Raw genomic sequence first — 268,343 nt, forward strand, 5'->3', positions numbered from 1 at the left:
GCCTTGGGCGGCTGTCACCTACCCATGGCTGTACCGAGCTCCCTTGGTCCGTGGGCCCCAAGGTGACACGAGGAGGACAGGGCAGCGCAGACCAGAGGAGCAGCACCGTGCTGACCTTGTACCTGGTGCACAGTCACGTTGCATGGGCGCCAGTTCAACCTCGCTTGGCTCCGCACGCCTTTGGCAGGTGCCCGGTGCCAAGCGTGCGAAGGGCTTTGCTCTGAAGCCCGCGCCCCAGGAGGGCGGCCAGAGATGGGAGGATAAAGCTTGTTTACATGGCAGTGATTCCACAGGTCTAACCAGGAGCGTTTCCATACCATGCTCAGGCATAACCCACTTGGCCATGAAGAGTGCACTCTTCCCTTGCCAGTGAGTGGATATTCCCTATGGCCTTATCCGGGCAGCATCCCAGCCTGCGCTGCCCGTGCTGGGACCATAGGGGTGTCCTAAAGCCCTTTGCAAGAGCAAAGGACATTCTCAGTGTAGGGACACAAGGAACTACGCTCACAGCAGTCAAACCTTTGGATGTCTGGTTTCAGAGGTGGGGTCATTTGAGCAACCTGGTCTAGTGGAAGGTGTCCCTGCTTGTTGCAGGGGGTTGGAAATGGATAAACTTCATGTCCCTTCCAGCCCTTCTGTGATTCTATGTTAATCTGGCTACAGCAAATCATCCTCCAGCTGAAAGAGAAAGCCCAAACCAAATGCATTTCATTTGCTTTTATTTAATTAAAAAAAAAAAAAAAAAAAGAAAAAGAAAACAAAGTCAAAGTCATTGCAATCCCATTTAAATACAGAGATTTACAAAGAGGTCCAAAACAGGACTAAAATATTCTTTGAAATGCTGTACTTTTAAATATTGTGCTTTCATAGATACATAAGAAAAATCAGCATATAAAAATACTTTACAAGGAATACACTCTAATATATGGATAAAAATACACATTTAAGTAATGCAGTTCATCTTCATATCATTCAAAATGCATAGGAAGGGATACAAGGACCAAGTTTTTCTTCCTCTTTTTTTCTTTTCTTTTGGTTTTTTTTTTTTTTAAAGCCTTTAATAAAAGTCTTCATTAAAAACCTATGAGAGCTTCCACTGCTCAGAATATTGCATATAAAACCACTTTCGGCTGCACTGTCAATGCTCCACAGTATCAATTATGGCACATTATCTAGTAGTGGCAGCAATGGTATGGGATATTGCATACTCCAAGAGAAAATGGCTACAACGACAACTAGCTGGATGGGGCAGGGCACGTGTCTGGAAGAAACACCCTGATACGTTGCATCATAAAGTGCTAATATGTGAAAGGTGGCAGGCGGATGAGGACACCGATGCAGACATCGTGGCCCCTCTTCCCCATGGGGCTGGGGGCTCTTGGGAGGGAACAGGAGAGCGACCATGGGGCATCATGCTTGCAAAGCCACGGGAAGGCCAGCAACAGGCAAAGGGGGGTGGACCAGGGACGAGCAGCCAAATCCATGTGGGCACACAGACAGCCCAAGCCCACACAGGACACGCGATACAACCTCCATCTAGTGAAGGGCTTCTCATGCCACTGCCTGATAGGAGACAATGAGGTTATATTAACTCGAAACATCAGGGGCAGCCCTGGGAAGATCACTGTTCCTCAAGCTATTCACTTGTGGGCACAGGCCAGGTTTGCAAGCAAGAGAGAGCTCCATCAAGCCCAGAGAAATGAGGTGGATAGGGATTTGGGCAGGTAATTCAAGGCTTTTAGCCTTGACTATGGCCTTCTGCTCTCTAATAACTACTCCAGCACAGGAAACCACATCACTCATGAGAACTGGTAGCAGTATGAGGTGCTTCATCCCACTGCAGGGTGAACCAACCCTGGTGGGGAGCATGGACAAGGGGTGGCAAGAGGCAGCTGCAAATACTAAGTTTTGAACCAGGATTGCATCACCACTCTAAAGCACATTTTGAAATGTCTTTTCAACAGGGCTCTCCCTGGCCCTGCGCTGGGAGTGCAAGGGGATGCAGAAATCGATTTATCAATCAGGATGTTTAAAGGATGGAGCACAACAGAAAAGGCGTTTCAGTCTTGCTGTATGCGATTAACCAAGCAAACAAGAAAGAAAATAGCACCATGTGTGTTTATAGGATGGCCAAGGCCCTCCAAGTGAGGAGGATGTTGGAGGCAGGACCCCGCAGACCCCAGTGCCATGGGGTTGGCTGTGGATGCTCCTTCCTCCCACCAGCAGCTCTCCCTATCACTGCCTGTGGCCCGAGATACGCATCCAGTTCCGACCTTCCCAGCACTATTTGGCGGTCTGAAGACCCACCTCCCTACCTGCAGGTTATGGTACACACAGCATTTACAAATACCAGTGCAAAAAGCAGGAAAAACACCCCAAATACCACACTGGCTCAGCGGAGGCCCTGGGCATCGTCTGCTCCTGCTGCTCAGAGGGTCTGGATGCTCGCCTTGACTTCGGTACCGTGGGCTACCTGTGTTGGCAGCTCTCTGGTCCCCTCCTGGGGAGTATTGGCAGCCAGTGCCAAGGGGTTCCGGCTAATCACCAGGTCCAGCTTATCTCCAGCCTCCGAAATCAGGGGAACAGCCAGACAGCAGTCAAAGTCTCTCGTTCGGATGTGGTTTACCTGCCGGGATGGGTTTAGGATGTGCCATGGGGAGGAACAACAGAAAGACCACGTTTGTTAGTCAGAAACGGCAAGGTTGGTGAAAACACACAGCCCTGATTCCAAGCTCAGAGCAAAGAGGGGCACCCCTTCAGGCTGAGCACATCCTTCCTTAGCCGAGCAATGATGCAGTAACTGGTAGAAGGAAGGAGAAAATAAAGTCTGGATCAGGCATAAACCCTGACCCCAGTGTCTGGAGCAGTATGACCAGTATTAAACACTACAAGGCTCAAAACCAGTTCTCCAATACAAGCCTGTAGGAGAAAGGATGCCAGTTTCCCTGTTTTGCCATCATGGCTTTTACTGCCCTTAACTCTGTGATGCAGGGTGCTCAGTGCCAAGAAAACTAACACAGCTCAGACCATGAGGCTTCTGCCAACCACTTCCCAGCTCAGCCAGCAGTAAATTGAGACTGTACTGAACAGGGCTCAGAAGGCGGCTGTAGACTCTCTCTGCAGGCTTCAGCAGTGAAAGCACTTCTACTGCTGTCACTTGCAGACCTTCAGGCACATTTCTAGGCTGGGTCATCTGCAAGAGCCACCCCAGCTCTGTCACCTGCATCTGCCAGAGCACTTGGGCTTGGTGCCATGACAGCTCCTGGTTGGAGGGGGCTGGCAAACAACACAGGGAAGGGAAGCAGGGAAGGGAGAAAGGAATTTCCCACCCACCTTTGGAGTGAATGTAACCCCTGGGGCCACGCGTTGCTTCCTTCTCTGGGTAAGGGCTGAACGGGTCCATGCAACCCTTCAATCCAAAACCCTTTCCCAGCATTAGTGCATGCCCATGGAGCTGGGCTCTGTGACGGTAGCAGTGTCCCCCTGCCCTAACTGGTGTCCACACAGTTGACCTCAATAATGCTTCTTACAGCGTAGTAACTAAGGAGAAGTTCTAGACCACATACAGGCAAGGACAGACAAGCCACCAGCGTGCTCTGCCTTTGGACTATGCCAGCCAAGCAGTTCCAGGGCAGAAATGCCATTAGTGCAATGCCGTGCTCCAGCTAATCCATCCATAGGGTTGTTAGAGCAGGGACGAGGCGTTTGACTGGCCTTCATGCACATCATCATGCCCATAATCAGCAGCCCCATGAAGCCTCCTCAGCAATGCCTCTCTGTACTTCTTGAAGGCAGTCGCCTGAACCAGGTCTGCAAGCCCTCAATCACAACTCCACATGTCAACACGATGCCAATTGCCTTGTCTTCTTGTAGGTGTAAGCCGTGCAGCTCAGCATGTGGAAGGGGGGTGTTGAAAGTCTTCATGCTGCTCTGTTTAGGATTTCGGGCACACCTCCCAGAGCCCTTGGCACTCGTAAGAAAGCGACACATCCAACATTCAACAGAAAGGCAGCCCAGAGCCTAATTAGCTGCTTGTTCATTCTTGCACCATCTTTTATTTGAAGCCGAGAAGGAATAATTGTATAGCAGCCAACTGGCTAGAGACCATAACAAGCTTAAACAAGGTTCCCCGCAGCGCTGCGAGTCCTCCAGTTACCTGATGTACATAATTTATTGGCTCTAATCCTACTGCTGACAACCCCCACCTAGAAATCAGTAAAACTGAACATCTGAGTGTTCCCAAACATGGTCACAGTATCTGCATTTCCCAATGGGGGAAGGTTTTCCACTTTCTCAGTTGCTGTTTGAGTTGCCCCAAAGCAAGAATAGTTGGTTTTCATCCATGTAAAGCTCCTCTCCAACCTCCAAAACTCACCATGCTCTTACTGTCCCTCCGGTAGTCTGATATGCCCCAGTCATATTTATTACAGACTGCTTGTGAGCAGAGCTTTTATTCTGGTTCTACATCAGCTGTTCCAGTTCAAGCATCTTTCAAAGGAAAATACCCACGAAAAACACTTTGCTTCCTAGAAAACTCTTTTAGCTGTCAAAGGCATGCACAGAACCTTATGAACACCACTTGGCTCCTCCACATGGGGCTTCACAGAAACACATTGGTCAATACAGCTTAGTTCATCCAAAAACCACCCTCTTACATGACAGTAAAAGGACCAAGGGTGAAGAGAGGAAGCATCACACCTTTTTGGTTGTTTTGAGCTCCTCAAGCTCAAAAAGGCCAGTGCCAGGACACGCAGTGTCCTGGAGGAGGTGTAACCTAGGGGTACCACCTAGTGATGTCTCATTATAAAACACAGGTCTCATTGAGTGTTTGGTGGCTAAGAGCTCACCTAGTTGGCTAACTGTTACCTTTCATTAAAGTTAGTGCTGCCATGGATGGGTCTCACTTCTCTCTTCCTCTCAGCCACTCATTCACTCCGTCCCAGCCTCCAGAACTGCATTTTGCATTTATTACCTGAAGCACTCTGTCATATGGCTTGAGGCCACACTGATCTGCTGGCCCATCCGGACGGACCATATTTACATAGACACCTTTTTCTAACAAGCCATCCGACACACTGAATCCAAAGTCTTCACTCTCTGGGTCTTTGTGGAGTGTCATCTGGAGGGGCAGAAACAGAAAACACAAGTTTTAATGCACCAGAGGAAGGAGGAGGTAAAACAGATTGAGCCTTATTTACCAGACACCACCATCTTTGGTAGATCACATGGAGAAGTGCTTGGGTGACTGGCATAAAACCAGCCACACAGCAGTCCTTCTCCTTTGAATGTGGAAGGAAACGCAGGCAGTGTAACACAGAGAGCTGCTGTATTTCACCCAAAGAGCAGCAAACCAAGTGTTATTAATAGAGCATCACCTTCCCTAGCCCAGGTTATGCTGTGCATCCTCTGTGTACGCCACAGGACATGAAAATCCAACATGTTAAGAGGGAATTTTCAGTGTAGTGTGTCAAATGCAAAAACAGCTTGTTCTGAACACATCACTCAGCAGGAACATCTAAACTTCCCTGTTCTTTTCAGAAAATTCCTATCAAGAAGTGCTGAAGTACTGAGGACAAGAAATGGGTAATCTCATCACCCTTCCCTTGAGCACGTCATGCTTTGGCCTTGTCTAGAGGAGCTGGAAGTGTATCTTGCTATAGCTAACACTGGGAGCCAAGAACAACTCATCCCCCAACACCACCAAAATCTCCCATTGCCTCCCATGAAGTAGAAGTGCAACTCTTCCATGGGGCTCTAACTCCATCACTGTGCTCTTGGCTGGATGAGCCTCATGGATGTGCAGTCCTTGGGAAGGACAGTGCCCAGGATGATGCACAGGAGCAGCCCTCCTGGCCTCAACCTCATCTGCAAAACCAGCCAACACAAGGTGCTCCAGCAGAAGGAAGAGTCACCCTATACCATGCCTAATTACACAGCTCCCTCCTTCAGGTACGAGGGAGTTTCATTTAAAGACACATTTGCCGTGCCCTGAAGGACAAGAGCAGATCAAACATCAAAAGCTGTTTTATCCAGCTGCCATAACTGCAGGTTTCACTCTGAAGTCACACTAGGAAAGAAAAAGACAGGCAAATGTTTTGAAACCTCTCCAGCTTCCTCCCCTGCTTGCATTCTGCATCAGCAGCTTCTACACTTAATTCGTTTTCCTAATTACTGCTGCCTTGCACCATGCTTAAACTGGCTATGTTCAGCTGGGTACTGAATTCAAACAAGCATCCCGTTGCTGAAGAGCACACCTTCAGGAAAGGCTGGAATGGAGCGGAAGGGAGGGGGGAAAAGTTATTTTTAAGTTATTTATTATATAAAACGTGCCCTACTGAACTGGAAAAAGGTTGATGGGTCTCCACAGGGCCATACTTTGAGCTTTCTTGCTTGTATCTGTAGTACCAATTAATGAACTCCAGAACACAAGGACCTGGAAATCTCATCTAATAAAGGGAAAGAGGAAAGCACAGATTTGAACCCTGCTGAAGCATGGCAGCTAAATCATAGAATCATAGAATAGTTAGGGTTGGAAAGGACCTTAAGATCATCCAGTTCCAACCCCCCTGCTGTTCTGAAGAGACCCCCTTCATCTTCAGATGACCCTCTGGAAACCTTTGCTGCAGACCTTGGTGGGGGCCAGCTTTAACAAGGAACAGGGGGTTCTCCAAACAAAGGAGATCCTCTACAAGGTTCAAAGCTTCTACAGCCGTAACCACCGAGGTACTGCAGTGCCAGAGCAAGAGCAACCCTTGGCAACACAAACCTTGTGAAACTCGAGGGGGGTAGGGGACATGATTTCCTGCATCTCCTTCTCGATCTTCTTCACATCCAGGTTCCTCTCGTTCTTCTTGGCAGGGGAGCTGCTGCTCTCAGTCTGTCCATCCTCACAGCTGGCGTTTGCCTTCCTCAACGGGCTCAGTCCCGATGGGTTGACAGAGTCCAGGAGCAGCTTGCTGCTGTCCAAGCCCAGGTTGTGCACACTCCCTGTCATGATGGATGCCTGTAGGGTAAGGGCACAAAGTCACTCAGCTGAGCCAGCAGTGGGAAGAGATGGACCACGCGGCAACAAAAGCAGCAGAGACACCAACAGGGTGGCACCACTTCTCTCATGAATCAGAAATAAGTACCAACAAGCTCTTCCAGTTGGCTATAAAAGCCATTTCCAGACCTCAGGAGATGGCTGCCACGTCTATCACTGACCTACTGTTTGCTCGCCACCGAAACATGGAGCTTCATTTCAGAAGGAAGAATCTGTGAAGCATCTCCTTATCTTCTGATGACCCCTTCTACACAAACAGGGCCAGATAGGCCTCATCTTGTACAGGAAACTTCTTGGTACTCAAGGATGAACGTCCCAGTCTCAGGGGTCTCCAGTGTTTGCTGGGCTCCTCTCCAGCCTACCCTGCAGGCTGCAGCTCACATAGGGCTGGCAATGGCCCAGAGGAAGCAATAGCTTGGACTCCACTGAGACCAATTCAGTAGAGAAATTAGGATTTTATCTGTCAGTAAATGGGAGCTGTCACTGAGGAAAACTGAGTTAAAAATATGAAATTAAGTAGTATTTAAGCCTGGTCATCCCTGATAACATCCATTAAAAGATGGCCCTAAGTAGATTCTACTCCATTTGGCAATGCTTTTCGCTAATGAGATTACATTGATCAAAGCTAACGCAGGAGTCAAGAATCCAGTCTGTGGAACCTCAACTGGCTCCAGGTCACAGAGTCCATTTAAACAGCGTAATGAAAACTGTCATTTTGGAGTTTAGGCTCCAAGGGTCTGCAGTCCCATTAAACCTCAAAAGGTAGAAGGGGAAAAAAAAGGAAAGGTAGGGAGCAGACAGCAGAATTCTGCAGTGTTAAACTTGACAAGTCAAAGAGCAACTGCTCCTGTGCATGGGGTAAACAGCATCCGACTAAATCTCTCATGAAGGCCCTCCAGCTCTTTGCTCCAAGCTGGAACAAAGGCAAACAAAGCAAATTGTGGTGGCAGGATGAAAATGCCACGACTCCCCACCCTATTCCCAAACACAACCTTTTAGCTTTGCACTTTTCAGGTCTTCACACAAAAATGACGTAAGCAGTTTGAGTTTGGCCAAAACCCCGACACCTGCTACATGCTGGAAGGACGTGGACTTACCCCATATTGAGACACAGATTAACAAAACATCATCACGGCCAACCAGGGGCTGTTTGTTCAGTGACCTCAGGCAGCCTCAACACAGCCCAGGGTGCTGTGCCATGCTGTACCAACACCAGCCCAGCAGAGCCAGGGAGGAGACAGAAAGGTCTTTGCACGTTGTGCTGCTGTCCTCCCTCACACCCTGTAGATGCCATAACCAGCCAGTACCCAGGAGCATTCACCTCCTTCCCTACCTTCAAGGTATTGAAATACTCCTTGCAGCATCATAAACAATTTGCTGGGTGCTTTGGCTTAAGGGCAAGCAGCAGAAAGGGCAATTGCAGGCTTCTCCAGCCTGTGCCTGCCCTGCATTGTTTTCCCCCATGTCTTGGTTGCCCTCAAAGCAAAGCAGGGACATGTGCTCCCCTAGACGTACTGGGAAAAGCCTGTTTCTACCCACACCCCACAGTCTCAAAGTGGATTGCTGCTGTGTGTGAACCCATTTCCAGGCTATCTTGGGTCATCTCTCATTGTTTTACTTTTTTAAAGCATTGCTATAACTGTCACAGCTCCAAAGCCTTGAAACAGCATCTCTGCACTATGGATCCCTGGAAAATGAAAGGGATTGGGCACAAGGATATTTTCTCCAATCTGGCATTTCACAGTCCAACAAATCCCCTCTTTCACATTTAGGTGCCAGCTATTATGTAGAAGAGAAACAGCTATGCACCATTTCAGAGGGGTACCTTTTCCTTAAGCATTCAACAGCAGTTCAGCAAGGTTGAGAGCAGCTGAACTCATTTCTCCATACATTCAGGTCCAGGAAACAAGTGATTAAAGGAAGAAGTTACAGTTTGTGGGGTTTGTTGTGTTGGTTTGGTCTTTTTTCAAATCAGCACTTTCTTAAGCAGTTAAGATAATAAATACAGGGGTTTGTGTTTCAACACAATGAATTTACTTGAGATTTCCTCCCCCACTTACAGTTGCTAAGGATCAAGGAGGAAAGAACAATTAGCAAGTCCTTTGTCACCACGTAGACCAAAACAGGACTTCCCTTTTCCACCTCCACTTATTCAGAAATTGCTTTTTTCTCTCTGAAGCTTGAGAGATGCAACTGTGCATAAACACAGCCCCACCGGGGGTGATGGAGGGCACGACCCAGCAAGCTCTCTCCGGTCCTTGGCACACAGAAGGCAAGGGGAGAGATAAGCTCATGGGGTCCTGCTCCTTCTTTTGGGCTGCGGGAGTTGGGTCAGGGAGGGGGCAGCACAGGTCCCATCCTGCTGGGCAGGTTTGCTTCCTGCTGCTCCACAGTCTTGAGGGAGGCCTTTATTTGCACCACACACCCTAGAAATCCAGGCTCCTTATCCTATAACCGGACACAATAACATGACCTCCAAAGCATTTTGGATAAAGAAAAGAGAAAGTGGCTTGTGAAGAGAGGAAACACCTTTATTTCTGCAGGAAGCAATTGCTTTCTCAGATTTTTCCATGGGGAAGCCCGGCTGAAAAGCTTCCAATTACCTATTTCACTGAAAGAGTTTCCGGCAGAGTGACAGCTGAATGCAAGATATATGTTGGGCCAGGCTACATTTGAAGTAAGCCAAGGCTTCAGTCCCAGCAGGGCTAAAGGGGGCTCCTTTTGCTTAGCCTTTGATTGCTTTGGACACACAACATCTTCCCAAGCAGAGGGTTTATTTACCGTCTGATAGGGAAGGTTTGCCAACTGTTGGCCAGCAATGGTTTGCAAAAGGAGCTTGGAGTTCCTGGTGGGTAAGTCATCGGCTCAGGGGGAAAGTGCGCGCAAGCAACTATCTAACGAGACATAGTTATCCATTAGCACAAACTGAGATTAACCTCAAACCCTTCTTCACACCACCGGCAGCACAGGGATGCCACGGGCAGTTAACAGATCTGGGGAAACAGTCTAACATTCAGGTCGAGAGCAAAGCAATGGGATCAGCAGCAAATTCAGAAAGGGATTTACCTCAATCTCCCTCAAAAGCTCAGACTGGCCGCATGTTTCCAAATCCTCCAAAGCTTCTCCAAAAACACGCCAAAAACTATCCTCGTGAGTGGTCTCAAGGCCATTTTGGCGGTTGGGGTATCTGTTGTAACGTAGGAACCAAACATTGTCAGCACTCTTCTGCAGTGGGGTGAAAGCCGCAAGGCTACAGCAAGTGTCTCACCAGTAAAAGCAGAGACTTGAGGAGTCTTCATATACAAAAGCAAACAATATGAACTTTTCAGACAAGAGTCCAAACACGAGACCTCCATGCATTTACTAACAAGAGTCCTTCAAAGGAAGAATTAAGTTGGTGTAGTAATGTCAAAGTTCAAAGGGTAAATTAAAAAGTGCCTGTAGGAAGATTTGTAGGTTTAGGAAGACGTTTTGGTGAAATAGAGAAGTGAAAGAAAAAAGGATGCGTTATGGGTAAACCAGGAGCCTCAGAGACTGTTAGTACAAAGGCTGATGGGATAGAGCTCAGATCTGAGACACAGAACACCTGAGAAGAGAGAGAAAAACACAGAGGGTAACAGACATGGTGAGAAAATGATAAATACATTAGGTCTCTATGAGAGTAAATAATGCAGAGATGTATATAAAAATGGTTGCCCTGGGCTGGACAAGCAAATGCACACATCAGCCAGCAATATCGACAGTGTCATGTATAACCCATACAAACCATGTTTCATTTGCTTTGGGTTGGCCAGGGAACTGAGCTGTTACCTTCAGAAAGTCTCTTTTTTTTTGGCTATATAACAGCCACAGCACTTTTTGCCATGTAAAGTTTGCCACCATGTAAAGACTGCCACCAGTTCCATCTACAACTGAGGGTACGGATAAAGAGGACTCTCAATATATGTTAACGTGAACACCATGTGTACCTTGCTGGGGGTTCTGCAACTTCCCACCTTGGATGTTTCAGCACCTCTTATCTCTGACCACGAGCCAAGGTCAATTCTTGGACTGCTAAAGCAAATAGCAATTAAACATGCTGAAGTTCTCTGAAGAAGCCAGAAAAGTAGGCAACACTGCTTACTGAGCACCAGCTCTATGCGAAACTCTCAGTGCTCAGTTTAACAGGAGCCTCTTGAATCAAACTCTCTGTGGTGTTAAATCAAGGTCACAATAAAACCACTAATGTGTCATGGGGAGAGACCCCGAAGGGACAGTGACATTAGAGCATCCCTAATGCATCTTCTACACATCTTATTAGGAGCTGCATGGGCAAGGCTCCACCTCTGCAACATCTGGCACCACTTGCATGGCTTAATGGTCATCATTAAGGAAGGGAGCTCATCCACCAGAGCCATTTAGCAGAGTCAGAACATTTAACTTGAGCACAAGTCAAACAGAGGATGGCCTCCATTAAATATATAATGACCCCTTGCACTATTAATAGAGCTTTTTCCAGATCTCTATTAACTGCAAAGTCTTTAGCACATGCTTTGCTTTTCATTTAAGGGTTTAAATGGAAGCCTGTAGGAGACATAAACTCACACACGTGCTTTTGCTCCTTCGGGGATTACGGCCTGACTGGGGGGAGCAGTATCTGAAGTGGCTTATTGCATTTAAATACCCCCCCCTTCCTTTCATCAGCTTTTAAAGGCCAGTAGCCTTCACACCAGGCAGAAAGGTCAAAAACCCACACAGCAAGACCTTAGAAAAACAAACCAAAATTTCCCCCCAAAAGGAATTTTCAATTCTTTCCCCTTACTCATTTCCTTCCGCTGCTCCCAGGTTCCCAAGGAGGCAAAAGTCCCTTCCAGTTACCAGTTTCTTGCCTCTCAGATCAGCAGCGTAACACACACACATCCAGGACACAGATGAATCAGAACGGGGGCTCTCACACCACTGGCTCAGCAGGTTTTTACAGGCTAAAGGCAGCCAGGGTTAGAGATCGTTTGTTTTCCTCCCTAATAAAAGCACTCAGCAGCATGAACCGTTTCACTTGCACTTTGACATCAGGGCTTGGAGCCCTCATTAGGGACGTGCAGAGCTTTCAGGGCTCAGATTTGCTAACTTCAGCTGGCTTCGCTGCGAGGGCCACCAGGGACAGTGACCTCTGCGAGCTGGCTCTCACTGAGATGCAAAACAAGAACAAAGTCTCCGCCACTGCCAGCCTTCCTGCCAGTGTGATCCTCTTTAAATAGGTGGAAATGGCCATGAGATGTTCTAAGGGTTTTGTTTGGACAAACAAAAGTTAAGGAACAAAATAAGGAGGAAACAAAAAGAACTGACATTAACAACACAACACACACAACTATGGGGACTCTGGAGGATGTCAAGGGGAGAGTTGTAAAGCAACGAGGCTTTTCCACCACGTGTGGCTCGGCAAGGGGCAAATCCAGCAGGATTTTGACCCAAAGCAAGGGGCAGCTGCAGCCTCCTCCATGGGCTCAGGAGGTGTTGCAGGATTTCTCCCACACCAGATAAACCCAGGGATTATCCTGAATATGCTCACTCAATGTGGCTTTATTTGTGGTGCTGGAAGGGCCCAAGTGTGATGGAGAGAGATGTTCCAGCCAGAGCTTTGGGAGATTGTAACTTGGACATGAAATCTCATACTGGTCCTCCAAAAGCTTTGGTTGGCCTGTTCTGTTTCATAGCTGGTTTGAGCGGTTGTGTCTGGCCAACACATAAGAGAAGAGCCCTGATCATACCTATTTATCACACCTGAACTATGAAAACACTGCAGCCTTTACATAGCAAGGCAGGAGAATGAGACGGGGTAAGAACCTGTGGTCCATGCAGTTGAGACTGCCCTAACTTCAGACACAAATGTCCCTTGGCCATGGTAGAGGTGCCACAGAGCTACACCCAGGGTACCCTGGCAATGTGGAGGGGGTTCACCACCCCAGCACCCCTCCCCATGGCTGCCTGATGCCAAGATGGGGACATTGCTGGCCAATCCATCACATTCCCATGCCCCATTGTCCCAGTATAGTGACACCCACATCTGCAAACATTCCTCCCTGCCTCCTCCCACCCCTCCGTACCTGCTGGGCTTGTCCCAGTCATCTTCACTGAAGCTTCCATCCATGTAGGGGTAGTTTTTCCTGGGGTCCCCCGGAGGGGTGCTGCTCTTTTGCCTGCTGTGTCTCCATTCATGTGGATGGAGGGCTATTGCTGCAGCCTGAGGTATGTACGTACCTAGGGAAGGCAAGAAGGGGTGGAGAGAGGGAGGGTAATACCTGCTCAGAAAGCCCAACTGGCATAAGTCATGCTGAGCCAGGAGAGCCTCCTTCCTAAAGTCTCAAACCTGAGGCCATATAGATTGCATACTGCTTCCATCTCAGTCATCCAAAAGGGATTGTTCTTCCCATCTCTTCTTGCTTTAACCAAAGCAACTTCTCAGGATGTTGTTACAAGATGCTCCACTTCGCCTTTGCTCCCCCACTTCTGAATACTTGTGGGTCTGGGATCCACACACATGGGATTACGTATACCCACAGATGCAGATCCTACCCCCAGTCACCTCCAACCTTGGTTAACAGCTGCCGTTTCCACACTGAACCCAACAGAAATTGTGCTGCTGATGCAGCCACCTTTAAATACAGTGAGGCCTTCAAAGGGTAAAAGAAGATGCTGCCAAGCTTTCTTCAGTGTTCCCAACGCCATTTTTTGGGAAGGATTTGAAGGCTCAATTTCTATTGGGGTTAAAAAAAAATATCTTCGTTTAGATTCTCAACTGCCTTTGGGACTTAAGGGACATCACAAAAAAGTAATAGGATATAGAAGGACAGCAGCAAACAAAACTGCTTCCAGAGCATCCAGAAGCAACAGCTTCCCTTCAACAAGTGTAATAGCACTGAGGGTACCTGGTGGTGGTCACCAGCTTCACTGTGCTCCACAGTGCTAAAGGAGGAAGATCCAGCCCTGATCCTGAGAGCTGCCAGGGAATTCCTGCAGCCAGCAGAGCCCTCCCGTGCCTTTGGGATCAGCTGGTGCAGGTGCGGAAAACTGCTTTGGGGATGTGTGTGAAAAGCAAGGAACAGGAGTTAAAACTCTGCTGGCTTGAGAGAAGGTGAGGCTCTTCTGTACCATGTTTGATAACAGATCAATACAGGCTGTTGGGATGAAATCAGACACGGTTCATTACTTCTGTCCCCATGAGCTTTCCTGTACTGCAGTGTCTTACTCCAGAGATGCGAATCCACCACTACCAAGTCACAAGATCCCCACGTAGCTGCCTGGACAGAAACCTTCTAAACCAGAGCATTCCTCAGCAGCATCGGTGCCATCTGCAGTGGAAATAAGTCCCCCAAGTCCCCTGCCCACTGAGTGTTTCAGAGAAATCCCCACAGCCTTTCCAAGAAGCATCGCGCGCTTCCATCACACGCTGTGCCAAGCGAACAGGACGAGCTAACAGGAGAAACACATCATTAAGGGAGACTTGACCTCCCAAACAGCTCAGAGCACTGGAAATACCCAAAGACAACGCCAGCACTTCCTTTGAGAACGCCAGGGTCTGTTATTTCACTTAGCTGAGTGTTTCCTCCGTGTGTTTTTAAAGGTTAGACTGCTCTGGACTGCAACAGGTCACAGCAGTCAGGAGCACTCACTGCCTGCCAGAGCAGAGCAAGGTCCCTGGATGCGGGTCCCTGTAGTAGGTGGGCAGCAGTGTGTGCAGGGCTAGCTGTCACTTGGCTGCCACTGTTTCACCTCCTCCTTCCAGAGGGATAGGCTGGATCCCTGGAATTCAGAGCCACCTGGTGGCACGTTCCCACCAAGCCCAGCGCAGCCCAAACCCTTCCTTGAGCAGTTTCCTAAAGCTGTGGATGAACCTAAAACCCTCAAGGCTGTAGAGCCAAATCTATAGTTCTCCATTTGGGATGTAAACCCCAATCTCCAGGCAGGTCTCCCTGCATCCTGCCTTCCCTGCGTATCCCATGGGCAACCCCACATGTCCTTCTCCCTTCCCTCTTCCCAGCACCACCATGTAGCCAAATGCAGTTGCCAGGGAAGAGGAGAGAGCTTCCCGAAGCAGAGTTGCAGCCTGTGGATGCTGGGCAGCTTGGCACCAGCCCCACTCCCTGGGACTCTGGGCTCAATTACTCATTCTCAATTTACCAGCCTAAACCCAGTGTCCAACTTGTGTTAACGTCCTAATAGACGGAGAAGGACTGCAGCATGGTGAAGGCCAGGGGAATCCTCCTTAATGAAGCCTCCAGTCCCAGATGCTTTCCCAGATTAAGACCTCAGAGCAATGGAGGCTGAAGGAAGACACAGGCATGGTGGAAAAGACACCCATGCACTGCACCCTAACTCAGAGTGCAGTGAGCACAGGCACGCACCTTACTCAGCACATACTGAAGGTGCGTTGCTCCTGCAGCATCCCTCCCTGTTTTCATATTCTGCTCTGGACAGCAGTCTTTTCACCAATTCCCTTTGCAGAGGTGGTTCAGGGTTTGGTTTCGTTTCAACATGGGCTAATACAAGCTTATGCCATTAAATCTGAACTGGAATCACTATTTTCCAGTGTTTTTCTCTGAATAAAAAATCTATTCCCATGACTAGAGTATCCTTCATCCCAATTCCATGTGTCTGCCAGAAGCCACAGCCGAATAAACCTGGCCTCAAAGACGTGTGTTCATCTGATCACTCACTAGAGAGCTAGAAATACTTTCTTGTAGTATTACCTTAATTATTCTGTTAAGTGAGTGCTTCTAGTCACAAGACACTCGCGTGGACTTTAAAACAGCCTGAAGAGGATTAATATGTCCTATGCAGCCTCTCTGGGGAATTAGAAGTGAGCTATGGACCAAATACTCTATGAGACATACGGCCAGTGAATACTTCCTCTGATTATGTGAATTATGAAGTGCTGTAATGGTTATGAAAACGCTGTGAACAGTGTGATGCCATATAAGTCAGAAAAAATGTGCCAATAAAAACCTAAAGCAGATACATCAGCTCAGAGCACCACAGGAGTGCACTTTAAAATCCATTTTGTTCCTCGCTGGAAGCAAGAAGTCATGTAAATATGGTCAGACCACAGGCTTCAGCTCATATTCAGTCTCCAGGCAGATTCAGGGGCTCTGTCTGTCTTCACCTTGAGGTGCCTAAGACAAGACAACCCTGGCTTACCTTGGCTTCCATACCCAGCATCAATGCCAGAACCATCCCAGGAATCCATCACATTGTCCATGCTAGGAATTGTGCTGGAGTATATCTCAGACAGCTTGCTAGTTTTCTGGGAGTCAGTCAGGTCATCTTCTGGGTCACTCACTTCATTTATACTCCCCGACTTCTTGGGATAGGATTCTGAAACCAGAACACACTTCTTTAGCAGGCAGGAAGACCTGCACTGACATAGGGCCAAGCCCAGGTACTGTGAGTCTTTCGAAGAACCTCTTTAGCTCTTGCAAAGTAGCCGAGAAAGGTATGTGCAATGTGGTTGAAAGGATTTAACGCTGCATTCTTAACTCAAGCTGAATCAAGAAATACCCTTCTGAGTTTTTAGCACATGGAATACATGGGGATTTGAGAGAGTTGGCACCTAATCTCAGTTCTCAAGCACACCTTCTTGTGCCTTTCATAGAATCCCAGCCTGGTTTGTGTTGGAAGGGAACTTAAAGCACATCCAGTTCCAACCTCTTGCCATGGGCAGGGACCCCTTCCACTAGAGCAGCTTGCTCCAAGTCCCTGTGTCCAACCTGGCCTTGAACACTGCCAGGGATGGGGCAGCCACAGCTTCTCTGGGCACCCTGTGCCAGCGCCTCAGCACCCTCACAGAGAAGATGTTTTCCTAATACCTAACCTAAATCTCCCCTCTTTCAGCTTGAAGCCATTCCCCCTTGTTCTGCCACTCTACGTAGTCACGGTGCTGGCTGCAAACTTTCTGTTTTAATGAGGTTCCAACAATGCAACCTGGTCCCAGACTGTCACAGCTGAAACTATAGCCCCCTTCCAAGAATGTACAACCTCACATCAGCTCAAGGCTAACCACCGCCTCTCCAGAGAGAGTTTCATGACAATGAGGAATTCCTGGGCCTGGTATTTTGGGGCTGAATTTCCCCCTATTAGTGATTGGAAAATGGAAAGTTGAATACAGGTGATGAAGCCCAGACCTTCCCTTTCATTATTTTAGTACTAATAGGCCCTTATTACCATTATATCAAATTCCATTTCAGGTACCAGCTATGTATGGAATGGTTTCTCAGCACAAGCATTTCTTTGTACTGAATAGTTTAGAGTCCTTGCTGATTAGATGTCCTGTTAGCCTGATCTCCAACTCACAGAAATCGGGATGAAAAGCCCTCTGAAAGTCTTCGTTTGACAATGAGGACAGATTATTTTACCAAACAAAGCCCTGAAGGTCCCTGTTTTCCCAGCATTCAGAAGATTGCTCCCCATGATTAACTCAAGATTACCTTGAAACTTCAATTACACCTGCTTCATTCTCAGAATGATTAACAAGGCTGAAACTGGCACTTGCATGTCAATTACTCCAGCGAGTGGCTGTGACAATGCTAAGTGTCAGCAGGGGGAATAAGGGGCATTTCAGACCAAGGATTGAGGTGCTTTGGTTGCAGGGAACGAGAGTGTGGTTTCTTGGGAAGGAATGAGCTCCCCACATCTACCTCTGCTTACTAAATCCCCATTCCCTGCCTCGATTACCTGATTTGTAAAGCAAGTGCATTGCCACACGTTTGCAAACTGCTCTGAGGTCTATAGAAGTTTAGGAGCAATGCTACTTCATCAGATGCAGGACAGGCATCCCATGGGCCATGCTTGCTTGGAAGAGCTTGATCACTGTATTTCTTCCAATTCCCATGGCACCACGGGCTATTGGCCAGGTAGGTCCAACTAAATCTAGAGACTGCAGAAGCATGGTGCAAAAAGAGATGGAAAATATGGGGTGTGGGGAGAGACAGAAATGCAGCCAGAATGGATGAGCTACTTTCTGAACTTCATGAAACAGCCTCTGTTTGGCTCTGAAGTTTGTATGTTCCCTGGTTTCACCAATCCCTCCTCTGTCCCCCCCAAAAGTGACCTGCCTGTACTAAGTATGCTCCTGTTCTTGGATACCCTGTCACAAAGAACAGCATCAAAGCAACAGGGAGCTTGGAATGGAAATGAGAAGGGAATCTCTAGAGTGAAGGTAGATGCTTGGAAAGATGCTCTGATGACCCCAAGCCAGGAGAAAAGGTGGTAAAGATTTATTGCTAATTGGTTTCAAAAAGTCAGATTAAAGATGAGGGTTTTTTCCATGGATTTTACCAGCTCGGAGTCCCCTTGGCTCCTTTTTTTTTTTGGGGGGGGGGGACACCACAAAACCAACAAAACAACAACAAAACCCTGCACTTTTCTACTTGCAAAGGCAATTCTGCTTCACTCCTGGGTGAAACACCCTCACGGACAGGCAATAGCAGCGACAGCACAAGGGGTCAATCCGGACAGAAAATGATTACCAGCACTAATCCTGCTGTCTACTCTCTTCCCAGTACCAGAGACAGTCCCTGTGTTGCCTTTGGTTTACATCGGAGTCAGAAAACACGCACCTTCCCCCTCTGTGCCCAGCCATGCCCCGGACCGCTGCCCTCATCTCACCTCCCAGAGCACACAAAGGAAAACCCACAGCGTTACCCACTCCATCGCACGGGATCCCTTCACTTTCCCACCCCAAACCGTCCCAACTCACTCTCCATCTGCTTCTTGATCTTCAGCGTGACCGTCTCTCCCGCCATCTGCAGCAGGTGGATGGCCTCGCTCAATGGCTTGCCCTTGAGGCTCACGTTATTAATCGCTAATATCCGGTCACCAATGTGGATGGCTCCGGTTCTAGAGAGAAAAGGCACTGTTAGAACCTTCAGAGAAGCGTTCTGCCTCTGTGAAACAGGCTGTTATGTTGTTACGTGGAGCAATAGCATGTTAAGTCTCTGCACTTTCAAATATGTCTTGGTTTTCCCTTGGCATACCCATGATTTCCTCTTCATTGCCACTAGCAGGAGTCTGGGTCCCTCCCCATCTTCCACTTGTGTATATACATACAAATATGCACAGGAAAGTCTTCTTTCCTCAGATCCCAGGCCCCTTGAGACCTGGGACTGCAGAGAAGCTTACGATCAAAACTTCTTAAGGCAAAGGGTCTACACATTAAAAGCACAAGCATTTCCAGTGTGCGACGTCCACCAGACTGAAGGGCAGCTTCACTCTGGTGGAAATAAGCTATAAGAAAAACGCAGAAACCCACTGAAAAACAAGACCAAAACGGCCCAACACACACAGACCGTGTGTGCAAGCAGCAGCTCAACTGGTTGCAGATCAGTTCATGATGTGTTCAAAGCTCACCCCTACACAGCTACACCTCTGTGACTTTCTCCATCAGGACCAGCACTCTAAGGAGCAGTTACTGTGTTGTATTGCACAGCTGCATTCCAGCACTGGCTTCTGCTCTCAGCTAAATACATCCTCAGGCAACAGCCAGGAACAAACTTCTCCCCCTTCTCCTCCATCCTTCCCCTCTGTGTCTACCCACAGACAGGGTTCACTGCCTGTGTTTGCTGCAGCTCCAGGCAGAGCAGGATGTGCTCAGAGCTGGCTGCAAGGCAGGAGCTCATGCTTGCTGCTGGCTGGACCGAGTTCACCACACTCACACTCCCTAACGCCAGCAAGAGCAGGAATCCTGTCCTCCTCCAGCACTGCTGTAAGGTTCAGCTACCAGGAAGCTGTGTGATCGAGCCAGGAGGAGATGCACATCTGAACTGCAGCATCATTTTCTCTATGGCAAAGTGCTTCTCTTAGGCACATCTTCAAATTCTCCAGCAGAACTGGGATTTCATGTGCTGTCATAGGCAAAACAGCTGCTCATCTTTCCCCAAACGATGAAACTTTGGTAGACACACTGCTTTGTTTGGAAACATCTGCTACATACACACCACATTGGGAAACGTAGGCAAACAGCAGGCAGGGCTGTTTGGTCTGCTGCTGCTGCAATACTTGGACATCGCATAACGGTCCCACCAGCCACTAGATGTCCGTCTCGGCCCATCCAAATCAGCCTGTAAAAGCCTTCAGGGAAAACTTGTGCATTCAAATAAATCACAGATCAAACTGGAACAGCAGCATTTGCCTTCAAAGTTTCATCTACATGGTCATAAAAAAGACAAGCTTAACTGCTGGCAGTTTAGAGGTGATCCTTGGCTCACGGCAGGGGCTCAGCATCTGAGGGCATCCTGCTATAGCCCTGAACCCAGCATGGGGCACATCCTGTACCCAAGGCAGTAGCCCAACAGCCAGTGTCTGAGCAACACGACTGCTCTGCAGAAACTGTGAAAGTCCCTCAGCAGGGGAAAATAGAGGAACTATTAAAGAGAAAGGTCATGTTCAGCAAGGTGGTTTTCTCCAAGGGGGGGGAAGTAAATCAAGGTCCAGTCCTTTCATCTGCCCATCTCCCCGCACCCTTGTGCCGAGCAGGAGGGACAGAGAAAGCTGTTCCTAGCGAATGATCCTTGTGCCTCTCCATTGTCACTAACAGCCCCTAATTCACCTCAAACACAAACCAGCCCAAGGGAACAGCAATAGAGGAGTTGCAAGGTGTAAAAGGGGCTGCAGACACACACTGGAGAAGGGGTGGCTGCACGCACATGGTAGGGATTTACATGGCACATGGGCAGAGCCACCACCCTTCCCTCCCTGTCAACGTGGGTTGGTGCTGAGCACTCCTGGACAAAACCCTGCAGCTACTCCATGTATTTGACCAGGCAGCAGCAGAGGATGGGCAGGCACTTTAAAATGCCGGCAATAGCCCCAGATTGCTTTTGGAGAACCATTACACTGTGACCAGCATTGAACAACATTGTTCAGACATACTCCCTTTCCCAAGAAGAGAGAAAACAAGCTCCATGGCCTAAGCTAAAGCTACCTGCAGGCACTGAAGGAGGGGAAACTGAGACTACGCATGGGAGAAAGCCACTGCTCAACACCAACCAACAGCCTGAGCTGCTTCTTGTAGGTTTCTGTAAGACCAGACACGTACAAGGAGAAAAATGTTCCAAGGACAAGATAAACCCAAAATCATCCAGATCTGGAGCCTTTTCAGCTTAGACAGCATGTCACCCATTGTGACAAACGTGTGACAGATCACAGAGGACACCCTGCCTTCGCATCGCCAAGCGAGCAGCCTGAGCTGCAGCACAGGCCAGTGCCTTTACATGAGCTGCCAGCACGTTCCCTTTATCAGACAATGGGATCTGGTCCACCCTGTGCTAGTGCTGCTGAAATATGTCCTGTGCTCCATCACAGGATCCATGATCAGCCAGTCACAGATCTGGGTTGAAATCAGTGCCCTTCAAAAACCCTTACTTTCCTGCAGGCAGCCTTCATCCCAGCGCTCCCCACTCTCCCCACAGTGAGCCAAGGTTATCCGGAGAAATCCCTGCACTGCTCCATCCCCACGCCACTCCTCTGCACTGTTATTTGTTAGTTAGGAACAGTGAACACGCTGAGTGGCTCCTCTGCTCTTCTCCAAAGGCTTTTCATCCCTTACTGCCTGCCAGCTCTTCCTCAAAATCCAGTGGTACTGCAGCACTAACCTGTTTCTCCATGGAGTAGTCATTGATGTGTATCTGAGTTCAAAGCAGGAACAGCCGCAGCATTGCAAAGGGAATTGAGAGCAACAAGGGTACCAAGCTGTCTTCTGACACCTGACAGTGCTTGGGCTTTCTGCCTTTAACCTCTCTCAGTCTAGGCTGCAGTTACAGTGCAGAACTGCTATGCAGAAAAGCCTCAGATACTCTGGCTATTATTTTCTAGGGGAAAAGCCTGAATCCTATAGCAGCAAGCAGTGATATAAAATCCCCAAAGAGAAGAATCACTAATAAAGTCCATCCCTCTTTCTTACTTCTCAGGAGATGCTAATGTTCTGCTTTCTGTACCAAAGAGAAGCAATGGAAATGTGCAGCAGCATGCATGTAGAGAGCTCAAGGAACCCAGTGCAGAGTGAGGCACTGGGCTTTTTACAGCCCAGCTAAGAGGGAGTGTGGCCTTGAAACAGAAAGAACCAAAAGGCCAGGTCTGCAGTCAAACCTGCCCAAGGTCTAGCACTTTGCACCTAATTGCTGCTGTTCTGCCATTTCTAGGCTGCTGAAATGATCTATTTACAAATCACAGCTACCATATAGACAGATTAATTATGATACAGTGTATGACACAGTTCCACCTTATATCTCAGCATTGTCCTGATCCTTTAAATCCCACAGAGGCACATAGATTCAGACACAGGCACGCACACAGTCAACAGTCCTCATTGCTGAAGGTAAATCTGCACCTACATGCATGCAGTATAAATGTCTGCTGCTTGAGGCACGTCAGCCCTGCACTGAGGTATCTCCACATGCACAGGCTAAGCAATCAGCAAGAATGGGCCAGAAGACCCCTGAGATCTCTGGCTTCACCAGGACAGAGCACTGCCATGGCCATAAGCTGTAGTTTAGGAATAGGCAAGTCCCAGACAGAAGTGGTTTTATGGGCACTCTCCCCATGCAAGATATGGAAGCGAAATCACAGACCAGGAAAGCACCCCCATGGAAGAAGGGCAGATAAGTTCCTGGCTGCTGCATTCAACTGACTCACTGGATCTGACTTTTCCAGAGTGCCTTGCTTTAAGCCACTCTCATTGCCCTGACAGCACTGTCCCAACCACCCTGCTTCACAGTGCTTGGTACCATCACAGCACCTTTCCTTTTTAGCAGACTAAAACACTTAAGAAGAGGGAAGACTGGGCAAAGTCCAAGATCCCATCCCATATCAAGTCAACCCTTCTGCCCCCAGACCTCACCTTTCTGCCAGCCCTCGTTTGGTCAAGCCCGAAATGACAATAGGATCGAAAGGTTCCTCTGTCCCGGAGATGGTTATTCCCAAGGGGCCACCGTAGCGCTTCAGTTCCACTGTGTAGATAATAGCACCAGTTGTCTCTTGCTCATCTGAAAGAGAAAACAGGGATGGTGAATTTTGCACTGAAATAGGTCCCAGGAAAGACTGTCAGCATTTAGAAGTGAAAGCCTGAGGTTGTCAGCCATGCTCAGACCAACCTGGATTTTAACCTTCCAGACTCTATTTAAGGGCAGAATAATAAAAATAGACTATAATCAATTGGAAAGTGGTGACCGGACAAGCAGAGCCCTTATCTTTGTTAGTTTGCACTACCTATTGGGAAATGTCATTACAGTGGACAGGCACCAGTTTGCATCAGGATTTCTGTACCAGAGTTATCTTCATCCTTCCGAATCTTCAATTTGACCAGGTCTTCACATTGCCTTAAAATCTGCACAGCATCCTCCATTGAGCAATTGTCGAGTCGGATGTTATCAATGGCTAACAGCTTGTCTCCGGGCTCCAAGGTGCCAGTTCTACGTGGAAAGGAAAAGAAAACTAGAAATACATTTGTATTTGCCTTTTAGGTCCCGTGACACATTCAGTCCTGCGGTGGCAATGACAATATTAACTTCTTGCTGGCCTTGATCTGAGAAACAACCATGAACAGGGTCTGGGATAACTGTAATTTAAAGAAAGGAAGCTTGTGCAGAGCATGCTTCAACACAGAACAAGGCAGGAAGATCAGATATACAGCCTGGGTAACCTACAGCACTAAAAAATGCCTGATGTTTAACTGGGAGATATGCTACCTCTTATGGAAACTCCTGTATGAGCACTCAAAAAAGAACCATGTAGCAGCACTGAATTCCTTTGAAAGCCTTGCTATGAAGTGCTGGGATCAGAGGTGAAGTCAATAAACCCTGAGTTATTTGCACAGTTCATCAGTGCTCATAATTCACTCACTCCGTTCACCTGAGCAGGAACTGAGACATGGCAAACTACCTGATGAGCCACAGCACCTTATGGGTTATATGAAGCTATTTACTACATGCTCTTAAATGCTAAACATCCACCTCTTACAGGGTCAGCAGACATCTGAATCAGTGGCCTGCCCACCTTCTCCATTAGCTCAACTCCCTTCAATACAGTTTTCTTTGCAAACCCTACTCTGGTCTAAGAAAAACCTCTATGGTTGATATGTCCTTGATGCTGGCAAAAAACAGACCCATGTGCTAGTGCCTGGGCTTCATTCTACCTCTTATTACTGGGCTGAATGTTTTTCAGTGGGTCTGGCTGATGGGGGATTCTGCACTCACCTGTGTGCTACGCTCCCCTTCTTGATGTCAGAGATGATCAAAGGTTCCCCAGGCTTTCTGCTTGCAGCTGCAAGAGAGACACATGGTACAAAGCTTGGCATTGGGTCTGTTATCTAGGATGGGGGTGGTTCATGGGGAGAAGGAGTCATAAGGAAAGGGAATTTATATTCCTTTGACAAAACAATGCTGTGAAGCCATACCAGGAATAAAAAGCAGTAAATCCCTGTAAAAGTTTGTTGGTTGCCCTTTGCCCACATTAACTAGCTGCTCCCTTCAGACTCCTCCTGAGGGGAGAACATGTGGTATCCAGCAGCAAGAGGTGGGATTGCCTCATCCCAGCACTGTTAAAAACCAGCTCACCCACATTTCTGACCCTCCCAGCAAGTGAATCAATGACTGTGGCAGTATCCGACATTAGCACGGGTGCCTAGGGAGTACCTCACTCAGTGCTGTGATTAATATGAGCATTTCTGTGCTCTTAAAGGAAAGTGGGCTGGGTAATCTTCCAAGTGGAAAATAACCCAGGAAAAACAAGATAAACCACTGTTCTCCAGCTGGATCAGCTCCTCGGATCACTTCAACATACAAGCAGGTAAATCAGGGCTGGTCTCAGTGCTGCAGCTGGAAAGGGGTAGTTTCCAGCTCTTCTCTCCTGACCCTGATAGCTTTTTCAGCCCACAAGAGATGTGAGTTCACATCTCTGAGAGCATTCACTTTTTCAGGTTTGCCTGCAAGACCTGCTGCTGTCTTGAGAAATCCAAGAGATTTATGATTCAAACCCCCTTGACCTCTCTGCCATCCGCACCCCAACCATATGCCAAGAGCATCCTTCTCACGCCACATCATCCCCTCTCGCCTTGCCACGGGAATTGCATCACCCCATTTAAAGCTGACAGATCTTCTCTCCCTGCATAGGAAGGAAGAAACTTGCTGCATCTGAACAGATCAGGTGCAGGTCAGAGATTAAAACATCTGTGAAGCACATCATCATTGACTACACACAGATCCAGCTGCCTGAACAGCAGTTAGAGGGCACTCCACAGTGTCACACATAAAGGAATAAGCTCTTCCTCTTATCAACCTCCTTGCCCTAGATTTTTTCTGTTGTTTGCATTCATTTATGAGGTTTAAAAACATATGTGCTAGCCTGTCACCTGTAAGGATATCCTCTGCCAGGTTTACAGAAGTAAACCTTCTGTACTGAACAGAGCAAAAAGACAGCCAATCTCAGCTGTGGCAGGGCTGAGTATAAAAGTTAGGTCAGACAGTGAAGAGCAGAGTGTAACTGATTTTGTAATGGACACAACAATGTGATTGCTGAATGACACACAGCCTGGAAGAACCATCTTTCCCAGTGCCTTACTGGAGCGTAGTGCCAGGCAGTTTTGGTCTGGACATTCACGTTCAGATTGTGTCTGCATGTCAAAGAGAAGTGGATGAGTTATGGAGATTCACTGAGGGCTCATATTCAACCTGTCCACAGCATGAACCAGCCAGCAGATAGACAGACACACACTGGGAGAACTGAGCAGTGGGATGGAAGGATGGGATACAGCAGCTAAAATCAACGCAGAAATCCCCCCTCTGATTGAGAAGGCCACACACCATTGACTAACAGCACAGGGGACAGAGATGTATCACCCTGTGATTACTATTGCTGTTCTCTTGCTCAATATAGGAGATGTATTTGCTGCTGAGCGAGGTGTAGAATGCTATGGTCTAAGCAGCAGTGATGGGTGGCCCTGTTAGCACACCCTGAGCCCTGGGTCGGGCTGGCATCGCTGCATGTGTAATAGCTCCCTAGCCTGGTTCTGTCAAAACGAGCCAGGTTAGCAAAAAGACTTTTCACTGCAAGGGTTGTTTACTGGTTTCAAAGCAGAAGCAGTGTGACAGAAAGAGGTTAGGGAGGATCTCCACAGTCCTGGTGCTGGGATGGGGATGACCATCTCTAAACCTGACCCAGCCACAGCCACAACAGTATGTCCAAAGACTGTAGACACTCAAAAGAGCAAAGAGCGGGGAAAGCAAAAACAAAAGGCAAGTATAGACAATGATATTCCCCCAGCCCTGCAGAAATGGTGTTTATCTCAGTGTCTGCCTTACACGTGGTGGGATCCTGCCCGCAGGCAGTCTCTGAGCACAGTGAGACCTCATCCTTCTGCAGCTTTGCAATCGGTGTCAGCACTGAACACAGCACAAGCTTCTGTTTCAGAAGCAAAAGTGACAAACCAAGAGCCAGGAGGAAACTAAGTAAGTTTTAGGAAAAATGAGTCTGGGTTTTGTTTGCAGGCTTTCCTGGAAGTTGTGCTTTCCAAATGGCTTTTCTTGAGGCTTCAGTTAAATGGAAGAGTCGTTGCATACGACTGTTCCTGCCATCCGAGTACCCATATGGAAATAAACAGCAGCCCTCTGCCAGGCTGGATGGGGCTTCGAGCAACCGGGTCTAGTAGAAGGTGTCCCTGTCCATGGCAGGGGGTTGGAAATGGGTGAGCTTTAAAGGTCCCTTCCAACCCAAACCATTCTGGGATTCTATGATCTTATGATTCACTGAAGTGGTGGCTCAGTCTGGGGCTGCGTTAGATCTGCATTAGACCTGCATTAGATATGCAGATCTCTGGTGAGATTTTAGATAAACCGATTTGCCTACAATTAAAAAATAAATTAAATGACATTATCATTTTATTAGAGCTGTGGCCTTTGGAATTAAGATACTTGCACTGATGAATAAAGTCTTTTTATCCATTTATTTCTGCTGTCAGTGTGGTTATTTCTCTTCAAAGGACATTGCCTTGGTACCTCTGCTGCAGGAAGACATGGTTTGGGTACCAAGACTTGCCTTTGGGGTCTTGATTTCCTGTCTGTACGATGGAGACGGAAGCAAAAGAGTCAGGGGGAGAGATGGATCGAGGCACAGAGGCAGAAGCTGGTGAGCAGAAACCCATGACCATGCTCTCTTCTCAGCAGCGGTTCTGGTCATGGCCTCCATGTGCCAGGGCAAACCACTTCAGTTGGAAGCAGCTCTTTTTCAGATCCATCTGTATTTTTTGGGGGGTTATCAGTACAAACCATAGCTCAAATCTGCTCCAGTGGCTCAGAGAAAGCTCTATAAATCAACAGCTGGTGAAGGCAGAAGCATGGAGTGGGGAAGAAACTCAGACTGAAACCACTGCTTGGCAGTGGTGACAGAGCAGTGATAAAAACGTGAATTGATCAATACTGTTATTTACTTTTTATAAATTGCTTTCAGTCTCTCGCCACCTCTGCTGGGATTCTGGCTCACTTGGCATTTACTCTGTGATGGATGACAGGGCCAGAAACACATGTCCAGTTTGTGGTTTTAATAGAATGCATAATGACTCCGATTGGTAAATTATTCCCCTCCAAGGAGCACGAGCACATCTCACACGCATCAGCCTGTTACAAATGCCCTTCGTTATTGACCAAGCCAAAGCAGCTCCCTGCCAAGGTGGAATTAAAGAAACTATAACCTTGGGTGGCATGGTTTAGTGGGGGGTGTCCCTGCCCATGGTGGGGGGGTTGGAACTAGATAGTCTTAAGGTCCTTTCCAACCCTAACTATTCTATGATTCCATAATAATGCCATAAGAATACATTTAAGAAAGGAAGCATTTATACATGGGGAAAACCAAACAAAATTAGAAAGCAAATAAACTCAGGATAGCTAAGGAATAGGAATTAAAGCAAATCAGACTTGATTACCAAAAGTGAAAATCAAATCCCAGTGCCCAGCTTTTCCCACTATCATTCATTAGTTTTAGCAGCAGCAGCATAAATCACCAGTGCTACCAGCAGGATATTTACCCCTCTGCAGATCTATTTCCTCTCAAAATCTCCAGGCAGCAAAACCAGGACAGAACATCCCACTCTGGTAAAAGCACCAGAGTCAATCAGCCGCACATCTCAGTTGAAGCTGCAGTGATGTGCTGGGCACATTGCTGGGCTGGTGGCAGGTCCCAGGCTAATCCAGCACCAGCAAAGCTAGATTTCCTCAGCTCAACAGATCCATCTCCTCACTAGGACAGTGATTACGCTGCTTAAGTGACTTAATCAAAGTCATCTATCTACCTAAAATCCGGTTTTATCGCCTGCAAGCAGATATACTGCTTACTCCTTATCTGCAGTACTTCATGCCAAGGGCACAGGAATTGATTTGTAAAGATATATAAAGGTAATTTGATAAACTATATAAAGCATTAATACACATCTAAACCGAATGGCACTTCCAACACCTGTTTCAACAGCAACACCAACACACCTGTACCCTGCAGCAAATTTCACAACCAGCCCTTGGAGAGGCTATTTGAGGCAGACCAAAAAAACCCAGCCAGACACAAAGAGCAATCTTTTGTGTAATCAACCACCATTTTGCAGAGGCTAATAACAAATCCATATCTTATTTTAAGAGGTTAGGTATTGAACATACAATAATGCACAACTATTAGCTTCTCACTGCTGGAGATTTTAATTTGTGAGAGATTTACAGAAAACCTACAAAGGCATAAACTGTGCCATTAGAACTGAATGCAGCCAGCAAGATTAGAGCACTTAAGGCATGTGTTCTGTTAATGGAGATGAGCCTTTCAGGCTAACAAGAACTGACCGTTCACATCCCTGTGTCAAAAATCTCTTCATCCCCACCACTCAAAGGACCTCAGAGGTCCCTGCAAACAAGTGAACTCCACAGCCCACTCAGCTCTGAACCACACGGAGCTGAAAGGACTTCACACTTTGCTCTGCAACCAAAGCAACTGGTTTACAACCAAACGGAGCCTTGGACAGAAACTGAGCCAATGGAGTATGGAGAAAATGAGACCAATTTTGTTGGTTTCTTGCCCCTTCACCCCTGGATGAAGTGCACAGAAGCAGCGCAAACAGAGCAGCTTCAGTGGTTTGCTTTGCTACTTCTCATTTAGCAAATGTAGGAGACTGAAGTGAGGCTTGAGGGCACTGAGGTGCCACATTAATACAAAGCACAGTCAGTAAGAGACTCACCCCTTGGATTTCCTATTCATCCTTTGGGGAATGGAAGAGGAAATAATCGTATATGCATATATTTGCACAGTGCATCTTGATTTTATGCATCCCTTTGCCACGCTGTGCTTAAGCAGGGGGAAGAAACCCATCTGTGTGCATAGATCACAACCAGGGGCTTACCCATCCCAAGCTTTCTCTTTATGGAAAACCGCCCCTCACCAAGAGCAAGCACAGAACCTCCCTGTATGTTCATCTAAGACAGAACCTCATACAGAAACCTCCTGGGTTTTCAGCCTTTTTATGAGGCTCTCCAGCAGATTTATAACTCCTCCTGCAGCCAGCTCCGCTACAGGAATTCTTCCAATGCATCCATCAAGAACCCTGCTCTCCTCACTGCTTTACTTAGGCCCATCTTCCAATTAGCTCTGAGAGCCACAGCACAGCAAGAACTTGATCGTTTTTATTTCTGTAGTGCTCCTCTGATGAGGTCGTAACACTTTATGCCCATTGTAAGAAGGCAGCAGCAAACCTTCCCAGACACAGGAATTAACTACAGATGAGCCTTCTAACGCGAGATCTAAACCTCAACCAATGCAACTCATCTTTCATCTACAGTGCAGCTGGACCACAAAGGTTAGGAACAAACCCAATTCTGTGGCCACAACAGCATAGAGGGTCTTTCTACTGACCCCTCTCCAGCTTGTCATCTATTTAACCTGCCCCTGTTTCAGAGAGTAGGGACCAGGGATCCAATGTGGGAGGCCAGTAAACCAAGTCCCCTACCTTAAAACAATACTGTGTCAGAAGGAAAGCTGTAAAAGCTGTTTCTAGAGCTATACAAGCATTCAAATCTGCAGAACCAGGAGGAACTCAGCAAAACAGAGTTATTTTTACCTCTTTTCTTTTGCCGCTTGCACGCACATCATGTCTCTGCAGGAGGTACTTACCTTAAAGCTGTTTGCTTTGGTTTTAATGTTTGAAACTGGTATATTTACCTGCCTGGTCAGAGGTAGAGTGACAAAATTAAGATCTAATTTGCTAAGGGTCATGTGCACATACGCTTATACAGACCAGTATATGAAAACAGAATTAAGATTCAAGTAGCGTTTCATCCTTGCCACTGCACATTTTCTGGATGGCTGTCTTTTGCTCCGTTTGTAAATACAATTTTGGCTTTGACTCAGCAAAGGACTGAAATATACCTTAAGTTTATGCGCATGCGTTACTCAAACAATGTTCTGCAAACATGTTGAACAATCAGAGAGATCAGATCTATTTTAGTGTTTAAAAATCGCTCTGTAGTTGGCTAACGGGTACCCAACTATTTAAAACCCAGGGGTGAGTTTCTCTTTATGTAGCAGGGGTTTCTAAACAGTGTGCAAAATCGATTCTTTAAACAGATTTCAAATGAAAAACTTTTCAGCATATAACTACGTTTGAAGTGTAAATGCACATCTGAGACAGATCCCATTTAAGTGAGAATCCTCAAATTAAAACTCTTGCTGGCAACTCCCGGGGTCATTTTGCTCACCAGCCCCAGATACAAACTAAGCTTTGAAGCTTAAATGGGGTTAAACCCCAGCCCATGCTCAAGCCAGAGGTTTTTTGCTACCAGATCCATCATCCTAGGTTGCTACCTGAGATCATAATGCCAGCGCAGGGAGCCGGGCAGTGGGCTGGGAACCCAGCATGGGTTGGGATGCTGTGCTGTGTCCAGCTCCCCCACCAGTGAAATGTCAGTACAGGTAACCCCCTTGCCCTCAGAAAGCACTTTGATGTCTTCAGACAGTAATTGCTACCAAGCCAAATGTTAAACACTGTGCTGTTATTTCTCAGGATTACCCTTGTGGCATGAATAGGGGAAGCTGGGAAGAGGGAGAAGAAATAACACAGGGCGCAAAGCCACCCTGCTGTCAATGTTCAAGTCACTCCTGAGAATAACCCCACTTAGACCAGGAGACCTGCAATTAACTCGCTAACTAATGTTGTAAATGCCAAGAGGTAATTGCAAACAACTCATCTATTTTAATGAATTCTCGTTTTAAAGTGTCCCTAGCAACTCCATTCCCCAGACACAGCTGGGTCCATGCTTTGAGGGCTTAGACGCAAGATCCCATCACTGCAAGATCCCATCACAAGCTGCTTTGTTTCAGCTCAGAGGTGGTGGCAGCCTCCAGGCATGGCAAATCTGAGATGATTCAACTCTGTTTACCCACCAGTGAAAGACGGATCAGAAAGGAAAAGTTCACAGATGCAAGGCATAACAACAACCCCAAGTTAGCCAAAAATCTGGGACAGATCTGCCCATCTCGTCTCCTTACAGCATCCTCTACAAAGAGGCCAAAAGGCCTTTAAATTACAAACACACTTCAGGAGGGAAAGATAATTAATGAAGAGTGAGGAGAGAAAGGGAAGAAGGTTTATGTCTCATTCTCTCAGTGCCCACCAAGTCCTGACACACGGACCTCCTTCACCACAGCTGGGGTTAGTCAATGCAACGACTCCTGGCAAACCCTGCCCAGCACCCTCCCGAACCCTCAAGTGCCTTCTTCCCCCACCTCTTACGCCCTTTATTCTCCTCCTCCTCTTGGCAGTTTCCCTTCTGTACCCTTTAAGCTGCGGGTTCACCTCACACTTGCTCTCCTCCCTCCAGGTTGCCCTGCAAGAGTCCCACCAGACCCAGGCAATACTTCTTTAAAAGGAACATAATACAACTGTGAGCAAGGAAGTAAACATAATATTAAATATCAATATCATATAATATAACTATATAAGTCTGCAGCACAGACCAACTGATCGGTTGAGACACATCCTTTGCCCCAGCCCTTCATGCAGCGGCTCTACTCTGCAGTCACCAGCTTGTGAAGACAGGAGCCGCACATCTAATTCAGTTTGGGATAAATCACAAGCACTATGAGTGCTACCAGGAAACCCCACATCATCAAAGCTCTCTCCATTGGGACCCCTCTGATGTGCCAGAGTGGAAAGCAACAGTTCTTGTAACCGTTAGCACAAGTCTGAGCAATACTTACAGCTGATTGTAATTCCAAGCTCTACTCCTCTTTTCTTGGGCAATTTAACGTGGAAAGTACCGCTGCTGGGTATAACAGACTCTATAAACCCAAAAACAGACAAGAAAGAAAAGAGGAGAAAAAGACAGTTTTCAGTTGCATGAATGGTTTCTTCAGACCCAAGGAAAACAAGCCCATAAAGCTCAGCTTTACTGGTTCAAAGAAGGTCGTTATCTGAGGCCATGAAGAATTTAGGTTAAAATTTGGATTCTCATTAAAAATACATGTTCTGAACATCAAGTGAAGTGCTCACATCATGCTGCATTTCAAGACCGAGGCAGTCTATCAATGTTAAAGGAAAACAATGTCATTTCTTTTCTGGTTCAATATAAAGCTGCACTCTAGCCCCAGCCAGTACCTTGGGCTCCCTCCTTGTGTCAAGGCTATGAATTAACATAAATATTAATCATATTAATGACCAAATATTTAAAGTGCAGGTGGCCTTTTTATCCACTCCTTAGGCTTCTGTCAGCCAAATGAGCACAGGGCATTTATGAAAGGATCAGAAGTACCCTCCATCTCAGTGCACATTAGAGGACAACAAGAAATGGCAAAGGTCTCACAAGGTCTTCTTGCTCTTCCCTCCAAGCTGCAGGGAAAACCTCTTGTATTTATGAGAATAAAGTCCCTCCTATGGGTTAGCAAAGCCCCAGGCAGAGTTCTGCAGGTAGTGAGGAGCAGCAAGCCCTTTGGCAACGTACCTGCAACATCAAATTCAATCTCGAGCACCACTTTGTTTGTGAGCGCAGCATCACGCAAGAGCTGATTCGCTTCCTCCATAGTCCCGTCCTCAGTCGCAATGCCATTGATAGAAAGGACTCTGTCTCCTACTTGTAGCAGCCCACACCTGCAGTCCACATTGGGGAAAAAGAGGGAAAGGGAAACAAGGAGGCAGGGAAAAAGGAAAGGAGAAAAAACAGCCCCACAGCCAGCCATGAGTTACTTTGCCCAGCAAATCTGTTACAAGATACACAGAGTAGAGACAAATCCTGCAGAAGTGGCCCAAAGGGCAGATAACTCATTCTGCGATGCCTATCCCAATGCCAAGAGCCTCTGGAAGGCGACAAAGCAGCAAACCCTTGTGGTTTGCTTGTGTTCAGACATACTTTGCTCCTAAATAACCTTTTTAGGGCACATTTCCTGCAACTTCCAGAAAAAAAAAAAGGTAAATAAAATTAACTCTCCCTTTTCTAAAAGTCAACATTATGGCCAAGAGATGAGAGTGATAAATGCAAGGGCATGCGCCCTTCGACCCTATCCTACCCTATTTCCATGTGCCCGCACACTCTGAAACCCAATGGCACTGAAAATCACAGATTCCTCTGCTTAATATATGCCTAATACTGAAGCTACAATCCAATGAATCCACTGAAACGTCTCAGTAAATTGGATAATCATTTATCCCTTGCAATCCTGGAAGCCAAATGTACATTGATACCTTTTAACTGCCTCAAAAGACCAATATTACTCTGATGTGAAAGCTCACCACAGCTGGCCCTTTGGGGGTTTTGGTTTAGATCAGCAGGGGGGGTTAATTTGGAAGAAAATAACGATGGCAAGGCTACGTTGGAGAGATGCTGCTACACCATGGTTTGGCTATACATGGTTTGTCTCTTGGGATCCCTCTATTCATAGGCAAGGCTTTTTCACACATGAACCACTACATTCACTATCCACCACCCTCTCCTTTATTGATACATACACTGCAACATCAGCAAGACAGGATCTCCCACAGTTAACCTGAGCTGGCCCATGGCTCTACAAAACCAAGTGCAGTGTTCCCTGTGGCTGGCCATGGGCAATTGCTCATCTTCCTTCTTCTCCATACTCTCCACCAGTTGTTTGTTATAACCACACCTTTTCTGCTCATCGCCTGTCTACAAGGCTGCCACTTGAGCAGAGCTTAGGAAACCATTCTTCTTCCATCAACAGGAGCTACAGACTGGTCTCCAAAATAGGTTGAGGGTTATGGGAACAAATCTAGGGTTCACCTCAATATTTGGAGTTGGTTTACCACAAAGGTTTCCCAGAAGGCATCAGCTATCCTGTTTTGAGCCTTCTCCAGAGAACTTTTAGTCCCCTTCTTCTTAATGATCAAGCACATCCTTCATCCTCCCCTTTCTACATGTCAGCTTCCACTCATACTTCATGGTAGACAGCTTGGTTTTTACTAAACCCTTCCAGCCACTATTCATCACTCACACCCAATTCAACTGTAAGAAAACGTGGTACCACAGCTTCCAGGCACACAAAGACAACATCAAAGGCAATGGACACTGGCACGGTATGATTCACCTCCAAACAACAGGATGTTATGTAAAAGGCCAGGTTAAGAAGAGAAGAATCAAAAGCAAGAAAAATGCACAAGCACAACAGTTTTTTGCTGGTGGCCCATCAAAAGCTGAGATATGAACAAGCTTGGAGAGAGCCTAAGGAGGTTATTTTGCTGGTAGGAAGGTATTAAACTTGCAGTATATTTACACTGCTGCCTGAGTCCATGCCATCCATGGAGAAACACTGGCTATTTTATGAGACGTCCATTCAGAATTGTTTGCCCAAGGAGACTTGGATTAGGACAGACAGCTCCATGGTGTATAAATGAATCCACCCTTATGAATAAATTATATCAAGTTTAATTACATTCCTTTACTGGACTTGTGGCTATGCAGCCACACAGACGCACTTGGAAATACCCGCTTATAGATCTGAAGATGGCAAGAAGCACGACAGAGATGCCTACCCCAGCACCAAGAGCTCTCTTGCTATGGCCACAATGCACCTTTCAGAGACACCGACAGCTGCCTCACACAGTCATCACTGTCATTTCAAGCTCACACAAGACACACTCCATTTTGGCACCACTGTTTCAGCTACGAGGGCTGGGAGATCACAGGATACTTTTACACAGCATCAAAGCAAACGTTTGCCACCTTTCCCACCTGAGCTGCCTCCTCACAAAAGACCCATTTCTTGTGTTTCTTCACCCGTGGTGGATTTGCCTGGGTGTTTTACAGCCAATAGCTCTCATAGGTGAAAAGTATTTCTTCTGTTATTAGCCCCAGTCAATCACGGCTGTTGAAGCCCTGGTCTTGCAGGCTTATAAAAGTTTGTGGAGTGAAGCTACAACCTTCTGGCTCCCTCTCTGAGTGCAAAGAGACCCAGCGTGCCTTGTTAACCCTTCACAATAATTCCAGGGACACCAGTTTCCTCTTGACATGTGCTCTTGTGGTGGAAGTAAGGCCTGCGGAGCCAAGGCTCCTGCAAACCTCTCCTTGGCTCTGCTGTAAGGTCCTATGCAAACCTTTTGGATGGCTTTCCCGAAGAGAGGGCATTTATCTTGGAGATGTGCAGTCTAAGATCAGAGCTCACAAAGCGCTTTGAGATCATGAGAAAAGTGCATTCAAATCAGAAAGAACAAGAGTACAGGCATCTCCTGGAGTGAAAGACAGCCTTACGGATGCATTGAAGTCCGTGATGGGAAAGTCTCCCTGGGGCTGCAGAGATTTGCATTTTTGTCATAACTCATTCCTCAGGCTTAAAGACAGCAACAGAGCAGCCAGACGCAGAGCAGTGCATATTCAAGCCTTAGGCAGGATATGCACTGAAGATCTCGCTCAGCATCATCAGTATCTGCATGGTCCCTCCAGCCATGGGGTGAGCGGCAGCAGCTGTGACCACAGCCACACATCACCAGCTGCAGAAACCCATCCATTGTGCCTTTACCTGTGTTGGAGTTGGCCTGCACAGGTCAGATGTGCACATCTGTGTGCGTATGCTCATCGGTGTGTGCATGCTGGTGGTGGTGGGGGGGGGGGTCCCAGCTCCAAAAGATCAAAGCTTTGCTGTCACCCAGCTGCTAAATCTTCCTTTCACAAAGTATTCATGCTTAAAAGCCAGAAGTACCATGATCAAACAACTGTGTCTGAGCAGAGCTAGAAAACATGTAACTCAGCAGCAAGCATTGATTTTGGATACCTGGATGGAGAAGCCAGATACTCTCCCACTGCCATCAATGACAGCAGGGGGAGGAAAGACACAAAAAGTGCATGTTCCAAGACAACAAAGCCATCTTCCTATTCCACCCAACCTGCTGATAACAGGGGCTGAATCACTGTCCCATTTAGAGCCCAAAGGCTTCATCTTGCACCCAGGAAACAAAACCACAGGTGGGGCAGGAAAGTTATTAGAGGCTATTGGCTGTAAACCAAATCACAAGTCAGGAACTCAAGAGCTTTTGCTACAAACTGCATGCCATGAAGTAGTAATACATGAGAGGCAGCTCAGCCTCCCTGAAAGTAGGGTGATGCCATCCTCCTCCCTGGTAATACTACTCAGACTTGCTAGATACCCAAGAGGCAGCTCCTCCATGGCAAGCCAGGTATGAACAAAGCTATTGTGGATCATGCACTTGTACAACAGCACATTCAGACTGACAGGTCTTGCACAGGGGTGTGTGAACATGCAAGACAAACCCTGGCAGCTAATCCTGATCCCTGTGCCCCCATTGCTCACCCTCTTCTGCAAAGAGCAACAACTGCAGCACAAGAGCATAGCCCAGCCTCAGCCGAGAGCCCCTGGTATGGGGGAGAAAAACAGCTCTAATGGGCTGTAGGTAGAGCAGAACCTCTCAAGGGCAGGGACTAAGGTATCTAGAAAGGATGGAGCAAACAAGAGCAGCAAGAAACAAAAAGTGAAATGAAAACTGCCTTTTCCACCTTGCTGCAAGCCCACAGCACTCATCAAAGGTGGGGAGGAAAGGCTGCTTCCCTGCCAGCTCAGAAGAGCAGCATGGTCTAGGGGAGGACTAAATACACTGCAGTGATTTAATCCCCAAATCAAATGCAGGCTGCGAACGCAGGGAAGATTGCTCCCTGGCACCAGAAAGCAGCCAAGAGAACACGAGTCCTGCTGAGGAGAGAGGGAGAGCAGCCTGGGTGAAACATTAGAGCCAAGCAAGATTGCACTGCGAGTCTCTGCTTTTGCTCCAGGTTTGGCATGAGGATAAAGCAAAGCCAGGCGGATTTCAGCACATCTCCCTTGTCCCCTGGGACAGCAGGCTTTGTTTTTATAAAAGGAGTTTGGTGCTTTGCAAGGTGAGCCAAGTTCACCCTGGTAATTGAGGATAAAAACACCATCACCTTCATTTTTAAACAAACAAAAAGGCACTAAAGGCTTCTGAAATCTCCTTTAACCTGCATAGTCAGGACAAGTGTTTTTCTCTGCCAGCCCCTTGTCCCTCTCTTCCTACAAACAGCAGCCTCTGCTTCAGCCGCCTGGAGAAGCTGCTCTGCATAGCAAGGACCTGCATTTCCTTTTGCAGACACCTTCCCTTCTGTACAACTCCCCCATGTCTGTGTCCCCAGCCAGGGCTGGCTTAGGGACACAAAACATCACCCCCTCTGATGGGGCCCTCCAAGACTTCCCTGGAGGAGTCATTGCTCCCAGTATCCCAGGGAGTGACACGCAGCAGTTAATGCTGCTCCTCCATTCTGCTCTTTTCCCAGCATTGTAAAGCTGAAAGCAAGAGTGCTTAAAAGCAGTACCTACCTGCACCTCAATCAGAGCCCTCCTCTGCACATCAAAACCTTGGCTTTAAGGACAACTTACATAGCCAGGCTCTACTACGATGAAACCAGGCAGAAAACGCTTTGCTGGACCCATTAGTTTAGATCTTTCCCCTTTCTGCACCAAGATAAAAGCTGTATCTTTCCAACAAGAAAGAACCCCAACAAGGAATGGGAATGGCACTCTCACACAGACACACGCTCCCTTCCTCCTCCTCCTCCTCCCAGAACAGCCGCAGCCTGGTGCCAAGACGTTCACCTGGGATGCGAGGGAGGCCGCGGTCAGCCGACGAGTGCAGAAATGGCAGTGACAGTAAACCATGCCCAGTGAAGAATGGGAGATATTACAAGGATGAGAGTAAATATCTAAATGAGCCTCTGAGGAGAGAAAACAAACCAAACCATGAAATGTTCAGCAGCAGCACCATCAGCATCCAAGGGCAAGGTCTCTAACCTCTCTGCCGGGCTGTCAGGCTCAATAAAACGGACGAGAGGTGGGGAAGACAGGGTTTCAGTAGCAAAGATGCCTCCCTGGAGCTGAAGTCCGAAGCCATTCAAAGGGTCTCCCCTGAGCACCACCTCCGTCGTCTCCGTGTGGACTATCTGCCCGCCAGGACCCACTGTGCTGGAGGCCAGTGACACTGAGAGGGGGAGAGAGGCAGAAGGTCAGGGTATGGTCAGTGCAGCAGATCTGGTCACAGACCTTGGTGGGGCAGTGATGGAGACAGTGACTGACAGTGCTGAGATTGCGGTTACACCGTGGCTATGGTCAACGCTAAGGACAGCAAGGCAAGCATGCACACCCCATCCAACCCAGCCCTCCATCATGCTTACGTGAGCTCTTGTGCTCCTTCTTCTTCTGCCTCCTCCTCAGCATGGTGGTGCGGGGGCTCATGGGGTGGGAGCTGCGAGGTAGCGTGTTCGAGTTCTGGCACGGGAAGCCCTGTGCGTTCATGGTGGGAGACGAGAAGTTGGCAGCCACCAGAGCTGGGGAAATACAGAGCGTGTTAAGGGCACGCACTACGAGGTGCAGCAGTGGGGTCACCTCACAGGGTTCATCAAACACCTATAGGGTTCAGACCACCTCTTCCTTCACAGCTCCAGGACTCAAGACAAGACCTTGTCATAGGCTTGCAGCTCCAGGAGAGCTGTGAGGGTGGGCCTGGACCCCAAATGGACATTGCTTTTTGGTGTGCTGGGCTGCCTGTCACTGCAGCATTCAGGCCAACGGGTGAGAAATGCATCACAGATGCAGGGCAGCCAACAGGAGGTTGGCACGATGGCACTAATGAACCTTAAATACATACAAAGAGAAACCACAGCTTGAACTTGAGCTGCTGGGCCAGTGGGGCTGCCCTGTTTGCTTCGGACACTGCAATGTTTCCTCCTCCCTATCTTATTGCCATATACAAGAAACCTGGGGCTGCACAGAGCCTGCGTCCTGCAGGAGGTGGGTTTATAGATTTTGAAGCAGACAAAATCCTGTTGCTAACTTGTGTGGCATCAGGGCTGAGCTGGGTGTGTTGTCATATCGCATTCCCACACAGCAGCAGAGATGCCTTCCTCGTCCCACTCATTTTTGCTATAAGAAACCAGGCACTGGGGTGTGGGGTTAGAGGATGGGAGCATGGGTCTGCCCAGCACCCTGCTCTGGTTGCAGTTACCAGGTCTGTGCTGGGCTGCAGATACTGATTTTGTACCTCAACACTGGACCTGTGGAAACAGACCCAGGTGACCAAGAAGGAAACAAGTGACAAGGCAGGCTATGGAGCTGGGTATTAAGGAAAAGGAGGGACACAACATAAATGAACATATGCAGGGATGGGGGCAATGCCATGCACTGAGGTTACATTTGCAGTAATCCTGTCCAGCCGCCTGGTTCCAAGTGGGTGTCTTGCAGTGCCCAGGGTGGTGGGTGTGACAGTAGTTGACGCAGGGGTCCCAGCAGTGGTGGTGGTCACTCTTCTGCACCTTGACTGATGGCACCCAGGAGGGCAGAAATCGCCACAGACAGGAAGGAGAAATAAGAAAGAAAAGGTAAGAAGCATGAGCCAGGAGGTTGTAGGAAAGAGCCTCATCCTGGCTCTGAACACAGCAGAGTGCGTCAAGCAGCAGCAACATCCTTACGTAACCTCATGACACTTGATGCAAAGTGGCAGAGATCCACCCCTTCCCCATAAAAACCTCTGCATCCTGTGCCCATGGCCTGACTGAGCCATGCTGAGAGCACACAGATGTCATTACCATTTGCAGTCTGCTGTGTGAGATGCAGAAGCTCCATCCAGCCACAGGCTTCCCATAGGGGCCCCATAAGTGTTATCTGACAGTACCAGGGAAACCTCCTTGTGCTGTTTCCCACCTTGCTGCCCTCCCTGGGACAGGGCTCAACACCTTTTACACATGACAAGGAATGCTTTGCTTAGCATCAATGTTTAGTTGTTTAGCGGCTGCTCTTGGCTGGGAATGCACCTATGGATGAAACAGAGGAGCAGCAGAGGGCTGCCTCCAGCTCACCAGAACAAAAGGGACTTGATCACTGCTGCTTAAGGCAGTTACAGAGGGCCACCGACACAGGAAAAGACGCCAAGAGTGTGGAATCTCTTAAATTAAACATGACACCAACATGGCAGACTGTTCATGGGCACACAGCTGCTTTAACTTCAACCCTAACCCCAGCCCAGACACGTTGGCAGGAATCTGCTGCAGCCTGACAGCAATCATCTGGAAATCCCTTGTCCCAGGAACTGTGGCTTTGCAACACCGAGTCACGATGCCACAGGTCTCCTCTGAAGCGCCCCACAGTGGACCAGGTCCCTTGTCTGCTCTCACTGACGCTCCTTTAGCACAGAGTCAGTTTGGTCCTTCCTCACCCAACAGCGCAGGGGTTTCTCTCCTGAATCTCTAGCACCATGCTGTCTGGATCTGTTTTCTTCTGAGAAGAATCACTGGCTAATGAGCAAGACTGCGAGCATCTGTTTTTATTCAGCTAAGCATGAGCAGCATCTCACAGCGGAGCATCACTGCAGCCACGAGTTATCCCAGAGCTCTTAACCTTGCACCCACGTGCACTGACTGACAACACCCTCCCCAGGATGACATCTCCTCCAGGCTCTGTGTTCTCCAAACTGCCTACAAGTGCAAACCTGGCACAGGGACTCAGATTATTGAGTGAGTCCACCCAGAGATCTCATCTAAAGGTCATCTGTAAGTGCCTTTAACAGTGGAAATCCATTCTGTGTGCGTGCATCATAAACATCAAATCATTTAGGTCAGGTTTGCCAACCAATAGAGTGATTGTATTTAGCCTGCTAAACATTCAATGAGTTTAGCACTTAGTCTATCAAGCTCTTGAAAAATACACTTCCAGCTCTGAGGCTTTTATTTGTGGATTTAAAAGCAAATTCAGAGCCAGGCAGCTTTTAAAAACAAAAATCAAATTAATACATGTAGCTATAGTGAGACAAAAAGGAAAGTGCTTAATAAAATTAAACACTTTGAACATGAGGGACAGGGCTTACGGGCATATATACAAAATCATTTAATCCATTTATAGTAATTAAAGCCATTTGTCTATAAATTCTTAGCACATATCTGACAACAGAAAGAAAAGCACTTTTGAAACTCAGATGTCAGTGCATTTGGGAAGAGAAGAGATGTTGGACAATTCGGTGATAAAACCATCAGCCTTCCCTAAGCTTTCACACATCATCCCTGCCTGAGGAAACCCATCCATCCCAGCACCGCTCCTGGGCACCATCTGCTCCTGTTGGTCTTGTGAGCAGGGCATAATCCTCTCCCAAACTCTCCAAATACCCCTAGAGCCATGGAACTGTTGGAACAAGTCCAGAGGAGGCCACGAGGATGATCAGGGGCTGGAGCACCTCCTGTACGAAGACAGGCTGAGAAAGTTGGGGTTGTTCAGCCTGGAGAAGAGAAGGCTGCGTGGAGACCTCATAGCAGCCTTCCAGTATCTGAAGGGGGCCTATAGGGATGCTGGGGAGGGACTCTTCATTAGGGACTGGAGTGATAGGACAAGGGGTAATGGGTTCAACAGGTTAAAAAGGGGAGGTTTAGATTGGATATAAGGAAGAAGTTCTTTACTGTGAGGGTGGTGAGGCACTGGAATGGGTTGCCCAGGGAAGTTGTGAATGCTCCATCCCTGGCAGTGTTCAAGGCCAGGTTGGACAGAGCCTTGGGTGCCGTGGTTTAGTGTGAGGTGTCCCTGCCCATGGCAGGGGGGTTGGAACTGGATGATCTTAAGGTCCTTTCCAACCCTATTCTATGATTCTAAATCCCTGCTTCAGCATCAGGCTGTATTCTTGCACGGCTGCTGCAGCTTCAGCTCCCTCTGCACCTCCTCAATAACCAGATTTTAACTGCATGAGAGGCTGCTATTGAAAAACATAGTACCAAGCCCCATACAGGCACACGCTGGAACGGCTGAACTGCACCGCAAGTGCTCAACAGAGTCTGCACAGTCTCCTCTCCTCATCTGCTTCCCCCAGGCTTCACTCTCTTGGCAATCATGACAGTTTGCTTCTGCATGGCCTGCTTTTCCTTACTGCCCCTGTTTGTTTCCCTAAACCCCAAGCAAGCAGCCTGTGGAGCTGGCATTTGGCACCACGAGCAGAAGGCAGTGCCTATCCCGGGTCCAAACGCAGTTTTGGTCAGCCTTGGTGCAGCTCCTCTGCTGCTCACTATGGCCGGTTACACCACTGAGGAGCACTGCTCCTCCTGCCCAAAGTGCTCTCCTTCATGTTCCCACCACCCCCATCAGCACTGCTGAAGGTTCAAGTCCAAGCAGTGGTCTCCAACCACGCACCTCTGCCTTCTAACAGCCACATGGATGAACAGCATCCTTCCCTGCGATCCCCAACCATCTAAAGTGAAAACAGTTGTTATACCCCTTATTTTTCCTATTCATGTGTTGCAGCTCTTGTCCCAAGTTTATGTTCTGCATTTCTATCACAGCAAACTGATCTGATGTATGGAGGTTTGGGTAAACAGGTCCTGAACACACCGAGCTGTCCTTTCATGGATCCTTCTTCTCCTGAGCTGCTGCTGAATTAATGTATTTTGAATGAAGATTAGGAGCAGGGCACTAATGGAAGGAGGAGAATAGCTCATTTTAACAGCCATTGAAAAAGGATTATAGCTTTCCATTTTTTCTTGGGCACAAAGGTCAAGTCATCCACCCCCCTTGTTAAACTGCTTCAATTCTGCACAAATCGGACTGGACATGCAAGAGATTTAATTCTAGACATGGAGATGTTATTAGATTTTATGTTTCACTGCATCATGTTAAAGAAGACAACACAGATACTTTCCTCCTCTCTCCAAACTGCCCAAGAAGTGAATGGAGAAAAGAGCTGTGCCCAGGGCTACTGTGCACAGTATCATTAAAGACACAAGTGACTGACAATGGTTGCAAAAGGGGCAGTTACAGATGCAACCACCCTGCCGATGGCTGATCAGACACAGCTGTCACTCAAAACAGGCTGGTCTGGAGGATGCTTACAGATTAGTTTCCTATGGAGGTCCAGCACGACCCTGCCTAGCTACTGACAAAGCCTTACTGGGCATCAGCAAATGAAATCTCAGCTTGGAAATACATTTGCTAGCACCAAGGTTGCTTTTTCTCCCTCTCCATTAAAGTCTCTTATCTGAGGTACTAAGGAAGCAGTTTGCACAGCACTCAGCACTGCCAAACTGTGGGATTCCCAACTCCAATTTCCCCATTCAAGCACAGATGTTACCTTTTTTCCCTATTCACATCCTTGAAGAACATCATCTAATCACATGCATTTCATCAAAACATCATTTTTTTTCCCCTCCACAGATGTCTCTGGAGTCTGTTGCCAGCATTCAAAAGCAGCAAGAACCCCAGTAGGGACCTCAAGTGAGTTTTGAGGGCGACCAACAGTGTTTGCAGAGAGGACTCACCTGTTTCAGGAGGTTTCAAAGGCAGCCTGCTTTGGTGAACAGGTAATATCTCCAACTTCACGTTTTCTGAAGTGGCAGCTAAAAGCTGAGTTGCCTCTAACAAGGAGCAGTGCTCTGTGCTCGTGCCATCAATGGAGAGAATATGGTCACCAACATGCAGCGCGCCACATCTGCAAAGGAAACAGCGAGAGAGGTAATTACACACATGGCCAAAATCCATGTCCTTACACTTGGGAGCAGACACATGCAAAATTCAACTGTGAATTATGGTGTGAATTCCTGTGATTTTCTTTCATATGTCTTTTTCTTACTTCCAATTAGAAACTTGGGTTCGAGCACTGCCCAAAATACCAACTAAGATGGTTCATGCTTGACTCAGTGCTGAGGGTGGCTTGGAAAAGATCTTTCAAGCATTTAATAGTGCCTACTCAGTTAGTGGGCTTATGCAGCAGCCTAGATAACTCCTACGAGCCAAGAGTTCAGCTAAGCAACATGACTAACCACAACTAGGGGTGCATAACGGTTTGTCATCCTGTATCCCCATGTGAAGGGTGACTAGCTGACTTGCCCATCAGGAAAAGGCTCTAGCCAGAAGTTTCCAGAATAGGTTTTTGCCATTGCACAGCTCCAGGGCAGTCAGAGCTGAGGTTTTTAAATCAGAGCTCAGCTTTCACATGCACTGAGTTACATTCCTGCCCACTGAGGAGTGTCTACTGCTGTTAGGTCACATATTTTTAGTGCTAAGAACATGTGGACATGGGCATTTCAAGGAGAGGCAGCGAAGAATGGTATATAAGTAACAAGGGAACAAAAAAGCAGCGGAGAACGGAAAAGCAGAGCTAGGAGCAGCGCGTTCAGATCTGTACCTGTCCACCACACTGGCAGGCTTGATCTTGTCGATGACAATGACCTGTTTGTTCCGGTGCATGGTTGTTGTCAGTGTGATTCCTAGCGTAGACCCCGGATTCTTTGCTATTTCAACTAGTAAAGGACCTGAAGCATTTGCTACAGTGTCTGTAAAACAAGAGAGCATCTGAAGACACTTTTCATACAGCCTTTCCCATTCCTAAAAGCAAGGGGTTGGCCAATAGGGCTGACCTGTCATGTATACCATCAGCGAACCTGTAGTTTGGACATCCTGCAGTCTGTGCCATGTCATAACTTAACAAAGATGTAAGCTACTTAAAGAAGTAAATTCAAGAAGCAGAACTGATTCTGCATAGAATATATATGATAATGAAGACACAGTACAACAATTCACTCACGAAAACAACCCCTCTTGGGGTAAAATAGCAAGATCAAGGAAGAGATTGCTCAAAGGCAGCAGTCACATCAACAGCATTAAAAGCGCAAAAAAGGAAGATCAGAAGGACGCCACTGTTATGAGCTTCTTCCCAAGCAAGCAAGAAAGAAACAAGATCACACTCTCTGAAGTACTCAGAAGTCTTGTTTGCTGAAGACCAGCACACGAGTCAGTCAACTCCTCTGTGCTTCAGCACCAGCTTCAAAACATCACCGCCACTGCTCATCCCAGCTCCTCCAGTGCGACAGTGGGAGCAGAGACACAGCACTGCCTACCCGCGTGCTTACAAAAGCCTCCTCTTCCCATCAGACAATACAGGGGTAACTCATCTTTAAAAGATGCACTTCTGCAAGAAGCTTAATAAGTGCTGAAAGGAAAACTATGAAACTCCTACCAAATTGCTCCTGTTAGCATAAGCCTGCACAACACCTATTCATCTCTTCTGGGGAAGGGGGAGGAAAAAGAAAGCCTGTGTCTCTGGCTGATTAGACAGAAATTCCCTCCACCTCTGTTACACGTTTGCTTCCAGATTACCTAAAGCCATCATAAAGAGGATGGATTCACAAACGTGTCATCACCGCCAGACATCCCACAACCAGCACCCTATGCATAGTTTTGACCCCCTCACAAAACCATTTCATGAAAACCCAGCCATCCACTTCGAAGGAAAGCCAGCAGAGCCCTCTGAAAGCTTGATGCCTCCTCAGCCCTTAATTATTCATAGTAAAGCTTTTCCCTTCCAGAGCTATGCTCCACTAAAAATGCTGATGCTACTTGGCTCTAAAACTTGATGCATGGCTCTCTGAGAAACGGAAGCATTAATGCAGGTCTCAGAAGCCGAGCTGCACTGAGGTCCTTCCTGAGACTTGTTGGAGATGCTGAGTCTATGGAGACAGAAAACACCTTTGGAAATTTCCCCCTGGGATAAGGCAGGGGATGTTCAGGCTCTGGTGTACTCACAGTGCCCTTTTTCCTAGCGGAGGAAGGAGGAAGAATGAGCAATGTTAAAGGTTATGTAGCCTTCAAATAAAACACTGTTTATTCTCTGTTGAAACAGACCACTGGAGAGGTCTGGAGGCCCTGGCAAAAAGCACAGCCCCAGTTCAATCAAAAGATGCATAAAGCAGCCAGTTAAAGCCTGTAGAAGGTGCACTTCAGCCTTCGTTAGCAAAGCAAGCACCAAGAGATTGAGGATCTCTTCCAAGAGTAAACACCAACTATGCCTTGGTTTTGCAGCCTATGTGTGTCCAGCACATATCCTCTGAGGAGGCACACAGACTTGCATTCCTCCAGCTGAAGGAAAGGAATGAAAATAGAAGCTTGCTGGAGCAATAGACCTTCCTTTGCAAAGGAAATCCTTGCTCCTCTCAGTTTTACACAGCTTCCAAACTTATTGACTTTGCCAAGCGATTCCCAGGGGGGTCTCAGGACCATGGTGAGAAGAGTGAGCTCTGGGTTCATGCCAGAATGTAGGTTATCAATAAGACTGTAGGAAATCACTGTAGTCTTGCCTCCAGCCCAGTTCCTCCTCCCACCGCACAGAGCACAGACCACCCCTCTACCCCTTTTAATTCTCATCTCCAGTGGCATTGATACGAATTGCTCCAAATCTATTTTATAGAGGCATTTGTTGAGGAAATACCAAGCCAAGCCTCTACTAATTATTCTAGGGAATGATTTGGCTCAAATCAAAGGTCAAGAGTCTGCAATTTAGCAGTACTTGTGAGGCGTGATTAACGTGGGGCTATTGCACCCAAGCTAATTTAAAAAGAAACACTGAGAGGCCAGGGCAGGAATTGCAATAACCTTACTTAGGGATTCAATTGGCATTGCTGTTTTGGCACCATGAAGTGTTTCTGCACCATCACACGGCTGCAACTCACCCAGCACCTGTGGAAAAGCCATCCCTGGCTCTCCTGTGTTTCACAGCAAATCTCACCCTACTCAAAGCAAATTCCCTTCTTGCAAGCCAAGAGAGCCTGAGAAGTTGTTCTGAAGGCTCAGGGCTCATGAGATACTCAACTCAGACTCTGCTCAGTGTGCAATGGTGGCCAGAAATCCCGCTGTTGCAGAACAAGCATCACTGAGGCCAATGACACCAAGTTCAATGTGGATACAGCTGCTTGCATCATTCCTCTGGGGTTTTGTTACCAAGGAACAGGAAAACCCCATGGGCCTATGCTGCCTTCCATGGCTGTGCAGGTTTCCATGTAAGGGTTTGAAAGTGGTTTGCAAGCAATGAACTGCTCTTCCCAGAGGAGGAGGGTACCATGTTACAGATTGGGAAACTGAGGCACAACTGTCAATACATACTGGTTTAGTGGGTAGTAAGACAGGGTCCAGAAGACCCCTTTCCACCATGCTACCTCCAGCACCGGCTCTTCCCTTCCCTCATCATTTTCCTGTGGCTGGTAAAGAGAATGTCTGGAGCAGTTGTGATTTGGGGATGATACACTCATCTCCCATTGCAGTTATTAGCTGTTGCCTGGCAAAACTGTCTGCAGCGATTGTTTTCAGCTACACATTCTGCGTCATCTTACCTTAAAAGAAAGCAGGGCGAGTATATCTCCTTACAGGGTCAGAGAGAAGAACTCTCTTTGCAGAAATTATCTAGGAAAGGGACTGGTTTTGCATCTTGGGAAGTATCTGGTTCACTGTATAGCAACACAAGATGGAGAATCACTGCATAAACCCCTGCCATCCCTCTGTGTTCACTCAACCCTAACAGTTTTAGGTGGGAGAGTTACTCAGGAAGAAATACCAAGACACCTTCATGGCTTTTTTTGCTCCGAGTCAGGTTAAAAAACAATCAACTTTCTGCAACACAGGCACCAGGGGATCACACAAACAACAGAACCAAAAAAGCCTCCCATTTCCCACGCACTATTAATTATTTGCTGTTCAGACTTGACATCTCTGTGCACAATCCCCCTTTAAACCTGCCTATTCCCTCCCCAGGCAGGGCTGCCAGCCTGCATGGAGAGCAACAGACATTCCTTACCAACCATTGCAGTTACCACAATCACCATCGTATAGAAAGGGAGCCTGGAGAAGCGAAGGGTCCTGGGAGATACTAGAGCAACTTCCAGTGCCTAAAGGGACAAACAGGAAAGCTGGAGAGGGGCTTTGGACAAGGGCCTGCAGGGACAGGCCAAGGGCAATGGCTTTAACCTGCCAGAGGGGAGACTGAGATGAGCTCTTAGGCAGAAGCTCTTCCCTGTGAGGGTGCTGAGGCGCTGGCACAGGGTGCCCAGAGAAGCTGTGGCTGCCCCATCCCTGGCAGTGTTCAAGGCCAGGGTGGACACAGGGGCTTGGAGCAAGCTGCTCTAGTGGAAGGTGTCCCTGCCCGTGGCAGGGGTTGGGGCTGGAGGAGCTTTAAGATCCCTTCCAACACAAATCTCAGCTGCAGATCCTTTTCATTTCCCTCCTCACTGACAAACAGAAAACAACCTGCTACCACAGACTCCTATCCCTCATTGAATCCTAGGCTTAGATATGCTGGTTTGTGAGATCTGCAGAAAAGACTCCAACCTAGCCCAGCTTGCAGCTTCAGTGGAAGCAGAAACCCCTCTGGAGACATATATGCAACATCAAATCTAATGCACAGTTCAATGAGCTTCCAGAACCAGCACAGCTTCAGACTCTGTGGTAACCTTAAACTCACTAATGACAGTCCCTGCAGCAACAGCTGTGTATCACAAAGCCAGCTCCAAATGACTTTACAGTAGCTAATAATAAACCCTTTCCCAGGGCTTAAAACTAAAAATCAAGTGAAGAAAAGACCCACCAACCCTCCAAACCCTCAAGCTTCATATCTACAGTGTAGAACACGTTTCAGAAACACTCATCCTCTGCCCTCCAGTAAATTCTGCCTTATTTGAGGTCACTCAGTTGATCACCCCTCATATATTTCTGAAGCAGATCTGAACTAATGCTTCTAAGAAAGGGAATAACTCCAGAATTAAGCAGGGTTAAAATACAGAGCAAACTCCAGCCGCATCAAGTCTCTGCGTGCTTGCAGTTCACTCTGCTGCACTCATTTAATAGCGGTATTTGCAGTGCTGGCACAGCACTCCTGCCCCTTTTAACTCCAATTTCTCCTATTCCATCTTTGCCTACATTACAAAACCCCTCTTTTCCCCCTCCTCTAAAACCAGTCATCATTCCCATCAAGACACACATGCATTCAACTAAGCCAGCTTTGAACTTTACCCCCTACACACCCATGTTGGCAGCGCATTGCTCAGCAATTTTTCCACTGAAACCGAGTATCCCGGTTACCGTGTCTAATCCCACATACTTCTCAGCAGTCAGAGCAAATGCCACCACACTCATCTTGGCCTTACCCATGATGGTCACATCGTACTCGATCTGGAAGAGAGCCTCCTGGCTGCACTGGCGCAGGATGTTGAGGGCATCAGCGTGGGTCATGCTGTGCAGAGGGATCCCATCCACACTCAGCAGCCTGTCCCCAATTTTCAAGGACCCTTCCCTGTAGAAAGCCATGAGAAAAAGACTTTTTTGTGTATATATATTTATTTGTATTTAATTTCTATACCTATACATAATATATATTTAATATTTTTTTGTGTATATATATATGTGTGTGTATAGATACATACACACACACATATATAAAGTCAATTAGTCAATAGTTTGGGTTATTTATAGTACCAGCTCCATCACATTAAATTAGCAGCAGAACAGATAGAAGCCTCCTGCTTTCCAACACAGCATCAGCTATTCATCTGTACAGGGTTAATTAAGAGGCTGCCTCTGGAAGAGGATTTTCTGCTTATAACTATAATCTCTACACATGGGTCAGCCTATGAGTACCAGATCCATCCTCCCTGCACACCACAGGTCCCACACCACCCACATCATTGCACACCACCAGCACAAGAAGCCTTGTAGAGGCAAGCAAGGAGGACAAGCAGGACACACATCCAAAAGCACATTGAGGGCTGCTGGTCTGTGTGGCCAAAGCAGATACTGGAGGTGTGACACGAGCATTACCTGTCTGCTGGACCACCCGGCCTCACATAGGTGAGCACCAGCGGTCTGGACTTGTGCCAGTCTTCATGGGCTCCCCCTGTAATGAAACCAGGGAAGCCATAAGTCACTGGAGGTTTGAAAGTCTGAATGAGAGTGCTGAGAAAGGAGAGACATTTATCACGTAACAGCTGACACAGCCTGAAAGCAAAAAGACTGCCCTGGATTCAGCAGCCACAGTCCCTGATGGCTGCGTGGGATGCTGCCCAGGACACACTTTTGCTTCTTAGCTGAGGTTTATGATATTCACCTTCCTACATTTCTGTTCCTGCTTCCTAAATCACCTCTGCCAGTGCTTGTCCCCTCTGGTTTTCACTGGGGAAACTACTAACCTCTCAGCACGAAGCCAAAGCTGTTGCCTTCCTTGTAGAGAGACACCTCGATGGTTTTGGGAATAATGCCAGCACTGCTCTCTGGCACTGAAGGAAAAGAAGAAGACCCAGTTACCCCCAGATAAATCTTTTTCATGCCACCCTGCAAAATAATACCATAATTCATCCAAACAGCATTGAAATTGAAGTCCAGCCCAATACCCATATTGTACCTTCCCTGTTTGGATGCAGAGAATGCCCAACCCAGAACTGTGAACCTCCATCAGAGCCAACCATTGTGTTCCAGGATGATTTTGCCAGCTCAGTGTTGCGCATCTCCGCTCAAATTTGTCTTGGTTATACTCTGACATTCAAGTAAAACCTTCTCGTTTATCAACTGGCTTTAATGCACTTGGCATTACTCAAAAGCCAGAAGCTTCTGCTGCAGATGGAAACTTGTTTAAAAGACCAGCAGCAGCGTAAAGAATCCAGTCACCAGCTGACCTTAAAGAAAATGAAAATCCTAAATCCTCAGTGCAAAAGGTTGGGTTTTGGGTTTTTTTCCCCTACTTCTTATATTTTGACTTTAAAAAAAAAGATTAAGTGAATCCTTTAAACTGATCCTAGGGCAATTCAGTAATTTTATGTTAAATACACAGTGCTATTTAAAGTTCAAAAGTAAAGAGAAAAAGAAAGAAACTGTTTCCATCCCTTGCCACCCCCTGCTATTTAATGATTTATTGAACTACTGCAGTGAACATGGGCCAATTTCCTCATCTTTCCCATCCAGAACTGCACGCGGCATTTCAGCATTGTCCCCTCCGAAAAGATCAATTCCTAATCTTCAAACCAAGTGCAGTGAATGGCCACAAGGATAACCATTAAAAAGCACAAAGAGCTTGACTGCAGGCTGAAGCTGAAGGATCCCTTAGGCACGTCCACACTAGCACTTCCCCTTGGCTCAGGAAGCAGTCCTGCACACTTGCCACCTGCACCCAAATTAGGGTTAAACTGACCCAAAAGACATCCAGTGGACACATGTTACCACCTTGCAGGCTTGGGAACCATAGGCAAGGCCAAATAAACCCCCAAAACACTGTCCCCCAGCTGCTGTCCACAGACTGCAGACAGGGACAGCCTAGAAATACTCCTGAAGGGAAAAGCTCAGGGCACAGGAAGGCTCCCAGCTACAGGGCAATACTCACATAGCAAGAAAAGGGTATAAAGCATCCACAATGAGTTCAGAAACCATCCAATTTCTGTCCTAAAGCATCCAAGCATGAAGTTCTGCAGCAGCCTTTCATAAGATTAGCGGCAAGCGTGGAAACCTAAGCTGGTGTCAGTGCAGGGCTTGGTTTATTTATGGAAGAGATGATATGACACAGTGGCCTGAAAACTAGGCATGGACTTGCAAAGTCTCTTCCAAAGCAGGAAATTACACAGTGGGGAGAAAAAAATCAAACACACAAGCACAAGCTATTGAATTGCACTATATTTCTACTCTCTGCCCAGGGAAAGAGAGAAAGAGATGGGTGCACACAGCAGTAACAAACTCTCATTGCAGGTAAAAGCCCACAAGGCAATAATGGACACTTCCCTCTATTTTGCAGTGCTTCTTTGTATGGATTAGTCATAAACAGCATCAATAATCTCATGGGAGAGAAGTCACTCTTTCAGTGTGCTCTTCCTGCTCGCTCAGAGGTGGGGAGATCTTGCACCACTGCTATTGATTGAGCCACGCGGTATTGGCACTGCTCCTTAGCTCATAAGTACAGCTTATCAGGTTCCTGACAGTCAGGCTCACAGCTAAGAAGAAAGGTTAAGAGTTGCCATCTCTAGTGAGAATAAGACCATGGAAAACTTGAGTCACAGTTTGTTTTACCAGGGCTGTATGCAAAAGCTAAGAAACACAGCAGGAGAGACGGGGTGATGGAGATTCAGCTAATTCAGATTATATTCTTTTCTTTACATGGTCACTTGTATATTCAATACTTTTAACGTAAAGGCAGGAGTTATAGCAAAGATATGAAGTGTAACATAGCTTCTTCTCTGGGGCAAAATGCTTAGATTTCATCAGTTTTGGTTTTCCTGTCATCTCATTTTTAGTTTTTCTATTTCTTCTGCCCAATCATCCTTTGATTGATCTGGGGAACAGAATGAGTAATAACTGGGGACGAGATCATTTTCACAATGGAAAGCCTGTGATGACAAATCGTCTCGAGGCACTTGCTTTAATCAGAACAAATGAGGGCAAGAACACATAGTCTCCCACATCAGGATGCAAGCCCTGTGAGCTGGGTTTGCCAGTTTCAGCTGGGGGTCCTAAACTGGAAAACAGATTGTTTCAGCTTCCTTTCTGAAAACACATCATTTCAAAGCATCCTGAGGAATAACAGCACTTGCCACTGTTCAGAAAAGAGGATCTGGCAATACATGCTTAAGAGTGAATAAACCTCCTGTAGCCACGCTCCAAAAGGGGAAAAGAAAAACAAGCTGAAGCAGCATCAGGAGGCAGATTGGCCTGTGCTACTGAGTCACTCCAAGGCAAGACAGACCTAATCAGCCATCTCCTGCCAGTGTGCATGAACAGGCACCCACTGTGCTGGAAAAAAGGCCCTGCTCTGACTGCACACAGCTCTGCAGCATCCAGCACAGTGCTGCGAGCGGATGAAGGCACAGCGTCAAAATGCCCCTGGATACTGCCTAGTCCATGCTGGTTAATGCACAAGCAAGTCCATCTGCACCCCAGGACAAAAAGCAGCCAGGAGAAGAGTAGTGTTATCAGAGAGGCACCCACCGGCAGGCGGAAGCTCATACTCTACTTCCAGCACTACCCTTTCACCCACGTTCTTCAGTAGGCTGATGATCTCGTCGTGCCGCAGCTTGGTCAGGTTAATGCCATTCACTGACTTGATGTAATCCCCAACATTCAGCTGGTCACTTCTGCAAAGAAAGCAAAAGGAAAACAAAGGCAGTGGTAGCACAAAGTCTCTGCTACGCTCAGCCTGGATGCTCCTGGCAAACCTGTGGTACACGGAGGACTTTCTGACCAAGCCACCGGTGCTGGGCTCATCTCATCCGATTGCACGTGCTTGCTCTCAGAGGGAAGTGCTAAAATCGAAGGCATCTATCTTTCCTGTTGGCAAGTGCTCAGATCTGTACATAAAGCAACAATCGCAGTCTACGTCTTTACAACCTCTCTTTTTATTGCTCAGTTCCCATTCATGTAGGGCAATCAGTCAAAGAGAAGCACACCGAGAGCTGTCTGAACAAAAAATCCAGCAAGGGAAAAAGGAAACATCATTCCTTTTGCCTGTTTTCTGCAGAATTGTTCAATTACTCCTTCCCTTTCTTTTCTTCTTGGAGCCTTTCTTCTCCCATTCTTTTTTGAGCCAGGGTTACTTACCCACTCAGTATTCAGAACAGATACAATATTAAACCACTTAGCTTGATCAAGATGTATTGTACCACGCAGCCCTCCTGACAAGGCTGCCTAATTTCACAGAATCCCAAATACCCCTACACAAAATTTCAGACATAATAGCACAGAGCATGGGAAATAACTCAAAATAGAAGATGTTTGACTTGCTAAAGCAACAACTTTACATTCTGGGGCACTTGAAGAAAGGGACTTGGGTGCCAGCTACGTTAATTATAACTATATTCACTCCATAATTAGAACACGCAACTTTCCCTCTCCAGTTTTACTGTGCTCCCTACACCCCATTTCCATTTCTCACCTTGCAGCCAGTCCTCCTGGCCTCAGGTTGGAGACTCTGGGCTTTCCATCTTTGTCTGTGCCACCTGAAATAGTTAACCCGAGGGTGCTTCCTTCCTTCTTTATCAGCTCCACGATGGTGACCCCTCTAAACTCCTCTGAAAGATCAGGAATACAGACAGACATCTCAGTGGAAGGCACGTTCCTCCCAATCCAAAGGACACCCTTTTCCTACAGGTAGTGGGAGAGCAGACCTGGGATGATTTGTACAATTAGCACAAAGAGAAAGCTTCAGACACACAGAAGCGTGTGCTGGTGGACCCACAGCAGTGGAGGGAGAGCATTTGCATGCAGGTCTGGTGAGCAGGACCAAGTGGGACAAAACAGAGGAGCGAAGGTTTGTGATAGAATAAAAACCTTGGCAGTGGTAGGACTCAAAACCGGGGTGATGGGATCTCAACAGTGGTTCAGGGACAGCAGGGACTATGCTCTATATACAGGGGGAAGGGTGATAGGAGGGCTACATGTCAGTCAGTCGCAGTTACCAGGTAGGAGGATGCTGTGGACCTGCAGTAGCTGCCTGGATGAACAGAACAGGGTGGGTCTTAAACACTGTGATTTAAAGAAATTCACAATACAGATGGGAGGTAAACATAATGCAGAGAGAGGTGGGATCCTACCATCAGCAGGGGAAGGAGGGGAAGCATGACCTTCACTCATTTACAGCAGTTTCCCTGCTCATTTATACCTGGTCGAAGTCAAGCTTCCTCCATATTGCCTCATCTAATTGAAAACACAATCACTTCTACAACATAACTGGTTCCACGTGCGCTGCCACCCAGGACAGGTATGGCAGGGTCAGGATTAGGGGACACCATGCCCACATCCACTGCACTGTTACTGCTCCCCTTTCTGATGCAGGCAGCATAGATTTTACCTTCTTTCAGCCCAAGATGACACTTGTTTGTCCAGCACCTATATATAAGCCCAACGTGATGCCAGTGTTCATAGAATCATAGAACAGTTAGGGTTGGAAAGGACCTTAAGATCATCCAGTTCCAATCCCCCTGCCATGGGCAGGGACACCTCACACTAAACCATCTCACCCAAGGCTTCATCCAACCTGGTCTTGAATGCTGCCAGGGATGGAGCATTCACAACTTCCCTGGGCAACCCATTCCAGTGCCTCACCACCCTAACAGTAAAGAATTTCCTCCTTATATCCAATCTAAACTTCCCCTGTTTCAGTTTTAACCCGTTACCCCTTGTCCTGTCACTCCAGTCCCTAATGAAGAGTCCCTCCCATTACAGCCATGTCTGGGTTTACAAAAACAAGGTCCCTAAACTAGTCTGACTTCTGAAGCAGGAGAGCCAGAACTAGCCCAGGGAAAGACAGAGAGCTCCGCAGGCTTGGCAAAAGGTAGCTCTGCATTAATCCAAACGATGGCACCCACACTCTTTGGTCGAAGGAGAACTAGCCCTGGGGCAAATCAGACGACTTTCATGCCTTGCCAGAGCCTCCTCTAAGAACCCTTTGCAGAATTCACCTACAACATGATCCATCCACCTCCGCTCTCTCTGCTGTTGAAATCTCCCACAATTCTACAGGAGAAAACAGTCTCCCCTCGCACAGGGTGTCTTTCTCTGACGGAAGTGCAGAAGAAGGTGGTAATGGGCATTGGAAGCCCATGGCAAACAGCAGACCCCCAGCTGTGGACTAAAACCCACACTGCAAGCAGACCAGGAGCTTGTTTGCACAGCAAAACCCACCAGGCTTAAATGAGATGCTCTGTTTAGAGAGGGAACATTTAAAAACTCTTGCACACTATGATTTCAAGAGACCCTATTGAAGATAGCACATTAATGCAGAAGATCCATCCTGGTGCATGTTTCCCCCCTACATCCTCTTTCACTGGGAGAAAGTGCCATTTGGCACTGTGGTGCCTCATCACTAGCACTTTGTTCCTTGTCTAATGCCACCACAACCCCTTACTTCACATCCTGCCCTGTACTACACCTATTTTGTATAACACTTCCAAGGCTAATCTGTACACTTGATTAATGTGAGTGGGGAATCTCTTTGCAATCCAGCGCCAGCCTGGAAAGCATTTAGGCACTGCTGGGCACCCATTTAACATGGCCCTGGCAGCTCGTTGTAAAACATCAGGTCCACGATGCTCCTGCTCTTTAAACTCAGTTTTGATCCCTTGCCAACTACAGTAACTCAGTTTTCAATTCACCAGGGGCTGCCAGAAACTTTGTGGAGGCTCCCCGCTGGGCTGGAAGGAACACCATCCAGCTCTATCCTGCAAATTTCCTCTCAACTACAGACATGACTGATCAACACAGATGGTGCCACAAGGGGAGATTATTAGCTCTTCAATGGGGTTTAATTTTGAGCCTTGATAAGTGTTTAAAATGAGAGCTCCCAGAGTGCAATTACCCATTGTTATGGGTTCAAGGAGAAATCACTGCTCTGAAATAAGGCAAGTCCCCAAGAGCAATCTATTAAGGTAAGCAATAAGGGATTTTGACCAATACCTCTATAAATCTACTGCTGCTATCACAGATGTAAAAGCCACCTGGTTAAGCAGGATATGGTCCTTCAAGAGACAGTCTTTAAGTTCTATATGCAAATACTCTTGGATTTCTTCTACTGGCATATATGCTTGGATTTTGCTGCTCAAAGCACCCCAAGGCAGGAAGAGCACACCTGAGTTTTGCCCTCCCCATTGAGATGCTGGAGTTGTTGGACATACTGGCTCTTGTGAACAGCGAATCAGCCCTTCTTCATCAGGGCTGTGGGACAGTGGCAACATATTGCAGAAGTCCCAAAGGATGCAGAATATCCCCTAGAAAAAATGCTGGATGATGAAGCAATGGAAAATGGCCCCTGTTTCCTCCCCATCCCTTACAACACACTAAACCAAACCTATGGCTGGGTCATTAATAGTCAGGAGTCAAAATGAATCCATGGGCTTTCTTAGGAAGAAGATGAGTTGTCCAGAGTAGCCCATCCAAACCTGCTGGCATGCTGTGGGCAGATAAAGCCCAGCACCAACAGAGGCAAATGTACCACTCTTTCTCCACACCCTCTTCAGCCCCCAGAGGTGTTTCTGCCTGAGAAGGTTTATCTCACACACAAGTCTGCTGTGACTGACTAGATACCAGAACAAACTTAGTCACACGTGGGAAATACACAGCTTGCCAGGCACTGCCAGTCTCCTGCCCTGCCTGGTGAGCTCAGATGTGGCAACGCTTCTTCCCCATCTCCCTTGCTGCTGTTTTCCTCTTTGTGGTGTTAGCCACACAGACATAAGCGTCTGCTTCTCCATAACCATCATCAACAGCTCCACACCAGACTCTGATTTTACCAGTAACATGCCACTCATTGAGATCAGTTGCTTCCATCCATTTCTGCCCTCTGGCAAAAACCTTGCTGATAGATGCACCAAATGGGTGGTTTGGGGGGGTTTACCCATTTTAGGGGTATCCAGGTGAAGTGTAATGGATGCCTTGAGCCAACCCCTCCTTTACCTGGGATGCTTTGCCTCCTGGAGACCAGGGCTGTGTCCATCCCACCAGAGTCTTTGCTCCCTTTTGAATAAGGGCCATCGTCTGTGAGCAGAACAAAAACAGAGGCTGAAATTAGTACCAAAAGCTATAAACAACAGAACCAAAGCACTTTAGAAAGTTGTCCTGGTGACACCAGAATTGGGATCACATCCGCATGGCAGACTGTAGGCAAGAAAACACATTACCAGCCCCAGCTCTGCACTGTGCCATGTGGGCTATCTTACTTCTAAGAAAGGGAGGGAAAGAAATGAGGTGGCAGTAACATCTGATTTATTCCTCTTGGAGCTAATCTGTTAGGGGAGAACAAAATTCCCTTACTCTTGCAACTATGTGGAACAGCTGAGGACAGAGAAAGCTGTGGCATTAGTCTCACAAGTTTTAAGCCTGTCATTATGCTTGTGAGGAAACTTAGAGTCTTTGGAAATAGAGTTATACATCAGGACACTAACAGGGCACTAAATCACTATACCTGAAGGAAATGGCCTATTCTTATAGATCCCATTATTTCAAAGTCACATTTTCCTGCTGCTATTCCAGCCTCTGTACAACATAGAGAGCACCTTCTGTTAAGTAGTTTTACACACAAAAAAAAGTCAGAGGAAAGAAAAAATAGTATTATACATCATAAATGCATCATCCAGCATCAGCTGAAATTGAAACATTAAGTAATTAAATACCTTTGTATTCACCTATTGGAAGACTTCTATATGGCACAGAGATTATTTGTAGAGAAGGGAATGTGCTTCTACAGACTTAATTGCCATCCATCTAAAATGTGCATTTTAATGGCATTTCCTAAAAAGCTGGTTCTTTGCCAGTCAATAATTTCCACTAACCATGTAGCACCAAATAACTCCCATTCTCAGTGACCACATTCCTGGATTGCCCTTCCCAATTCTTCAATAGCTGTAACAGCTTAGAAGTTGTCTATGATAGTATAAATACAGGTTACTGAAAACCTTATCCTCTTATTCCTGTCTACAGCCCTTAAGTAACTTAAACATAAGTTACACAGAAGTTTTTGCCTTGCTGCGTACAAAGGCAATGACTTTTGCTCAGCCTGTGGCTTGTTCAGAGAAATCAAAACTGATGCTTAGTTTGCTGGCAGCCCACTTTGCCCACAAAACAACAGCATAAATTCAATCATTGTGGGTTACACTTAACCACTTGGAAGGGAATTTTGCTCAACTGAGCATATTTTTAAGTAAAATGAAATAAGGTTCCACCTATAGCAATTTCCAAACAAGCAAAGATAACTGAGTTTTAACTCTTGCTGCCCAGCTGAAGTAACTTCACAAGTTGACAAAGCTTTGACTGAACCACATCTGCACTTTCAAGCATAAAAGGTTTCGGCTGAAAAATAAACACCATTTAGTTTTGCAGCCCATAGAGGGCCGATGTAGATATCCAAACCCTGGACTCCTGCATCACTGTGAGTGCTTTTCCATCACCACTGTACTGAAACAAGAGCTAGCACTTGGCACTAGACTGTTACCAAGCTATGCCAAGCCATTGCTGCCAAAATATATTGAACTTTGATACCTAAGCATGCAGGACCTCTGTGAATCAGGGGAGTGAAGCTCTGCCTTTGAGAACAGGTAGGATAAAACAGCACTGTCCTGACCATGGAGATCTTACAGCATCACTCAATACTGACAGCAAAAGCAGCAGTCCTTGGCTGGAGAATCTCAGTCACTGGTTTCAGATGAGTGCTGGTACAGCCTGGCATCAACTCTAAGAGCAGAAGGCTTGAAAATGAAACTTGCATTTTTAATAGCAATGGTTCTTTGGGTGATGGGGAGACCAGTGTCAGGGTTAACCTGGGCTTAATGACTCTGGAAAGAAGTTTCATTCACTTGGGACTGTTCAGCTCCAGCATCCATTTTTATAAAAATATTAAAAAAAAAAATTATATTAAAAAAAAAGCAAAGCCCCCATCCCGTCTCTTCTTCAGTGGCTGTTTGATAGTGGTAAAGATTCAGAGCTTTCAATCTCTGCCACTGTTGGCATCTTAATTTCTCTCTCCAGAAGGGTTTTCCTACTATCCTGCCTTACCTCCCTCTGTCATCCCACGCTTTGCAGAACTGCAGTCAGAAAACATGGATGGTTTGGGAGTACAAACAAGGGGGCATTTCCCAGGGGAGCAGGAGGACAATGCCCATCCAGCTACTCCCTGCTCATGCCTCTCAGCCCAGCAGCTACAACCGCCCTTTATTTCTTTCCCAAAGGCAGCAGCACACTGGAAGAGGAACCCCAAAACAGCATCTCAAGATACCCAGCATGAGGTTGTGTTATCAGCTCTGGAGATAAGTCTGCAAAAGGCACCCGCAAAATACCCTGAGATATCTGGGGCTGGAGTCTCTTAATGCCACTGGAGCATCAGTGTGCCTTTGGTCACACAGGACACTGCAGATGGCGAGGACCACCCCAGCATGCTCTGCGTGACAGCGCTGCTGCCAGCTCTGACCCCAGGTAACATGCTTGAGGCGGTAAAGGTCTGCTGATGCTGCAGACGGGATCCCTGCCTTCCTGGGAAACCACGCAAGATGGTTCGAAGCCAACTCCATAATCTGCTGGCGAAGTAAAGCAGCCAACCATCTGCTTCACATAAACACGCAGCCCTGGACCAGACAGCCACCAGCACCCTTCTGTGCTTAATTTCCCCATTGCAACCCCGATCAATACATCGATATGGAACCCCAATTTGCTAACCGTTACCCTCCCTACCCCAATAGCTGCTGGCAAACGTGCCTTGGCTTCCATTTCGGCAATCAACCAGGTTGCCTGTGCATTAACAACAGCTCCCACCAGCAGCCAAGTGGCCAAGAAATGTTGGCAATTAGCAACATACCCCCCCCCCCCCAGCATAGTCCCACACTGCTTCGATAACAGCCGTATCAGCCGGCACGTAATTAGCACCGCAGCTCCCCTTCCTCTATTGCTTCTCCCTTCCAAACTCAGTTGATTATGTGAAAAATGTTTGGTTTTTTTTCACTCATTATCTGGCTAAAATGTTTGAACAGGAAAGGAAGCTGCCACACGCCGCCTGCCGAAGTGTGAATTGGCATTTGCTTGCATTAGCATCCCTGCCGCGCGGCTCTTTGTTCATTTTCAGCTGATTTCCTTCTCTGCCACTCAAGCTGCTGTTAATGGAGTCACTTCTTTCTGAGCTTTTTTTCTTTTGGACAGGGAAGGAAGAGATTTTGTTTTTTATAATAAGAAATTCCTTCTTTTTATGCTCTTAGCTCTCCTGCCTAGCACACCATCGACAGAGGTGAGACTCGTAACGAGCCTGATTGCTCCATCGGCCCAAATCGCAGCACCCGCACTGAAAATTCATGAGTCTCTCTACTTCCCAAAATAGGGAAAATAATCCTTTTTAAAAGCCTGCATGGGTTCTTCTTTCAAGCAATCAGTGCTGCAGCCATTAGAGGTGTATTTTTCAAGCTTTTCTAAATCTTTCAGAAAAGCCCACGAAGTTCACAAGACCCTCAATAAAAATGACAACTCAACACTTCCCATCCATTGATCCCATGGGAAGCTGTGACAATATAAAAAACTTCCTTTAAGTTCTTTGACACTAGTTTTTGCCATTTCAAAGTCTTAGTAACTTCTTCTCTAAGGAAAGAAGAGCTCCTAAGTCCCTCCCCTACACATGGCCTTGGACTCTCCTCCCAGTAGTATGCATCTCACCCAGTGACAAAAAGAGAAGAGAGAATCCCATCTCATTCCCTCAGAAACAAACTGGACAGATGAAGGAGTAGGAAAAATACCTCCCTGCTTCAGCAGAAGTACCAGGGGCAGGAAGAAGGGAAGTTGAGAGCAAACTACAGCATCCTGCCCTGCTGCCAGACCATCAATGGCAGCTCTAAGCAGGGCCTCTAGTCCATGGCACCTCCAGCCAGGGCACACTGATATGTTGTCCCTGAAGACAAGAAAGGAGAGGGAAAAATAACTGTAATCCAAAAAGGAAGAGAATAAAGCCAGTTAAGAGGAAGCATGGATCTGTGCAACAGCCTCCCTGTCTGCCATGCCCCAGGGTCGGTCCTGGTAGCAGCTTTTGCCTTAGGCTGGGTTTTGTTGGGTTTGTTGGTTTAAGATTGAGAACTGAGGCATTGATAGGAAAGACAAGTTGCTCCACAAGCAGCAGAACTTGGCTTCCTGATTTCTCATGGCTGTCTGAGATGTGGATTCTCTTAGGTCTAACAGGTTGAATTTAGCTCCCTGACGTTACCCTCTCAACCTCTCCAACATTGACTTGCTGCCTTTCTGAGACACCCCATCAACCCCTCCTTTTTCACAGAGCCACTGGAGATTTCCTGGGCCAAATTCTCTCTCTGCAGCAATCAGCAGCAAAACCAATCTCAGTAACACCATGACTTAGTTAAATGCCCAATGGCTTGTGAGCACAGGCACCAGATCTCCTGGCACTGGTTAAGTCTCAATCCAACCTCTGTTAGAATGGAAAAAAAAGCTTCCTCAGAAAGAGCACTGATTTGGGAGTTCATTATCCCTGTCTGTGGGGGAAAAATGAAGGGTACTTTCATTTAGGAGAGTTATTAGTCTATATTATTAACAGAGATCACCTTTTAATGAAAATAGCATGGGCTAAATAAGATTCTGTGACAATTAGAATTGCTGTCTGCAAGTTATTCAGATTCCTGGATCGCTTGAAGACAGTTCCTGCAGGGAAAGCGCATTAATCTTATGGGAAGACCAAGAGGTAAAACCTCCCATTTGTTTAATGGAAAAAAGACAGTTGGAGACAGTTATTTTGCTATAGGGTAATTGCACTCCTTGTTTAGAGAAATGAATACTAAAACAGCATTAAGAACCCAAAGCTGTTCACGCTAAGGCAAGCTGGTATTTTTTGCTAGAATAAAAGCACGAGGTTGGAAGCAGTAACCCAAATGACTAAAATTAAGTGTGATTTGATCCATTTTGAGAGAGTTATTTCTCTAAGTCAAGGGAGGCATTTGTCTGTAGTGAAGCAAAGACCGGTTAAGGGTACATGAGAGTGGGTCAAAGCAGCTAGAGATGGTTCAAAGTGCAGCTGCCTGGAAGCCAGTCTTCAAGGCATGTGATATTGAAGATATCCGAGTGCCTGATGATGCAGACATGTACTTCAAAACCGGAATATAATCATCTATCTGTATCTTTAGGCACCTAATCATCTTTTAAAAGTTGTCATATTACTAGAAGGAAGGGAGGAAAAAAAGACACCTATCCATGCACAGCCATTCTGAATCTCAAATTAGTGTTTAGCTCCTAAATCACACAGCCTCCCCGACAACCCGGCCAGGAGCTTTACCATCATTAGAGTACAGTAACATAATGCTTCCCACCTCTTCCCAGGCTGACATTCAGCAATAGTTTTGGGTTTGACTGCAAGGCTGTACTCAACTAAACCTCCAGCACATCCCCCTAAGGGCAGATGGGTTATTTTAGGACCTCTGCAGCAGGCTGGAGATGGTTGTGTCAGCTCTGCATGAGAGCAGCACAGCAGTGGCCTCCTATCTTCAAAGCACTCAGCCTTTAATGGAAAAGACAAGCAGATCTGAAGAGGACAGGAGAACTAAAAGCCCCTTTTGAATACTGCTACAGACTGCATGATTTCATGAAACTACTTAATTATGGAGTCCACCATGGCCCAAAAGCTCCTCCTATGTCTCAGCTTCAGACAAGAAACTGTTTGCACCTTCCTCAGCAAATGGCTTGAATTTTCTTCTGCTCAACTAAACCCAAAGCTCCTTAGGCCTTTGGAAAACTTGTACAGGAGTTCATCAAGCCAAATACACATGTTCAGCCCTTTCCCCATCTCCAGAAATGCATCAGAAGTAAATAAATAGAACCCAAACAAAGGGATAAAAAACATCTGCCAGTGATCTCCAGGCTGCTTTTCCTAGAACGCTGTAAAAGCTGAGCTAGAGCACGATCGTACCCTACATAGAAATAGCCCAACCATACAGCAACAGATACACAAAGTCCTCAGACAAAACAGCCCATGCTCCTGGCAAGTGCTTAAAAAACAGGAAGAAAAATGTCCCTTTCTGCTGTAGGATTCTGCAGCACAGTTTCATTCTCATGACACTGTTTTGCTCATTTCATCCCCCATAAGCTGGCCACGGAGAACTTGTCCAGACTTTGAAGATATTCCAAGAGGAAGTTGTACTTCTTAATTTCCTCTCCCTGGTAACTCATAGAATGGAATTCATCCCCCCACGCCCTCATGTCCCCCCCTTCTTTTCTTCTAAAGCCTGTATTCACTTATCTACCAACCCTTTTCAGGCATGTGTAATTTCATAACCACCTGCTGCTTTATTCACAGGAAACAGATCTATAAAAGATACAATAGCTCATTGTTCAACAGAAAACTCCATGCTTTGTTCTTCTATTTTTTTTCCTTTTTAATAAGAAACCAAAATTACTTTTAAAGGAACAATTTGTTTTAAGCAACCATTTTCAACTGAAATGATGTAGATAGTTGTTTGCATAGCAGTGGCCTTTATGAGACCAAGATATGAGGCAGAACCATGCCCCTGTTATCAGCAGGTCAGCTTCCAAGGGATATCAGAACGCATTTCTCCCCTGTTGGCAAGCCCTCAGCAGATACACAACAGTGATGGAAGAAGACTCCTGCTTCCCATGGAGCAGTGAAAAGAGTCTCAGCATTTACTTAAACAAGTAGATGATGTTCTATTTTCTGTTCCTGTCTGTGCACACAAAGCCCATTTAAGTCAGCTCTGCAGAAAAGCCAGGCTTTGGAAAGATTCAACTCACATCAACTTTCACAGGGTATTAAACACCTCCCAAGGACTGATCCAAGTCCCAGAATGAAGGCTGGACGCAGCTCAATGCCAAAATCTGGTACTCCTCATGCTTTTCTTATATACATAGTGTTCCATCAAAAACAAGACATAAAAGGGGAAGAAAAGAGAAAGACACGATTTAAGACTCTGCAGTCAACCTGCCATTACAGCCACGTCTTTTATATACTAGGGACATTCTCCAGTGCTTTGTCTGTCACCCATTATTGCTTTGGAAGCCAGTGCAGAGTAACTTTATTTATCTAATCAGTGCATCTGAGGGAGTGTGCAATAGAGGACCTGGGAGCAGTTCATTTCCATTCGAGCTGTACTGAGAGATGGAAGAAAAACTAATCGAAAAAGTGACCAGAATTTTGTATTAAAAAAAAAGTGTGGGTTTTGTTTTTTTTTTTTTCTTTTTTTTTTGCTTGGCTTTCTGTGAAAATTAACTTCCCAAGCTGTCTGTGCATCCACCTACTGTCCTCTTGCACCTCTGGAACCCAGTGGCCAAAATCCCCCAACCTGAAGGGAAAGAGAGCAGCCTGAAAGCGGATTATAGTCCTTATATATTAAGATTGTTTTGACTAGAAAAGACCCTTATTATTGCTCCCAGCAAAACAAAGAGCTGCTGTGCAAACCAGCTCTAGACCAACTTCACAGCTCATTTTCTTCTGCGTGGCAGGGAAGAGAACAACGGATATGGGATGCAAAACTGTTAGAGATAAATGCTCTTTTGCTCTTCTGCTCACAGAGGAGCTCACGTTATTCTTCTGGAGCAGGCTGTGATTTCTTCCTTTAGTTTAAAAAGATCAGGGACAACTCTTTCCCCATTCTAGTGAGGATAAGCTTTTGTACATTAAGTAAGGCTTAATAAGAGTTTCTTGAAGCATAACATAGGCTGCGTCTTCAGCACAAACAGCCTTTCCCAAACACCTTCACTTTTATTTCCCTCTTCCAAAGCATCCTCCAAAACAAAGTCTGTACCAAAAAGGTCCCTTTTCACTCAGTGAGCCCTCTCCAGTGCTTTGCTTAAGCAAGATTTGAATTCATAATGTTAAAAAACAGAGAAAGGGAGAGACAATTCCCTTCCTGCAACCTCTCCCACCTGCCCAAGCATTTTCAGACAGCTTCATCACTTTATATTTATGAAGAACCTGGCAGGATCAACCATGAAGCTTCTCACCTCCCTTGCAGGTCACATTTGCACGCACACACATGCACTGTATGTGGTAATTTTGTGCATGAGGGACAAGAATAGTGTAGAAACTAACTCAAGGAGATTATTATTTCGCAATGATTCTAGTGCCTGAAATTATGTTATTAAAGTTACATTTTCCAGTCAATCTGGCAATTTCTCTTATTAAGCAGCACAGACTGTACACGGGAGAGTCCAACAGTAAGCTGGAAAGATGAAATATTGCTGACATACTGCATTATTTGAAGAAAGCATCTTTCAAGAGTAAAGATTCAAGTGGAACAAGATGCATTTTCAGACTGATCATTCCTGAATGTTATCCAAGCGAGCAATTGGAATATGGTAAGAAATGACCAACAACGTCTAACACTATTCCCAGGGAAGAATGCCTCTCCTCTTTATTAATCCATGCAGCAGGCAACAGTAAATCCTAGCTGGCAAGGGAATCCCTGCTATTAACTTCATATAAGCTTCCAAACTTTTTCTTGACTATGGAGGTGGATAAGGAACGCAGCCTGCTGAATCCAAACCCTGCGGCTTCCCTTCTTTCAAGCACCAAGTGCTGTGCTAAGTGACTGTGGAATGAGATCAAATAAAAAGGCAGCTGTATTATGGCTTTTCAATCAAATGAAATTAAATACTATCAGTCTATTAGACTTCAGCACTCAAATCATTGGTGCCACCTAAACCCAGCAGCCACTATTAACCTGCTTGCTTAAAAACCCTGAAATTAGTAAGCTTTTATTTTTGACTTATCAATAGTTAAAGCAAAAAAAAAGGTTTATCAATGTCCATATTACAAACTATTTTGCCTTGGGTTTGGGGTCTTTTCTATCTTGGGCTCCTCACAGAGCTCCAGGGAGGAGATAATCGAGACAGGAGTACCAAGAACTGAGCACCCTCATGGACAGCCTAGGTGAGAATATGCAGCACAAATCAATAGGCCTGGGGACAACAGAACAGGCAGAAGTCAGGACTTTCACCCTTTGAAATGGAGATCAATTTGCTGCAGTGATAGTAAATTCTTTGACTTCTTTTCCCTTTTACAAGCTCCCTTTTGGTCCCTATGATTTATCTTTGCTTTAAAAATGGTACCTGTTGTCTTCCATCCTTCAAGATCTTATAAAAGAACTGTCAAATCAAGAGGTTGCTAACTTCCATGGGAGGGAAGGTGTTTAAGCAGCACAAGATAGTGCTGCACTGAAGAGAAGGCAATCTGATCTAGTGCAGGAGCATGGCAGGGTAGCGCATAACCCTTTCATGGAGAACTAGAGGGCCAGAATTTAGGAAGGATGCTGGAACATGTGCATGTCCTCTCTTTACACCAAATGAGACAAATTAACTTCCTCAAAGATGTGTTGCAGGATGCTTCTCCCAGTTCAGCAGGGAAATCACCAGGAGCAAATCTCTTGTGGCAGGCAGCAGATAGGGCAGAGGAAAACCCATTGGATTCAGCAGAGAGGAAGATGAGATGGCAACAAGACACTATGCCAGCGTTCCACATGGTAATCCATTTTGAAAAGGGACTCACTGCACTTACCTTTTTTTCTGGTTTACTCCCATAGCACTTCTATGAGACCCCACATTACACGAGTAAATTACGTGCTCCCAAGAGCATACATAAAACTTTAGCATCTGTGTTAAACTCACAGCATGCAATGTGGAGAGCAACTAAGAGTGCTAATCCAATCTGAGGGAAACCTTCTAGAAAATAGAAGTCCTTGGATGAGAAGTTGGGGAAAACCTCTTCCTACATCGAATCACATCCTGCTTCCTTGCTGAGCAACATCAGTTTGCGTGGGCAACCCCTGCACCAGCAAGGTCTATCAGAGGCTGGGAAAAGGCAGTCCAGCAGAGCTGCTGCAAGAAAGGTCACCCTGCCACTTGTCCAGGCTAGCACCCTCTCTCTGCTCCCAATTACAAGCCTGAACTTGCTCAGGAAAAAGGCACAGCAAATGAAATGTGGAATCAAATCTGGGACGTTTGCTGCGCCGGTTCAAGAGGTGGCTGAGATTTATGCAGGTTCCTGCGAGGTGTGAATCAATCTCAGTGCCAGCAGCAATAAGAAAATCCACGCAAACCACAAGAAAACAAAACCAACAGAACAAAAAAAGACCCCAGGCAAATCAGGCAACAGAAGAGGTGTTCTTCAGCGCAGTAACATTTAATAAAAGCATGAGCCAGGGATCAAGGGGTGAAGGAAGGAAACAGATTTATACAAAACCTAAAGGATGCCATCAGCACCAGTATAAAAATGTCAAACTATGAAAAGTAGATACCAGAGCTGTCCATGACTTCACTTGCTACTGCACTGATCTGATCATCTCAACTAGACTACGGCTTCAAAAGGAGCAATGGAAAACCAGAGCTGTCCAGGACAACCCTGGTTAACTGTAGCCTGCAGCTGGACACGTACAAGGCTTGGAGGCTTCATTGGTTGCACAGAGAGAATAAACCAGCCTGACCCAGCAGAAAGCAGACACAGAAAGGCCCCAGCTTGCTTTGAAGCAAGGAGGGAACTATATTTCCAACAGCTTCTTCCATCATCCCATGGGCCAGCGCACCGAGGTACCTCCCATGGGATGTTGCAATGGGGCAATCCCCCAACTGGAGCCCCCAGTCCACAATGCAGCCCACAAGGTTGAAGCCCTTTTAGGAGGACTGGAAAGACTGCTGGAAAATAGCACCACATGAGAATACATTCAATGCAGTAGGTTGCAAATCAGGTGCTTTATCCTGCATCTGCACTGCATTCTGATGCAAAGCGCACTAAAACCAGTGGGAGTTAAGACATAAGGAAGAAGTTCCAGACAGCATTAACTATTTTAGAAGAAAGATTTCTGGCACCCCATTTAGACTTGTTTTCAGCTTATCCACGAAGCTCCACTAAACCTTACTAAGACTTAATTCCCATAAATGTGATTCTCCGCTCAGTGTTCAGCTAAGTAGCAATGTCTCAAGAAAAGTAAATACCAAATGGTGGGAGTTGGATTATTCATTCATGTGGTAAAAGCCATACTCTATGAATACATACAGATGTTCTCACTTCATGACTGATCTAAACAGATGTAGATTTTAGACTGACACACAAATGATCTATTATGCAATGGCCCGTGTACGTGGCTGGGATGCTTTTATTCTTGGCTGTGCCAGGAGGATTCGCAAGAGCTGTGTGAGAGATGGAATAAGCTTATAGTTAAAAGACTAAAGAAAGTTTAAGCAAGAGCATTGCTTAAAGTGAAAGGAGGGAGGGAGAAGGAGAGGAATCAAAGAGCCAGGGAATATCAGATTTAGCAGGACAACAAGATGAAATAGGAAAGTTTCAAAGCCCAGAGTTATTTGATGTTGGAACTGGTGCAGTCTGACCCCATCAAAACAGCTGTTAAAAACTTGCCTGAATTGCCCATTAAATCTTGCTTCCAACAAGCCCTGCTCCTGATTTTGCCCTACTTCTTGCTTCCCATCAAGCCTTGCCTTGGCTGCGTGCTCTGCTGACATCCCAACCTCCAAAGAGGCTGGTGCCTAAAGTTCAGCACAGCACCACTACAATGAAAGCAAACATCTGTTAGTATGAAAGATGGGTAAGACCCCACTCCAGCAGACCACTGGTCTATTAATGCACTCCATGTGCTTGATATAGCTGCCTTCATGCACACCATTGTACTGGCTTCCAGTTGCTTTACATTGCATGGAAGATGCACAACCAGCACAAGAACTTCCAAAAGGCATGGAAATTCCTGGGAAAAATCAGAACAAATTGCTGCAAGGTGGGCTCTGCCACCCTCTGAAAGGCTCACAAGAGATGCTCGCTCTTGTGAGTACCAGTGAGCAAACATCTTGGGATTTCAGTGTAAACCCTGCTCTGTGCAGAGCTCAAGCCCCACCATTCTGTGGGTTAATTTTCCCTTTGGACTTTTTCATATGTTTAAAACCCAAAATCATCCCAGCCAAAGGATTAGCTGGGAGCAGGGTGCCAGCCACAGAAGCAACAGGCTGGGGAACAGGGACACTGGTTACAACAGCACTTGCAATTTGATGAGTGAGAGCCTGAGCTCTCCTGAGCATCACAAAGAGCCAGAGGGACTGGCTCATGGCAGACTCATGGCCAGGACTAGGAAAAAGTCATTTTTGCATCATTCTAAGGGAATACTTGTTCCACTTCAGAAGAAGGGAAGGGTTGAATAAGGGCATCTGTCCCAAAAAGATGCAGCTGAGAGTTTTACAGCTTAGAGAGGATAAGAAGTAGCAACGAACTCGGGGAAAACTCAGGTGTTGCTAAAGACTGCAGAGTCTTGGGAAGAGAGGAGATTCGTGTGATAGCCCTTCTTCATTCAGGAACACAGACCATTAAGTGCAATGCCTCATGTTATGCTTCCCAAATACCCACTTAATTTTGATTCAACAAGGCACAGTGCTAATAAAAATTAAAACCAGCAGGTTCTGTGGAGTGTGTAATAGAGGTGTGGAAGAGCAGCGTACACAGGTATACCTAAAATTAACTATGAATACTAAAACTGACTACTTCCCAAACCTCCGGAAATCTGGGGAATGCTGCAATCACTGGATGTACGGACTCAGCAAGGTGCTGTGCAGCCTCCTGCCCAGCCCTTCACCACACCATGGTCCTCAGGGTTAGGGGGGAATATTCCCTTGCATGAGGCATCTCCCATTCCCACCATGCTAACCTCTAGCTGGGAGTCTGGATGTATCCAAGAGCAGATACTGCCAAGTACTTACCTCTTGTCACTGCCTGCCAGAACCAAAGGCAGCTGCCAAGTAAGACATTTCCACCAGTTCTGCACAAGTACGAATGTCTACGGGTTTATACTGGTGCAAGAGAGCTGAGTGTGTGCACCGGGAGACAGGAGAGAAGGGAGCAGCTCCATGAATGTTAGATACAGAAGATCCATTTAATGATTAAACACACGATTGTTTGCTTGTAAAACACAGTGTCACATAAATCTGCTAGGAGCTAATTGCCTATTACAGCCCATAGTACTGCTCAAGTCAGCTGCTGAATGATAAAGGGACTTTGAGAAAGGAGAGAAAGGAGTTCCGCTCACTTGCTTCCACTGCAGCTTCCAAAACATTTTATTTCCCAGTTCCTGCAAGGTGAATGCTTATTCGCCCTTTAAGCGATGGGGGGAGCTCACTTGAGTGGGAAGATAGGGGGTAACTGAAACACAAGGGGAAAGGGGAGTTACTGTGATTCTAAGTTATTATTATTAATAACAAATTTCTCTGTTGTCTCGTGCCTCTTGCTCAGCTTTACAAATCACAGCAGCTCTCTGGAGTGGGTGACATTCGCCACCACCCGAACAGATCCAGCTCTATATGTACCTGAGCATCTTCCCACTGATTTCCTCACATACACACACACTTGATGGCTTCGTTGTACACTGCAGAGGAGTCAGCTGAGAATGAAACTGCAGAGAATCTGCCTGGAGACATCATGTGTTGTCCCCCTCTGTGCCTGGGGGCTGTTGGGCTGCAGGTTCCAGGCACTCTTGCATGAGCAACAGAGCGCAACGTTTCAAGTCAGGAAGGAACACGATCTGTTTACACAGTTGGTTATATGGGAAACGCAGCACATTATTGAAAAGAAAGGGGGAACCTTTACCAGAACATGTACATTCATCTTATGCCAAAAGTTTAACCCTACCCAAACAGCACTGCATTCCACAAAGAAATTACCCTCTATAAATCACCAGGGCAGGCAGGAGCAGGCCATGTCCCCCACATTTCAGGCTGAACCATTCACTACAATAAAGAACATATATGATCAGCTATTGTGCTGACAGCAGGAAAGGAGGGGATCTCCACTGAGACCTCATAGAGAAGCAGGTTCATTACTGGGACAACTCCACCGAGGCTGGTGGTGCAACAGTAGGGACCTGTTAAAGGTTTGACTCAGAGCTTCATCATTTGTACGGTCATGCACATGGTTGCTCAAAGACAGAGAAGCAGATCCATGAATTAGCTCGGCTATTTGGCTGGGGCAAGCAGCTGACTGGAGCTGGGCCTTCCCACCGTTGCTATAGCGAGAGCTCCTTCAGGGCAGGGGATGGGTGTGCTGGACCTGTGCGCTCCCTGGGCACCCAGAGAGCTCGAAGGATGGAGCAGAAGCTGGAAGAGAAGAGTCATTTGGGACATGAAGCAAGTCAGTTAGCTTAATGGCTGTAAATAACTTGGCATACAACATCCAAACCAGCAGCAGACACCCCATCGGGGATCTACCTCCCTCCTTTGGGAAAGAGAAGGATGCAATGAAGCAGAAAGATGCAGCGAATCCCATTTTCATCCATACGCCAGGGCAGCAGGGAGCCTGATCTTGCTCTCACCAGCACAAGTTCCTGCCTCCCAGGACAAAAGCATATTTATTCTCTTTGTAACTGCTCCACAGCCCTTCTCACCAACACTGCTCTCCCCAGACCTCAGCCAGCTCCTAACTTACAGCTTCATTAAGATATACCACACAAGTATTAATTATACACTGAGATTGGAAGCCAGAGTACTGCTGGGAAGAGAACCACAACTCCTTCCACCTCTCTAACATGATTTCATGAACCTGCACAGTAAGAAACAGATCAGCTGTGAGGCATGATTAAGCGAGATCATCTCTTCATATCTCAGCTATACTAAATAATTTACAAGGCCATTTTGGGACTGACATGCAAAGCAGTTTAACAATGATTTAACAGGAGAGTATGGTATTCCATCCTTTCATGGTTTCCAGGTGTTGGGACCAATTTATTTCACAGCATTTTTCATTTCTGGGCCTTTTCTTTTTCCCTCCTCGCCACCTGCAGCTGCCAACTATGCTGGCATCTACAGCAGCTAGGAAACGAATTTCCCTGTGAAGCAAATACTTCCAGGATGACTTGAATGAAGGCAGAGCTCATAATTGCACATTAGTGAAAACACTTCTGAGGAAAAAACTGGCGAGATATTTTTACCCACATCTCCAGTTGAAAATTGCTTGGAAAGATGCTTTTGAAAAGCCATCGCCTCCAAGCGTGCAATTATCAGATCCTTGAACAAAAACACATGGTCAAAGGGAAAAAGAAAAAACACTTCCATTGAAATAAACTCGGGGATTGCAATTGTTGCGAATGGAAGGAGAGAAATTTCTTCATCCCCTGTGATTTTGCACGTCTCGAGTTGCCAGACTGATTTGTAAGCGCACAGATTCATAAATCTGGCAGCTGAGAACATCAAGCTTGGTTGGTGCTTTTTTGTTATGAACAGAATAATAATAGTACTTAAAAAAACCCAAAGTCAGAAGCAGCCTGGCAGTCAGGCTGTCACCAACCCAGGATTCCTCAACTCCCACGTAAGCACGCTTGTCTTGAAACAGCATTCTGCCACCTTGAATAGACAGCCATACAATGACCTGGGGGTCCTATCAAGGCTTAAGACCATGCCTACCCTGATGGGATTACTCACATGCTAAAAATTAGGCAGTAGCTGAACTGACAGCTGAAAAGAGCTTTAAACGCGCTTATGCCTGGTAGCGTTTAATAGTCAATTGATGGATGTTGCTAAATATTTATTTTTGCTCTACTTTCTCGCCTGCAGTTCTGCGCCAATACCTCTTTCTGATTATTATTACCTGTTAGCTTTAATTGCTTCTTTTGTTTGAAACACCTACGCATGCCTAAAGACAAAAGCACAGGCACCCTTCCCTCCAAGCTGCACATGCCATATTCTGACCTTCTGCGTAGGATTTATATCCTTGAGTTAAGCAGATAATATCACAAGCAATAAACTTTGGCATCCATGTACAAATATCAATTCTAACACTCCATTTTCCAAATAAATTAAATCCTACATGCCCTAACATACGCAAACGCTTTGGCAGAAAGGTTATCCTTGGCTTATAGAGATTAACCAAACAGAACATTATAAAGAATAATAAACCTGGACATAAAGCCAAAAGCAAAACTCAACACACCCTATGAAACTCAGTCCCCTGCTATGGGTCACTCAGAGAGCACCTCTTCCAGCAGCAATGAGGTTTTCTTAAGAGGGTTGGCAGGAAGGTTAGTGTCTGGGCTGGAAACTGAACTCCCACAGTGGTGGAGAGAAGACCTAAAGAGCAGTTGTTCATTTGACACTATAGACTGACATTCTTATTAAACCTACCTGGTTTGCATCAAAGAACAGCCTCCTACTAGCAAATGTGCACTAATGAGACATGCATGAGCACAACCTTTAAGAGGAAAATCTCTGTAACCTCCATACAGGAGGGGAAAATTGAATAAAAAGATAATTCATTCCTGTAGGCCAAAAAAAAGTGGGAAATTACTTGAGTATTTTTTCTTCTATGAAAAGGAATTTTGGTGGAATGGGTCATCTCTAGAAAAGAGCAAGAACTCCTTTATACTAATACAGAATCACAGAATCATAGAATAGTTAGGGTTGGAAAGGACCTTAAGATCACCCAGTTCCAACAAAACTTGAGAGACCTGGCCACCAAAGTCCTGAAGCCATCAGCAGGTATCCTTAAGAGCATATGAAGGACAGGTAAGAAGTCACAGCACCGTCGGAGAGCAAAATGCCATGTTTAACCTGAAACAAACCAAACCAGGGTGAAGGCGAGAGTATGAGAAATCCATCACCTTCTCTTTCAGTTCCTGGAACTGGCCATCTGTGTGTGGAAGCTGCTAAAAGAAGACAAGGATGACTGAAAGCAAATCTGGATCTCCCACAGATAAGTCATGCCCACTCAATTCCTATGACAGAGCAACATTTGTGGATAGAAAATGCAAGTTGCTATATCTCAGTTTTAGAAACGCTTCTGCCACCCTTTCACGTGCTATTTTTACAAGTATGTTTGGGAAGCAGGAGATAGATGATTACAAAGTGTTTGCAAAACTGATTGGAAAACCACACACTGAGAAAACTCATCAGTTGTTCACAATCAGAAGGGACGGATGTATTAATCCAAGTGCTGTATGGGCCCATCCCCAGCCTGCTAAGACTCCAGGTTTCCATCAAATGACCCGGATGCTTGCAGAGAGATTGTTCCTATTAAGTTTGCTGAGAGCCACCAGCTACGAGGGGCTGGAAAGAGGCTGGGAAGTGAATTTTGAATCCAGAATGATTCAGACATGTTGCAAAACCAAATATACAATTCAATAGAGGTGCATATGAGCTACCAGACCTGGGCAGGAGCAATCAAATGAATAAAGGATGGGGAAGAAACTAACTGACAGCTGAAGAAGGACTCTTCAGATATCGTGGACTGCAAACCAAATGTAATTCCATAATGCCATGTCAGCCGCAAGAAAAACTAACACCCTTTTACATAGAAGGGTGGTTATAGTCAGGAAGAGCTGTGAAATCATCCTTTTGTTTTACACAACATTGATAAAAGCCTCAGCTTGAACGCAGTGCCCAGGTCTGGGTACCACAGTTTAAGCAGGATGTGATATAGCTAGAGTTCATTCAGATTGAATCAGTGCAGCCTGGTCAGATATCTGGAAGATCACAACTTCTGGGACTGGGGGGAGAAATGAGCTGCCTATGATAAAGAGGAAAGAAAGCGTTATTGCTGTCGTCAGACATCCAGAAGAGTGATGCACAGAGGGAAGAAGTACTCTATCATCTGTGCTAGGACAGGAAGCGATGGCATCAAAAATGCAGATGCAGGAAGCTTTTCCTTAAGTCTAGTGAATGAATTTGAGCTAACGTGGTGTTTGCAGCATGGATATATTCAAACGCAAGGTGGACAGAGAGTAACAAAACTAAGGCCAATGCTAGCTCAGGCCCAGACAAACTCTCTCTGCCCAGTTTTGGCTTAAGGAAATGAAGATCACTGTGATTCAGCTCCAGACCCAGGGATGTCTTTCTTGATACGCACACCCCAGTTTCTTTTTCTTTTAATCTTCCATTTTGCTGCATCTGAGGCAAAGCTGACAAGTGATGCAAGCAGCTTGACGAGCAGGACTTATATTAAAGAGCACTATTGTGATAAATTCTTCAATAAGAAAGATAAAATCTTTCTTCCTAGGAGATTTATCTATGAAGATTTCCTCCTGTCTAATTCTAGCTCCTCTCATTAGTTTTCCATCCCTTTCAGACATTTTTTCCTCTATTTCTCCTGTCTCTTTGACAAGTGGGAAGGTCTGGGGCTGTAGCAGAGAACAGGACAGAACAGGGGAGCTGATTCCCTGGAAACCAGCAAGCAGGAAGGGGCAAAGATCTATTAATAAGGCTCTTTTCCTGGTCATTCCCACCCTGCAAATATAGGGTACAGTTTTGCTGGAAAAAAACAACAAACCTGAACAGAAAAGCACCAAATGTCCTCATCTTCCTTTAGTCTTCCTTTGCCTTCTATACAAACCGTATGTTAAAAAATAAAGAAGAATGAAGTCACCTATATGCATATATCTGAAATACAAAGGGTCTTCTGAAGCTGTCTCTGCTGTAGTCAATCAACCATTTAACTCAGGCTGGTATGTGATGGGACCCTCAGCTGGTCACCTAGAGCAGCATGAAGGAGATCCCATGTGCTCTGTCATTCTGCCCACTCCTGCAGTAAGGACTGACTGAACATGAGGTTTGCTACAGCAAAACACAGAGAATCTTCCTGGGCTTCAGAAAGGCCATAAAGCACTTTAGGAAGTCTTCTATTGCAAGATGAAAGGTCTCTTTTGGAAACACACTGGTATCATTGTGATACACACAAGCTTACTCTGATCAGAAAGCAAACGATTCCACCACCTTCCCCAAAGCATCACTGCTAGCTTGCATTTTCTGGTCCTTCTGTTCTGAATGACGAAACAAAAGCTCAGTATTATTAAAATGTCTCATCAGAAAACTTTTAAGACTGGCTGGAGGAGAGAAATCACCAAGACCCTAATGGTGGTGCACTTCTGAAACACTTGGATCCTCTTAGAAACAATCCATGTGGTTTCTGGTTTTCCTATCACGTTTAAAATGCTAAAATGAGTGATATGGTAACAAGTCACTTTATTGCTTCCATCTTGGGTGGTTTCCAGATGAGATGAGTCTCATGAAAAAGCAGGTTATCAGGAGAAAAAACACATTAAGAACCCAGCCGTGTGACTAAAAGAGAGCTCCCTTACACGCCAGCAAAGCCAAACCCAAGGCACTGTAATCATCCCTCCTCAAAGCTTTATATCTGTGCACTAAACTAAGAAGGGATGGCAGACATGAAACAAGATGGTTGTCCACCCCTCTCTCTGTCTTTGCTGGTACTAAGGATGGTCTCATCTGCAGGATACTGAGGAAAACAGCACCATGCGATGAAAGCATGGCCTTGGTCCTCAGGAGCCCCACCAGCACAAGCTGTAAGGGTCTGATACCAGCACGAAGGTTTCCTTACCAGCTCAGTGACGGCACCATTCCCTTGTACATGCCAGAGCCATGCACAATATTGACCCAAGGTTCTCCAAGAACGGCTGGGGCTGAGAGCAGGAATATTCCTCATTCAAATACCCAACACCCTGACACCACCACCATTCGCAGCAACACAGTGATCGTTGAGAACCGCATGTGTGAAGCGCCAGATGATGTGTCAGAGAAACTGGATGAATGATCCTGGTGGCCTCCAGGAGACTCCTCCAGCACAGTCAGTGTCAACCACCTCTGAGGTAGGGCCCCAGCTTATGGCTCAGCCCCAGGAGCGATGCGAGCTCCTGCCAAGTTGTCTTTTGATCTTTTCATGGAGCAGCTGCATTCCTGCCCTGTTAAATCACTCACCCAGACTCCCTCTGCCTACCAGAACTCATCGCCACCTCTCAGCCAGCCTAAAATAAGCCACATCACTCCTTGCTGTGCTGCTATAGTAAGTGGATGTTGCACCTAGTCACCATTTGTGGTAGCAGGCAACCAGTTCAGTTAGGTTCATGCTTTAGGACATCTTGAGGCCAAGGAGAGGACAAAGTCAGTCCCACTACATCACTTCAGGCAATGTAAAATGATTCACAAACCATAAATTACCTCTGCAATTCCAACTCCCATGTCTTTGCTTTCAGAAGGAAAATGCTTGCATCAGAGCAAGCTCCATGCAGTATATTTAGCTGCAACAAGCAGAGAGCTACAGCATACAACAAACTACCTGAATACTGCACCCCATTTGAAGTACCAGATCCTGTCCATCCTGGAAAGACGAGGGTCTGGATTTGGTGACTGTGCCCTTCATAAAGGTGCCCTTCTACACTCATCTAACACACCCACCCTCCTGCAGAAGTGAAATAGAATTCTTTATACCCCATGGCAGTAGTGAATTGCTCACCTCAGGTTTCTAAAACAGGGGTCAGCAGCTCACTGAAGTGACAGATTTCTAGCAGGAGCTGAAATATTTATTAGGCAAGGTAATAGTAGATTACAGCAGAGGTGGGGGTGATGGCAGCAATCCCATCATGTTCGGCAGAATCCTTTACCCACATTTCCCCCCCATTCAGTCCTCTGCTCACCATCGCTGAAAGCCCAGCCCATTTATTTACACACCGATCTTGAAAATTAAAGAACTACACTTAGAGTTGGGGGGGGGGTTCTTTTAAATAAAGCAAAACCGACTATAAAGGCTCCCAGATATCATGGGTGCCTTCAGAATAGCCCCTATGCCAAGCAGTCTTCCAGCTGGAGAAGGAGGGAAGCACCCCGAAGGGGACTCTCCAGTGGTCACAGGGAGAAATTCTTTCCGGAGAAGCAGAGATATATTTCATAAATCAAAGCTATTAAGTCACAGTTTGGATTTGTAAAACCCCTTTCAGTGCAGCCCATGAAATAGTTAATGACAGTGGTTAAAGGAAATAGAATAAACCCCCAAAAGTAAACTACTGGAGGAGGGAGGGGGGGAATACAGACAGGCTCACTCACCAAAGTCTGACTGCAAATCCTTTTTCAGTCCACAAAGCATGTCTGCTGTTATCTATCAAATCATTCAGTTAATTGCACCAGCCGCTCCTTTCCCTCTCCCTGCCTGCACTGGAATCACTCCCCGGCCAGCTCAGGCTCACTTTCAAGGCTGCCTCCCCCAGCCGAGCGGAGCTGCAGCGTACACGCTGCTCCTCGGGAAAACAGGGAAGGAATCGTCCTGGGCACTCCAGGCTGGGAGGACTCAGAAATGAAGCAATCCTTTAGGAAGAAGTGTCTTTACATGGCTGTTTAACGTGTGATCTGCCAGTCCGGGATAGAAATAGGAAAACGAAGGGTATAGGGTCCCAAAAATCCCGTGCTAGTTCTGCCGGCTCGGCTGGCCATCAGGCATGGCAACGGGAAAGTTGGAAGCGCGGTGATTAAAGGGAACAGCTGGTTGAAGGGGACGCAGCCACTGAACCCTGACTCGCCGGCAGATGCAGCAAATGTCGAGCGTGCGCTTCATTCCCAGCGGTATTCCACCTCGCGCCCCGCCGGTCAAGAGCGGACATCATCCCATTGAGATGTGCTGGCCCTTTGCTGCCCGAGACCTTCCGGGGGTCTCATGGGGGCTTCAGGCAGGGAAAAACATCAAGCTGAATAAGGAGGAGGAATAAAGGAAGGGTCCCGCTGCCTCTGTGCAGTGCTCGGAGCCAGCAGCAGAAGTTGGCTGGCAGCAAACCTCAAGTTGCAGCAGCAGCGGGGTTGAATGCAAGAAGAGGCTGGGACTGCAGTATTGCCTGACACACTTTCCTCTTCCCCCACCCCCTCTTGGCAAGTGCTTGCAGAGCCTCCAGCACCTTGCAAGGCAATGTCAAGCTGCTGTCAAAGCATTACACTGCCTCCTAAACACACACGCAGTGCTAGTAAAGGGAGTATGAAGCTGCAGTCTTATGTCCTGCCTACAGTGTTTTCTGTAAGCTCAGGTTAACCCTTTCTTAGGAAGGGCAGAGAAACCAGCACTGCCAAAACACAGGCAGGTCCTGTGCTAGGATTTGGATGAGCAACAGACTTCAGCAAGGGGAGGCTTTGGGGCAATGCTGGTCATGGGGAGTCCTGCCCTCCAGGACACGATGCTTCATGGCTTGCCCAAAACTGCTGGTCCTGCAGATATGGTTTTTGACCAGAAATAAATTGTAATAATAATAAACTAGTGTCTGCTTCCTTTGCTATTAAAATGAGAACCAAATTAACTTGTGTTGGAGATGCAGAGCGTGCAGGTGATGCTACTGTCCCAGGCATGGGAGGCAGCAAGGGTGTGCACAGGGCTTGCATTCCACCTGCAGCACCACACAGGTCTCTGTTTCGATCAAGCTGTAAGACAAACTCTGTTGGTACCAACCAGCCCACAGCTTACAACCTAAAAGTAGTTTTCTCCATAGTTGCTCTATTACCTCGGGAACTGGTATCACCTGGATTATATGGCTGCCCCATCCCTGGCAGTGTTCAAGGCCAGGTTGGACACAGGGGCTTGGAGCAAGCTGCTCTAGTGGAAGGTGTCCCTGCACGTGGCAGGGGTTGAACTGGATGAGCTTTAAGGTCCCTTCCAACACAAATCAGTCTGGAATTCTATGATTATACCCTCTAACAGTGAAGAGAGAGCAAGACAAGCATGTTTCAAGGCACAAAAGCCCTTCTGTGTGAGGGTCCAGTTATGTTTGAAACTTCTACTAGATTTGATTGAAAGTGGCCAAGAGGTTACAAATTCAGAAGGAAGCTCACAGAGAAGCTGCAAGGTGATGTCTTGTTTCCTTAGGAAACAAATCAGGATAAATCAAAGGGGCCTGAACACATTCAGATGTGCCAGCAGGAAATGTTGCAGACCTAGGGACCCTAACTCTGTGTGATCAGTGTGGAGGAGGAGAACTGAGATTTGCTCTAATGCCAGAGCTCTTCCTTGGATTGAAATGCAGCAACATCTCTATTTTGTTTCAAACTCAGCTGTTTCATGCACAGACAACTAATACAAAAGCAGTAAAATTACTAAGTAAAAAAACCTACTTACAAAGAGATATTTTGGTCCATAATTTGTTTTTAAGAACTTGCTCAGTCTGACAATAGACTTAATTAGTAATTGAGCCAAAATTTATAATTGGAAAACTTTTCACACAGCTATTAATGCTTTTGCTGCAGAGAAATCTCATCTTAAAGGAAAAAGCACAAATACAACAATAAGTTGCTAATTTGGGAAGAGCCCATTGCTTTGGATGCCACGAAATGGATGTCTTCAGTATGATGCTTTAAAGAAAAGCTAAACCCGATTGTTCCTGTTTATGCCACCATAGAATTCTTCCCAGAATACTTGTTGCATTAAGAAAGGGTATGAGAGGGCAGGTCTACTACATAGTTGAAGCTGCTTGGTTTTGTGGGTGAGAACTGGATGGAGCTGCCCCATTCCTCTGCTGCCAGTAGAGAAATGAAAGGCATCTTGGCATTTCAAACCCCGAATTCCTTGTGGCATTCACTGAGCTGGCTGGCAAGAGACCAACACACCAGGAGCCTGGAGAGGATGTTTACCCTATGGTTTCTGGCCAAAAGCAATAAAGGCAACACTTTCTTCATGTTTCAGGTGGCACTATACTACAACCGGTTGAAGCGAACAGCCTGAGTTTCTAATGGGGAAGGAATAGGGTTCACACCATACACACCAACAAAATTAGGGGGCCCAAAAGATACGTTATGACATTAAAATATACAGGTGTCAAAAGAGTGGGCGGCATCAACCTCAACTTGAACAAACTCAAGGAGTGGTATGTAGAGCTTTGATTTTTCATGAACACGCTGTACTTCCTTCTGTACCTCTTGACATAAGCTTAATGCTTGCCTGTTCAGAACTAGCAGCTCCCCAAAAATGTTCTGGCAATGTTAACTACACACAAGTCTCACCTAAGAATACCTGGTTTTTACCCACACACTGTGCCCATTGGAAAAAGAAGGGGCACATGAGGGGATGGGGGAATGTTTAGAAAATCTTTCCACAGGAAAAAAGGGAAAAAAAACTCAGTTCAGCTTTCTTGGGATATCCTGATCTCCTATTACCACCCTACAGGGAAAGAGAGTGTAGGAAACCCTTTTTCTTGGACCCCCCTTCATTATAAAATACTGACCAGAATGACAGCATGGGCTTAGGACAGTCCATGGCTAGAACAGCTTCTGGGTTGTCCCTGCTGGAAACACCCATCCTGAAAGCTCTTGGCTTTCACCCACTCAACTAAAGAGGTGCTACCAGTCAATAGGCCACCAGTCAGGAGAAAAGGGTATTTACTCTTCTCAGGATCAGGCTGACCTTTAAGCAAAATTCATTTGTTACAAGTAAAGAGAAGCACACAAGCACGCACGTACGAGTGCTTGGTTTATCCTTCCTTGTACGCTGTCTTGCTTTTGAACTTCATAGATCTTTCCCTATAGCCAACTTACAAACCCTCCCAGAACAGTGGGAACGAAGCTGCAGACCTTACCCGGCTTTAATTAGTTGGGATGACATTTACAGGATACACTTTTATGCAGACAAGACAGGGAAGACAACAGAGGGAAGACCACGGGCTCTTCAGAATATCAACGATTTAGTCCACTGCTTGAAGGATTTTTGTTCTTGCAATTTAAACCATTACTTATTTAACCACATCCAAAAGCATCCTTGTCAGAAGACACAGGACTCCGAAACACTCCAGCAAGATCCCGAAATGGACCATTTATGCTGAACATGCTCTGAGCCTGGGAGAACATGGAGATCTTACATCACTCCGCATTAGGAAGTCTCAGGAGACTCTCTGAAGGCAGCTGAATGAACGTAACGAACAGTCAGCCACAGGAAAATGGTGAGGAAAAACACCCAACCACACTTACAGTGCACAGAGAAACACCGAGGTTCTAACCGCATGTAAAGTCATATTAATAGCAACAGAAATTGTTGTGGGCTAGGAAGGTGCAGAAGGGACTGACGCAGACGCTTCCTTTTAAATTTAAACCTTAAATTAAGATTTTACATCACCATCTCCTTCTCCCCATCCTATTTCTTCCATTTAAAAATACATACTAGCCCATCAGGGTCTGCCTAGGGCTGGGGACATGTCTCTCTGCTCATCCACCCTGGCAAGGCTTGTTTCTGGCACAGCAAACCCAGTACTTCTATATGTCTTACTGGGAACTCCAACCCATCTCTCTGCACAAAATCAAGAGGCTTGGAGAGCCTACATCCCTCCTTCATTGACTTTTGGTTGCTGGAGACAAGGAGGAGGAGGAGGAGGGACAAGAGGAAAGTCCATCACTCTCATGGTGGAAGAGACTTCACAGCTGATTACCCAGCTATCCGTTGGCTGCATGTTTGCTCCATTTCATCTGCTCCAGTTCTACATAGTTGTGCTTATTTAGAAACCCCAGACAACTGCATGCCAGCCTGAGGGATGCAGCAGGGCCCATCTCTGATCTAAGCAGATGCCCTTTTTCTCCCACACATCCCCCAAATGCCGCCACATATATATAAAGCACTGTTTTAATGATACGTTTTTATGGGAAAGTGGGAATGGACTTTAAAATGAATCCTTAAAGAAAAGGGTATTTAAACAGTTTAATAATGGAGCCAGAGGAAGAAGTCCTTGATTATTCTTTCCTTTAAGTGCAAATTTCATAAGCCAGTCCTAAACATTAACTTATTACACGTAATGAACACTGAAAGATAAATTGACTCATCCAGGAGGCAATTACAGCCCCTGCTGCACACACACACGCAGAGCACCGAGATGGAGAGCACTGCTAGAGGTAATTCCAGGACCCCCATCCATTCCCTCCACCACCGAAGCACAATAAAATGCTCACTGTATATTTGTCTGGGTAATCAGAGTAGGACACTACAGGGCTGGGGCCTCCAGTGCTGGTAAGAGAAATGGTGGAAGACAAATAGGCTGCAGCAAAGTACAAGATCCTTTATTCCCCAGCCAGCTTTAATGATACAAAAGAGTGCGTTCAGGGACCTTGTTAGCAGAGGTCATCCCAACAAAAGTGAATCTCAGCTTTCCGAGGGTTTTTTTAAGGCAAATGGAGATGAGCTTAACAAGACACAGCAATAAGCAATGCAGCAGGAGGTTAATGATGCATTGGCAACCACCTGCCAATGCCAGGACAAGGTGGGAGTTTATGACCTGGTCCAAAAGGAGCAGAGCTCTGGAAGCTGCATACACAGCATCTGAAAAAGAGCTCATCACTTTGAGCTACATAGTGCCTATTTCTCCCATTTTTCTCTATCTTTGTGGCTGTATTGTACAGAAAAACACTTTTTCTGGGCAAAACATAGACCCCCATTTGACATGCTCTTAATTGGCTTTATTTTCCTCAAATTTTTCATATTAATGTAGCTAGCAGATATAAAACAACTTTGGGACACAAGTAAAATCATCTTGAACATGCACTGAACCAGCTCAAAGAACTACGTGTGAATGGAGGAACCCTGCAGAAACTGAGACCAAGAGCAGCACCACGCAACTGAGGGAAACCAAAGTGCCTAAGAGCTCCCATCTTCTCAGCTCCTAGTGATCAATGCAACAGAATGATAGCAAGTTGTTCACAGATAAAAAGCTGGAGGGAAAATAAGAGTCTAAGTTCTTCAGTGGTGGAACTGGCTCCCAGTTTTAAGGTCATTAAACCACTTCACTTTATACTGAATGTGTGGCAGCTGTACTTGGCACCTCAATATCAGCACCAGTACAGCCCTGGTAGAACCAGTCCATGGCCTCTCCTCTTCAGTAGAAATGCTGTTTCTTCTTTATATTTTATGAATATCACTAAAAATGAAAATAGTGATGGGTCTGCATTAGCACCCATCAGTATCCACCCTCCTTCCCCACTATGGGTAGGCAGTTTAGATGAAACAGTTCCATCACATAAGACCACGTTAATCAAAAACACAAGAGAGGAAATATATCCTGCTGTGGACATTTGTATAGGACAGAAAATGAGGAGCTGGCACTTCAGCCCTCCAAAGATAGAACAGCAGACTCCAAGCCCAAATGACAACATGGAGATGCCCTGTGGGAGCAGAGGTGTGAATGCATTGATGGGGCTGCAAAACACATCAGCATCTCTGAACCCCTTATTACATTACACTCAACAAGAGCTCAGGTTTTTCCAGTAGTAGGAACTGAAGATTTGTTCCTCGTGATCCTGAAAGCCCCCAGTCCGAAGCAAGTGTCCTAGTAGCAGGGATGTGGCCATGCTTCATCAGACTCCAAGAGAGATGCAACGCTACAGCTTACTGCAGCCTGAAGGACAAGTCTTAACACTAAGTCAGCATCCAACTCCAGTCATCTCTGTGGAAACAAAAACCTCTGCATCTTCCCCCTTTAACAGATTTACCTTGGCACTGGTCTTTTCAGAGGCAATGCTGCCAACACAGATGGAAAAATAAGCAAGTGGGTCATCAGTCTTAGCAATTGTCACAGAGTTTCTTTTCAATGAGTAGCAGTGTAACAATGCATTAACAATAAATGAAATGCCATGTTAACACTAATTTACATAGTACAGAGCCACAGTGCTTTGTTTCCTCTATTCTCCTTTCAGACTCTCCTGACCTGCATATGAATCGAGATGAAATTTAATTGCTGGGGCATTCAGTAGAACCACTGAATTCCTGCTTAATGAGGCTTCATTTGTACTTCTGCATCAGACACCTTCTCTCCAAGGTGCTGCATTAACTAGTTCAGATGTAAAATATTTTCCAAGGCATATTTTCATATGCATTTCAACAAAGAAATAGGAGGAAAAGTGCTGACTGCAAAAAGACAGTATCAGTAGCTTGATAAAGCCAGTGAGATCCCAAGAGCACCAAGCTGTATTCCTCAAACAAGAAAAGCTTTAATGGCTTTTATATCCACTCTTACACACTACCATGCAGTATCTACACTGTGCAACTCTTCTAGAGGAGACAAGGCAAAGCTAGGTGGGACCTGGCCAACATCCGCATGGGAGACAGCCAAGAACTAGGAGCAATACCAATAGTTTTCATGACTCGGAAAAAGCCCACGTTGCACCCAGGAGTCAGAGCTCTGCATGGTTTTCATTCAGATAGCTCACTGAGCTTGCCTCACTCAGAAGTCCTTGGCTGTGGCCAGAGGGCTAATTGCCATGTCAGGCACCTCAGCCTATATGGCCAAGCAGGTCCTTAAAAGATCAGCCTTTCTCTTTCTTTTGCTTAGATGTAGCCCAGCCACTACCAGCAGCATGGGCACAGCTGTGTTCCAGAGTCACACATAGTGACCAAAGAGCCACAAGACCCCTGAAACACAGCTGATCCCATTAACTTGTGGTAGCAGGGGATGCAAGGCTGCACACATGGTGCAGACAGGGATACCCACTCGAGGGGGGGACACTGCAGTGGCCAGCACTGGATGAGGCCACAAGCTGGCTGTTGGCTCCAGCCTCAGCCTCTCCCCCATGCTGAGTGATGCCAGTGCTGCGCTCGTGCGGTAACTGCAGGGAACATGGGGAGCAATCACAGCAAGCAAGCAGAGATGGCTATTCAGCACGGGGTGAAACCAGGTCAGGCTCCCTTGCTGCCACAGGAAGGCTCCCGGCTCTACCCAGACACCCTGAGGAGCAATGCAGCTCTTAGAAGCGCTGGAACACGCGGATGCCGTCGGATGGAGCCGCTCAGCCGTGTGTTTTGGGGTGAGGCATTCCCATCTGCCCACTTGGCTCCTGCTCCAGCATGTGAAGTTTTACCTCCCAAGCTGGGCCAAAGCAGAGCCACACACAGCTCCAGGTAAGCCCCAAGTGCTATATACCAGTGATATAGACAGAAGTATTTCGGCTTTAGGGTGTGCGCAGCTCCCCAAGGGACTGCAAATTACTTGTTATTGCAGGCTTGCAAGATGGGATCAGCCTCCCTCCTCCCATCCGGGCTCCCCGGGAACAGTTGCGGCACGTTCACAGCAGTGTGTAAAGGTTTGTCCTTTTACTCATGAGTTACAATAACCCATAAAAGTACAGCTTAGGGCTCATCCCCAACGTGGGTCCAAACGACAACAGTGGATTTGGGCTAGTTGCAACAGGCCAGGAGACGGACCACGAAGTCAGTTTGCCATTTGCATTATAAGGCGAAAGAGTGGGAAACAGGGTATGGTGCAAGGCAGTCCTAATTATCCCAGGGTAGCTAATTACAAAGGATGTAAATTGACAGAAATAAACCCACACGGTCAATAATAGTATACTTTAAAAGCTGGAAATTTTAGCCCATTATTTTTCCAGCTGAAATGCTTTAATTGAAAACGGCTAATCTTCCAGTGGGTTCAGGAAGGGTTTACAAGCTAATTGCTCTCTTTTCTTTAGGATTAGCACTGTTCTGTGAATAGGGGTGGGGGGCAGCAGATGTGCAGCCTTTACTCTCTTTAATTCAAATGCCCCTACGGCCACAAATGCTCCCAACGCTGTGTGGTGGCACAATGGAATTGCTTTCTCTCACACAAAGTGGTTGTTGTGAAATCAAATTACAGCTATCTATTAGGAAAGGAACAATATATCTCCTTCAGCACACATCCCCATCAGGAAAGACATGGCATTAGCCTATACAAATCCCTGATGGAAGTAAATCTCACAGGAGAGAGAGCAGCTAACAAATGAATTTACCATTCTCCTTTCGCAACTGGTAGCTGGTGTCATTTGAACATGGGCAGGAAAATCATTACCCCATGGAAGTCAAAGCATGATCCCACAAACTTCAGGGTGGCCAGGACCTCGCTGCTAAGATCTAGGCTGGGGGAAGATTTAAAGGAGCCGGTGGAGAGAACAACTGCCTTCAATGTAAGCAGAGAGAAATGGCTTTTGCTTTGCTAACCACAACAGCAACTATAACCTATTGCTCTTATAAGCCACAGGTAAAATTAGCTGGTAATCTTGACTACCTGGAGTAGATGGGTTTTGTGTTACAAAACGGGGTTAGCTTGATCGTGTGAACTCTCTGGGAGAGATGCACTTAAGAAGGGAGAGGGGGATCCATAATAGCAAAGGCAGAGTGACTCCTAATTCTCAGAAAGGGGAGGGGAAGAAAAAAACGTGTTGAAGTGCATCTGAAAATGAACAAAATCAGGTCATGGCCATTCAGCTCTTGCTGCTGCAGGGCAAGGAGGACTGAGTCCTCCTTAATGTGACATCTGCAGCCCTGCTGCTCAGAAAACCAGGCATCTGGCACCGCCTTGCAAGATCCTACCAGCCCAAAAAGAGTAACACACCCAGGAGCAAAGCATTCTTTCGCATTCCCATTATCAGATTGGGAAATGCCGCACCATTAGGAGCAACAGCGTGCCAAGCCACCCTGCCTAGACTGCAGCACAGAAAGCCAACAGAGCTCCTGCGCCTAGAAGGTATGGGGAGGAGGAGGAAGTATTTAGTGCTTGAATCAATAGGAAGGTAAAGCTAATGTTGTATTTCACAAAGTCAGCAGTGCTGTTCAGAACAAGCCCAGCACCCTTCAGGAAGGCACTAGGGAAGGGATCCATTTCCACCTATATGAGCTGTCTAACACAAGAGCATCACCAGGGCTTTCTCTAGGATGGCCAATGAGAAAGACATCTTGTCCTAGAGAACAGTTCATCTCAAATCCCTTAGATAAAGCTCCTAACTTTAGTAATCTGTAAACTCGAGAGAAGATTCATCTCTTTTGACAGAGCAGCAAATACAGCTCATTAACTGCTTCCCCTAATCCTCCTCCCTCTAAAACCTAAAATTTCCTGCTGAATCACTATGAAAGGGAACACACTAAAACCCAGCAAGGAAGCAGTGCAAACACCACCCATACAAGAGTGTCTCAGTCAAACCCATGGCAGGAGACACAAAAGAACAGGGAACAGGTACTAGACACAGAAACATGAAAAGCTCACCTAGCTGAATTTGTGTAAAGTGCAGCTGAATATTACCTTTTCAAACCCATGTCTGGAACAGCCACTGAGCTGCTATCCTAAATCAAGCCTTTCACTAGCTAGAGAAATGGAATATTTAGTGGTCAAATGAAGACGGATTGTTGCCAGTCAAAGCATCCTATTGCATTCAGCAGTGATCTCTATCACACAGAGTATTTACTAAGGGAGAAAACCTTCAGAGCAAGCAGATGACAGACACGCACATCACAGGCATATGACAGCATTAAAATCTAGACGGATGCTGAGATATTAATGGCACGGGTTAGGAGGGGGTATTTTCAAAACTCTATTAACCCAGTGACCCAGTTTACGGCAAAGACACCTCCTCATTTGTACCTTTTGATTACACATGAGAAGAGGCAGCAAGTACACATTCTCTGCTACCTCAGCAGCCATTTGCATGCTGAAGCACAGTAGTTACAGGTGTGATACGGCATCATAAGTATGAGATTTACCCATTTTTGCCATAATGTTCAGAGCTGTTCCCTCAGTACCTTATTTTCCTGTGCTTTCCTGGACATTGTTCCTGCTACTCAAAGGCAAGGCAAATGCTGCTCAAGTCCACTCTCCAGAGCTACACCTCCTACTCCAAGAGTGTATTCCTGTGCAAGGGCCACTGGGAGCAATACTGAAAGACCCATGACTGCAAACCTTATTACTCCACAAAGATGACCACACAGAATCCAGGCCAGAATCAACACTGATGAATTATTGCCAAGAAACCCAAGTTTTGAAACTGTACACTTGGCAAAAAAAGATGCATGGATGCCCCCTTTTTTTAAAGGTGAAAAAGGAAAAGCATAGAAAATTATTTTCTGAAAGCTCTAAGAGCTATAAAAACCTACGTTTGCTGTCTCCCACCTTCGTATTAGCTGACATCTCTGACACATAGTAATAACCAGACCTACTGCAAACAGGAACTAACATTAAAGGTTTAAGAGAGCTCCCTAGAAAAAGGTTCTCAGAAACATTCTGTACAGTGACTTATGGAATGGTAATTTAAGAATATTCTCTAAAATATATCGTCCTGTAAAACCCTTTTACTCAACTGTTAATTCGTTGCTAAGAAGCAGCGGAAGGCTTAAATGGATGTAGAGATTTGAGTGAAAGCTATGGGGTTGCTCTCTATAGAGCTGAGAAACGAGGCATGTATGGCTAGGGAGGACAACAGGAATATAGGTCTGGATCAGAAAGCATTGAAGCCTGCAGGTGCTCTGAGCCAACAAACACCTGAGGGACAGATCACCAAGGGAGCGTTAAAGCTTCCTTGCACAATTTCAGGTGCACCCCTGCAATAACCACATGCCAAGCAGATGGTGGCCCAGGCATAACTAACAATTACCTGCACTGCCTGTGATTTTTCCAACGTAATTAAGGACCAGATTCCTTTACAAAGAGCATCTGCCTCAAGTGGACTGGGGTGGTATTTAAGCAATACTTGTACCATTGCAAAGGATGTTTGGGATTTGAATTGCAGCCGCATTAAATGTGCTATTAAATATACAAAGCATCACATAGCCTTAGTTATCTCCAGAATGACACATTCCTGCTGTAAAGGGATTTAGCCAAAGAAGAAAGGTGGCAGAGGAGGAGGGTGCAAACGCTCTGCTCAAATCATCATAGATTCGCAGGTTAGTTTGGGTTGGAAGAGACCTTAAAGCTCCTCTAGTTCTAATCCCCCCTCTTCCACTAGAGCAGCTTGCTCCAAACCCTGTCCAACCTGGCCTTCAACACTGCCAAGGATAGGGCAGCCACAGCTTCTCCTGTTCCAGCGTCACATCACAAGTCGTGCGTAGACATCACACCAGTCCTCTCCCATCTTCTCTGGTGAAAGCCTCCAACCAGCCTCCTCTGGAAGCACTGTCCCTATGGACAAGCACAAAAATACCCCCCTGACTTGGGAAACATCCGACAACGTAAGTGTTTACTGGGATCATGTGGGGTGAAGGGCTGGGAAGGTGGATGGCCGTGGCTACGCCTACCCTGTGCTGTTAAAAAGGGAGATGGGCACACTCACACCAGCAGCCCCTGTTTCTGCTCATCCCCCCAGGGCCGCACAGCTTGGCCTCTTGGCTGGATTTGCCTCTCTGCAGGGGGCAATCTGCACCAGCCTCCCTTGCTCTAAGAAGATAATATTTGGCAGGATTTGATGGTTGAGCATAATTCCAGATGAAACAGGCCAGATTGGAGGATTTCTGCATAATTAGGAGTATAATACTGTATTTGAGAGCCTCCTAAATACCCACAGTTAACAGAGGGCAGCATGCTCGGCAGAAGCCCATCTCATCACAAGGGACTAAAGCTGGCACTAAGCGGATGCAGATCTTCATTTTCTTTAATACCTCAGCAGCCCCAAAGCAGCAGCAGACAAAAGTCCTGCCCCAAATGAGCCAAGTCCACAGCAGACCTCAACCAGATGCCCCAGCTCGGAGGCACCTGATGTTCCCAGAGCAGCAGAGCAGCTGTGCAGGTACCCAGGCTCTGAGGGAGTTTCTACAGCAACAGGGTGCAAAGAGCATGTAGGTGTTTACATAGTGCAGCTGACTTACACCAGTGTGTTCATCACTGTGGCAGAAGAAAAAGCCTCTTCGTGCCCACAACAGGTTTCAAGTCCCAGATTTTGGGTTCATGGGTCACTTTGCTGTTATCTCTGCCATGGAGCAATGCGGATGCTTTTTTTACACTCCAGCTGTTAAAGGTCTAAATTTCCAAGGTCTCAGAAAGCCCTAGTCCTGACAGTATTGCAAGACACACTCTTCTCCCCAAGCAGCAGATGAAAGTATAGTGATACAGGGTAGTAACACTTCTTATTGCAGAGGAGAAGAACAGGACAGTTGTACACACACATTTGATAAATACACATCCAGATTCTGTGCCAGGCTGCACCATCAGCTCCTCCTGCACAGGTACCGTGGTGCCAGGGGAGATGCAGGGTAACAGATGACTCCACTGAGACCAGCACCATCCCAAGCAGCAGCTGTAAGCCAGGAGATCACAGATTTCAGGCTGGTGGGGACCTTTCCAAGTGTTTTCTTGCCAAGCAGCAGACCCCTGTCTGTGCTAAGATCATCCTCACTCCACTGTAAAGATACAATTTCTTTCCTTAGTGGAAACCCCAGGACAGACTTGCCAGCACTGCATCCTCAACAGGCCAATTTCAATGCTCACAGGTGAGACCTTCTTGTAACCCCAGTACTACACTACAACATCCACTCCTCCACATGCTCCTGCTCCCTCTGCCCCTGTCCATCTGCTCCCTCAGGAGGGATGAGTGTGTACAAGTGTGCACTGAGAACACACGACACACCATCACAATGGAGGCAGCATCTATTCCAGGCTCTACTTTCATTGCTGTTTGCAGCCCTGCATGCCCTTTACATTACCGACAGCACCACATGTCCCTGAGCACTGGGGTGACAGAGCAGATTTATGGGCTAAGAAACGAGATGCACACCTTTACCATGGGATGGAGCAGCTGCAAAGTTCACCCTGCCATTAGGACAGCTATGATTTTTCCCAAGTCAATATCCTGCCCACTTGCTGTCACAGCTTCCCTCCCTACCCCTTCGCCTTCCTGCATAAAGGGGCTTCATTAAGAGCTAAACTTTGATTTTGGCAAATTGGGAATTTCACATGCTCTGGTTTTGAAGCAGCAGAAGTTTCGAAGCAAATGAGAGATGACCATTCATAGACCTTACAGATTAATGACCATTTATTCAGGCCTTACGGATTAAAAGCTCCTAAGGGACAGTGCCACAGAGCCTTTTTCTCCCTGCAAGTGCCACCTCCCTGGAAACACTTGCTGGAAGACAGGGAAAATAAAGGGGAAAAAAAATCAAAGAATCAAGCAGTGTAAAGGACAGGCAAGGAAGGGGAAGCATGGGGATTGAGGAGACAGCAGATTAATAGCCTGGCATTTATGGCAGTTTAATAATAGAGCTGTCACAATAGGAGAGATTTACTAATTGCGGAGTCATTTGCTATGGATTCCCATCAAGCTGCCATTTAAATCGCTGTGCAGCTTTTAAGATGCCTTTTGAAAGTGGGGAAGGGGGGGAGAAGAGACAACATCCACAGTACTTATGCTGCTAAATTTAGGAAAACACCGTGTTTTCTTGGGGGTGACCAAGTGGATGAGGAAGCGAGGAAGAAGCCAGAGTTACCGTGAGCCCAAAGGAGTCAGGGGCAGGTACATCTGAGTCTTACATCTGGGGGCAAAGCTCTCACCTCAAACTAAGCCCTGTTGAGTTTTACACAGCTTTAACCAGTGACTTACTAATGCCTCCAAGGTGTCCCCAGGCCCTGGGCTGTAGCTCCAACATGTCTTTTTGTAGAGCTAAGCACCAGTTTTAGGGGCAGAAAGTCATGTAAAGCCACAGAGATGAGAGTCAGGATCAATCAGGGCTGTCTGCAGGGAGGAGTAAGGTTGTTCTACTGACTTTAAAGTGAGCTCTAAGCTCCTAACTCATATGTTCTCACCACACAAAGCTTGCGTTATGCAGCGTCTCAACCCAAAGCAAGCATTAGCTATTATTGCTGGGGAAGCCTGGTGGGCAGCTCGCTGCAGTGAAGGAGTGCCCTGCATCCCACCTCCATGACTCAGTTCCTCTCCATCAGGTCCCTGAGGCCACCAGTGCCAACCCAGGAGTGATTCACACAGTCCTCCTGGACTCATGGCGTCAGGGCTGTGAACAGACTGAGAAGTCCTCCGGGGAGGAGTTGTAATCTGGTGAAATGCCTCATTCCAGTTACATCCAATGTTCCTCTGCCTTGACCTGAAACCTTTCTGGCACAGCCTGGAGGGAATTAAAACCAACCCACGTGCAAGCAAGAGAGCTGGTGAATAAGGGAACCACAGGATGAAGAAGACTGCTCTCAATTGAGCAACTTATCCTGGAGCTTTGCATCCTAGAAGAGGACCCTCACTCTCGTAGAAAAGAAAAGGGCATCTCTCAGCGCTAGCAGGAGCGGTTCTGCATCCAACAGTCTTCCTCTCCAGCATCAGCCAGGTGGCCGAGCACCAGGCTCCACTCGGAGTGCAGCCGAGGCAGAGGAAGATGCTTTTGGGGCCCAGGGCAATGATGCCATCCTATCTCAGCCAGCAGCCCAAGGGAATACCATGGCCTCTACATCACACGTGTGCTCATGGCTCAGCTGAGAAGCCAGCAAAAGGGCCATTTTATTCCTTTTTTTCTTTAGGGAAACAGGAATCTCGGAATTTCAGGCAGGGCTTTTGTCTTTGCACATCATCAACAATTAGCAGCCTACATGAGTGCACAGTTGGGCTTTCGAGGCATTTCAATTCTGCTGTCACTTAATAATCACCAGTGACTCAGAGGCTCCTTTTCTTCCCACACTCTGTGGCCCAGAACTCCGGATCCTTTTCCATCCCTTTGAATCCACCAGTACAGAAGATAAAAATCTATTAAACGAGACTGCTTGAGCACTGCATCTGCAGCTAATCTGACACACCAAGAGCACGATTTGAGCAGGTATTACATTTGGGACTTTTCCCAAGACACTTATTCAAGTGCATTTGCAAACAGGATGCTGTATTAAGGCAAAATAAGGCTCTTTCCGTACCATCAAGGATAGGACAAAACAGTGCCAGCTATCATCCAGTCCCAGAATCTTAGTCTTGCTACAGCTGTTTCTAAGTGGGTTTGGTCTACCAGGAATACATTTAGACATAGATGAGAAGTGTAACATAGCGTTTTCTTCTCAGAGGCACAATCAATCCCCATTGTACACTTAGTAGAGATAAGAAGGCTGAGGCATAATTGATTTTATTTTATGGGATGCTCTACCACAAGCATCTTTAAAAAGAATTCAGCTATAATGAACATACAGTACAAGATGAGTCTTCACTGAGGGAAATGTCAAACGCCTAGGGACAAGTTTAGATTTAAGCAACTTCAGATGCATTACTCTGCATCTTAGACGAGGCTCTTCAGTTATGTTAAGCCAAGTGTGCCAACACACATGCTCCCTATATATTCTCATCAAGACAAGGGCGATGTTTACCACCATCTCCCTTGCTAATGAAATACCTCCCGCTGTGCCTACTTCACTTTAGGAAGTCCTTTTCCATCTGTGTCTTCCTGTCACCTCATCTGTGGCACCTTGGGAAAGCTCTTTTCAGGCTTTGTAACAAAAGTTGGATAAGATGGGAGAAGTCGGCACCATTTCTTCTTGCTTCCACACAGCATCCTGAAGAGCCACCCCACCACTGCCCAGGGTTTGGGCTGCCTCTCACACTGCTCCTGCTTGGAGTCCATGGCTGACAGCCCCACTACCCATCCCTTCTGCATCACCATAAGCACCCATCAGCTCTGGAGAAAAGGGATTGCTTGTTCAGACAAGTTCACCCCATCACCCTTGGCCCTGGATGGTGCTGCTGGGGACTGGCTCTGCTCCAGGGCCTATTGAGACACATTTGCATGCCTGCACTAGCACAGCTACCCTAAGCACCACTTTTGTCTGCGACAAGACACCTCTGTATGGATTGCAACACCAAGGAGTTAGTCATCCAGTCAGCAGACAGAGAGCAAACACAACTAACCAGGGAAATAAGCTTTGTTCCGTGTGAAAATGCTGGGCTTGGGTAGGGCAGGAAGAGGATGAAAGCAGTGCTTGAATGAAATACGTGAGCGGTGGGGATGTGAATTTGGGAAGTCCCATTTCAAAGCAAGGGCAAGGATGGTAAGGGAAAAAATAGGGCGGAAGTCTAAAGACTGAGAAGATACAGAAAATGCCTGAGTGCAAACACACATAAAACCCGGGATGCTCTTGCAGTTTGCTTTTGCTTTGCTAGTTAGTTTTGGCCAAAAACCCCTACTCCTATGTCAAGGTTGTGCTTCAGCTTCGCTTTCCTCATGCATAGAGCAGGGGAATGAAGGAGTGAAGAGAGGATCTGCTGGCCAGCAGAGCCTATGACACTCTGACAACACTGCACTGAGTTTAGCCATCACATACTAATACAAGCTGTGTCTGACCAAAAACTGAGCAATTAGAGCAGCCTGGAAGGTTAGTGGCGTGCTCCACCTAACTGTCAATGCAATAGAGGAAGGTTCGTAATACGGACACCAGGATTGCACCCCATGATCACAGACTCACACTAGAGACGTGTGGATAGATGACAGAGCTAACTACAAACCCTACTGAAGTTGCATAGGAGAGCTGCTCTTCAATCCCATTCACAGCAGGGTGAGGGCCATGGGAGATGCCAACATGCTTTTGAAGACTGAGCCATGCCACCATCCATTTTAGATATCCACTTTTTCTTCCCAGGAAACTCAATTGCAGGAGGGGGCCAAAAATGCCATCCCCATTCCCCGACCCCAGGAGAAATGCCACAGAATGTAGAGCTGTCCATTCAAGATAACTTACTACTGGACTTGATGGCATCAATGAGACCCAGAAGGCTTTAGGGAACGTTACACATGGTCTTACCTAAAAATCACACAGGTCACACACACAAGTCATTCTAAAACTCCAATCTGTTTAAAAGCCTCAATATCCACATTCCTGCATTACCTGAAAGAACAACCACCAAGAGGTGACCAGGAGGCAGTCTCCCACTGTGATCATTCCAGCTCCTTCCAGGCAATGTCATAAAAGGTACTCTCAAAACGTGCCGGTACGAGCAGCCTGCTGAGTACCTGCTAGGAAGATGTGTTCATTAGCAATGACACCTTTGCTATTTTACATGCAAACAGGACCTGTGACCTGCATTTGTGTAGTTTAGAGCAGACATTTCTTGGGAAGCTAAGCTCAATACATCATTACCAGCACTGCTTGAGCCACTCTTCAGCTGCTAATTAACAATCAATTTATGTTTTCAATTCTAACATCAATATTAATATGAAGCTTTTATTAATGCCATAGCAAGACGCCCATGAGCACACATGGGTACGGCTGACCTTTCAAAGCAACTAGAGAAGGGTCACAAGAGATATTCTTCTCTTATTTATATATCCCCCCAGGTAACATTGGTGCTGAAGGGCACAGTCACACGATGGAGTCACATTTGTGCCGACAGCCCAGCAAGTGTCACAGCTCCGGCTGCCACCAGTGCCAAGGGCAAGGGGAGCTCCTGCTGCCCCTCGGTGGGTCCATGAGCTGGGGATGCTCAGGAGCCATGAGCCAACTCTGCCCTCTTGTGATTACAGGCAGGCTTCCAACCTCTCCTCCATCCTCCCTGTGTGTTGGAAGAGGAGAGGGCTTTCTCCAAACAGGTACCTACTTCCATCAGACATAAGAAGGAACATTTATTTATTGAGATCTGTAAGAGGTGAAAGCAGCTGGTTGATAGTAGGATTTAGCAAGTTTCTCAGAAGAGTAGAAGGCACTCGCGGCAATACCTGCTCCTCTCTGGGAACAGCCCAGACCTCAGGTTTGCTCCATCTCTTGCAAGAATGATTTAGCCCCATGTTTGGCAGTGCCCAGCAGCAGACAGACGCTGCAGACATGGGGCTGCCTGCAGGGAGCACATTGGACATGCAGGTAAGCCTCTAATATCCTGAGCGTTTGGGGCTTCAGGCCAACTCAGCACAAAAAGAAAGGCTGGAGAAACCTCTCCCCACCACCACGTCCTCACCTTTCCTTACCCACCCACCCACCCTCCAAAGCCAAGCCGGCTCCACAAGCAATTCCCACATTTTCCATCCCAAGACGGGTCCTGGCTGGAAATTAAAGACAGCAAACCCCTTGATTCCATCACCTGCAAAATCCCATTTTCCCTTCCTAAAAGGAGCATCACTTGTTTCAGAGGCTGCTAGACTGGATCCTTTATACACAGCAATCTTGGCCTCGCCTGCAATGCATGGTGCTCCACGAGGGAGCAGCATGTACTTTCAGTTGAGTTCTACAACTCCTTTTAAAATGGCTTATGGGGAGAACAGGGATAGAAAGGGATACAATTGAATGCTTTTATTTTCACAAGCGCATACACAGGGTCGCAACATCACCCTGCAAGAAAGAAGGTGCTGCTGGGATGCACAGCTGATTATTCCTTGCTTTGAGGCTATATAAGCTGAGCTACCAGAGCGAAGAACTTCTGGACGGTTAAAAGAATGAACGTAAAATAACACACAAGCAAACCAAGCCAATAAAAACCACCCCAAAACCAACCAAAAACCCTGAGAAACCCAACTGTAAGGGAGAATCAGGCTTTAAAGCTGATTTCAACCCTGTTGCACCAAGCTCTTCAGGAGTTACAGGTCAGCTATTGAAGCCAAGAGGGCCTGACTTGACCATCATAATAATATGTTGATATTCCAAACAAGTCCAATAGAAACACCGGACACCCCTAACATTCTTTCTCAGCCTTTTGGTAGGATCTGCATCATGGTAATGGTTATGTTGAGGTTCAGATTTCCCAGCTTAACTTCCAACTGATCCTCATATCCAGGACTGCTCAACCTACTGGATCACTGCCCATTCATTTGTCAAGATCCTATGATCAAGAATATTTAGTTGGTACATGCTGGACAATGAAAAATGACCACTAACTTGTTAAGGATCTTGGAACTCTGGCTGAGCATGGACAAGGGAACAGAGAAGAACACTGCCACATTCCTGCCTGTGAGCTTGGGAATAGCCCACAGAATCCTCACCATAGCTTGCTGCACCAGCAAGCGAATGTGGGAGAAACATGTAATGCATTTAAGTGCTAGTAAAATGTATAAACACATACATACCTACATCCACCTCTCCACAGAAGCTTGTTACATACATTTCCATCACATTATATAGCCACTGCATGTCACTGCCTAGACAAGATGACCAAGAAAGAGTTGAGCACAGGTTTAAGAGTCTTGCCTGGGATAAGGAAAATGGGGGTGCCCTCATCAGTGTTGTGAGGGCAAAGCAAGGAAACTGAAAGATCTCAAGGGAAAAAAAAGTAATAATAAAAACCAGCACTTGCTGCTCACAACGTGACTACAGAAACTGCCTGAAAAACCCAATCCTGAGGAACATCACCCACTGCAGGGGTTACACAATGATTTCTTGCTGGGCTGTTTCACAAGGCTGATTTGCAGAACAACCACTCTGATGCCTGGCCCAGAGTCCTGCAAGAGCATCTGGTCATTGGCCAAACACCTTTTTTCAGCTCTGCTATTCTGATAGCTCATGCATAGGTGTTATTTTTCCTGGGATATTCACTATTTTTGCTGAGGTTTGTAAAGTCTCTCTCCCCATTTCCCCCCTGACTGGATATACTGGGGGGAGATGGAGCAAGAACTCAGCCTGACAGATGATTACTTGCTGGCTGCCCTAGCCCCTAAAGATGCTCACGCACACCCCACCACACAGAATAGTGCCATGAATTAGCATTCAATCTCAGATCTGTCAAACTCAATGAGTGCAGATTAATGTAGCCTTTTAATTAATGGATTTTGTCAGGGGAAAAAAAAAGGGAAAACAACATTGCCCACACTACTGCAATAACTGATGCAGGATGGGGAGTCAGTCCTCCACTCCCAGAGCCAGCCTCTTACAAAGCCTTTCCTCTACCTTTCCTGATTTCAACTACTGGAGTTAGACTCCAGTAAACCCAACCATGCCATCTCACTCCATCAAAAACTCTCTCTCACACAGACATCAGTTGAAAGCCTGTCTGACACTTAAAGGAAAGCCTTTCAGATCAAAGCACACCACGACTGCTTAGACATGCCTACTTTGCAAACGACTTGTCTGTATATCTCCCAATTAGCCCCAAGTCCAACACAGGTCAACAGCAGATGAAAGGCAGGCATTTAGCAAACACCTTGAACTGCTATGAGTCTTCACTGCCCAGCTTCTTACCCACTCCACTCCTGTACCTGCAACTGTCTTGCTCCAAGCCTCTTTACTTATATCCCAGAAATTTGGATGTCAACAGGTCAAGGCAATGGTGGTGTCTCTGGTTACAACTCCCCCACATAGATATCCTACTTATTCCTACGGCACACAAGGTCAGCTAGCTGTACAAGGCACTCTAGGTCACTTGGAGAGACTATTATTATTTTACTTATTATTAGTATTATTACCAAATCAGTGGTTAACATCCTCAAGATGCTGGTCACCCCCCAGTCACTGAACACACACAGCAGCAGAGCCCCACAGTCAGGGGACCTCTCTGAGTGCCATGCACTGTACTGTATGTAGTTCCTCCATAGAGGGATGTTTCCCTTGTTAGAGGGATCACAGCCTCCCATGGCCCTTGGTAGCCATCAGAGTACATTCCTCTGAGGGCATCGCTCTCCTTGCAGGTAACATCACACCATATTATAACCCCTGCAAAGCAAAGATCACGTCCACAACCCAAAGATTCCTGACCTCCCCATTCAATCTGCACATGGAGTTGAAGCATTGAGTGACGAAGGTGCAAGAAGGGCAGCACTTGTTTACAATCTTGCAACCCCAGCATGAAGAACAAACCACAGGGAGGAAGCAAGCGCTACTGGCAGCGCATGGGAAGCTTGCTATAGGAGCATACAAAGGTATGGTTTTCCTACAAGTGTTATTAAGGAGGTGTTTCGGAGATCTGAGGTCCATAGCAAAGCAATAAGTAGTAATTAGTTAGATAACGTGTACTACACGTAGCTTAAGAACAGAACAGCAAAGGATGAAGTAATTGTCAGAAAATACAGGGGCAAAAAGAAAACAGAAGAAGGAAAGAAATCACTGCACTTTGGCCAGATACCTCAGGGAGTAAAAAAGCTCTTAATTCCTACAGATTTCAAGATAAGTACAAAATTTGCTGTCATTAAGGGATCCAGATATGGATGGACTGGGTTTACTAAGGGCTATTTCTCTTGTGCCAGGGCTGCAAATTTGGATTCCTTGCCTTGTCCAGCATTCCAAATAATAGGCACGCAAAAGGCTTAGAAATCTACAAATAAATCTTCATCTCAGGTTCAGCAGCGCCGTCCCTGTTAGAATAGCCACCAAGACCCTGATCTCTGTGCAAATCCGAGTTTCCCCTTACTCAGCAAGAAACATCTCCCCATCCCTGTGTCCTTGCCACCCATCCCAAAGGATGGAGATGACTGCAGTTCCCACAGTAACAGTCCTGTCGCCACTTTGCTATATTTAAGCCAGTTCCTCTGTCAGGAGGAGGATATGAACATGGAAAGCCGGTGTAATTTATGTGAGCAGTAAAACATCCAGATGAAAAGATTACTCAGTACATTAAAACATAATTATGGCCAGTTAGGAAGTTAAAGCACAAGGATAATCATTTCAGATGTCCAGAAGAGAGAGCACTGCAGTCTGGCTTTTAGCACAGCATGTGGCTGCTTGTCCACGAGCACAACAGCAGAGAGACCTTTATAAAAAGGACAGAGGAACATTCGGAGGTGTTTGGCAGAGGCAGCTCCCTCCAGTTGTTTTGTTAAAACCCACACAGTTCATGTCACCTGTAAAGTGCAATTCTTGAGGTTGTTTTTCTCAGCCTTAAGAACAGCAGGAACCAAAAGCTTAAGAGAAAACAGAAAGCTCAACAGAAAGCAGCGCACATCACAGTGGAGCACTCACCCCTGCACTGACTCATGCAAGGATTAGATACCAGGAGCAGTCTGCAACCGCAGCCAAGCAGGACACAGGAGAACAAAAAACACAGTACAATAAACTCATGACTGCTTAGGGATGACTCAGGTCAAGCTCCCACCTCACCAATTCTTCTTTCACTTCAGAAGAAGCCAGTGTGTGTTCAGAGCACACCATCCCCAAACCGCTCCACATCTGCCTAAGGAAACAGCTTCCCACAGCGTTTTCCCACCAAGTCCCAGCTTCTGCAGCGTGCTGGATTTGACCATGCTGCTGCCTTCAAAGCATCTCATCAGCACCATCATACTTCAGATGCTCTTAACCAACAACGAATACAGGTTAAACCTATTGCTTTTAACAAGCAAGCCCCAGATCTGGTGATAGGAACAAGCCTCCAAAGGAAATCAGCCTTATTATTAAAAGCCCGTACGTAGTGGGGAGGAGAGACACAACACCTCCTTTGCCCTTCTCAACTTAAAACCACCAGCATAAGGCAGTCAGGGCATCATAGAAGTTTTTGTTCAGTTTAATGAAATAGCATCTGAAATACCTGCAGAGGAGCTTAAACCCAAACCTCAGACATGCAGCTCACAACCCGCCCTGCTCCCTCGTACAGAGGGAAAATGAAACCAAATGATGAGAGGTTAATTAAAGCCACAAAACAAACCAAGACTCCAGCCAGCAGTACAATTACCTCGGAGTGCCCTCCACCGGAGGAAGGTCTGCAAGAAGTGCATGCTCTTCTTCCTCAGTCCCGGAGGAGGTGGCAGCATTAGCAGGACCAGGTCTGCTCCACCACTCACTCACCAACACTCCAGCATTCCCAGCCTCCTTCCACCCCTTTGCACTACCTTGGTCCAGCCTTCTGAAGAGTACCTGAGTCTGCTCTGCTAATCACTGATGCAGAGTCTGGGGCTTCTCTCTCTCCTTCTCTCTCCCTCTCCAAATAAGCAATTAGCATGAATAATTACAGCTCTGATAATAATACCCAGCCACCTTTGAGCAAGAGGGAAAAGACTGTAATTAACTCTTTCTTAGGGATCAGAGGAGGTTGAAATAGCACAAGCCTAATTATCTTCTTCTGGGACGCCTCCTGGCTACCAAGAAGCCTTGGAAAGAGTGGGTAGCAGAGGTTAAGTAGTATCCTTTTAGGAACCTCTCCATCCAACCCAATTTTATGTGTCTCTACCCAAGTATTCATTAGATGTGCAAATTTACACAAGGGGTAAAAGAACCCACAATTTCCCCATTGTGTGCTTAGTGGGCAGCAGGTATCCATGCACAGACCGCCTGCAGCATTATCCCATGATGAATGTTTGGCCACTGGGGACTTTGAAGCCATTCCCCATTCCTGTGGACAACACAGAGCCGCTCCCTGGTGGGTGGCTACCAACACCCGTGCCCAGGGCTCAGGAGACCTGACCCCGGGATGGAGAGGGAACTGATGCATAACCATAAACCGAGTGCACAGGCACTCCTACCCCAGCCCCCAGGTCACAAAGCTGGGGGATATACACATAAATAATGCAAGAGATGACTCAAGACCAGCTCAGGAGGGAAGCTGGCAGAGCACATTTAATAGTGCTTTTGCATTAAACCAGCTTGATCCCCTTCCCAAAGCCTCTCCTGGCAGGCAGGTGGGACAGGCACATGTGCACATCCTGCTCCCAGTTTCCTCTCAGAAGCAAAACACACAACATGCACCGCCCCACAAAGCACTTAAAATGAGTTCAGAGACTAAACCAACAGATGGTGTCCCTCTGCAATAACTGCCCCAAACCTCCCAAGGCACCGAAAGGTGATAGGGTTTATCCAGTTGCTCTCTTTATGTTACTGGGAAAGTGATTAATAGAGTTATTATACAATCTTGTCATGCTTTAATGCTATTGCAGTGTCTGGAGATGTTATTAGAGAGTGCCGCAGCGTAAGCGTTGCGTGTGTTGCCCTCCAAACACTCCAGTCTCTTATTAAGAGAGCACAGGTTTTGTTAACATCTCCTCTTGTACACTCCATTGACCTGCAATGTTTGAGAGGGGGGAAATCACTGTTTATGAAACCTCCTCACTAGTCTTAGAAAACCTGCTGAAACTTTTATAAGTCTCCAAGCATTTAAGCATTCATTTTCATACTGCAAAGGCTCTACATAATAATTCTTTCATGTATGACATCAAGGTGGCTCAGGAGACTGCAGAATATAATAAACCACATTAAAATACAATAAAATATTTATTTAGATAGTAATTGGAAGATTTAATGATTTTGTCAGCAGAGCTTTACCAAGAAGTTCTATATAATGTGTATTTTACACTTCCTTACTTCATACACTCTTTTATTACAGAACTTTTGGGAGCGGAATGTCTTGAAAAATGAGAAGGTAAATATATTCTTAGAGACAATCTGAAGCCCACAAGTTATTATGTGTGCTCATTTCCCTGTAACATGAATAATTCCACAAGCCTTAAGTAGACTAAGCAATGGTGGAAGGTGAAGATTATATATTAAGACCCAGTCTTTGAAATCGTAACTATTAATAAATAATACGACCAATATGGCTTCATGGTTATGATATTTGGGTCTTAAAAGGCTGTTTTATTGTGACGTAACTGTACCTGGTGTACCTGCACTTCTGGTGTGGCCCAATATGATTTGAAGACATGGTCGAGTCTGAAAAAGAAACGGGGCTTGAATTTCATTTTTACCATGATCTAACCAGCAAGGCAGCGAATCCAGCCTCTGCTCTGGATTCTTTCCAGCTTACATATTACCCTCAGCATCTCTGACCCAAGCAGGTTATTTATGTGCTATTAATGGACGCAGGAGGCACACGCTGTGATTCTCCAATCGCAAACAAGACGTCATTTCCATAAGCTGAATGTGGCCCCAGGGATGGGGAGGCCCTCAGACCCCATCACACTGCAGTGGGCAGCCCTTGCTCACAGGGATCCATTGTTGCCCACTTGGGAGGTGTTTGAGATCTTGGATCGTGTTCAAAGCTTTATGATGCACAGGCAATACTTTGAGAGAGTAAACTGGTTTACAGGCGGGGACCTGAGCATTAAAAACACAGACATGGGGATGTTCAGAGGATTGAAGCTTTGTGGCTCTGTCATCTGGCTCAAAGTCTTAAAGATGTGATTTGATTAACACCTTTAGGTTACTACTGAGCTTCCTAAACAGCGAGCGATGCAGCCTGGTGTACTCTGGTCTGTATACTCGGTACCAGCTGCCTTCAGGTGTTATTTCGCTAAAACTTCTAGCACTTTCAATTAACATGTAGAAAAACCATCAGTCATTATGTCTTCCTGACAAATAATTGCTTTCCTTGGCTCCTTTCCTCATCACTGTAAGTTTCCATTTAATTTATGGACCCATATAAAACACAGAAACCCAGGCTAATGCTTCAACAGCTTCCTAAGCATAAAGTAATCAGCTTTCCCAACACCCTTGGTGGGGAGGAGGGAAGCTGGACAAGATGAAAGTGTGGCTCATCCAGCAGCAGACAGGGAGCTTGCAGCAGGGTGAAGGATAGGCTTGGACTCTCTAGGTCACATCTGCAGGGCTGGGACACGAGCAGTGGCTCCTAACCCTGCTGCAGTGGTATGTGCCTGCCTATCCCTTGGCAGAGCCTCCCACGGTCCCACGCTGTGCAGGGCGCCTGCACCAGAGGCAAGAGATGAAAGGAGAAGGATGCAAGCATCAGAGGAATGGGGGAGACTGTGTCATAAAGAAAACACAGTTAATACCTTGCTAATTATTCAGACCTCAGGCCTGCCCGAGCCAACAGTTAGGGCTTCAAGCAGGAAGCACAGCTGAGGATGCTCAGGGAGAGAGGAAGGTGCCTTCCAGAGCTGGAAGGACCTACCAGTCCTCCCTGAGCCACTGGTTGCAGGTGGTCCATAGGTGCTGATGCCCTGGAGGACAGTGTTGCAAGCACTCAGCTCACCCAATTCAAACCACAACCCCAGTACAATCACCACTACATACAAATTCATCCTGCACCAGTCCTCTAGCACCTAACCAGAGCAGCAAGCTTAGCGGTCACCCCACATCTGCCTCACCATGGGCATAAGCCCCTGCTATGTGCAGGAGGGTGTCTGAGCACTGGGTGCAGAAAACTTCTTTGCACACATAGCTTCAGAGAATCCAGGTAAGAAGCAACACCCCCAAAGATTAAACAGCTGAAGAAGCTATGCCCAGGTGATCACAAAAACATGATGCTCTGTGCTTTGAGGTGGTGCAAAGGGCTTGCAGGGAAAAGCAAAGAACTGTGAGCCTCAGCAGAAATGGGGGTTGTGCTATTATACCCCAGTACCAGGGGAGAAGACTAAATAATTAATCACAAAAGCAATGGAGTGTTAACAAGCTGAGCAGGATCAAACCGCATGAAAGATGCAAAGCTTCCCCCCCCCCCCGCCCCAACCCTCTTTGGTGTGCTGATGAGCTTCATTTTAATAACTTGACTACCAAAGCCAAGAGGATATGCCACAAATAAACCAATGGATCCCAGCCCATCGTGACTTGGGTTTGTGCTGGGGATAAACTTGACATCTCCTTTGCCACCAAGCATGGGACCAGTTCAAAGCTGTGTTTTGAACATGGGAGAACCGGGAGAGCAAGGTGTCCTGGGCTTTAGGTGGTCACTTCAAGCCCAAGTATGCAGGCAGGGGGCTTCTGCATGTGTCACCCCACAAAAGCCACTATTTGTCACTTTAAGGGAAGGGGGATCATGCATATGGAATGGGAAAAGCAAATAAGTAATGCTGCTTCAGTGCCCTCCCTAAATAGCAGAGTCTGACTGTGCAGAATTGAGCAGCAGCATCCAGTAAACTGCAGCCGACAGGGATAACAGCCTGTGCACAAGATGGGAAAGGAAACACATGAACAGGGCTTTGAGAGGTTGAACTGATAGGCAGAGCTCTGCAATCCGTCACTGAGATGCTACAATCTGAAGGGAAATAAGGATCCTGTTTAATGGCCCAGAAGGATTTAGGGGTATTCACACACTCAGTGCAGGACACATGCACACACCACCTTCAGAGATCCTCTCCAGGAGTCTAATTTGGCTCTGGTGTCTTTATCCTGTAGAGTCTGAATAGGCTGATGCCTATGCAGCTAAGTAGGGAAAGATGATACAAGCCAATGAGATGGGCTCCTCTAAAGCATCTGTGTGATTGCAGAGCATGAGCCTCATGAAAAGATCCATGTGCTGAAGCCTGAAAATTCCTTGTAATAACACCCTTGGCCCTCTATCCTCTACCATGACATCAACACCACAAGCTTCAGTTAAATTAAGGAAAATCATAACCTAAAAATAACACTCACACGTATTGCATTTCCATCTCCAACAATTATTTCAGAATACTATGGGTACCAAAACACCCCCATATTATCTTTAATCCTGTGTATTTTATCAGAAAACCACACCAGACTGAGATTACCTCCTCTGCCTGCATCTCTTACTAACACTTGGAAAGAGCAAAGTGAATTTTGCAGGCTTCCCCTCAAGGCACAAAAGCCACAAGACACCAAAAGGGTGACAATTTACCTGGGACAAGAACCCTATGAACAATAGGATGCTGCAGGATGTGTCTGCAATTGCAGCTACCATAGCGCAGGTTGGGGCAGAGAGCTGAGACACAAGTCAGCAGTTCAGATTTACTCAGGCACTTGATGGCTGGGAGAGGTTTTGCTGCAACACTTTAATGATACATGGGCTGAATATTTTGCATTTCTGTGCTTAAAACCTCACTCGGTTGGAATGAGGCTGTATCCCTTGGCAGTACATCATTTACATCAAAATCTTCCCCACTTCTCTCATGTCCCCCCACCATTTAGATAGCAGAGGCATATATATGTGTGAGGATAGACAAAAGAAATAGCTTTTTCATACATTCATTGAGCTAGAAGCGTGGAAGATGCCAGCATACAAAGGGTTGAACTGATGTGGAAATGCAGCTCTTTGAAAAAAGGGAATTGAACACCAAAACTGGTTCAGTGCAGCTAAATCAGTCCCCTAAGGGCCAGTGGTAACAGAAACCTTCAGTCCAAATAAGAACGAGTGAAATATTCAGCAAACAGCATTTGATGCTTATGTGCAGGGAAAAAAGTAGTGTAGCTGTTGGAAAATGGAAATATCATGTTACCCCAAGCTACAGTAGAAGTGGCAGATGAAGGGGGGTTTTGGTAACTCCCAACATCTCCCAAGAACATGGCTAAAGCCAGTGACGGAGGTTCTTCAACTGGTCCATCACACTGACCCGCTACTCAGACTGGTCACGCTGGGTTCCATCCAGGCACCATGGCTCTAATTCACATTCCTTGTGGTGAGGAGTCACTGAGCATGGACCTGGAATGGGCCTCAAAGGAGTAACCACAAAGAATTCAGGCTCTGACCCACACGAGTTGGTCAGACCTTCAGCTCCAACAGGATTTTACAGCTCCTTCTGGGGAAAAGACAGCACTGGGTGGACAACCTTAACTTAGACCTAGCTCAATACTTCAGGGCTTCAAAAGGCTCAAGACAGATTATGGGTGGCCAATCCAGGGTTTGTAAAGAAGCCCCTAAACAAAATAAGTCTTGGAGCAAATCCCAGGCCAATGCAGTCAGAGAATCCTTGAATACATGGTCCTTGAACCGTGACACAAATTCACATCAGCTTTTAAAAGCTGCTGATATTCATGCTTGGGTTGAACTTCATCTGACACCTAGAAGTGGGAAAAGCACCAAGCTCTGTTTGCTATGTCCATATGGATTACAGCGAGAATGAGCCCAAGACTGCAGCCAATCCATCTGCATTTACCAGCAGCAACATGTATGTGCTGCAGGGTCAGGGGCTGTGCAGGGTTTAATTCACCCCAGAGGTTCCCCAAATTTAGGGGGACCTGGCCACTGAGGTTTTAACCATCAGCACATCTCCTATGCTGCTTGCAACCAGCCTACTCCACTGTGCCAGATGACACCACCGCAGCTAGACAGACACACAGACAAAGCCTGAATTTACACAACAAAAGCTCAGCTCTTGACTGTTTTCCAAGAAAAATCTATCAGAAACACTAAAATCATTTTAATTTACCCCATGAGGGATGTTAAAATTGCTTTTTGTTGCTCAAATCATTCTGTTTTATCCTCTCTATAGATTTCTTTGGAGTTTCTTCCCAGAAATGAATGTATAAACAGGATTAGTACAAAGGAATGTGGGTGCTCTAGGACCGAAATGTCTTGAATCATTTTAATATCTATTATTATGATCATTGCTTGAAGTCAAAACTGTAAGCCATAGCTCTTGCCAGGGCAGGGAAGCAGCTCATCAGAAAACACAAGAATAGACTCAAAGAAAGAAAATGCATAAGAAATTAACTGCTCAGGGAAGCAATGCTTGCTCCACAGGAGGAATGCAGACAGTGTATTATTACTATTTAAATTCCTTGCTTTCTGAAAACTTCTCTTTTTTTTTATGTTCAGCTTCGTATCATAGAAATCAAAAGGAATTATTCCTGCTTTACCAATCTGGGATGATTTCGTCAGATAAAAGAGCTTGCTGGTATCTCTGGGATATAAGGCCATAGGTGTTGCTAATATATGAAGACAGTGACTGGTATCTGGCCATAACTTTATTTTCCAGCTGGGATCAATGAACAGGTATTGGATAAACCGATGCTCAACCTTGGAGCCCTCAAAGGCAGAGGAAGAATTACTTCAGGAAGAGAAACCTGTGTTCTTGGATTCATATCGCCATGCGCATCTCTTGTTGCACTGGCAGCAGATTTGAGTGGGGAAGGATTTTTTGTCTTGTAAAAACTGATTATTTTCCTTTGTGATGATAGAGAGGCTGTACAAATCATAGCTGATAACCCGAGATGCCAGTTCCATCTCCAGAAGTAAACTGGGCACATCAGGGATCAGAGCTGGAATCTCTATGCTTACATGAATGTCCCAACCACCCAGTCACTGCCTATTGCTCAGGGAAATGTCTCTTTCTCTTTAACCCGACTGTGGTTATAAAGTTCATCTTCCATTCAGGAAAGAGCTTCTAATGGCAGGTACATCAAAACTAAAGATCCTGTAAATCACTGGGTTCTAATTCTCCCTTTAAACTAAAAAGCTCCCAACCACCTCCATTTCTTGGACCATTCACATGGGTTGCAATAGACCTGGGAAGAAATTAGATGGAGAGAAGACTCTGTCCTCCTCACTGCCAGATGTATCAGTTACATTCCCAATTTCCCAAAACTTTTAAAGATGTGCAAACATAATGTAAGTAAAACAAGAGACAAGCAAGTGGAGATGGGCAAAAAAATACCTCCAAGAATGATATGCAAAGCCTTTGAGTGAAAGAGAATTCTATTTCCTCTTTTGACACGCCAGTGAGCAAAGAAAAGACTATATATTCTCACTGACAGGATGAGCCTCTGGTAATTTCATGTTCAGGCTAAGGGACCTTGTGAAAAGTATCCTCACACACGAGTACCTCAGCAAGTGTTGGGTTTTCATCACCTTCATTCTTTTATTTGGTGTTCTGCCCCAGTGCAATGGATGCTGATCTGAGGCAGCAGTCACAGCAACAGCATGAAGCAAACAACTTCAAGATTCTGGACAAATGTCCAAAGCACTCGTTTTTCTTCTGGGGCATGTTTTCTCAGTGCAAAAAAAAAAAGAGTGTTTCCTCCTCAGACATATTCTCATGACTGTTCCTTTACAGTCCAATGCACTCGGATGAGAAGGGGCGTGCTGGTTGTGAAGATAGACCATGTCTTTGAAAAGGCAGTTAGTTTCCTTTTGGTTTTGTGTTTTCTGAAGCAGACTGAAAAAAGGAATTGCAGAAAGATGTCTTGGGGCTTGGTAAAGAGCACAACCCTTCCTCTGCACCCTCCCACTACCAGTTAGCAAGCCCCACATTACATGCTGCTGTGATTTCCATAGCTTTGTGTGATGAATCCGGCTCTCCTCTGTAAAGTAAAAAGAGCAGGAGAGAGGAAAGGAAATGGCTCACATAAAACTAGGTTACAATAGCCCTCAGGAGCTGAGTGAAACCAAGAAGAGGAGAAAAGTTCAGCACGAGGCTGCCAGCCTGGGCAAGGACACAACCCCAACTCCAGCGTGTCGGCATCAATGAGCCTCAAATTTGCACTACAGCACGTTTACAGAAGAATTTTATACAGCCTTATTAAAGTAAGACAACGGAGAACTTGGAATCAAGCATGAGGTGCATGGTGCTGTTTTCCTGCTCCTGAGTACGGCAGGATGTAACTAGCTCATACGAGAAACCAAGGTGAATGAAGAGATGCTGTCCACATCCTGTCCAGACACAGGGTGAGGGATTGCTTCTTCTAAATTAGCCAGCATAATGGATCAGGGAGGAAAAGCTAAAGCAGCGCTTCTTGTTATTAGTTAACAGTTATGTTAGGAGAGCAGCTGGTGACCACCAGATGTGTTGGAACTAACTGAAAAACGACCCTAATTTTAGCCTATAGCAAGTGCCAATGCTGCTTTGGCTGTTTGTACCTGTAACTCATAAAAACATCTCCTTTTGGCCAGATTACAAGAACATAAATTAAAACACAGACCTTTATACCTTGCTAATACGTACTCTTGTTATCATCTCAGGGCTCCAGTGCCAGATGCTGAAATCTCACTTCACATTATTTTTTGTGCTTTTATTCTTCTGCAGCGCACTGCTAAAACATTTTGTTATTTAATAAATCCATTTAATAATACCATTACATTCAAAGTATTTCCATCAAAGTAGGAAATAAAAACCTAGTTCCTTACCAGGTATTTACACTGAGACAGGATAGAAAGCCTAGATCTGCCAGCACGGATATAAAACATCCCACACTGGTAACATCAGCCTGTAGATAACTTGAGTTCCTGCCTTTCTAGCACCTCATTTTTTGGATTAGATGGCTGTAGCAGAAAAAGGGGGAAAAAAAAACCACATGTTGACTGATGCAGGGTTCTAACTTTGCCTCGTTGCTTCAGAGGTCACCCTGGGGGCACTGAACAGCCTGGTGGCAGCCCTGAGTTTTAAGGCTTTCACGAGGAGGGAGAACAGCATCACACAAACCCCACTGGTGGTGCCCATGGGGTGACGTGGTCATGGGGTGCCATGGGTTTTAGACTTCCAATTCTGTCAGATTTGGGTTGATTTTCCCCAGTTAAAGCATTTCCTGCCACACTGAGGGAGCAGAGCAACTGAGAAGCTAATAGAGCTAAAAACCCTTGGAATTTCCTCGCCATGGCCCTGGGACACAGGAGCAGACTGGCCTCTAGACAGACCTACTGCAGATCCCCAGTCAGTTCCACAAGAACTGAAGAAGTGTGATGTAGTGCATCCCCATGAGTAACGCAAAGTCAGACTCCTGTCGACGAGGGAAGAGATACTACAGATAAAAAGCTCTACAGGTGCAGGGGAATAGGAGATGAAGGTATTTCCTTGCCCGTTTGAAATGTTGGCTTCCAGGCTGCTTTGCATTATTCACTGACTTAGAAGAAGTAGGCAAAAATCTCACATAGCTTTATGTAAGAAATGGAATCAGGAGGAAAGTATCTCAAGCCCTTAACAGGGAAAACAGCTTTCTGTGCTATAGTATTGCACTCAGCCTTAGGTTGCTGAGACCATGGGCTCAACCTCTGTGCCGTAGATGAGTTTTGGGGAGAAGTCTGGCTTCTGTGTGCTGGTTGCCCATCTGCTAAATAAAAATTACTTTGTTTTACTGGCTGCTCCAGACCTGAAGGATAAATGCAGCAATGACGACTGCTGCCTCCTGCAGGAACAGATGTTACATAGGACTTTTCACTCCATCACTTCACTGCGGTGCCCTAGACTTGACACCACACCACTGGATGGATTAGGTACCTGCTTATCCAGTTTTTCCTCTTTTTTCCCTCGTTTTCCAAAACGTTCCTGGGTTTTCTGCATCAAGCAAATCTTTTGGTGACAGAAACCCCCGTGAAACAGCCAGGATACTTTACAGCTCAATACTGCTGTACAGCAAACAAGGCAATGTGGCACAAGAACTTGTTCCTGATTCCTTGGATGGATTTCTGTGACACTGCATACACCAAAACATGGAAATAAAACCAAACATCAGGACATAGCAACTTCTGCCTAACGGACAAGTCAGGATGCCTACACACACAAATGTGCTATCTTTGAAAGTCTGGGTCTTGCTGTAAAAGCTGCTGTGCCAAAATCGGTCCTTTCATTGCAAGTTTCATCCTATTTGAGAGTGTTTCTGAACATATTCTTCTAGTTAGTTCCGAGGGGGGTTGGGTGTTTTTCCTCTGCTTACTTAGGTTCTCAGCTGCCATTCAAACAAGAGATGAACAAAATGTAAAAGGAATCATCTAGTCCTAAACCAAAAAAATAGTCAACATGACTCAGTGAAGCTTAAAAGGTTGAAAAACACAGAGGTAAGGAGAAGGAAAGCAGAACATGCATTTTCTCTTACAAATCTTGATGCCTAGCATGTTCCAAGCGACAGCTTTTGACAAAGAAGCAGCAAAATGACTCCTATTGCTCTAACACCATCGCACCACACGATGGGAAGAATTAGAGTGGACAAAAATAAACATGTTTTCTGCATCTCAAAGCAAGTAACCGTATTTTTGCTTCTGCTATAGCAGTGGGGTCCAAGCCCCTTAATATCTGCTGCTGGTGGCTCAGGCAACTCCTGGTGTCACCAGCTCTTACAGAGCATCCCCTCCCCTGGGGCCGCAGGTTTAGAAAGCAGAAGAAACAGTGAAAGCACCTTTAAATTGCCTCATTTGCTACTTTTCAGGCCGACACTTGTACCTGGTTAATTATTTAGGCTCTCCATCCCCTCTGTTTACTTATTTATAAAATACAGCTGATTTGCTGCAGTAACTGGGGGTTAGCAGGGAAGCCAACCATCAACTACCACAGGTCCAGTTCGAGCTCAGCTGAACATCAGGCATGGCCATACAGAAATGGGATGCATGGCACTAACACAGGGGCAGCCACCCTTCAAACAGACATTTGTTATATGACATGTACAGCACATTGTTCAGTTTTTCCAATGGAAAACCCCTCTAATACTGAGGAAGTTTAATTATTGCATTGGACAAGTGACTATTTGTTCCTTGGGGTTTTTAACAGCACCTTCTGCAGAGGGTCAAGGGACTTTGAAGAGGAGTGAGGAGCCCTGCAGCTGTATAAACCCATGCCGGCAGGCAGGGAAGCACAGGCTGCCCCCAGCCAGCCAAATGAATGCCTGCTGGGTTAAGTGCGGATGTTCCCCATGCCAGGAAAAGCTCATGGGCTTTGCAAGAGAAGGAAAGCAGGAATCCAAGAGGACAAACAGCAAGAATTTCTCTCTGAAGTGAGGGGATTAGCTGGGGAAGGAAAAGAAAATACAGCAGAAAGCAGAGAGTTGTGGGAAAGCTTGCCTAAGAAGTGCCAGCCTGGGGGAAGGGGTCTGTTATGAAGCAGAGAGTAGCAAATGAGTACAGGGAAATTAATCTTTATTTCCATGAAGATGTTCAAACTTAAAACTACATAAAAGTAACAGCAGCACCATAGCTGAGACTTGAACACATCACCTTACAATGAAATTACAATCAGCTCTGAGCAGAAGGGTATCTCCCCTGACAAGCATGCAGCTGCAGAGCCAGGCAGAGCACATGTGACCCTGTATCCCAAACCCATAAATGTCTGGATCAGAGGACAGACAAGTTACTGGGCTGGGGTATCTGCCACTTCCACACATCCCTCTGCAGACTCCTTCACTGTGTCTTCCTTTCCCTCTTTGAAACAAAGTTGGGGAGGATTTTTAGTGCCCCAAAACAAATGCTTTTACCAGGCCTGACCATCCCCTCTGATGCAACACATAGCTAGTTACTTTTTGAGCATTTACAGATGGGAAGTGCAGCAGAGTTCATTACTCACTAGCATAATTTATATTGGCTCCCATCCTTGGTTGCTGCCCAGTCATGCTGGGCCCATTCTGGTAGCAACAGTGCCAAGGCGTCATTTATTATTACTCAGTCTTTTGGGGATGTACTTTAAAAATCAGCTGTTCCAAAACACTGAAGTGTTTGGAACATGAAATGAGCTGCTCTGGCTGCTCATTTCAAAGCTGTAGCCCCAAAAGCCAATTCCAGCTCAGTTTAATCCTTGATCAAAGCAGTACAATTTAGTGCTGGATTAGTGATTCTCTCATTTAAATCTGTCACTAAGAAATGCAGGTGATTTCAGTCAATTCTAAATATTTCAACCAAAGCCACCGAATCTTAATCAAGTAGTACAGGGATAACATTCTTTTAACCTCCGTTACAATCTCAAGCTGCATTTCCACAGTGTTTTGCAGGCATAAATGCGTTTACATCCCCTGTGTCAGAACAGTCACTGCTAAGTTCCCTGGAAAACTGCATAAGAAAAAAACCCTCATGTTACAACATCATTGCCAATTCCTTTAGGAAGCCTGAGCAAAAGAAAGATGCCAGGTAAAAAGAACTGGAAACACAGGGCACCAAATCTTCTGGTATCTCCCCACTATAAAGGACCCCATGGCTGTGCTTGATCCAAGCACTTCCAGGTGTCACTCTACAAAGTGGAAATCCTGCCTGTGCCACCCTGTTTGACACAACATGAAACTGCATCCTGGGCTGCATCAAAGGGAGCGTGACCAGCAGGGCGAAGGAGGTGATCCTGCCCCTCTACTCTGCTCTTGTGAGACCTCACCTGGAGCATTGTGTGCAGTTCTGGTGTCCTCAACATAAAAAGGACATGGAACTGTTGGAACAAGTCCAGAGGAGGCCACGAGGATGATCAGGGGACTGGAGCACCTCCTGTATGAAGACAGGCTGAGGAAGTTGGGGCTGTTCAGCCTGGAGAAGAGAAGGCTGCGTGGAGACCTCAGAGCAGCTTCCAGTATCTGAAGGGGGGCTATAGGGATGCTGGGGAGGGACTCTTCATTAGGGACTGGAGTGATAGGACAAGGGGTAATGGGTTAAAACTTAAACAGGGGAAGTTTAGGTTGGATATAAGAAGGAAATTCTTTACTGTAAGGGTGGTAAGGCACTGTATTGGGCTGCCCAGGGAGGTTGTGAATGCTCCATCCCTGGCAGTGTTCAAGGCCAGGTTGGACAGAGCCTTGTGTGAGATGGTTTAGTGTGAGGTGTCCCTGCCCATGGCAGGGGGTTGGAACTGGATGATCTTAAGGTCCTTTCCAACCCTAACGATTCTATCATTCTATAAAACTTCTTCCAGTGCAGAGAGAATCCCATGAAGCCTCCAAACCAGGGAAGAGAAGAAACAGATGTCAGCAAAAACTGTCAAAGGCAACTGATGCCCAACACATATTCTAACACCTGAAATAAAGCTGCCCTTGTGTGCAGCAAAGAGCACAAGAGACCATCCTGGTAATGCCTCTGCATGTGCACTGGCCACAGTAGCCGGAGCATGACAAGGCAATCATAACCCACATGCTGTCTTAGCACCCAATAACCGATATCAAGCATAGCAGCCCTCAGGCTCCTGCTCTGTGCTCAGGTATGTCCCGTTGAATTGCAACCCTGAGCTGAGCAAATACTTGTTACTTGCAAGGCAAGTCACACAGAGGAATTGAACTTAAGGTCTGGTCCACCTCAGACATACACATTTTGTTCAGGCCCTTCCCTTTGATACCTAAGTTTTGTACCTGTCAGTGTCCTGACAGAGCTCCTGAGCATCAACACATAGACCCTGCACTAGTAAGTCTCTCTCTCCCATTGAGTAAAGCTGACAACTGAGTTTGTTCATTCAGTGAAGACTGGAATCAATAATAACTAAGTTATACGGGGCCCCTAAAAGACGTTTATCTTTAGAGGTCCCTGTAAAAACGCAGGTGTACACACAAGGGCTTTGATCTGCTGCAGGAGTGCCACCAGCAGGAAGAGCAGAGCTCCCAGCAAGGGCTTCAGGCCCCAGGCAAACACAAACCTGTCAGAAATCAAAGGCAACAGCAACAGGACTGAGCACCAGCAGCCACAGCACCTTCCACCATGGAAGTTCACAGACCACCTAACACGCAACTAAACCAGGGGCCATAGACAGCGGGATCACAGCCCGGCACAGAAAACTCTTTACTTCTCATCACATGCAATGCTGCAGAACTCTGAGAACAGAAACTCCGCCCTGTGTCCGATAACTTCCTCTGAGATACACTTAAAATAGTCCTCAGATCTTCTCACAGTTTGTGTTCTCCCTGTTATCCTCCCAGTTTTCTCATCCTTTCAACCAAACAGTCCCAACCAAACAGTCCCAACCAAACAGTCCCAACCAAACAGTCCCAACCAAACAGTCCCAACCAAACAGTCCCAACCAAACAGTCCCAACCAAACAGTCCCAACCAAACAGTCCCAACCAAACAGTCCCAACCAAACAGTCCCAACCAAACAGTCCCAACCAAACAGTCCCAACCAAACAGTCCCAACCAAACAGTCCCAACCAAACAGTCCCAACCAAACAGTCCCAACCAAACAGTCCCAACCAAACAGTCCCAACCAAACAGTCCCAAACAAACAGTCCCAAACAAACAGTCCCAAACAAACAGTCCCAAACAAACAGTCCCAAACAAACAGTCCCAAACAAACAGTCCCAAACAAACAAACAGTCCCAAACAGTCCGGTGGCATCCAGCAAACACCCAAGTGCTTCTCCCTGCAAAGTAACAGCTCCCGCATGGGAGACGGGAAACCCTGTGATGCTCTGAGGCACCTTTAAATCTACTGCAATAATAACCGTGGCCGAAGGACAGAATAAAAATCCAGAGAATCAATGTGGGAAAGAAAATGCAACCTCTGAAAAACGTGTGACATGCAAGAAAGTAAACCAGCCCTGCTCCCCCCCCGCCTCGCCAATGTACATCAGCAGTGGTAATCAACCACGGACCATGTAGGTGATTGCCTCCTGCCCCGCTAACAAAGGAGAAGCTGAAGCCCGTCCCCTCCGAGCCCCTCTCTCGCAGGCAGGAGCGAGCTGCGCGGCTCTGCCCGTACCTTTGCTCCTCCGTCTCACCACCCCGAGCCGGCACTTGAGCGAAACAGCGAACATCTTCTTCCCCGAGCGCCCGCAGGCTCCGGCGCTGCGCTCACTCACACGGCTCCGTGCCGCTTCCCCCTCCGCACCCCTGCCTGCCTCTGCCGGGGGCTGCCCGCTCGGAGCTCATGTATGGCTAGAGGGGAATGGAGACGTGGTTTATGTAGTGGCAGAGGGAGCGAGAGGGAAGGGTTTCTGTAGGGAGGGTGGCAAAGATAGGGCTAGAGGGGACACAGCCCCTTTCCAACACTTTGAGCACAGGGCTCTTGTTGTCTTGTCCAGATGACTATGATCACTCATCGGTGTTTATAAACCTATCGCCAGTCTCCAGCTGGGAATCTGGTATCACATTAACATATTAATTTGCCAAGTAACATTGCTCCTTAGCACATACGGGTTCATGCTTGCACTTCACCACAAAGACAAACCACAGCTTCCCAGAGCAAAGGAAATAAAACTCCTATGATTTTATGGGACCTGTTCACCAGAAACCCAGCACCGGTGCACATGCCATGGGGGTATGTGCTGCTAACAGCCCCAGCACCACAAGTCCTCCTAAATAACCTTTCTGCTAAAGAAATTATCTGCAAAAGAGCTTTTTGTGGCTGCAGAAACCATCAACAACATCCCACAGATCTGAGACTGAAGCCACCATCCCAGGGACACATAAGCCACCTGTTGAACATTAGCTCCCCAGACAATGGGCCTGAATGAAGCCCGAGTCCCACCTCCAACTTGCAGAGCGGCATGATGGATCCTTCTGGATATTTCTGCTGGGGATGGAGCAGCCTTGGAGCAGTTCGGGGCTGCACCTTCCTAACTGCTAGAGAGCTTTTGTCTTTATAAGCTGTTGTGTGCAGCAGAGGATAGCGGGCAGCCCCAGGCTGGTTCTCCACAGGGTTATTGACTAATAGAAGGCACCAAGCTTATTTTGGGCAGATTTACCAGGGAATTTAGGAAGGCCAAACGGATGCCTCGCTCTTGGCAGGACCACTCAGGGTCCCCACAAAAAGTCAGCCCCATACAAACCCTTGCCATCAACCTCCGATGCCTCACCTCTCTGTATCTGCGCTGAGTTACCAGGGTAATTACCAACTTTTTAGGCTGAAAGGACACATAACCAGTTTGGTACATTCAAACTCAAAGGTCTAAGTTTGGAACCACAAGAAGACATAACACAGACTGACCCAGACAGCTTTCCAGCAAGGAAAGGGCTAAAAGAGACCTGCTCTGAACATATGCTCGTGAACACTCTGGCAGTGTTCAAGGCCAGGTTGGACAGAGCCTTGGGTGACATGGTTTAGTGTGAGGTGTCCTTGCCCATGACAGGAGGGTTGGAACTGGATGATCTTAAGGTCCTTTCCAAGCCTAACTATTCTATGATTCTATGTGGCAGCGTTCACAGCACAGCACAAATGGCAATCCCAGAGCAGTAACACCAAATTACAGATTCAGGAATTCCAATTACAGACCCTCAAAACTCAATAAACCCTCAGCGCCTCCTTTAGAGATCAATCTTTATGTAACAGCACCTGAGATTCTCTGCTTGACTCTTTGTTGTTTTCTTTAAAACAGAGTTGAAAGCAGTGATGAGTGTGTACGTGTATATTACACACAGATGAACTTGCATGTAAACATGTATTTAAAGCCTCTTACAGAAGACAAAGCCTGAATGTGTTTGTACTACATGAGAAACATGCATGTGGGACTAGAGGAACCGTGCCATTGCATCCTCTCTTTAGGTTCATCACTGGGATTTAAGCGTATTCAGACATAAACCTGAATATTAAGATCCAGTTTAGCCTCCTCTGAAAGGCTCAGAGAACTTCTTTAGCATGGGGAATTGCCTGCATGTCCCTAGAGAACTGGGTTTACCTCAGAGGAAATTCCAGTTGCAAACAAAACACAGCTGCTCCTCTTTGATACTGGAACAACTGTGTTTTCAGCTCTCCCACATATAAATCTAATCCTCATTTCAGCTAAGAAAATGACTGTGGGGATGCTGGTCATCACGAGCACACAATAGGAGGAGTGAGAAATGCAGCAATTAAACTAAGCGGATAAAAAAGCATTTGTGTAATGGGAAATCTATTACCATTTATCATCTTCAGTATTTGAAGTGGCTCTTCCAACCCATAGAATCCATGGCAAATAACACACGAGCATAATGAAAACAGAACTACACCAAGTTTCAGAAAGATAAAGTAAAACACGGTGTGATTAATGAATATGCAGTATTCAGAATATACGTGTGTACTGCTGCATTTGTCTGGCACTGATTACACCTTTTCTATAACAGCAAACTGTGGAGATGCATTAAGGAAGAAAACAGTCTTCTTTTCATGCAGGCATTTAAAAACACGTATTAGACCAAAATTAAAGGTGTAGAAACTATTCAAAGTAGAGCTCACATTAAATTAGCTCATTTTTCCCTTGAAGATGCCATATAGTTTGTTTCCTTTCTCAGGAATAATAATGCAAAAGCCCATGTGCCTAATAAATATCCTGAAAATTACACACTGCACTAAAACGTGTTTGAAAAGGCAATATTTCCTTACTAACAACTACAGTTATGGTTGAATGCATTAATGTTACAAATACTGATAACAGTGGCTCTGTGTATTTGTTCAGGTTATTTTCATTTTCTCTTCATTAGTTTAAAGGATGTTCCAACCTTACATCTGCTTCAATTTTGGATGACTATAGGTAGAGCCAGCAAGCAGACCCATAAAACGGGTTTCTAGGGAGAGAAATGCAGATTCCTATGGAATGGCAGCCTTTTTTTTTCCCTTCTCTTTTCATTTTATATTTGCACATTGTCTGCAAGAAGTAAAACCAGATTATTGCCAGACACTGGGTTAACGGGCTTTTTAGCATCACTATAGATCAGACCGCATTAAACTGGCTAACCAGTGTACAGCTTCCATTTAAAAAGAAAGCAAAATAAACAGAGTTCACTACAGATGGTTTTGCTCTATAAATAGACTATGAGTAACTTCTCACTGGAGTAATTTCAGGGATCACTAACAAAATCTATGGAAGAGCCTGCCTTCTTACTACAGCACTTTATTAAAGTCTTGCTCTTGGTGAACAGATTTTCTTGGATAACTCTGTCCAGGACTGGCCAACAACAGAATGTAGGTATCCCAGAAATATTCCTGCCACAGTGCATGTTAAGATAAACCATTGCAATTAGCATACAACAGATTTCCCCCTAAGAGTTCAGGAGCTCTCCAAGAGCCACAGAAGCAAATAACATTGGCCAAATGTGGCATTAAAGCATCTGGAGACAAAAAGTCTCTCTTAGACAAGCAAGTCAGATCAATGCTGAAACAGCAAATGCAAAGCAGTAATGCCTTCAACCAAACTCAGAGTGTGCTGATCTATAAAAATGAGATATCCCATAGACTCCTGGGATGCTGTGTGTCAGTGATGAAGTACTCTCCTTCTTGATGAGTGAATTCCCACTGAAATGCCCATATCCCCTCATAAAGCAGAGCAGCACCAGGGTAGCCAGCAGGCAGAAAGGTGCTCACCCCCTCCTAAAGTGACCGAACAGACCCCAGGCTCCAAGTTTATTGCCTCTTGGTGCCTATTAAATCCAATGCAATGCTGACAAATACTGTTAGTTCAGGGCAGGGGGTCAAACTGACAGCTTGGCAAAGCCAATCTGAACTTGTTTCTCCTCGTGTACTGACGCTGTCGATAACAAAGGTTTGGGAGAAGATGCTCTGCCCACACTGACACACGTACTACTTAAACTGATTACCGTTAATAAATGATCCCGGTGACAGCGTGAACGATGAACCATTTCACTGAAGCCATGCTTGGTTAGTAGACAATTCCCAAAAGGATATGGTCTAAATTATGCTTTACAAGTACCTTCCTGGTCCTAATTAGCATGGCTGCAGCTTTCCCCTGTGTGGTGCCAAAGACTCCAACAGAGTAACATCAGGGGGAGAAGTTTGATGTGGCACTATTGGCTTTAATTACCCCGACAATAACTTACGAAGGTGGCAGTCTGTCATGAAACTGTATTCAGCTAAGTAGATGAACAGGCTTCAGTCATTAACCTTCACCCTCAGCATTTTGAAAGCTCTTCTTATTTCTGCATCCGCTCTGATTTCTCTGACACATGCTCTGAACATGCTGGGCAGCGTTTTACAAACCCACAGATGGCCATGTTGTAAGAAATGCCATGTCTGATTTCTGACTACACGCAATTATTTCCCTGAATTAGAACTTCTCCAGACTCTCAACCTTCCTTAGCATCAGCTGCAAGAAACCAGCAAGATGCTCTTTGGAGAAATATCCTGTTCTCACCATTGCATTTGCTGATACCACAAATGCAGCAGTGTGCAAGCACCATGATCCCACAGTTTCAAAAGTAACACTCATGAGGACTGCGCTTCCAAGCCAAACCACTGAGATCCTGATGATCTGTATTTAGACTAGACTGAGACTAGAACTCAAGGAAGATTTATCTAAAGATGAGTGAAGTCCGGGGTGAAAGCTATGTACTGATGATGTCTCCCTACTTGTCCTCTCCATAATTCACACCCCAGATTGGCAGGAAGGCTTAATGTCTAGGATTTTATGGGCACTTTTCTGCAATTCAAGTAGGTGAATGGCATTTGGATTATGTCCCAAAGCTAAGGCAGCAGCTGATTCAAAAAGTCACTTCTCTGTTCCTTTTTTGAGCTTCCAACTTGAGCCCTATCAGTATTACTTAAACACCTCCTCTTCCTAAAATTATTAGCTCAGAAGAACGTCTTGACAATTTGTGTGTAGAAGTAGTGTTATGTTCTTCCCTGGGAGTATTTCAGTGGCGATGCCACAGCCTTATCAGCATTCACAGCAAACCAAAAGCTCGGGTGCTTGATACTCAGCCCATCTTTTTTTTCCTACTTCTGCACAAGAGAGTGTAAGAGGAGCCAGGTCCCTACCTGGAAATGCTGCAGTGAAATAGTAGTAAAAAGAAGCTGTTTAACTGCAAGAAAATATTGCATACATCTGGAAACAGAGTTATGAGGGCTGCATTACTCTAAAGAGTAGTGACAAAAGTGGTACTGCCTGTTGCTTGTGGTACGAAGTGTGGTCTTGGAGGTGGAACACTGTTGTTGGGACTCAGCCTAAGGCCATGGTTTATTTTGCCAGGAAATGCTGAAGCTATTTGTTAATAATTAAATGGTTCGGTATGTTTGTTCAATCTGTGGATCCATGGACAGGGCATCAGTCTTCCCAAGGAGAGAGCTGAGTCTCCTGAAGCAAGAAATTAAAACAGTCTTATCTCCATGTGCTGTATTGCTGCTCACTCTGACTGCCAATTTACTTAGAAGAAGGAAAGCCTCTTGCAAATACTGACTGCAGATGCTCATCTAGACAGGGGTCACACTATGCCTTCATGTATGTACTCCCAACAGCCTTCACACTGGATTTTACACCGATGTTGTGCTAATGAAGCAATTAGCTAGTAACAGCCTGAGACACATTAGTCTGCCAAAGGCCAAAAGTCATTTCCCTTTCAAGCAGGTTCTCCTTACCCAGTTTAAGTGCCAGCTGCAGCCTGTTACTGTGAGCACAGTGAAAAGATCCTTCACAAATCTGTTACTTACAGTAACACCATCTTACTTAACACCATCTGTACTTACAGAGCACCATCGGTCTTCCCAGCACCAGAAAGGGTGATCGGAAAGCTGCAGTAACTGCAACATGCAGCTTAGCTTTGAAACCAAACAAGCCTCACTTTAGACGTGTTATACTGGGGAATGTAGAATAATCGTGCAGAATCAGTACTGTTCCTGCTAGGAAATATACGTGTCTTTTTAAGCAGCATGTTTGTTCTGGTAGATTTGCTGTTTAATGATATTTAGCCCCCAGTAAAAAAAAAATCCTACCTTGTTTTTTTAAGCAAAAGGCTGAAAGCTAGAAGTTACACAATTATTAATCAATAGCAGAGTGTTCAAGAGGTCTTAAGGACCTCTTGTGTTTCACCCACAGGAACAAATTACTGCAGGAAGGAGCATGTTATCTATGCTCTGGTCTCCTTAAATTAAAACCAGATGTCTGCTTCCAGAAAACCAACCAGCGGGTTTGCCATCTTGCCCAAGTTACTAGAGATACACGGATGAAGGTTTTGGCCTGTGTTTGTACAGGACATCAAGCTAAATTATCCTTGTCCACCATCAAACCTAATGACCACATCCCACCACCACATAGAACTGGCATTGCTTTCTTGTCTGCAAAACAGCCACACCAGTTTACTCTGGCAGAAAACCTGCTCATAGTGGCTTGCCCAGTATTGGACTGGGAGCAAACAGCAGAGCAGGGAACTGGGACCAGCCCCAATTAAATGCATAAAACCAGCTCAAAACTCATCATTATTTTATACTACCTTGAGCATTTTTTCATTCACACAGGCTTGATTTCCTTACCCTGTTTGACAGTAGGCAGAGATTTGCCAGCCCCTTTGGTTACCAGACCCAGAGCTGCACCGTCACAGAGGTGGCCCAACACTCACTCTTCCAAGAATTGACCGTGCCCATAATTCACTAGAGACCTGTTTGGGAAATGGCTAAATCACAGTAATTATCATTGAGATGGCTTAATTAAAAATGTATGAAGTCTCACTGTCAGGTCGTGTTTAGAAAAGCACTTACCAGCAATGTCGTATTTCCCACTAAGGGAGATATTTACTTCTGTCATCCAAGAGAGATGTTAAGAACTGCAGCTCTCAAGTCTACCCTATTCAGACTTCATTTATTATCCCTACTTCTGAAGTACTTTCCTACCCCAATACCCTGCATTTCCCTCCTCCAGAATTTGCCATGTTCATTTCTCTAATCAGAAAATACCAAACTCAGCTTTTCACAAAGGCTACAAATTCAGTCTATAGCTTCTATTTTATGCTGATGTCCAAAACCAACAAAGCTGCATGTTACAGTCAGGAAACCTGAAAGTCTCACTCTCTATCTGCATTTTCTTCATGGATTGGTCCCATCATCATGTGAATGAGCAGGAAAACACTCTGCTCCAAAGTCGGTGTTGATGCACCGTACCAGCAGAGCTGCAGGTTGATCCAAGACAGTTCCTTGGAGTCCCCTAAAACTCCTATTCTGCCTGGCTTTGCTTGCTGATTTTCATTACACAACTGGAAAAGAGCTGCAAAAGCAAGTGCTGCAGAGTTAACTCAGCACATCTCTGCTTCCCTAGGAAATCAAGCCATTGGCCTCCAGCCTCGCCTGTGCTCGTCTCATCCATAGACTAATTCAGGATCCAGTTGCATAAAGGACTAAACCGCCCAGCTTCTGCACCTACTTGACAAGCAAGCAAAGTGTGCATATCATCTTTAATCATATAAGCATTTATATACTTGATCTTGAAGAAAAGGGCCATCTGTCCCGTTACGTTTTCACTCTTACCCCTTTCCTTGGCCCTTATTACAGGTGACACCAAGATGGAAGGGCTGTACTGAATCTGATCAGTCTTCTGAAAGCTGAAACCTGAAGCCTCTCTCCAGTACTTAACATGATATAAAAGGTGGGAAAGGCATGCAGAAATTCATTAAAAACTTAATAGTAAAGAAGTATATTTATTGGGGCAAGATTACAGAGATTTAAGGAACTCATCTACTTTTCTTTTTGCAAATATTAGCCTTCAGCAAAGACATGAAAACATTTGTCTTTATTCTAAAGAGGATATTATCAGCTAATTAATTTCTAGCACCAGTCTAGATGAAAAAGGGTTTAATTGCTGAAAATGTTGAAACAGAATATTTTCACAGTGAAATTTATGTTTGGTTACAATGGATTGATTCCGTTTGATCAGAGCTCTCTCTGTACAATTGTCTGTGCTGGAAGTTAGAGATCCCATAAACATTCATGAGCTTTCAGTCACCTTTGCACCTCCAGCATATGCCAGCAATCCCCTTTCTGCAGCCGCTGCAAGATGGGCAAGTGGGGTGCCCAGGAGGAGCTATAAATAATGCAGCTCCATGACCCCAATAGCAAGGAGGGAGTTCAGAGATGCTGGGGCTTTGAAAGAGCACAGGGCCCCACTTAAGAAATACAGCTTTCTCCTTCTGCTGGTCACCACAAGGGAAATCACTTTGAAAGGCTGAAAAAGGGCGACTCCTTCTAGCTCAATAGACCAATCTGTATCTTGCGGTATGCCCATAACTGCTAATAATGGCTCACTTAGAGTATGCTCACTACCATAGGGCAGTAGGGCAGAGAGAGGATTGTTATGGTCTCCAGCCTGTTCCCTTTCTCAGGATCTTTTGTCTTTACCTACAGATATCCCTGCCCCAAGGCTATTAACCCTGACTTCTTCAGAGCCACACATTAATTCCTGCTCTTCTGTTTTCCCTTTTCTATCAACAAGACTGCTCCCACTAGGAGAATGCTTCCTGCCATGCCTCAGAGTTGTCCCAAGACCTGCAGCATGTTAAACCTCAGCTGCTTGACTGCTCCCTGTAGTACTCCATCACCATCCCCAGACCAGGACCAGGCACCGCAGCACACATACGCCCAGCCTGGTACCAGTGCTATGCCAAAAGGATCTTTTTCTTGTCTCTCCGCCTTCCCTGATACACAGCCTTGTCCAAATCACTTCATCTCCTGCATTCCCATATGAAAAAGCACTGATTTAGAGGTTCCTCACGCTATTTTCGTTATCACTGTTCCCAAACGTGTTCACACACAGGGGTACACAGAGCTCCCTGAACAGCCACATTTGAAGAAGAGAGACATAGGAATAAACACATCTCTTTTTCCAGCATCTGAATTTATGGCTGGAAACAAAACTATCAGCTTTGCAATTATTTACTGCTGCACAGTGAGACCCATGGGATATAAATAGAGGAGACAACCATGCAGGACAATCAATTGCCACAAACCAAACTGTCATCACTAAATGTATTAAAGCCATGTGAAAATGACCCTGTTGATGGGACACAGAGGGCCTCATGGCAGCTACTCTTCTGCTATCATGAGGTATAAGCACCTCTTCAAAAGCAAGCAAGGGGGAGATGTCCATCCCTGACCTCCTCCACCACCACCTACAGCTCTTCCCATCTCCTTCCCTGCCCAGGGTCTGGGACACTCCACTGGCTTCTCATGGCCTTTGCTTCATGATATCAGAGCATCTGCCCCCAGATCCTGACAATGAGACATTTCTGAAAGGCTATGAAGCTTCACCTCAAGCACCCAAACCCCATTGGACAGCCTGACCATGCAGTTTTGAACTCGGGCACAGGCACCTATCTGAAGATGTTTATCTTCAACCCCATGGCTCAGATGGGACAGGACTGGCTCCAAGAGAAGCCCATCAGCAATAACGGCAGCTCCTGATCTTCATCTGCCAGAGCTGAGTCTCTGTGGGTCCTTGTGTCCCTCCCAACCCCAGCACTCATGAACTTCAAAGCCACAAGAAACGCAGGACCGATTCTAGTGAGCTCAGCCAGTGGCTTTACAAGGATGGCTTGGTTTTAATTATGTGCCTAGGGGATTTCTTGTGGGAGGATGAAGCAACGAGGTCTGGCATCATTTAGCAATGAAAGGGTAGGAGCTTAACACAGATGATCTGAAAGGCTGAGCAACATCCCTTTGAATGGATTTATTTAACCCAGAAATTGAGTAGGTTTGTTTTTTCCAAGGTAGCCAATACTGGGCGGAAAAATCAGAATAATAAATAGACCTTAGATTTCAGAAGGATCAGAGGGAAAAATATAAATCTCCAGTATAAATCTTAATTCCCCAAAACATCACACGACTGGGATGGGGGTTTATCATCAGAGCCCTAGCCCAGTGCAAAGAGAGCTACGATAGATGGCACGCACGCCTAGGTCACTGACAGTCCCCCTTCCCATGCCCAATTTCTCCCTCTGCTGAGGATAAGATGAGATTTTTCCTAAATAGACCCTTTGCTGCATCTGCCTTTCTGCTTGGAGACCACGGAGCCAGGCAACTCGGCACTGCTTTGAAACGGGGGGGAGGACACACAACAAAGAAAGCCAGAGAGACTGTCTGCAGGGAAATCCAAGCAGCTACGAGAAGATAAAATGAGAGGCAAAGAGGAATCCTTATGAAAATGCATGAGACGTGGAAAACTGACAGGCCAATTAAACATGCCTAAATACAGGCAGAGATTATCCCAGTGCCACTGTGTCCTATTGTTCTCCACCCTCCCTTTTGTTCCCCCTTCTCCAGCCTCGGGAGAAGCAGCTCACTGGCATCTCCCAATCCCTCCTCCTCATCCCGCCGAGCGGCACAACCACACACGTTACAAGCCCATCGCTCCTTGCTTTGTGCCTGCACAAACTGCTTTTTTCCCCAGCCCTTGGCCAGCTGATGGCATTTCTGCTGCCTGTGCACTGCTCCTGAAGAAGGCACAGGAATGCCAAGAGCCTGCAGGGAGCAGGGGCTGGCTGATGCTTCTGTAAACACCACGCTAATCCGTTTAAGATATTAGGCACCCGTATATGTGTTTTTAATAATAAAAGCAACATTTAGATGCTGCCAAGGCATCAGAGAAGCAGTAGCAGACACAGAAGAGCCACCTCCACCATATAAACAATGGAAAATGCTCTCTTATCTTTTCATGCCACTAGGCCTCCGGGCTGCAGAATAAATGATTGCATTCATTTACATTTTATTGTGGAGATACAAGTGGCTGGAATAACTGCCAGCAGAGAACCCGACCACAGGAATGCACTATTTTTCTCCCCATTTGCCTGAACAGATGCTTTTTCTCCCTGGCAATCCATCTCTGTCACTGCTGTCTAGATGGCAGAAGGGGCATTAACCCACTACCTATCTTGCATTGAGCAATGGGTTCAGCTTTTTACAAAGACTAAGGCTAACAATAGAGACTCTGAAAGAGGGGCTTTTCACCTCTAACATATCCAGGCAGTAGAGCCAAAACTTTCTTAGATGGTCATATATTCACATCACAAAGCCCTACAAGCCCAGGAGAGAGATCTTCATCTTAGCCAGTCACATGTACTTCCCTTTATACTCAGCAGAGAGGAGTACATTCTATGGACAATGTATCCCACACATTTAAAATGTTGATTTTAGGTTGAGAAGCACCAATTCTTCTCCTTTCCCTGCTAATCAACCTGGACACACAGTTCAGAGGGAGAGGCCCATTCTGTACATCCAGCTGAGAGAGACCCATGCCACCTAACTAGCATTACCCATACAGGTTGGCATCAACTAAAGGTTCAAAAGAGAGATGGCAAGACACACTAGGGTATGACCTCCTCGCTTGCCATGGTGTGATTAAAGAAGACATTACACACAAAAGCACTAAGGGATGGTCTGATCTGTGCACACCACCCTCACCTCAGTATTTTCTGGCTTTCTACCACTCACCCGCTTGATCTGAACAACCTTTGCAACACAGGTTTTTAGCAGAAAGCATTTTTTATGCAGAAGCTGAAGGTGAGAGCGATAGGCACCAGAATTCCTTATCATAGCACAGGCTTGGGGCTCAAGCTCAGTGTTCAGCCTTGCCCCAATCTGTGTAACCCTGGGCAAGCCCTGTGTCCCTGGCCTCCAGCTGGAAATGAAGCTGTCCAAGTACCCAGATTCCTATAAAAATGGGGCCATCAGATGCTCCAGGACAGGGTCAGAAAAGCAGTGGGCGAGAAGAGAAAGAGCAAGTCTGTGAAATGCTCAAAAGCTATAACAATACCATTGCAAACAAACTACCAAATGTGACAGTGAAAAGAACAGTGACCTACATTAGACATGAGCATAGCTTCATCTTAAATGTAGCTTCATAAGCGCTTCATATCCCCTGGACTCTGGCAATGCAGAATGAAGGAAGCTGAGCCCGACGACCAAGCGCACAGCCCTTCACATTTTAACTGTGCTGCGTCACAGCTGCTGGCAGAGAGTTCAAACGTGCTGAGGACATGTCAGTGAATGCTGTAAATGCCCTTTTTTCCACATTCTGAGCTTTTCTCATTTGGCTTTTTTTATAGACAGACTAAAACAGAATCATTTTCAGTGATATTACAGCCACGGCATAGCTTGCTCAGAAGAGAAGAATGGATGTAACGAACCTGGGTCCAGACCAGCTTTGGCTGTAACACGCTTTTACAGACAAAACCATTCCTCAGATGAATAAACAAACCAAATTTGTCCTTTTCCCATTGCTTTTTTGCTGCCCAAATATACATAATACACATCCGAGCTTCAGTATCTCAAAAGCACACATACACCAAACAAAAATCTCAGTGAGCTACATGCTCTCACCATGCTTTCAGGAACACCATCCCACTGGAAAGGAGACTCCCTGCTGCTCCCACTCCACAACTGTACAAAATGCCACCCTTGCTGTCAAAGGAAGGTTCATAAAGGAGACCTGGGAGTCCCACCAATGTTTTTCAGCCCTTGAACAAGCACAACAGCAGTGGCTGGCTCTAGGAAGCTTTCCCGTCAAGCAAAGCAAAGGGTATCAAAGAGGCATGTTATCTCCAGGCAAGCAGAGCATCCCTGTTTCCTTACCACCAGTACAGAGGTGCAGGCGGCACAAACCACCCATGTCACAGAGTGCCCGGCTCTCCCCTTCCTCCTCCACCTTCAGCTCCTCTCTCCATCTCTTCCTCCTCCTCGAGGACTTGGTAAGGATCTTCAAAACCCTGTTCACTTTGTTCATTTGGTCTCACGGCCACAGAGAGGGGATGGGATCTCCCCAACTCCTGCTCCTCAGCAGCTCCAGCTCCCTGGTCACTGGGAAGCACGGAAGCTCTTGTGTGTGTATGCATGCGTGTGGCTGTGTCAAAAGCTTCTTTCCACCCAAAGAGAGAATTTTGGGTGGCGGCGGGAGGGGGGAAGGAGAGAGAAGGATTTCTTTTGCCTCTGTCCATCCACAGCTCTTGCAGACAATGAGAGCAGGCATTTCTTCTCCCTGATGACTTGGGAAAGCTCACAACTCACAGGGGCAGCAGATCCTGTATAGGGTTTTCAGTCCCTGGTTTTGACAATACATTCATTCTGGCAGATTTCAAATGCTCCTCGGGCGAAAAAAGCCAGCATCAGCTCAGAAAAAGCAGTGACTTCAAGAACTCTGGCTTCATTTCAAAGATTAGAAATAGCTAATGCAGACAGCAAATAATATCTGCATCTATGAGAAAAGCTAAGTAACAGTGTGGTCTGAAAGAACCTTGACTCTCCTGGACTTGCATAATCACTCACATTTACCCAGCACCTTTCAGCAACCCCTTTCTCACCAGCATCTTTAGAAAAAGGCAAGTAATTTCCCTAGTTTCCTGCAGACACCAAGGCACTACAAGGTGAAGTGACTAGTCAAGGCATTTTTAGTGCAACCACTGAATACACCTGTGCAAATAGCTTCTCTCCCTATTTCTAAAGTAATTTACAGCCTCTGAATGGTTTTAAATGACCGTCTGGTACTTTCAAACAGACAACAGCATGCAGCTGCAATGCCCACCCAGGGCCATGGCTGCTCTCAGACACCAGCCAAACCACTGGGAAGGATGCAACAACCCTATGCAGAAAGCTCTAGACAGGACCTGCTATCCCAGAAGATGGGGACCTCAGAGGCCCTTGCACTACTGCCATCCTGGCATTGCAAACCAAGGCATGGGTGGGGAGTAAAAGCAGTGCTCCAATCATTTTGTTTGGTAAATGAGCTTCAGAGTCAGGAGGCTAAGTGGAAAATAACCCTATGGGCTTGGGAAAGGCCGCCTGGGAGACAGGCAGATAACAAACACACGCCTCTACTGCTGGCTTCCCAGCTGTAAACCAGACCATGAGACATGATTTAAGGTAGATGTTTATTAACCCTCTTATACCCATGAGAACCAATGGCATAGGCAGATTATCAGTTCACTAATAATCAGGTCAACCCTGGGACAGGCTACAAAAGGTATTTGGGAGCCCAGTTCCTATTTGAAAGACAAGCTTCTCCTGGAAAACTCTGGGGCTACAGGTCCCACAGGACCCCTTTTGCTCTTGGACCCTGCAAAGAGTCCCATTTCCCCACACTGATGTCAAGGAAATATCCATTGTGACCATCTCCTGGCCATTTCAGGGAGGAAAGGTGATCTGGGGTCAATGTCTGTCAAGCTGGGAGGAGCCCTCTCCAACCAGGGCAGTGGAGTTAGTGGAACAGAGAGGTCCTTCTCCAAGCAACCATGTGTGGGATGGATACAGCTGTGCCTGGCAGCAAAACCGAGAGCCCATTAATATGCCTGAAACTCCATTTAGAGCGATATAATTAAGAACAAACCCTGCAGTAGATAGTATTAATGGATGTACAAATTAAATTATCACGCACTTCAGTTTGAGGCATTAAAAATAGAGCCATTACTCTCACCACTGAGCAGGATGCTACCCACATCCACCACCCCGCAGAGGCCAGCGCAGGGCAGAGCATGGTCCACAGTGACAGCCACCTCCAGCCTCAGTTAACCCCTCCAGGCCTGACCTCTTACACCCAGATGTGGCCATGTCAGCACTGCCACAGAGCAGATCTCAATGGCAAGCTTGAGCGGATGCAGGCTTCTCGGCTCATTAAGGCCCAGATTTTAATGAGATATGGCCCCAGACAAGCAGCGCTGTGCAAATTGCACCACCTCAGGTAACTGTGCCCTTCCCACGCGTCCCTCTGAGGTGTAATTCTTCTTCCATCTTCCCTTGGGCAGGAGGTAATGTGCACTGCCTCGTCTCAGCCATTTACCGTGGTCAAAGCTGGCTCAGCTTCCCAGCAGCAAAGGCAGCTCTTCTGCTGAGCAAGGATCTCCCTGCTTCCCCTCCAGGGCAGGATGGATGCGCCTGCTTCCCCTTCCTCCTGACCACAGGCAGCACCCAAATCAGAGCCTGCTCCTGGCAAGTGCTCGACCCAGTTTCCTTTGGACTCTGCTATTTATGATCCCCATAAAGCTTTCAAACACCCTGGGAGATGGACAGGGTGCTTGTCCCAGCCTCACACAGCGAAGAAAACCTTTGCAGTGGCTCCCAGATTAGATGCCAAGCTGGCAGCAGAGTCCCAAGGGGAACAGGGAGGCACTATGCATGCAGCAGAGCTTAAAGGTGATACAGTACATAAATCCTGTTAACATGCAGGAAGAACCCAACCTTCTCCACCTCAGCCAGGGGCAGACCTTATCCCTAACTTCTGCTTCCCTTTACTCAGGATCCTTCTTTGCACAATCTTCAGTATGTTGGCATCCTTCCTCAAACTCTCCCCTGCGTCCGCCTCTCTCCTACCCTAGACTCACTCCATTTCCTCTCCTTTCCTATGGAAAATGGCTGTAATCCTTCACTTATTCCTCATTGGCGAGATTTATGAGCACAATTCTGTTTTATTTTGATGGTTAATTCCAGCACTAATGCTGCTGTCATGTCTACATAATTAATAATGAAACTAATAATGCCAAACCAATCCAAGAGTCACTTTATTGGTCTTCAATGTCATTAGTTAGAGCTGACATAACCAATTCAAGTTGTCATCTATACTGAGTCACCATTCCCACTTCTACGGAGAAAACCAACACAGATTTGGGGCTGTACTGCAGCCCAGGCTCTCAATGCAGCAAGTAACGCTATAGAAGATCATCTGAGGGAGATCCCCTTCTCATCTAATTAATATTTCAGAGAGCTGCAGCAACACAGAAAGCAGAAGGAAGCAAGGCAGCGTGGAGCAATGTAAAGCATTTTGCTGGGATGAGCTCTCAGGGACCAAAGATACAACCTGCATGTCCCCCAGGACTGCAGATCCAACTTGCACTCGGTCCGTTCTGCATTTTCCCACCTGCCACAGCATCATACACACAGATATGGAAAACCAGGCTTTGATGCGTTGTCACTGTCTGCCTTAGCATACAAATGCCTGTAAAGCTGCTGGTGTCTGCAGCAGGGAGGTTGGTGGCACATTCTCTAAGCAGGGTCTGGCTGGGCACTATAAAAGGTGACAGGCCACCATGAACTGCTCAGGTCTTGCAGGCTAGTTTTTCCATGATTAAATAATCAAGAGATCTCTCAACCTGTTTGGAAAAGATTTCTGCTTTATGGCTGTTCATTCTGTAAAGTGTATTCACACTGCTTTCAAAACCTCTTGGGCAGCAGAGCAAGTTGCTCTACTCATTTGAAGGCCAAAATCACTGCCTCAAAGCACTCGCAATTTCAGGGGCAAAAAATCCTTCAAAGCAACTCACTAACTACTGTGAGCGCTGGGAACACTTTGTTTTCCACTCAGGTAATCACACACTCTTATGCCCTATTCCCACTTAGCTTCACCTACCACTTCTCCCAAATTATCTGAAGCTGTTTGATTTGAGCCAAGTTTCGGGCAGAATTTAGGAAAGTCCAATAAAAACAGTTTGGTATTGCTCAATTAATCCAAACTATTTACTTCTCCCTCCTTTTCCAATCACAGTCCTAAAGTATAGCAGCTATTAAGTGTTTTCCAAAGCAAACCACACAGGTTTCCAATTGGTCTCAATTTAGCAGTTTTATTTTTGTGTTAAATGACAGGGAACAGCATTAGCACAAGGGTCATTACGTGAGTCAGCAGCATGCGGCGGCTGCCTCCTGCCCAACAAGACTGAGAGCAGCCTCCTGCTCTGCTTCAGCCCTGGAAATCCTCCTGTCCTTCATGCTCCTGTTTAATTCTACCTGACAGCAGAGAAATCCCACCCCCCATGGAAGAGGCTGCTCCCAAAGCAGCAGTATTGTTGGGTATTTCTCAGCATTGGAGCATCGAAGGTGGTGGATTTCCTGTTTGAAATCAATGTTATTGCCACTAAGTTTTATAAAACGTAGGTGCAGCACATCTGCAGCAAACAGTTTTACAGCAGGAAGACCCTAAGGAGTCATGAATGCAGAAACATAGCCCTATCTGCCTATGCCTGGCCACCCGAGTCACAGCTGATAGATTTAAGCATACCCAAAACTCCGGCCTGATTTCCGTCAGGCAAAACTGAGGGCATCATTCTCCAGAGGTAGTGCTTGGAAATAAGCTCCCAAAGCCAACAGATCGACCTATGCATCACTGACTGCTGCAGTAACCCCATGGTTCTGCTGTCGCGTACAGACACCGCATCCTCATTCAATACTGAGCAAATGCCTCCAGATCAAGGGGATACGTCCTACCACAAGCACTATTTCACTGGTAAGCCCTTGCCTGATCCTTCTCTACTGCCGTATGTTTTGCTTGTTGCACAGATCCGAGTTTCTGCTAGGCTTAGTGAGGCTAGAGATGGCACAAAGCACCATCTCCCTTGCTGCAGTTATTAATCACGCCATGCAGCACTGCTGTCAGGCTTCATGACATGAAGCCTTCAATCGTTTTAACACCCACCTGCAGCACTGACCCCCTCTGCAAGTTCCTGCTGATGCCCTGCCATTTAACTCCCTTCCCTTAGACATTTCCCTGCTGTTTCAAAGACCATGGGCAGCTCTGGAGTAAGCAACCACATGGTGTCTTGCAACTGCTGCATTCCAAGTGTATTAGCTTGGGCTTTTGCCTTTATTGCAAAACAATAAACATGACAATAAATCAAGGCAGCAGAGGAAGAGGGTGATTTTGGAGGTTTGCCACTCATGGGCAGCATCTTACTAGCTTGACTGCAGCTACAGAAATTAAAGTTGGGGATCTCAAAGTCTTCAAGCAATAGTGCTTGGCAGAGCATTAAGGATTTGCTCAGCCATTTCGAAGCACTTCTTCTAAGTTCATGCTTATTTCAAGGGAATATGGTTTCAGAATTAAAATCACCCCACCCCCTTGGCAGGGAAGTCGATGGCTTAACACCAGGAGAGGTGAATGGCACCACTTCTGGACTTGTGCAAGGTAATGGGCCATGCCACACGGTGCCAAGCCAACCCTCTGGAATCTGCAGGACTTCTGCCTCAACCACCCAGCTAAAAACAGGGATAACAGCACATTCCACCATCAAAATGCTCCTGAACACAAATACATACAAGCCCTCAAAGTGCTCGGATGGCACAGCAGTAACGGCTGCAATACAGGGATCTAGGCTTATTTAGGAGGAAAAGCAATTTCATTTGCCCCTTCAAATTAAGGATTCCTGTGGCCAGGGTTCAGCTGATGAGGGACACAAGAGGAAAGCTGTTCCCAAGTTTCTCACTGCCTTCCGCCTCTTCCCATAGCTTCCACCCAGGATCTCAGCTTGTGTGCTAGAACTTCCCAGCTAGCTCATCACTCCCTATTGCATAGAGTCTCTCCTGACCCCTGAAGTTGCCATCCCCAGCGAGAAGCAGCCAGCTCACTGCTCCTAAACCCCATCACCTTCTTAATGCTCTCAAGAGACAGCATTTAGAAGTGAAGTTAGGGGCTTATTACAGCTGTTCAGAGCTCTCCTGATCAGTACCAAGGGAACTGAAACAAAACACTCTGAAAAGATGGCTCTGCAAAGCAAAACACAGCAGTGCTTCCGGTACAAGGAGCTGAGTTACTTCACCAGCATCTTTGACAGAAGGAATATCATTTCTGGACCAAATTTCCCTCCTTCATTTACTTCTTTCTCCAGTGCCTACCTCAGGTCAAACCCAAACTTCAGTGTGATTTCCACTTGATCTCTGCCATCAATTTGCCTTTGCTTCCAAGTTGAACTCATTCATGAGCAGGGTGGTTAAGGAAGGACATTTCCACACCAGGCACTGTCGGTACAGATTATTTCACTCGCTTAAGCTCCTTGGGGGTGTAATTAGCAGGAAGCCCAAATAAAGCAGATATCTAAACCCCAGGCTTGTGGAGGTAGGTATTACTGAAGCCTGCCACCAATGGTGGTGAAGTTTAGCATATTCTCCCCAGACATTTAGGTTCAGCCCTGTAATCACTGCACATACATCGAGGTGAAGTTGAAGCTCTCACTAAAAATACAACCACAGCAGCTCCAAACAAACAACAGCTCTTGCTAAAGAACTTCATGACAATAAAAGCTCCCTGGATTTCATCAGGACCAGGTTTTAGCTCTGCAGCTTCCTCTCTGCCCCCAGAGAAGCATTCACATTTCCATGCTGTTTCATGGCCTTGCATTCTCCCAAAACATGCACACTCGGGATGCTTGTGAGGAGCTGACAGCCCAGTACCAGCACTGGGTACCAAAACTTCAGCATGCAAGTAAAGGAACAGGCAAAGAGAAGAGTGGGAATGGGAATGAGGAGATGGATGAGTAGAGAGGAGTAAAGGAAGTTCCTGATTAAATATGTTTTTCCAAAGGACTGGCAGGTTCTAAGAAAACCTGTGATAGAAGCAGCTCTATTTTCATGGGCATCCATGGGGGTCTTGCCTCTTCCTGGCTCTGCTGGAGTTCTCCAACGTTTCCAAGTCCATGTAGCCACAACATAGACAATACTCAGAAACAGACTGGTTTAGGGGTCTCTGTCAGGGGCCCAAAAAGAGAGGAGGGACAGAGTCAGCTGTCTCAAAGATGAGGCTGTGCAGGGAGCCTGGATCAGATCAGTGTTGGAGGCTGAAGACTGTGCAGTTCTGTTTTCGCTTCATACACTACAAGCGTGTGTCACCGTGGCCAAACTAATTGTAGGGCTAAACAGCCTGCTCAGCCCTGTCTGACACTTGCAAGTTTATTCCTGGCCTGGAAGCACAGGGATCCATGGAGCCACAGAGGCTGCAAGCCCCAGCAGCTGCAAATTAGACTTGACATGAATTTTCTCAGCCTTTTACTGCCTCAAGCTGAGGAGCTCGGAGGAAGCTGACAAGAACAACACCAAGTTCGGGCCAAGTCCCATGGAAATGCCAGTCAGCAATGGCTCCCCTACATGAAATCTCCACACAGTGTTTTCATGAGGAATACTGTGACATTTCAACTTCGGGGGGAAATTAAGCTTCTGTGTGTTCTGATTCAGGGTTCATTTTTGTCCCACAGACCTCAGAGAACATTATGGAAATCAATTTCTCAGTGAGCTTTAATGTAAAATAACCTTATCTCCAAATACCTCTTAAGATCTCAAGGATTTCCTTCACAAATATTCACAGCAGCAACCCCTGCAGGAGAACAGAAGATGCCACATCCATTTCCAGAGACTCTGAAGAATGCCCTTGTCCTGATGAAGGAGAAAGCTCTGAACTTTTGAAGGAGAGAATTAAGCCTGTGGCAGTCAAGATTTATTATCAAACAGCCCCAAACGGTGTGTTTCAACGTTTCTGGCTGACTTGGCTGTCAAGACCTGCCATTCAAATCACTGCTGTTAAGAGCATTTACACACAAGTAGGGCTTCATCCAACAAAATGGTCCAGCTCCTGGTAATTAAACAGAACCACCAGTATTTAAGGAAGGATGTGCTGTGGGAGTCAGCCCTATACATGGAAATACTGTTTCTAAAAACTTCATCCATCAGATATTCTTATGGAAAAGGATGAGGAGGAGAAAGGGGACAAAGAAATAATCATAAGTTTGGGTTTAATCCAAAGTTAGTTTAACAGCTGGGGAATTCTAAGGGAGAAATGGAAAAAGCAAAAGTAATTGTATTCAAAATTACTATTTTCTTTTTTTACAGGGTTTGGAGGAGAAATGCAGCATAATGATTATAATGATTTACCTGAGAGTGGTGTTTTTTTTCTCCTGTTCTGGAGGACATATTTGGAGCTCCTGGATGGCCAAAACCCTTATTTAAGCAGTGTAAAACCTACAAAACTTCATCTGTCACAGGAGGAGGAGGATGCTCTTGCATCTCCCTGTTACACAAGACACCAATACAAGCCAGGAAATAAGAAAGGGCTCCTATTTCCTTGTGGCTGGAATAGCAAAGCCAGCTCCAGTTGCCAAGCAAGCTTGCTTTGACTTGGACACAACACCTCCATTTGCTATACCCCTCCAAAGCAGATGTGTGGTGTGGAGTGGCCTATTCAAGCCATGTTTATTAAACACTAGTCAAAGACTTTAAAATAGCTCAGTTATCCTCAGCTGAGAATTAACCTCTAGGTTTCTGGGAATGGCTGTGATCCCTGATAACCACTGATGGACAGAGGCCTGGAAAGCACCATCAGAAGAAATGTGTGAGCCCAGCACCCCATTACATGGTGGCATGACAGCCCCATGCCCCCCTTCCTGTGCTACCAGCAGGGCATTAATTCCTGGTGGAACAACAAGCCCATCAAGAAATCATGACAAAAAGCATTAATGACCTTGCCTTTCCTCATGCCAAGGCATTCTTAATGCATATAAGCACTGCGAGTGATCGACACAGCTATAAACACAAGCAAGAAAACCCCAGTCAAGTGAATATCACTCTGTTATTCCAGAACTTCTGACAGCATCCCATTATGTCAGATTGCATTGGGTAAGGTCATATAATCCATCACAACTTGACTTAATGAGGCAATTAAAAACAAATGCATTTCACGGACAAACTGCTTGCTATATAGCCCTTCCCCGATTCCACTTGGCTTCACATTTTCTTAGGGGTGACAAGTCCAAGACAAACTGAAAGGAGTAAAGGAATTATTTAACTTCCTTTCAAGTACATGAAGCATAGAAGTGATGCTCTCCTTCAGACATCAGGTAAATAGCTCTGTACCCAAGGGAGGGCGATAGCAGAAAGGTTTGTTCCCTCAGGGCTGAACAGATTAAAAACACACAACAAAAGACATTTTAACACAAACACAACCTTTTGTTTTAAGCAACATAAGAGCAGGGTGACAGCCGGGCTTTGCAGAAGGACTGAAATAAAACAACACATTCCAAGAGCATCACCGCAGACCCACACTGTTCTCTGTCACCACAATGGGACCGATCCAACCTGAAGCCACATCTGGAAACACAGGGCTTTGTTTTTTTCCTAGGAAGGATAGTACACAAGGCTCTCCTCAGTCCAAAGGCTCCTCCCACACCTGTACAGACCAAGCTCCAGGCTAGAAGCAGTTTGGCTACTTGGAAATGGAGAACCTCTCCCCTCACATAACACCCCTATGTGCCAGTACATCATCAGGCAATCTAGTCAGTGCAAGAGATAAGGCTTCAAGCTGGTTGTACTGACCACCTGGGATTCACTGTGCTCTCTCAATCACTTGGAGAAGCACAGGCAGCAGTTGAACTTATCCAAAACACCACAAGTTCTGTTTCAGGCAATTACCAAGGGAAGATTTGTCATTGAGGAGTGTGCAGCCCCTGGGTTCATCTGTCACTTCAGCCGAGCACACCAGCAGAGGAGCACCCAAGGGCACACGTACCTCTTGCAGCTTTGTTGCCCAGTTCTTTGCAGCTGTGTAATCGCTGGTGAGGGCTCCCGGCTCTCTCAGTCTAATTTTCCTTGGTCATTTACTGGTATCAGAGGTGACACTAATGCACTGCTCTCGCTGGTGAAACTTGAGAGCAAAACTCATTGGCGAGATCCCCAGTTCCTTCCTCAGCCTGAACAGCTTGAAAGGAGCAAACCTGGCACTTCCAGCAGCCAAAGCAACACAGATACAGACTCCAAAGAGACCCCAGGGCACACACAGCATTCATACGTACATATGGACAAGTTCACACAAACAGGGTCTATACGTAGCCATAACTAATATGCAAACCATGAATCAGACAATTCTGGGCTGATACAGACCAGGAACAAACTGTTTTGCCAATTTGAAGCTATGGCAACTTCTAATGTTTACTCCTAGCACTGGGCATTTATCTTTCTGACTGAGGCCAGCCAGACAATAGTTGACCAAACCTAGGTTTAACACAAAGGGTTCCGTTGGCCAAAAATGGCCAGGGATGTACACGCTGCTTCAATGCAGATAAAGGACACTTAGTGGGGGAAGCAGTGGATCTGTTCATCCAGCACTTCGTAATGATTCAAACACCTAAATTTTGTTCCCCAAGCTTGAGGAGATGGAAGAGAAGAAATGGAAACCTCACTCCACTCTTACAGCTCCACTAAGCCTGTCTTCCCATTAGAAACTATGAGGGACAAGGAGGGTGGAAGGTCATATTCCCATTTCCTAGCAAAGCAAGTTACTGCATTTATTTTGCCCCCAAAACCAGAAAACTTCAAATGAGCAAGAATCCCTGAGTCCTCAAATATCTTCATAGCTGTTGAATTGGGTGACCTGAAAAGCACCACTCACTCAACAGAGAAAAGGGATTCTTAATAAATACATGTAACAGCAAATGAATATTTCATGTTTTCTGTATATAGCCGCGTTCGGGGCTTGCAATACTTAAGCAATAAGACTTGTCAAAAATGTAGTAGCCATGAGATAATTGCATCTCCGGGGTATTGTGATGCACAAAGGGCAGACAAGTGCTTGTATTGTCTCAAGATTGTGATTGTGTCATCATTACAGCATCATATAGAAATAGGTTATTGCTAGCAAAAAGAAATCTCTACCCAATGACCACTCCACAGCTTTCTTGGCTCATAAAGACAGTGTGTTCTTCCATTATCAAAAATACTAATTACACACTGTACCAGCAATGTTGCCATTGCGACTGACACAATATTTTCATCAGAAGCTGTGATATGCAGTTAGATACAACATTTAACATCAGAAATACTCAGCCCAACACGTTTTCTCCTCTTTGCCCCTGAATTTAGAGCCAGTTTTACTTCTAGTCAGAAGGAAGCCATTTCACAAGTGTTCCTTTTAGCCCTTTCTGCTCTTTCTGAATAAAAATAAATGTCTCCTGTCAGCAAAATGCTAACACATGGGCTGTAGGAAGAATTCAGTCACAGTGAAGTGCTTTGATGAATCAGGACCCAAGACATTTTTTAGGCACCGTAAGCCTAATTCTGCCCTCCTTTTATGCCGGTGTCAATCTAGACTAACCTCATTCCCTTCAGCGCAGCTATATCCCAACTGACATCGGCACAGTCGGACCCAGCTTCCTCCTGCTCTTTCAAAGGCTTTGTCACTGCAAAGCCCAAAGAGAATCTGTTGCTAGGGCAAACATGTCCCTTGAAACCCCTGGTGTGGCAAAGCCCTACCTCGCAGGTCCAAGACCTGACCAGGGTGAAAAAACATCAGAAGGCATCACCCATGCACAGGGTTGGCAGTGCTGTGGGCTATTAAAAATACATTGCTTATCGGGCTGTCATCGAGCTGAGCCAAGGGGGATGCTTATTTTCATGCAAAGGGAAAGCACCAAGGCCAGCACTGATGTCAAAGCTTTACCAAGCCCCATTTCACAGCAGATCTAAGAGGAAACAATCTGCATAAGGGGCGGTGATGTATCTGCAGCTCCTCCTTTTGCTAGCCCAGGTCTTCACAAGCACACAATCCACACCAGAGGAGAGCAATAAAATCAACACCACTGCAGTGGGGATGACTGTTAAGAACAGAGCTGTGATTTCCAGCAGTGTTTCTCCCTGCCCTTATAAATAAATGACTTACTGGCTGCTTGACCAGCAAATTGGCACTTCCCATCCCTTTCAGGGTGATTTTCACCAGCCCTCTGATGGGTCATAAGTCACACCATGAGCAGGAGAGGAAAGATTTACAGGAGCTGCATAGGAAAAAGCAAACAAACCATTTACAGCTTCCTATAGCAGCATAACTGATGGCAAGCAGCAAAAGAGACAGCCAGAGTGTCACCCCTGAGATGGCTTGGCACATCATGGTGTTGTTTTTCAAAACCAAGAAGCTGGGACAAGTCATCCTAGAAGACCAGGCTGTAATCAAAATGGGTTTCCACCCAGGTAAATAAAGCTAATACAAGGGCCCAGGAAATTCTGCAGCTGGACTAAAGAGCTTACTGCTTTGTCCCTCTCAGTTCTGCCCTGATCCTTTGCCTTTGATTCACACCCAATTCCCCAGAGCATCTTGAGCAGAGAAGAATAACTTTTAAAGTGCCAAAACAATAAGAAGGAATGACAGCAACACTTTTTTTCTTTTTTCCCTACGAGAAAGCACCACAAAAAAAAATTATCAATGTTACTGCAGAAAAATGTTCTCTTTCAAAGCTATTTTGTATGGGGAAAGGAGAAGATAACCCAGTTGCCCAAAAGATATATAAAGAAAAAGGTAAAACTCCCTTATTTCCTGCCCATTCGCAGTAAAATTGAGCAAGCGAGTTAGGGGCTAAACCTGCAAGATGCTGAGCAGCACACCAAGACCTCACACCCCTAATTAATGAGTTAGGCCAGTAAAGTGCTCTGCCCTCTCCAATGGGGTGAAGAGAGCGCAGCTGAGATACAGCTGATACCCTCAACTTGCTGGAAGAACATACCCTGCACCGAGCAGGCTCAGATCGGGATTGAGCACCACTGTGCCAGGACACAGGGAACCTCATTGCTGGCAGACAGGCTGGCCCCGAGCTGCTCTGTGGCTGCCAGCTACACCTCCTCTGTGCTCATGTGCTAACACTGTCACTGCCTGTACCCTGTCCCTGACCACTCCAGACACACTGCATGTAAAAACCACATAGGAAAACAGAAGCGAGTGCAAGAATATTAAAAGCTATAAACTGTATGATGAAAGCCTTATGAAGTGCACATTTAAGGGTGGGTTTATTATCTTAATTCTGTCTCTGTATGCATAAATATGGTTTTAATTATAAGATATGTACTATTTTTAACCAAGGGTCTTCTTTGTCTTCTCACAGGCTAGGAAAATAGGTGCTGTTCAGCCTGGAGAAGAGAAGCGGCACAAAGACCTAAGAGCAGCATCCAGTATTTGAAGGGGGACTACAAGGATGCTGGAGAGGGATTCTTCATTAGGGACTGTAGTGACAGGACAAGGGGTGATGGGTTCAAACTGAAATGGGAGATTCAGGTTGGATATAAGGAGGAAGTTCTTCCCTGTGCAGGTGCTGAGGCACTGGAACAGGCTGCCCAAGTAAATGTGAATGCTCTATCCCTGGCAGTGCTCGAGGCCAGGTTGGGCACAGGGGCTTGGAACACCCTGCTCTAGTGGAAGGTGTCCCTGCCTGTAGCAGGGGGGTGGAACTGGATGAGCTTTAAGGTCCCTTCCAACCCAAATCATTCTATAATTCAGTGGTTTAATGCTGATAACCAAACAGGCAGCTCTTCCACACACTGATGAAACCACAAAGCAAGGAAGGGGCTTCTCAACGCTCTGCTTCAGAAACACAGGGACCATGCAGCCTAAGAAATCTTGGCTCTGTATGTGCAACTAAACAAGATTTTTCCTGTGATGAAATATAGGCCAACACATTCCCTTCGCTCTCTTCCCCAGGAGACACAAAACATTAATTCAGTCATTCCATTAATTCAGATTTTACACATCAAAGTGAATTGCTCCGGGTTTGTTTCTAGATGGGACTGAAGATGCTCTGAACAGCAGAGCCCAGCGGGAAAGGACATCTGAGCCCCAGTGCGAGTCCATGTGGGCAAGGAATGCTTGAAGATGGCAAAGGTGCAGGTGAGGGATCCCGAGTAGGGGGGTACATTAAGGCAACTGCCCTTTAAAAGGGGAGGAAATTCATTTCATCATGTTCTTTTTATGGTTCACTTCCTCATAGTGTCATGCTACAGGCTGCTTGCACCCTGCCACACAGCTCCCGGGTCCTGTAGATGTCCAACATGCTGCTTAGTTTCCCACCTCTGTAGGAACACTACAATAACTGCACAAACTACTATCCCTTCCCCTCCTCCCTAAGTGCTGGGAGATCCTGCATAAGGAAAAGCTCTACTGCTGCTGGGCTGGCCCCATGGAACAGGGGAGACCCAAGAAATCGTAACATACGGCAAAGACACACAGATAGATGTGGAAAGCAGTGAATTCCAAGCACAGGAAACTCACTTGCCACAGAAAGGGTTTCAAATAGGAAAAAAAATGCGACTCATTCATCTCACTTCTGTAGCATCAACAGGCTCCTTGCACACACGATACATCTCTGTGCTCTGCAGTGACCACACTGTTCAGCGTCAGATGAGACAAGGAACAGGAAAGAGTTAAAGTGACCTGAAAACAGGGTAGCTGCTTAGACAGAGAAAACCTCATTTTCCCCAGAGACTCCTGAACTCATCATTTCCTTGTCTGCATGAGGGAAACACCACAGCCACATCGCCTGTGTGGTGGGAAGGTCTCTGCTAATGCTGGTGCCGGCCCAGCACTGGGGTTGTAAAACACTGAAGCTGCGTTGCAGGCACAGCAGTTGCCCTGCTCATAAGGAACAGGACTGTGAGAGCTGTTTTTAGCATCCTCAGGACTCCTTGCTTTGCCAAAAGCCCTCTTGGCTTCTGTAGCTCTCCTTCCTCTGCTTCCCAGCAATCAAAGCTTCTGCTGGCAATGCAGCGCTCAACTTATCTGTGTATAAAGCTCTCCAATAGCTAAAAGAGAGTTCCTGAAAACAGCACCAGCTTAGAACTGTGTGTTCAGCTCAAAACTGCGTATTCAAGTCCTCACTGCTGTCCTGAATGGTTACACAGCCAACTCCATCCTGCAAGATTATGAGTGCATAAAGGTGTATTTGTCCCACCTAGGGACAAAATCCATCTGGACTAACAGCAGGAAGCAGTGGGGAGAAAATAGAGGACCTCCCAGAATAGCCTCATGGCCAGTGCACTCGCCATGGCTGTGGAAAGCAAGTTGTAAGCCTGTGAGCAGAACAGCTTTAGTACAGTGAATTGAGCCTGGATTTCACACACATGATACACAGTTCCTATGACAAGTTTTGGAGCCTTTCAGAGTCCCATCATCTCACTTTAACCAGTAATTCTCACCAGGTTTTATCCCATCACCACCATGCACTCCACAACTCATTCTCATGGAATACAGCAAGTGGTAAAAATACAGGTAAAAAACCACAGTGGAAAAAACACACTGAGAGGAATAGCCTAGGAAGAAGAAAAACCTCAAAACCCCAAAATGATACTGTAGAAGAAAGGTGACCCTGAACCAGCATAAAAATGAACTGCAAAAAGACTGTATTGAAAAGCTCTTGCTGTTCTAAGCTCCCTTGTCCAAAGAGCAAGGAGCCTGAGCCTGCAAAGCTGAAGTTGAAACAGAAAAAGGACATTTCTCCGTGTAAGAGGGGGATTTCCAAAGACCAGAGGAAGGACGGGGAAAAGAGTAGGTTTGGGACAAGTAATTAAGCATTTTCCATCAAACTTGACATTTGGCATCTGCTCAGGTGTCTGCTGAGATTTGCTTTGTTTCCAGTTAATGTGTACGACATAATGTGATTTAGCCTTTAGCTAAATAACTCAAGAGCCCAAATTCAGGGAGACAGGCAGGTTTAGGGGAGGGAAGGAGATGGACAGCATCTTATTTACTTTGATTTTAAAAGCATAGCACCGTGTGTCACACAGACATAGCAGAGAAGGAGTACAGCCACATCTGAAATGGGTTAGGCCCTGGCTAAATAGCATGGCCCCAAGTGAGTGCAACACGGATGAGAACATGCATCATACAAGACTCAGAGAGCTTTGCTGTTACTGGGGATGTTTGTGATTGAGACACAGTTGAAATAAATGAAAGAATTGATCCTACAGCTGATTATATACATCTATGTTTAAACGCACAGTCCTCTTTGACATGGAATGCCCAATCACAGAATAGTTCGGGTTGGAAACGACCTTAAGATCACCCAGTTCCAACCCCCCTGCCATGGGCAGGGACTACTCACACTAAACCATGTCACCCCAGGCTCTGTCCAACCTGGCCTTGAACACCGCCAGGGATGGAGCATTCACAGCTTCCCTGGGCAACCCATTCCAGTGCCTCACCACCCTAACAGGAAAGAATTTCTTCCTTGTGTCCAATCTAAACTTCCCCTATTTGTTTTCCAGCTTCTAGCACTGAGCTTAGCAAACGCAAGGAAATAAAAATTAAAGACTCTTCCAGACCTGTGGTGGAAGGGAAGCAAGCCAGCCACTTCCAAAGTCAACCAGTAAAGCACACGTTTTGTCTCCTCCTGTAACTTACAACCTTCCTTGTGTTCTCCGTTCTGCAGGCAGACCTGACCCCGCTGCACCAGCGGCCAGCACTGCCTGTTTGCTGCAGGGGTCCCAAACCTCTCCCAGCTACAGCCCAGCAGGTACCTCTTGCAGAGGCCATGGCTTCCCAACAGGAAGATGAATGGGTGAGTTTGAGTGCAAAAGAGCAATGCAGTCACAACCTCATGAGGTACCCAGATGAAGAATAACTACCAGTCAAGAAGACTGTAATGAAAGCTCTTGGCATGAGGAATAGCGGTAAGCCCTTGGAAGTCACCTTCCCCAGTGATTCAGAGAAGACAGGTCCAGAGCAGAGCCTGGTGGATCCAGGCTTTTTGAGCTGATGTATAAATCAGCTGCCAATCCCTGCGCTCCTGATTTGTGTGATGAAGATGTGGGACCATGCAGCCCTTTTCAACCTCAGCCATACTTGCAGCCCCTGCTTCCATTCATTGCATCTGCTGCCTGGGCCATTGGCTTGATGTTCCTCATCAGCTTCGTGGTGGCAGCAGGGAGGTAACTTTCCAGGCTGGCAACTCAAAGGGCACAGGTCCCCCAGCACACAGACAGCTAATTAAAGCAGTGGTCCTTAATCTTCACCTCCCTCCCTACTCATGCCAACAAATTGTGTCATCCGTATTTATGGCTACAGTTTATCCACAAATACTGGGGCTCCAGGAATGACACAAAAGCATACTTTTCTATGGCCCATAAATAAAAAATAATTAAAATAATAAAAAATAATAAAAATAAAAATAAAAATAAATAAAAGCAGCCAGCCACAGACCCAAAGTAGATGTAAGGCATGAGTGCCCAAAACAAAGATGTATCTCACAACAACAGTATTCACCAGTGCCTGAGTGTGAAGGACAAAGGAATAAACCACAATGAAAGGGAGAAGCGCAGGATTTGCTCAGAGGTGCTTGCTGCAGGCTGAGATCTGCCTCCAGCCTTCCTGAAAGGGTCTTTCATCTGGTTTTCTGTTAACTGCGTGATGCTATTTACATACATCCAACTAATTCAATCAAAACCAAACTCTAAATTGGTCCTCAAGGGAATCCTCAAAACCACTTTTTTTATCTTCATGCAGAAACAAAGATCAGAAGGAAAACTGGGTTGGAGAACTGCCTCCTGGCAGCTCAGAAACTGCACACAGCAAAACCCACCTTGGCTTTGGGCAGACACAGAGCTGAGTACACAGAGCACTAGGGAGGACAGGGGCTTCGAGACTATGGTGACAAGCAGTAATGGCCATCTTCTTTACCAGGCAGCTGCTGCTCCAGAGGGGCCCAGGCATGACACCTCTTCCTTGCTTTCAAGATAACTTTTCTGTTGCCTAGCAGAGCGCTTCAAGACAAAGGATTTGAAAGACCACAAGTACTGAAAAAGGAGAGCAACCAGTGTATTAAGTCCTATTTCTTCCTTTCACTAGGTTTTGCTCTTCCTAAGCACTGTTAAAATTCCCCTGCTCTTCTCAAAGCCAAAGTGCAGAGCGCAGCATCTTCCCTTCATCCATAGCATGCTAAATTACACAAGAACCATCTGCCCTTGACTGCTCTTTTTCTTCGTTTTAGTACTTAACTTCAGCATGCAACAACTCTACTGGGCTGGCAACATGGAGGGATAAACTCCATCCTATGGCACATGTGGCAGAGGCAGCAGGAAGACAAAACCTTGGTGCTTCACTTGCCATAGCCAACACCGGTCTGTAGCACCAAAATCCTGCTCACAGTCCTCTGCCTCTCCCACCAGCATGTCCAGTTATCACACATGGATCTGCCCATAAGTGAATGAACAGAGACCACCAAGTCTAGTGACCTAGAGTGAAAAGGCATCAATCCAGCAAAATCCCTTGAAACAGTGATTATGGTACTCAGTTATATCAATGTCTTAGAACATTACAATTTATGATGCAGATTTCCCAGCCTTGTGTAGACACATCCTTCGCATTTTCATTTGCCTTCACAAAGGTCAACCTTTAGAGCGGTTTTGTACAGCAACAGCAGCATTTCCAATGAAGAGAATACAAAGGTATTAATGCTAGAAAGACCTCAGTTGAAAAGAGGCTGCTGTGCTAAGCAGTGCTGTATTTGGGCCAGCTGGAAAACATTACAGAAAGAAAACTTTAACAGAAAGGAAAAACAATACTGGATGAACAGAATTCATATGGGGAAAAACACATCTGCTTTGTTTCAGACGGGCTTAGTGTAGGTTTTTCTCTCCAAGGTGCTGATGAAAACTGCTATTGACTGACACAAATTCTCCCTTTTTCCCAGTTCCTCCTACGAACAGCCATAAAATACAAGACCTGACAGCTAAACAATGGCTTTACGCTAACCTTAATCCTCTACTGAGTAATTCAGCAATTCTCCAACACTTAGAGATTAACTGAACTTTACCATTGCCTCTGACCATCGCAAGAAGCATGCCCGCTGCAGGAAGCTGGCTGAGGTGGAGGGACATTGCTGTTCAATGGCAAGAGTCAAAAAAAAAAAAAAAAAATCACAAACTTAAAAAGAATAATCAAGAAATCCTAAATTCAGTCACCAATTAATAAAAAATTCTCCTGCTTCCCACTAGCCAACAAAGGTGATGCAGCATCAGCCGCACTGACCCCAAGGCTCCATTACCTGGCACTTCTCCTAGGTGTAGGGAGAGGAGAGGGGAGAGGAGGTCTATACAAACCTCCTGGCACTTAAATCAGCTTTTGGAAAGGAATTCTACCAGGTTACTGTAAACCACCTCCTTTTGTGTGTAGAATTTCACCCATTACCATCACAAAGCATGCGTGGGTTGAGATGGGATATTCCAAAATGGCCTTAAGCAGCAAGAGTGACTATGAAACAGAGTCCAGTCAAATATTCAATGCTGAAATTCTAAAGGAAAGACAAATGCATTTAATGAAGTACAACTGTTTTACCATTAAATTGTTATTTCATTTATTTGGAAGTTAGACTGACACAAAGCAGCTGACTACTGCAGAAAAAAGTATCATATAGCGGAATTTTGGGACTGAAACCTTATAATGCACAATTTCTGGTCGTTAGCTAAATGGAAGCATATTGAATTGTTTAATTGCTAAGAATAAGTGCAATAAAGACCACAAATTGCAACAGATCTTTGTCAGTTGGATCCAAACACAATACAATAAAGCAAACAAAATACAATAAACCAAACCCAGTAAGTCTGAAGTGGCAGCTGCTATGAGGATCTAAAATAATACTAGAATGGCAAAAGGCTTGGAGCCACAGATCATGCCAAGAACTTCCACTGCCCTTAACAGGCATAAAAGCTACTAAAAACTATTAATTTATTAACTATTAAAATTAACAACTAAAAAGTGTATTCTCAGAACTTCCTTACATCATCTCGACCCTAATCTTACACACATACTTGCTACCAAGTACTCCAGATAGAGCAACCACAGTCTGCTTACTCCTGTCCACAGGAACCTAAATCTTCTTGGTAAAATACCCCACTGCTGTATGGCCAAGGCTGAAACACCCCAAAAAACCTCAGTTTCTCAGAACAGTAACTCTTCAATTGTTTTCAAATCAGATTTGGAACAATTACTTTTTTCCCCTCAAAAAGCCTTTGCCAATCATTGACAATTACTCTTTTTAACAATACAAGAGCTTCTAGAGGAAGGTCCAAACCTGAGAACGAGATTAGGATGTCCACATCACCAATTGAGGAAAAGGACCCCTGAAAGTCCTCTGTTAGCTCTTGCAACAGATGTGTCCTCAAGTCTGCCTTATTTCTGCAGCTACTGAGCTGTTTAGGACACTGATTAGGATTAGACACAACCAGATCGTGCAACCAATATATAAGCACTTTGTGTCATTCCAGAAACCTTGGTTCCAACCAATATAAACTGTGATTATGGGGCCTGTCAGACATTGCTACTCATGTCTGATACCATCTGGTAAATATGTCTATCCATTAAATCGGCTGGGAGATCACACAGAGCTCTCACCACAGTGATCTTTGAATGCAGCAGAGCAGAACATTAGTCTTGCAGCTGGCCTGAAGGAAATGGGTGAATAATGTAGCTGACATCCCTCCGTGCTCAGCATCACTTCCCTCCCCTCCTCGCCTTTTTGATGGCATTTCCTTCTACCTGTAGGGCTTCTTGCTACCCATGCCCAACCCACCAGCATGCTGCCCCATTGCTTTCCAGTCACTTTGAATGAGGAAAGGCTTCCAGGTTGAACTTTAAAAAAGGGGGATAATGCACTGCTAATGAGACATCCTCCCAAAGAAGCTTTCTTCGGGGAATAGCACACCTGCTTCTTCCCGTAAGTGGAAGGCTTCAGGCAGAAAATCTACCTCTTTCATCTCATTTGGTCGTTGTGCTTTGTGCCTGTATCCCTGCACCCTGTAGGGATTTAATACTGAGCCTCAAGGGTTTCCTAATCATCTATCTTGCAGAGTAAAGGATATTCTTGGTACATTAAAGTGGTGAGACACTTCAGCTCACCTCTATAATGGAGATTATTCTTAGATTTCCAATGACCCCGTCAAAAGACAGACTGCTCCCTTGCACAACTACCAGTCTGTTCCAGGCAGAACTTCCTACAGAGCTGTCTTTGCACCAAGGACAAAGGAACAACAATCATTATGTATTTATACTACAGTTCCAAAGAGATAAAGGAATTTATTTTGCTCCTTGTTTCTAAAATTCAGAACTGATCAGAACAACTTCCCAGCAATAAGCCAGGGGATGTGTCAGCCTCGGAAACGCTGTGCCCTGGACCTGGTGGAGTTTCAGTGCTCATCCTCACCACAGCTCCCCAGGTATTTAGTTCTCAGGTTTGATAATCAACACCTTCCAAACAGCTAACAAAAAGATTAACTAAAAAACATTCCAAAGCCCAATTTCTTGTCTTAAACAATACATAGATCAGCACTGCATGGAAGATTTAAACCGATTCTATTTTAAAACTAAGTCATTCCCCTTCCACTCCCATTTCAAACGCATATGAAATATATAAAACCCATGTGAAGGTCTAGAGAACACAGCATTCATTTTACTCAATCCAATTTCCCACTGAATACAGCACCAGTCTCAATATAACATTGTAGGCAAGGGGAAAGAGCTGCTTCTGCTCTCTCTTCAGACGGGTTTATTGCTGTAGAGCTGTATACAAATACAGGGTAACTGGCAATGATTTTTGTTGTTGCTTTGATTTTTAAGAGGCACAGGAATATAAAGCCATCTATATTTAAAGGGTCAAATAGACCAAGATAAAAACAGAACAAATTGAGGCATTATTTTTGACAGTTCCCTTTTCTGTTTGCTGTTTGTCACCACACAAATTGCTGCCTTTAAGACTTTGTTCTCCTCTCCCCCCCCCCTTTGTGGCACAAGTTACTAACCCTGTATTCAGCACATGCAGCACAATGCTGCTACTCTGCAGCCAGATGGGCCCATCACCATTTCATGTGTTTGGAAACCTTTTCTCTTTGAGAATGCCTCCTTCCACATTAAAACTGCATTCTGAAATATGTTAAAACGCATTCGTAGGGAAGCAAGCAGAAACCAAATCCCCTGCACTCCTCAATCCATCATCTTCCCATGCTAAAACACAACTCCCCCATCCACAGGGCTTCCTGGGAACAGACCCGCTCCACACTTAACTGCCCATCCTTCAAGTCCCAGTTCCTTAAAGTTTCCAGTTCAAAGGCTGCTCTGGGCCACATGCAGATGACCTCCTGTTACTGGGAGAGATATATCACAGCTATTACTCTCTGACCTACCCTCTTCCACTGCCGCAGTTAGAATGCAATTGTTATTCAGACAGTTGTATTCCTCTCCTTTGAGTAATGCTATCCTACTGCTATCATATCAATATTGAGACCCTCTGACTTATATTGTGGCTATTATTTGTATGTTTATGCTTTCCTGTGGGTACAGTTACCTGATACTATTATCTGTGTAGTTAGTTATATCTTCCTAAGGGTGTACTTACTTTCACCGGCTGTATTTAAATTGTCTTCCACAGCTATAGTTACATTGTCAGAGTCATATAAATAGTGTGGTTATGCCATACAGTCAGCAGGCAACGCTTTCAATGCTGCAATTATTTATACAGCACTAGGATCCCACTGGTATAAATATCTCACTCAGAGGCTGAGTTACATTGTTCCCTGTATAAATAATTGGTGAGAAGGTGGCTCCTGATCGCATCGCTCCTCCATCAGAGCAAAGCATAGACAGGAGACAGGAGAAAACCAGACCCTGGGCATGCACATCCACAAGGGACGTGTTGGCCTTAGGCCTTCAAATCCCTAAAAATTTCCTTTTCCAGACACAAAATTCCTTGCTTGTTCAGTATCACAATTTTCCAAGTAAACTGCTGGACCTGCCCGAAGGACTTGTACTATTTCCATCGCCGCAGTACCACCGGAACACAGGCCTAACTAGGACCAACAAGGTTTGGTGTGACAGCCAGCCAATACCATACAAAGAGAAAACCAATGATTTGCTCCTACAGGATGTGGACTTCCATTGTTCCTGTGCTACCAATTTATCAACAGAAATGATTATGTTGATGGAGCAGGTTGATAAACAGGAGATCAGATCCGAGGTTCGCCTAGCTCATCATACCTTCCTAAACAGCAATCAGGCATCACTGCATGAGAAAAAAGATGAAAATTGGAAAAGCCTATGCAGAAGTTATTCCTCTCTATCTCTGCCTTCAGTCCTGGTCACTCTTCCTGGCATATATTCATATATCTGCCTCAATCAAAATCTGCTCTGCAAGGCTGCAAGAGGGAGCTGTAGTTGTATAGATGTCTGGGACAGGAGGACAGCACTAGACTGCACCAGCAACCGCTACCTCATTTCCTACAGGCAGCACTTGACTTTCATAGGGAAAATTATATTGAGCAACACCTGCTGCTCTGTCAGAAGCAGTTTCCACTAATACAAATCACTGTCCTTTCTGACAATGTTCAGATCCACGTGTATCCCAAGAATTGGCAGAAGGGATTACTACAGCAAGCAAAGCCAGTATCTCTGCAGTGATTTGATAGCTTGACAGGGAAGTTCCTCAAGGGAGCATCTCAGTGAAAAAGACAACAGGAGTTCAATGTGATGGGTCTCGGGAGAGAGAAAAAGACACTTCAATGTTCCACCTTAAAATTAAAGTGAAACAGTTTGGAGGTGGCACCCTCCAAAAGTGGCAAGAGCCCCTCTACAAGCCTACAAAAGGGCTCACCTCCACCATAGTGATGCCACCAGTAGGGTACTTAGCATCAGAGAGGAGTATTTGCAACTCTCCTGTGCAAGGCAAAAATTAAGAGTCCTTCTTCAAATACATGGGAGAAAACCAACCAATCATCACTTTCATGCAAGTGTAAAATTCAGGCACAGGTATCTAATACTCTTCTAGTTTCACTGCATCTTTCCATTGAAACATCCCCAAGAGCAGATACCATCTGCTATGACAGATAAGATTGTTGCACCATGCAAAGGATTGCCCCTTCGTGATGCTTTCTGCCTATATGAGTTTTCTATTAGAGGCTCTCAAAGCAAAGCAACTAATAATATTAAATAAAATTGCAAGATTAAGTCTTTCTAAAACAGGGGACCTCAAGAAAGTGTCAAAGTAGTAATAATTAAGATATACTTTTCTTATTACAAGGGAGACATCAGCATAAGTGATTAGTCCAGGCTCCAAGTTTAATTCCAGCTCAGATCAGCTCTGGCTCCAGTATTTAATTTTAAGCACTAAACAATAGATATTAGCATGTTATTGGCAGGAAAGATATGTTTAACTATTAAGGAACAGTTGAAGCATTCCTCCCCACCTGGCACAGGGTACCCCCAGAATCTAACTAAGCAATTAGAGATAAAAAGAAGGAAAAGCTGAATGGAAATGTTACGTGTGAAAAAGTCACCCCCTCTTCAGAGCCAACTTAGACCTGTACTTCCAGCCCATGCAGAAGCCCTGGAAGCATTACAAGAAAATGCCTTCCACACCACCATGTACCAAGTCCTCAATTGCTTCAATTCATAACCGCTAAGGCCAGGAGGCACCGTTTCATAACTGTGACAACTCTCTTCTAACACAGACCATTACTTTTTGCCCAGTTATCCTTACACTGAGCTCAGCAGCACATAATTTCCTGAGAAACATCTTTCAGAAAGGCATTCGGTCATGATCCAAAGGTGTTGAGAAATGGTGACTCCACTCTATTCCTCACCTCCTTAATCTCAACGATTATTTAAAATTAGTCTTTAATTCATCACCCTTCTGCTGTAGATTCACCTGGCTCATCTCTGAGCCATTAGCTCCTGTTATGTCTTTCTCCACTAGATTCAAGAGTGGTTTAATAGCCAGTATTTTCCTACAGTAGAAATACTTACTTACATCCTGTATTAAGCCACTGCAAAATCATTTTGATAAGCAAACTAAAAGGACTCAAACACTTGAAGGTGTACCCAAGCATCTAGATGCTTTCCTGCCTTCGGTAGAACAGTTTGAAACTCAAACATTACAGGCAGGAGAAAAGAAGAAAAGGTCTTTCCTTGTACATCTGCTGCAAACTAAACTACAGGCTAAGAAAACCCATCTAAAATCTGGTCGCATGCTAAACTCTCAACTCAAACACACCACACGCCAAAGCTACTATTACACACTTAGCACAGCCACTGCCACCTCCGATAGTACACGACAGCATGAGAAACATCATGTCACATGCGATGAAGGCGGCAGATGCTGACAAATAACCTAATATCAGGCAACTGAAAGCAAACAAGCAGAGGGGAAACTATCAACAGCCTCTGTAGTTAGGTCCTGCCTATTGAAACCTTTGACTGAATCTAGTTTTCTAGATGAGGGAAAAAAACTAAACTGATTTTACAAAGCCACCGAGAAGGCATCTTTGATTTTTGTTCAATGCCAAGGAAAAGGGCTCCTGATCATGAACACGAACACTGTTTACATAAGGAACACAGGGGGAGCAGGCAAAACTGACATCTGTGCTGCAGTGATGCCCGAAGGGATTCTGACATTGACTAAGATGGAACCACACTTGCCCCCAGAAGCAAAAACTACTGCAAGGACCAACTTCTCTATATTCAGACCGCACAGGCAAGCTCTGAGGCCAATTGCTGCTTCCCACCTCGGCTTGGTTTCTGTCTCTGTTGCTACTGGACACGCTTTTCCCATGTGAGCACTTGTATTTGCAGGCTCAGTTTTGGAAAACAAAATTCCCTACAAGCCTTTTAAAATTCATCCCTGTTGGATGGAATGAGCCATCCCCTGTTGGATGGAACTCAAAGCCTGTCAGCGCTTAACCTGTCAAATTAAAAGGCTGAGGGTATCCCCAGAGTGGCCAAACCTTCAGATTTTACTGAGAGTTTCACAGCATTTGGTGTTTCTTTTAAATCTGCAATTCCTCAAGGCAAATAATGATGAGAGAATCTGTTTTCATTTCTGAAACTTCACAATTACCAAGGAAAAAAGCTCGGAAAACAAACTGAATATAGCTTAAAGCAAAGGAATCATGCTTCACATCAAGGACTAAAATGTATTATTTATACAGAAAATAATAATTCAATATCTAAACTCATATTCTGAGGCATTGGGGACAGCAAGTGTGGCTGAAGAGTATTAATTCAGGGAAATATTTCAGTACCAGAAAATGAAAGGTGGAAGAAGAGTCAGAGATAACTCATGTGAGCAAACAGCCTCAAAAGCATAATTCAGAGTACTTCCCTAGCATTAAAGGCAATAATAAACAGAGACACATGAGGCAATGCAGAACATCAGAGAGGGAGAAGACAGTGAGACATAACATATGCCACCCATAAGGCTGGCTGTTCCAGGCAAAGGCAAACATGAAAGAGATGTTTGTGAAGCATTTGTGCATCAACACTAGAGCAACCAGAGCCAGAAAAAGCTACTTGGGGGCTTCAACAACTGCATGTCCACAATATTGATAGGAGCTAATTCATTATTTATTGCTTTGGTGGTCTTGCAAGCAAGGGACTAATAAGCACAGCTGAGGATGAGGTGCTATCTCACTTCTGAGTGCTTCATCACTGCCCCTCCAACAGCTCCACCTCCACTCCTTGGTTGGCATTGCTGTTGCACACCACCCCCTTGCACGGATGCCTCCACCCTCTGACAGGTCTACAGAGCAAGAAAGCCTTCCCAGAGCCACCCCTGACATCCAGAAGTCCTCATCCCTTTCATAGTTCCTGGCAAGATCTTTACGTACACTTTTCACGTATACCCAGAGGATAGAACATGTCACAGCCTCTTAAGTAACTTTGGTGCCTGCAGCCCTTTGCCGCTGTGCCACCTAGGCTCAGAAATCACCAATGCAAACATTGCCTTTAAATCAAGATTTGTGGTGAGGTTGCAAACACAGCACAACCCTTAAACCCTTAAAACCATCCATTCCTTCACCACCTCCTGCAGCCACCTGTGGGAGAGACATCAAGGCACTCACCTCATGGACAGTGCCAATCCCAAATCAGCAAGAAGCTGCTCTTGAAGTGTCCAACCTCCTCTGACAGCACAAGGAGGGTATTTCCAGCTTTAAGTGATGCTATCGCGAGCATAGGCTACCACCTCGTCAGCTTGAAAAGAGCTCCTGAAGTAATGAATAACTCCTGTTGTTCCTACCAAAACAGGGTATCGTTCATCCTGACAGCATAATATGCGTTCCCCACAGCTATGCAATGCATGGAGGCACCCGTGCAGTTCAGAACCATTTTACAGGGGGATGCTAACTTTATGTAGTTAAGCAAATTCTCTATTTCTTTGTTGTTCATTCAACACACAAACATTTAGCCATTACCCAAGTCAAAAAAAAACAATGAGGTTTAGCCTCCTGGGCTCCTTTCTCCCCTGAAGAATTTGAAATGCACACAGAGCAGTAGAAAGAAAGGTGCTTCATTAGGTACTTTTCAAGGTAAGAAGTTAAGGGCAAAATGAAGTTACCAAGTCTCATTCAGATCTGATGCCCCACCACACTTGACTCAGCTGTAATAATGAGGGTTCGTACCTGCAGGCCCCCATTTCACACTGTGAGCATGCATGGAGCCAGAGATGGCTACACCTACAGCACACTCAGTGCACATCAGTTTTCCTAGGACCCAAAATCCCAGGATTTTCCATAAACTCCAGGCGCAGCTTTCCAAGAACAGTACTTAGGACACGGGGTAACGGGTTCAAACTGAAACAGGGGAAGTTTAGATTGGATATAAGGAAGAAGTTCTTTATGTAAGGGTGGTGAGGCACTGGAATGGGTTGCCCAGGGAAGTTGTGAATGCTCCAGCCCTGGCAGTGTTCAAGGCCAGGTTGGACAGAGCCTTGGGTGACATGGTTTAGTGTGAGGTGTCCCTGCCCGTGGCAGGGGGGTTGGAACTGGATGATCTTAAGGTCCTTTCCAACCTGAACTATTCTATGATTCTACTTACAGTCAAAGTATTACAGAGTTGGTTGCCAACAGTGAATAAATTAATTAATTAATAAAAGATTCCCTCTACAACAGGGTAAGAGCAATGACTGAGAGCACGGACACCATCTCCTGAGCTGCCAAAACTTGCCCAGAGAGATGGGCTGCCCCTGAGTGGGTATGCTGTCAAGCCTCATTAGTGTCCTTGGCCAGCCATTGACCCTGCTAGCTGGAATAACAGCAGCAACAAGGTGAGAGAGCATGGAGGCGTGAAAAATCCCACTGAAACCCAGCTAATTGTGTTGCTTTATCTTCTTCTTCACTTTCTCTGTTGCTCCTGATTGCCCTTCAGCAAATGCTGTGACTGACGGGGACACTTCAGCTTTTCTGCTGCCCTATCCAGGACCATGAAATCATGGAGAAGTTGCAAAGAGAATGAAGAAATAAATACCTTTCCATGTGATCTACCACAGCTCTCACATGGCAGCTGCTGCTTCAAAGGCTCCTCTTTGTCCTTCTGGAAGCAAACATTAAAAAAACATCCTGGAAAATCAAGGCAGCTGAGGGAGACTTTGCACAGCTGGGAAGGAGCCCAGGGCAAACACAATCCCAAGGAAAGCAGACAGCAATGCTAACACGAAATCCCAGCTGGCAGAAGAGCCCCATGGCCAACTGAGCCCTATGATCCCATTGCTTTGGTCCTTCAGCATCCACACTACTACCAGCACAGAACAGGGCTGTCCACCATATCCCTTTCGTGAGCAGAACCAATCCCCTGAGAGCAACTGTTAATCAAAGAAATTAAGATCCATGTCATTTGCCATTACTGTTCTGTTTATAGCACATTCACAACATCAGGCCCTTGTGTTTATTCAGCAACATACGATTATGTCACTGCTCTGACAGGAGCTGAAGCATGGGGAAGAGAGCAAGGAGGTGGAATTGCATTTCTTCTCACAACGGCTCTTGGACAGAAACTCATTAAAGTTTAACTTGCATCCTTCCAAGCAATTGTAAGACATAAACATTATCCAATATATTGTGAAAAGGAGGTTTTAGGGGAAAATAGCCTGGACTTAGGCCAAAGAAGGTGGCACTGTGCCCATGGTTCCCATGCACCTCTTCTGTACACCCAGTGCTGCTCCACACCTCCCTCTGCTCAGAAGCTGCAAGATCAGAGCCTTGTAGAACCCCAGACTGGTTTGTGTTGGAAGGGACCTTAAAGCTCCTCCAGCTCCAACCCCTGCCATGGGCAGGGACCCCTTCCACTAGAGCAGCTTGCTCCAAGCCCCTGTGTCCAACCTGCCCTTGAACACTGCCAGGGATGGGGCAGCCACAGCTTCTCTGGGCACCCTGTGCCAGCGCCTCAGCACCCTCACAGGGAAGAGCTTCTGGCCAAGAGCTCATCTCAGTCTCCCCTCTGGCAGGTTAAAGCCATTCCCCTTGGCCTGTCCCTACAGGCCCTTGTCCAAAGCCCCTCTCCCACTTTCCTGCAGCCCCTTTAGGCACCGGAGCTGCTCTAAGGTCTCCCCTTAAGGAGCCTTCTCCAGGCTGACCCAGCCCAGCTCTCTCAGCCTGGCTCCAGAGCAGAGCTGCTCCAGCCCTCACAGCATCTCCGTGGCCTCCTCTGGAAAACACTGGTTTGATTTTCCCCTTGGTCATTTTACATGGGCTGAGCAGACAGATGAGCCCTCCACATTTCACAGAAAAAAAGCCTTTGCTGAGCAAAGCCTTGCTGCAGTCAGGGTGCAGGAGGAAAGGGAGACCAAGACAAAGCTGCAAGGCTGGTACCTGCATTGCTCACTTGATCAGCAGCAAAACCTATCCCTGAAACTGCTCTAGTTTATGTGTAAAACCAGCTGCAACCAAAGTTTGCCCCAGGCTCAGCAAGACATTAACGTGTCAGAGGATGGAGGCAGAAGGGGCATCCACACCTGGATGTTCTTAGTTATTACACAGAGAAAGGACATAAGGAAAAGAGCAGCCACAGGGAGCCTCACCTGCCAAGATAAAGTTTGGGCTTCACAGTCAAAAACAACAATCCCAGAAGTGCTGTTCTACTTTCTTCTGACCTTAGAAAAGGCTGAGGACACCTTCATTTTTAACATGAAGGGGAACAGGCACAGAACTTGGGTGCTTTAGGGCTACACACAGCGTTTTCCCCAACCCTCACTGCTAAAACTAGGGAAGGCAAAGCAAAACCTCAGCAAACCTGACCCACAGACCTGGGGTTGGACCACCTAAACTGCACAGGTAAGTGAAAACTAGATGGAAATGAGAGGACTTGGGATCCCAGTCCTGCTGCCAGCATTTAAACACACCTTTGCTAGAATTGCTGTGCCAGAGGGTATAACAACAGGGCAAAGCCCATCCTCATCACAGCACCCTGGTTTCTTCATTCTAGGAGGGAACAAATGGGGTGAATCCTCAGAGACACTGGGATCAAACTCTTGATTCCTTTAATTGCATTCACCTTAAACCCATTGGGAAATTTTTGTCCTCCTACTGAAGTTGGGGGGGGGTTAAATTCTATGTGCTCCTCTCTATTATTAAACAGCTCATAAATCCAAGTCTTGGAGGGCACAATTTTAGTTAGCCCTTAGCTATGCCTATGTAAAAAGGGACCTCTCAGAAGCTGGCAGGGACAGTTGCTTGGCCATGTGCACACTGAATAAGTGATGCTGGAAACTGCCACATGTTTCTTCTCCTCCCTCTCTAGCCTCAGGCCATACGGGGCACTTTGAGGAGCAAATCTGCTGGGGATGTGGGGATACCTTCTTAACCAGGAACACCAGGAATAAAGATCTGTCCCCTTTGCCTGTCCTGCTGGAGGTTGGATGCACAGCCATTTGTGAACCTGCCCTGGCTGCCACAGGGGCAAAGAAACCAGCTACCTCTACTGACAAAGCTTTGGCTTTTATCCTAACCCTAGACCTCCTTCCTAACCTTCACCTCCCCAGCTGCTATTTTAAGCCTGTTCCTTCTCCATCTACTCACTATGGACATGGGGGATGCCCAAAGCTTCTTTTGCCATCTGCAAACTAGACCTGACGTGTCTGAAAGATTATACATCTACAAACTGGAGGCGACTTCCAAAATTAACTGCAAATTTTCATTTGGATGTGCTTATAACAGCAGTGTTCCACCCTAGGAATGCATAAAAAGGCAGACATCACCTACTGAATACAGATGTTTTTCCTTAGTAATGGATAAGACATCAGAGAGTACATAGAGAAAAGCAAACAATCTATTTGATCCCTTTAAACATTAATGAGCACTCTTTCCTGGGTGGAGAGCACGCCTGCCGTGGCCATGCCAGCAAGCAGTAACATCACCAGGGGAACATTCCTAGAACTGCACCTTCACAAAAAGGCCTTGTTCATTAACACAGGACAGAATAAAACATTAGGAGCCTTTCATTTAAACCTTATTTATGGATGTAAAAGTCTGGATCTTGTAGTACTCACATGGTTCATTCCCAAAGGCATTTCCCAAGCAGGCAGTGGAGGTCCAGCAGCCCTTGGGAAAACACAGCCTTAACTGCTCATCGTTCTGCTCAGCTTCACATACCATTCCCTCTTAAATCTCCCCCAGTTTCTGTCTGGTGACACTTCGTGTTTCTTCAACACTGTCTTTAAAGCATTTCAGCTTGTTGGTGGGGCCAGAGAACAGAGAAAGCAATTGCATTCAAGTTATAAAGAAAACAAAGAATTCAACTACCCCCGTGCATAAGCACTTACTGGGCTACGCATAAATCATGGTGATGGTTCAGCCTGGATTTTCCTCTTTCTATTCCAGATCTTTCATTTCAGACAGCTGAACGTGAATACCTCGGTCTCAAGCTCCTTGCAGCAGCACACTGGCCCCCTGCACAGCTAATAATCTCTTTTCTCCTTCTCCTTCTCACCTTGCAGCAGAAAGCATCTGTCATTATCAGCAATCAGCAGCACTGAAAAGAATAAGCAGCCTTTCAAGTCAAGCAGTGCGCTGATACTTGTGTCCTTCCATGAACTCAGCCTACTTTCACCTCTTTAATTGCCTGCAAAGATTGAAACACGTTAACTGTGTGCTGACTCCGCAAACTACGCGCTGAAATGGGAATGCTTTGGAATAGATTATACTGAAAACTAACAGGTAGGCAAAAGAATTCAAGGAACAGCTCAGGAGCGTGTGAACCAACAGGTCAGTTATGCCAGGATGCTGCAGCCTGTAATTTAAAGCTGCACGATGGTCCTTGAGCATCCCAGCACTGGGCTGTGCCTCTCGATTATTTGCAAGGCAGGAGTTGCTTTCTCCCTGCCAAGAGCCATGTACAATACCCACAGATAGTAAGTGTTGGACCTGCTGCACTCAGGAGACAGATGCCATGGGAGGATAAAAGCAGGAATACTGTAATCAGTTCATTGGCAGTAAGAAAACAAATCAGCGTTGTCCTATTCCCCTCCACATGAAATGTGTTATTTTCAGTTCCCCCAGTCCATGCCTCACAATCTCTGCTTCATTCCCCGCAAGCAACAATTACTTAAACATCAGTCCATCAGTTGAATCACAGCTTTTAGGAAACTCAAGAGCCAAGCAGAGAGCACAGGGCCCAGATCTTTCAACTTATTTCTCTTACCACTGAACTAACAAACAGATGACAACAAAAAAGCAGAGCCAGTCAGCTCCTCAAGCCCAGCTGGTGACCAGGGCTCTTTTACCCAAAGATGACCCAAAGAACATCTGTTAGTGAAAGAATTGTGCTGGGGTTGATTTGTAGTCAGCTTCTGAACAGGAGCCATTTTCCTGACTCCCAGTGCAGCTCTGAATTACCTGGACAGAAGGAAAAATCTGCTCCCACAAACATTTCGCAGATGGCTTTTGATTCTTCCCAGGTGTTAAGCACACACAATTCCCATTAAAGTCTGCTCAAAGCGCAGAAGTGCAGCGCTAGACCATCAATTCTACCTCCCCATCCAGCTCAGTTACGCTGCAGCTTATTTTGTTGCAATATTGACCTTAAAGCAATAATTGAAAAGATAAATCAGTGTGCCTCAGCCGTGCGCTCGGGCTCATTCCTGCTCCGTGCTCAGCCCAAGCCGGATGCCACTGAGCTCTGCTTCATGGGAACACTTGAACTGCAATGTTTCATTAGATGATCTTGAAAAAGAACTATCAAGAAGAGTTCTCACAAACCTCCCATCCTTTTGCCACATCAGGGTTGCCTTTTGCTCTGCAAAGGTGTGGTGCTGCTCCTTTCAACGGGAGGAACTTCAAACACCAGAGTTAGCCCAAGTGTGGTGAAAGCCTTAAGATGGTCTAAGAAAACCAAGAGCAAAGGAGGTGGGAGAGACACAGGAAGGAGGGACAAGGGAAGTTGTATACAGCTTGTAAAGAGTCCTCTGTATGTTATTTCCTTTATCATTATTATCACTGGTGGTAGCAGCAGGGAGTAGTCCCTCCGAGAGCAGGGGGAGGGCAAGAAAAGGGGGGGAAGTGAGCGAACGAGTTACCTGACTGGGTTTAAACCACAACAAGGATAAAACAACCAAGAACAGAACCAATTACTAGTGTTTGATCCAAAACCAGACTCCTGTAGATACAGGACCTAACCTGCAGCACCAGGGAAAAATCCCTCTGAGGAATTCTGCAGCTAGGAGCACCAGCCACCTCCCACCAAACCACATGGCAGATTAAACCCCCCTTGAAGTCGTGTCTGCTGTACAAACAAGGGGCACATTGCACTACATCTGTTTGCATGAGGCTCGAGTTCTTGCCTCCCCATATCTTGATCTAAAAAACAAGAGTACATCTGTACAGGCACATAACACGGACATAACTGCAGCCACTGCAGATGTGCAGGCAAATGGGTTCTGCTCATCTCAGTTGCTATCTGCAGCTATGGAAACCCATTCATGAGACACATTCATCTGCCATTAACATGCACAGGGAGAAGTCCACAGGCAATTTAACACAGCAGTGAAATGCCACAAGATGTAGAACAGGAAGCAAAACACCACCTGGAAGTATTAAATAATAGAAAGTATTTGTTGCATTAAAAAAAAATCATTACAATACTCAGAGCATGCCTGGAAAACTGCATTTGCATTGTACTTACACATGTAACACAGCTGAAGGGTTTAATCACAGTCAAACATCCGCCAAATGATTGCCACTTCCAGAAACACACCGGATCTGAAGACCTCACTTGTCCTCATCACTGCAGGACCCACCATCCGGACACCCTCCACCCACAGCTGTCCTGACCTCCCATGATTATCCTGAAAGCCAGAGAGAAAAAGGGGGAGGAGGGGGAGAAGCCCAACCCATAACTGGTGGAGACATCACCATTTACCACCACCAGAAGCTACCAGTGTGGAATGCACGATGCCAACACTCGGCTAAGTAGCAGCAAGAAATTAGCCCCAAATGGGAGCATTCAGCTTCACCCATGCCCTTTCTCCCTCATTACCCACTTACTTCAGGAGTTTTTGCTTGCTATGTTACAGAACAAAGCAGTGACAATCCCCCAGATTCTCACAATTTTCTGACGAATAAACGGGGGAAAGAGCAATATTTCTTTGAAGCATTTAATTTCCATTCTAGTTTTCAAAAATAACATTATTAAACAATGACCTCCTAAATACTAAGGAATTCCACTCTAAAAAATCCTGATATTATCTTTCCCAAAACACTAACATCTATCAGAATGGTACTAATTGTTTTTATCAAACCAGTGCCTGAGGCACAAAAGTAACTGTCATCCCCAAGCAAACGTTTCTCTAAGAAGAATACCACTAAATTCATGGTAATAGTTAAAAAGCCAACTCACGTGAAGACTTATCCATGCCAGGATCACTGACGTGAAAGGGAAAGCACACAGCAGTATTGCCATCTGCAGTTTCAGTGCCTCCAATAGCTATGTGCAAGTTCACTTGCATCCACGCTTTCCTGGATGGAAATGAACATCCCTCTCCTCTAGGGTTTAACCAGACCTGCTGCAGCCTGCTCCATACACAAAAGGCTTGGACCACAAGAGATGCAAACACGAGTCCTTTGAGGCAACACCGCAATTTGGGTCTGCAGAAATGATGAGTATTTGGGGCCCTTAATAACCCTCCAGGACATGCTCCTGTAGCACACACACACACACACAGAGTCAGGCTGTGGCAAGTGTGACCCAGCTTGACCCTTCACAACCGTTTTCTGGAGCTTGCCCAAGTCCATAAACATCTGCCCTCTGCAACCTGAAACCAAGATTGGTTTTCAGGAGGTTGACTCAAATCAAATCAAACTCATTTTCAAGACAGTTTGCAGCAGAGGGAAGCAATCAGCTTTTGATTTCCAGCAAGGAGAAAAGTGCATTCCTCAGCCCATGCCTCCCGTGCCATTAGCTGTGACTGTAGGTACTCTGCCAAATGCAGACTCGGAGCAGCTACTCATTCGGATACACCAGGTGCTTGCTTTGCAATTCTCTACCTGCTGCTTCTTTGTCTCCTAGGGCTCTAAAGAGATTTCTCAAAAGCAACCAGCTACTCCAGGAATACAGGGTGCACAAGGAATCAATGGGACATGTTGCCTAGCCCACTTCAATGCTTTCAAAATGTCACCCAAACTGTGTAAAATTAGATCTGAACAAGCAATTAGTATGACGTCCTCTAATAATAGCCTGCACAATAAAGCGAGACATAAATCAAGACTGGGCTTTGGTGTTAAACACAGCACTTCTGAGATGCTCAAGCATCCCTGAGTAGGATTTATCTTAAAATGTGGATACAGTCTTCCAAAGCAACCCCATCATCTTGAAGAGTGCAAGTCAGACAGGGGACTCTTTGGAATGTCCTCTCACATCCCTGTACCCAAAACAAGAACTGATGTGGGGAGAAATAAGAGCTGTTCAGCATGGTCTAAAATGAATGGGATAAATGCCCACTCAATGCATCTCATCTACTTTTGCGTGGTTGCTGCTGAAAACAGCAGTCACACCATTTACCTCCGTGCTCAAAGAGGTTTCTACCACCTGGAGCGTGAAAGCGGACATCAACCAAGACCAAATTCCCCTTTAACATCATCTCCTAACATGATTTACATGGAAATAGAGACATCTTTGTTCTACTTTTCTGGCCTCCATCAAACATTGGCAAAGACCACCTACAGGTGCCTTTGATTGCTGTTGCTTTCTAAATAGTAAGTGAGTGGCAATCCCAGAGCAAAGTTCACCCTAATTCACTAATCACACCATATTTATTGAAAGGCTTATAATCCCATGAGCAAAGACATTCAAGAGGCTTAAGGAAGGGAAAAGCTGCTGACAGGAGGGCATGCAAGGAGTCACTCATAATGGCATCTTAAGAGGGCCTGTAATCAACAAGATACACATGGCACAGAGCGTCAGATTAAGCAGAGCCATCTTGTAAAATGATTTGAGCTGTGATGTGGCCATGAAAATAAGGCAGGCAAATAAAAGCCTGTAAAAAGGGGGAATTAAAGAGGGAGATGGGTCTGCATTATGATATTATTCAGGTCACCAATGAACGTTTCAAGTCTGAGAGTGAAGCTTGCGGTTTCCCAGTGGTTCCTCGGATGCTTTGACTAAATGGGATTTTTCATGTCATTTGTCAACATTTGGAGCTGACTCACTCTTATTCCTCTTCCCCTCATATGCCCTGTGCACACTTCCATGTGGATATGGCATGTGCACGGGTGTGTGGCTCAGCACATATTCACACAAATGCATCCATGTATTCTTGTCATACTCTGGTTATTCTAAGCAGAGAAAAGAGCATTTTGGCCACAAAGCAGCTGCAGACTCTGCCCCAGCAATGTAATCTCTTGCCTCTGTCCTATCAAGGTGCCTTACATTTGATATCCTGAAATCACAAGCCATCACTGTCTCTAGAGCTGTCAAGAGAGCAGTCTTCACAGTCCATTCCACCTCTCTATTCAAATGGCAAAAGGATTTTTTTGTGATGCAGACATCTGTCCCAGAAGGGACTAAACCAACACTTCCCAAATTATTCTTCCCAGATTACAGAGGAGCCATCAGATGGTAAAGAGTTCTCTCCCTGTGACTCAAGCTTTGAGTCACTGCTAGAAAGATGAAAGTCTTCCCACTTCAAGAGACAAAAAGGAGAGAAATCATCTCCTTGTGACGAGCAGAGCACACAAAACATCTCTGCTGCTTCCCAGGACACAGGCAACATCTGTGAACAGGCAGGGAGCTGAAGTGCTGCTCGGGCACTCCTGCATCACTCCCGAGGTGACTCCTCCCAGCATCCCAAAGCTCTGGGCCCATCAGGGTGTTAAAGTCCTATGGGAGGTTTGTTCGGGTTTGCAGAGGTCAGCATAGAGCAGAATTTTACCCTTGCTGCACCCAGAGGGTGAAAACTGAAGGCAAGATTTTATCCTGAAGGTTTCTGGATCACCCCTACCTTGCACACATCACAGTTCAGAGAGGAAGGGGCACATTGCCTCTTGCCCACTGGCTGAAGGAGCTCGCTTCCTACACGGTAATGAATGCTCTGTTGTAGCCAACACAAAAGCAATCAAGTTTCCCTTACAGAAGCTTTCCCAGGGCTTTTTACTCCTCAGAGATCCTGGTTACTTAAAGCCAAACCTCAGAATAACCCACACCAAGAACAGGAAGGCACACATTAAATGCATGAAACAGTCTCCGGACCCTGTAACCCTATGCAGCACATAGCCAGGATAGCCAGAAAGTCAGCCTGACCCGCAACCTCTTCTTCCACCACCTTAAAGCTGGGGGAGCCCTGAGCCTTGCAGCACACACTGATTGCAGTAAAATCTCCTATCCTCAAAAGCACAGGCTCAGCCACATTTAACTGTTTGCCCTCTGCAAAGAGTCCAGATTTATCTCAACTCTTGTTCTTAAAGCAAAGCAGCAGTTACGTATTGCAATAACAGGATTTGCCCAGACCCAGTACTTAACACAATCAGAAGGAACTTTGTGGCACCTTAATTACTTAAACCACCAAGCGCTCCCCAAAGAGAAGCGGGGTCAGTCTCACTGTAGACAGGAGGCTAAGGCATAAATTCATGCCACAGTAGAGAAGAGACCAGCAGTCCTTTAGTAGACACTGCTGAGAGCAGAGCACTATCATGGTCCATCAGTGCCCTCTGACTCTGATTTTAAAGCACCCCACAACGCCATGCAAAGCACACCCATTGAGGTAAGGCATCTAGACTTGGTCCAGGTGGAAAGGGAAAGCTATTCCAACAGACTGGCTGCATTTACATCCTTGGCACTCTTGATTAGGATTTTTAAGTTACAAAAGGAAGGGTGTGAAGGAGAAAAAGTTACTGGAGCTTGCACACAAGAGGAGATGAGATGTGCTCCCAACCCCACTCACAACAGCAGCCTGCATGGTGCCGATTGCTCACCCAGTGCTGAAAGCATCTCCATCACTTTCCTGCCTCAGAATCTGAAATTACCACTGAGTCACTCCATGTGCAGTGACTGAAGGAGATAATTCTGCAGTTATGAGCAAGAGGGAGCTGGCCTGTCTGCTCGCACAGCACAGGAAACAATCTACAAGCAAATGTCTGCCTCAATACGTGTCCCAAATTTTTAACCTGTGTCTTAATTCATTCCTCCAGCTCACCCCTATTAACTCCATTCTCGACAGCATCACCTCTCTCCACTCACCATCTTAAATACATCCACACAGCATTCCCAAAGGAGCGCTCGAAGCTGCCATCCTTATGTTGCAGACGGGTAATTGAAACGCAGAGGCTAAGACCTAGATTCAGCCCCACAGGTTCCCACATCTTGCTTTCCTGTGGGCTGTACGATCTAGACCCAGCCAAGAACCGCCTCTAGATGCAAAATCTCAAATGGGCTGAGGCTTTCTTTGGTCATTTATCCAAGGACAAAAGGAAGTTGTGAAAAAGGACAGGATTAAACCAACATCCCTCAAAACCCAACCAAGCAACCACCCTGCTAGATCTGTCATCTTATTATATTTCATACAGCTAGTGCTTCTTTAATGTAACAGTGACCACTAGTGTACTCGTGTCTCCTGACAGCACAGGATGCACTAACCAAGCCTGGGCTCAGCTTGATCTTCCATTACCACTCATAAATCAAACACCTTCTGGTGACAAATTCACCACCGCACACAGCCGTGCTGGGACTGGAACCTCCTAGAAACCACAGGTTTCATTCCCAAGAGGAAATACCTGAGCTAGCACCATGCCCCTTGAACAACGGTCTGTCATTTGTCACCCAGCATATGCCACTTTGCAGGGCTGCTACTTCTACATCCCACCCTCCCTCACCCCCCAGATTTAGGTTTTTTAATAATGTTAGTACCAGCTCATATAGCTTGAGAAAACACTTGGGAACAGGACTGGTTTGATAGGCAGAGAACAATTACAAGTAAGAGCTAAAATGTGTCCTTTCAGCCTCTAAAAGTGATCAGGCTGTCATTAGGACACATAACCAAGACTTCCACATATCATAGACTCAGTCAAATGTCAAAGGTCTTGGTCAGAAGAGATAATGGCAGTAATCCAATCAGCTCTGAAAAAGCAACACATCCCCAGAAGCTTACTCTGACTTAACTCTCCCAGAACTTAAAGCATCTCAAAGAGAGGTGGTCTTGGAAGGCTGAAGTGCCTGTTTTAAGCTGAAAGCAGGGACACAGGATTTGCTGAAGCAGTCTGCAAAAAGGGTATCACTTGATCTTTTTTTGCTGCAGTTTCCCATTATACGTACTAGAAGGAAAAATATAGATTTAAGGAAAGAAATTACACTGATGTTTTCGACACTGTCCGTCAAACACTTCCCTCCAGTGGAGCGATTCAGGATTGCTCTTTTCCTGTCACGTACCCTCTCCGACTATTTCAGCTCATACAACACACACTTGTTTTGCTGGAGAAGACAATCTCACTTGTGCTGTAAGAAGGAGCTACAAAATGATTAAAGAGCCTGATTACTGAAAGGGCAAAGTGGTCGTGGGTTTACTTCACAAACCCTAAAATGCTACAATAAAAAGCCAGCTAAAATCCAAGAACGCTGTTACATCTTCACAGTAGCAAATATAGGGACTTCAATCAGTGCCCTTCAATCTGTGCCAAGGAGTGAGCCATTTGCCCACTCTCAGGTTGAAAATAGAGCGCATCCATCCAAAAGGCTCAGAAATTCATTCAGAAATTGGTTTTGCTTTTCTCCTATTACCCAATGCAAAGGGAGTGCATCCTCCTTAAATCTCTTTTCATGTTCATGTCCAAGAAAACAGCCAATTCAGAAACCACAAGCACCCAATCCTCATGCTCAAGCTCCAAAGAGCTGGAATGTTAAAACGGGGAAGAAATGAAATGAGAACTAGTGTTAGCATGGTGTTTTCCTGGAACTATTGCTGGTTTCAAGCAAAATTGTGAGAACCTTTGAGGAAGGTGTCAACACTGCCTCATCAATGTTCAAAATGGGTCAGACCTTAAGCGGAGTCTGTGGAGATTAGATTCTGGCTGGTGTTAAATGCATAAGCTCCTCCGGGGTTCCACCACTATAAATGTATGGTGGTGGAATAAAGGCATCAATCCTAAATGTGGTCTAGGAAATGTGGATCTAAACTTACACACAGGTATTAATCTATCACTTCCAGAGAAGTCTGCAGGCAGAGAAACCATGTTCTCTCACCATTGCTATTTAACTCCAAAGGTCACCAAGGGCCCCCACACTGCATCATCAGCTCGACAGCTTCCCCTATCAATTACTCCATAGGGGTTCCTATGTAAATAGTCACCAGTACAAAGGCAGTCACAGGCTCTTCCTCTGCTACTTATTCTTCTTGATAAGGCTGTCAGTAGCACCCTAATTATTGTCAGAGCAACTGGGATGTCAACAGAGGATTTATTGTGGCTTCAGGTGGGAATAAAAGAACATTAACTGTTACTTGGGACATGCTTTTCCTACAGTGCGACTAAATCCAGCCTGGCAACCTGGAAAGCGAAAACTCTCTCACTACTCGTGCCTTCAAGTTCACAAGGCCCACAGCTCCTCAGTAAAATAATGAGCCTTTTAGTTTATCTTAAATTATTATTAAGCACATTTTGAAGTTTTACACTTTCCCTGTGTGGTGACCAGATTTGGCCAAGCACAAAACCAGACTAGTGCTACCTGAGCAAAGATAGGGTTAAACATGAAAGCTCAAAGGGGTTTCCACAAGCTCAAGGCAGTGACCATCACAAAGGCTCTCCTGGGGTCAGGCATCCTTACAAATCAAGAGCATAACGGTTTCAATTCCCACTAAAACATGGTTCCTTACCAGTTACCATCGTCCCCAAAGGCCCCTGGAGAAATGAGGCTGTTTCCTCAAAGGACTATGCTGTGTTGGCAGCCTTTTTCTCCGTCACCTCCATGGACATCGTGTGATAGGGCAGATCCCTCAGGGGGGAGATAAAGGCATTATCACAGGAGGCTGAACACCCAGCCACTGAAAGAAACCAGCTCTGTCAAGGAGATACCTGCCGCAGCAGCAGCTCTGGACTTCTTACCCACGATAGGTCTATGCCACAGCCTCGCCATCATTTCATTGTGGATTTTACTTCCCGTGTAGCCTTTAAGCAAAGGTGCTCTGTGCATTCTGCCCTTTGCTTGTACAAACTAACAGAGCATTTGCGTGCTTGACATTTCACATGGCATTACCACCCTATTCCCCATCCCCAGCAACAATGTGAAAGAGCAATCAATACAGGCAAGGAGTAGGAAGCACTGTTCCAATAAGGCCTTTCAGCTACCAAAACATGCTTTGCTGAGTAAAGTGACAGTGAATTAAACCAAGTTAATGAACTGATATCTCTGACATCTACATCCTTCTGAAGAAAACAAGCCTCCCAGACTCAAAATTCATGATCCCTCTGAAAAAACAGAGAGCATTCTGGACCGTGAACTACAACTCAAAGTCAGCAGGAGTTCCTCTACTGATTTCTGTGGGCTTTCAATAGAGCACTGAATGAAGGTTCAGCTCAGTTAAAGGTGTGATCTTCATGAAAAACTAAAACTCTGAACACCTCTTAAACTTTAATGGCCAAACAGTGAGAAGTGGGGCTGGGACAGGAGCCCCATTCATTTCTATGACTTATGATCTAATAGCACATAAAGATTTGACCTACTTGGATTGGTGGCATCTCACATACTGCCAACCACACTGTGCTCCTGAGAGCCACCATCTCAGCTGAGCACCAGCTTTCTGTATACTCCTAATTACAGCAGCATGATGGCTACAGGAAGACTGAAACCATTGCTAGCCATGGTGTCTCCTGTGTCAAGCATTTAACTGATCCCCAGGACTTCTTCCAGGCACCCTGTTTCTAGATGCTTCAGTTCTGACTGAGCTTTGCCTGTTGGGTCCTTGCTACTCAGAGGTTGCTCTTCTCTTGGACAATAATGGAGTTCTCAAGACCGGTTTGAGATCCAACTACTCCTAAATCAGTTCAGGAGGAACTGGGAGACAGAACACTGCCAGCAAATGGTCTTAACCCTATAGTTGGCTCCCTCTGACTTTTCAAGCTAAGGAGAAAAGTCTACGTGCTCCTGCAATCAACAGTCCAGTCCCACCTTATACTCACATCAGCATCACTACAGTTGCCACCTCCAGATCCTATAGCATTTCCTGTGCAGTATTGACCACGTCTGACAAGACGTCACCACTGTGCAACTCCAAAACCAAACTCAAATAGCTTTCACATTCCTTATTTCTTTCCCTCCTAATGATTCTCTCATTCTGTTTGCTCCATTTAAAGTCTCAACATGATTTTTCCTGAGCTGACAGCATGCAAAAAAGCTAAAGCTGGTTATCAGAGCAGAGGGGAAGAAGGCGAAAAATCAAACAGCTTCCTTTCTGCTTCATGCATCATTGCAAAAATGTTACGTTTAAAAAAAATAAGAACTACACTGGCTTTAGCATTAATGATATAGACAGCAAAAAGAAGCCAACCCACTCTTCCACAGCTCCAAAACAGCAGCCCCATGGCACTGAGGAGCTTGGATAGCAAAGCCTGTAATTTTGCCTTAAACACTAGCTGGATGCTTCTTTGAAGTTCAAAACTAGCTTAAGACCATTGGTTTCCTTGTTGATGTTTGCGCTCCCTGGGACTATCTAGGAAGGAAAATGCAGATGCAGAGTGTGCAGTCTCCCTGGCTAATCCTTCACTGCTCATCAGGGTTTGGTTTTCCCCTCCACTTTTCCTCCCTGGCTGCCAAGACTCAAAGCCAACCACCCATACAAAGACAGCTCTGCCACGCATGTCACTGCAGGGCTGTTTGGAGATCAGCAACAAGAGATGTTCCACAGCTATAGGGTGAATGCCACACACAAAAATCAGTAATATTGAACTGAAATGATCAAATCCTCCCAGCAGAGCCAAAAATAACAGATTGGAGCTCACATACTTCACCTATCTTCAAAGAACACAGTGGTTATTAGAACAAAGCCGTCTTTTCCTCCTATCTGAAGGGGAGGAGACACTCAGAGAAGGGACAAGGAGATGCAAGGTCCCTCACCCCTGGAACAGGCTACTGTTAAAAGCCAACACAATCTAAGAGAGAACAGTAGTGACTGCTCATAAATCACAGCAGGCTGTGAGACAGTACGTCATAGGCCCACAGGACACGTTATCTTAGCTCCTCGGGGGAACATCTCTGTGCCATAGAAGCTACTGGCACATATGACTGGTGGCCACACAAAAACTTTGGATCTGAGCTACTTCAGTACTCAAGGGGCAAGGGCTGGATTTAACCCTCCAGGTCAGCTCTAGCAATACGGTTTCAGCTTTATTTTCCATCCAAAGAGACCTTTCTCTTGAGGCTTAAACTCATATTTTAGGGCTTTTCAACTCAGGAGTGCTGGATGTTGCAGAGGGACAGCTAAACCCAGGAAACTCCTGCTTTAGACTGAAGTGTGAAAGACGTGTGCAGTATTTTGGAGTCACCGATCACAAAACCTAACAAAACTGCCCAACACCCTCCCCTGCAAGAAGGGAATAATAGGGAATAATTATGACCTTTTAGGCAGATGGACTTGGAAGACGGATCAGAGCAGCTCAAGGACTGGGAGGGCTACTCCAAAGCCTGCCCAATGAAGTGGTCTGAAAGGACAGCCCTTAGTGGAGGAGGGAAAGGGGGAAACTGATTGAGCACAGCAGATTCCAGCCTGCAGCAATGCAATGACAGTGACAAAGCTCTTAACAAGCTCTCTCCCCTGGCATGGAATCAAATGCATCACCAGCACCACCCCCATCTGGACCAAGGGGTATAAAATAATGTAGAAACTGAGGAACAAGTAGCTAAAACTCCTTTCCTTTCTTTGGGAAGTCTGTGATGGCAGCTGCAGGCTATGGAAATACAAGCTGGCTGTTAAAGCAAGAGTCAGTAATGGCAAGATGACAATTTACTACAGTTTCCAAAGCCTGCAGGGGTGATGTTTTCTGTTAGGTGATGCACAGGAGAAAGGAGACAACGACAGAGGCAGAAAAAATATCATCTGTCTCTTCAGCTATCCTAAAGCTCCAGTGCAAGAGTCAAAGCAATTACTTCCACAGCTTCACAAACCTTTGCACCTCTCTGTTAATGTGCCAGACCTTGTTACATTAATGCTACCTTAGTTTGCCCTGGGAAGGAAAAAGAATAACATATGCAGTGATTTGTTTAGAGAATGAACAAGAATGCACTTCCATTTCCCTCTTTTATTCTTCATCTTTCTGTTCTTCTGCTTGTTTTATTCTTTGACCAAACATGCTTCTGCAATGACATCTCCTACTCAATATACCCTCTTCCCTCCAGAGACACCACAGTGCCAGGTCAATATTTATTATCATTGCAAATGACTTGTAATATTACGGTAGATGATGCCAAAGCACGTCCTAAAAAGAGGATCAACATTTGTATCCATGATGGAAAAACCGAGGCAAGGATGGTTAACAGACTGTCCAAGGATGCTCAAGAGACCAGGGGCATCCCCTGCTTTCACCACACAGCAGCACAGACATCCCAGTTAGCACAAAAGCACCCTTACAAATAGGATGGAAATCATCACTGATGAGTGGATAAGTGCCAGAGATTCAACTCTGTGGCTTGATGAAACTTAAAATGTATCAGTCCTTGAGGCCTTTCCAGCCTTTACCTTCCCTCTTCTGCTTCCCAGCCCTGCACTACAGGAGCAGCTAAAACCAAGCTGTTCACACAGCACTCATCTACTCCAGACAGCGGTTTTGTTCCTTGTTAAAATATGATGTGTGTGACTTAAAGCAATAGAGTCACAATTTAGAGCTGCCACAGTTTTCTACAGCTCTGCTGATATCATGCACCTTCTTCAACCACCACAAACAGAGGTAAAACCACCTCCTGGTGTGAGTAGTGAGAGAGAGCCCAGCCAGCCCAGCTGCAGGAACATCACACCTCTCCACCATCCATATCCCCTAAGGACCCCATGGGCTCAGCCATTTCCTTCTGCTCCATCAGTCACTGATCAGGCTGAAATCCATTCTCCTCTTCCTATGCATCTTTATTTCCTCCACAAACTCATAGAACCCCAGACTGCTTTGGGTTGGAAGGGACCTTAAAGCTCATCCAGCTCCAACCCCTGCCACGGGCAGGGACCCCTTCCACTAGAGCAGCTTGCTCCAAGCCCCTGTGTCCAACCTGGCCTTGAACACTGCCAGGGATGGGGCAGCCACAGCTTCTCTGGGCACCCTGTGCCAGTGCCTCAGCACCCTCACAGGGAAGAATTTGTTTTCCCCTCACTCTCCCCCTCTTGCATTCAAGCACAGCAATGCTGTCAGCACTGCGTGCCCCCAAGGACTAATCTGAGCCATCCTCTTCCTCCTCCCCATCTTTCTTCAAACTGAAGTCTTCCTCACAGCACCACCTCTTAATGCTTGGGCTTTACAGGTCAGGCAAACCCAAGTTTTATACCCAGCCACTCAAATATTTGCAGGCTGCACATTTCCAGCCATCTGCAAACATTATGTGCAAGCACGCTGTCCCACATTCACGCTGCTGTGGTCACATATCAGGAAGCGCAGCATCGCCAGCTGATGTATGCGGTGAATAGCCACAACACGAATCACAAACAGCTTGAAGGAGTTGTTCAATTAACTTCAGGCCAACAAGTACAGACCAGCAAAACTGTGTTATTAAATGTGAGCACTGAATATGCATGCAGATTTTGGTATTTCTTTGCATAGAAAAAAAAAAGGAAAAGCTTAGAATAAATTCTGAGTTATAATTTTCCTCTTTCTCCCTCCCACATCTCCTCTCCTGTCCCCTGTTGAAATACATAATTTGTGGGTTTGGTCCCTTCACCCTTCCAGAGTTCTCTCAAACTCCTGAAATTAGTTTCTTGCTGAATGTCTACAACACAATTTCATTTGGAGGATGTCACAGAGATTGAACTGAGCCATCTGCTTCCTAGGACAAAAAGAAAATGATTGCTTTTATGCTTCTGCCTATGGTTTGCGGGTCGCCAAATCGAGATTATTCAGGCACAAAAGCTTTTAAGGATTTATTATTTTTAGAAGAACAAACACAGATTTCTTTTTTAGCATAATTAACAAGCTCATATTAAAACAAACAAACGAAAGGAGCAACCAAAGTTCAGCTGCAAACCTCAGTGCAGATGGAGATGTTCCTCCAAGAGGGGCTGTCCATGCTCTGAAATCCTGGTGATGCTGCTCATCAGAAGGAGAGGCAGGAGATGCTGTATCCACATTATGGGTGCAGTGTGGGAATGACCGTGCTCACTGCCTGCAGCAAGCTGAGCTTGGAGCATCACCAGACACAGGAAAACCTGCACTGCCCCTGCTAACTGCATTCTCCTGCTTCTCTGCTAAAGGATAGGAACATAGGAGCAACGCAACCACATAAAATGTGTATCATGCATCTAGGAGCCCTAGTCCTAGACAGGATCATGCAGGCAACAAATGATCTAAAATGGACTAGAAAAGGACAGTCCAGTCACTGTCCAAGTTGCAATCTAAACAGCAATCCTGCCCTTCACAGGGGAGGAGGACGAGCCTATCCAAAGTATTTGCAAGGAATAAGGCAGGGTGAGGGAGAGAAAAGCTCATGGATTTGGGGCTCTCTTTTGGTACAGTGAGGGGTTTTCATCCAATTCTTTACTTCTCTATTTGGAATGCAAGAAAATCTCCAGTGTCCATCTCTCCTGCTCTGCCCCTATTACCTTTGCGTTCCCCAGCAACAGTTTTGGGCGTCTCCTTGCCCAGTTATAACAAGACCAGGCCTTTAAAAGCCAGGACCACTGTTCAAAACCAGGACAAGCAGCCAGCATCCTTTGGCTCAATAGGAGCGGGGAGACGGGCTGGGGAGACACTGCATGACCAGCACAGAGAGATGAAGAGCCACTGCTGAGCATCTCACACAGGACCCACGCTTTCCTTGAGGGCACCCACGAGTGACTGCCCCACAGCAGCCCTCAGAATAGAGCAAAGACTTGCCTGAACACAGCTGGGAGATGGAGCTTTCTGTTCATGTTTCCCAAAAGGATATTTAATGTGTTGGAAAGCTTCATCCTTCACAACAGAGCCAGAAATGAGAGCAGAGGACTGAGATGTGCTCCTGCTCAGATCCTGGATGCAGCCACAGCTGTCAAATAGCATCAGAGCAGGAGGGCATTGGGGCCAGGGGCATCACACAACATGGTCCTTCACCCAAGGAGCACAGCCCTGACAGGCAAGCCTGTGGGTCCACTACGCTTCAAGATGCACTGCCACATATCCAGTGCCCAGAAAGTCACTCTCACAAGCAAGGAGAGATCCCAGTTCAGCATCCCAATAATGGAAAGGAGGGAAAGAGACAGACACAGAAGAGGAAAAGGCAGCTGTAGAAAAGAAAGCAGAGCAGTGATGAGTGCTAGTGCATAATTCCCCCAAAGAATGAGGACAAGTAGCAAACCATAAATAAACAGGAAGACATGCCTGCAGTGACAGTTCATCATGAAGAGACAGATGCTGGCACACAAGAACACGTGCACACAGCAACAGCTGGGGACAGAACCCAACCTCAGCTCTCAGTTAATATAAGGTATGTGTGCAAATAAAGAGAGGAGAGAATAAACCCAGAATAGGGCCCAGCAAGGACATGGTACTCGACTGAACACAAAAAGGGGAGGTTTTGGATAGAGATAGGCATGTTCTAGCCACTGAAAAAGAATATCACCCAAAACAGTACTTCAAACACCAGGAGGAGTCTCCAGCAAGTTTCTAGAGCTCTGCTGAAAAGGACTACCAGGAACCTTCCTGCAACATCATAGCTGGAAAGCCTTAAAGATCAAGGATGGAAAAGATATTTGATAGAATTCAAAATGCTCTACGGGTACTTTGAAAAGCAGTGACTTTCTTGCAGCCATATGAGAACACTCACGGCTAGTCAAGCTCAAACACTTCAATTAGCGCTTTGTTCACTCCCTAATGACTAATAAATAATAATTAATGAGTTCCACTCCATGTATTACCTCCTTCCTCTCTCATTGTTATTATTTGTACGTTATGCCCATTAAAACCAGCTAACTAAGCACTCCTAAAACACATTCCTTCCTCAGATGATAGGTGGAAAGAAGTATAAATATGTATTAGCACCCTAATCAAAACAGAGATGATAGCAGTGCTCACAGCCAGGAAAGGCTGTTTCAGAGGGGTTACCCAGCAGCTATACAAGCCACAGGATTATGGCTGTTGTGTGCATGTATAGCATCCTGCACAAAGGAACTACACATGACCCTGTGTTTTCTCCTTACACATCTTGCCTGGGGCAGGCTCTGTGCTGCAGGCAAGAGGCTGAATCGAGTCTGCAGTGAGGCACAGCAGTGTCTTGATGCTTGTGGGTATTGCCTCCGAGCCCCTGTCCTGAAAGCCCTCCATGTGCTCTAGTGCATCCATCCCCATCTCCTTCCAAGCTGAGCCAACGTGCATCGAAATGGAACCAAGATGTTAGCAGGTTTTCAGGAGCAAAACTGAGCTAAATCTGCTCCTTGTCAGCACCTGCTCACAGCTCTGTTTGGTACCAGCCTGGAGGTGTTAATTCAGTAATACCAGTGATGCTCTTGGGCACAGACATCCAGGGCTGCCTGGCAGAAACAGACTTCCCAAACAGCACAGTGGTGGATAAAAAGACATCTCCTGAGAGATGGGAATTCAACCTTGCAGTCTGCACTAGCTCAGCTCACAGGCAGGCGTTCCCAGGGATCAGGAAGGATGGTACCCAACAGGAAGCAGCCAACCTAACTCTGCACAGCACCATCCCCTGCTTCCTGAGGTCCAGCTCACTGCCTTAACCTCAGAACCATCCTGCATCCATACAAGAAACAGCCACCAGCATAGGAAGGCAAGAGGCCTGGGATTTATCCTTGGGCCTGCAAACCCACTGCTCACGTTTGCTGCCTCAGTTTCCCAATGGCACAAACAGTGAGACCCATACAGAACCATTTCCATTAGAGGAGATCATCCCCTGGCTTTGGTGCCACCAATTTCACACTATTCATGTCAAAAAGTTATACTGAATGTTTGCAAAATGCAAATCCACAAAACTTTGGTATAAGGCACAAGTGAGAAAAAGGTATCTGACATGTTTGCAAGGTGCTTTAACAGCATCTGAAACACAGGAGCATTCACACCCTGCTAATGAAAAATGAGCAGCAAAATCCCAGCTGCTAAGGAATAGATTCAAATGATACAAATTTGGACACATGCACTCTCTCTCACATGCACACAGCAGGTACAGATATACACCATGACCTGCCCAGAGATCAGAGCACACTGTCCTGTCCACTCCCAAAGGGAATTTCTAATCACAGCTGCTATGACAATATCCATAATCTGGCACCTTTCACAAGCAATAAATTCATATGCAAATTGCATAATGGAGCAAGATTAAATAAAAGGAGAAGGAGAAGAAGAGGATTCAATGAGACACAAGTTCAGTGGTTCAAGCTTTCAGAAGATCCTGATCAATAATGATCTCATAGCTTCTTTAACATCACCCTGACAGCAAAACGCTTCTGGTTCACCGAGACATCCCTACCAGTGCGTACCTGAGTTCTCTTTAGCTTCCCTGGCCAAAGACAAGGCCCCTGGGATGGACAATCCATTAGACCAAGTACAACCCAAAGTAAAACCCTGCTTTACTTGAGCAGGGCCAGAAGAAGCAGCCCAAGAGGATGTCTTCGGTTCTGCAAAGCTGGAAAGCCATGTTCAGGTGGGAATGCCTCCTCAAGGCTCTCAGGATCACAACAAAACCAAACGCACTGGAGCAGGGCATGGTACAAATATGATTCAACACTTGACCAATGACTCAAAACCTCTATGAGGGTCTTTCTCCAAAAGCCCCCCTGAGAAGAGCTGAGATGGGTCCCATCTCCATGTCCCCGATTACTCTCCCATTTACCTCCTCCAATTTGTACTCCTTTTGAGCACAGCTCCAGAGTCCCAAAGCCAGGCAAGGCATAAACCATATATTCAGATTTGATACTATTAACAGTGGCAGTGTCAAAGCCTTCAAGCCATTAAACCCTCCCTGCCGATCTCTATCATTTCATACGCTACAGCCATGCTAACAGGATGGCAAAGTCATGTTTTCTGGGTAATCTGTGTTTCTCCTCAATATAAAAGCCTGCAGGAAGAAGGTGATGGGATGCTCTGCCCAAAATAACACCAATACAACAGGATTTCTACATCTGCAAGTGCACAATACAAAAGAGCAAAGAGGCTGGGAAGCTTTATGGCTTAAACCACAGACAAGAAAAACACAGGATAAACAATCAAGAAGTGCAACAGGACCTTATGTGGCTTTTCTGTGGCAATATGCTTGAGGAGAAGAGTCCTCATGTCTCATTCTCTCAGCTCAGTGCAAGGAGGGGGCTCTGCCAGGTCCCTGTGCAGGGAAGCCCACCATGATCAATAGGAGCAAGCCTGGAGCCCAGATGTGGGGCTCAGAGCTTGCCAGCTTGAGCATCACACTGGGTCAGGCTGGCAGAAGCAATCCAAAGGCAGTGCTCCTAAAAAACAAATCCACCCTTTCATTCTTGGGAGAAAGGCCATTTCTTTCTTTTACTTCTTGATTTTCCCCCATTTGAAGTGTGGCCAAAATTCAAGCACCCCCTTACTCCATTCAGGGAGTGGATCTGCACCATCGGCTCCTCTGTGCCCAGTTCCCTGCCTTGCAAGAAGGCATTTGGAAGCCAGACAGGTAGGACATGCCCTCTAAGAGTGTCATTTCCCTGCCCCCTAATAGTGATAACCAAGCCCCTGGTGCACAGGGTAAGGCTGTCATCTAGTGGCAAGCAAGAAGCCTGCAATTAAATCTCATTAAGCAAAAGACGGCAAAGCCAGGCGTGGGATATGTCATAAAACCATGCAAGCTCTTTGCCATCCTCACCTCTTCCTTCTTCCTGGTGACCTGTGCAATGGAAACCCTGACCCTTCTTGTCGTTATTTCTGCAAAGAGATCTTTTAGTACTGTCTGGACTTGAAAACGTAGGCTCACCTCCAAGGTTGTCCATGCCCTTAAAACAAAGCGGCTTTCTTCTTAGGCTGGGGACCAGCAGAGGTATTATCCTGCAGGTCTCTCCTAGGAGAAGACCAGTTGCCACACAGAGCTTTAAGTTGTTCTGAATGGTCCTGAGGAGGAGGTGGAAAGTCCCACATCCACCCATGAGCACCTTAGCTCAGTTATTTACAAAACACCCTTCAATGCAGGGTCATTTCTTCTCAGCATGCCTTAACTTCCAAAACAAGGAGACAAAGGAAAAGAGACAAACACAGGGACCACAGCCTCTGCAAAGGGTGACCCTGAGGCACCAGAGCCACCACAAAAGGTGATGCCATCAAATGAAGCAGCAACTACAGGTAGCAAAAGCCTCTTTACTTCCCCCTCTCTCAGAGGGCAGCGCAGAAAAGCTACTTGTGTTAAGGAAACCACCCTCTTTTACTGAAAAGCTTTCAGAGTTTATTTTGCTGGTAAGACAGACTGAGGCCAGCTTTTGGTTGGGCCTTTTCAAATACTTTTATTTAAAAAAACATAATAAAATTGTAAAGTCCACTGGCTTTTTCTCCTTCAGAACAACGGGCAGTGCCATAAGAGTCTCACCACTTCATTACTTCGATGCAGAGTACAGGACAGCAATCTCCATGTAACCCAAAGCCCTCAGCCATTTGTGTTCCCATTGCTCAGCCACTCTTCCTCTGGCACCAACAGTCCCACAACCACAACCCTCAGCACCCCTAGGGAATGCCCTCATTCTCCAAGAGACATGATGGACTCAGAGCACCTCAGATGGCTTTCCTTTAGGTGTTTCTGCAAACTGAGTATAGCTGAGGATGTGACCGACTGCCACATCTCCCCAGGCACACACCAGAGAAGGGGTTAATAGTCACCGAAGGCAGAACAGAAACGGGTTGTTAATGAGAACCACTGCAATCTTCATAGCAATAAATCCCAGTGAAACGGAGGGGCAGGCAGAGAAATGGAATGATCTTCCCGCTGTCAGGAACCAATTCCTCCCTGCAGTCTGAACGCGTTTTGCTTCTCTGACCCCACCACCCCTTTTCCCCCCCTCATCACCGAGGGTTTTCTCACATCATCCCCTCTGGAGGCAACTCAACAGCTCTGGGGTCAAGTGCCACCTTCACTTTGCTTTACAGAAACAATAACACAACACACATGAGCTCCATCACCACCTCCCCATGCAGAACCCCTTGCACTGGGGTTTAGTGGTTTACAGCAGCAGAGTCAGCTGTTATGTCCAAACCTCTCCATGCTGGATGAATGAAGCCTGCTGCTCTGAGGCATACACAGTCAAGAGCCAATGCACTTAGCACAGGCACAGCTTAACTTAAAAGTTAAGCCTTTTAAGGCTGGTCAATGTTTTTCCAGCAGCATCTTTTTCTCCCCTCCTAAATAAAGGAATTCCTACCCCCATCATAAAAGAAATGAATAAAAGTGGACCACTTCTGTGGAAAACACTGCCAAAGCTGTATCTTCCCCCACCTTCTACTGTCATTTTTTGTTGGGAGAGAATTTCCATCCAGCTCTAGATATTTTGTCCCTGTCAGGTCAGATTGGATCAGCTCAATGAGCACGGTTTTTATTTGCGGTCACGTTTGGAACAGATAAATCAGGCCAGACCTTAATGGAAAAATCTCAATCAAGTGAGAGTCTAAGAAGAAAAGCACATGTTATTGCAGGGCAGCAGCATTGGAACATATTAGCAAGTTTCCTGCTTCTTATGAAGGACAGTAGATGTACCTTTACTGAAGTGGGAGCAGCGAGGCATCCTATTAGCCTCAGGAGGGAGGGATGTTCAGCTCTCCACCATGGGAATGATGAGCAGCAATGACTGCCCCACTGCTGGGCATTACTCAGCAAGTCATCACATCTTCACAAAGGAACTCATCTTACTTAGCCCTGCTTTCATACCACTTGGGACAATTCTGTACCTTACAGGACACCCGAGAGCACACAACCCATGACCAGAGCAAGAATCTGCATGGCTCCTACCATCCTGGCAAAACCAACATTTGTAACAGCTACTGGATGCTTCTCTTCAGAGCCAGGAACAATCCCAAGGGACAAGCAGGACAAACCAGATACTTGACTTCAGACATCTCCAACAACTGCAGTACCTTGTCCACCACCACACCTGAGCAATCCCTGCAGCTACTTCATCACAGGCACAGATATAGCGGGCTAAAGCAACCCTTGAGAGAGTTGCATCACTCCATGGAAATCAACTGCTCATTATGGAGTGAGGTCCCTGTGGCTCTGTGTGCAAGGGATGATGAGAAGAACGAGAACTGGTTCCACTTGATGACTGTGGGTTTCCTATCATAGAATCGTTAGGGTTGGAAAGGACCTTAAGATCATCCAGTTCCAACCCCCTGCCATGGGCAGGGACACCTCACACTAAACCATGGCACCCAAGGCTCTGTCCAACCTGGCCTTGAACACCACCAGGGATGGAGCATTCACAGCTTCCCTGGGCAACCCATTCCAGTGCCTCACCACCCTAACAGTGAAGAACTTCTTCCTCATATCCAATCTAAACTTCCCCTGTTTAAGTTTTAACCTGTTACCCCTTGTCCTATCACTCCAGTCCCTAATGAAGAGTCCCTCCCCAGCATCCTTATACCCCCCTTCAGATACTGGAAGGCTGCTATGAGGTCTCCACGCAGCCTTCTCTTCTCCAGGCTGAACAACCCCAACTTTCTCAGCCTGTCTTCATATGGGAGGTGCTCCAGCAAATACACAGTGAAGCAAATAGCCTCTTGTCATTCTGTCCTCGATCAAATAAAGAGACAATGGACTAAGCCATACAACAACAACATTTTCCTGGTGAACACAATACAGACTCCAGCTGTGGAACTCAACAGTGTCCAACACAGAGGGGAAAGCTTAGTAGCTTCTTTCAAAAAAGCTCATTGTCTCAAATAGTTTTTGATCTGATTTCTGACTCCTGGGGCAGAAAAAAAAAAAATCACAGGCTTTCAGTGCTTGGGCTGCAGAGCATGGAGGGCATTGGCTAGGATGAGGCTCACATTCCTTCTGCCATATGTAAAACTTAAGCTTAAGACCTCTGCAATTCCATAAACAGTCTTCAAGATCTTCCAGATCTATCTGGCCATCTAGATCATGAGTCCACAATGTTCGCATATATCATCTCCAATGTGCTTTCCCAGCATTAAACACACACACATTCCCTAATCCAATGTGACTTCAGAGGGCTGAACTATATGCTATTTTTGGAAACATGCCTTGAGCAACACTTTCATTAACGTACAGCTGTTTGAGCAAATTATTAAGGCTACAAAGCTAGAGATCTTTCCCCTTCAAATCAGGCATAACTGTAAGTGAATATTTATTGTGGGTTTGGAAGTCTGCTCCCGGAGCAGGAAATGGGCAACAGCCACTCCAAGTACAATTTATGGCTGGATTTTAAACATAAGTAAACACTGTAGACACCCTATGTACAACATAACTGGAGCATCAGCCTTAGACACTCAGCAGATCACCTTCCCTGTACTTTTGCACTTAAAACGCCCTCCATAAAGCACTGAAGTCTAAATCTCATCAGGCTCACATCCAAAGTCTTCCCTTGTACCAAATGTGCTGATCATATCCGTAAGATGATGCACTGACAAGTCCAACAACCATTCTACTTAGGGTCTGGTTTATGCCACACTTGGTTTTTCTTTTCCAGGCACAGCAGAAAGTGTCTCCTCAGGGCAAAACTTATCTCTCATTACATTTTAACGTGGCACTTGACACAATAGAGATTCCTTCACAGTGCCAGCAGGTTCTCCGTGAAGCCAATCCAGGAACCCACCCCAAAGCAGAAAGCCTCTAATGTCTCAGTTAAAGGCAACAACCAGCTCCTGAAGATTAAGAGCACCCCGATGTCCTACAGTTCACCCTAACCCTGAAGCATCCTGCATCACCCGAATCTTAAGAGCTGAACATCAAAAGCCTTGTTCTGATAAGTCCCATACAACCTGCTTCAGAGAGCTGGAAGGACAAGAACCTCCAGGAGTCCAAGGTCTGGAAGTGACAACAGCTCCATCCTGTAGATCCTCCAGTCGTTGTACCTCTGCTGCAGCCTCACCTGTTACCCACACCATTCAAGTCTTGTTGCCTTATACCATCCATGTTTCACTCATCCTTCCACCTGTATCACACCCCTCCCATCCTAATCCTCCTTTCTTTTCCTGCTTCACACTCAATTCTTGCCTGCCTGGAGTGACTTTAATCTCTCCCACGCAATGTCACACACAGGCAGTAATCCTTGTTCTCCCGTGTCAAATGCTGTGGGTGTAATCCTCCTTTCCATGCATATAAGGAACTGCAGTCTTCCTTCTGCACTCTCACCTTTCCCACACCTCCCAGTCATGAATGCTCATGTTGAAGGGCTCAGAGGCTGGTACACCACTCGGATGGGCATGTTGGATGTCTACCTTTTCCAGCACACTTGCTGCCTGTAAGCCCGTAGGTATGTTTAGCTCATGCTAAATTCACCATCAATCATTCCCCAAAAAAAAGCTGAGACTCCTTGTGAACTGCATTTACTAATAAAAGCATATATGAACAGATCTTCATTTTAAAAAGCACCATTAACCATTTCCTTATGGTCCCAGATTGACTGCTGGGTGCTGCGGCCACTGCTCTGCAGAAGCTTCCCTTTGCCATCAGAAATGCCTGGGAGCAACATGGCATCAACAGGATTTCCGAGGGGATGGATTTGCCTTCTCATCTCTTTAAATTCTTCTTGTCCCTTGCTACTTGTGCTGTGAGAAGTTTTTCCTTGCTACATCATTGGAGTTCAGCAAGCTGCTCAGCATCTCAGAACACTGATCAATACAGCTGCACAGTTCTACAGCACCCTTCACACAGACTGGAGACATGGCGAGACACCCACTGAGGGCTGAACTTTGAGGATGTGGATACAACTCTCTCCCTGCTCTTTTGCAAGCCCAGTTGACTAATGAAGGATATTACAGTCTCCAGCAAGTGCTTTGTTTCCTATCTGATCCAACTGCTTGCTGCTTAATGAACTGGATTAAAAATATGCCAATGGAGACCTTGATCCAAGCTTCACTGAATTTAGTGAAGTCATATCAGCAGAGATATTAGCCAACAGCTTACAAATATCCTAATAGTTGAGAAAAACAAGGTATTTGTTTTGATTCCAGCTATGCTGCTTAAATCTGGATTGTTTCCACTGGATTAATTCTTTAAGGTGGAGGGGGAAAATGCTTTTGAAGTGTTTTCTACAGCCAGTTTCAATCAAGCAAGGGAGAACATACATCCCTTCTCACAGGGGATGGTATTCTCATTACCTTACTAACCCTTCAAGCTCCCCAATGTCACTTAGTTATGGTCCCTAAGCCTTGCATGTTGCCAGTGAGAGAATGGTCCATCACCAGCATTGCTCTGATCATCTCATGTACCGCTGAACAGGGCCACCAGGGTGCAAATATAAAGGGCAGGGTTGAAAATAAGACACCTAACATTAACAAAAGCTATTCCCTTGTGCAGGTTCAAGAACCTCTTTCACGCTTTACCCTTTTTGACTAACAAAATGCATGAGGCCAAGGGGACCCCATATAACTTCTGTTGTCATTACCACCACCCCTTGCCTGGGCTCATTTTCCCAGCCAGACTCCCAGTCCTACAGTACAAAGGATTTAAGGTTTCTAGTAACATCTCACATTGCTCATCTCTCTCCCTCCTGTTTGAGGCACCTGCTTGTCTCAAGAGCTACTCAGCAAACCACCAATACAGGCCGGCATTGGCATCCCATTAAATTAGTTCCAGTTCCTTCAGATGAGGCTTTTGTTGCTATGCTACCATGACGTGTGAGCACAGAGACAAGGTTGATGGGATCGAGCCAAGATCTCAGCCAAGTTCAAGAGTCTTGACACTTATTTTCCCTCTAGATAACCACAGACAAAGGCCAGACATCTTCAGAGGCACCTTGCTGAAAAAGCAGCTTTCTCAACAAATGGTCCTTTCACACTTGATTAAGAACATTGTACAGCACCTGGATGCTCAGAATTAGGAAAACAAGCAGCAATTAGATGTTAATGAAACCCTTTAAGATGACAGGGAATGAAGATGCAAGCAGAATTCCCTCATACATATAACACAACAGGCAATCACGTATACAACTTACTTAGATAGAATGGCTCTGTTAATTCTCCCTCCCCACTTGCTGGCTGCTGGTGTTGGGAAAAATGGCTACAAGATTCCTCTATAGCCCAGGTAGAGCTCAGATTTTTCATTATCCTGAATCTTCACCCCTGAGCCCTTTGGCATTGCAAAGGAGAGCCGCAATATTCACAGCTGAAGATTCATTCACTGCTGTCTACCTTTAAGACTCAAAAATGACTAGAAGGATTATCAGCAAGGCCAACTTGTGCCACCTGGGTCTGAACTGATCCATCCTGAGGAATGAAAAACCAACCCTGGGACCCTGACTTCCATTTTAATTGTCCTCCTTTTCCTCCACCTGCCATTCCCTCTCACTGGACCGATGGGCACATGAAACATACAGCAAAAAGCAAGATTAAAATTCCAAGCAATTTCCCAGTCCCAGCATTAATTCCTTCACTGCAAGGTCCAAGGTATAAAACTGCAGCCTGCTCTTTCTCTCCATGATTTTACATGCTACATCCAATGCAACTCCTATCCCCCTCCACATTGGTGACTCTGCTGTCCTTCCATCAGAACCCCCTCACAACCACCTAACTAGTATTGAAAAGCAAGACTCCACATCATAGAATAGTTAGGGTTGGAAAGGACCTTAAGAGCATCCAGTTCCAACCCCCCTGCCATGGGCAGGGACACCTCACACTAAACCATGGCACCCAAGGCTCTGTCCAACCTGGCCTTGAACACTGCCAGGGATGGAGCATTCACAGCTTCCCTGGGCAACCCATTCCAGTGCCTCACCACCCTGACAGTAAAGAACTTCTTCCTCATATTCAACCTAAACTTCCCCTGTTTAAGTTTTAACCCATTACCCCTTGTCCTGTCACTCCAGTCCCTAATGAAGAGTCCCTCCCCAGCATCCCTATAGCCCCCCTTCAGATACTGGAAGCTGCTATGAGGTCTCCATGCAGCCTTCTCTTCTCCAGGCTGAACAGCCCCAACTTCCTCAGCCTGTCTTCATACAGGAGGTGCTCCAGTCCCCTGATCATCCTTGTGGCCCTTCTCTGGACTTGTTCCAACAGTTCCATGTCCTTTTTATGTTGAGGACACCAGAACTGCACACAATACTCCAGGTGAGGTCTCACGAGAGCAGAGTAGAGGGGCAGGGTCACCTCCTTCGCCCTGCTGGTCATGCTCCTCTTGATGCAGCCCAGGATATGGTTGGTACCACATCTGTGGTACCAGATGTGTCTTTCAGCTTGCTCCCCAAGCGGACCACCTCCAAACACATCCCCTTCCTGGGGGGCCATTAATAAATCAAGCAGGATTAACAGTCCTGCACTGGCTCCCAGGCTTGTCTGAACGCTTGGTCCCTCTCAGGATTGCTCTGCTCCAACCCTTAGTCACTGCTGCCTAGAGACTCCTTCCTTCCTGCTGAGGAAAGGGGGTTTAAGACTGCCCTTTCTTCAGTGAAGCTGAAAACACCATTCACATCTTTTCTGGTATGATCAGCATCTGCTAATGGGGCACCCTTGTTGCAGACAAGTTCTGCCACACTCTTGGAAGTGTTATTTTGATCCTTCCTGAGCCCATACACACAGCTCTAAACTTCCATACATGCCTAAACAGAACTCTGATTCATCTACCTCAAAAAGACAAGGGGTTGCCTGTCTTCTTCAGTCCACTGGCTTTTCCAAACCTTGTTTCTCGTTCTGCAGGACACCATGAGCAGTACCACAAGCCCACACAGATACCTCAAGGCTGTCTATTTCCTGTATCTTTTTTTCAGAGCCCATGAAAGAGGTTGAGAAGTCCTGATCTGAGCATAGAAACTCACGTACACACCCTACAGAAAACAGCTCAAACATCTACCAGTCTCTCTGGCCGCAGCCTGGTATATTATAGTTGTTCCTCTACAATATGGGCCAGGAACAGTTCTCCCTCTGTCAGAGGGGATTGATGGCTCTCCCTCCAATGCACCTGGAGGTGCAGTTTTGGGCAGAAGCTGCAGCACCCAGGACAAAGCATCTCCCTGCTAGTTTAAGCCCTCTCGATCCCCTAAGTTATTGTTTTCACCTACATAGCACCTTACAGACTCCAAAGCAACTCACCACTTACGGACTACTGATGACTAAAATCCTACTTGGTAGCCAGCAGCAAACACTGGTGGATTCTGTACCACAAAAAGCTACTGCTTATGGCCACACACATGGCTCTCTATTATAGCTTCAATATCTTGCTGTGTTCGAAGAGCACATTGAAACCCGACTGTCACAATTCAGAAGAAGCCATCAAAAGCCAGCCAGGAAGAAGAGCAGAGAGGTTCTGCTTGCTTAATTAAAACTGGCTTCATAATAGAAATTATCATTGTTCATATCAAATGGCAATTAAGAAAGCAGGATGTGACTGCTGGCTTTGCTCAAAACATGAGCTGAGCTTTTTCTGGATGCCAGCAAATCCAAATAATGGTGACTTAGCCCAGTATGGAGCTGCAAACTCAGTGTTGTCAGTCTAATTTTATCCCAAGTCTCACCATACTTACATTTTCTCTGTGGTCCTATATTTGCATATATACACAAAATAGCCTCTAGTTTTACAAAGGAAATGACAAAAACCTTGAAAACATGACCTAAGGCATAGGAAAGTTTCAAAACCACTAGAAAATAAGAAGAGAAACTGGTTCTTTTTCTTTAAATCCCTTCATTTTTAATCCCTTCTCTATGTTTTAATGCTCTGAGTTTTGAACTGGCAGCCCAGGGGATGATGATGGACAGTGGACAGACTGAGAAGGCAGAAGCCTGGCACTGCCCATTAACTCCATCAGCAAGGGCTTCAGCCTAAGCCAAGGTAATAGCTAAAGCCACTCTGAAGCCCCCAGAACTAAGCTGATTTACACCAGGTAAAATCCAGCCATGGGTGCTTATATACCTGTCAACACAATTACACATCCCTCTGCTCAGTCTCTCTGAAAGGACCCAGTGGTAATACTCATAACCTGGAAATGGTGCCTTCCGTGATACATTTAGCATAGCCCAGTACATGATCTGTTCAATATGGGATCCATTCATTCCTCTCAAGTCACTGGCTCTCTAAGCTGTGCTGGGAGCACTCCATTTTCCATTGTAAGACTGTCTTTTGTTGCTTAAATCTCCCCCAAATTCAAATGGATTGGGATGACATATTTCATGTCAAGTGTTTGCCTCAGGATATACATACACTCACATATATATCTGTGTAGAGATATAATTTGGGAGGAAGGGTGAGATTTGACATGAAGTAGTTCAGCTGTTCCTGAGGCTAACGGTGGGAGAGTTGAGTCCAACCACGTCCTACACACGTCCTTCCCACCCCAAACAGCTCCAGCCTCCTCAACACATTCCCAGCTTCACTTTTGAACTAATTTACTTTGCTCTCCAACCATCACATATTGCAGCACAGCGTTTTAGACACAGATTACACAGAGCATTCTCCCTATCCCAAGAACTAGTTGGCTGGCCATCATTTTGGGGTGCAATTGAGATCTTAATTTCCATCAGCAGCTGAAAGCAGAGAAAGCTCTGCATCTACATGTCATTCCACATGAGCCAGCTGAAACGTGAAAGTGTTATGGTTGGGGAATGATACTGGTGACAGACCAGAGATGCTTGTAAAGAATGGGAAGGATAGACAGCACAGGAGCATGTAAAACCCTTTGATGAACATCATCTGGGTCTCCATGGGTGAGGGTAGTCTCTCAAAGGAGATGAAATAACCAATAGTTCCACACTCTCCTATGGAGAGTGAGACTATGGCTTATAAGGGAGCCAAATTCTGCTTCCTTTCAGCACAACCAGCCACACGCCTTCATCAACAGCACCATCAGCACCTCTCCACCACTACAGGAACACTCATTGCTGCTCAACAGCAAGAAATTACTGTCATTTAAGAAGAAATGGCTAGTGGGATTGAGAAGGGGTGTGTGGAGAGGCAGAAATAATGGAAAAATGTGAAAACTCAATTGTGAGAAATCTTAAACACATTAGATATAAATCGCTTCCAAAAAATTATCACTGTAATGGATGGAATCAAAGTAATTCTCTCCCACAGTATCAGACGCTGACGCGAGGTGCACATTCATTTATCTATCTGGTCTTTCTTCGGGCTGGGGAGAGGAAAGCAATAACTTCCACAGCCAGCTCTCACAAGTCACTGAAGGATCCCCACCGGGAGCCTGATCACATTCACAATCTTTCAGGAAAGGGTCCAATTTGCCATGTAATTATACCTGAAAGGGTGAAGGCATTCTACTAATGACGTTCTCATCCCAAAGACTTTGCATCTTACACTGAGAGATACACACTAAAGAAGCTAAGAATCAAAGTACCACTGCTGCTAACTCAATCAACTCTGTAAAGTTTAAATGAGGATTTAAAACCTTTTCCAGGGCATCACCGCTCCTTCTCACCTTCCTTTCACACAGTCCCCAGGTAACTGGAGGTGGCAGCACCTCCCTGACTCTGAGACTTCCATTACATTAAACCACAGCCCTAATAAAAAAGTATTTGTTCCCACCTTGCTTCTCTCTGCTGCCATTGGGACCAACCTTGTTCCCATGCACAAACACACAGAATGGAGCAGACTTCAGACACGGATATTGAAAAGAGATAAGATAAACTGCATAAAGAATTAGAAAAAGCAGGCGATAGCTTGTGATGTGATTAGACTGGAAATCGAAGTCTCGGGCTTTGAAACCGGAGATTTGACCCGGAGAAGGCTCAGGGCAGACTTACAGCAACCTTCCAGTATCTAAAAGGGACCTACAAGAAACATGGACAAGAACTTTTTACAAAGGCCTGTAGAGACAGGACAAGAGGAATGGCTTTAACCTGCCAGAGGGGAGACTGAGATGAGCCCTTAGGCAGAAGCTCTTCCCTGTGAGGGTGCTGAGGCGCTGGCACAGGGTGCCCAGAGAAGCTGTGGCTGCCCCATCCCTGGCAGTGTTCAAGGCCAGGTTGGACACAGGGGCTTGGAGCAAGCTGCTCCAGTGGAAGGGGTCCCTGCCCGTGGCAGGGGTTGGAGCTGGAGGAGCTTTAAGGTCCCTCCCAACATAAACCACCCTAAGACACATCCTGGGTACAGAAGCAGTTGCTCACACAGGACAGGCAGGAGCTGGACCAGCCACAGGGACACAGCCACTGCTATAGCTACTGCTGCATCCATGGCCACACGGTGCTTGGCAATCTCCTCCAGCCTCACAGTCCTGTGCTTCTGGAAGTATTTGCTGGTACCCACTGTTCCCTCCCAAGCACACAGCACCCGCCTGCACTAGAGGCACACACACACTGGCTGCATGCAGCATGGCGCCTGCACAGTGCCAAGGTGATTAATGAAGTTCATTACAGAGTCTTGGTGTCTTGATTTCAGGAGCCACACTAACAGACAAAAGCAGCCATAAAAAGATACCAAGCGTGAGCGTACACTACATGAGGAAAAGATCCAGCAGTCAGAAAATAACCAACATCCAGGAAATGAGAGATGCAAACAGTGAGCAGAAAAGGCAACTTCATGCAAACTGAAGCAAAGACTCCATATGGACTGCAAAAGGCAATGAAAGAAATTAAAAGGTGACTCAGGCTGGCTTTGAACCTCATTTTCTTTTTTTTGAGCTGCTTTCCATCCCCCAAATTTCAATCAAATATTCAACTACACGCACAAAAGACACTGACTTCAGCATTCAGTGCAAGTAATCAACAGGCAAAGTAAGAAGCATGGCCATGTGCCACAACTCTATTAGAGCTCATATAAAGCTTCAGCATTTCAAAACCTATTAAAATCCTGGGAATTGCTCAGACTTGCCAGTCTCAGGACATCATGTCTCAGGATATCATAGTGTAAGGAAATACATCCCAGTTAATAGAAGCAGAGAAAACACATGTTCTGACTGCAGCCTCTGAGACGCTGGTGGAAAGAAGTTTGAGAGAAGAGAAGGATTTCTACCCAGCAGAGAACAGAACTGTGTTTCTGCTCTTCTCTGGGTTTATTTTACTTTGTTAGTCTATCTCAGTGGCATTCCATGCAGTCAGATGAGAAAAACCACATTGCTTAAAGACTGTACCTCACCGCACCTTCAATCAAGTGTTGCGAGATTGGACTGAAATAGCTAATAATTGCTTAGGTAAAGTCAAAGAAGGTTGGATGTGTCACTTGATACTTGTCAGGTCAACCAAAACACACAGCAAAGTGAAAGGGAAGGCTCGAATAATGAGTCTTGACTTAACAAGGAAAAGAAGAAGTGGATCTGCACATACCCCTGCCATTCCATGTACATCCTCCTACCTTCCTATCAAGGGGTAACAACTGTACCAGTTGGACATGTGTCTCCCACATGTGCTTTACTCAGCACCCCTCTCCCGGGTCCATGCTTCCAGGTCTTTATTCCATTTCTATCAGAAATACTAATTATTAACCACATCAGGCAGAAGCCTGGCAAATTTAAAGGAAGGCACCTCGCATTCATCTTCCCTTATGTCAGAAATATAAAGTGGGGAATGGAAGCAATCCTGTCACATGTGTCAGACCCTTCAAAACCCACATGGGAAGCTCATCCATCATTCACTTTAAACGACCAAAGCAAAGCAGCTTGAAACAAAGCAGCACAGGGGAGTCCTGGCAGCTCTCTCCCCAGTGCCAAAGCCCAGCAGTCTGCAGATGGCACCATCGGTGGTGCCAGACACCTTCATTAAGGTATTGTCAAGTTCTGTCATAAACCTCTCCTCCACTCCCTCTGAATATGTTAAAGAGGGTCGTAGTTTACCATTAATTACGCTGAGCCTGAAGCGATGCTCACAAGGCTTCGCCTCCCGCACACTCTGCTGCACTCAAGCAGCCTGAGCACAGAGCCCTTTGATCAGAAGGCAGTAGCAGATCTGGAAACTGCGACTGCACTTCCACAGGCGCTCCTCTTAATGCCTGTCACCTACATCTTAAAAGCAGACTGTCCTCAGAGTACATTTATATGTAAGCGTCAGGCTTGGATTTTCAGTTCACACTCTGGCCGCTGGTTCCAACAAGTTTATCCAAGGTCTATTGAAGCTTTGCTGCTCTCAGTGCAAGGTTAAGTAAGTGATTTGCCCCTATCGTCTCTCCACTTCGGAATATATGGGAGATAATCTTTTTTCTATGTATCTATACCCTAATTCCACCTGCTTAACTTCTCCCCATGAAAAGGCTCCATGAGAGGTTGTACAGGGATAACCAACACAAGGGACCAGAGACATCAAGCGTGTTGCAGAAGGTCATGTTTCAGCTCTTCCATTAAATTATATGTGGAAATAAATCAGTGTAATAGCCCCCAGACAGACATAACATCTCCAGCCACAGAGAAGGAAGACTGCAGCAGGGTTGCTACAGCATAAAAGAGGAGAAAGAGTTAAAAATCAGCAAACCCCCATACTGAAAGGCAGTGGCAGGACTTCCCAGCACTCCCTTCAGCTATAGGCAGATCTAAAAATATATTTCCATAAGTATTAGACACACAAAAGCCCCCAAAAAAATCAAAACACTGGTAAAAGGAGATCACTGATTCAGCATCATACTGATGACAGCTCCCCCAGCCATCCTCCACCCCAGCAGCAAACCTATGCACAACCAATGGAAGACCCTATTTTAGGAGAAAAAAAGCCTTTGTTGCTGATATATTTTGAATATTATCACCATTAAAAGTAACACACAATAACCTTCCAGAAGAACAGCAGCACTAAAGGAATCTCCCACCACTAGCTGCATTATCCCCAAGGTAATTTCATAATAAAGGTTTTTATGGGGTGGTTTTTTTTTAGTCATTATTTTCCTTTTGGAAGGATTAAGTTTTCAACTAAACGCTATTTCTATGGGAAAAAAAAATAATTGCATCGTTATTATTTCCACTTAAATACATTCTTGCAGAGCTTCAGGGCAGCTTTAGCGTTCTTCGCTGTCTTCTTATTTGAGGATAGAGCAACCTCACAGGTAGGACCCGTGGTGCTGTACATTGCACTGAGGCACTTCCCCTCTCATTTTGCTTTTCCAGCAGAGCTGCCTATGAAAGCACACATTTATTTCTGCTAGGTCATACAGAGAGACTTTCTCTGTGCGCTGATAAGGAACAACACATTCGACAACAAAACTCAGAGTCTTGAATGCTTGACATTTTCCACAGATTTGGTGAAAAAAAGGAATGAGCAACAAACGCATCTTGCAGTAGAATACGAAAGACTGAAATAGCAGGAATGCTCAGTAATGTTTTGCTTCCTTGGAAAAGCCATTGCTCATAGAAAAAGAATCTTGATGAAAACATTTTAACTAGATGAATGGCCTTTCCTTGAGATAGCAGCCATGTGGTACAACAAAGGAGACCGACTCCTGGCTTTCTCACTGGGGCTTTCTGCAATTTTCTTCTGCTTTCATTTCAAAGGTCAGCATATAGAGGAAAACATTGGAACTGCTCTCTGCATGTGGGAAAATGAAAGAGGAGGGAAAATGTGTAACAACTGTCAAGGTTCTGGCGGCATTAAATGAATTAAACCCTGCTCTGTGTCTGACAAGCACCTACCAGTCCTGGTCTACAATCTGTGCTCCTGTGGGATAGCCACCGAGATATTCAGCAAGTAATAACATCCCTGACAGTCCAAATCCTTTATTTCTGAATCTCTCTTGCAGATCAATTGTCACCAGTGCAAAGAGTCAACTGCTCCCAACAAACACACTGTGCTTGCCACCAGGATGTCCCATCCTGAACATGCCCAAGCCCAGAAGCACCAGGTAGCATTGGCCGAAGCAACCTCTTTTCTTGGCTGCCAGAGAAGGGCACAGGCAACTAAACATCGCTGGAGGAACTAGCAGATCTCAGTCAGCTCAATATCCTCCTCTTCACCCTGCCTCTATGAGGATGCACTGCATTCGTGTTCAAAGCAACATGCCACTGAGCAGCACGGGGAGGGCTTGAAAGGGGTTGCATTTTGAGCAACAGGCAGACACATTCGATTTGCCCTCAGTCAACTAAAGCTTTAATATGAAACTGCAACACCCCAGAATGAGAACATCAGCAGACTCAGCAATCCAGCCCCACCGAGCTGGCTTGAGCTGTCACTGGGCAGATCATTACCTGTGCCCCTTTAACAAACAGAGAAGCAAAGAGTTGAGGTGTTGAGGTCTGGAAGACTGAGACATGCCTCTGACATCAGCTCAGCTTTAGACTAAATCCAATAATTAATTTCCACCCTGCAAACAGAGCTCTTTCCAATTCCACCCCGCATTAACTCAATACCACTTTCCATTCAATCTCCTCCATGCCCAGGATGTCCCTCACTCTCTTCACCCTGCAGTCAATGACTGTAACACATCCTCCAGTTCTGCAGGCTTGATTTATTTTTACCACAACAAATCATAGCAAGGGCAATGCAAGCAGCTCCTCCAGGGCCAGTTCTCAACCACCAGCTTTTGAGATATGGCAAAAACCCTCTGAGAAAAGACCCCAGTCACTGTTCTGAGGCTTCTACCCAAAACCCCTCCTGCTCTCTACAAAGAACCTGCAGCTCCTCCATTACTGGTTTACTCCAGAGTCCCAAATTCCCTGGCAGGCAAAGCACAGGCAAGAGGCCGGCACAGCTGGGAGCATGGGATGCACATGTGGCAAGGGCTAGATGAGGAGCCCATTGATTTCCTATCACAGGCAGGAGGCACAGTCAAGTCACAATGATTTTTCCTCCTTTTAGCACCCACATTGACAAGAACAAAAGGACATGAGCACTCCAACCAGCCCCTGACCTCAATGCAGCACATCTATGATAGTAACCCCCATAACCCCTCTAGCCCAGAGGGACAACATGTCTTGCACTGGACTTAGCACGCTGGTGCGTTGAATGCACGTAAGGAAATGCACAGCTCAACCTGGTACACCCACAAGCTACACAAGAGAACAGCCAAGTCCATCCTCTTCTCACACCAAAATGAACCTGGGGTAAGTCAACCAGTGCCAAAAAGGCCGATTTCTCCCCTGCCCCCAGTTTCTTATACTGGCTTGGCATGCACACGAGTTCACCAAGTTCAGCAGTTATATCAGCACAAAGAAAAGCAGAAGGAAAGAGGAGAAATCCCAAAACTCTATTGTAAAACAGGCAAAACCCCAAAACTCTATTGTAAAACAGGCATGGGTCAGACTTTAAATTTCATCCAAGCCACCCATATGCCTCACCTTCTCAGCCACAGATATAGGGACCTGGCACTTTAGCACTTCTGCATGAAATCAAGGTGAGCCCACAGGAGCCAGACAGGGAGAAGACTGCTCTGCCCCACCAGCTCCTGAGCATTTCAGCACTATCCCCACAACACTTGAAGCTAGCATATGGTTTAAAACATAATCCATCAACTTTAAGGATTAAATGTCCAGAATTTAATTAAACTCAATGCCAAGCAGCAAGGAATAATACCCAGGGAGCAAAGAACAGGAACATAGAACATCTCGAGTTGGAAGGGACCCATGAGGATCGATCCAACTCCCTGCTCCTCACAGGACAGCATCTCTCTCTTCTTTGTTATGCTGAGGAAAAAGGAACCTGTAATTTATTATTCTTGCACCAAAATTCCTGCAAAGGCATGGAGATATATATATAAAAACATAAAAGCAACTGATGCCTTTGCAGGAATGCAGAATTTATTCTACAGCTGAGCTGATATTCATTAAGCAATTCTTCTGTGGTTTCGGTACAGCATAGGTAAAAGCATTTTGTGTGCACTTTGAAACTGTTTCCCTCATGGAGAACTGGGGCAGCGCATATATGCGAGCAGATAGCAGCAATGCCCACTAAGGCAGGCGATGCTCCTGACACACAGCAGTGACCCAGCAGCGCAGAGAGAGATTTCTGCACAGCACAGCTGCCTGTCTCAGCTCCAGTGTGGCATTAACAACTGCTGGCTGTGTCAGGTAACTCCTGGGAGTCTCCATGGCACTGTCCTCCCATCGTACCTGGGATTCCCTTTGCAGTGGTGCTTATGGAGAGAGGAACAACTCGCTCCCAGGAAGGGCCTCAGCTGGCATCTCTGCCCCAGCTGCAGCCTGGCAGCACAGCAAAGACCCAGCAAACCCTCCTGATGCAGATTTCAGTTGCCACAGATGCACTCGGTAGCTGTAAGGGAGAGGATGGTTCATCAGGGGAAAGGGTTTACTCAGCCACAAAGAGATGCAAACCTGCACAGCAAGAACAGGCAGTAAATACATTGCCCCAACAGAGCACAAACTCCTCACCTTCTCCTTCCAAGGCAGTCTCCAGGACAGAACTATGCTGCACCTAGATGTAAGATCAATCAAACAGATGGTTAACCTGGCAAATTAGCCACCAGAGGGAGTTATGGCAATACAACAAACAGCCCACCTAATTGACAAGGCAGAAAACAAAGTGCTGTAGATACCGACACAAGAACTCGAGCAAAGCATCTTCCCGTTTCCTCTGCACCAATCCTTCCAAGCCTGTAGATAACAGCAGGACAGATGTCCTGACCCACCACCGATAGCCTGCAGAGACAAGGTAGCTGTGCAGCCGTGGATGGATGCATTGCCACAAACATGATGGTCTGAAAATAAAGCCCTGCAAGTGCAAGTCAGGATGCCCACATCACATTAAACTCTGGGGAAAGATCTCTTTAAAGATCTCTACTAAAAGGATCACTCTCACAAACACACCAAAGAAGCTGCTGATGCCACCAGGAACACGCCGTAGTGGTTCCTCGCTCTGGTACCATGCGCTTTATCTGCTTGACCCTTCATCCTCATTTGCAGACACAGCCACCCTCTTCTCCCGCTTACTCCCGATTTCACATCCCAAAGGGATTCTCTGAACCATGCTCAACACAGTGGAAACCTGATCAGAGGTCTCCGGACACTGCTGTGAGAGGGCTGATAAATAACTGCTGTAGGGAACAGAAGACAAAACAGAGGAAACATGAATTTCCCATGACCATAGCTATGAAACAACACTCAATAATCCATGTACTGTGCTGGTCTATAACATCTACATCATGATCTACCCTAGAACAGATGCTGGTTTGGAGAACAAACACAAGGTCAGACATTGCATGCAAACGGAAAAAGCTGGGCTGAGTTTGAAGGGGCAGGGAATGGGTCTGCAGGACTACTCTAGGTCTCAAATAGCAAAAAGCATAGAAAAAAACCCATATAGATGACATTTTGGTTGCTTATCTGCATTCCTAAGGGAAAAGCAAACGTACTCCAACAGTACTTCAAGAAATACATTTTTCATGCATTTATTTATTTCAGTTTCATTAATGAAAATGACACAAATCCCAGACTGGAAGCAGGCCATGGGTCACCCTTCTCGGGAAGCAGCAGCTCTGCTGAACAACTAAACCCAAAGCAATCCTGCTTGAGGCAGGGTGATGGGGACATACACAGACCCCTTCCAGCCACCCTGAACAGGTATGGGCAGCAGGAAAGGAAGGGGGACGGACATGAGAGCAGCTCCTGGAGAACATGAACAACCTCAGGAGGGACCTGGCCACTCCAAGGCTGAGCTCAGGATTGAGGTCAGCCCCGGGGACTCAAGGAGTGCTCCTTGCTCAGGGCTGGACTCATTAAAATCACCATCAATGTCCTCACAGAGCAAAGCACGGCTGCAAAACACCACCCAGCAACGCGCACTGGAGCTGCCGATTCACATTGAGCTGATGGGCTTTGATTCACTGGCAGGACATTGTCCCAGGTCAAGAGACTCATTGAAGTAATTGAGTGCCTCCAAGTCAACGGGCTGGAGATGGGGAATAACCAGGGTCAGGTCCTCTCCGTGCCTGGCCTGGAGCTGGTGGGAGAGAGCCAGCACAAGGGATGCTCCAAGCCCAGCTCCCATGCCTCGCATAACGCTTCCCTTCTCTGTCCTGTCTTAGCTGTTCAAGTCCTAAGATGCTGTGAAGGACTGTAATGAACAGTCCTAAACCTTCCCCCTCCTTGAAGGAAATTCTCTTTTCAAGCCACAAATAAAAATCCAGCATTCCCAATACAAAATAACGGGATACAAATCACAAAGAGGAAAATTCTTAATCCAAGGGATGTATAATTTCATGCCATCAGCTATAACAACTGTGCTTGCCAACCTTGTTTTTCCACCTAAAGTTCTGGGACAAACAAAACCCCAACATTTACTTTCAGGTCCTTCCCAGGAAGGACACTCGGAACCTCTTGGGTTTAGCAGCAGCCCAAATTGCCTTTTTACATTCATTTTGCAGGAACAATGCCGAGAAGAGGTAAAGGGAGCTATAGGAAGGCAGGAAGGGAAGGGGAAAGAGTAACCATGCATGTAGTGGCACTGCACCAAACCTTTGCCCAGCACAGAGGCGTTTTGCAATTACTTAGCATAACAAATCAAAAGCACACAACAACACGCCCTCTGGCTAAAATCTAGAGCAAGCATACACATCTCCAAATGTCATCAGCTGAAAGTATTTGCATTTACATCCATATTCTGTATCTTTATCAGCAAAAGGACCTTAAACCAGCTCCATGCTCCTAGTGTAGACATCTGAATCCAGTCAAGCCAAGCTCACTCAGGGTCAGCAATAACCAATGTCTTGCACTGGCGTGTCTCTGTGGTCCAGCAGCATCTCCTACAGCAACACACCTCAGAGGCAAGGAAACTGCCTGTCCTGCCCACAGCTTAGACTAGACGTTAGGAAAAGATTCTTCCCTGTGAGGGTGCTGAGGCGCTGGCACAGGGTGCCCATAGAAGCTGTGGCTGCCCCATCCCTGGCAGTGCTCAAGGCCAGGTTGGACACAAGGGCTTGGAGCAAGCTGCTCCAGTGGAAGGTGCCCCTGCCCGTGGCAGGGGTTGGAGCTGGAGGAGCTTTAAGGTCCCTTCCAGCCCAAACCATTCTGTGATTATCCCTGGCCACACTGCCTGACCGTCGTTGGCCATATCCATCTCTGCTAGCCATTTACCATGCCCAGCCTGCCCTCCTTGGGCAGCAGGTGCCCAGCTTGACCTCCATTAGCCCCACATGTCTGACATTGCTCCCCTCATAATCCTCACACCTCCAAACAAACAAGGACACTTAAATCACCTTCAGGCCCCTGCCGCAGGGGAGCGATGCAATAGTAACACAGCAGAGAGAACTCTTCTACCCAGCAGAGCCATCGAAACCAGCACAAGGTGTTCCCCAAAAGCTGTGAGCCACCCCTTTTCCTCAAGGACCCAGCCTGTCTCTGGGGATTTGCAGAGGAGAGGCTTCTGCATACCTTATGTTCCCAAAGTCTAGCACAGAGATGAGGCTGTTCATCACTAACCCCTCTTGACACCAGAGGGTTGTAACTAATTTAAAGCAATCTGGTAGCTTGTGCTCTGCCATCCGAATTACAGCACTGCCTTCCAGGCAGCAGACACCTCTCCCATACTGCCTGCTGCAGACCCACTACTCATCTCAGTAACCAACATGATTTACTAGTAGCCTGGGACCAGCTTTACTGCCCTGTAATAACTAACCTCTTACTTGCAATCTACTAGTAACCTTCAAAGCCCCTTGACGTAAGCCCCGGAGGTGCTCGATAGCAGTAGCTGTCCTTGGTAAATCAAGTGGTCTTGAGACTTTTCCAGGCAACAATTTTTAGCAGATGCTTTCATTCTGGATTTGCTGGGAGGCTGGAGCTGTGTCACATGGCTGTTCAACCAGGCATCTTCAGGCCATTTTGGGATATTTGTGTTCAAAGTACAAAACAGCTCTGATTAGCACGGTAATTGTTGGATACAAGGAAGAGGGAGTTGGACTCAATGATCCTTAGGAGTCCCTTCCAACTTGAGATATTCTATGATCCTGGTATCTCAAGCACATCAGCTGCTCCCAAAGTGACAGAGAGAAGCGGGAAAGCAATTCCATCTTTGGAAGAGACTGCTTCAGAGTGAGCAATCCATGCATTTACAACACTGTCCATAGAGGAATTCAGCTCAGAGATGAAGAATCATGCAACAAAAAGAATTCGGGTTTAAATACCTCCCCAACGTTTATCATCCCCACTGGCCTTTATCTGCAAATGAAGAAACAACTCTTTCCATCCATGAAAGCTGCACATGGCAGGACATTAACCAGCTTTAAAGGTCAGAGCAGACAGTGATGGAGGCCATCGGGCAGATGGACAGATAGACCAATGGTTTGATTGCTCTGAGGAAGAGGAACCAGGCACCACTTTCCCCCATAAGAATGGCTTAAGCAACGAGCACTCGGATGCACTACATCATTGCCAGAAACCTGTGTATATGGCAAATCTTGGGGACCTTTCCAGAACAATCCAGCTTGTAAAGGCTGGCAGCTTCACCAGGAAGCTTTCCACAAGTGCTGGTCCCCATTTTTGCTCTGACCAGATGAGCGCTCTGTCTTCTTTCATTGCCTATGCAGACAAACAGCGTAAGTGGATGCACCTCGGGAAAATACAGCTGAAGATTCCACAACACCCATGTTCTCAGTTTAACCCCCACAAGCATCCACACCCTAAATCTGGCCACAGCATAGGAAAATAAAGATAAAAATAGCATGCCAATCATGTCACCTTTCACAGTTTAGATCTTAGGATCATGAAGTCACTGAGAAAGTAAGACTGTATTAACTAACGGGATTAACCCTGAATGCAGTCTCTTTAAGCAGAAGTAAGTGGGGAGAAGAATAACCAAGAGATTACTGGCTAAAAGCTAGCAAACCCCATTTGCAACAGACAATTCTACCTATCAAAAGCATGTATAAATCAATGAACTGTTGATCCCTCACGTTAGTTTTCACAATTACTTCTTACAATGCATTCAGTTCTTGCTTCAAAGCACCCTTGGAGCTAGAGCTCCCACTCCTAGTTCCCCTGAGATCATCTTCTGTTGCAAAGCAATCAGATTCGTAGACATCTTGGAGTCTGTCTGCTTGGTTTTTAATGATGTACATCACTGTTCAGACAGATTATAACCCAGTTCCAGCATTATCAATCATAACAGTGAGTTATTCGGCCCAGCAATGAAACATCAGATTCTTTTGTTTAGTTTTGCTACACTTGAGAACACTTCAGTGGCTTTTTCCTTCAAGAAGCACTAGACAGAGGGAGGGATAAATTAAACTGTAAATAGAAATGGAAATGTGAGAGCAGTCATCAGTCACTGCGACTCACACAGAAGTTTATAAGTCAGCCCCAAGCTGGGAGAAGCCAGGGGCTGAATCAGAAGACTGTTTCAGCTAACAGCAAAGGGTTTGTGCAGGGGAACAGGGCACCACACGGAACTAAAGCAAGGAATACTTACATAAGGAGAAACCAAACCAGCAAAAGGCAGACACCCCAACTTGAACTGCACTGCACAAGGCTCCCAGGGTAGCTGGTTGTCACTGAATTTCTGCCATGGCATCCTAGAGTGGTAGGGGAAACCATTCAGCTCCACAGCACAAACCCTGCCTGGGAGATTAAGGCTCCTATGAGCACCAGTGTTCATTGTCTCACTACCACGTTAGGAAAGGAAGTATTTCAACAGGGCAACAAAAACATCCTTTCCTTGCTGCCAGCAGCTCACCCCAGCACTACGGCCCTTTGATGCTGCTGTGATGCTCACCCAGTCCCTGTGCAATTCAAAAGCCTTCTTGGACCATCACAGGGAGGTAACCCCCCAGACCTCAGCTAGCAAGGCGTAAAACATATCTCTGCTATCCATTTATTGCTTATATCAGGTCAGCAAACAATGGCTCTGTATCCCACCTTTGCCCTAGCCCATGCCATCCATTCCCTGCTCACTCGGGGTCTGTCAAGTGTTTGGGAATAGCCAGCAGTGAATCATGTTATATTTATGATAGTATTACAGATCTTAGAAGATAATCTCTGTGTCAGCTTCCTGAGTTACAGAATCAGGTTGGGTTTTAAATGCGACTCATGGCAGTATACAGCCTGAGCTCACTTCTAAGCTTTAATATGTGCTCCCTGGAAGGCCAAAGCACTGGTAACTGTGAGGTACAGTACAGGGCAAAAATAAAGAGAGGAAACGCCATGAAATACAGCTGCCCTGGAGCTCAATTAGTTCTGACTCATCCTCCCAAACGAGTTCTTTGCCTCCATAAATCAGAGGGAACAGAAACACACTGCTGAGAGAGGGTAATTATTCTTGAACAGTGTGAGGGGAAAAAACACACATGCTAATAGTGCCAGCTCATGAGACTCTAGTGATGACAGAGAGAAAACCATGCTGTCACAAACCAGAGGGACCCACTGCAGCCTGGGTGACAGCATTCAGTCATGGGAGCCCCCCACTCTGCAATTCAGGAGCCATTCTGACAAGGTAACACTTGCCCTGAGCAAAGGAAACAATCCCAGCTCGGTTCAACGGCCAAGATCTTCAAGGCATCTGTCCAGTTCAAAAGTGAAATTCATGTGAAGATTGTTCCCCCTTTCCAGAGCTTCCTTTGACCTTTGTGTTTTCATTAACAGAAATAAAACCCAGATACGCTTCTAAGAACAGGAACTCGCCAGCTTTGCTGCTTCGGTGCCAGCGTGCCATGACACTGGTGGCTATGAGAAGCAAAGCCAGTGGAGTCCAATCTTTCCCAGCCCTGCTCTGAACAGGTCTCAACAAGGTTAACAGGGACAGAACTCGGCATCGCATGTGCTACCACAGGAAAGCAGGTCTGTGAGACACCCAGGTGCACCAGGGCATGTTCCTCACAGGACCTCACTGCCCCATTGGGCTGAAGTCGCATCCATAGGACCAGTTTGCACCTATGCCAAGACAGCAGGATGCCCAGGGACTGAATGGTGGCATTGCCATTTCAGCAGCCATCAGCTTAGGAACAGCATATACCATCCTACAGTGATATACAGAGATCAAATCAATTTGTCTCCTCTCATGCACTCACCCTTTCCTCCCAGGACACATCTCTGCCAATCCACCATCCAATTAACCTTACATTAAAGGCTTCCCAGACACTTACAAAAAGGCCACAACAGCCATGATTAGCACCTTATTTCACATGCATTACCTGATCGACACTCCCCTTTGGAAGCAAAACTCTGACTTTAACCCTGCTCTGAGCCTCTTTCCAGGTCTCCTGGTTTGTTCCAGAGCCAGAAGACAGCAGCAGGCAGCGCAACCATTTTTTTCCCCCTAGAGTCATACAGAAGCACAAACCTAAGCTCTATTCCAGAACAGCTTGCAAGAGAACACTCAACTATGCTGTACACAGCAGGGACAAAATCTTTCCAGAAGTGTTTAAAATGCAGGGCAGGCACCTCTGTGTTAAGAACATAGAAAGCCAACAAAGTGGAAGCACACTTCTGTAGCATGAACACAGACCAAAAGATGTGTCGTTAGGTGGCTTCAGGCTGAGAATAGGGCAGCAGCCCTTAGATATATCTATACATCAAAGGTATACCACACACATCCTCAAAGTTGCATCCAAGCACCCAGACTACACGCGGTTGGGCCCTATGAGTAATGTTATTGTGTTGTGTTCAAAGAGCGACTCAAAACCAAGGACTTCAGAGAGGGCTCCAAACATGGGCTGTGCTGTTGTCAAAGGGCTATGGGAGACCTCATCAGACATGCCCCTCGAGGACGACTGGGTGCTCCCAGAATTGCTGCACCTTCAAACAAGTGGTAACTCAACTCTTCCCATGTCCAACACCACATGCCTCAAGCAGAAAGCATCTCGACATCCAACTTGTCAATGAGAATTGACCAATGGCAGTACTGTCACATGCATTATGGCATTACCTTCCATGACCTTCTGGGACCACCAATGGTCTGTAGATTGTGATTGGGTAATTACTGGTCTGTGGGAAGCTGTTGCAGCAAGTAAACACGAGGCTTGCATAATATCACCCTTTATTGCCTCCCTCAGGGGTGATAATGCAGGGGAGGAAATGAGGCTTCCAGTATTGACAGGTTTCTTTACTAAACTTCTATCTTGGACAATTTCCCACTCGTTATGCTGCCATAAATGCAGTATTGACTAATCAGTGCTCCCCCTGCTTCTCTCCTTCCCTCTTCAGCTAAGCACATCAACTCCAAAAGCAAACACAAAATCTGTGGGTTTAACAAAGCTGTCCTAAACGTGTCCTTTGGACGTTGCTCTCACCAAAGGATGATGATAATTTGTACATCCACGTTCAGTACGTGCAGCCCTGCATTTCCAAACGCTCTGCTGTGCTGGATGCCTCACAACCACCACCACCGCACCACGAGGATGGCAGAAACCTTCAAGCAGAGCAAAACCTGCATGTGTACATCAATGAATTGAGAGTCTCAGACTTCACCCACACACACGTTGCGAAGGGGAAGCAAAGGATCTCACCAGCCTCTCATCTGAATATGTTCTTTGAAATTCATTTCTGATGTGTGACCTTTAGCGTGGAAAACATTTCCTACACACCTCCCCTTTTATTTTTAATATGACTTTCAGGAAGCGGATGCATTTCATGTGCTCTCATCAGAAACAACCAAAAAAATCCACAAGGGAAATAACGAAAAAATACAGATTCCATAATGCCGACATTTGATGTTGGTATTTAGCTACAATGTCACCTTTGCCAACTTCACAGTTCATCAGCAATGATCAGATACTGGGATCTTTCTACACTAGGAAGAAATAACATGATTTCAAGAAGGTTTAAAAGTGTCCGAATATACACGGCCCTCCAAGACTGAGAGGAGGGGGGATCTTACCTTGTACCAGTGTCTGCAAGCTTTGAGATCAGAATGGGTAAGAGGAATGCAAAGGGTGGTAATCAAGTCAAAGATAAGGGCTGTAAAGACCTCACTGACACAGCTTCAGCAACCACTGCTACATCCTTCATCAGTATGAAGAGCGCATGAGCTCTGTATCAAGGGTAAAAAGTACCTGAACTTCCTTCCCCAAAGTGACAATTCCAGCACTTCCCACCAGAAGTGATGCTTCCCAGGCTGCAAACGTAGATTACAGTCAATGGAGCTGATGGCAATTGAGAGAAAGAAGGGCAGTTCATCTCCCGGCCCATGAAATTGCAGACTGCCATCAGAAGCTATTTCCTTCAATTCAGAATATTCCCTCCCTTTTTCCCCCCTTTAACAATGGGCCCAGAAAAAGCCAGAGACATCTGTCAAGCCCAGATGGCTCACTTGGAAAATGACTGCGCGTCTGTTTATAAGGAAAGTGATAGAGTCAACAGAGAAGGGTTGGATATTTATGTACATTGCAAGCCGCTCATCTCTGCAGGGACAACTTCAAGTCTCCCATCTCCACTGCAGGAGGGACCAGATTGCTCCTCCTCCACTGAGGGACCCCATTTGCAATGGGCCACACCTGGGGAAGGTGAGACCCTGTGGTTAAACTGCTCCTCCCTCCATCACCAAGGTCTCACAACCCTCTAGCCAGGAAATGTCCTTTGGGAAAAGGGTACCCAGAGGATTATCCAGTGACTCCGCGTGAGGAAGCGGCAGACTCCAGGTCCTAGGCTCAGCTGTAAATAAAATGGAATTCTGCCCTTTAAAAGCAAAGGGTGGCAGGGAAGAGAGGGGAGATAAAAAGGAAACATAACTCCATACTGAAAGGAGTAATTTCCAGGGGATTAAGCTATTGTGCTATTTGCTTTTGTCTATTTTAGCTGCTGCTCAAGATGTTAACCTCACTACTCCCAATGAAGCAATGAAAACAATTATTGTGCTGGCAATGGGATTTACAGCTGAGAAGAACTGCTTGTTATGGAAGGAGTGAGGAGTGCCACTATGAATAACCACTTCCAGTCCCAGTAGTGCCCTGTAACCAGCAAAGAATATATTGTTCCTTATGGCACTTCAGGCTGGGTGGGCAGGGGGACACACACAGGGACAATACATCTGCCAAACCACAATCCACTCCCAGGGCAGAGCCTAGATGTCACAGCAAGGAGAGCCTTAAATAAGTTTGGCATGAAGACACATGCCTTTGCTCCAAGACCTTCATTTTTACCAGCAGACACTACCAAAAGCAATGCTGTGACAGCAAAACCATGCAGAGGAGAAGCCCAAAGCCCCTAGAGTGTCCCTGCACAACCTGCAGTTACTTTTCTTCTAACCAAAACCCACTCAGTTTGCTGGAAGATGGGGAAGAGAATCAAATGCTTCACCTGATCCTGGGGGGACTCCAATCACAACAATGCGTAGATGCCCACATTGCACACTGGCTGCAGGCACCATGTAGTCAGGAAAAGTGCCTGGTGCTCAAGAAGGCAAATGAAGGGGATCCAAGTTGAACGCAGCACGCAGCCCTAATGGCCTTTCAAAAGCCCTCATGCTGTCAGCCAGCGATGTCAAGTAACTGCGCTCACAAAGCCATCACAAATTAAGTTAATTTAGTACTTGCAGAGGTACCACGCTGACATGATAAACTCAAAAAGGGAAGCAGCTTGCTTAAGAGACAAAGAAATACAACAAACAACTTCTTTCTTCTTCTTCTTCTCCATCCAACCCCACCACCACCATCTGCCTCCCTGGCCTTCTGCTGTCAACAGGGTACCAGGACACAAACCTTATCCTACTCAACACTTACTCTTTAAATGGGCAGCTTTTGCAGTTGCACAAAGAGCCAGCAATGTCCCTCCACCAGCACACGGCAAACAGCAGTAACACACTACAGACCCTCACTCAGCACAGCCAGCCCTTGCAGGTATGAATATCCTCCCATCCCCAACTGAACCTCAAGCCTCTGCATCTTCCTATAGCACACACTATCACCAAACCAGTGACAGGCAGGCAGGAACCTTTTGCTGCATCTCGCCTGTTTCCTTGCTGACCACAAGAGGGGTCACAGCAAGAAGACACAGCAACTTTGCTGAGCCCTGCACAGCTTTGCAACGCACCATCAAGCTTTGAAGGCTGCTCTGATGCCCTCTGTCACTGCTATTTTTGCTGCCTATGCTGGGAACTACCAAGGGACCATGCAAAACACTGCCTCTGTAAGAAAAGTGATATTCTACAACATCCTTTCCCCCTTATCTCACTAAAGACACAGGTCCTACTATATTGCCAGAAATTTGCCTACTTTGGAACGAGGGCATCAATTCCTTCATCCTTCCTCAATACCAGGACAATGGATGGAGTTGCTAACAGCACAAGACAAACATTTCAAGGCATGCTGACACAGTCTTCTGGCTGCTTTGGCTCTGCACTGGAGTGCAGTAGCTGTGGTATAGGTGCTTTGCATTTCTATCCCAGCTGCAGTCACCTAGGGCAGGAGGAATCCACCATGAAAACCCCCTGGGACCACCCCATGGCTACCAAGGAAGAGCACTGCAGAGCCTCCTCTTCTCTCCCAGCTCAAGGTCTCCAAAAGCCACCAACAATCTGAGCCCACAGAGCTCAGATCCTGGACATTAACTTCTCCAAGGTCCAAGGAGCTCAGGCCTGCAAAGTTACGTCAAGTCCAACTCAAAGAAGCATTTATTTCCTAGGTAAACTAAACATTGACGGTTCAGAATTACATTAAACTGAGAAGATGAGAATTCCATTAGCTAATCTAATTTAACCTCATCCGTTTGAATTTCATTAGAGGGGGCTGCACTGGAGACTCAGTAATGAGACTCCAGGACATTGGGATCCTGACTGCTTCTAACTCCATCTCCCAGGCTGATGTGGACAGCTGTAATTGTGCTAATTAGCTGCAGAACCTGTGATGTACTTCACATGAGCTCAGGCTGAATTAAAACAAAGCCAACTGAATGAGAAAGCACCAGTAGTTGTACACAACGTACAGGAGGGGAATAGCACACCCTGCACACACAGATGCCTTGACTCAGACAGGGGAGAGCATTGTAGGATCAGTTAATTAGGTTCATAAATTAAAGGCTGAAACTGGAGCTAAAAAAGAGCTTTCTTTTTTAAATAACCCCTCTACAAGTTCTCTCAGCCATCGGAAGCTGCACACTAAAGCTATTCTGGAAAACAATTGGAGCATTGTTATTTCTGCAACCCACTTGGTTGGTTTACATACAGGGAAATCATTAAGCTTAGATTTGTCAGCACTCCCACAGAGATCAAGAGGATGCTGGTTTGAATAAGCAGTGAGACAGCCTGGATGGCAGTGTTTGGTCCTGAGCCCTGCCCAAGTCATATAAAGGGCCCATGCTGCTCGTTGCTTACACTGCAAACACAGATTGGGCTCGAGCTCTTGATCAGCACATGCATCATTTTAGGTTTTTATGTCAAAAAGAACCTTTGAACTTCAATGCCATAAAGAGAGTCTGCAAAACAAGTGATGCTTATTGTTGTGTCCATGAATGAAGTTGTACTGGAACAGGAGAAGCACAGGCAAACCATGGGAGCATTCAAGCTGCCGGCTCTCACACTGTGATGTCTAAGGAGGGATGCTCCAAAGCCACAGCACATCTGGCCTGTTTCAGGAAGCAGTGGGGTCCCTCCAGCCAACAAGACAAAAAACAAGTTAAAGCAGCAACACCAAGACTCATCTTTGGATCTGATCTTGGGGTTTTTTTGCCAAGCTACAGCAGTTTGGGAAGAGGATTGAATGTTGTGAAATTGGCTTGATTCTGCCAAATGAGACGTTCCAAGGCCAGAATCAGGCCATTTCCCCACTGATGTACATACATTTGCAGGACACATGCAGCAGCCCTTCATCCTCTGCACCTTGGCTGCCTTGCCAGGTCTCTGCCTTTCCTGGGGGAAGTCCAACAGCACTGCCCCCAATCTGAATTCCATGTTTTCTGTGGCACGGTGACACCTGCAGCACAAACAGACATCTCCAAAGGACTCGACCATCTCAGCCAGCCTCTTCCCTCTCTGCAGAGGGTATGGAGCAATTACAGCACCTTTAACGACCCGAGACAAAGCCAGGGCACTTCAAAGCTTTTCCAGCATAAGCCCTTGTAGTTCACCTTCACTACAGCCCCCAGCAAGCCCAGGAGGAGCCCACTGCAATGAGTTCATCAGGAAGACACTGAGGTACAAATCACCCCAGCATGCTCCTGCCTCAATTAATGCCTTCTTTGGAGCCTGCAGCAATGGGGACCTTAAAAAGCTTGGAAAGCCTTGCAAGAGCATGATTCACTGTAAAAGAACAGGATTCAGGCAGGGAGAAGGTTTGCAACCTCCTCTTGGCCTCTTCCACAGCCCCACTGGTACCTGGAGCAGCCTGTGGGGACACAGAGAAGACCTGAGAACAACCTCATGCAATTCAAACACTAAATACACCCAGTGTGGGGGAGATCTCAGCTATAAACTGCAGGGGAAATGGCCAGAATTGATCCAGATCTCTCGTGGAATAGCGGCTCTCACAACTGTTTGTGGCTGAACCTACTTCAGGCTCTCCCACTGCATGCAACCACGTTGATATTGATTTCAGAATTGCTTTCAAATTACAAGTGAGAGCAATAAAATTAACTGCATGAATTCTGGGCATTACACTTCTCTTGTGATTTCAATTATCGATTAAGTTCCACGGCAGAAGCATTAAGCCTCAAAACGTTAACAGTGATTAGTACTTTGCTACTGCAGGACTGGGGGGGGAGGACGACACGACACAGGGGGGTTTATTGGTATTTTCTTTTTTCCTTTTCTAATTTCGGGAGCAATGTTTGTGCTGGATACTGTGGGAACTGTAGTTCCAATGCCACATTCCATGTAAAGTGCCTAAAAAGATAGAAACCGTTCCCAAATCATGGAAATACATCGAGTTCCGATAGCAAACAGTGGCTATAAACCACTGTGTTTCACTGGCCTGGCTGAAAAAGCTTTATAATTCACAATGGATGGCCTCACTGGTTTTAGTATCCTTGTGGATCAGCTGGTATTTATTGGAAGAAGCTGCACATAATCTTCCAGAGGTTATGGGCAAATGAGGTGTCAGGGGTTTATGCAGAGAAGCAAACAGGTTTTACAGTCAGCCTCCTGTGCCAAATACATTGCTGGCATAGCTCTGCTGGCTGCCCTGGGTGTTTTCCTAGAGGAGAGTGGCCTGGGTTTTTAAACATAAAAGGAGCAGCTTCATCATCAGTGATACTGCTGAACACCTGCATATTTCACAAGCTGCACTGACAGAGCAATGGGAAAGGGTAACAGGCATGTCCCATGAAACAAGGCAGTCCTGTAAGTGGAGAACTGGTCAAAATGGGCATGATATTCCCTTTATAGGGACGCTTTGGCTGCTTGCACCCACCTCCTGATGCTGCCATCGTAAATGCCCAGCAGCTTTCAGCCTACATCTCTCTAACACAGCAGAAACAGAACCTGGATGAGGAGCAATCACAGCAGTGCTTTATTCACCCTCCCTATTTATCTTTCTGGAGCGGGTTTGGAGCTACCTCAAGTGGGAAAGCTGAGATACGGATGTGCTTACTGAGAGGGTGCGTGTATGCGCCCAAAGACACACGCACACACCTGTGCGAGAGGATGGATGCGGTCAGCAGAGGGTTATGCATTTGCTTATCTGCAGCAAACTACTTAAAGTTGGAGCCAAAAGGATTTGCATGGTCTTGCTCCACTGCGCACCAAGTGCTGTAAAGCTCTGCTTGGCAGCTGCCTTCTCTAGGCAAGCTGGTCTCTGAAGGCTGGCCTCCATCACTCCTCTGATTTCTTGTTCCTCCTAACTAAGCTAAGCTGATAAGCTGTGCCGAGCGTCACTCCTCAAATCACTCAGCAGAATCTCGCAGCGAGGCAGTTTCCGAGTTATCTCAGTGACTTACATCTCCCTCTTCACTTCCCTTATGCTGTTTCATTGAAAACATCATTTGCACAAAGATCAAGAGCCCATTTCTCCACATTCGTGCACAGTGCAAGTCTAACTCGAACACCAGCCTGACTGCAAAAGCTACCACATATACACAACAGCAGCAGGGAAGAAGAGCCACACATGTAGAGCTGTATCGTGTCCTTAAGGGCATACAAGCACTATAGCCCCAGCACAACAAACCAGCACCTCTCCAGAGTCCAACAACGCCTTTCTTACTGTGTGTGTAGGTTAAGAGGTAAATGCACATTACGGCTCTAATGGGCTGTGCATTGTAAAAATACACAAGGGAACTGGAGCAGATTAAAAGAATATCCCATCTGAGGTTAAATTACAGCCTTTGACCACGAAACCCCACTGGAGGACTCCGGACAGCAAACCCTAAGCTAATGACCGGGATGTTTCACCAGCTAGACCTGCAGTCAGTGTGCCAAGAGATGCTGCAGCTGCTAACAAGACCAGAAAGCTTTGCCTTCCTTACAGTGAGATACCACATCCCAGGAGAAGGCCATTTACCTGCAAGGAGATAGGCAACAACCCTGCAGCATGGATAAGAGGCTGTGCCCAGCCTCAGGTACAGGAGGGGACCTGGGGTCCTTCATTGGCTCCTGCTTCACACTTGCTCAAAATGGGAGAAAACACAGCCTGTGCCAGAACCCCCCTTTCTGCACTCTCTCTCAGTATGGATGGTTTGACTCTAATCCACAAAACCTCAGCTGTTCTTTAGTGATAAAGCCAGTTTGCACTTCAGAAGTCAGGCTTGGAGGGTAAGCAGTAAATCTCCAAAGGGTAGCAGCACGCATCACATATACACACGGGCACACGGCATGTAAAACAAGCTGCAAGCGTTCATTCAGAGGTTTCATGTTGGATCACAAGTCAGCTCTGAACCTACATTCCCCTTTGCCTCCTTGGATTGCACATTTTGCCTTCTGCACAGCCCGATCATTCATGCCCCAGCACTGCAATCATTTCCCTTCTCCTTGAGCAGTCTGAAGCAAGTTGCTTAGAAGCAACTTGTTAGTCTGAAGCTCAATAGCCTCAGAAAGGGAGGGTGATGTGAAGGAGTCTTACAACTATAAACAGACAAGTTTTGTATTTGGAGGGGTCATCACCATCTCTGCTGGCCACACACAACCCAGATCCAACCCAGCCCATGTCACAGCTCTGATGAGCAAGTGTCTTCCGCAGAAGATCCAAGCATGGACTGGGAATCGAGAGCCCACAGAACTGACTGGCTGATGAGGAATGTTTCAAGGAACACCTCCTGTGTGAAGGATTTCAGAGCTACCTCTTATTTCCCTGCAGAGCTGTAGGATACTGCAGCCCCGTGAGATCCTACACACTTGTACATTACAGGCTCCCTTGGTTTTAGCAGCACGGGGACTGACAGGAGAAACCACACAAATCACAGCTCCATAGAAGACCAGCTGGGAGCCATGCAGCCAGGGGGGCTTCATTCACACAGGAATCTCTTTGGTGAGCACATCAAAACTCCTTTGCTTGTGATCCTTCAAACAGTGCTCGGTCACAAGCAGTCAGGATTAGAGCAGGGCCAGACACAACAGGAAAGCAGGCTTGAGCCCTGCGTTTTGTCATGTCCTCTCTCATTTCAGCTCCCAGAGGAGCAGAGGAAAATGGAAAGAAAGCACATTGGAAAACTTGTTTTAATTTCATTTCTAATCTGAGGCCCAAGTGAGCACCTGCTTTACCAAACATCTATTAGGTTCCCTCACAGCTAATTCCCATGCTTCACTTTGTTTCAGCCTCTTGATTTATATGAAATCCTAAGTGTTTGGAGGGGGTGGAAAAGTAGAAGATAAATGTACATTCCTCAAATAGTTATTAAAACCAAGGACTTAAAAGGTTCAACAGCCTCTGAAGCGACTGGGTGGTTTTGGTTTCTCCATGGATAGAGAGAAAAGCTCAGGGAGAGCAGTGCCTTGGGTTCATTTCTATTACCAGCATGTAAACATAAAACCCACAGTGCCTTCATTTCCCCAGTGCAGGTATGGCACCAGGGTAACCACAAAGCACAACGCTCTGGATTTGGCGAAATCCTATTGCTATAGCAGTAGTGCTGCAAGAAAACTAGCTTTCTCCCAGAGAGATGCTGCAGACATTGGCCACGTTGAGCTAGTTTCCCTCTTGAACTGCATAATCTGGGAGGGTGTCACAGTTTAAGTCCAGCTGCAAATCAGAACCACATAGCTGCTCTCACTGCCCCCCTTCCTCCCCCCCCACTCCCAGAGGGATGGGGAGGAGAACTGAAAGAATGTAACTCCCACGGGTTGAGATAAGAGCAGTCCAGTAACTAAGGTATAACACAAATCACTGCTGCTACCACCAGTAATAATAATGAGAAGAGAAATAACAAGGGAAGAGAATACAACCGCTCACCACCCGCCAACCGATACCCAGCCCGACCGAGCAGTGATCTCGCCCTTCTGGGTAACTGCCCCCAGTTTCTATACTGGGCATGACGTGCTGTGGTGTGGAATACCTCTTTGGTCAGTTCGGGTCAGGTGTCCTGTCTCTGCTTCCTCCTGGCTTCCCCTCCTCCCTGGCAGAGCATGAGACTCACAAAGTCCTTGGTCAGAGTAAACATTACTGAGCAGCAACTAAAACCATCGGTGTTAACAGCGCTGTTCCCAGGCTGAAAGTCAAAACCACAGCACTGCACCATCTACTAAGAAGGAGAAAAATGACTGCTACTGCTGAACCCAGGACAGAGGGGAATTTTGGACATCTTTGCAAAGCAAACCTTGTCCCTAATAAGGCTGTATCAGTGGGCTGCATTAATCAGACCTGCTCTGCCAAACACCCTAGTGTAGCATTAGGTGCAAAATATGGGTCCCCTGAGTGATGGAAGGTCCCCCAGCTTGGAAATCTAGAAGAAAAGCTAGCTAAAACATAGTGTAACCTGAAGGAAGACAGCTTTAAAGAGTTGGCTCTGTGCATGGAGCAGATGGGACTTCCACAGCTCTAGGAGGACTTTGGGTGAAGACATTAGCAAGCCTTCTTGTACTTACACCTTTACTCTAAGTTCAGCCCTTGCAGTGGAGATCACACAAACCCACTGGCAGTCACACAGTGCCTGTGCCTCAGATTCTACAGTTCTCAGTCTGCACCAAATCCAACAGCACCCTGCAGCCAGCATTCCTGGGAGGAGCAGGATCTTCCCTGTAAAGACACTGCATAAGTCTGCCTTGCCTTTTTAGTTTTAAAGCCAGTCTTACGGATGTTAGGAGAATAGAGAGAGAAAAGAAATCACTGCCCGGGACAGAGTTGTGCTGGGAATACATATTTGCTCCTGTTCCACAGGGAATTATGAAGTCCAGGTAAAAAATATGAATTATTAGTAGGAAATCAGAGGGATTCTGTGATCAGGGACAGCACACAGCATCTAAGTCCATTTCATAGTCTACCAGCCAGCACATCAGGACACCACACAGGCTCTGCATGGCTCAGGAAGGTATTCAGGAAAACACTGAAGTGTAATAGAATAAAACAACATTTCAGAACCCACACAGTTGCTCTTGCATGGGTATGTGTGCACCCATACATATGGCTTGTGTTCCATCTCCTGCACACTTTGGGACTCCTCCATGGTGTTCTGCAGATCCCTGAGCAAGACAGCCATTCCCACTCAGCATTTCCTGTCTCTAGCACAAGAAGCTGGGCCTCACTGCTCTCAGGACCCATCTCCAGACTATCAGGAACCAATGCTACCCCCAAACCAACCTGACTCAAAAAGCATGCAAACACATGTCACCAGCCACATCTGCTGAAGCTGTGCTCAAACACTGCATCGAGCCTCTGAAAAAGCATCCCAGGGGACAACTTTTCCCAATAAGCTCATGTTCATGCTCAATATTTGTTACCAGGCAGCAGATGAGGGGTTCGCATGCAGCCAAAGGCATTTCTTTATGAAATCTAGAGATACCAGCTACATTAGCATCAGCATTCAGAGCTCACATCCTAGCCTCTCTCCTCAAAATCATTCCAGCATCAGAGAATTCCTGCTGCGAGATACAATAGAATAAGAAAAATCAATAACTGAAATCCCATCCACTGGCATGTCAGGAGTGTTACCTTTAGTCCTTATTTTTTCCCCTTTATTTCTCTTTTTCCATAGTCTCCCCCCCCCCCCATCCTTTGCTGCCTCCTGCTCCACATCTCCACAGCTAAAATAAGAAATACCTATTGAGTGTGCTCCTTATAAAACTGATTTCCATGATCTCTTCCTCCACAGGATGGGGTTGTGTTGTCCAGATAAAGATGCACTCACAGTGACAGGAGAGTGCTAGGGGTGGTTTCTAAAGCTAAAAACCCCCAAACCATCTCCTTCTAATGCAAGGCGGTAGTTTTTCAGCATAAAATTCCTTTCCCGTGCCACTAACTGGAACATCTTGGCCAAACACTCCAAGGAAGCTGGTTTGGGCTTTTTTTCCCCTGTGGCAAAGTGATGCTATTGGTTTTCATGGGGATTTTTGGCTAGAAACAAAATAAATCAAACACATTGAGGGAGAAAGAGCTTCAAAACAAAGGAAAATTCAATTAGAAGAGTTTGAGAGAACACCCAAATGCTTCATGCTATCACCCAGTGGGCTCTGCAGCATGGTTTTAATCCCCTTCCCTCCCATTTTTATTCCATGCTGAACCTACTACAGGGGGGTTTGCCCTAAATGCCCAGACTATCTCATGGCACATCCTTCCACCATTGCTTTTCCCATGTTTATAGCATCTCATCTTTCATCATCCAACTACACTCTTGACTTGTCATGTAGGTACCACATACACATCACACACTCATAGAACCATAGAATGGGGCAGAGCCCCCCATGGCACCTCTGCCAACAGCTTCCTTTGCCCTGATGTTGGTTAACAAGGCAGTTGTGATCCTGCTGCACAGAAAGCACTACCTGATACTAGAGAGGGCTGAGAAACACAATAAACCTCCTTACTTCTCTTCATTAAACTTCTCTGCAATTGTGTGTCTCTCAACTACATCAAAAAGAATCAAAAATCACTTTCCAAGTTTTTTCCTGCTCATTAAAAAAATTCTAAATGCATTTTCATGGGCAAACAGAGCACACCAGAGAAATTTTGAACAAACGAACTAAACAGAGTTTTGAACTCATTCTTTGAGAGAGGGTTTCCAAAAAAGAAAGTCTATTTTTAAGGGCAAATGGGTTGATCTGCTGTCTAATACCCAGATGAATGTTTTGGCTGTCTCTTCTTCAAGGCTTTTTTCCACCCCTAAACTTCCACAGACTGAGGAAAAAACTACATCATGTTTATTTGTGTGCCTTCCAGAGCTCTGTTCCTGCCTCCATCGCCAGGGCTTCCAGCAGCCCTGTGCCAGCGGGTGCAGAGCTTCACCTCTTCCTTTCTCAGCTTTCCTCTTGCTGTTCTGCAAGATGTCAGCTTCACCTCAGCCACCCATCCTGGCCCATGTCCAGTGCTGTCTTGGAGTATGTCTGCCAAAGGCTGTCCTGTCTCTTCTGACACTGCTCTGAGATCTAGGAGCCACCAGCCTTGGATTTCACAACCAGCTGTTCCAAGATGACCAAGTTTCCAGCAGTAACTCCATCCTAGAAAGGCCATTTCTGGTACATCCCTCACTCCCCTCTATGAATAACCATGGTAAGAAGCCATTTGCTTCTTTTTTAAAGCCAGTCATTTCCCTTTCTGTCCACAAATCCCCTCCTTATTGATGCTCAAGATCTGCTGCCTCCCACCTCACCTCCCAGTCAGAGGAGCCTGTATTCCTTAGCCATGGAAGCACCTTAGCACTCCTGCAGTGCCTTCTTGACTGCTTTCACCTTTCATTTCCTATTAGGGGCCTTGTCTTGAACCAGAGACCTTGCTCAGCTCCTGAGCCTAAGCACTACTCTCACAGACGTGGCACAGCTATAAAGAGAGGCAGTAAGAGGCTGGAAAAAGAGCTGGGTAAGAGGGGAAAAGAGAGCCAAGAAGCCCTTAGGGACAAGGGACCCCATGGAGGGCTGATGCCTCTGGAAATAAAAAGCTCCATTTGAACACCCAGCAGCAGAGGCAACACAAGAACCCCATCACCCAACACTGATCTCTGAAGACCCTGAGAAGCAGCAGTTTTGAGACCCCAGGTGTGAAGAGCCCCAACAAACCCCTGTGTCTTTCTTCATGGAGCTGTCCCTCAGTGGCACATCCACAATGGCCTCTCTGCTCATGGAGGGAGCACTCCCACAGATGCGAGTGGGTCTCATTAGGAGGGATGCAAACAGAGCACAGAACTATCATCAGAGGCCGTTAATGTTTTCCTAATGTGTGAACTGAGCTGGAAGCAGCGGGAGAAGGCAAATTAAAAGCTTTCACTGACATTGATGGTGCCTCTGCTGCTACCCAAGGTTTCGGTGACATTAGCAGCAAGAGGTGGGAAAAGAGGGACACTCCTTGGCTTTCCCTTTGCTGCTATCACTGCAGAGTCTCCATGGGGAAAAGAGAGCAGGATGCTACAGGCTGCTTTCCCATCTCGCCCTCTCTTATCACTCGCAGCCACAGAAATTCACGTTAACACAGGATCTTTGCTCCCTTGAATAGCAAAGCTCCTTGCTGGAGATCAAAAGCAGCCTTTGGGGTATGGGATCTGGCTGTTGCAGGGAAGATTAAAATCATTACAGACCACTGCCTCCAGTCTGAGGCTGAGAACAAGGAAGAGTAACATGCTTCAAAGCGACAGCCCATATTCACAATGACTGACCTCATAAGAAACAAGAAGTTTTCAACACCTGGAAATAAGTAACATGACAGCAAAACCCTCCCTCAGTGAGCCTGTATAAGCTCATGCTGAACACGAGCATCCTTCATGAGGTACCTTGCTAATGCCCTACACATCCCACATCCCTACAGATGCTTTTCATGGGATGACTCTGGATGCCATGGGCAGCAGGGAACCTTTTTTCCTGTGGGCTTGTCTTTCATTTGGCACGTTCTTATTCATCCAGGGCAGTGAGAACCCAGCACCAGTCCCATGGGGCTGTTGGCACAAGGCCACACAAGCACAGCAGTGGAAGGGAGCCAATGGGGCTGTGTCACAAGGGAAGGACTTTACTGTAAATGCAGAGCATGGCCCAACACAAAGCCCTGCTCTGGGACAAGGATCAGAGGCAGAGATTGTAAACTGCGAGCAAACTCCTTTTAGGGGCTAATGGGAACACGAGATGGGATTTCCTGAACACCCTCAGGGCTTGTCTTCCTATAAGAGCTGCTTGTGTTTAATTACAATCAGTTACATTAGCTACATCAGTCGATTTAATTAAATTGCAAGGACACTCATAAGTTGATTTAACTCCGTCTCAAATGGATTTAGCAAAAAAAAAAGTTGCCAAGAAACTAAATCAACATCAACCAAGATTAAATCAACTCGAGAGCATCCACACAGGGTTTTGCAGCAATTTAGCAAAAAACAATTTGAAGACCCATTTTAAATGAAGCCGAGGAACTCGGGCACAGGCAAAGAGGAACTTTGGGGATGGAAGCAAAATGTCCAGCATTTTGGGAGCCTTAAGCAGACTTGAGCTGTGAGAAAAGCTCCCTCCTTCTCCATATCCTAGAGTTGGCACAATTATTTATGTTTGGAGCGACCATCACCTACTGGTCCATATGAGATGCCCAGCAAGATTACCCAATGGCATAACAAGATCGGCCATTCCACACATCACCCACGGTGAGATGTCACGCTTCACACCCCAAAAGCCCGATCTGGTAAAGTCAATCTCTCAGGAAATGCTGGCAAGAGGAGCAGACTGCTGCAATTTCCCTCCTACAGCATCACCCTGGGGTCACGCTCACCAAAGCATCCTGAGAGAGCAATGGGGGCAGCCAGCCCAGGACCCAGGCAGCACCAGTATCCTTTCTCCATGGGCCTTACACATGGCATTTCCCCAGGGAGCTCGATTTCTCCATGCTCTCCTTGTGCAGTCAAGCATTAAATATCAGTGGCCATCCTACCTCTTTCCCAAGGGGCTCATTTCATTGTTTAAGCGATCCTCCAGCACACGATGTAAGGAGTTGTCAGCAGCACAGCTAATACAGTCATCATCCGAGAGCCAACAGCCCTGCTCTACACAGCTATTTATAGGTTAAATAATCTCCGACAGGATGCAGAGGTGGTGAGGGGCTGAGATCTGCACACAAACAACATACACCCAAGATCCCGAGATGAGGAAAATGAATGATTAACAGTGACACAACCCACAAGGGACGCAAGGAAGAGTTTGCTCCAGTCTCCAGCAGGAGACACCAAGCAGAAATGGAAGATTGCTCCCTGTACAGCTAGGCCATGGTGAGGTTGGGAAGCACCAGGCATGACTTCCCCTGCAAAGCTGCTGTCCCTTCAGCAAGCTCTGTTACTGGTAGCGTTTCCCTGGAACACTTGGCTTGCACTTCCCCCAGCAGCTGACACTGGCTGTAAGTGAATGCTCTGGGGATGCATTCTCTTCCAGTCCTGCTTCCTCCAAGCCCAGTGAGGTTTTTGCTGTTGGCTCAGAGCAACAGTAAAACCCAACTGCAAGCCCAAAGGCATCCCTTCCCCTGTCCCCCCAGTGCCTATTAATGCCTTGAGGAGGGCTTCTGCAGCACGGGACTAGAGAACAAGAAACACATAGAGCCACAGAATGGTTTGAGTTGAAAGGGACCTTAAATATCGTTCTCTGACTTATAAATGATGATGATTTTACAAGCTTATTACAGATTTACTAGAAAACCAAAACAACTCCTGAAAATTCATCTTGATTTGCTTTTTCCATATGTTTTATTTCTGGACATGCTAGAGGACACCTTCCATTAGACCAAGTTGCTCAAAGTCCATTCAACCTGGCCTTGACATCATTAAAAGCCAGGATCAACCCATTGCACCAAGCACAGAGAAGAGCAAGCCAGCCCACCCCAGGGCTGTGTGCAGGTACTGGCACTGCACATGCTGAACCCAGGCTCTGGGCACTGTCCCATGGCATTACCTACCCCTCACACCAAGCTGGACACATCCACCAGTGAGCCACATGCTGTGAAACACCATAGCCCAGTCCTTTTGTAACTCCACAGGATTTAGGAGCAGGGCTAAATTAGACAACACAGCTCCAGAGCACCTGGGACTCTGATGATGGCATCTGTCTACATGAGGACACTGTGAGCTTTGTTAGAGCCCCTGATGAAGCAAACATCATGGCCCTCCTGCCACCAACACACCTGACCTGCTCAATTCCTACTGAGCACACCGGAGCAGCTGGGTACAACAGCATTTGTTTCTCCTCATCAATAGGTCCATTTGCAGATAGATTCCATGAAGAGATCCTAACATGAACAAATCTACTATCCTTAGAGACTCAGAGTACAACCAAGAGAACAAGAAAGGTCCCATCTGCCTTCCAGCAAATCCCATGCAATGAGCTCCCGAACCCTCTAACCTCCTCTCTTCACACAGACTTCACTGGGATGTAAAGACCACAGAAATGTATTCATTCTGCATTTCAAAGTGGATTAAAGCCATGGGTTACAAGCTAAAAATGAAAACCCCCCACACAAAGCACACCACAGCACACCCTGCTTAGTGCTCAGACACACATTTACAACACGAAGGAGATCACACCATTACTGCACACCGTGGTATCGGGTCAGGCCCTGGCACAGCCCCAACTCAGCCAAGCACCGCCTGGGATGAGCATCCCGGTAAACTGCTCTTGCAAAGCCAGGGCTGCCAGAGCAAAGGGAAGAGGCTCTGTAGGCACAGCAGGCTCAGCAAGGTGGATGCACAACATCCGAAACACTGGCCTGTGGTTACCTGGCTAAATACCAAGCAATTTGGACTTGAAAACCCTCCCTGCTATCTCATTCCCCTAATCAGCTTTTATTACAAAGGAAAAGCCAATCTCAGCTTTCACGAGGGAACAGAGGTGACAAAGAAGAGGAATAAGTGACACAGAGGTGGTTGCTTACCAGGCATCACTTCTGACCTCCTGCTGACAAGATCAGCTATACAGCAGCATTTAATCCCATATAGGAGCACAGAGGGACACTCCAGCTTGGTTTGGGGGCATGTTTCTCGCTTAGGCAAGGTCCTCGCCTCATCACACCTTGCCTGCCCTTCTCATTTAAAAGCAGAGTCACATTTAGCAATGGGGGAGCTCAGTAAAGCACATGGGCTTTTGTGAATGAAGAACAATAGGAAATGATGACAAGCACTGGAGCCACCAGCACACAGACTGCTTTCTCCACTGTGCCAATAGACTTGGATCAATACATTTACTGCCACAAACAAACTAAATACAATACTGGAATGAGCTAAAGCAAAACTCAGTGCAATGGCATCCTGCCTGCATCCACTAGTGCGGGAGATACATTTGCCTGGGGAAAATGTACACTGCATAACATTGACACATGCCAGACCTGTACAGCCAGAGTGTCATTTACAGCTTCCACTAGGTGCTAAACACTGGGACTTCCACAGCTGAGACTTGTGAGCATGAACATAAGGGAAGTTCTTAGAGGGGAAAAAAAAGGTTATAACACAAGATAGAGCCAAGAGAAACAACCTTTGATCCCCCAGTCTCCTTGAGACGCTGCCACCCAGCTGCCCTTGGAGAGGGCTGGCTCATCTTCCATCCAGGAGGTGCAGATCAATGCACAGGAATAGCTCTGATCAATTGCCAAGAGGAATGTAAGGGGACAATGGCTGCTCAACAGCTGCACACACATCACTTGCAGCTGCTGCCAAACCTCTGAAAGACCCACGAGGGACGGCACTAATCAATTTTTACTTCTAATTAAACTGATGCCTGCAGTCTGCTGGAGGAAACATGGGCAGGAGGGACTGCCCTAAAGGAAGATCTTTATTTACACCATAGAGTTGGTCACTTGAGTAGAACAACAAACATGAGGCAATCTGTCAGTTATCACCCCAACTTGGGACACCCAATCTCCTCCTCATTCATTTCTTCCTGCCCTCAGCCACCTTCACAGGCTTTGTGCTCTGACAGTGAGGACTCGATAAGCAAGGTTAGGATTTAACAGAGTGACTGATCACAGTGATCCACTGAAGAACAACTCAACCTTCACTTCATTGAGGCAGGAGGGAATGGAACTGGAGGTTCAAAGTCAGCAAAGTTGCTTCCTGTGCAGGGACAGTCACCTTCTCTGGATGTCTTCACCTGCCTCATTAGAACACCCCTAAGTCTTAAGAGAGGGTTTGGGCCCGTTTATTACACCCATTGCTTACTACCAGAGCTGGAGTCTGTAGTGTTGGTGTCTCCACCTCAAGTAGTCACCCCAGCCCCTCTGTACAGCCAAAGGGAGAAGGAGACGGGCATCGCATGGCTGCACCAGGTATCTGGAGTGGGGCAAAAGGAGATAAACCACCGATTTACCTTCTGCAGTGATGAAGGGGGGCAGACAGGCAAAGCTGGGCAAACAAAGCCCATCCTACAGCATCTTCATTTGGTGCTTGCCAACAGGGAGAGCCTCCAACCATCTGCTTAAAATGAAGTGTTGGGGAAAGAAGTAAAAAACGGAGCTTGAGAAGTAAATGTTGCTGATAGTGAATGAAAACTGCCAGTGCTGTAGCTACATGTGTCTGATAAGCTGAAGTTTTCTGGGGTGTGTGATGCCTCAAAGCCTTGCACAAGAAAGCCAAAGATGGGAAGTGTTATCAGAGGACTGGAGCCCAGCATACAAGCTCAGGCTGTCCAATGCTGCCCAACAGTCAGATACAAGGACAACAACAAGGGTACATGAGAGCAAGGCCAAGGCAGTCCTGAGCAATGAAGAAATGCCACAGCTGGGTAGCACCACGTGAGGGGGTCAACAATCCTCACACATTCCCATCTCCTTGTCTCCGACCTGAACTATAGCTGTATTTCTCAACGCTGGCTTCAGAATTTTACAGCTCTCATCTAGGCAAGGAAGCAGGAATTCATGGTCCATTTTGGAGGACAGAATAAGCATCACCACTTTCACAAAGCTAAACTTCATCAAGCTGTAACACAGATTTCCAGAAGGTACTCTACCATCTTTCCAACCCAAACCAGCAGCTTGCATCTAAACTCTTGTGTACCTTCCTGCATTCCTCACAGCTGTTGCCTCTTCAACTCAAAGCCTTCATGCTCTTGAGGAAGCTAGATGGCCTCTTCTTTCTGGTCTTAGTGTCCCATCAGGGTTTCGGGACACTGATGAAGACAACATAAGGGCTTAGCAGACAAGAAGCCATAACAACGAGCAAACTGCCCTGAAGAGGCCCATGACAACGTTGAGAATCATGTGAGTTAAGACACTTCAGCATCCCCAGCATCAAGAGCAGAAGCCAGGTAAGCTCTCAGGTCTATTATGGGCTGCATAAGTGCACAGCGAGATAATCTGGCTGACAGATTGCTCAAGTTGCAGTGGCCATGGACAGGCAAAGACCTGACCCATGCAGCGGGGGCTGCTTTGTAACAACGGCTTCTCCAATGCTCACCACAGAGAGATGACATGCTACTGCAATGGGCTAGATAAGGAGATTCTGTGGACAGGGAGGATTGAAACAAGTTAGACCAAGGTGGCATCTTGGATCCCAAGATCCATTTGGAACTCCAAGTCAAGAGAGACACTGCACTGCTCAGTCTCGTAAGCCAATTCAAAACAGCCTCAAACTGTCATTCCCTCTCTCTACACCCACGTTACTACCAGACATAAGCAGTTTGCTGCAGATAAACTCTCACAGTGGGGAAAGACTACTTCAAAGTTTTTTTGGTGCTCAAACCTTGTTCCAGTCCTCCCCCCAAACCAGTGCCGAGAGCTACACGAGCTGTTAGCTGCTTGCAAGGGTTTATTTTGAGTTTTGCAGTTTATTTCAGTACTCAGGTGCAGGCTGCTCCGTTTTCCATGCAGTGATTTGTGCTGCTGGAAGCTGTTTCCGCTGCAGAGGCAGCACTTGGGAGTAGTTTGGAGGTGCTTCACTATTCTGTTTCTTCTTGTTTAAGGAGGGATTTCTGGTGCTTTGCTTGATACAGCCTACACATATAAAGTAAAATGACTATTTCAAAAGGCTCCCTGCTGTAGGGGTTCAGGATGGAGTTGGGGCCCACAGAACAAATGCAGCTACCTGACCTCACATCCCTTCACTGGGTTCAGCTTCAAGTTCCTCTTAGCTGAAGAGTAATGCACTTGCAAGAGCTCTCAGCTCTCACCAGCAATCTTTCTCCTCCAGATGCCATGGGATTGCCATCACAATTCACTGACAATGGCATTTTGCCTTATGCAACCTTTGGTCCTTGGCAAGAGGATCAGCACCATCTCTCCTGCTCATCTCCTTCCCTGTGGCTTCTTCCCCTTCTCCAGCACTGGTGTTTATCCCTCTCACATAAAGTTTACAACACTCAGGCAAGCGCCCTCATTCCCATAGGAATCCCACCGTGAGGTTTCCAGTAACAACTCCTCCTGCAGGCTGGGAAAACGCAGGACATCTCATAGCCCAACATGCAGCTGCAGTTTGAGCAGCATTTGTATGCAGAGAAATATGTAAGAGCAAAGGCATTTCAGTGTGTGCAGTGTGTTAAAACAGAGATAGGTTTATGCTTGCTATATCCCTTGGGATAAAGACTGAGATGACATCCCACACACAGGCATTACAGTGACCACACCAGCACTGCACCATTGCAATAAAGAACACCTACGCTACTTCCAGAAGAGCTTTAATGTGAACAGTTTATACCCCACTATCAGTTATGGAGAGACAGAAAAGCAGCAGCCAGGGATGAAGGGACAGACCTGCTCAGATCTGCATCTCATTTGCAAGATTACAGCCTGAATAACACTTACATCTAGAATACTTATGCCAGAAGACAAAACTAGAAGTTCCTTGTTCCATGTCACAGAGCTTTGTATTCCATGGGATTTACAAAAGGAGAAACTCAATGTCCATAGGATGCTGGGCAAGCCCTCATCTTGCCCTCCCAGGATCACCATTTCCCCTGCCCTGCTTCAGCTCCACACACAACCACAAGCTCTCAAAGCTAATTTGAGAGCCTGTAACATTCAGGCAAATGAAATTCGAGAGAAAAGGGGGGTTTCCAACATTGGGAACAGCTGATGAAGCAGACAGGCTCTCCTAGCTGGAGCTGCTTCTTGCAGAAGCTGGAATACTGCTGCATAATGGGTGTTAGGGGTGAAATGAGGGAGAAATTGGAGAGGCACTTGCAGAAATACCCAGGAAGCTTTAAACACCGAGAAGGTCAAGCCTTGTATATCTGGACACGCATCTCTCAGAGCAGCTTTATAGGGAACTGGGGAGGAGAAATAGATGCTCACTGCCAATCATGATGAACATGATAGAATCATCGAATAGTTAGGGTTGGAAAGGACCTTAAGATCATCCAGTTCCAACCCCCCTGCCATGGGCAGGGACACCTCACACTAAACCACGGCACCCAAGGCTCTGTCCAACCTGGCCTTGAACACCACCAGGGATGGAGCATTCACAACTTCCCTGGGCAACCCATTCCAGTGCCTCACCACCCTTACAGTGAAGAACTTCTTCCTCATATCCAGTCTAAACTTCCCCTGTTTCAGTTTGAACCTGTTACTCCTTGTCCTATCACTACATTCCCTAATGAAGAATCCCTGTCCAGCATCCCTACAGGCCCCCTATGATGGCAGAGCACCCTCTGCTCTCCTGCTCCTCTTGCCGCAGGGATGGCAATGCAACAAAGAGCAAGGTACACTGCACTGTTTTTACTATTCCACTGCTCTTCATCTAATCACAGTGCAGCCAATAAGTTTGCCCCCGGTGACAGTAAGACTACCCATACATCAGCCACCGCAGACAAGGAGACAATCTTTCATTCAAGTGAATGAAAACCGTTTCTCCTAGAGCTGGTGTCTGCAGGCAAGGTTTTAACACAAGCATCCACACATAGGGAGGGAAGAAGCCACAAAACACCATTCATCCCCACAAACACACACCACTCTTTCCTACTTCCAACCATGGAATGTTTAGAGGCTTCAGAAAACCCATCCTCATGGACTTGAATTACTGTTAAGGTAAGCATTTCTTCAGTGCATCTGGTTTTGTACCAACCACATGCAGCAGTGACTGCATCCTCCTGGGAAGAACCTTCTTCATCTTAGTAAAAAGCCACACGCAAAAGAATCTTTGCTTTCTTTTGGTGATTTAGAAAGATGCTGAAAACCAAGTTCCTCACACAGAAATGCATTTAAAGGCACTGTTTGACACCGTCACGCAGCAGAACCATACACAGTAGCAAGATTCAGGATTAAGTTTTTTCCTGACGAGGCAAATTGATTTAAGGGACCCATTTGCCCTTTTCCCCCATCACCCCAGATAGGGCTATGGAACTAGTAAAGCCTTGTAAGACAGTTCCACTTTGAAAACAGCAGCAAGAGAAACAACAGCCAAGCCAAGAGGAAAAATGCCAAGTTGCTCCCCCAGACTGTTCAGCTTCCAGGTTCTGGTAACTCCTTGGTTCCTGTGGGACTGGAAACACTGGAAAGACACTCAGAAGGGATGCCACAAGAGGGAAGATAACTCGAGTCTAAACTAAAAACTTTAAAAGAGAAATTCAGTTTCAAGACAAATCACTGGAGAAATACAACCTCAAGAAGTCTCTTCACTCGATGGGTGCATTGCCAAGCAGCACAAAAGTGCTTTCTCCCTTCACCTTCCTTTCTTCTAAGTGAACACCAGGGAGAAGGCAACAAGCCCTAATCCATACAAAGACCTTCAAGCTGTTTGACCAACAACAGATCATGATGCAAGGAAGCCCAAGTACAGTTTTCTATTACTGTCCATCTTCCCATAGCTCCTCTTCCCTAATGGTTCAAAAGAGGTTAAAGAAATTACCATTAGAACAAGCTCATGCTGAGGAAGAACATTTCTGGTTATTTATAATCCCAGTTTTGCTCCTAGTGATTGGCCAGCATTGAATATACCCGTTATCTGAGCACCTCCACAGCAGAGCTTCATAAAAACACTGAAAGATAACAATCGTAAAGGTCCAAAAACATGACTTACAGACCCATAACGGGAGGATTAAGCCTCCAATTCACCTGCAAAAGAAAAGCTATAAATTAGAAGAAATACAAGCTCCAGAAGAAAACCTCTGCGCTGGATTGCACTTCATACACCCTGAATAAATTTCCATTGTAGACAGCAGCAGACCCGTTTACTTACTTCCCTGAAAAATAGATGCCACAGCATTGCTCTGTCTAGGGCCTGCTACGTTATCTCTTTGCATACCTTGCTGGACAACAAGAAAAATGTAATTAAAACCAACTCCCAGGGCCAGGGTGTAAACTAGGATTCACCCCACAGGCTTTTTGCTAAGAGCACAGGTAGCCACTTAGCAGGATATGGTGGCAAACAAACACAAGGATCCAGATTCCTTGGGATCATTTAGCTGAACCCTATTTAAAATCCCCTTCTCGCTCTGCACATGAACTTTCAAAGCCAAAGGCTACAAAACTCCACGGCTCGTGGAGCAAATGGGTTGCCTTGAAACGCAGATCATTTTGAATCAACTCAGCAGTTCAAACTGCCGGGGTATGGGGAGAAAAAGTCATTATTTCATGGTGATCAGAGGTGTCTGAGGTGCTTCAGAGAGCACAGAGATGGGAACAATCCCTGGAGACCTTACAATCCAGTTAACTTAATTAACCATGTTATTTCCCTAGTTCCTGGTAGCTCCTTAAATCAATGAACTAAGGCTTAATAGCAAAGTACATAACCGGGACTTTCATTGATCAGATGAGCACACGCCACCAACTGAACTCCCCCAAAGTCACAGCTTGGCATAAAACCTATAAGAGATACTTCAGGAGCAGATTCCCACTTTATTATCCCAAAGCCTCGTGTGGGTACCAGAGACAGGAAAGAAGCGATCAAGAGGCAGGGGCTGAAATCTTAATAACAAGGGAGCAAATAAGCATGGGCTCCACATTAATTTATGTTACAAGAAGCAAAAAAATCATTATGGTTTTACCCAGTTTTAAAGCCAGAGTTTTAGGTTTGTTCCTCACTTCCCACAGGGAAGGATCCCGGGGTATCTCACACATCAATAAGGGAGCCAGACCTGCAGTCATTCATTTCTCCACATCCTCTCTACACCTCCTGCGGCTACCCTAAAGCCCAGAACAAGCAAGCAGCTCCTCAGCCCAGGCAAGGAGGAGCAGAGAGGGCAGGTACAAGGCCCGCCAAGAAGAAAAGCTGCAGGGCATTTGCCTGCAAGGTAATTCAGATGCACGGCCGTAAGCTCTGCATCAAGTTTGCATGGCCTCAGTGCTGAGGCTCACCAAACTTGCTCTGAGCCTTCCTTGAGCTGCTCTCCTTGTTTTACTTGATTCAGCTGCAGCAGCAACTTCTCCAACTGACCAGGTCCAGCGGTGGGACCGGTGAGGCGCTGGCACAGGGTGCCCAGAGAAGCTGTGGCTGCCCCATCCCTGGCAGTGTTCAAGGCCAGGTTGGACACAGGGGCTTGGAGCAAGCTGCTCTAGTGGAAGGGGTCCATTCAGGGGTTGGAACTGGATGAGCTTTAAGGTCCCTTCCAACCCAAACCGCTCCATGATTCTGCGATCTCTGTATAGTACAATCATAATTTTAGATGGGAATTTGTAATGAGCAGCTGCTCTACAAAGAGCGAGATATTTATGACCAACACAACGCCAACAGTGCAGAGAAACACTGCCCTTGAGAAGCAGAGGCACAGGATGTGACGGAGGGGAACACCAGCACAGGATAGCAAACAATGAAACACAGATCTGACACTGAAGACCCCACAGGTCCAAACTTACCCATGATCAGTTACAGAAATCCACACACAGAGCTGGACTAAACCAGTAACATGCCCATATAACAATTGTAACTGTGTTACTATAGCCGGGCTAATAAAGATCAGACTCTTAGAGTTTCCATTCCACTCACAAGAAGTTGTTGGCTTTTTATATATAACATGTACTGCTTCTTCACCCATGAACAAAACACACAGCGAGTGCAACAGCAGTGACACACAGTACAGAGCAACAGCAGGAACGAGGAAAATCCCTTATTCCCTTTCACCAGCTCTTGTCCAGGATGATCTATTACCAGCTCCTGACCACCCCCAGGAGGTTGTTCATTTCTGAATAGGTCAGTGGCTCATCACTTTAACTCACTTCCCTCCGCTGAAAATCAATGAGCTCCTGAAACAGTATTAGCTGGGTTGACTGATGGTTTAATGTCTCACTTACAGGGAAAGTAGACCCCAGAGGTCACTTCCAAGGCCAGGTCACCACAACCAGCCAGGAAGATGGACTTATTGGTTGGAAGCAACCACTCATGGGAAGAGAGCACCTTTCCACAAAGGAGTTCTTGGCTATTGGGCAGATCCGTGTCTATCTTCTCCTGCAGTGAAAGGGGAGCATCAGACACTAGAAGAGAGCCACACTAATAAGTCCACCCAAGCAAAGCATGATCCAACAAGCCACCTCCATTCTCTTGCTTACTTGGCTGCATAAACAAGTTTTCATATTCCCCCTACCTATCCCCAAACTGTTTTTTTCTGCTCTACTTCAAGATCCTATGGGTGAAAAATGGGAAATACCTCCAAAAAAAAAAAAAAGAGAAATCTCTTCAAAGAACTCTGCCCTTTTTGTCACATAAACATTCCCCAAAATGCCATCAGCAATGCTCCCCTCTCACAGCACAGATCAAAGCTTTTGTGTGATAAGGTCTGTTTCACCTCCAGCTTGCAACCCTGACTAATGCGCTGTGTCAAAGCTGTTTAAGAGTTTAATAGCTTGCCAGTGGCTAACCAAGGCAGGTTAGAGACAGGCTGAGGAGGTGACAGGTAGGTGGGAAACGGGACTCTCACACCAACTGTCACATCAGCTCAGAGCAGGGGTTCAGCACAGGAAATCTGCCAGGCTCCAGCAGGAAACTCTGTGCAAGGAAAACCACAGATGGGGAAGGAGCTCCCAATCAGCTGCAGTCCTGGGACAACAGTTGGACTCCATGATCTTGATGGTCTTCTCCAACCTCGTGGGTTCTGGGATTCTATGCAGTAGGTTCTGCAGTGGGGCACGGATGAGTTTGCAAAGCTGGGGGCTGTCACAACTCCAGGCTGTTTTCTTGGCTTTCACTTACTTGGTGTTGAGGTACAACAGGTCAAACGCTGGATTACCTCACCGCATGGGACACAGCTAATAACGGTGCTACACAATTGTACTCAAGGGCGATGGAAAGCCTCTCCAGCCAATTCATCCCAGCACTGAATTCAGGTTAAAAACATGCACATATTCATATACAGAGGGAATTCCTCAGCTGTTCTGAAACACTGCAGAGGCAGCCACCACCATCTGCCCCTCGAATGCAAGGGCTGCTTTGTCAGTGATTTTCCTTGACACCCCACTTAAAGGATCTCCCACAAAGAGTGTTGACAACATGCCCATTACACCAAGACCCGAGCCCAAGGGATCTCTCTGGAGCATAACTCAACCCTGCTCTCCCTGCATTTCTGGATCCCTGGATTTCTCTAAGGAGCTCCCAGCTGCAGAGGGAGTGAACAGTGAAACAAGCCCCCTTGCTCCACACTCCTCCTGCTCCCATCCCTTGCTCCAATCTCTGCGCCGAAACCAAGCACCAAGTTTGCAGCTCACAATTAAACACCATGGCGTGATTTTGCAGGAGAGAAAAGCAGCACGGAGGAATGGCACCCTGAGGACTTTAAGCTCACTAGATAAGGCAATGAAGGGTAGTTGAGAATCTGTGTCTCATTGCCCTGCTGGGAAGCCCTGGAGAGGAGCAGCTGCTTCAAGCAAGTCAGAGAAGCAGATGGGTGACAGAGAATGGTGCACCCTGGCCAAAAGCTACATTCCCTCTTAATTATTAAGAGACAGAAATTGGAGTGCATTCATTGCAGCACTGCCTGTCACTGAATTACCCCCGGGCAGCACAGGACCCTTGGCAAGGGGCAGCCCCAGAGGGCAGGGGTAGTGCTGGCTGCCAGAACAGCACGGGGTTCATCATGAAGCAAGCCTGGCTCTATGAGCTGGAGGCACAACCCATCCCTGGGCAAGGACACATCCCAGCCAGCAAGCCCTAGAGACGCTGAGCATCACAGCCTGGTTTGCAAGTCTTTTGCTTTCTGATCCCCAGTATGCTTACCAACAAGCCCCTGTGTAAGCACAGTGAAGGAATCATGTTAAAGTAGGACCTGATATGCCAAAAAAGCCAATTACAATGGCGATTCCAAGAGAGCCCAACCCAAAAGCTATCCCTATATATGGCCAAACACCCCTGGCAGGCTGTGCGTGGAGGAAAAGCAGAATAAATACAATTAGAGCAGCAAGACAGCTCAGCTTTGTGTTCTGTTGGAGATGCAGTCTCCAAAGGCTGAGGAAGCAGCATGACTGACTAGGGCAAACTGAGGTTCCTCAAAGGCAGGTTGCCTGGCTGAGCAGCCAGACCCGGGCTGACAGGAACGCTGCTAACAGCGCCTCATTTGTTAGAGGATTATCACTTGATGTAAGGGATGGAAACTAGATTAGATAGCTGCTAAACTTGCAACACATTACTGGAGAAGGACATTTTTACCCACTTAAACAAGATTTTGGCTCTTCCAGCTGTGTGCTGCAATGGATGCACAATCCTGCACCAAAAGGGCATTTTCTCCTACATTTTGGTCACTTTTCCAAGTATTTGGCACAATTCCGAGTGTGAAGGTGTTAAGCAGAGAAAGAAAGGCACGAAGTTACACTCAGTAACTGCACTTTCAGATCTATTTTGATCTGAACATCAAAACCTTTTAAAGCTCATTCGTTATCCATGTTCTGCAGATGCGAAGACCGGGACACACACAGAGGTTTGCAGACTGATGTTCTGAGCTCAGAACTCCTCAGTGCCATTCATTTCAACCCAGAAAATGCCCCACCACTGAGAAACTAAATGATGATTTATTCTGCTCAAAGCCTTGCACTTGGTCAGGAACAGAGCCCAGCACAGGACCACAATGCCTGTGGCTTAATCCCCAGTACTCACTAATTCAGCACCAGCCACACTGGAATTGCTGTCATTACCCCGGACTACAACCTGACCTGCTGGCGAACACAGCAGTTGTTTGATGCCATGAGGTACTACTACACAAGATGCTCGGATGGGATGTAAAGGACAAAGCCAATGAAACCTGCTGGAGTAGCAAAATATGACCAGTAAATGAGAGCACACCCACTGATGGAGCATGAGGATCTCATCTGAACACATGCCATGGGATTTGCAGCATTCCTGAACTTGGCTTTCGTTTGAAACCACCTAGAGGTAGCGCTCCAGCCTCCAGCCCCATGCAAGCACCCTACCTGCAGCTACCTCCCATCCCACTGAGAAGGAACCTCCACAACTTGGGGCTTCTGTGTTAAAGACCAATTTAAGCCAGTTCTCCAAAAGCTGTTTGCAAATGTTATTCATAAAAAGGCAAGAACACCAAGTTACTTCTTTAATCCTCATTCTCTCTCCAGCAATTGTATTGATCTCTGCAGTGCACAGTTAAAGCAACTCCTGTCTTTCATCTCCTGCAATGCTGCACTTTTCCTGGGACTGAGCATTAGCTTTAAGCTTTGTTTCCCCACTCCCTCTTACTGGTCTAGAAAAACTTCCTTATTTAAGGAAATAACCTCATGCAATTTAAGCAGCTTCAGCCATTGACAGGAATAAGGAGACAAACGAGAGCTTTGACAGCTGCAGTGACAATGACCGTGACCACATCACCTCTGGGTATTGAGGTACAGAAGAAGCAAGGAGCTGTTCATTATGTCCAGATCCTACACAGGACGTGTGCAGGTCAACCACATACCAGCTCTGGGCAGCAGTGCCCTTCACTAAGCACACACCCAAGCTGCTCTTCTCCTGGGACCCAAAAGGATGCATCCCACAGATCTACCTGGCCTCCCATCACAACAGAGAGGTTCATGAGGAGTTTGTTTTGTGGACACGACAGCACATAAAATAAGGAGATTGACTGCTCCCCAGTCCAAGATTAAAGTCAGCAAAAGAACATTTAATCTAGAAACAAAATAGTCATTCCCAGTAGTGGCCTCTGTTCAGGATTAACACATAGCCCCAAGACAAGCCGCTATGAATATTTACTAACTCATCTCTGAGCTCTTTGCTAAATTCATCCCGTTGACAGCCCCAGGGAACTTCACAGCTTCCAGTAGCCAAAAGCAATGGATCTGGGCCAGATGGCTGTAATGAGGGAGCCCCCATTCCTGGAATCATCATCATTTCCTGGAGCACACATGGAAGAGACTGAACCTGCATCAGGAAAGCACATGGGTACCACATAAGAAAAGAGTGAGTTGGCATCATTGATTTCTGCAAACCTGTCACACTCCCTGACCATTTGCCTTAGTCCTCATTTCTTCCTCATTTGTTTGCATCTTATTTGTTGCTAAATCTTCAAGGCTTCTGCTGGAAAGGGATGCAAATGAAGACAAGCCCTCTGCCCCCACAACATCAAGTCTACGCACTGCTCCTGAGCAACTGCTCTTATCAAACTGGGACCAAAGACAAGACAGGGGCCCTCTGTGCCCAGACAGTGTAGGATCACCTGAACTTTGCCCAAAGAACAGAGACAAAAAGGCTTCACTGTTATTACTACTACTTTTAAATGGAAGCATGAGATGAAAAATAGAGGCCAATTTCAGCTCCATCCCCCAGGACTCAAGTGAGACCTCTCAAGCTTGATACAATACTTGACTCTAGTAGCAGCTCCCCTCTTGGGTTGTAGGAGGCAATACTGCAATGTGAGCCAGGACCTTTATTTCTCTGCACAGATGAATGAAGTGTCACCAAGCTGATGAGCAGCATCACATGTGCAAGAAAAGGTGACAACATCTATAAGCCAAATAAATACTCAGAATAGGCTCTGACTCCAGCAACAAAGCAGCAGCCAAGGCTAATGTAACTGCTAAAACAGAAGCTCGGTAATGCCTTGTTCACAGTGAGAAATAAAGTTGTTCAGTGAAAAAGTGTGTTACTTCATAGAAAACTCAAAGAATGTAGAACTGAATTTATTCTGCAGCCTCAGCAAGAGGTTTCTACTCATCAAGACACAGCAGTTTAGCTGGCAGGGTCACCAACACCTCTGCTTAGAGCCACAGGTAAGATACAGATCTAACCACCTCGTAACACAGAGCATTTCCTTGACCTCAAACAGCACACGGGAGCCGCCTTCTCCTTAGATGCAGAACAGTTTTAATGCAAAATATCTGAAGCTGTCATAGGAAAACACATTGAATTGAAGTGATTTCCCAGCGGAAAGCAGCTCTCCCAGTGCTATCAGTGGAATCAGCAAATTTTGCTGGAGCCAGAAATCAGTTCTGGCTCCAAACCGAAAGCCAGTACTTACTAGATGCCAAGTTCATCTGACATTAATGAGGGGAAGTCACTAACAGGAAAAAACACCCCAATTGTAAAATATATTTGATTGAGTTATCTGAATTCCTTCATCTTCTAAAGATGAAAAGAGGGGGGGAGAAAGTGGAGAACTGGAAGTGGCAATTTTAACCACAACCTCATATAGAGGACATGCCCGGGTGCAGAGCCCCCCTTTGGCTATCCACCCAGGAAGGGTCCAGCTGTGGGTACCACTGAGCAGCTCCCCCATGCTTGTGTCTGCTTAGAAGAGACAAACAGCAATTCATCCACCTCTTAACTTAAAGACCTCAGTTTACCCTGAGCAATCTTCATCTCAGTGCAAGCCAGAGAACCAACAGGCCTCTGGGTCAGCAGCTGCCATCACAGCTCAAGACTGGAACACTTTCAAAGACCGCATCCATTCCCTGGGAATTACCCATGTGCTTTTCCACTATGCTTGGCATGAGCCCATGGCAGCACCAACAGGTTTGGAGAACAACAAGCATGGCCTGAATCCAGCCAGATCTGGCAACTCCTACTCTGGAATTCTCCTGGCTATGACAATTCATGGCTTCCATCAAGGCCTTCTGCTTCCTGAAAGGTTCCCACCACACCTCCCAGCCTTGGCACCTCCAAAGGGAGGACATGCCAAACCACCGCAGCTGATGCATTTGCTCCACACTGAGCAGCATCACACAATGCTGCTAATAAAAACCCCTTTGCAAAAAGCCCTACAGAGTGCTTGAACAAGAGAAAGAGGAACTCCATGATGTCTGTACAGTTCATACGGCCAAATTCTGTGAACACAGGATCACGTTCAGGTTGTACCATCTGGCAGACCACTTCAAAAACCAAACCAAGGCTCAAACTCTGTCTTTAATCGAATTCCGGTGAGGCTTTACAATCATTTCACTGTGGCTCCATCATCCCCAAGTTGTGCAGGACTTCTCAATCAAAGCTAAGGTTCAGGATTGCCAGATTCAGGATCAAAAGCAGCAGCCCAAACCCAGCACAGCATGACGGCGTGACAGGCAGCGAGGAGAGGAGCAGGCAAGCAGAGTGCTCAGCGCCGCTATTACTCCCTCACTCAATGGGTACCAAATCCACATCAGCATATTAATGAACGAAAAAGACCCCATCAAAGTCTAGCAGGATTTGCTCTGGCTGTCCCATCAGTCTGATGAACGAACATTATCCCTTAAGCATTACCACCACAGCCTTCAAGCAATCCTAATTCCCCGGCACACTTCAGTGGAGGGTCAGAACCTCTATCTTTACATTTTGTTTAAAAGCAGTGGCCTGGATAATGAATATTACCAACAAACAGCAGCCCATAAATTCCTCGGAGCCACGGGTGCAAGTCTTCACCCCAACAAAGCTTGGATGCAGCATAAAGTCAGAGTCGCAACAAGCAGGCATATATTAATACACTGCATTCAGCAGACAGACATAACAGCCCTTCAACACAGAGCAGTTCAATTGCACACTACTTAGCTGACAGCTATCCAGTTGAATTTCCTTACTGAAAATTAAGTGCCAGTACAATAGATCATGTCACTGTAGGTTTGGACAAAAGGACTCTAAGACAACGTATTAAAACTGAATAGACTCAACCTGGCTCTGAAAGATGGTCCTGGGACAACTCGATAAATACAAAAGCCTATTTTCAGTCCTTTCCGAGGAACTGAATGATGCCTGATGTGGCCATCGCAAGAGCAAACACTTCATTTTAAGCAGCAGAATGGTTCAACTGATTAAGATACGCACACCACATGGCTTGCAAGGTCAAAATATTTATGGGAAATGAACAAAAGATAATTTGCATCCTTTTTAACAGTTACTGCATTTTGGTTATTCCACCGTCACAAACACGGAACTCGCCAAAGGACGTTCCGTATTTCTGCTAATCACACAAACCCAGCACATATTCCATCTTACTGGGATGTTTCTCCTAAATGTGCGTGATTAAGTAAAGAAGAATCCCATTGCCACCCATAATCATAGTTTCACAGCGATGGAGCAGAACGCCCTGGTTCACTGTTGTGAGGCCAGAATAAGGAGCTGATGTTTATAGCCCAGCTGTCACAAACCCTCTCAAGACAAACTGAGGCCATATTTTTACTTCCCCATCCTAAAGGATTCCAATAGCTCCGCCAAACCCATGAAAAACCTCCCCCTGTAAAGCCCCCCCAGTGTGCCACCCCTGGCAAATGGCACCAGCACCAAGACAAGGGAGATCTTGCAATGGGTTTCACTTTGCTGCCCTCATCCTGCACCAGGAAGGATTTTCTCATCTCCACACACCACAGGACACCTCTGCCCACAGCTGCACAGCAGCGAAATGCCCCTATAATGCTCCTACAGCTGTTTCCAAGGTAACCAGCACGGAGCCATATACAGGGGAAGGAAGCAAACAGCAGCAATGCAACGCTGCAATACTGTCACTTTTTGGAGCAGGTCTGAGTTCCCCCTTTCCATCTACCCCATGACTCATGCAAGGGGTTAGTAACTCTCCTCATATTTTGTAATCCCATCAGTCTTTCTTCAGATTTGGGGTTGTTTGGGGCTTTTTTTAATAAAGCATCATATTGGAGTTTTAAGGCGAGAGTCATTTTCTGGTTTGACTGAAGGAAAATCATGTGGGGGAGGAGTGGGAATTATATCAACTACCTAAATTTACACTCAAACTCTGTATTCCCTCCCAGGAGAAGCAGGAAAACATCTCAGGTTTAGCAAAGGGTGTCTGCCCACTGCTGTGACCCGTGTTATACAAGTCATCTGCATCTATATTTCCCCTACTCAGTCTGCAGATACAGTTCATCCTTTCTGGGCATCCAGTTTCTACATCCACTCAGCCGTGCCAAAATCCCCAGAGACTTTCCCACTTGCCCACGTACATTCGTGCTCCCAAAGCAGAAATGAGTCTTTGCTTCCTTGGCTATCAAAAGCCTCAGCAGTCATACTTGAGCACAGTTCATGTGTATCTTGCATTTCCCCGTGTGACTTACCATTGCTGACCTTTTGAATACCAGCTGTGATTTATAAAGCTCCCAATCCAGCACTGAATGGCTGCAGATTACAAGAGATGCTCATCACATTAATATTCAGTAACCAAAATACACCACTCTTCCAATCACAACTGTGTTCCTGCTGAACACCAGCATTTTCCCTTTGGAAACAGAGTGGTCCTCAGAGGAAGTTAAAGTGTTGATGGGCCACAGCACACCTCAGGGAGAAGCTGCACAGACAGATACCTGAAACAAAGCCTACCACATCTGCAGAGCCATGGAGATGCCAACAAGGGAGACGTAACTTGTTTTGAACACGGAAACCCAGGAGTCAGTATTTCTCCATAGACTGGTTGGAGATTGGTCTGCAAAATCAAGATCTGATCAGAACCCTGCAGAGATTTCCTGATGGTGTTATACACAACACGATGTGAAGCATCTAACATCCAGTTAAGCCCTGCACCCTACCTGTTAACACTGCAGTGCTACAAAAACCTCAGCAAACACCTCCTCTGCTACCCCTGCAGAGTTCTATGCTGTAATACAGCCACCAAACCAGTTGCCTTGGGGAAAGGGGAAAGAAGTTACCTACAAACTCAGCACATTCTTTAGCAGGCATATACCTCCTCCTCTACACAGCACAGCAGCTCAAGCCTGCAAGGTTTATTCCTCCAGATAAACCACCCTGTGATTAACGGTAACTTCCAAAGACCAACTACTCTTGAGCCACCCATGGCAATAAATGCTATGTCACCAGCATAAATGCACTTGAAGAGATGCACACCAGTCAGAGGCTCACTGCAGTGCTGGGACTGAAGTCAGAGGGAGGGAAGATACGGAGGAAAGGCATTACGTAGACCCAAGAGACAAGAGGCAGTACGTACATATGAAGTCACAGATAAAGCAACCTGGCAAGCACACCACCCCAGCACAGCTGCACATCAAGTCCTTGCTGCTCTAAGTGTTTTATAATACCTCCAAAGCCATCCCTGGTCCAGCAGTGCATGTGCATCCCTGTCAGCTGCAGCGTTACAGAGCACTGCACCACAAAAAAACGACAGGTCTTACTCTGTCGGACAGGGGACTGATTTACTCTTCTACAGTACAACAGCTCTATCTCAGGTGGCTGGAGTGGATGCCATGGTCCCCCAGGGGTCCAACATCAGAAATACACAGTGGGAGCAAGGAACCAGCATCAGACTCAGCAGCTTAACGACTGTCCTGCCACCCAACAGCACTATTTCTCTCCGTGCCCATTAACCAGCAGGACCAGAACCCCTCCCCGGTTTTTGCATTACTCACACCAAATAACGGCACACCGTGCGGAACGTCTATTAGCAGCACCTAGTCTAGAGGCAGCCAGGGGAAGGGAGACATAGGAAACACCTGTGTTAACCACTTGCACCACAGCAGCTGAGGTTAATTAAGACTCACATTCCTGATTATTTCTGCTCACCCCAAATCATCTCCTTCACCTGCGCCTTAGGAGAGCACATGAGAACTGAGCTTTGTTTCGGAGACAAACTTTCCCCCCCTTCGCCTATAGACCAGAACCGGAGCGCAGGGTTCAAGCCTCCCTTAAGCTGTGCCACCTCGTGGCTGCCTTGTCCCGACTTCCCCGAGCTGCAGGTCCAGCGTTTATTTAACATCACACTCCTGAGCATGTAAACAAAATCATTCACAGCAGAAGCGGCACAATGGGAATCGGATTACGGCGAGGCGACAAATCCTCCGGGAAATTCACAAACCCTTTAATCCCGAATTGGAGTTGGGGAAAAATGACCAGGTGAGAACAGCAGCAGCCTCCCAAAGTTAGAGCCCAGATGCTGGAAGCCCCTCTTGGTAGGACCCCGCAGCCACCCCTCGGGTTGGTCCCCACTACTTAGGGGGGGAAATAGATAAAGGGGAAAAATAAAAGGAAAACAATAAATGAAAAGGAAAAGCAAAGACCAAGCCAACCAGGGGGGTGGAAGGACAGATTTGCTGCAGCAAAGTTTACCAGCACGAAGAGCATCCCCTCATTCATCCCCTTCATCCGCGGAGCTCCAGGCTAGCGGATTGCCCCCTTCCCCCCCCCCCAAAAAAAAAAAAACAAAGAAGAAAAGGCGAGGTCGGGGTAAAGAGGGCAAACCCGAGCACCCCCAGCCCTGCTCCAACCCTCATCAGCACCATCGGGAGCATCCTCCTCATCCTCCCCCCGGCCGTGCTCACCGTCCTCCTGCATCCGCTGCAGGCACAGGGCGAGGCTCTTCCTCCAGCCCGGCATCGCGGCGGGGGCAGCTCCTGCTGCTGCTGCCGCCCCCCGCCCGCCCGGGGCAGCGACGCGGCTCCAGCGGCCCGGGGGGCCCGGCGGGAGCGGCGGTGCCGAGCGCGGCCGGGCTCCCGCCTCTTTATTGCCGGGCGGGGCCGGGAGGGGGGGGAGCGGCGCTGCCCAACCCCGCCTGCGCACGGCCCGGGGGCAGCGCCCGCCCCGCCGGCCGAGGGGGGGAACATAGACCTATATATATATATATACATATAGCTATATGTTGTATATTCTCCCCAATGGGGTCTGCTCACACACACCCGCACCGCGGGCCCCAGATCTACAGCTGCTGATGGGCAAACGCACACCCGGGAAAGGTGCGGAAACCACGCTATTCCCAACCTACATCCCCCTGCCCGCTCCAGCCTGGCGCCTCAGCCCAGCGCCGAGCACAGGTGTGCTCACTGAGCAGCGCAATCAGCCTCAAGTTGGGCTAAATAAAGTTGCACAACAGCCGGGTTGAGCTGTTCCGTCTCTCTCACGACCACCTGCAAGCGGCTGAAGTATGGAAGCGGACACGACTTAAAAGCATCTTTGTCATTTCTTAGTATTCCAGAGGTTTCCGTGCTTTCACGCAGACACAAAGGAGATGTTTATTGCAGACGCTGGGGTATTCATGGTTTTAATTTCCTGGGGGCAACATATCTCTGCAATGACTAGCAGCTTGCTTTTTGTTCTTCATTAGGCCTTTTATTAGCTGGCTGCAGCTCTGCTTCCCTTTATGAGTGATAATATTATGTGCAACATCTGCTATCATCTAAAATATTATGGACCAAGCTCTCCTTGGTGCAGCATGAACTAATTCTAGTTTCAGAAGGCCACCCAGGCTGGACAGATAGAAAAGCAAAGGAATAGATGCAGCCATATGGATGCATCAATTTTCAGACCAGCTTTTCTGTCCTTACCTGAATCAAAAGCAATTGGAAGGGATGAGGATCCTGAGGCAATTGAGTTAAAGATACACAGTTAAATTAGTCACAAACATTTTATATACATACCCCCTTCACAGGCTCAGTCAAGAGCCACACAGGAGCCGGGCTGGATCAGATGCTGTACAGTTACTATCAGGAGTTTATTTTCCTGGTGAGTTAAGCTAGGATGACCACAAACCATGAGAACAACCCTCTTCATTTAAACATAAGAGCTTGCAACACTGCAGAGGATGGAGTGCCATGTAATGCCTAAGAACTGCAAGAGAGGTTCTTATCACAGCAAAGAGCAGCTCTGTACAGGCTGACTTCCTTTCATGCTTCTACTCAGGGAGCCACCCATCAGTTTAAAGGGCAGTGATTGGAGTGATGGCACCTGAAGGCTTATTCCACCCAGCTGGAACAATCATTTCTGAGGACTATCAGCAGCAGGACCACGGCCACAGCTCAGACCTGCCTATCCCCCATTAGCAGCACAGAAAAATTCACAGGACAAAAACATACTTAGAGTAGAAGCATAGGTAGGGATTGACTCCCACCCAGTTACAACTGAATCACTCCATACAATCCAGGGAAGCTGTGGCTGCCCCATCCCTGGCAGTTTTCTAGGGCAGGCTGGATGGGGCTTGGAGCAACCTGCTCTAGTGGAAGGTGTCCCTGCCCGTGGCAGGGGGATGGAACTGGATGAGCTTTAAGGTCCCTTCCAACACAAACCACTCTGGGATTCCTAAAGATCTCCCTTCTTGACAATAAAGGAGTTTGTGATGCGCACCAAGTATTCTAGCTGACAGCAAAACTCAGAAGCTTTTTAGAGAAGGACTAACCTAAAGCCAGCACATATCCTGTGGAAGGAGATTATGCTTGTGGTAGTTAAAACCCAGCACACGGAGACGAGTGCTGTTGAGTTAGAGTGACTCAACCCTTCACGCAGGCACATCACCTGCCCTTTCTGTACCTTAGTATCCTCAGCTGCTCGATGATGTTCAGGTTCTAGACATTAGAAAAGGATTCCCAGAAAAGGGGCTGTTATTGATCTAACACTGCTCTCAGGAAAAGCAATGAGAGTCTGAGGAAAACATGACACAGGCAAGAGCCTTTTCAAAGTAAGGTCAAATCAACACTTTTTGCACCTGAAAGCTCATGGGCTTTTGCTATTTACACTGGCTGATCTCATAAAAGACTTTCCCTTAAATCTCTTCAGACCATCATGGCTACAATAGCACTACTTTTAAAGGACATCGGTGCCACAGAAACAATTACACATGAAAATAGCAAGCACGTTACCAGCTGAAAAGGTAGCTCAGGGCTTTTAACAATTGAATTTGACACATACATTACTGTAGGAAGAGCCAGCGCTGGTGCAGTGGGTGAGATTTTCTCAAGCACTGCACGTTAGCCTAACTTCAGCACTCACATGGGAACCTGTCAGAGAAAACAAAGCACAGCTAAGAATACCGGCAGCGAATTCATAAGCAGAACCAATGTAAGACAGATGCTGTGGTACCAGTGACCCAGCAGCACACAAGATGGTGTTGGGAGGACTCCAGCATAGCAAGACAAAGCCAGGGAAACTTTGCACCTTCCTCACTGCTTGCCCCAAACCATCAGTGTTTAAGGAAGACTTAGAGGTCCATGTCCCTCTAATAGCATAGTTTAGGGCTGTGCAGTGCCCGGAGCTCCACTGCAGCTGCTGCCCATCAATTTCCAGGCTAAGGCATGTGTCAGGAATTCAATACCGAGGTGACCATGTATGTTATGTATCATTGTGTGTACCCTCCAAATCCAAGCAGTCAGCATGCAGCCTGAAGCACAAGCAGCTGATAGAGTCGCCTAACAGTGTTGGTATTTGCTTACAGCTGTACAACATAAGGGACAATGCCATTTGGTCCCACCCTGTGTAAAATCCTCCTCAGGACTGCCAGCTCACAGTGTTAACAGCTATGGGTTATGAAGAAGCTGTGTGATCTGGACTGTTATTTAGGAAGACAGGGATTTAAAAACAAGCCTGAACATACTCAATCACAGCAATACAAGAGGCGCTTTTCTAACCAGTGATTGAAACTGCTGTTGCTGGAAATATGTTCTTTCCTTTTCAAGGCAGCTTTCAGGACTTCCTCCTTTCCTTTTTCACTTCTGCTAATTTCTCCCTTAGACACATACAGGGCATCACTATAAAACATCACCCATTTGCACCACGTCTGAGCATTCACCTTCATGGAGTCACATAATCCTCTCAAGCAAGCACAGTGCTTATCACCATTTATCCTCAGTGAAGATCCCCATGCCATCCCACTGCTATATGGAGGTTTTCATTCCAGGCACTCACTCAGCAGCAAGATTTGCCTCTGGCTACTTAAGGTTTCATCTCTGCTCCTCATTGCAGAGGTGCCTCAGGGAAGTTTTACAAATCACTTAAGTGAAAGACTTATCAGGTACGGGACAGCTCTGCACTATGGAGAACTCCAGGTATCAGATGGATCTCAGCCTGAGAAAGTTTCCAATTAGGACATGTTCTCTACTTGGCTTTGATTTCCTGATTGACAAGCTTTTCTATATAGGGAAAGATCTCTAAGCTGTCCCTACACTCCCAAACTGCATCTTTCTTGGTTACCAGCTGTGCAAGTAAGAAAAGTTGCTCACCTGGGATTTGTCATTCCTCTCGGGAATAGCTCAGCGTCCTTTAACAGCCGTGGGAGAAACACGTAGCAGAAGTACTTCTGTGCCAGCTATTAACATGACAGCAGTACCTGCCATGCCCAGAACTCCACTTACACCTACATTGGAAGGGAAGGGAGGACAAGACGAGCCATCCTGGGTGACAGCCAGGCCCAGGGCAGCAGCTGGCAGGTTTGATTCGGATTTGTTTGGGTCTTCTGATCTTAATTCATCCAGATCCTGAAAACTGGGAGCTGTGCTGAAGTAGTTAGTGAGGTGAGGTTCAGTTGTGCACCAGTAGCAGATGACAAGCTTGGACCCACCCTTCATTCATGCCACAAACCCAGGCTCCCTCCTGAGCTTCCCTTAAGCCAGAGCTGGCCTTAAGCACTCATCTATTCCACTAGAAACAACTTGGAACTATTGCACTTGATAGTGAGTAGAGAAACGCCACCCATCTGTCTCTCAGAAAGGAACATCAGCATTTGCATGCCATCAAGACTACTTTCAATATTGCAACTAGAGAAAATTCAGGGTTTTCCTTTTTTTCTGCTTTGTGAACAAAAGCAGTTCAAGAAATGAGCAGCAAGAAGCAACACTACAGCTCTGTCAACATATGTTACAAGTCATTACTATGACTGTCTTGCTTCCTCATCCTTCCCATTGTGACCCAGCTCCAGCTGTCAGTAACACATTAATGATGACAGTCTACTGCAAATCACTGGTATTGACTGTTGGTCTCAATGGAAACGCTCTGTATTTTTGTATGTACATTCAAAAGAGATGGAAAAAAACCCCAAGAATTGCCATTTTGGTGCTCTGATCGCTCCCAAATTAGCTGGCAAGAAACAAGAGCTGGGAGCAAGAGTTAAACAATGTAAAGCACCCTCCACTTCCATATAGTGCAGGCTCTCGGTGTTTCATAAAACACTGGAATTTACATCTTGTACAGCTCGTGGGTATAGCTGAAGAGTTGTTTGGCACTCATCAAGGCTTTAATAAAGCAATCATTGGACTTTTGCCTGATGTAGTTATTCATTTTGAAGTATTATTCTAGTTCTCATTTCACTTGTCTATATTTGACTAATGGCAGCAGTGCCACACACACTTCCAAGCTCTCTATGTGCAGAGACTCAATATTTCTTTTCTCAAGTCTTTCTAAAATAACATCTATAATCACTGTAAGCTTTCTTTTGTGATCCATATAGCAACACTTTGGTGCATTCTGGGCTTTTCTTTTCAACAACTTTGGTATCAGGAGGCCTGTCCTGGGGGCTGGAGCCCTGTTCAACAACAGGACAGGGATTACTCAAGCAAAGGAAATCAGGATTTCCTTAGGGTGTGTGTTTTGGTGATCCTGCAAAGCTAGCAGCCCTTTTGAAGAATTCCTTACTTATTTAATCTTTAGTCTTACCCCTAGCAAAACCATTGTCAGCTGTGAGTGTGAAAGGGTGGCAGCTGCTACGTTCATGCAACTTAACATATAAGCGCTTGTCCAACTTGTATTTCCGAGAGCTGGCCAAAGCAGAAACCAAAACTTGCATCCCACTAATGCACACAGAATTTGAACTGGCAGCCTGAAACCCAGGGTCAACTCTTCCTGCAGTTCTGGGTTCTGCACTTGTCTTATTTCTCACCTAACTTTACATGTACGAGACTGGAGGAATGGGGAGAAGAAACCAATTTATCATAGAGCCATAGAATCCCAGACTGGTTTGTGTTGAAGGCACTTTAAAGCTTATCCAGTTCCAATCCCCTGCCACAGGCAGGGACACCTTCCACTAGAGCAGCTTGCTCCAAGCCCCTGTGTCCAACCTGGCCTTGAACACTGCCAGGGATGGGGCAGCCACAGCTTCTCTGGGCACCCTGTGCCAGCGCCTCAGCACCCTCACAGGGAAGAGCTTCTGCCTAAGAGCTCATCTCAGTCTCCCCTCTGGCAGGTTAAAGCCATTCATTCCTCAAATGCTGGAGAGAGGACAGAAAACTGCGGGGGGGGCGATGCTCATTTATGTAAGGAAACCTCTGCTAAATGCTCCCAGTACCGCTGAGATCTGAGCTACGGGGCTGCATCAACAGTCTCGTAGTGCCATCTACCGCGTTGCGGTCTTGTTACTAGCAGAGTGACACCTCTGTGACATTGCTGCAGAGGGAAGCTCTGCATCAACAGCTATCCCTTTCTTCCATAGACTCTGCTCTCTCTTTTCCTGGGGAAGATTGTGCTCTACAGCCTTTCGAGCATCTCCTCCAACATGCACAATGCCCAATTACTTTGCCGAGAAAGACAACTTATCTCCTCCACTGCATTGATAGGATGATGGATAGTAAAAGAACACTTTATTGCAGATAAACCTAACTTGAAAATAAAGAGGAATTCAAACTGGAATGGATTGAGGCTTTGAGCTACAGTGAGAGGAAAAAAATGTCTCTTGGTTCTGAAACATCAAACAGCAGCTTTTCACTATCAGAGAAGGAATATATACAGGATAGATTTGTTCATAGTTTTGTTCTCTTGATATATTAATCATAGCTGCTACTTAGACATCTATGCTGGCATATGGTAAATGACTGCTAGGTAACCAATGCCCAGATGGTAGAGAAACTCAATACCCAATTATGCTGATTTAAATCTCCCTGGTGCTTCAAGGTAAAAATGATCATATTCCAGAGAGATGTCCTGCCCTAGTATGTAGATTTAATCATTCCAATGTATCAGGAAATCACATGCAGAGCCATAATTTGCTCAATTATGCTAGTCCATCTTCTGCTCAGCGTCAAGAGCTAGACCCTCCATAGACAGAAAGTGTGCAGAAGGGATGTTGCCGTGTCTGTGTCTCAAAGTACAGTTAAAGGATCATTGATAACCAACAGAACAAGGGTTTATACATATATACTTATTCTCAAAGAGACACGTGCTTTGGCATTTCTAGCCTGAGGAGACAGTGAGAAACCTCAGGTTAGTTTTCTGTGGTTCTAAGGAATAAAACAAGCTGCTTTATGCTGAACTGAAGCCCCACTCAGTTCACACTTTAATGACACCATCCCATATATGTTTAAAAAGCACCACCAGCAATGCAATGATACTGTGCTAGAACAAGTAAATATAAATCATCCCTCTCCCTCCTCCTAGGTAGTCCAGCAATGTGCTATGGGACCCAGATTCCTGTCACTATGTCAGAAAACATGGATTTGCTGCCACAAGCCTGCTGGTTTAAAAAATTCAGCTCCAACAGTGGGATATAAACAGAATCATTTCACAAGCAGTGAAGGTGATATAAATATGGCTCACATCATCACCCTGACACTAACTGAACATAAATAACAGGGTTTAAACTCAAAGCTGGAAAGTGTTCTCTTCAGAAAGTTACAGCCACAACGAGCACATCTCTGTCTACCTGACACAATCAATTGCCCAGCATTTTCTTTAAAAGAAGTAAAACAGAGCACGAAGTAGGTACGTGAGCTTCACAGTTCCCAACTGTTATGCTCTGGTAGATGCTTTTAAATAGACACAACTTTTCCACTGTAAAAGCTGTATCTGCTAGGCCAGGCTCAGATTAAAGATAAAGCTGCAAGCAAAGCAGGCATCCATTCACTAACAACATCCTCATGGAGATCTGGACCTGGACTTGGGAAGAGCAGCAGATTTCAAGTTAAAAATATGCTTTTTAATGGGAAAGCTACAATTGTGGGTTTATTTTTTAAATAAAAAGTCATAAGTTTTGGAGTATTCAGCAATGCCAATGAGTAGTAAAAGAAGCACTGAACCCAACCCCTTTTCATGAGCATCCCCTCGTTACAGCCTCACCTTCCACATATTCCCTTGCTGCCTTACCTCTGTCATGCATTCTCCGCAGACAAAAACCAAGGCTTTTCCTCCAGCCTGGCATCCCAGACTTAGAGACAAAGAAACCCAAGTCTGTAGTGTCCTGAAGCAGCTTGCAGATGTGCAGCTGGAATACAAAACCCAGCTTCCTTATAGGGCTACACCTTGATGGGAGACAAGTCCATCCGTGCTTGCAAAGAGAGGAAAGCTCTGCTTCCTGCAAAATCCTGATTGTGAACCATCCAGGCTGCATTTTGCTGCAGGGATGGAGCAACTTCACATGTTCACAGCAAAAGAAACAGATGGTGAGAGAAGGGTGGACAGACGAATGGGTAAATCTCAAGGAGTTGAGCAATTCCTTAAAGGGCATGTTTGTCTTTTATGCCAGCCACACAGCAACCACAGACAACAATATATTCACAATACAGTGTAATACAATAGCTTTGGGTTCCTGTTTAGAGGATGAAAATATTCATAGCCACACACCCCCACACCCCAGTGTAATTTATAAACCAGTTTTCAATGGAACTTGCTTGCTTCTTACATCTCCAGTTTAGCAAATATATGTATTTATAACCCTTAGTACAGGAAAACAGAGAAACCTCTTCTTTAGAACTGGTACTCATTTTTTCTTATGGCTATCAGAACATGCTCCCCAAAGGAGGAAGGCTTGTTATGCCCCCCATTTTCATCAAGGCTTGCTAAAAAGCCTACTAAAAAAATCATGGCTCTCAATAACAGTTTTCTAAGCTAATTCCAGTTGCAATAACTATCTCCCTCCCACAGGTTCTGTTTTAAGATGACATTAAGCCTATTTCTGATCTAAGTTGATGGATGCTCTTAGGGAATCCCTCTTTTCTAGCTATATTTGAGAGGAATTACAATTTCTACACAAGTAGCACGTAACAGCACTCAATTCTCACGCCACAAAGAGAGAAGAGAGGACAATATTGTTGACACAAGACACTATTTCAAGTGCTTTATAAAACTGTACGTAAAATACAGGTTCCCACAGAACAAGGCTACTTTAGATCTCTTCTCAATTTAGCATTAAGCCACCACCAGATTTGTCTCCTGTGCCTCTTTTGTAGGTTGCAAGCAAAAATAAGCTAGCACAAAAGCAGTCTGGCATTGCAGCTTGTGACCCAAGAGGCAAAACCAGAGTAAGCCTCATGCATGCCAGAAAGAGGTTAAACACTATTATTATGCACCACTTCTGGTTTCTGTTTCCTGCCTAAGATCGTGCAAAACCCTTCTTATCAAAGAAATAGTTTTCTCCTAACGTGCACACCTGCTAATAACATACCCAGAGGATTTTAACTTCTGGTCTTCCTGCTAAAAGCAATCATTTATAAAGTCCATCTAGGACCTGTACCAAAGGGCTTTTGGTTTCTTGTTTTGCTGCAGCAATCTGACACTTCTGAAAAGGCAATGCTAAAATACAAAAACCTGGGGTATTCTTCAGGTGCCTATAGGAAAATAAAGGGAAGTAGGTTAAAAAAAGGTATGCTGGGACTTGGGAAGAGATGGAATCTCTGCTAGTGGGGAAAGAAACACTCCAGGATTTCTCATGTTACAAGAATTAGTAGTTTGCAAACGATTTTGCTTGTTCCCCAGTTGGTTTTGGCCTCATACACACCAAGACAAACAAATTCAATGAACTAATATTCTAGTACATGTACATATGCAAACCATGGAAAGCAAAAAAAACCCTTGCTTGGTTTTTAAAAAGGCAGCCCCAATTCCTTCATATGATAACTTCTGAGATGAAGAGCCTGGAAAAAGAAAACCAGAAGGAATTTCTCCATTCCTTAGAGAAACACGGATAAGTTGCCTTATGTCAAGTGTCTATGAAACTGTGTGAGGACACAGCGCCCTAGCACTAAGGCTTATCTCACAAAACATTCAGCTGTTATTTGTCCACAGTTTTATTTCATCTTAAAGCCAAGATGTAGAAAGTAAGATAGAACATCAGAGCCTTAGGGGAGGATGAAACCTTCGTGTCTGTGATAAGAGAATCAGTTTCAGAACAGCAAATCTCCCAAACATCAATATAATTTGATGTGGGGCTCCTGTAAGTCTAGTTTGGGTAGAAATCCACACTGAAGCTTTACAACTGATTAATTCCATGTTTGTGCAGCATCTCCCACCAATCTCACAAGACACTGACACGCCACTGATTCATCCAAAATCCCCTCAGATCCCCCATTTTCCCCCAAAATAACAAACAAGCTTTTTGTGTTGTGCAGCTTTGTGGAAGTAAACACAATTAGGCCTCATGCTAAATGAGCAGCATACTAATTAGAAATGTTGAATCAATTATTCCCCAGGAATTCCGGGCTATCGGCTAAGGTTAGACATGGTAGTTTATAGAGTTTTCACAGGTTCCCAGTAGGAAATAAGCACAGCTACACTTCAGTCTGTGCTATACACACAGAGAGATTCCTCCCCTTCCCCACCTCATTCCTTTAGGTCAAGCTGATTTAGTTTCACAACTTGGAAGTGTTCTTATTCCGGCTCCCCCTCCCTCACTGGCATTTTATGAATGCCTGTGGGCTGGATTAGAAACAAATGTGCACCACAGCCTTCCACTGGTTAGAGTCGATATCGAGCCTTTTGGAGGGAACCAGATGTGGGAAAGCTTGTCAGTTCTCAGACCGTAAATACAAAACTACTGAACCAACACGTACAGAGTGCTCTGAAAGCCATCTCTCTGGATGTGTGCTTCAGTGCAGAATCCCATACCCCTTACAGAGCAACACCACTGCACCGGCAAGCATGAGGCTCCCCTCTGTCCAGGTCTGCTTTTGTCACTGCCTGTTAGTGATGCTGATGCTGAGAGGGGACACGAGCTAAATCTGTTTCTTGCAAGGGCAGAAGTTCCATCTCTGTGGTCCTTGCTCACAGCAACAACACGAGCTAGCTTGCAATGTCTTAAGATTCATTCCTTTTTCCACATCCTGTGACACAGTCACTCGGTAGCACGGCTTTTCCTTACAACCCTGGTCATGCACCTCACTCTCAACCAGAAAGGAGCATTTTAAGAGAGATGCTGACACCTCCAGGGCCTCATTCCATCTTCACACATCCCCTAAGACTATCCAAGGACATAGAGGGCTGCTGGGATGATACTGAGCTATTTTATGCAACACCCAAAACAAAGAGTGCTGTTCCAGCACAGTTCAGGCAGGTAAATACAAAAGGGGAGAGTGCAGGAAGGAGAGAACAAACAGAACAAAACCAAACCAAAGCAAAAAAAAACCCAGATTTGTACATGTGAAAAAACAGAATTTGCTTCTAACATCACAAGAGAAGGTCAGTTTGCTTGTAAAGATGAAAAGTGCTACTAGGAAGTGAATTCAGGATGGTGCCGAAAGCAGTTTGCTAAGAGTGAGATGGGCAGGCCATAGCATGAAAATGCAACAGGAAGGACATAATGCAGGAAGGAGCTGCAAACAGTCTTACAGGGGCTTAGGAGGGCCAAGGAGTAAGGAATCCTGCAAGCAAAGGTCTGGATTCAGGCATCTGAAGGGGAGGGATGACAGGATAAAACATGTAGCCCAAATAGACTCAGCATTTGCATCCTTCTACATTCAAGTCAGAAAGCCTCAGCAGCACTGAAGTCCCCGAGCAGCTCTCTAGTGTTACATTACATGAAGGGTTTTCTACCCCAGAGCCTCAGACATTGAGCTTAGCCAGTGAACATCATATTCTACAGGCCAAGTTTTCAGAAGACTGAGATTTCTTGACGTGTTTTTGCACCTGCAGTTATAAAGAGGTACACAGGACTGGGACTGACTGCCAGCTCTTCAGGAACACTTCATGTGGTGGGAGGCTCAAGATAAAGCTACTCCTGAGCTCCTGAAAGTGCTGGAAACCTGTGACAATGGGGGAACAAGCGAGTCCTATGGCTGTAATGTAGGATGGGAGCAATGTGGAGAAGAATCAATGCACTTTGGGGGGGGAAATGTGCCCTTGCACAGGCCATGCCTCCAAAGGAAGGGTAGGAATTGGTCAGAGCCAACCCTGGGCTGGGGTTGGGCTGGATTTCCTTCTCAGTGTTGTTGCTGAGGTTTGAACAGGCACCAACGGGGGATTTGTTGAAGTGAGATTTAATTAGAGCAGTGCAGATGTTTTCATTCCTTTGTCCTATTTTTCAGTAATGCTCAGTTCCCTTCTCCCATCGCAGATGAAAGCAGCAAACTTCAGGGCTCTGACACGACCTGCACTTTTCCGTGTCTGTTGTCTCCCACCTCTTCCCATTTAAAAAGTCCAAAGCAAGACAGCTTCAGTAGGGCCAGAAACTGCTCCTGCTGAACTGCACACTTCATGCTCCCCGGAATACAGCTGTAGCTTACTTAGCAGCTGAGTGTCTCTGTCAGCCCTGCAGTTCTGCACCCACAAACTGTTTAAATAGGAGCCTGACCCAGCTCCCAAACACAACAGCAATAAACTTCACAAACCAAAGCAGCTGTATCAGGTGCTTCCATCAGCTGTCACATTGCTGAGCAACAACATCGCAGCACCTTATATATTCCCACTTTATTAAAGACAAGTGAAAGGCAGCTTCCTCTTGCGACTCCAGATAATCATGATCTTCAGAATCACTGTGAATTAAAACCTATCACAGCCCTTTTTCTTCATGGGGATGATAACAGATACAATGACCTACCCTGGGGAAGTGAAACACTCATTCCCTAAGAGTCACCTGTGCTCACCTCTGAGGTTACAGGGCTGGGTTCAGCACGTGTGAGTTTTGGCTATTATAGATACAGATAGCTTTGTATTTTGTTATTATGGATAGAATTGGGTTTGTATTTGGTTGCTATGCATACAGGTGGGTTTATATTCGCTCATTATTGATAGAGGCGGGTTTGTATTTAGCTATTATGGACGACACTTACAGTGTTAATGAGCTGTGGTTTATTAATCCCACCTCCCTCACCTGGGCTCCATGCAGGCAGTAGGCTCGAGGCAGCAGAACAGCCACAGCCCTTCATCCCAAGCGTATGCCTTAAACAAAGCAGCCCTGAGAGCAACAGCCATAGGGCTAACCCCAGCCTGGCGCTGAAGGACACGGCTGTCTCCAGCACCAGGCAGCGCTCCAGATTCTCCCGCAGGCCGCCCTGCGGTTACGACAAGAGGCCCTGGAGAAGGAAGGGTCTGTCACCGCCGCACACAGGCGGCCCGAAGCCACGATGAGGTGCGATAGTGCCGGTAGGACCGCACTAATGCGGAGCCCCTCTGACCTCCCCAACATGGCGGCAGGAAAGGGCCCGCCTTCCCTCACCAGCACTGTCGCAACAGGGCCTGGCTTCCGCTACGCTTTACGGTAAGGCCGTAAAGCTCGGAAGAAGGCGGCCGGCAGCGCCATGGACCGGAGGAAGAAGCCGCTGGAGGTGGCCGCTTCCTCGGTGAGTGGGGCAGGAAACCGGGGGGGGGGGGCAGGAAACGAAACCTCCCCGTCCCACCGGGGAGGCCTGTCCGGTGTGGGGGCGGCCAGCCCTGCCCCGCTCCGGCGGACGGGCTCGGCCGGTGCAGGCCGCTCCCGGAGAAGCTAGCCCAAGAAAACACGGGGCGTGCTTTCTGTGCCCCGCTGAGCTGCGCGGTCGGTGCGGCAGGCGCTGATGGAGAGCGTGGTGTCTGCACTCCCGTCTTGGGGTGTGAGGGGCTGGCGCTGCGGGTTTGGCTCTTTTGCCTTCCTCACCAAGCGTAGGCACCGCGCTCTTCATCTGAGGGTGCCAGGGCTGGATTTGCCCCTCTTCCCGATGTGATAAAATCGAGGCACGGCAGTGAAGTTGGAGTTGATTCCAGGGAGAGCTTAGAGCAGCTCCAGTGCGTAAAGGGGCTACAAGAAAACTGGAGAGGGGCTTTTGATAAGGGGATAGTGAGGAGACAAGGAGGAATGGCTTTAACCTGCCAGAGGGGAGACTGAGGTGAGCCCTTAGGCAGAAGCTCTTCCCTGTGAGGGTGCTGAGGCGCTGGCACAGGGTGCCCAGAGAAGCTGTGGCTGCCCCATCCCTGGCAGTGTTCAAGGCCAGGTTGGACACAGGGGCTTGGAGCAAGCTGCTCTAGTGGAAGGTGTCCCTGCCTGTGGCAGGGGTTGGAGCTGGAGGAGCTTTAAGGTCCTTCCCAACCCAAACTAGGGTGGGATTCTATGATTTCCTCTTTTTCCTAAGGTACAGGGGGTCTGTATCTTGCCAGATCAACCTCAGACCCTTGAGGACAGGTCTCCAGTGCTGTGCCTCACTGCTCCCCAGCAGTCTGTTAATAAGGGACTTTGTTGAAACACTTTATTTTTCCGAGTAAGCAGTTAGTGTAAACGGTGAGTTGTTGTATATGAAATATTTAACACTGAGGTTTTGGATGATCGCTTTTAAGCAGTGAGGAGAAAGGGTTAATTTACAACACTGTGCATCCTTGTTACAAGGACCTGAAAAGCAAATGCTTTAGTATTCCAAACACTATTAATACCAAAGTGTTCCGCTTTCCTGATTTAATGTACATCTGTGAGATTTATGTTATGTAGGGCTTGCAGGGAAAGGGGCACAACATTCTCTTTCAGATGTGGTTTATTAATGTAATCTCAAGATAATACCCAGGCTGGTGATATTTCCTAATAACAGAGGAGATGGACACTGGTCAAAATGGCAATTCTACTTCTGTATTTGTTAGAGGGGAAAAGAAGAAGAAAGAACCATCGATATAAACAGTATATAAACCAGTGGGAAAGTGCATGTATTTTATGAGAGCAGGCTTTTATCAGTTGTTTTCTGAGACAGGATTCTTATGTAATGGCTGAAGTTTCCTTTTCAAATTCAGCAGCATAATTTCATTAGTCCTCCTCTATTTGTTTGCCACTGGGAGGCCGGTAGAATCTGTATGGAATTATGTGTCTCATTTCCATTATGTACCAAAGGATATCTTTCAGGTTTTATTAAATCCTTAATAATAATCTGTCTTGTGGGGTATGTGTATTATTTGCTGTAAACTTAGAGTGATCTTTGGTAGCATCGGTGCTTCAAAGCTCCACATAAAAATGCAGTCAGATGCTCATGTAAGTGTAAATGCCAGATTGTTTAACTAGAAATACTGTTAGTTATTACAGTAACTGATGTATAAAAAGTGTGTGAAGTATCTTGGTTATTTATTGGTTTATTTTGCTATTGCTGTAGTTGGTAGATCTCAAAGCAGAACTCTTCCGAAAGCAAGAGGAATTCAAGAAAGAAAAGCTCCTGAAAGATGCTGGCGTCTTCCCAAAGCCCAGGACTTCTAATAAGGTAGAAATTTTTTTCCATTGTTTTGTGTCTTCTTTCCCTTTAAAATAAGGAAGTTCCTAATCAAATCTAAATCAGTAAGTACTCAGAGCTGTGTTACTCCTCAGATGTAAAATCTACACAGTGAGGGTGGTCTTTAAATTTCATACTTGGGTGAGGTTCTTGTGCATAGCAGAGAACTTGTCTCAGGCTTATGTCCACCTGAATTGCCTCTTAACCTTCATTCCCCAGGAGCCACAGCTTTTTCACTACAGAAAACGATGCTGCTTTTCTTTTCTCCAAGGTTTTGTACTGTTCCCTGAAGGATGGGAGGATGAAAGACTCTTCCAGAGTCACTGAACTTTCTTGATGAATGCTCTGCTCTCAGTTCTTTTATATCACAATTCACAATATGCACAGTTCTCTCATATTTTACTCTTTACTGCACATTTGGTTTTATTCGCTTTCCAGTAGTAGGATTCAGTATTGCTGCTATATTTGAAGAACAAGCAGCATTTACAGTGTTCAGCTGCAAATGGGCAAACTGATTGTATTTTGTATCTAAAATGAAGGTAATAGAGAACAGAAAAAATTCATAGCTTTGTTGTTACTTTAATAAGAACAATCGTGCTGATTACTGATTTTGTTTTTACCTTAACATCTTTGTCAGAATAGAGTTTGTTTGATTTCTAAGTACCTTTTCTTTGCTTCTCAGCCTGTCCTTAACTGTTAGATTGTACTGCAGTCTAATTTTAGGACATACCTGCTCTGTCGTACAACTCAGCAGAGGGTAGTCTCAAGTCAGTCATGGTTGTTACTTACGAAGTCTTTCATGATTGATTTGCAGAGTTTGCATTGTGGAGTTGAAATATTTTTTAATCATTAGCCATTTCAGCATTATTATTTACTTGTATCTTTATTATTTGTTATAAAATTGTACCCACAGAAACCAAGTATCTGGAACAAACAAAACACAGGAGTTGCAAATCGAGCTGAGAAAGATGCTGAGCAGAAGAAGGAAGAGGAGCAGATACTGGATACATCAAGGTAGCTCTCAGGCTCTGTAAGGAAGGAATGCTTTCTAGAATTTGCTTTCCAGTGTTTAGAAAAGCACATAAAGTAAGTTCCATGTGTTTTGGACCAGCAGTTCTCATTAGACCAACGAGTAAGACCAGCATTGATCTTGTGTTTTTCATCAGTAACGTGCAAACTGGATCCCAGCACTCTCGTGCTCTGGGGCTGCCCTCACATTATCAGAGCTCTCTCAGTCTGTCAGGTTACTGGTTTTTTGAAAGTCATCTTCAAAATTAAAAGCCAGGGCAGCAGTGCATTAGAATTCTACAGCAAAGTGTTTCTTGGACAGAAAACAGCTCATTTTATTTCAAGATTTAGCTCATTTTCTAAAAGTGTGAGTTATACAATAAGATGTATGTTAAAAATGTGAATTATAAACCATTTGCTGTTTTTCTGTAAGCAGGTCCTTGCTTTTCAAACTTGTCTTTTACCATTCCATGAAAGAGCTCAGGTTTTCTCTTCAGTTTCTAAGCTTCAGTGTAACTCCATGATCTTTCTTTTTTTTTCCTTCCCCTTCCCTGTAAAAGAGTATTTCAGTATCTCATACCTGCAAATAGCTTCCAGTACTGAATAACTGTCAGTACTTCCAGTACTACTAATTGTAGTAGTTAGAGGTGGAATACTTGCTACATCATGTTCCCACATACCTGACTTACAATTAAGATCAATTCTGTAACTTCACTAAAATGCTTTTCATTATGAACTCAGAAACTGGATCTGGGTCCTTTGAAAGTCAGTTAAGCTTCAAAACCAAAACCAGGCATCACTCAGCTTCTAGTGAACATTTCAAGTGCTCCTGGTACTTTGCTGTTCCATTTCTCTAAGGCTACACTGGTTATTTTAACTGTGTTTGGAATTGGAGGGATTGCAATGTTTGGTTTGGTTTGCTTTTCTTTTTCAGGAAGAAACTAGAAGAGAAAGCAAAGCTCTATGAGAAAATGAGCAAAGGCAACTTTCCAGGTGAAAAGAAAACTAGTTTAAATGAGTATTTTTATATATATATGTACACACATATATAAAACTTGGTTTTAAAGTGTTCCCTGGAAGTTGGTATTTCTGACTCTGGTGACACACAGCAGCAACACTATGAATTCGGTGCTTGTCCTTGTACATGGGAATTATTTTTTGAGTTACTGTGTGAAGTGATTGACATGGGTTATTCTGCTTTGAAAGGGTGAAAAAGTATAGATACTAGAGAAAATGAAATGACTTTCTGAAGGACAGCCTGTCCTAGTAAAGCACGATGGGCTGTTTCACTCAGTAAGTGGGTGGAATATATTCTGGGTTTTTTTCAGTATAGAATCTTAGAAAACCAAAATGAATTTACTGCTCATTATGCAGTCTTTGTATTGCATTGCTGATGTTGTGTCCTGCATCTTAATTCTTGGACCTTTATGAAGAGGAGCAGGAGGGCACTCTGGCTGGTCCATGTGTGAGTGCCAGTTGTGCAGTTCATAGTGTTAAGGAATTCTGATCTGTCCCTCTCTTCTCTCACATTCAGTCCCCTGCAAGAAGCAAGAATCTATATCTGTGGCTCATCTCCCGTGTTTTCTTTATTAGTGTCCATCTTTGTCCTTGGGACCCCACCACTTTTCTGTACTCTTCTAAGAAGTGCTCCAGGGGCAGCTTTACTCCTGCTGACTTACCAAGTGTTAAGCATCAAGGAAGTATTTCAGCTGTTCCACAGCAAACCCTGTGCTGCTGAACTGGTTAATGGGCAGAGAATGTTTTAGTGCAAATACTCAACTTGTTCTGTACTGTACACAAAAGATGAATTGCTTTAAAATACCCCAGAACCTCTATTCAGAAATAGAAGTTACTGCTATGGAGCTGATTTGCAGCTCCAAGTTTGTTTGGCACTGAATGAGATTTAAGTATTCCCTAATAGCGTAGTCAAGGCTTTTGCTGGCAGCTGAAAAGCTGATTGTAGCTGTTTTGTATTGATTTTGTGCTCAGTTCTGTTCTTTTCATGGCTGTTCTCTTAAGAATTGATTTTCTGCCTTAGATGAAGAAACGGAGGATTTGTACCTAGTGGATTTCACTCAGAAGATCATAGACAAACAGCACGAGGTGCAGGAGCTGTATCAGAGCGAAGCTGCTGGAAAGACTTTGGAAAAAGACACAGATGAGGAGGATGCTCAACCTGAAATGGAAATACCACCACCTGAGGACCCAGATGAGGAATGGTTGGTACCAGGGATTGGGCTTGGCTGTCCTGACTTTTCCTTCCCCTGTGGGTAACACTGCAGTAGAATCTACATCTGGGATTTAGAGAAATAGCAACTGGGGAGTTGTACTGTAAGTGAGATGTCATAACGTCCTCTCATTCTCTTGCATGGTTTTTGGCAGTTCTGACTGCAATATTGATACAATTATATACTTTGGAGCCTTGAAATGTACTTCAGGAAAACGTGGGGGTATTATTGTATCAGCCTTCTCTATTTGTGTGTGATTTATGAAATGAGCAGTCATTTTCACTGTGTGACCTCCTCTTAAAGGAGAGAAACACTGACAGGGAAAACATGATTTTTCCAGCATTACTTCCACTGTTTACCTGCAGCACAGCCAATAGCCTGTGACAATTGTGTGTGACATTCCAAGGAGACACTAGTTTTTCATCCAAGACATTTGGGATGGTTATGAAATGGATCTGACTAAACATTTTCCTTTCCCATTTGTTCAAAATGTTTATGGAACAGAGATTTTATTTCTCATGATCAGTTTAAAAGAGCGTTAACAGATAAGAAACAGAGCCCCCTCCCCCTTTATTGGTTTATTGGGCCAAGATCAGATTTGCAGTATTTCAGAATGAACTGGAAGAGTGAATCCAGCAGGTTGGAAGGCAGATACACCCACTCCCAGCATCCTGCTGAAATTCAGGATGAAACTACTAGCAGTGGGCTCAAATTGATTTGTGCTCTCATTGCCTTAAGGTATCACAAATTACCATTCACATGGTGCTTTTTCATCACTGCCTACATCTCACTTCAGTGACATGTGTTGTTATTATTAATAGACTCTCCATCTCAGTGAGGCCAGACCCTAATGAGGATATTTGTGTACTGGCGTAGTTAATGCTGATTATTCTGCAGCTGTAGTTACATCTTTACTATAGAGAATGTAGATGTTTTCCTACTAATGTCACCTTATAATAAAACCCAAAGAGTACATGCTGAGCTGTAGATATCCTTAGAAATTATGTAAAAGCAGATCTTTACAAGTTTGGGTTTTGGGAACCAGTTTGCCAGTCATACTTTTTCAGGTGTAGTATTAATTCTTTAGACAGGATAATTGAAGTAGCTTGATGATCAAGAACTTCCTGGCATTACAGCACAGTAAGTACAGCTCTTAACAGCCTTTCAACAACTGTGAATTAAGTGTTCAGTGCTATAAATAATAAGCAGCACAATATGTGCTTCAAAGGAACATTTCACTTGCATTTTAGTCAGCCTTTGTTATGGCAGCTGAATGAATGCTATCAGCCTACTCTAAATGAGCTTTAGACTGATAATTGAAGTGTATTGCAGCAATTTCATATCTGTAAGAAGTCAATGCCTTGTCATTATTTTCACCATGGGAAGCAAGTACCAGGGTCAGTTTTTTCTGGTGTGAAAACTACACAACGTTGTAACTTTCATTTTTTTTAATGCTACTTAATTGCCAAGGCAAATGCTGGCTCAGAGAGAGGGGGTTGAAATGTCTGTGATAAAACTGTCCTATGCCCTATTCAGAATGTAGCCCCTTGGCCTGTGAGCCTGTTGGAGAGACTGAGAGGTGATGAATTCTCTTTGGAAAGTGCCACTGCTTCTATCTTCTGGTTAAAGAGTTCTGCAAATGGAAGTTCTGATTCAGATTTCCTTTGCTTTCATTACAGGGTTGATTATGTTGACTTCTTGGGCCGATCTAGACGCTGTATGAAGAAGGATTTGCCAGGTCTACTTAAAATGGATCAGGAACTGCAAGGGAAAAGGTGTGGTTTCTCTGATGGAAGTGCATGCTCCTTGCATTGTTTAACATGCATTTTTTTAATGAGAAGAAAATGAGGCTGTGCTTTGTTATCCCATTCTCAATACTGAATTACTGATGCTACTACTTCCTCTTGATTTACTTTAGACAGGCTTCTGGTTACAACATTATACCTTAAAAATAGCATAGCTGCAGAGAAATTGTGCATGAGTGATTTGATCAGAACTTCTTACTATAATCCATATATTATTCCTAGGCTTCTGTTTTGTTTCACCTTGGCAGCTGACCATTTGAAATATATGGCTGGTGTATTGGTTTGGAATAGCAACAGGATGGAGACCATGGTTCTCAAATAAAAGCCCAAAGGAAGTTATTAATAATCTACTAAGAGACACTTTGCAATGTAAATGCTGACTGAATGTAAAACATCACTTACGGAGCATAGTTTTGTTTGTCTTCACCATGTACTATAGTCATCGATGTGGCATCACTAAATGGTGCCTGCAGTGATATGTGTTTTGTAACAACTGCAGGAGTGGATCAGACCCAGTCACACTTTCACTGTTTGCTACTGTAAAACTTCTCTGTAATCCCTACCTTTTATTTTTAATTAGACTAGTTCCTGATGGGAATACTCTCTTATCTGAAGACATGAAAAGAGAACTTCAGAGGCAGCAGTGGGAAAAAGAAGAAGAAGAAGCCCTCAGAAAACCCATGGGACCCATACATTATGAGGACATTCGAGAAAATGGTATACTTCCAAACTTCATTATCACTTCTCTTTATGTCCCCAAAGAGATCAGATTTAGAGAAAGCAAGGGAAAGTTACTTCTTGTGCCTACATGGCAAAGTGTAGGTGTTAAGCCACATGTGTAAAATTCATTCAAATTACCACTACATAAATCTAGATTTATTTTTCCTCAAGTGTATCTTTCAAATGTCATTCCCTGCTCCTGTGTTCTCCTTCAGGAAGCCTCACTTCATGCATCATCTAAACCAAGCCCTTTTTAGCCACCTAAAACTTAATGCTGTGTATGTTGTGGGGGGTAATTCTATGCCGAAAAGCAGGGTGCATAGTGCTTGGAGTTACTGTCAATTATAAATGGAGTGGAACTTAAATTTATTTATGCTCTTTGCAGAGGCCAGGCAGCTGGGTGTTGGGTACTTTGCCTTTTCTCGTGACAAAGAACTTAGGCATAAACAACGAGCAACGCTGGATATGCTCAGAGAGCAGGTACGAGCATAAAGAGCAAACTCTGCTATGAGGGTATCCTGATTTCAGTGGTCACTGTTTTTGATCTGTTATATAAGTCTTATCTTAGATGGTGCCTACAGTTGACTCAAAAAGTATTTGGTCTCTTTCCCTGTTGAAGCATGGTACCTGATAAGGATTGCTTTTAGTTGTTTACTGAAGGAGGATGTAATTGATTATAATAACAAAGGAATATTAATTCATATTTTTCTTTGCTGTTAAGACACTAGATCAGAGAACTAAACGTGAACAGCTGAAGGAGAAAAGGAAGGCAGCTCTGGATGCAAGGCTGTCTAAACTGCGAGCACGGAAGATTAAAAAGTTAAGGGAAGCTGGATTAGAGGAAGAGGCATTGAAACTGGAGAATGGAGGTATGATCTGCTGCCTCTTTGAGTTAAACACTTGCTATTTCAGCTTGTACTTGATGGACAGGCATATTCTAATTGATTTAAGTTTGGACATTCAATATATTGGTATGATGTGTTCTGTATAGTATAACCATTAAGATAGAGTTCAGGTAATTGTGTGTAGATTTAAAATCATGCCAGAAATAGCTTAATAATGAAGGTAGAAATACCGTATGTAGACTGTAGGCTTTTTTTGATGCACACCTGACCGCAGGAATTACGTGGGTTAATTCTGCAGGTTGAGGATAGAGCTGCTGAAATCTTCCTGGCTCTTTCTTAAGAGGAAGTAGAATAAAAAGCAGTGACAAGTTAATTTTGATATATCCAGTCCTACAGTTTTAGTGCAGTCTGTAAATTGGACATGCAGCTGGATTTAGAATCTAGGATGATGAATTGGAGTTCTAATCCCATCTCTGCTCTGTCTCCCTTATGACACTGCTGCTCAACCTGTAGTGTCTGTCTCACACTGTAAAATGTTGCTAATATTTCACTGTGTCAGAATTCTATGCAAGTGATTAACTGGGAAGTGTTCTGGAAATGAAGAACAGTCCTGTGCCACTGCTGTTTCTGTTGTTCAGAAGAAGAACAACACAGACCATTTTCTCCAGTAAATGAAATGGAGATAACACACTAATGTTCTTATTTTTTACCTAAGTTTTTTGGTTTCAATATAACGCTTGGCGCTTTGCTTTAGGGGTTATTAGGCAGTTGATTTTCAGCAGTCTTTTTGATACGAGTAGAAAGCTAATGAAGTGTCTCCTGGTGGATATGTTTTCTGGTATCTGCCTCTTGCCCATTATCTTTGCTGAATTAATATGCTGTAATTAGGGGGAAAAAAATCACCTCCCTACTCAGATGCATTTCATTATTAGAATTGAATTAGATAACTGGTATGAGCTCTATAAATGCAAATAACTCTTGCTTCCTATTTCTCCTGTGAGGTTCATGTAGATTTTTATCTTGTTGTTCACAAACACTACTCTCTTTTTCTGTAACATAGAGGTGAAAGGTGCTACTGATGAACCAGAAGCTCCGAGAGTTCCTGCAGCAAGTAGAAAGGTAGAGGTTGTGATCCAGGAGAGAAGAGATACAAAGCCTGGTGTGCCTCACGTCCGAGAGTGGGATAAAGGCAAAGGTAAGGAGGTGTAGATGCAGAAACACTGCACACCGCTGCTTTCATGTCCATTTTGTATGGTGAGACTGAGAAGCAATGAAGTAAGTTTTTGGAGTAGGCTTTGGGGTTATCATTTTGAGTGTAGTGACCTTGAGTTGTCACTCCATTGCAGTACTTCAGAACTGGTTTTAATCAGAAATCAGCAGCTGTTACAGTAACCAGAATATCTACCACTCTTGTTGAACTAAGGAAGTTACTAGTTTATGGCTGTGTCCACTAGAGAGAATCTCATCTTCATCTTCTAATAACTAAGTTCTTAATGCTTTGATTGGTTTCTATTTTCTATTTAGTTAGACTCATCTAGCTGATCAGCTGTTTTTTGTAACCAATGACCACATTGTTAAAGTACCTTACAGTGACCAGGATGAGTTATGTAGAGGATGGCTTATCTTTAAATACTCAGTGCTTTCATTCCCACTCTGTAAAGAAAGCGAACTGTCAGCTCCACCAGCAATCCAGTCCTAGGTGGAAAAGTAACTTCAAATGGTTTTACACAGCTGCATCTTCTGTTTGCTGATTTGTTTTCCTTCCTTTCTGACTGATCCCCAGACTCTGAAATCTATATTCAATCTACCATTTTTCTTTTTTCTACCAGAATTGATGTTTGGACAGTGGTTGAAGAAACAGGAAGAACTCAGAGATGAGCGAGACCCAGAATTTGCACCACCTTCTGCATACTTCCTGGGCCAAAAGAAAGGTGGTGATTACAGAAGACAGAATTCGGAACCAAATGACACCTCCCCTGAAAAACTGGAACCAGAAACAGCACAAAACCCGAGGATGCCGTCAGTGCAGGCCAACGGCAGCAGCACTGGAGAAGGGGCACCATCCGTGCAGGCTTACAACAGCAGTGTTCGAGATGAGTCAGCATCAGCAGAGCCCTGTGGCAGTAACGCTCGAGCTGTGCCATCATCGGAAGATGACAGCAGCGATGATGAGGATACGCCACCATCAGCACAGGCTTATGGTTACGGTGCTCAAGGTGTGCCACCGCCAATGCAGGCTTATGGCTATGGTGCTCCACATAGGCTGTCATCAGTGCAGCCTTATGGCTATGGCAGTCATGATGTGCCATTTCCAATGCAGCATTATGGCTATGGCACTCCAGGTACGCTTCCACCAATGTCGGCTTATGGCTATGGCGCTCACAATGTGCCACTCCCAATGCAGGCCTATGGCTACGGCCCCCAGGAGGCACCTCCAGGAATGCAGCCCTGTGGTTGCAGCACCCAGGATGCACCTCCAGGGGTGCACCCCTACGGTTGCAGTGCCCAAGGTGCGCCCCCAGGAATGCAGCCCTGTGGTTACATTAACCAGGATGTACCTCCAGGGGTGCAGCCCTGTGGTTACAGCGACCAGGATGTACCGCCAGGGGTGCAGCCCTGTGGTTACATTAACCAGGATGCAGCTCCAGGGGTGCAGCCCTGCGGTTACAGCAGCCAGGATGTACCTCCAGGGGTGCAGCCCTGCGGTTACAGCGACCAGGATGTACCTCCAGGGGTGCAGCCCTGCGGTTACAGTGACCAGGATGCAGCTCCAGGGGTGCAGCCCTGCGGCCACAGTGACCAGGATGCAGCTCCAGGGGTGCAGCCCTGCAGCCACGGTGACCAGGATGCAGCTCCAGGGGTGCAGCCCTGCGGCCACGGTGACCAGGATGCAGCTCCAGGGGTGCAGCCCTGCGGCCACAGTGACCAGGATGCAGCTCCAGGGGTGCAGCCCTGCGGCCACAGAGACCAGGATGTACCTCCAGGGGTGCAGCCCTGTGGCCACAGTGACCAGGATGCAGCTCCAGGGGTGCAGCCCTGCGGCCACAGTGACCAGGATGCGTCACCTTCAGTGCAGCCCAAAAGCAGTGGTGCTCAAAATCAGGAGACACTTTACCAAAGTCTAGATGCCATGCTGTCATATTACAGACAAGTGACTCGAACTGAGCAAAACACTAAGCAAGAGGTGTGAGGTAAAGAACTGAAAGAGAATTTATTACCTTCTGGGCAAGAATACCATTTTCCTGCATCTGGGAGAGTTTCTGTAAGCAGATCAAAATAAACCTGGAGAGCAAAGCTAGTTTACATCACAAGTGAACTTCTGCCCTGATGGTTGTTCGTCTTATTAAAATTACATGAGGTTTTGTGCAGTAATTAGTTGAGTACATTTTTAACTCTTTGCCATTTACACAGTAACTTTGCAGTATATTAATGGCTTTCTTTCAAAAGACTAACTGTTCTTTTACTCTGTTGCTCCCCAGCTAGCTTCTGCTCTGGAGGTACTATGTGTTCAGTTCCATCTGTAGAAATGGTATTTAAAAGGCAGGTTCTCTGCTGCTAAATACAGGATGGTTTTAAGAAATCTGTTACCTACTGAATCTCCTGCCTTTAAGAAGTGCAGAATCTTACCTCATAAACAGCGGTGTTTCATACATCCCTAATGGTCTCTGCATTCCTGAGATCTGTAACTCATCATTCAGTGGAGGGAAGTGGAGTGGAGAGAGGCAATGCAGAGATCAATAACTAATGGCGGTTAGAGTCAAATAAATGCTTCACAAAAGCAGCAGTTTTGACACCTGAAATTACTGGCTTGCTGTTTCAGAAAATGCTCTCTTTTGTCATCTGTTATATTTATGGCTTTGTTTAATCCTTTCTTTTTTCCTAAAACTTGCACTACTGGAGTCATTATATATAAAAGCAGACTAACCATAAAGCTTTTATTTCAGACTGGAGAATAATACCTATTTATCATGTAGAACACTCTCATTTCTGAAAGTAAGTGAGACACCATTTGTGTTGTAAAAGCTCACACAAGGGTACAGTCTAGAAAAGCAGGTTAAAATGGGCAGTGTTACATATACAACTGTGTATTCTGTTCTCTATTTCCACCTGCAGTACTGTGTCCAGCTGTGAGGGTAACAACACAAGAGGGATGTGGAGTCCAGAGGAGGCCACAGAGATGCTGCGAGGGCTGGAGCAGCTCTGCTCTGGAGCCAGGCTGAGAGAGCTGGGCTGGGTCAGCCTGGAGAAGAGAAGGCTCCTGAAGGGGAGACCTGAGAGCAGCTCCAGTGCCTAAAGGGGCTACAGGAAACCTGGAGAGGGGCTTTGGACAAGGGCCTGTAGGGACAGGCCAAGGGGAATGGCTTTAACCTGCCAGAGGGGAGACTGAGATGAGCTCTTAGGCAGAAGCTCTTCCCTGTGAGGGTGCTGAGGCGCTGGCACAGGGTGCCCAGAGAAGCTGTGGCTGCCCCATCCCTGGCAGTGCTCAAGGCCAGGTTGGACACAGGGGCTTGGAGCAAGCTGCTCCAGTGGAAGGGGTCCCTGCCTGTGTGAGGGGTTGGAGCTGGAGGAGCTTTAAGGTCCCTTCTAATGCAAACCAGTCTGGGATTCTGTGAAGCTTTTCCCTTTGGGGACCCGGGTTCTCTAACGCTGAGGCACAGACCCAGCCTCTTACCACAGCAGACCTGCCCTCACCTCTGCGCACGGCACGGCACACCTCCCACAGGAGACACGCGCATGCGTACTGCGCTCCGCGCGTTCCCTCCGGGCTGCTCAGCCCGGCCCCGCCGCCAGCGAGCATGCGCCAGCGCCGGTCGTGACCACGTGGGGGCGGCAGAGCCCGGCCCTTGAGGGCGGCCCCGGTGGAGCGGGGCTGGTGCCCAGTGCGCCCCTATGAGCGGGGGGCACCGTGCGCGCCTGTCCGGCCGAAACGGGGCCTCCTGTTGGCAGGAGAATGATCCGTGCCCTGAGGAACAGCCCCCCGCGGAAGGCAACACCCTCAGCCCTCCAGAAACAGCTTTGTAACAAGGCAGATCCTCTTGGTAGCACCCTGCGCGCTGACACCCGGCACCCGCAGCCGCTTCCCGCTGAGCCCGGAATGTCGCTTCGGACCCACCAGGCAGCTGAAGTGCCTCACTGCTTACGGAAGCAATTCCCCTGTTGCAGGCGCTTTTCCTGTCAGAGGGAGCAGCCAGTACCCCACCATTACCATTCACTGAGGTGAGAAGCGGTGTTAACTCGTTCCCGCTTAACTGCTCCCTTGGGAACATCACGTTCCTGCCTTGACGTTTCCATACCCCGTGTAGTGCTGTTCATTTCAAAAACTAAGTTATAATCCCATAAGCATTGTTACCATCCCTTCTCCCACCCAAAGTCACTGCTGTGGGTGTAAAGGAGCTGTGATGATGTCCGTATGTGGAAGTTCAAGGAAAACAAAGCAAAGGGCAAAGGTAAGTGTATGTGCAGCAACCACTGGGACTATAGGGCACTGCACCACAGGATACTTAAGTAGTAA

At 46.1% G+C, this 268,343-nt stretch overlaps 2 protein-coding genes across 7 annotated transcripts; one reads left to right on the forward strand and one right to left on the reverse strand.

Moving 5' to 3' along the window:
* Positions 1-768: 768 nt before the first annotated feature.
* On the reverse strand, positions 769-241,602 carry GRIP2 (glutamate receptor interacting protein 2). 6 transcript variants are annotated; one of them, XM_062637007.1, is made up of 25 exons: positions 241,436-241,602; positions 96,130-96,254; positions 57,758-57,838; positions 54,243-54,378; positions 53,300-53,445; positions 50,524-50,610; positions 50,156-50,231; positions 49,486-49,631; positions 44,703-44,850; positions 43,837-44,006; positions 39,744-39,869; positions 38,728-38,880; positions 38,348-38,534; positions 33,031-33,176; positions 32,291-32,371; positions 24,265-24,331; positions 23,336-23,481; positions 22,911-23,055; positions 18,774-18,913; positions 16,217-16,393; positions 13,126-13,279; positions 10,109-10,229; positions 6,767-7,003; positions 4,973-5,119; positions 769-2,626 (listed from the first exon to the last, which is right to left on the reverse strand). In XM_062637007.1, the coding sequence occupies exons 2-25, from the start codon at positions 96,206-96,208 to the stop codon at positions 2,429-2,431; spliced, it is 3,294 nt and encodes a 1,097-aa protein (XP_062492991.1). In that variant the 5' UTR covers positions 96,209-96,254; positions 241,436-241,602; the 3' UTR covers positions 769-2,428. The 6 variants fall into 6 exon arrangements, with proteins under 6 accessions (XP_062492991.1, XP_062492954.1, XP_062492964.1 ...); XM_062636999.1 differs by having other exon boundaries at positions 2,493-2,626; positions 4,867-5,119; positions 241,436-241,505; XM_062636970.1 differs by lacking the exon at positions 96,130-96,254.
* Positions 241,603-254,064: 12,462 nt separating this feature from the next.
* On the forward strand, positions 254,065-266,129 carry CCDC174 (coiled-coil domain containing 174). The gene is made up of 11 exons (XM_062637249.1): positions 254,065-254,350; positions 256,112-256,216; positions 257,139-257,239; positions 258,168-258,226; positions 259,272-259,452; positions 261,141-261,236; positions 261,847-261,983; positions 262,372-262,466; positions 262,708-262,855; positions 263,892-264,026; positions 264,661-266,129. Exons 1-11 carry the CDS (start codon positions 254,309-254,311, stop codon positions 266,019-266,021), a joined length of 2,460 nt encoding a protein of 819 aa, XP_062493233.1. The 5' UTR covers positions 254,065-254,308; the 3' UTR covers positions 266,022-266,129.
* The last annotated feature ends 2,214 nt before the right edge of the window (positions 266,130-268,343 follow it).

The sequence above is a fragment of the Pezoporus occidentalis genome, unplaced genomic scaffold (assembly GCF_034315485.1).
Source record: "Pezoporus occidentalis ecotype Australia unplaced genomic scaffold, CSIRO_AGI_Poc_V1 ctg114, whole genome shotgun sequence".
Taxonomy (NCBI): Eukaryota; Metazoa; Chordata; class Aves; order Psittaciformes; family Psittacidae; genus Pezoporus; species Pezoporus occidentalis.

What these genes read in the sequence shown, in the direction of transcription:
- CCDC174 (XM_062637249.1), top strand. Translation starts at nt 254,309, where the DNA reads ATGGACCGGAGGAAGAAGCCGCTGGAGGTGGCCGCTTCCTCG. An exon ending in TGGAGGTGGCCGCTTCCTCG is followed by an intron (nt 254,351 to 256,111) that starts GTGAGTGGGGCA and finishes CTATTGCTGTAG; the next exon opens with TTGGTAGATCTCAAAGCAGA. An exon ending in CAGATACTGGATACATCAAG is followed by an intron (nt 257,240 to 258,167) that starts GTAGCTCTCAGG and finishes TTTCTTTTTCAG; the next exon opens with GAAGAAACTAGAAGAGAAAG.
- GRIP2 (XM_062637007.1), bottom strand. Translation starts at nt 96,208, where the DNA reads ATGACATTGCCTGGAAGGAGCTGGAATGATCACAGTGGGAGACTGCCT. An exon ending in CCTGACAGCCCGGCAGAGAG is followed by an intron (nt 33,177 to 38,347) that starts GTTAGAGACCTT and finishes TGTGGACTGCAG; the next exon opens with GTGTGGGCTGCTACAAGTAG. An exon ending in CCCCCCTCGAGTTTCACAAG is followed by an intron (nt 5,120 to 6,766) that starts GTTTGTGTTGCC and finishes CTGCCCCTCCAG; the next exon opens with ATGACACTCCACAAAGACCC.